This window comes from Nicotiana tomentosiformis, chromosome 2, assembly GCF_000390325.3.
Source record: "Nicotiana tomentosiformis chromosome 2, ASM39032v3, whole genome shotgun sequence".
NCBI classification, from domain to species: Eukaryota; Viridiplantae; Streptophyta; class Magnoliopsida; order Solanales; family Solanaceae; genus Nicotiana; species Nicotiana tomentosiformis.
Genome location: NC_090813.1, coordinates 100,110,272 through 100,398,629, shown reverse-complemented (window position 1 = coordinate 100,398,629; position 288,358 = coordinate 100,110,272). Strand labels below are relative to the sequence as shown.

General features: G+C 37.9%; 9 protein-coding genes and 1 non-coding gene across 23 annotated transcripts; 1 reads left to right on the top strand and 9 right to left on the bottom strand.

The window, feature by feature from the left end:
* Window positions 1–258: 258 nt before the first annotated feature.
* LOC104104113 (uncharacterized protein At2g33490) lies at window positions 259–7,092 on the bottom strand. The gene is made up of 11 exons (XM_009612118.4): window positions 6,734–7,092; window positions 6,307–6,379; window positions 5,894–5,968; window positions 4,980–5,041; window positions 4,828–4,896; window positions 3,295–3,323; window positions 3,013–3,202; window positions 2,683–2,904; window positions 2,040–2,096; window positions 875–1,850; window positions 259–465 (listed from the first exon to the last, which is right to left on the bottom strand). The coding sequence occupies exons 1-11, from the start codon at window positions 6,836–6,838 to the stop codon at window positions 455–457; spliced, it is 1,869 nt and encodes a 622-aa protein (XP_009610413.1). The 5' UTR covers window positions 6,839–7,092; the 3' UTR covers window positions 259–454.
* A 19,467-nt stretch (window positions 7,093–26,559) lies between these two features.
* On the bottom strand, window positions 26,560–27,844 carry LOC104104115 (NAC domain-containing protein 83-like). Of its 2 annotated transcripts, none has more exons than XM_009612122.4 (3): window positions 27,469–27,844; window positions 27,018–27,313; window positions 26,560–26,936 (listed from the first exon to the last, which is right to left on the bottom strand). In XM_009612122.4, exons 1-3 carry the CDS (start codon window positions 27,668–27,670, stop codon window positions 26,757–26,759), a joined length of 678 nt encoding a protein of 225 aa, XP_009610417.1. In that variant the 5' UTR covers window positions 27,671–27,844; the 3' UTR covers window positions 26,560–26,756. The 2 variants fall into 2 exon arrangements, with proteins under 2 accessions (XP_009610417.1, XP_009610416.1); XM_009612121.4 differs by having other exon boundaries at window positions 27,018–27,316; window positions 27,469–27,789.
* A 5,502-nt stretch (window positions 27,845–33,346) lies between these two features.
* On the bottom strand, window positions 33,347–35,934 carry LOC104104116 (glycerophosphodiester phosphodiesterase GDPD1, chloroplastic). The gene is made up of 6 exons (XM_009612123.4): window positions 35,716–35,934; window positions 35,449–35,630; window positions 34,789–34,848; window positions 34,321–34,698; window positions 34,025–34,221; window positions 33,347–33,923 (listed from the first exon to the last, which is right to left on the bottom strand). The coding sequence occupies exons 1-6, from the start codon at window positions 35,810–35,812 to the stop codon at window positions 33,698–33,700; spliced, it is 1,140 nt and encodes a 379-aa protein (XP_009610418.1). The 5' UTR covers window positions 35,813–35,934; the 3' UTR covers window positions 33,347–33,697.
* Window positions 35,935–50,372: 14,438 nt separating this feature from the next.
* Window positions 50,373–50,732, bottom strand: LOC138905321 (uncharacterized). Its single transcript, XM_070193834.1, has one exon. It carries the CDS (start codon window positions 50,730–50,732, stop codon window positions 50,373–50,375), a length of 360 nt encoding a protein of 119 aa, XP_070049935.1.
* Window positions 50,733–76,130: 25,398 nt separating this feature from the next.
* LOC138905320 (uncharacterized) lies at window positions 76,131–76,700 on the bottom strand. The gene has a single exon (XM_070193833.1). The coding sequence runs from the start codon at window positions 76,698–76,700 to the stop codon at window positions 76,131–76,133; it is 570 nt and encodes a 189-aa protein (XP_070049934.1).
* A 20,146-nt stretch (window positions 76,701–96,846) lies between these two features.
* LOC138905319 (uncharacterized) lies at window positions 96,847–99,902 on the bottom strand. Its single transcript, XM_070193831.1, has 3 exons — window positions 99,183–99,902; window positions 98,835–99,011; window positions 96,847–97,221 (listed from the first exon to the last, which is right to left on the bottom strand). Exons 1-3 carry the CDS (start codon window positions 99,900–99,902, stop codon window positions 96,847–96,849), a joined length of 1,272 nt encoding a protein of 423 aa, XP_070049932.1.
* Window positions 99,903–108,797: 8,895 nt separating this feature from the next.
* LOC104091606 (F-box/kelch-repeat protein At3g06240-like) lies at window positions 108,798–234,943 on the bottom strand. Of its 13 annotated transcripts, XR_004503046.2 has the most exons (4): window positions 112,509–112,919; window positions 110,692–111,675; window positions 110,259–110,346; window positions 108,798–109,021 (listed from the first exon to the last, which is right to left on the bottom strand). XR_004503046.2 is itself a non-coding variant. In XM_070195912.1 (2 exons), the coding sequence occupies exon 2, from the start codon at window positions 217,717–217,719 to the stop codon at window positions 216,454–216,456; it is 1,266 nt and encodes a 421-aa protein (XP_070052013.1). In that variant the 5' UTR covers window positions 217,720–218,462; window positions 225,460–226,097; the 3' UTR covers window positions 215,448–216,453. The 13 variants fall into 13 exon arrangements, 1 of the variants encoding a protein (XP_070052013.1); XR_011414136.1 differs by lacking the exon at window positions 110,259–110,346; XR_011414131.1 differs by lacking the exons at window positions 108,798–109,021; window positions 110,259–110,346; window positions 110,692–111,675; window positions 112,509–112,919 and adding exons at window positions 113,807–114,064; window positions 119,149–119,213; window positions 225,460–226,090.
* A 23,011-nt stretch (window positions 234,944–257,954) lies between these two features.
* On the bottom strand, window positions 257,955–262,391 carry LOC104118787 (probable protein S-acyltransferase 7). The gene is made up of 5 exons (XM_009630150.4): window positions 262,024–262,391; window positions 260,987–261,169; window positions 260,284–260,577; window positions 258,896–259,129; window positions 257,955–258,794 (listed from the first exon to the last, which is right to left on the bottom strand). Exons 1-5 carry the CDS (start codon window positions 262,120–262,122, stop codon window positions 258,273–258,275), a joined length of 1,332 nt encoding a protein of 443 aa, XP_009628445.1. The 5' UTR covers window positions 262,123–262,391; the 3' UTR covers window positions 257,955–258,272.
* Window positions 262,392–263,151: 760 nt separating this feature from the next.
* TRNAQ-UUG (transfer RNA glutamine (anticodon UUG)) lies at window positions 263,152–263,223 on the top strand. Its single transcript has one exon. It is a non-coding gene; the product is annotated as a tRNA-Gln (tRNA).
* Window positions 263,224–266,184: 2,961 nt separating this feature from the next.
* Window positions 266,185–270,193, bottom strand: LOC104118779 (probable serine/threonine-protein kinase PBL7). The gene is made up of 5 exons (XM_009630138.4): window positions 269,943–270,193; window positions 268,814–269,013; window positions 268,519–268,708; window positions 267,365–267,756; window positions 266,185–266,939 (listed from the first exon to the last, which is right to left on the bottom strand). The coding sequence occupies exons 1-5, from the start codon at window positions 270,058–270,060 to the stop codon at window positions 266,496–266,498; spliced, it is 1,344 nt and encodes a 447-aa protein (XP_009628433.1). The 5' UTR covers window positions 270,061–270,193; the 3' UTR covers window positions 266,185–266,495.
* Between the last annotated feature and the right edge of the window lie 18,165 nt (window positions 270,194–288,358).

Sequence of the window (288,358 nt, the reverse complement as noted above, 5' to 3'; positions counted from 1 at the left end):
ATTTACCAGTTAAACATTATACTAAGTACTAATTTTTCTTTCATAACAATGGGGTTAGAACCAGTTTATGCGTCCCCACTAGTCTACTTGCTATCTCTCATCGACCATATATTGAATAATTACTGGACTACATACCTTATTAAGAACATAACTGAGATTCATTCTTGATTTGATTTTTCTTTTCAAGGCTTCTCCAAACGCTAGAAAGGGTGGAGAAGGCAGTGTAAAGAATACACTCCGGTATCAAACCCCACGAGATCAAAACTGAGGCAGGGAGCTTCCATTACATTCGTGTAAGATATATGGAGAACGTCAAATGGACAAAAAATAAAAACTTACATTAATAACATATGTACAAAACCCACTCCCGCAACACCAGCTTGTGGAAAAAAAACTCTACACCCCGAACCCAAAAGAAAAAAAAAATGTCACTTTCTGCAAAGGCTTACGTAAATCAGCTCCTACCTGCATCCACCGAAATTTAGATGTCAAAAGACAAGGGGGGGAAAGGAATAAAATGAGCAATAAACACATAAAAACAATGCATTCTCCAATCTGCCTCTATGATATATCCAGAGCCTCCTTTAGCTATAGAAATACTTAACTACTTATTGACCATTTACCCCCCCCCCCCCCCCCAAAAACAACCAAGCTGACATAGTCTTTTAGTGAAGAATTGACAAGAAAAAAAACAAGTTTTTTCCTTTTTACTTGTAACCCTTTCTTTTTCCATTCCAAAGGTGACTCAGGCAGATCTTCATAATCAGGTTCACAGATAAGAGGTTCACTGTAGAATTTATCATTTGCTCGGAAAAAGAAATAATCCATCTGGAAACAATATAGTTGCCAAGTTAATATAATCAAGATATTTTACCTCTGATTTGCCCAGAATTTGAAGCGTTTGAAAGAGATATAGGTGTTAATGGAGGAGAGCACATTACATCACCCTTGCCCTTTCTTTGAGGAGACTCTAGTAGCTGGGCTACATGTAGTGCCATTGCTCTCTGATTGTTGGACGGTATAGAAAAACTTCGAGGAATGGTTAGTGGAGGAAGTGGTAGTGGAGAACCCGTATTTGATGCCAGCACAGGACTCTGATTTGTTGGAGACATTTCTCGATTTCTGTTGACTAGGGGCGCAGAGTGCCCAACTGCAGTTGAACTTGATGGCTTGGAGGCCAATAAGCCAGGAGGCCGCGGGAGCTCATGAAGCTCACTAATTTTTGGTGAAGAAACAAGGGGAGGTGAAGCACTGTAGGATACATCTAGAGCTGATGGTGGCTGAGTTATTGGTACTCCAGAGGCCAATCCAGGTTCTAGAAGAGGCCGTTCAGCAGCCAAGCCAATAGGTCCGCTGGCAGATAACAAAGGCTTGCTCGATGAAGGTTTACTTGCTAATGGACCTGAGAAAGCAAGTCGTCTTATTTTTCTAGCATCAAGTCCATTTTGTACATCATATTGTGGGAAAGAAGTTCCCTCAGCAAGAGGTGGGGGTAGTGGGGCGGAGAGATTATTAACAGTGGGTTGGGCTTTTGCAAGAATGTCCGCTGACAAGTTTCCTTCTGCAAATTTAGAATAATTATCAATATTAAGCGGGGAAGAATGCCAGGGATTGTTGGCTCCTCCACTAGGATTTGTAGCACTAGAGTGAAGGGAAACACTTGTCCTTGTACTCAAACTTTTCGCATCAGCTGGAGTTGGTAAAACGTATGTGTGAAATTTGCGGACAGATGTCTGTGCTTGTTTGATTCTATCAGAAATATCCAATTTCTCCGCAAATATTGGAGCAGAATGACTGCCTGCACGAGGTTGTCTAGTAAAAGTCTGCTCTTGGTTTTTGCCAAAATCCAACTGCAAGATGAGTCTTCCAAATTAAATAAGCTAAGTCGCACAAGTTGATAATCTAAGCGAAAATCTAAGGCAATGTGTGAAGTTGCTCAAAACAGTAATAAACCTCAGAACTCACACCACATAGGACAATTATATAGCTGAATATATGTATACTGAGTACCAGTAACAGTAACAAGGACAGAATGTTACCTCCCCTTCCTCCATCCCAGAGGTTAGTAGGGCACTTGGAGCATCCGCTGGATCAAACTGCCAAAGTCAGGCATATTAGACCAAAATCCAACATTTGGCAAATTAAACAAGTTCATCATCTCAAACCAAAATTCAATAATGCCTATATCGCTACCAAGACAGATAATAACCACCATTCTCGGCTCTCCCTTTTTGTACGCACAAAATTAACAGGCGGATGAATTCAGATGTGCATTGGATGAGTACAAGAAATTAGTCAAGGGATGAAATGCCATTGAAGGACAGAGGCAGTAATAAAAAGGCTTAGCTAGCCTCAGTAATAGTGGGATAAGATTCAGTTTGTGTAGAAATGCATAGAGAAGATTAGGAAAACCAAAAGACATTTTTTTTCTGCTTAAAGCAAGCACCCTATCACTTTACACAATACGATAAAAAAAATGGGTATAGCATCGTGAACTAGAACATATTTACGTCAGCCAGTTTTATTGTATTAATTACAAGCAAAGGGCAGGCAACAGGATTTAAAAATTGACACGCTGCCAAAAGCTGCAACAGTCAAGATCTCCAGGATGAACCCGAATGAAGGCAGTTCATAATCTTCCACAGAGGAAAATAGAGGCATGACAACAATATGGTAATTTACCTCCATTGAATCCCTCAATGGGAAAGGATCATTTAGTTCCTGCTTATTTTGTCTATAATCAAAACTCAATTCACCAACATCATTAGCCTCATAGCTCTTCCCTCCATCCTCACTATCATCCAATTCAACAAGTTGGTAGTCAATGTGTTGCTTTTCAGCAACCACCCTTATTTGTGGTTCAACAGCTTCAAGAGATTTCAGTCCTTTGCGGAAGAAATTCAACTGCTCCAGAAAAAGAGAAATTAGGCAAACAAGTCATTACCCGATCCAAGACAAAGATGGATAACCTATAATGGGACAAATGGAGCTTAAAAAAATGCAAAAGGACACCTGTGCTCCATGGTGACGAACTGCTTGGGTCAAAAGGCTGCGACATTGCCCTTGCTTCAGAGATTGTACACGGAAAATGCAAAGTCTTGCCATTTCCTCATAGTCTTCCCGAGCAGCCTGTAACTGCTGAGAAGTAAAGTTCTCCCCTTTTCCACCCTTTCCCCTTTTTGCCATATACTCGTACACTTCCCTGTAGATCATGCCTGATGTTAGCAAGACATAATTTTTCAAAGAAAAATAGATATCTGTGTACCATGCCAAAAGACATGTGAAGAAGGATACCTTTTCTCATCACACTGCAGTTTCATTTCCTGCATTAAGGAAAAGGATACTGCCCAGTGAGTAATGAGGAAACATGCAAAAATTCTTACATAGAAGTGTTCTATATGCAACCTCCTGAAGAATCCATTCATATAACCGACTTTTGGCAGTTGATGTAAATTAATAGGATCTGCTTTGTTTGATAGACCAAATTGTTTTTGGTCATCTGATTGACTGGTTATCAGATTGATTTAATTAACCAGTCACAGAAGTAGTTTTAGTTATTAGCTGTAAAAGTTGATGTTTTATAGAATTAGCAAAAACTACTCTGATTAAATAAACCAAATTAATGAGAAAAAGAAATCAGCAAATTAATTGAATTAATCCCAACCAACCAAGCCCCCGTATTTATAGGATTGTTGGTGTAACGATATTGTCGATAATTTAAAATCTATCAGAGAGCAAAGAAGCCACAGTTGTGGTGCATCTATACAAGTAACTCCAAGCGCACCCAATTAAAACGTTACCACAGCACCTAATGCAGGACATCTTCAACTAAGGCGGCAAAAGAGATACACTGAAGAAGTGAAGATTATCAAGTAACTGTAATATAAGCTCATGTTGTACCTAGGTCAAAGGCATTAAGAGATCATCAAATTTGTCTCACAGCTTGTTACTAGATTCGAATGACCATAACCGTAGACATTTCCTTATTCTATCCCAATTTAGCTCTTTTGGCAATAACAACAAAGAAAAGGAAAAGAAACATCATCAAACGATATTACTTTCAAAAGTTTCAACCAATTAAAGAGATACAACTATCAGTCAGGACCAAAGAATTAATAGTTTCCAAATTGTTGGAGTCAAATGAAACTGGCAATGAAGATCAATAAAAACCAACCTGCATCAAAAGTACCATAGAAGCAATGGCTCAAAAGAAAAGAAAACAAGATTAAAAGAAATTTCAGGCAGCATGCAGAACAAATTCATTGTGGTTCTCTCCATTTTTTTGGTACTTTCATATCAGAGTTGCTGAAACAATTTGGCAACCATTAACCTCACTACATCTCATTCGTTTCAGGAACATGTTAGGCTGAATTAGTATGACAAAATTGCTCAGATCCAACAACTCTTGGTTAGCTAAGTGGTTGCGGCACATGATTGGTACAAGTGGGGTTATTGAGGAAGAGAAAGGAAGGAAATGGAAATCCTTTACTATTGAAAAGGTACAGCTCATTTAGCCTTCTTATTATCTAAAATGTGGAGAAGAAAATAAAGCGCATAAATATCAAGACTGATACAGTTAAATCAATAAAGAGAAAGGGGAAAGCTGAGGAAAGTTATAAATAATTATCAAATAATTGATAAAATTGAGAAAAGTGCCTTTTTATCTTATGATTCATCAAAATACAGAAAAGTCTTTTGATTTGGATGGGAATGAATGAAAAACTATTAAATCGTCCCATATTGAATTTGGAATTTTGGTTCTTCCCAGAATTTGTACCACTATCAGGAAGATGTAGAGGTGAATAACAGAATCACAAAAGAACAAACCTCCACTTTCCGAAGTTCACTAAGAAGAGATTCAGATGGATTTGTGATAGTTAGGATGATATGTGAACGCTGCAATACAAAAAGCAAAAGTCATTACACATTCAATGTAATTTGGTAGAACGATTATTAATGAGAGAAAGAATGGCACTGACATAGCAGTCGACGAGTTTCTGAAGTTCTAATTGTACTCCTCCTAACATTGACAGTGCTTTGCCTGCATATGGATAGTATTTGACAAAGGAAATAATCACACAACAGAATGAGGAATTATGGGCAAGTTCATATTTAAATGGGAGATTACATGCATATAGTAGCAAAAGGAAAATCTCAAAGAACTTCTGCCACAGAGAAAGAGGAACTGAAAAACTCAGCAAACAAATAGGGATTAGAAATGGATAGAAAACAAATGTTATGCATGTGTAATCAGATTTTCGAGAAGAGAATAATGGAACAGATATCATAAATTTACTACAGCAGACACTGGAAAATACTAAGACAAGAATGTGTGACTCTTCTATTTCCATTTGGTACTACTTTATTCTATTCCATTTTCCTTTTGCTGCACTGTGGGTGGGCCTGGGAAGACACAGCAATCAGTGGGAAATTAACACTTTTTACAGTGCCTAATATCATTTGACCTGGAGGGGAAATCGTGATCAAATTGACAATCTTAGATACCAAATAAAAAACTCCAAACCAATGAAACCAGGTAGAGCTCCTGCATGGTAAAGGTATAACACTGCGAAAGGCGTAACATTCACTCAAGCACTAAAAAGGGCAAATCCAATTTTTCTTTTCTTACTGAAAAGTTCAAAGGAATTAACAAGAACTGGTAGCACAAAAAGTGGGGCCCAATCTTTTATTTCAACTTCTATATTCACCTAACATCTAAGTATACATTAAGCAAGGATGCTGATGCTCAAATACGCTTTACAAGGAAGCACAGGTTTAGCTGATAACTTTATTTAAGCAGTAGAAACGATCCCAGCCTAATTGTTCAAGCAGAGCCCAACAAAGAAAAGAACTATAGAATTATATAAGGAGATCTAAACATTGATTCACTGACCATTTTCTCCATCACCATTCAGTGCAATTTTCTCCAACAGGCAGGTGCCCATTTCCATCAAGGATTCTGAAAACTCTGCAAAAGGAAAAGACAAAATTGATGGTCTTTGATGAGCTAAAAATGGGATTCTTTTTACGAAGTAACTAAATACGCAATTTACATAAAGGTTTACAGATATAGATCATCTAGAAAGACTAAAATAAAGGTTTTGGGGGGGAGGGGGAGGATTACATTTGATGATCCTGTTACACACTGCAAATGAAGTGAGCTTTCCCATATCTATAGGGCACTTCTTGTTATCAAACTCTCTTTTGACAAACAGGGAAGTGAACTTTAGATGCTTCCATACAACCCGTTTCAAAAGCGATGCTACTAACAATAAAAATGAAAAATATAGCAGATAAAGTGTGTACCAAATGCACTATTAGCTGCAGCTGCTGCTGCAGATAGTAAGCTGTCATAGGAATCTCTCATGTCTTTCATATCCTGCAAAAAGAGGAAAATAAGAAAACCTTAAATTAGACATAGCACCACGGAGCTAAAAAATTAAGTACCAATGAAACAGGAAAATGAGAGAGAGATGAAAAACTGCTGTAAGAGGAGTTGAAATAGTTGACTGATAAATCAGATTCGTAACTTGAACGGAGATGAATTCGGAACAGCACTACCACAAGTAACAGAAGGAGACTTATGAAAAAAGTGGAACTTTGATTGAAAGCAAGTGAGAAAATGGATACGGGTCGGGTAAAAGCAAAGCAAAGGAAAGAAAGAGGAATCGGAAACCCTAATTGGGGAATGGTGGAAAGGGAGTGGGGAAGAAAGCGGAAAAGAAGAAGAAACCTGAGAAGCTTGAGAGAGGCCATCCAAATGCAACAAAATCTGAGGATCCTTCTTCTCCTTATTGTGCAGTGCAAATTTCTTCAGCTTCCCCAAAGACGACTTCATCTCTAAATCAGATTTACTGTTTCTTTCAATTCAATGATCTCTCTTTCTCTCTCACCTAAACACGCGCGCGCACAAACAAACACACACACACTCTTCTCTTTTTCTCTCTGTGTGGAGTATAATTTTGACGGGCTGCAGTATGCCGGAGAAGAATTTAGATTTATTAGAATTGAAATAAAATAAATTAGTAGTATAATTTGCATTACAGAGGAAAAAATGAGCTTATTTTAGTTTTACCAAAGAAAATTCTAATGTCATGCGCCCAAGTCAGAAAGGCAACTGCCTCTCTTTGCTAACACGTCTCTACTTTGACCCATCTTTGTAATTTCGTCTCCGCTTCTACTAGTTACTGTTACTGCATACTCTTTTTTTCTTCTTTTTGCCATGGTTAATTACCTTTTCCTTTCTTTTTTTTTATTTTCAACCTCTATGCACTTTTTAGATTTAGTATTGTCATTATATATTTAAAATTATAGGTTCATATCTATTATTTTTATAATTTAATGAATTTTTATATATAAATTTTTACATCGCGTCAAAAGTTATGGATTCAATTGAACCCGTTATTGGCATACTACATCCGGCCCGGCTCTTATCTAAGCATCAGAAACTTCATTCTATACTAGCGCTTGGACATATATTTGTTCGAAATTTGAAAAACAAAAGTTTTTAAAGTTGTATTGAAAAATAATTTTGGAAGTTGAAGTTTGGACATGTATTTTAGTTGAAAAAAACTAGAAGTTTTGTGAGTAGATAAAAAAATTTCAGGTTTTTGTGAATTCGAAATATTTTTTCAAAAAAATAAAATAAAAACTGATCTAATTACATGAACAAACATATTTTCGATTTTTTTATTTTTTTATTTTTTTTTTGAAAAAGAGTAGCCAAAACGGGTTCATAAATTTATATTCATATATTCGATTTAAACTGGTGAAATCGAGGCATAGCTATTATTCTCGTTGCACTAGATTCTTAATCTTTCTTCAGATAGTTAAACAAAGTCTAGTGAATTTTTCAAACTTATATACCAACAAAAATTATATAGTAGAAGTAATCATTCTTAATAAAGAACAATTTAGCATAAAAAAGGCTGGGGGAAAATTCAGATAAAACGGTTGGCGTGCATAATTGGCGTGTTATAGCTACTAATATAACATGCGGTACATGCTAGACTTGATTAATTTAGAGAGAGATGGACGGATGAGCAAGTCCCATAAGCAACGTGTACATATATCGAGTTAGTTCGGATTTTTCAATTATCAAATCAAATCAATGATGTCGGATTTTTAAATTTATAAACTAAACCAAACTAACAAAGTTGGGTTTATAAAATTGTGAAAAAGTTTAAGAAATATTTATAAATTATATTATAATAAATGTTTATATGTATAAAATATTTTTAAAAATTATATAAATGTACTATCGGGTTGGTTTGATTTCGGTTTGACTTTTTTTAGTTAAAACCAAACCAAACCAATTATGGTCGGGTTTCATTTTCCAATACCAAACCATATTGGATTTTTTTTCGGTTTGACTCGGATTACCGATTTGGTGCGATTTATCAATTTTCTTTGTACATCCCTACCCATAAGATAAGACCCAAATAAAGGAAAAGGATAATGGACTTAGCCCTCAGGTTTGGTGAGTGAATTTGCAGGCCTCAAAAATGTATCAACTTGGTGGAAAGTTGAGGATCCGAGCACATGATTTGGGCTTGGGCTTCTTGCTGGTTCTACTCTCAAATAACCTGAGCCTGCTTCATATTTTTCGATGGAAACAATTCGGTCTAGGCAGGAGGATTTTTAAAGATTGGATTAAATAAATAGAGGTTAATTACAAAAAAAGGTCGTTCAACTTATAGTTGATAATTTTTCCTCAACTTCATTAAATTTCTTATAATATCTTTTAGGAGTTTGTTTAAACCAAAAATTGGTGAAGTCTTGGCCCAAAAAATCAATACTATTCCATTAAAGAAACATATTGTTTACCCGAAAAACGGATAAAGTTGATATTGTACATAATTCTAAAGGTATGTGGTATATCTTGATACAAATCGTATAAGCGAAAATATCGAGTATTGACTATCAAGAATGAAAATACAAACAAGGTTAAAAGGAGGATGATTTATGAGTAAGCAAGATATAAATAATGTATAAAGCTCAAAATGATAATCTCTCAATATGGAGCATATGCACAGTATCTCAGTTATGGTGTCTTAATGTCTCAATAGTTATGCTTTCACAGAGATAATAGCCATCCCTCTTATAGTGGGGATCCTACCTTAGATATAATTAAAAATATATAGTGGGGAACTATGATAAATCAATGTTCCCCTTTTTTCTGTCGAGATTCTCTCCTTTAGTGCGGTTGTAACATCCCTGTCGATGTCCCTCTGGTTCTTAACTACCGACCTGTTTGGATGTACTAAACCGGAAGGGGCTCTTAGTTGGTCGTCCTCGAAACGGATCTTCGATTGATATCGATTGTGCACATCTGCCCAGGTCACGGCCGGATACTCGATCAAACTTTGTTTCAACTGACGTGATGCCATCGAACTCCGCTCGTTCAACCCTTGGGTGAAAGCTTGAACGGCCCAATCATCTGTGACCTGTGGCAATTCCATGCGTTCTATTTGAAATCGGGACATGAACTCCCTCAGCATTTCATTATCCCTTTGTCTTACCTTGTAAAGGTCCGATTTCCTCGTTGCGACCTTTATGGCCCATGCGTGTGCCTTTACGAAAGAATCTGCTAAGATGGCGAATGAGTCGATGGAATTTGGTAGCAGGTTGTGATATCAAATCATTACTCCCTTCGAAAGGGTCTCTCCGAATTTTTTCAACAGTAGAGATTCGATTTCGTCATCTTCTAAATTGTTACCCTTTATGGCACACGTGTAAGAGGTGACGTGTTCGTTAGGGTCGGTCGTCTCATTATATTTAGGAATCTCGGGCATGAGAAATTTTTTAGGGATCGGTTTTGGAGCTTCACTCGGGGGAAAAGGCTTTTGCACGAATTTTTTGGAATCCAACCCTTTCAACACTAGTGATGCCCCCGGGATATGATCGACCCTTGAATTATATGTTTCTATTTTTTTATTGTTTTCTTCGATCCGTTTTGTGAGTTCCTCTAGTATCTTAGCAATTTCGGGATTAATCCCCGATTCTTGCTCATTTGACCTTACTATAGTTGGCTCTGTTCTGTGGGTAATTTCTCGGGGTGGACTGGGCTCCGGTCTGCTCGGTACCTGGGTTTGACTCTACAACTGAGCTATCGCTACCTGTTGATCTTGCAATATTTCGAAAATCATACGCAAGCTGATTCCGTTTCGCTAACGTTATGGGTGTCTCGAACTGCAGATCGAGTACCACCATGAATGCTATTTTCAGGTTCAGAACGTTGGTTTGCCTTAATAGCCACATGCGAATTAACATCTGATAGTACTTCGACTCGGCCCCCAACGGCATCGACAAGCGGCCTTTCGGCCCTGGGCGTCAAGTTGTTGTTCTCACCTTGAAGGCCAGCTTCGTTGTCGACATGTAAGGCCATTAATTGAGAGTTTGTTGTTGCTAATCCGAAATCAAAGACACTTTCAACAACAAGCGTAAAATGATGTGCTTTGCAGATTTGTGTCAAATAACCACTGTTATCCTTATTCCCACGGTGGGTGCCAAACTATTTACCCGAAAAAACGAATAAAGTTGAATTTGTACGTAATTCTAATGGTACGTGGTATATCTTGATACAAATCGTATAAGCGAAAATATCGAGTATTGACTATCAAGAATGAAAATACAAACAAGGTTGAAGGGAGGATGATTTATGAGTAAGCAAGATGAAAATAATGTATAAAGCTCAAAATGATAATCTCTCAATATGGAGCATATGCACAGTATCTCAGTTATGGTGTCTTAATGTCTCAATAGTTATGCTTTCACAGAGATAATAGTCATCCCTCTTATAGTGGAGGATCCTACTTTAGATATAATTAAAAATACATAGTGGGGAACTATGATAAATCAACTTTCTCCTTTTTCCTGCTGAGATTCTCTCCTTTAGTGCGGCTGTAACGGCTCTTGTCTATAGTCTCGATATTGACTTAAGCTCGATACTGAATCGAGCTCGATATTGATTCGAGCTCGATTTTGACTTGAGGCCCGGTATTGATTCGGGCTCAGCATTGGTCGGTCTTTGGCTCTCGAGCTCGATAACGTTGCTTCGCATCATGGTTCGATTTGGATTCGAGCTCGATAATGACTTCGAGCTCGGATTGATCGGTTCCTAAAACTCGAAGCTAGGTAACCCGGCTTCGGATCTTATCCCGAAATTATGAAGACACTCTTCGGTCCATTATGTTCCCATCTCGACCAGTCGTACGAAGGGCGAAATCGGTTTCGACCGTATACATATATTAAACTGAAAAAAGCTTCCTGAAAAAAATCCAACTCAACCCAAGTTAAAAAACCTATATGTAGGGATTTCAAATTTCACATTTTTCGGAACTATTATATGCACTTCTTTAAATCCAATAATAACAACAAGATACCTAATGTAGTGTCACAAGTGAGATATGGAAAGGGTAGAGCGTAAACAAATGTTAACCTTAACTTTAAAACACATAGTGGTTGTTCCGGAGGACTCACTACTTTAAATCCAATCTTTTTAAATCAAGTCTAAGGTCTTTGCAACATTTTCACGCCAGCTTTCTTCCACTCTGATTCCATATTTCAATGAGAAGCTAACTTTTAGAACGTTCCCAAGTGTAACGGTTTTTAAACTTTTAGATTTTTTATGATTTATAACGATAAACATAGTGATCATTTCCAGCTTAGACGTGGGGAGGAGGGGTTGAGAATTGTGCTTACTAAATTAAGGAAACTACATATGGGTTGTTTAATTTGGGTTGGGGATCTTTGGATAAATTTTAGGATAAACAAGAAAAGTTCTGATTTTTTTTCTTTTTGTTTGTAAACATAATAAAAAAATAAGTGCATATTCTTCTTATATAATCTTGAATATATAATCCTCATAACTAACTTTTCTGTCCGAGGAGTATGTTTGAATTTAGTGCTGCGCAGTTGGGTTCTCTAACTCAACAGAAAAGCTAGTTATGAGGATTATATATTCAAGATTATATAAGAAGAAATCGACCAGAAACTCTTATATACTCCTCTCTCTTTACCGCATACATCCAAAACTGGACATAAGCAATGCAGATTGTTGCGGAAGCCGAATATATAGAGTGATTAAATCACAACTATTATATCTAAAAGTACTTAATAAATAGTAAATGAGACAATAATAAAAAGATCACCAGAAATTAACGAGGTTCGGCAAAATTTAATTTTTGCCTAGTCTTCGGACACAATTAACTCAAACTTTATTTCACTCCAAAAATACAAGTGAAATACTACAAGAGAGAATGAAGATTCAAATGCCTTAGGAGATAAGAAGGTAAGTGAGAAATGTTTACAAATGAACAAAATCTTTGCTATTTATAGAAGAAAAATGGCTTTAATAATGTCATGCATGACATCACATTAAGTGTGATCATGCAATGTAAATGCATGAAAAAATGCATCTACCAATTTTTTCCTAAAAGGAGGCTTCAAACGTTCACACTAGTTCACATTAATCTTGTCAAATTCAACAAATCTCCACCTTGGCAAGATGTCACTTTTTCAATTTTCTCTCACTGATAAATTTTGATTGTGTCTTCAACTTCAATCTTCAAAGTTCAACAATGTTGATCAAGTTCAAACAATGTTGAAACTTGATCGCAGTCACTACTTTTGTTAGCATATCAGCAGGGTTGTCTGTAGTCCGAATTTTCTGCACCATGACTCCACCTTCTTATATAATATATCGTATAAAGTGATATCGAACATCAATGTGCTTCGCCCTTGCATGCTAAACTTGGTTCTTTGCTAATTGCTAGGCACTCTGACTATCACAAAATAGTGTAATACTTTCTTAACCAATACCAAACTCTCTAAGCAACCCGTGAAGCCAAATTGCCTCCTTTACAACCTCTGTAATTATCATGTACTTTGCCTCAGTAGTAGACAAAGCAACCGTTGACTACAAAGTAGACTTTCAACTAACTGGTGCATTTGCAAAAGTGAAAACATAACTAGTAGTTGATTTACGCTTGTCCAAATCACCCGCATAATCTGAGTCACAATATCCAACCAGATATTGACTATCTTCCAGCTCAAAAATCAATACAACATCTACAGTATTACGAATATATCGTAGAATTTATTTCACAGCTTGCCAATGTTCCTTTCTTGGATCCTGCATATACCTGCTTACAACTCTAATAGCATGTGAAATATCAGGTCTTGTGCAAACCATTGCATACGCCAAGCTACCAACGGCATTCATATATGGTACTCTTGACATATACTCTCGTTCAGCTTTATTTTTCGGCGACATAGCATCACTAAGCTTAAAGTGAGGAGCAAGCAGAGTGCTAACTGACTTCGTATTATCATTCATGCCAAATCGATTGATTACTCTCTTCAAGTATTCTTTCTGAGATAGATAGAATTTCTTTAAATGTCTATCTCTTTTTATCTCTATGCCAAGAATTTTCTTCGCCTCACCCAAATCCTTCATCTCAAACTCCTTTCTTAGTTGAATCTTCAACTTCTCAATTTCCTCTTGATTTTGGAGCTATCAACATATCATCAACGTATAGGAGAAGATATATGAATGATCTGTCTATAAGCTTGCGCAAATACACACAATAATGGTATTTGCTTCTTCTGTACTTCTACCGCAACATAAACTTGTCAAATCGCTTGTACCACTGTCTAGAATATTGTTTCAATTTGTACAACGATTTTTCAAGTTTGAACACCTTGTTTTCTTTTCCAGTGACTTTGAATCCTTTTGGCTGAATCATATAGATTTCCTCTTCCAAGTCTCCAAGTTCCATCTAACTGAACTAGTTCCAACTTCAATTGTGCTACCAAAGTCAACAAAACTCTAATGGAGGAGTGTTTCACGACTGGAGAAAATATCTCATTGTAATCAATTTCCTCCTTTTGAAGGTACCCTTTGTCCACCAATCTTTCTTTGTAGCGAACGTCTTCTTGGTTAGAAAATTCTTCTATCTCTGCAAATACCCATTTGCATCCAATTTCTTTCTTGCCCTTCGGGAGATTGGCCAATTTCCATGTGCGATTCTGATAAAGGGACTGCATTTCTTCATTCATGGCAATCCTCTACTTATCTTCTTCTGAACTTTGGACTGCGTCTTTATAAGTGATAGGAACACCATCAGCGACAATTGAGGCTGCACAAGCCACCGTCTCTATGAGATGAACATGTTTTTTTATTGTTCGTTTTGGCTTGTTGGTTGTTATTGATTCAAGTTGTTGTTGGGGTTCCTGAGTTGGAACCTCCCCTTCCACTGACTCTTCTTCCAGGAAAAAATCTTCTATTGTTTCCTCGTTTTCTCCCTGTGTTGGGAAAATAAATTTTTCCCTCAAACTCCACCTGCTTTGAAGCACCATTAGTTTGATTGACATCTTCAACAGTCACCTTATCTGTTATGGCAGATTCATTAAAGGTAACTGTCACGACCCAAAACCACGTGACCGGCACCCGACGCGAGCGAACCAAACCATGTGATGCACCCAAATCATATGCATGAAAACAAATTTAATTGCGGAAGCTCCTTGAAAATCATATACATTTTCAAGTTAAGTGATAAAATATTTTCCAATTCAAAATCATACATGACGTCTTTCATGATAATAAAAATGTGACTAAGTAAAATAAATATAATTTCATGTATATCGTGTACAACCCCGTTATTACAACCTTTCACAACTATCTATGAAGCCTCTATACCAAGAATAGAACCAACGATTAGAGTAATTCCAACAAAATAAAATAAAAAAGAACATGATAGCTACCACGAGATAAAAGTGGTGCTTCATAATACCTCGAAAAGAGAGTTATCCTAGTCTGACCACATGCCACATATCATACATCATCCTGAAACATGTAAAGTAAGCAAGACCCTGGAAGGGGGCCCATAAAGGCTGAGTACACCACAACGGTACTCAATAAGTGTCACAGACTCTCTCTAACTTAAGTTCTTGGGACAACAATGCACTAATATTTGATATAAAACGATAAGAAATTTTATCATTTCATGACCTTTGTTATTTTAAATAACAACTAAGTGAAATATAACCCACAATATAAACTTTTAAAATATTTACATCAATCCAAGATTTTGGATAAAATCATACAAAATCATTATATTTTCTTTAAGTCGTCGAAATCACTTTTGGCTCCTTAGGCCTAAACATAAGAAAATCTTCATTACCTTTCACTGGGAGTATTATACCATCACCGACATAAGAAGGTCAACTAGGTTATGTACCTAGCGGCAAGTATCATATACCCTACTTGCTCAGGTCGTCTCATCGTAGTGCCGTACGAATCGACTCAGCTATGCTAATAATAGCACAAAATAGTACCCTCTCGAGGGAGAGCACTCTGTCGTAGTCTATACCACAAAGTGGCCATCTACGTCTACACCGACACGTGTAGTTTTATGACAACGAACACGATATATACGAAGCCAATCTAGGTGAACACAAGTAATTTCCAAAATATTTGATACTTCAAAAATAGATTTATTGCATAGTAGCCTCAAAGGATCTATTTTTATCAAATCATAGCATTTATAGAAAATATAAATCATTTGATCAAAATTTAAATAAATAACCTTTTACATGCTAAAGCTTTTAGTAATTTAACATCAATCTTTAAAATATACCACAAGTGTTATTCTGCTCATCAATTTCCAAAAGAAATACTTTCCATGAAAACTTATCTTTAGCACTCAAATATGTATACTCTTGTCAATATGTAGGTTTTGATAAAAACTTATAACATTTACCTTGAGTGCCATTTTGCCAATAAGATTTAAAATAAAATTTTATAAAATAACATAATATTTTAATACATGGAGACATCCGTACTTGTTTGTTCCCACAAGTACGAAAGCACATTTGCAAACAACTTAAGTATTAACTCGAAACATGCTTTTAGAGAAAGTCCATCAAGAAGAGTAAATTTTAATCAACTTACCTCGCTTTCGCTTTATTAACATTCACAAGCTTTCAATCCTCCTCCATCATTCTAATGTTGATTAAAATACTTGACATCACCAACAAGTCAGTATCTACAATTAGATATCCTAATTACATCAAAATATGACCTAAGATATTGATCAACATCCATATATGGTTCATAAGTTAGCTACAAACCTCCAACAACTCAAATCGCCAAATAGTTTTACATGCTAGACCATTCAACTTCATTCTTATATTTTAATACCCATTCATAGTCATTAATGATACTACATCAATTGTCTATTATCACCGAGTTAGTATTCATCGTCTTCTATAATCAATACTTGCAAAATATACAATTCGGGTGATTACTTAGTTGATCACTTCTATCTTTTTCTAACAAATAATTTCATAGGTTCATTGTATTCATAAATTTCATCGCCAAGATTACCATTCATCTTCTCTCTTATTTTCTCAAAAGTACTATTCATGCCATGAACTAGAGTTTTATAATCCAATCTTTCAACCATTAAAACTTGTAACAAATGCTTCAAATACTTCTAACTACTCATAATAAACGAGTTTGAAGCATTAAATTACCTTTAGTAGCTCAATCTTGAAAAATCACAACTTTGGTGATTTTAGTGTTCTTGAGGATTTGATGATGAAATCTAGCATTTAGATACAAGAATGATATTAGAACTCATGTATATTGAGTAAGAATCAATCCAAAATAACATTAACATCTTACCTTGGTTGATTGGACTTGATTTGAGCTTAAAATACCCCTTCACCTCAAGAACCCTACCCCCAATACTCAAAATACTCTCTCCCCTAACTTGGTATTTATAGGCCCAGAATTTTGGGTTTCGTACGCCGCCTTGGATGCTATGGCAGTACTTCACTGCCAGCCATTCTTTCGGACGCGGCCCCGGATGCTTCGCATCCGCAGACTCCTCTGCTAGCCTTTGGTAATTTGGTCATAACCTCTTGTAGGAATATCCAAATGACAAACGGTTTGAAGCATTATAAACTAGACTCGAAGATCGTTCATTTGATAGGTTGTCCATCATATAATTCGATATATATATATATAAAGAGAGAGAGAGAGAGAGAGAGAGAGAGAGAGGAGAGAGAGAGAGAGAGAGAGAGAGAGAGAGAGATATGCTCGTCTAAAGTTTGGTCTTGTGCGTACTCATTTGGAACTTTAGTCTATTATGTAATTTCCAAGTTGGCTTAGACTTAGGGCTCTCCTTAGTCCCCACATCACTTATAATATGCCTCGTATACTTATTATCATATCCAAATTAATATCCACCATATTAATAGTCCTAGTCTGCATAAGAAATAATATAATTAGCACACATCAACTTTCTTAAATGCGCTTAAGTATTTCAAAAACAATTTCGGGGTGCTACAGTAAGATCTCTGATGAATATAATTTTTCTTGTCTCTGGACACCATAAGCGGTATCCTTTGACTCTAGAAGTAATCCCCATAAATATACCTTTCTTTACTCTCGGATCTAATTTTGACTCTTTCATATGATTGTATGCAATTGAGCCAAATACATGCAAAAAATTATAATCTTCAGCAGGTTATCCATACCATTTTTCAAATGGTGTCTTGCCACCAATAGAGGAAGATGGTAGACAATTAATAAGGTGGTATGCATATGGTATTGCCTCAGCACAAAATTCTTTGCCCAAGCCAGTATTGGACAGCATACACCGAACTTTCTCCAGCAAAGCCCGGTTCATACGTTCTGCCACTCTATTCTGTTGTGGTGTATTTCTGATTGTGAAATGTCTCAAAATGCCATCATCTTCACAAATATTATTGTAAATATCATTTTCTGTATTCTCCACTGTTATCAGTGCGAAGACACTTTATCTTTCTACATGTTTGAGTCTCTATCATCGCCTTCCATTTAAGAAAAATTCTCAGCCCCTCATCTTTGATTTTAATAGTATATACCCACACTCTTCGGGAAAAGTCATCAATAAAGGTTACAAAATAGTGTTTCCCACCTAATGAAGGTGTTTTTGAAGCACCCCAAATATGAGAATGAACATAATCCAAAATACCTTTAGTATTATGGACTGTTGTTCTAAATTTAACCCTTGTCTGTTTCCCCTTGACACAATACTCACAAAACTCCAAATTGCAAGTCTTTACTCCTTTTAACAATCCGTGATCTCATAAAATTTTCAAGAATTTTTCTCAAGCATGTCCCAAGTGCATGTGCCATAGCTTGGTTACTTCTGCCTCCTTGTCATCACTGGATGTCACTGTCGCTGTCCCAATAATTATACTATCGTGATAGTGGTACATGTTATTATTTTTCTGAATTCCCTTCATTGCCACTAGTGCTCCGAAGCATATTGTCATTACCCCATTTTCTACGACGACTTTGAGCCCCTTTGACTCTAAGGCTCCTATAGAAATGAGATTTTTTTTCAATTCCGGTACGTATCGAACATCTGTTAATATTCTGATCAATCCATCATGGTTTCTTAATTGGATTGAACCAATACCATATGCGGTAAGGGGATTGTTATTTACGGTGTGAATAACTCCACATTGTCCTTCTTGAAAATTAACAAACCAGTCCATGTTGGGACACATATGATAGTTACAAGCTGAATCCATCAGCCATATGTCAGATGGTTTGAATGGCTCAGTAGTAACTAGTAAGAAATCAGAATCATCATAATCAGCTACATTTGAATCTATGACAGCCTTTCCATTGTTAGTTTTGGCCTTGTTTTTTAACTTTGGACAGTCTTTCTTCCAGTGCCTCTTTTCTCGACAAAAAGCGCATTCATCTTTACTGGGTTTTGATCTTGACTTTGATCTTCCTTTCTTCGTTCTCATCTGGTTTTGAGAACGACCTATCACAACCAGTGCTTCTCCTTCTCCACACTTTTGCTTTTCTCTCTTTCGTTGTTCATAGTTGTACAAGGCAGAACAAACTTCTTTGAGAGACACTTCATCATTCCCATGAAGTAGAGTAGTTTCGAGGTTCTCGTACTTATCGGGAAGTGAACTTAATAACATTACAGCCATATCTCCATCACTAAAAGTCACGTCTATATTCTGCAAATCTGTCGCCAACTTATTAAAGTTGGTGATATGATCATTCATTGTAGTACCAGGAATATATGTAAAGTGTAACCGTCTTTTTTTCATGTAAAATTTATTTTGACTGTTTTTCTTCAAGAATTTATCCTCCAATGCATTCCACAATTTACTTTCAGAAGTTTCTTTTGTGTATGGATACTTCTGTTCTCTTGCGAGGTAAGATCGAATAGTACCACAAGCAATACGGTTGATAATCTTCCAATCTCCTTCTCCGTTTTTATCTGGTTTCTTTTCTTCTATGGCAATATCTAGTCCTTCTTTAAAAAGGACATCAAGAACCTTAGCTTGCTACATCCCGAAATGTCCTGACCCGTAAAAAATTTCAACTGCAAATTTCGCATGTGACATAATTCTTATCATAAGCAAAGATGCCAACGACGTATTACTAACACCCGATGTGGACTCTTCATTTTATTATCTCCCTTTTTTTTTACATATACTATTTATTTGCTGACAGTACAGAACACCAAAGTAATTCTTTTCTGATGTAAAGTTCAGACTATGCTACAACCACAGTGCATACTAAGATAGAACATTGGCTCTGATATCAATTGTTGTGAAAGCCGAATATATAGAGTGATTAAATCATATCTACTATATCTAAAGGTAGCTTATAAATAGTAAATGAGACAATAATAAAAAGAACACCAGAAATTAATGAGGTTCGATAAAATTTAATTTTTGCCTAGTTCTCGGACATAATCAACTCAAACTTTATTTCACTCCAAAAATACAAGTGAAATACTACAAGAGAGAAAGAAGATTCAAATGCCTTAAGAGATAAGAAGGCAAGTGAGAGATGTTTACAAATGAACAAAACCCTTGCTATTTATAGAAGGAAAATGATCTTAATAATGTCATGCATGGCATCACATTAATAGCCTGTTTGGCCAAGCTAGAAAATCTGCTTATTTTGAGAAGTATTTTTTTCAAAAGTGCGAAAATAGTACTTTTGGAGAAAAAACAGTTTGTGTTTGACTAATCAATTTGAAAAGCACTTTTGAACAATAATTTGTGTTTGGCCAAACTTTTCGAAAAGTGCTTTTAAGTGTCAAATTATAAATAAGGACATGAAGAAATTTGCTTAATAGTTAATATTATATAAGTAGATAAATAATTATAAATATTTATTATTAAAGATAATAATTGAGTTTTTTTATTTTATTTAAGTAAAATATAAAAATAAAATTGAAAAGTACTTTATTCTTTCAAGATAATTTAAATATATCAAAAAGTCATTAAATAAATATGAAAGTTCATCCCAAAAGTCATTTTATATTACTTAATAGTTTAAACTAAGTAAGGTTATTTTGGTATAAATAATATTTTGCAAAGGGTATTTTTGGTAGGAAGAAAAGTCAAAATTACTTGTGCTTCTGCTTCCGAGAAGAAGCTACTTTTTTCTGCTTCTGCTTCTAGCCAAAAGCATTTTTTTCCCAAAAAAATCATGACCAAACACCTCAAATTAAGGAAAAAAAGTACTTTTAAAAAAAAAAAAAAAAACACTTTTGATTTGGAGAGAAGCTTGGCCAAACAGGCTATAAGTATGATCATGCAATATAAATGCATTAAAAAATTCATCTACCAATTTTTTCCTAAAATGAGGTTTCAAATATTCATAGTAGTTGATATTAATTTTGTCAAATTCAACACATTCCAGAGTTCAACATTAAACACATGAATGAGTTTGCTAGTACTTCTCATTGTCTACTTTTAGTACTGCATAGGCCTACTATACTAGTTTCAACCTATTAACTACTCTACTATCATTATCTTCTGTTTTTTGGCCTAGCTAGTTATCTAGCCAATTCAGAAACTTGCCAAGAATTCACACGTCTGAAAAAAAAAGCTGTAAATAATAAGGTGTGGTATTTTGAGAGTAAATGAGGAAACAAACAAATGTAACCCAAAATCTTTCTTCTTTCTTCTCTATTGCAGTGCAGATTTGGAGTTTTCTTTTTCCCGTTACTTTGTCCTTTCAGCTTTGAGCAGACACGTTGACCGGCTCAAAGTGCTGAATTCTGATCCATCTGTAATTGTCTTTATTGTATTTGTAACTGTAATAAATGCCACTTCTCACAAGTTACGACAACCAATTAATTAACTTATTGCACTCTATTGAGAGAGACTCGTTTGTCTACCACGAGCACGAAACTAAAATATAATTTTTTGGACTCAAAGAATCAAAATATGTGGAAAAAAAATTGGTGATTATAATATATATAACGTCCTTTTATAAGGCGCTATATCTTAACGGCCGTTTGCCCAGTTAAGTATAGCGCCCTTTTTTAAGGCGTTATATTTGAACTCAAACGGGCGGGAAGGTATAGCGTCCTCACTTAAGGCGCTATAGTATAACGCCCTTACCTAAGGCGCTATACTTATATAAATAATCGTCCCTTCCCCTTCAGCTTTTTCAGGTCGACAAGACAATACACATAACGTGGTATTTTATCGCGCTATGTTTCGCGTGATAATGATTCTTTCGAGTATAAAACAACTTGTTAAACTAAACCAAGTCATATGTATTTCAAAAACCTTTTGAATAAACATTACAATAACCATTTAAAAATGCCATTAACATTTAACAAGTGGTTCAAAAAGAGGCAAAAGAATGAAGGTAGTTCAACAGATCCCCATGGAACATGTCTTAACACTATCGATCCCTACCTTGAAAAAAATATGCTAGGTTGCTACACTAACTTGGTTGATGACAAGTGGTATGATGTTCTGCGTACCTTGGAAAATAATCCTATCAATATACACACTGATCTCAAAGTTGCAGGGCACATTATTGAGGGCGGAGCGCATTCTACAAAGACTGAAGGTATGCGAATTTGGGGCGAAAAACTATAATGGGTTCCCCTTTACTTAAAACGGTGTGATTACGAAGTACTATGTCGCTGACATGGGTTTGTTGTGCCACAAACACTGTCTGTAACCTTCCAAACAAACACACACAAAGATGAACCAGAAGTGATTCGACATTTGATGAAGGAGATTCTAGAGATGGAAAAGGTACTAGCTGTTCATCATGTAATAGATGATCTTAACTTCCTGGGAGGAACGAAGGCTCAGTACTGGAATTTATTAGAAAATGATAAAATACATAGAGACAATGATTATACTGTTTTCCCAACAGTTGTCGAGGGGGAAGGAATACCTAAGTTTCTACCATAGACGTTGGACGTAGCAGTCCCATATTGTTGTAGAAATTAAGCAAGTGATCTTCTTGATGATAGCAATGAAATACGAGAAATGTGTGTCAACTGGGCCTAGATTATGATGCCCTCGGTCCCGAATGGTACGTACACGATGTTGACGGAGAAGATGGAGACAGTGACAATGAAATAGTGCCAGACAACGACGATAATGGCGAATGACAATTTTTTTTTCTTGGGGTGTATGTTAAATTATTGTACTGAAGTATTAATGCTAAATATCAATAAGACTTAACCCCAATAGAAACACAATTTTATTTCATACATTCTGCAAGATGAACATGTACATACACTTATTATAACAAATTATTGAAATACAACACTATGGGTATCCTTGATAATTGGGAACATTACATGAACTTCCACTGGGAGCTGAATTACTACCGCTACCCAAACCAGCTGAAGGGCATATATGACGGTCGTGTCCTGTTTGCGAGCATATGCCACATTTACGCGCATAAACGGTATCACCAACATCCATTTGGTTTCGTATACGCGTTCTTTTTTGCACTTGTCGTTGACGCAAATACTCCTTGTTACACACCATTTTAAATGGTTTCGGCGGCCAATAATGCTCAGCACCCACTGGCTGCAACTGTCCACTATAGGTGTTTAAGTATGCAGCAATACTATATTCTTTATCAACGTAGCTGGTTGTCGCGAAACCTGTATGTTGAAAGCACTTCATGGAATGTGAGCACGACATGTGGTAGATGGACATTTCCCACAAGAGCATAACCTTCTGGCTTCATCTACGGTGTGTGTACTATTCCCCCGATTTTGATGGATAGCAGTGCGAACTTCAAAAATATTTCGCTCGTTGCAATACTGTAAATATGAATGCCAATGTGCTCGCCTCCTGTATTTCTCAGATTTTTTCATTGGTATTGGCATAAATTCAACACCCTTTTTCCATCAATGATGATGCACCTCTAGTCCTTTCAACAAACCTCTCCGCCATCTGCTTGAATGACATCCGCACCATGGCAGTGACAGACAATCCACGTGCAGACTTCAATAACCCGTTGAAAGATTCTGACACATTTGTAGTCAGAATTTCCCATCTCCTCCCACCATCCGCATGCAAAGTCCACTTGTCAAGCTCATGTCGCATCAACCAAAGATAGGCTCCTTGGTCTTCCTGCCTGATCGATTTCATGCGCCTCCTGAATTTACACTCTTAGTGATCTGTTGCATCCATCTACATTAAATCATGCAAATCCTTGTTGGGATGTGCCTTCTGAAAATTGGCCTTCAGGTGCCTCACACAGTAACGGTGGTAGGCATACGGTTCCTACCATGCAAGCAAATTCTGTACAGAACTTAAAATACCGCCATGCCTATAAGATATTAGACAAATACCTGAACATTGTCTAACAATGTGCTCCTTCAAGTGGTTCAAAAATAGTGTTCACGTCTCTTGGCTTTCATTGGCACAAATAGCAAAAGTTAGGGGAAATATACTTCCATTACCATCTACTGCAATGGCGATCAACAACTTAATATTATACTTTCCATATACATGAGTGCCGTCTATGGATATTATCGGCCGACAATGCACAAAATCATCAATTGTTGATTTAAATGCCCAGAACACATATCTGAATATATGTTCTGGTATTCTCGAACTCCGCTCAAGCTTCCATTCAACATCAGTCCCGAGGTTAAAGTGTTGCAATGCGGCCATGTACCTGGGTAGAGATGCAAAGGACTTATCCCAGCTACCATAAACCATTTCAAACGCACGTTTGTGCCCGAGAAATACCTTTCTTTTGGTAATGGAACACCCATATTCCTGATGGACAGATGTTATACACTCTTTGATCTTGTACCTTATGGACGCTTCAATGTGTGGAATCAAGACAAGAGAAATTAAGTCAACATTCAAGTTAAAATGATTTCAACTGAATGTGTCTATTTCACAATTGTGGGTGCCAATATATTTACCCACAACCCACATATTTGCTTTCTTCTTCCTCGCACGCAGCATCCAATTATAACCCGTAAACCATCTACGGCAAATAACCTTGTATACATCCGGAGATGACTCTGCTACCGTGATCTCACGACACTCTTTTACGCTGTACATTCGCACCGCCCTGCTTAGGCGCGCTTTATCAGGAAAAAGTATGCCCTTTGACAACACCGTTGCTCTAGATTCATCCTACATTGGTGTCCGAATTTAGTCAATATCCCTTGTGAGGGCATCCACATCCGACATACTTGACAAATGATCAAGGTAGGGAATCTCCCTTGAATGAAACGGCACGTGGGACTCGTACGCTCTTGGTCTAACGGGAGGTGGAGCATGCTCTCTCGTCAAATCAGGTTCAACATTCTCTTCCTCCTCATCATCACCCTTATCAGGGAAAGGTGTGTCATCTCCAGACTCATCGGCATTGTTGTCATAATCACTATTCTCTTTCTGACTCTGCGCATCTGCCAAATCCCGATTAAATATGTCGTCTTCGGGCAATTGAGTAAGGACAAGACCTTCAAGTTGCTCGTTTTCACTGCACAACCAACAAACTAATGAGTTACTCAAATTGATCCAAACTTTACATAAAGCTTTATCACTTCACTTACAAATCATAATGTGTTGATATCCTATGATGGACATTATCCTATTGGTGATGACTCCCGGATGGACCACCATGATCCAACACACCAAAATTAGGCATATTCCAACTGGGCGTTGGTTCATAACTTGTAAAATTCATATCTGACTGGTACCCCCTGTGGAATATATGAGTGTTAATACAAATTCAATACATCAAAAATAAACATCGTAACACAAAGGAAAAATGAAGTTTACCACTCGGCTTATGGATTATGTAAACTAGGGGAGAAATTATTTCCTCGCTCTTCATTCGCCCATGGAGATAAGTTTAGATCAGGCCAAGCTCTTTCACCCGGAACCTGTTCGGCTAAAACTGCTCCAAAATAACCACCCGATGACTGAGGAATATCCCTACTTTGCGCAATCTCATTATTGCGAACGTCTTCAGCCTTGACGTACATTTTCAACATTTTTATCACAAGAAAATTCCGGTATTCATCTGGAGTCTTCAAAAAATCTCTCATAGTTTCATTGTCTTCGATGTTAAACTCAGCATAACAAGCAACCCCTTGCGAAGTGACAGAATACAGATATCTTCCGGTTACTTTAATATTCACTGAACGTTTGCTCACACTCATTTTTTTACATAACAACAATACCAATGTATCGTACTCCATTGTAAGTGACAACTTAACATGACACTGTGGAGATAAAATATAGCTTACTGAGTTATTCGCCACCACAACCTCACCCCCAAATATAATGAAACCCTAATTTTTCGCTCTTTAGATATTATGACAAAATGCAAAATAACTTAACGAAGAAATATTTCAGAAGATTTGAGAATATTTATGGATGAATTTTTACAAAATCTTTAACCTCTTTAAATAAGGCAAAAACCAGTCAGGGGGTACAATTATTTGAGGTATAGCGCCTTAAATATGGACGCTATACCCAGTTAAATTATTGTTATATCAGTTAAGCCCAGAAGAATCATTGGCGAGCCACATAATATATATAGCGCGGTAAGTTAGGACGTTATATATATAACGCCTTAAAAAAGGGTGCTATGCTTAACTAGGTAAACGGCCTTTAAGGTATAACGCCTTATAAAAGGGCATTATATATATTATGATCACCAGTTTTTTTCTCCACATTTTAATTTTTTAAGTCCAAAAGAACCATATTTTGGTTCCATCTGACTACCGCTCTGTCTTCTGGAGAGTCGAGAATAGTGCTACTATTATGTTTGTATGATATTTGACTTTCCTGTCCGTGTCTGACTTATCAAAATGGGTGACAATGGGAATCTTGAGCTGTTAAATAATACAGAATTGGCTTGTTATAGTTCTCAACTACTTTAATATTAATATAAGTATTCCCACTTCTCAATAATTGCTTTTAACTCGAGATGACGAAATAATCATCTTAATCCCTTTTATTCTTAAAATTAATCTAAATCCCAAGTGAAAGTCGCTATTTAATTAGATAGGAAAACGCAGAAATAACAAATATTCTTAACATTAATCTAAATTTCGTTCATTAGCTAGCTTTTGATATACTGGTCTCAATTTGCAAAGTAAGATGTCCCTACGTGCCTAACTGATGTCATTTTTCTAAAATAGTGCTCCAATCGTGTAACAGCCATACAAGAAGAACCGAAATCAAATAGATGGAGTATAAGACAACGCCAAGTGCTGCCAATTTTCTCTTTGTTGTTACTCGAAAATAAAAACTAAAGCAAGCTTTTGTGGATGCTCACTACTGAGCTGGCCCAAGAAAAAAACAAAAGATAGAATCTGAAGTATCAAGTGGTTGCTTAGCTTCTTGATCTAATTCCAGTAATTGATTAGAGGAGATGTAAGTGACTGCTGATTTTGAAGAGGAAGAGCCTAAATGAGAACTTCCTTGTCTTTTAACACTTCATTAAAAGGCCTCTTTCGGGTATTTGTCTTGATCTTACATTGCTCAGCAAAACCATTAGACTTAGTCCTCACATTCTTGGAAATTAGTAATTTCTTCTGGTATATGCGAAAGATGCTCCAATCTCCTACTTGCATCATGTTAACATTCTGCATATCGACGAACTAAGTTAAGTTTATATGTAAATAACACAGATATGGGATCGAACATAGGAAATGTCACGTTCATACCTGATCAGAGGGGGAAATTGTGACAAGGGAATATTGGTGCATAATCCAACGAGTTGTTAAATATCCAGAACGCGTTGCTTGGTAAAATCGAAGGGCTTTTTTCATCCCAAGAAGTAGCCGCTGTTGTTGTTGGTCACTTATTGCAGAACCCGAAATTGGAACCACAATTAACTGGCCTTGGCCAACGGCTTTCCAATAACCAGAACAATCCTTGCCACTGATCAATCTGCTGCACCCCTTGCTGTTTATATCTCCATTTGCTTTGCTGAAGAAATACCTCTTCTCCCTCAAGTCCCCTGCTATAAATTGTTATTCACTAATAAGTTTTTGCTACATAAAAAAACCGACAATGACATCTACTGGAAGTACATATAACATAGGATACGCATAACTAAAGTTGAAAAAAAGACTAATCTTGTTCAAGAATTAGCAGGGTGACTTATTAATTTACCAGGCAAGTCAGAGGGAAAGGAGTCGAAAATATCCAGTATTTCAGGGATGATTAAGGCAGGCAAAGGCATAGAAAAGATCTTTCTACTCAAGTAGTGAGCCAATAGCTCTTCATCAGTGGGACGAAACCTAAATCCAATGGGCAGATTTAAGCTCCTAACTGTGCCCCCTCCACGTTTTGCACCGTCCTTCTGCTCCTCCATATCTGGTTTGAAATTTTTTCTCTTAAGCCAACGACAGCATCCTCGGCCAGCTAGAAAAATGGTAAAGGACTAGGCATTTGGGAGAGTGGGAAGGTTTGTCTTATGTATGTCTTAAGGAAGTAGAAAAGAAACAAAGTTGAAAGTTGACAAACACGGATTCCATGACTAGGACCATAACTTATCATCTCCAAAATTGACTCGTTAGTAATAAGTAGACAGTGGGAAACGTGTAATAAAACACACCAAGCCCCAATTAAAGAGTTCAACTTTCACCAGCCATCCCCCCAAAGTATTGTGTCATGTGCTCTACTCAGATTCCCCTCCTCTCAATAAGGAAAATGGTAATAAATTATTCAATAATCTGGTAGGTAGTGTGTACCCTCATGCCATTAAAAGTTTGATTAAAATATAAATTAATTCAAACTTCAAAGGTAGTTCCTCAATGGAGCTTCCATTTGTTAGGGCCGTTTCTCAATGTAAAGCCCTGCTCAACTTCAAAAGGCTAAAGCCAAACATTCCTAAAGCCTTCTTTTGTAGTAGTTTGTAATCTTGTTACGAACCATTGCACTATGAATTCACAGATCCAGTATTACATTTACAACCTATTGTTGTTTATAAAAGTACATTATTTTTCCTGATAAAAGTAAATAATTTGATATTTCACAGATTTGTTAAATTACATCATTCCTCCAATAGTATAGCCGGAAATACAAATTACATAGGGACATCACCGACACTTTTGACAAGTTTACATTCAGCTCAAGGATAATTTTTGATCAGTTTCAGTTCAAATTGCTCTGCGATTGACTACTATCATATGATGCCAAATAATTTTCTTTCTTTCCGTTCCTTAAGGGTAAAATAACAACCATCTCCCCTCTACTTTCGTCGGTTGAAATGTCACATATAGCTCGCTATCGACATCCATTTATCCTAAGTTACATTAGTGTTCCCTTATTCTTGCTTTCTCGTGAAGGTAGATACGTCATTTGAAAATAAAGAATACGATGCACGGGGAGAATTTATTTTGCTACTCTGTGATTTTACAGCCGTACCCATTGTAACATGTAGATTCCTCTTTCATGATTTCTAGAAAATTTCAGGCCGATGTTCCCTTTTTTATTTTTAAGTTCCAAAATTTTTTAAACGACGATTTTATTTAGAAGAATTTCTCTTTGCAAACAAGAAAATATAAAGAAAAATACTTTTGTTATTAAATGGTACGTATAAATTAGACTGATGTCACTTAATATGTTGATTACACGTACTGAACTACCTAAAGTTAAGGTTAATACGCAAAACTTGCCCGAACGGATTCGGCTGAGAATACATATATTGATAGGTCAGATTGCGCAAAAATCCAATTCATCCATCCGGAGTTTGGCTTTTATTTTCATTTCTCTAACACACTCTCTACGAAGAGAAAAAATTAGTTTGGTAACTAAACAAATTATAAAAGATAAACAAACAAATGGAAAAGAATATTGGCAATGATAATTGCTTAACTCAATTAACCTAAGCAAACTTTAGAGATGTTCAGTCAGAATCAGTCACTGACTCAACTTGTTTTGATCCATCTAAAGTTAGCCCAATTCGTTTGTTTATTTCATTTAAATTAGTCCAATTGCCAATATTTGAGAAGATTTGGTTTTTGTGAAGGGTGGATAGATCTAGTTTGGAATTTCATTGCCAATGTTTGGTATTCTATCCTCATCAATGGCAGCAGGTAGGGGTGTTCAAACCGAACCGGAAAACCGCACCAAACCGAAAAGTCAAAACAAACCGATTAAAAAATCCAATTAGGTTTGGTTTGATTTGGTTTGGTATTGAGTAAAAAAATTCGAATCAAACCGACATATAAATATATAATTTTTATATATACTTCTAAGACTTTATATAGAATTTTCTTTAAAAAATATCTAGAAATATTTGGGATCCTCTCATGGGATGTAATATTTAATAGAACTATGAATTGCATCCATTTTTATTTATTTTAAATAATGGGTTGTATCATCACTTAAATTCTTATATCTTTTCCAAATTTAAAACGGTATTTCAAAAATTTTAAATTAAATAGATATATTACTATTTAGGTTCCATATTGATTTTTATATATAATTATTAAATTCGGTTAACCTTAATAGTATACATCAAGTTATTGTTAGACGACTAAGAAAATAACTATCACGTGCTACTAAAAAATTACTCCTATAAGAATATATTAATAGATCGTAAGTTTGTCATTTTTTCAAATCTTACTAAATATATATTCACTTATCAAAACTTTATCTATAATTTTAACAAAGTAAGATTGAAATAATACTCATGTAACAAAAAAAACTCGAGAAACCCGAAAAAACCGACAAAACCGAACCAATCCAAACCGATATAGTTGGTTTGGTTTGGTTTTGATCAAATTTGAACCAACCTGGTCCATGTACACCCCTAACAACAGGCAAGGCTTCTTTCACTCCTCTAGAGGATTAAAGCAGGGGGACCCTCTCTCCCCAGCTTTGTTTTATTTATTATTGGTGCTGAAGTATTGTCGAAGATGCTGAATCAGTTAAAGGAAAATCAACATTTCAAGTGCTTTTCTATGCCAAGACATGGACCACAAATCACTCACCTCACCTATGCAGATGATATCATTATTTTCTCAGTAGGAGATCAACCATCCTTGAACATGGTAAAACAATAGTTACTTAAATATGAAGAGTATTCAGGTCAGCTGATTAACGAAGAGAAGAGTTGTTTCTTGGTAGCCTTTAATACTTGTGCCGGTGAGGTATTAAGAATTAAAACCTTAACTGATTATAAACATAAGGAGTTCCCTATGATTTATTTGGGCTGCCCTATCTATGTGGGAAGGAAAAAGATAGCAATCTTCAATGATGTTGTTTCCAAGATCATCAAGAAGGTAGCAGGCTGGCAAGAAAAATTATTATCCGTTGGTGGTAGAGCAACACATATTAAACATGTTTTACAATCCCAACATATCCATCTACTAGCGGCATTAGAACCTCCAAAGACTACATTTAAACATATTAAGAGGTAGATTGCTAGATTTTTTTGGGGTACTTCAGTGGGTAAGCAGAATTTTCATTGGAGCTCTTGGTCTAAGATGTGCTGTCCAACTGAAGAAGGAGGCATTAGGTTCAGATGTTTGAAGGATTTCAGTGATGCTCTAGCTATGAAAAGATGGCGGAGACTTAGGATGTGCGACACCCTATGGTCCAACTTCCTCAACACTAAATATTTTAGGTTAACACATCCAATCGAGAAAGTTTGGAGGACAGGACAATCACATTGTTGGCGAAAAATGCCTTAAATAAAGGAGAAAGTTGAGGAGAACTTACTGTGGAAGATTAACGCTGGCAACTTAAGCTTTTGGTGGGATAATTGGACAGGTATGAGGGTGATAACTCATATTATCTCCTATGAGAACACTCCAAGAGGACAATATGTAAGAGATATTACTGTGGATGGCAAATGGCAGTTTGACCAATTGCATCTGCCTGAATTTCTAACAGAACATATTTTGAGTATTCGTATTGGTGATTCAAATATTTCTGATTCACCTATCTGGATGCCATCTCCTAATGGAACTTTCTCTACCGCTTCAGCCTGGGGCCTAGTAAGACATATACAAGATGCAATACCTTTATTGCATAAAGTATGGCACAATCATCTTCTCTTTAAGATGTCCTTTTTGGCTTGGAGATTGTTGAAGAAGAAGTTTCCCTTTGATGAGGTTGTGATCAAATTTAGCCTGAACTATGTTTCTAAGTATTGTTGTAGAGTTTCACAAGTCAACATAAATTTATGGCTGGTGAACTTGTAAGGGACTTGTGAAATATATTTGGGACTTTTTTGAATATCAGGTGGGAAGCTATCCCCATCAAAGGTATGTTTATTAGATGGTGGTCAATTAAGCCCAAAAATATTATACATCAAGAATTGTTGAGAATAACTCATATTGTAATTTGTTGAAAAATTCGGAAGGCAAGATGTGCATCAAGGTACAGAGATACTAGAATTTCAAGGGCTAGAATAAAGTATCAAATTCTGAACCATTTAAGACGGTCCATATCTAAACACCATTGCACCAAGGAGTGTCCTGGGCACTGGTTTGGCATCTGTGATCAAGTTCTTTCATTCTCTTATAAGATTGAATGCTTTATTGTTAAATGGATGAAACCTCTCTCCAACTAGGTAAAAATAAATACTGATGAAAGTTAGAATGGGGAAGGGGTTATGGGGGCTGGAGGTATTATTAGAGACTCTGAAGGCAATTTGATATTGGCTTTTGCATATAACATGGGAAGGGGCAGTAGCAATTTAGCAGAGGCAAAGGCAGCATGGCTCGGGTGAAGTGGTGTATTTCACGGGGTTTCCAAAATATCGTCCTTGAATGTGACTATATGGTAGTAATCAATATGATTAAAGGGAACACAAGCTTAGCATGGCAAATGCATAATATAATTTTGGATACTAAATAACTATTTCAACATGTGAATTTTGAGATCCAATATTGTTTCCGTGAAGCTAATCAAGTAGCAGATGCTCTTGCTAAATGGGGCATTGAGGAGAATGAATCCATTTTCCTCAATCCTAAAGATTTGCCCAGGTGTGCCGCTGGACCCTATTTGATAGACAAGGCTCAAATGACTTCAATAAGGCATAAGTAAAGGAGGAATGTGTTGTATAAGTTTTTTGTTTTTGGCACTGGTTTGTCTTGGATAAATTGGATGTACATGGGTACTAATCTGGTATAAGATCCTATGAGTGTTTATAACTTAGATTGTGGATCTTTGTACTTGTATATAGGGGTGGGCATATTTCGGTCAGAACTGAAGAAACCGACTGAACCAAAAATATTTTTATTTCGGTTTCGGTTATTCGTTTTTTTCGGTCGGTTTCAGTTTAAAATTTTAAAATTCAATTTTTCGGTTCGGTTGTCGGTTATTAATTTAATTGGTTTGGTTAACCGAAAAACCGAATTATTAGAGATAGATTCTTTAAGTTATATATAGGCTAAGCCCATAGGTAATAATATATACCTAATTTTGAAGTTCATCAAAGACCCAATTAAGACTTTTAACTTTAACAAAACTTACCATTTTATTCTAACTTACCGAAATTTTGAAAGAAAACCAACAAATTCGTCCGTCCAATTATTACATAGAAACAACCTAATATGATAATGTTCAAACCGAAAACCGATTAGAAATAAATCAAACTGAAATTAGAAAACCGAACCTAACTTATTTCAATTCGATTTTGGTTACTACTTTTACAAAATCAAAAACCAAATAACCAAACCAAATTTCTTCAAACCGAACCGAGTGAACGTCCACCCCTACTTGTGTATGACCCTGGTTATTATTACAGGTTTTTTTTTTTTTTTTTTTTTGTTGAACTGAGGCTAGGTTGATGCCTTCGTCTCTTATGCTGTAATTTTTGGTGAGCAATACAAGAACTATGCCTCCTAATGTTATAAATTGTATATAAAATAAAAAAGTCCAATTCAACCACTTACCGCCCTAGTGTTCATAAAGCTGTTATCAAAACAAATATTCACACTAATAGTAGCATCCTGTTGTAGTAACGGAGATGGCACTTGGCAGAGTAATATGCACATGAAATTAAGAAAATAAACAATAGGAGTAACATCTATAGATGTGGAACCTTTGCTTCTTTATCTCTGGTTCAAGGATATTGTACAATAGTCGATTACAGAGGACCCGGTATGGCCAGAAAAAATGACAGAACGAGAGGTAGTAAAGGTTACGAAGAAAAAAGGAAAAAATGAAAAAGTTGAAGGCCATACCTAAATTTCTACACTAAAGTATGACAATCCCAGAGCGAAAGGGGTGAGCACTCAATAACGCTTGTAAACAAGTTATATGGCTTAAAAACACTATCTACAATAACCAAAAGGTGGGAAATGGGGAATGTCCTTGTTGGTATTTGACTGATTTGTTTTGACACACTAGAAATACAAACATAAAGTAGTGAGCAGGCATGTTATTGTATCAATTCGGGGATAAGCTTGAGAAGAAAAGACAATTCCCTTTGTGAGAATTGAGGTCTATTTTGAACTTTCTCCTCCCCTTCAAGCAAAATCTCATCTTCAACCTCCTCAGGCTTCTTCACTAGGTTACTCACAGCCTCTGTTATTTCTTGAACCAAATCCACAATCACCCCATCTATTCCCATCAGATGTTGCATATACACAGCTTCAGGCACGTTACTGAGACACAAAAAAACAGAAAACAGTTAGTGTTCCTCCTTCACAGATCATTGATTAGTAATACTGATGAAACAACATGTGAATCAATATTGATTACTCACTTCAATTTGCCATATGTCATAAGAGAGAGCTTAGACCCTTTGATCTTGTTAACTGCTCCTGGATTCCTAAAGATTCCTTTGACTTCTGAAACAATCCCTTCAAGACCACCCTCTAAACACAGTTTAGTGGCCTCCTCCAATGAGTTCCTTCTAACATCATAGTAAATTTCTGTTCCTCCATTTGTGAGGAAAAATACCTGCAAGATTGTAATGCCAAAAGTCAAAATCAATTGAAAATAGTACTACTAATTGAAATCATAGCTTTTTCTAATCTAGTTTAATAAAATGGAACATACAGGGTAAGCAGTCTGGAGTTTCTTGACAAGCAGAGCAGCATCAGGCTGGAAACTTGAGAAGATAATTGGTCTGCCTTTAGCGTGCTCTGAGATAACATGTAAAATGGCTTGAAGAACGCGGACGAGGTAGTCTTGCTCATAAACAATGTGGTCATCAAATTTGAGTTCGATGTTGAAGCCAATAGAAGCGTTCACTTTCTCAAAGGCTTCTTTTAAGGTACACACTGAATCATCCGTTTCAACTGTCCAGCTAACAATCTTTCCATCTTTTGTTTTCCTCAGTAAAGGTTTTCCAGTGACACTCTCTTCCTTTTGAGGTCCATAGCTAAGAAATTCAGCAACCGTCAATTCGGTTACTCTTCTTTCATAGATTGTACCCTGCATAAATTACATAACTGCAACCATGAGAATCAAGCTCAAAGTACATAAAAGGAAAAGGTAAATCATAAAGAAATTGGAAGAGCTTACATTTTCTTGAGTGAGGATGAAGTTGTCGTGAAAAATGATGGGGCAATCATCCTTTGTCACCTACAAAAAACGACATTTACTTCTTTACTTTCCCGTCAAAGCCCAAGGGGCTCTTTACTCCAAGTAATCAGCAACTTTTTTCATGATACTCTTTACACATCTATTAATTTGCAATCCCAAAAGATAGCAGAGAAAAAGAGAGACAAATCAGTATCATTATAAAATATCATTGTAAATTTACTTGTGGTGAACATGGGAAAAAACATCGGGTTTAAACTAGCATATTATATTTTTTTAACCTAATTTTCATTTACGTTGCTGAATTTTTCTTAGAATTCTCGGGCAAGATCCAATTGCTAGGGTTTTGGAATTAAAGTAAATTGTCCAAAATCCCATTTACAACAGTTATTCAAATGGGCTAAAAAAGACGGACTTTTTTCCTTTTTAAAAAATTTGTCGTGACTATTACGGAGAAAATTTTATTGATTTTCGGGCTTTACGGTTTGCTACAGTAGATAGAAGGAAAAAAAACAAATATTGCACGCGGTGCGCACGAAACAAAATATTCGCCGGAAAACCCCCAAAAAAGAGAAGAAAAAAAAGGAAACAGAGAGGAAAACATTGAAAAAACAATGGGGGGAAGAGAAAGTATATTCCTACCTGAACGTCAAACTCGATAAAATCGATGGGGTAATTAGCAGCTGAATTGAATGAAAGAATTGAATTTTCCTTAACAGCCTTCATTCTCCGGTCAGAAGACTGCAACAAATTCATCCCGTTCCCTCTATGGCCAACGACTAAAAAATTCGATGGCTTGAACGATGTTCTTCCAATTTCAACCCCTGCATAAAATCAATATTCTGTCAAATTCTCTGCAAATCCACACAATGTGAAACAACTCAAAATAAAAATAGACACAAAACAAACCTTGAGAGAAGCGGGTGGAATAGAGAGCTAGAGAAGGTTTCTCAGGGACTTGATCTAAATTGGGAACATCAGAAACATGAACGGCTTTAAGAGCCATTGTATTAGAAAAAATAAAGAGAGAAAACGGGGAAGAAATTTTGGACAAAGAAAGGAGATGGAAATTGTACGAGAAGTTAGGAAAGATGTAATGTACAACAATGGTATTTAAGGAGGGTGGAATTGGAATGGGATCTCCATTGACACGAAAGAATATTCCCAATCCACAACGGGGTTATGCTTTTGGATATTCCTCTTGATCAATTCTCACGTAGATCAGACGCGTCCTCAACTGTTGAATTTCCTCCCTCTTCTCATGCTTTATGTTTTTTTAATTATTTTCCTTGGTGATCAAGACATAAATTAATATTAAAAAAAAATCAAGACTTAAATTAAGAGCAATACATTATGAAATGTACCTAAATCTGTATTAAGCCACCCATCAACTTTATCCCTCTAGTTTTGCCACGTCATGCTAACTTCATTTTTTTTAATCACATACAATAATGTAGTATTATTTTAATGCACAAAAGGAAATAAAATAAAATCTAAAGAAAAGAATAGCATTATTAACGGCCTAACTTTGGTAACATAGTTTTTCAAGAGGCACAATATGCTTATCATATTTCTTGTCCTCAGAATAATATTGGGCTCGTTTGGTATAAGCGATAAAGAATAATTAATTTCATGACTAAATATAAGAAGAATTTATTTTATATTTAGTTGAGAGAAAATTGCGGTATTTATTACTAATTTTGAGATTAATTATCTTAAAATTATAGTATTTTTTTTATCCAAGGAAGGTAGAGGTTATCCTAAAATAATTAATCTCGAGATAACATATTTCAAACCAAATGACCCCTAGTGTAATATGTAGCATCTCAATGATTTTCACGATAATCCGAATATATCTTGCAAGTTGCATCAATCTCATTCACCATACTATTGCGAATATTACTTTTTAAGTTTTTTTTTCTTCTCCTAGCCATCACGCATTTGACATGGCTGAAACTTTTGTTATTAATATGCATCATAATTCTCACCAACGCTCATACCTAATCATCCACATTCCTATTTCCTAAGGTAACTGCAATTTATTTAAGTGGTTTACATTTTGAATTGCCCTTAACTTTAATGCAAGACCTTTTTCAACTAACTTCTCTGTAGTATTACAATTTAATTTTAATTAATTTAAAATTTTCCAAAATCAATATAATATTATACTCTATTCAATAATTGTTTATATTTTCCAGGAAAGTCAATTCAAGTAGAACATAATGGTTTAACGCTTTCGGCTATGCATGCATCAAGCCTGGCACAATAATTCTTTTTGGAATATTGTTTTAGTAATTTTCTAGACTATGATATCACTATTATTAGGCCACTTACTATAAAATGAAATGTAATTGTGTTGAATATTATCTATATTGGCTGGTTGGTAAATTTTGTGTTCGAGTCACGTCTATGTGTGTCTATTTTTTTCCTTCTTAAAGTTGTCTGGATATTCGTAGCGCACATTAGAAGGAAGAATATGCGAAATATATTCCAAATATATTTCAGATTCTATTTTCAAAAGGTTAATCATAATTAATACTCCTTCCATTTCATTTTGCATCATGGTAATTGACTGAGAAGGAAATTTAAAGAAGAATAAAATTTATGATCTAAAAAAAGTTTTATAAATTTATGTGAGTATAAATCGTCTTATTAAGTATTCATTAATAATGAAGTATAACGTTCTTTTAAAATAATTAAAAAGAAAAATATAAAGCCAAACAAAATTCTAGTATTGAGAACTTTCCAAATTGGCCACCTTTCAGCTAATTGCTTTCCTTTGGTGGACTTGGAGAAGTAGGTAGATATGTAAACGTGCTGCGAGTGGAAGAAAATATGTTATCCGTCCGATTTGACTGGTCCTCACGTTTGTTTCACGTGAATATCATTACTAGCTCTTCTTCTAGATCAATATTGATTGAAGAAAATAAAAATAAAGACGAGATGGATTTAATTTGAATCCCATCTGACCGAAGCAGCTTAGATCCAATTCTTCTTTTTCTCGTTGCCATATTTATTTACGAAAAGGGAAAATCATCTTTTTTAGTTTTCTTTGGCTAAAAAATTTACTCCATTCTTTTATTAGCTTTTTCTTATAGAGAAATTAGAATTAGTGATTTTAGAGGTACAATACGATAAAACAAGCAGCTCTATCTTAGTATTCTTTTTAGTGCAATTTATATGACTTTTTATTACTGTATTATTGTTTACCCTCAAAATCGGATAACAATTGAATTTGTAAATGGTTTTAAGGATATGTGGTCTATCTTGATACAAAACGATATGTTAGATTATAATCGAAAAAAGTAATGGAAAAGTAAATACAAACCACACGAATTGAGTGATCTTAGACCTGAAGAATTGATCACCCTCGAGCCCTGGTGCTTCGATCGATATCAAGACAAGAGAGACGAAAACTTAAAGAAAATAATATTAACTTAAAGAAAATAACAATGTATTGCTTTGGAATGCGAGTACAGTGTCTTTAATGAGTTACCAGACCCCTTTTATATAGTAGAAGAGTCCTACTTTGGCTACAATTCTATAAAAGGTAAAGCATTTCTTGATTTGCTGATTGCCGGTTCCTTATTGATACGTGCCGAGATTCCCGCCGCAATATCCAGCCAGTCACGGATATTTCGGTCTTCTGTAAGTAATCTCAACAATGTTTCTCCGAGCTCGTTCGAGGCTAAGGTCGACACCGGACTCACCGCTAGTCGAAAGCAGGCGTTCCGACCTCGGGTCCTAGCTCGGTGGGACTCGATGTCGATCTTTAGTCCTTGGTTGCCACGTTCCAAACCTAATCTACCAAGTTGTAAGCGAGCTCGATTTCGACCGTATGCAGATAGTCCCCTCATTTTTTGGAGAGTAGATGACGAGAAGCGATATGAACTTCCTATCCTGACTTCGATATTTTGTGACAGAAACGACAAAACAGTTGAAACATCTCGTTAGTCAAGTTTTAATGGCATTAAATGCTCGTCAGTTGCCGGTCGGCCATTCCCAGATGTGAACAGTCGCTGGAAAACTATAAATATCCCATCATTAGTTCATTCAAACTTTACTTTCAAACCTTCTTACCTCGTACCTTAGAGATTTCAACACTTTCAAGTAGGGGTGTTCAAACCGAACCGGAAAACCACACCAAATCGAATAGTCAAACCAAACCGATTAAAAAATCCGATTAGGTTTGGTTTGATTTGGTTTGGTATTGAGTAAAAAAATCTGAACCAAACCGACATATAAATATATAATTTTTATATATACTTCTAAGACTTTATATAGAATTTTCTTTAAAAAACATCTAGACATATTTGGGATCCTCTCATGGGATGTAATATTTAATAGAACTATGAAGTGCATCCATTTTTATTTATTTTAAATAATGGGTTGTATCATCACTTAAATTCTTATATCTTTTCCGAATATAAAATGGTATTTCAAAAATTTTAAAATTAAATAGACATATTATTATTTAGGTTCCATATTGATTTTTATATATAATTATTAAATTCGATTAACCTTAATAGTATACATCAAGTTATTGTTAGACGACTAAGAAAATAACTATCATGTGCTACTAAAAAACTACTCCTATAAGAATATATTAATAGATAGTAAGTTTGTCAGTTTTTTCAAATTTACTAAATATATATTCACTTATCAAAACTTTATCTACAATTTTAACAAAGTAAGATTGAAATAATACTCATGTAACAAAAAAACCCGAGAAACCCGAAAAAACCGACAAAACCGAACCAATCCAAACCGATATAGTTGGTTTGGTTTGGTTTTGATCAAATTCGAACCAACCCGGTTTATGTACACCCCTACTTCCAAGCATTAATTTTCTGGTTATTCTGAAATCCTTTTATAAGAACTTCTGATCTGTCTTTATCCCAAATCATCGAGCATACTCTTTTAACTCCCTCATTTTCCTTCATTTTAAAAGAAATGGCGAAGACTTCAAAATCCGTATCCCAAAAAGAAACTCCCTCTTTCTCGCGGCCGGCTACCGAGGAAATTGTCTCACGCACTGCTATCGAGGAACCAGTAACGAAGCCTCCTCTAATAATGTTTATTCCCGGAGGGTGCCCGGTCAATGCCGATTTCAACGTTGAAAAACCTTCTTCCGTACCAGGCCGATGTGAGGCGGTATCGAGGTACATATGCTCGATTACCGAGGATGTTCTCTCTGAAGTAAGAAAGGATTGCAACTAGGCTGACAAACATGTGGTGGTTCCTGAACCTGACGAAGCCATCACCACCCACGTCGAGGGATTTTTAATTGTTTACACTTATCCCTTCACGTTGAGTCCCTTGGACCCGGTCATCATTGACTTCTGCAAGAGATACGAGGTAACCTCAGTCAGATTCACCCCTCTTTCTGGAGGATCGTAATCCTCCTCCATTTCTTTGTGAGCAAGATCAAGGGGTGCCCTTTCACGATCGACCACCTTATGCGTTTATACAGCCCCCGACTCTACCGGGAGGACTGACCAAGCTTGCCCGTTGGGCTAGTAAAGCCGCATTCTCAAGTATCGACGAAGATAGGAATCGAGGATGGCTAGGTTGTTTCGTCCGAGTGAGGACCTCGAATTTGATCTCGGCCGAGTGATCTCGTCCAAGCCACACCTCTATTTGGGGTTATGAAACGGTCGGAGCAATAGTAATACCCAACAAAGAGTCGGGGTCGATTTTTCACACGGAGCTATGAATGGGGTTTAGGAGTATATATTCGAGTGAATGAGTTTGAATTTCTCGGATTACACTTCCGCAAAAGTTGGTTTGTTTTTAAATCTATTTTAAACTAAGAATGACAACTAAGAATTAAAACTAGCAAATTATAGTTGTTTGTTTTTCAAATGGTAAAAAGGCATAGGGCTATGTCCTTCACCTAGGTGTTCGCTTAATGGGCTGTAAGCCTTAAAGCTTGTTTCTTGGTTGGGGTATATTATAGCTATCAACACTCAAGTACCCACTCAATACCTCTCGGTCAGAGAGTGATTTTGCCCAATTTGGTTTTCTCAAGTCCAAATGGGTATTGAACAAAGCAGTTGATAATAAGCTCAAGTCGGGTTGTACTATCTCGAGGTACAACCCTTTAATTTGGTTTATCAATCTCTCGATTGACCTAATTTCTTGCTAGCCAAGTTTTCCTAGACTAAGTCTCTCTTTCTCAAGTAGAGACCAAGTCAATTAGGCATGAGATAATATTTGCAACCATTAAATCTTCAAATAAAAGCAAGAACTAGGCTAGATAATCAACACCCAACTATAAACAAGCAATAAATCAAACACCCATTAAGTTCACACCCTAGGGTTGGGTCACAACCCTAGTAAAAATCTAGCTACTCATGCTTAAATTAGGAGATGAAGAAGAAGTGATAATTAAACCCATATTAAATATTGAAATGATAAAACTAATATTCAAAAAGATAAAAATGGCAAAAATAACCAAAAGAAGCAAAGTAAACGGGTGATGATGTCTAAAGGTACATAAGTTGACCTAAAAAAGTGAAACCATTCTATTTATATAGTGCTGGAATTTTCAGACAAAATTGCCCTTCTCGGAGGTTCTGCGGCCGCACAATTCCATATGCGTCCGCACTCTGCTTCAGTCTTGACATGATATAAATATGCAGCCGCACAATTCTGAACCGTGGCCGCATCTCTCATATTCTGTGGTCCACTTTTCTGGGTGCGGCGCACATGGTTCTTCGGCGGACTGCACATTTCTGAGTGCGGCCGCACAGGGCTCTTCTGCGGCCGCACAATAATTGTGCGGTCCGCACTTCCTTTGAGCTTGGAATGAGAACTCTCTGAATTTATGATCTTGCTTAACTTCTGTGGCCGCACTTTGCATTTGGACTCTGATAAACTTTCCTTCGCAATCTGCAGCGGCAGATGAAAATCTGCGGTCCGCACTTTGAGCTTCTGTGCCTGATTTTGTCCTTGAGTTCAGATCACTCATTATTGAGTTGGATTTCATCTTAGTTGCTCATTTTTCAGTTACTCCTGCAATTAAGCATATTTTATCAGTTTTTGGGAATACAATTAAATGCTTTCTGACTAAAATAAAAGTAAAAAAGTGCTAATAAGTAGTCAAAATCCCCACTCATCAACTCCCCCAAACTTAAGCTTTTGCTTGTCCTCAAGCAAATAAAGTAATTCCCACCTCCCCAAGTTAAAAGCTATTCCAGCCAATTAAAAATACATCAATCACACCTCAATTGGGACCAATAATTACCCACACACTCATGAATTATTAACAAAGCAATGGATTGAACTTTTAAGCACAAATAGTTCTAGTGTGACACTTGAGTATCAAGAATTGACTTAATTCATCAAGGAAGCTCGCTCTTTCATGTAGGTCATTGTGGATCCCAAACTCCTCCTCTTCTACTCTCTGTTTGCACCTCACTTAAGAATGTAGCACTCAATTCAAAGTTTTTGTGAAAGGTTCGCTTATCTCTCTTAAAAGAATGTCGCAAGTACGGCTTTAAGTACCAGAGGCTTGCCCCTCATGTAAATCACCACTAATTTAAGCTCACTCGGCTTGAAATCACGTATGGCTTTTTGGGAATGTAATGAAGGCTTTTGGACTATGGTTGGATATACTAGGATAGAACAGATTCATCTTTCCTTAAGCACCCCATTTTCTCTTATCGGCTCATGCTATGCTTTTTTAAAAAAAAGGCTTTTTATGGGGGGGGGGGGGGGGGTTAGAGAGACTTAGCGTCACTCTTTCTTGGTCATGATATTCATTTTCTCCTTTTTTATTTTCTCCATGCTTTGCATCATTACCATTCTTTGAAATCCCTTCAATTTTTAAACTTATTCATTTTCTTTTTGCATTTTTCTTTTTGTTCTTCTTTCTTTTTATTGCCTTCCCTTTTCTTCATTTCTTTTCTCTTTTTATGCCTTGATACCTTTTTGCAAACTCCTCGTCTCTCCCCCAAACTTATGTTTTAGCCAATTGTTTCTCAAGAGTATTAAGAAAAGTTCGGGTGCCAAGAGAGGGTTACTATAAAACGGGTAAAGGCTTGTAACATGGTTATCAAATGAGAAAGGTTTTAGGATCAAATGGGTTCACTGGGGATAACAACTTTAGTGGGTCATGGAAAATTTTAAGCGGGTCAAGGATAGCCTACAATCACTTCTATAGCCAAGCAAAACTTAAAATTTCGCCTAGAAACACATTCGTGGCAAGTTCTAGACTATTTGCATGGGTACTTGAACTTGCAACAAAATCATCTCACCTATCACGCAGCTGGAATATTAAAAGGATAGAGTCGAGGGCCCACAATGACCATATTCAAGATTGAAAATCACTATGGCTCTACTAAACCACTCGATGATTGCCTAAGTCAATGCAAGAGTCACAAGGTCGCTAATTAGAGCTACTTCTTTCCCGAAAAACTTATTTTTAACCATAAGCATGTAGTTAAGTAAGCTGGTACCAAGTGAAGCATGTTTGACTTTTTTATTCATTACTACTACTACTATTCTTACCTAAACATCAAAAACGAACTCAATCTCTTATGAAGGTTGTCACGCCATCCATCGTTGGGAAGAATCACCCAGTTCACACAAAAACTACCTTTGGAAACAATCATGGCATTAAGAAAACCAAAGGTTTATTGACTACTAATAACATAAAAAAAAGCTATAAAATTAAATATAGACTAATAAGAAAATAAAATAAAGAAGCTACAAAGAAAGTTACTAAAGACATAAATGAATGTACATAATGAGAGGGGAAAAGATAGAATATATACATCGATAGAGAAAGAGGGAAGAATATATACATAAATAAAAGGAAAGAGGAAAATGTTATCAGTTATTACAAACCAAATGTCAAATATTCAAATATCAAATAAATTCCACCCCTTGAATAAAAATAAGCATTGTCTCCAATGCATAACAAAATAAGAATAAGGAAATGTAAGAGTAAAGAGGACTCCCTATGTGGCCTTGGACATCTCTGTGTCCATAGCAGCGTCACCACCCTCAGTCTCCTCTAACTGGATCCTATCATCCCCGGCTCTGGGAGTAACTGGGTTGGTGAACATCTGGTACACCGCCTCAGCAATGTCGGTAGCCATGTTTGGCACCTCAGACTGGCCAACTGGTGCAGCTGGATCTACTAGTGTTGCTGGGTCTGTCCCCATCAACATATCAAATGGAAGGTCACCAGCTGCTGCTATCTTTGTCACCTCTATCATCAGTTTATCAACTGATTTCTTGGATGCCTGGGATTTCTTCATTTTTTTACCTGCTTCCCGAGCTCTTCAATCACTGTGCCATGTGCTACTAGGGTGTTCATGATGGTGGTCTGGTTCTCCAAGATCTTTTTCAATGTGTCCTCTATTGTCGAAGGAATCTGGGGTGTAGAGATGGATGAATGTGCAACAGCACTGGATATGTCCGTCGGCTTTGTAGTGGTTGTCTCCATCCAGTTGTTGAGGCTCGCCAGTGTTTGGGGGACTCGCAGCGCAGATAGTAGATGAGCGGGTATGGGCATCGGCTTCAAAACCGATGTGAAAGGTACTGATGCTGAAGGACCTGAAGAAAGAGGTAGAGGCATAGCTGTTGCACTATCAGAAGGATCTGCTGAAGTAGATGGCATGTCAACTGTCTTAACAGCTACCTCGGCAGGCTCATCAGACTGGCCTGCAGTAGTAGAGAGCTGACCCTTCTTTTTTGGGTTTCCACCATCCATCAACGAATACCACGAGAAAAGCTTCTTCTCCCTCACTTTGGTGTCAAAATCCCTTGGTTCCACCCCAGCATCTGTGAGGTACTCAGTGATAGTGTTGGGATACGGGTAGGAGGTGTCACCTTTCCTGGGAACCAAGGACATGTTTACCGACATCACGGCACCCACATTGATTGGGTACCCAGCCATGATCGAGGCGACTAGCACTTCTCGCGGGATTGGTAGATTTGTTTCATTCTGGCATGAGTCTATTCTGCTACACACAAACGTCTGCCATCACTTTGTCTCAAAATTTAGGGTGTTCCGCTGAATTGGAATCCCTACTGTGATCCATGGTGGTGGTGGTCCCGGAGCTGCCAGAAGCTCAGCTAGCCATGGGCGAGCTACATCGCCCATAGCCAGCTTTTTCAAGTAGTGCACTGGCTCCACATCCTCCAACCTTAGGTATGTGTTCAGGGTGGTTTGGTCAAACCTCACTTTCAAGTTCCTCACTTTCGTCACTTTGGTCCCCTTCTTGATGTGAGCCACACTGGCATAAAATTCCCAGACCAAGTGCTCTTTGGCATACACTACACTTTGAGTGAACCATGTCCACCCTTTTCTTCCCCGAAATTATCTTAACACATTTGGGTTGTATCTATCCAGATTTTTCAACACAAACTACCGCTCAAGAGTAAGCGATCTCTGCGGCCACCACTCTCGGAACATGTTGAATGCAGTCAGGCTCACAAACCTATCTTCCCAAACTTCCTTCTTCTTTGACCTCTCCAGGCCTGCAACTTTGGTATCACCCCCCGACCATCATCTAGGATCTCATCCACCTCCACTGTAGTAGCTGGTGTGTCGGGAGCATGTGTATATGAAGGCTCTGAAGCCTTATTGTTCCCTTCTGACTACTCAGAAGTACTCTAAAAAGAGGTAGGCTCATTTCTCAATCGGTATCTGTCCTGGGGCAGCTGTGGCTGTGATTGCATAACAGGCTGCCTTTGTGTTGAGTCGCCCTCCGATACTTCCCTAGACAGGGCATATGAACTTGATTTGGAGGGCTCCGGCTGTCTACCTCGGCCTGTTGTTGCCTTCTTACTGATCACTTTTTGGAGGACGAGGGGTAAGGTGATTTTGCCTCTGCCTCTGGAAGGTTCATCCCTCCCTTTTGATGTATCACCATGACCACGTGATCTAACCATATTCTGCACAAAATAGCAGTAAAAGTCAGTTCTAGTTAAGTGCAGGTAAGCAGAAAATTTGCAGAACAAAACATGTTGCAGGTTGGGGAAGTGCGGACCACACTTTTGTTTAGTGCGGCCGCAGATGAGGTTGTGCGGACCACACAATTTCAAAATGCGGCCGCAGTGATGATTTTGTGATCCGCAGAATTTTAAGTGCGACCGCACATCTGAAGTGCGGTCCGCACAATTTTGGGTGCGACCGCACATTGAAACTTCAAAAATGACAACTCTCTGAAGACAGAGAATTTCCTGATTTGCGGCTGCACACACTTTTCTGCGGCCACAGTTGAATTTCTGCGAACCGCACAATTTCAAGTGCGGTCCGCAAAATCATTCTACACCAAATTCCCTAGCCTACTGATCTGCGGACCACACAATTGCGGCCGCACAATTCAAAAGTTTATCGGGTAGATTCTAGGGTTTCTACTCTTACGCACAATTTGGATATAGTAGTAGCAATTAAACTATATCAACCAAATACCCATATAGATACTAGGAGTTTACCCAACATAAAGTACAGTCCACATGGTTATGAATTTGACAATTAGAAATAACTAAACATATTATCAACTAAATTAAGAAAATTAAAAATTTCTAAGGATGATTTGAACATACCAGTGATGAATTGGAGTTAAGGAGTGATCAAAGATGATGATTTAGGAGGCGAATGAGTGCTTCAGTTGAGTGAAATATTTGTGCCTTTGTTTTAATTCTCCGAGAGTGTAAAGTTGTAATAGTAAAGTGAAGGCTACTATTTATACTTAACGGGTTGGACAAAAGTTCAAGGGACGACTGCGGCCACAGAATTCCTTCTGTGGTCCGTACTCTTTTGCCTGATGTGCATTTACCCTTTGATGATATGTTTTCCGCAGAATTCCTTGTGCGACCGCAGGTTCTTGTGCGGACACCAGATTTCCTTATGCGGTCGCACAATGGCCATTTCTCTGACAAACAAACTTCAGAGAGTGTGCAATTTTTCATCTCAAGTTGTGCGGTCCGCACAAGACTTGTGCGGCCGCAGATCCCTTTTTGCTATTGCGTTCAAAATTGTGCGGTCCGTACTTTTTTCATGCTTAGTCAATTTTTCTGAGCACGGTTCCATTAAAGCACAATTATTCCTGCAACACACTTCAAAACCAGTTAGCACAAAAGAAGACATATCTAAAGAAGAAGAAAAAGAACAAGAAAAATAAACATGGGTTGCCTCCCAAGAAGCGCCTGATTTAACGTCGCGGCACGACGTAGATTACCATCACTTCAAATGAATCACTGCCACCACGTGGCCATCATCAGCTTGTCCCAAATAATGCTTCACCTGGTGACCATTGACTTGGAATACCTCATCATTTTTGTTCTTCAAGTTCAATGCACCAAAATGTGTCACATCCACAATTTCAAAGGGACCACTCCATTTGGATTTTAACTTTTCGGGAAACATCTTTAATCGTGAGTAGAACAACAAAACAAGATCTCCCACCTTGAATTCCCCATTTTGGATGTATTTATCATGAAGGTACTTCATTCTTTCTTTGTACAAGGACAAACTTGCATATGCATAGTACCAGAATTCATCTAATCCATTCAGATATGCAACCCGTAAGGTGGCAGCTGCATCCCAATCAAGATTTAATTTCTTTAAGGCCCATATGGCCTTGTGCTCAAGTTCTACCGGAAGATGACAAGCTTTTTCAAACACCAACCGGTATGGAGACATCCCGATAGGAGTTTTGAAAGTAGTCCGATAAGCCCATAAATTATCATCAAGTTTCTTGGACCAATCCGTTCTGTTTGCATTCACTGTTTTGGATAAAATGCTCTTTATCTCTCGATTGGAGACTTCCACTTGACCGCTTGCTTGTGGATGATAGGGAGTCGTAACTTTATGAGTGACACCATACTTGGTGAGTATGGGATTCAAAAGCTTTGTTGCAAAAATGTGATCCCCCATCACTTATGATAGCCCTTGGAGTACCAAATCTTGTGAAAATATTCTTCTTCAAAAATGCCACCACACTTCTCGCTTCATTGTTGGGTAAAGAAATGGCCTCAACTCATTTGGACACATAATCAAGCGCGATCAAGATGTAGGTGTTTTCACAAGAACTCACAAAGGGACCCATGAAGTCAATACCCCACACATCAAAAATATCAATCTTTAAAATGGTAGTGAGGGGCATTTCATTTTTCCTTGATATTCCACCGTCCCTTTGACATTCATCACAATGCTTGATGAGATCACTTGCATCTTTGTAAAGAGTGGTCCAATAGAAATCGCAACTTAATACTTTGGCCGCCGTTCTTGCTCCACCATGGTGACCACCATATGGTGAAGAATGACAAGCCCCAAGAATTTCACTTTGTTCCTCCTCCGATACACATCTTCTAATTACTCCATCCATACAAATCCGGGAAAGGTACGATTCGTCCCAATATTAGTCTTGACAATCCTGTTTGAGCTTCTTCCTTTGGTTTGAAGAGAACTCATCCGAGATGATACCACTCATAAGAAAATTTGCTAGATCCGCGAACCATGGCACCTCTTTTATTGAAATGGCTAAGAGTTTCTCATCGGGGAAGGAGTCATTGATTTCAAGTCCATCATGTGGCCTCCCCTCCTCCTCTAAATGAGACAAGTGGTCCGCCACTTGGTTTTCACTTCCTTTTCGTCCTTGGATGTCTATGTCAAACTCTTGCAACAAAAGCACCCATCTCATCAACCGGGCTTTGGAATCTTTCTTGCTCATAAGGTAACAAAGTGCTGCATGATCCGTGTGGACAATCACTTTTGCACCCATCAAGTACGGGCAGAACTTCTCAATAGCAAACAAAATGGCAAGGAGCTCTTTTTCGGTTACAGTGTAGTTGACTTGTGCATCATTCATGGTCTTACTAGCATAGTAGACCGGATGAAAGAGGTTGTTGATACGTTGCCTCAAAACTGCTCTAACCGCCACATCACTAGCATCACACATGAGCTCAAAAGGAATGCTCCAATTCGGGGAGTTGATAATGGGAGTAGTTGTCAACTTGAACTTGAGCAATTCAAAATCTCTCATGCAATCATCATTGAAGTGAAACTTAGCATCTTTCTCCAAAAGCTTGCACAAGGGGTTCGCCACCTTGGAAAAATCCTTTATGAAACGCCGGAAAAACCCCGCGTGACCCAAAAAACTTCTCACGCCCTTCACGGATGTTGGAGGTGGAAGTTTAGAAATCACCTCTATTTTCGCCTTGTCGACCTCTATTCCTTTCTTTGAAATTTTGTGGCCAAGGACAATACCGTCCTCAACCATGAAATGGCATTTCTCCCAATTTAACACCAAGTTCGTTTCCTCACACCTTGCCAAAACCTTATCCAAATTTTCCAAGCAATCATCAAAGGAATTCCCGACTACCGAAAAGTCATCCATGACGACTTCAAGGTAGTCCTCTACCATATCCGTATAGATCGCCATCATACACCATTGAAAAGTTGTCGGTGCATCGCATAAGCCAAATGGCATCTGCTTGAAAGCGAAAGTGGCATAGGGACAAGTGAATGTTATTTTCTATTGATTTTCCGGGGCAATAAGGATTTGATTGTAGCCCGAATATCCATGTAAAAAGCAATAGAATGCCCGATCGGCCAACCGATCAAGCATTTGGTCAGAAAGGGTAGTGGGAAATGGTCTTTCCTCGTGACTTTGTTTAGCTTCTGATAGTCCATGCATACTCTCCATCTGGTCACCGTTCTTGTTAGAATCAACTTTTTCTTATCATTGGTGACCACAGTTATGCCCCCGTTATTCGGAACACACTGTACCAGTGAAGTCCATGAACTGTCAGAAATAGGGTAGACAACCCCAGCATCCGACCACTTTATGATCTCCTTTTTGACCACCTCTTGCATTGCTTTATTGAGTCTCCTTTGATGTTCAATGGAGGGTTTGGCATCTTCATCTAAATTAATCTTGTGCATGCAAAATGCGGGGCTTATTCCCCGAATATCTGCCAAAGTCCACCCAATAGCTTTCTTCCTCTTGTGGAGCACCGCCAATGTATAGTTAACCTGCACGTTAGTCAAACAAGAGGAAAGAATAACCAGTAAAGTAGAACAAGGGCCAAGAAATTCATACCTGAGATGTGGAGGCAATGGCTTCAACTCCAAGATAGGAGGCTCTTCAATTGAAGGCTTTGTAGGAGGAGTTTTCCTATTTTCGAGATCCAAGGAAAGTTTTCGAGGTGCATAATTGTATGACCCCATCCATTGTAAAGATTTACACATTTTATGAAGCCATCCATTTACTCATCATCAAAATTTAGCAAAACGGCCTCCAACATGTCACCCACATTAATCGTGGCACTTGTATCATCAATAATAACATCGGTCACTAAGTCCACGAACGAACACACTTCATTGCTATTCGATTGCCTCATAGATTTGCACACGTGGAACACCGCCTTTTCATCACCCACCCAGAAAGTGAGTTCACTGGCTTCCACATCAACAAGAGCCTTTCCTGTAGCAAGGAAAGATCTACCAAGAATAATCGGCACCTCGTAGTGCACTTCACAATCAAGAATCACAAAATCCGCCGGGAGAATGAACTTGTCAACCCGAACCAATACATCCTCAATCACCCCAATGGTCTCTTCATTTTACGGTCGGCCATTTGTAATTTCATAGATGTATGTCTTGATTGCCCAATTTCCAATATTTTGAAAACCGAATAGGGCATCAAGTTGATACTCGCCCCAAGATCACAGAGAGCTTTTACAAATTCGGCACTTCCAATGGCACAAGGAATTGTGAATGCACTTGGATCTTCCAACTTTGGAGCCATCGAATGCATAATTGCACTCACTTGGTGAGTGACTTTGATAGTTTCAAAATTCATCGATCTCTTATTTGTCACCAAGTCTTTCATAAACTTAGCATATCCGGGCATTTGATCCAAAGATTCAACTAATGGAACATTTATAGAGAGACTCTTCATCATTTAAATGAACTTCTTGAATTAATTCTCGCCATTTTTCTTGGCAAGCCTTTGAGGATAGGGAGGAGGTGGTTTAGGCAATGGTGTCTTAGATTTTTGCATTCTGTTTCCGGTATATCAATCACATGATCCCTAGACGGGTTCACATCCTCTTGAGTCTTTTCCACCGTGTCATCAATATCAATCCACACTTCATCATTTGCTTGCAGCACATTGTTTGAGATCTCCTCTTCTTCTACCACTTGCTCATCATCCACAAGTTGCCTTTGACTTGAGGTAGGTGCATTACCACCTTTTTCACTTCTTGTAGTAATGACCATGGCATGACCCGTAGTGTTCCCACCCTTCGGGTTCACTACTGTATCACTTGGTAGTGCCCCTTTAGGACGAGAATTTAAAGCTTGAGAGATTTGACCTATTTGCACTTCTAAGTTACAGATTGATGGTTGTGTGAAGCAAGTAGGGCATTGGAATCGGCATTCTTCTCCATCATTTGCTTGAACATGTTCTCAATACGAACCATTTCATTGTTGGAGGAACTAGGACCATGAGAAGGATAAAGAGGTGGGTTGCTCGGTTGTTGGTATATAGGGAGCCTTTGAAAACTCGACCCCCGATTTCCTTGGTTATAGTTCCACCCGCCTTGATTGTTGCCTCCCCAATTTCCCTGATTATTATTGTTTTGCCAATTCCCTTGATTATTGCTTCCACTCCAATTGCCTTGATTGTTTCCACTATTCCAATTGCCTTGATTGCTAGAATTCCAATTGCCTTGATTATTCGAAGGTCTCCATTATTGTTGACTAAGGCCTTGGTGGTTATTTCTTTGCCCTTGAAAGTTTTTCACATATTAGACCTCTTCATCTTGATCATTGTAAGAATCGACTTGATCAAACCCACTATCATCTTGCACAAAATTGTCCATTCTTTGTTGTACTTGTGGACGAGAATTTAAAGCTTGAGAGATTTGACCCATTTGCACTTCTAAGTTACGGATTGATGTGTTGTGTGAAGCAAGTTGGTCATCGGAATTAGCATTCTTCTCCATCATTTGCTTGAACAAGTTCTCAATACGACTCATTTTATTGTTGGAGGAACTAGGACCATGAGAAGGATAAGGAGATAGGTTGCTCGGTTGTTGGTACATCGGGGGCCTTTGAAAACCCAACCCCCGATTTCCTTGGTTGTAGTTCCACCCGCCTTGGTTGTTGCCTCCCTAATTTCCCTGATTATTATTGTTTTGCCAATTCACTTGATTATTGCTTCCACTCCAATTGCCTTGATTGTTTCCACTATTCTAATTGCCTTGATTGCTAGAATTCAAATTGCCTTGATTATTCGAAGGTCACCGTTGTTGTTAACTAGGGCCTTGGTGGTTGTTTCTTTCATGGCATGCCCCGTAGTGTTCCCACCCTTCGAGTTCATTACCGTATCACTTGGTAGTGCCCCTTTAGGACGAGAATTTAAAGCTTGAGAGATTTGACCCATTTGCACTTCTAAGTTACGGATTGATGTGTTGTGTGAAACAAGTTGGGCATCAGAATCGACATTCTTCTCCATTATTTGCTTGAACATGTTCTCAATGCGACCCATTTCATTATTGGAGGAACTAGGACCATGAGAAGGATAATGAGGTGGTTTGCTAGGTTGTTGGTACATCGGGGCCTTTGAAAACCCGACCCCCGATTTCCTTGGTTGTAGTTCCACCCGCCTTGGTTGTTGCCTCCCCAATTTCCCTGATTATTATTGTTTTGCCAATTTCTTTGGTTATTGCTTCCACTCCAATTGCCTTGATTATTTCCACTATTCTAATTGCCTTGATTGCTAGAATTCCAATTGCCTTGATTATTCGAAGGTCTCCATTGTTGTTGACTAGGGCCTTGGTGGTTGTTTCTTTGCCCTTGAAAGTTGTTCACATATTGGACCTCTTCGTCTTGATCATTGTAAGAATCGCCTTCATCAAACCCACTTTCATCTTGCACAAAATTGTCCATTCTTTATTGCACTTGTGGACTTCTTGGTCTTCTTTTGTTTACCATCATATTGACTCCCTCCATAACATTGACTTGCCTCAGGTTTTGCATTTGTTGAAGTTGAGCCTTTTCCAATTGGTTCATGGTGGTTGTCAACTCGGCTATTGCTTGCCCATGGTCATGTAACTCTTTATGAAAAAGAATCACATTTGGATCACCTTGTGGGACATTGGCTCTAGATTTCCATGCCGATGAAGTATCCGCCATTTCATCCAAAACCTCACATGCCTCCGCATAAGGCTTAGTCATGAAGTTTCCACCAGCAAGTTGAATCACTACACATTAGTTGGTGGTATTGATCCCCCAATAGAAAGTTTGTTGAATCATGTTTTCCATCATATCATTATTGGGGCACTCTTTCACCATTGTCCGATATCTTTTCCATATCTCATGTAGTGCTTCATTAGACTCTTGCTTGAATGCTAGAATTTTATCCCGAAGAACAACCATGTGTACGGGAGAGAAGCACTTTGAAATAAATTTCTCCGCAAGTTTATTCCACGTACGAATGGAATGATTTGGCAAACGTTCCAACCAATCTAAAGCTTTTCCCTGTAGAGAGAAGGGAAAAAACCTTAGCCTCAAAGCATCCTCTGAGATATTTGTTTGTTTGCTTCCGTAACACGTATCAACGAACCCCTTCAAATATTTATATGCATTTTGACCCGATGCATCGGTGAAGAACCCTATTTTCTCGAGCAAAGTGAGCATCACGTTGGTTATTTGAAAGTTGCCCGCCCTAATACGGGGTGGGACTATAGCACTTGCATACCCTTCATTCGGCAACACCCGGTGTGGAGCTGCTCGTGGTGGAGGTAGGGGTGGAACATGCACATTGTCCCGAGGCAGTCAGCCTCGTCTATTGGCTTGAGGTTCTAGAGGGACGCCATCCATTGCATCATCATCAACGTCCACATCCCCCACAACTATGTTTTCGAACTCGTTGTTTGCCATCAATGCACCTACAATACTCACACGTTAGTAACAAGGAAGGAAAAGGAGACAATTCACACACAAAACCAAATATATAGCTAAATCCGTTATTAGCTCCCCGACAACGATGCCAAAAATTGATCTCGTCCAAGCCACACCTCTACTTGGAGTTGTGAAACGGTTGGAGCAATAATAGTACCCCACAAGGAGTCAGGGTCGATTTTCCACACAGAGCTATGAATGGGGTTTAAGAGTATATATTCGAGTGAATCAGTTTGAATTATCTCGGATTACACTTTCGCAAAATTTGGTTTGTTTTTAAATCTATTTTAAACTAAAAATGACAATTAAGAATTAAAACTAGCAAATTATAGTTGTTTGTTTTTCAAATGGTAAAAAGGCCTAGGGCTATGTCCTTCACCTAGGTGTTCGCTTAATGGGTTGTAATCCTTAAAGCTTGTTTTCTTGGTCGGGGTATATTATAGCTATCAACACTCAAGTACCCACTCAATACCTCTCGGTCAGAGAGTGATTTTGCCTAATTTAATTTCTCAAGTCCAAATGGGTATTGAACAAAGCAGTTGATAATAAGCTCAAGTCGGGTTGTACTATCTCTAGGTTCAACCTTTTAATTGGGTTTATCAATCTCTCGATTGACCCAATTTCTTGCTAGCCAAGTTTTTCTAGACTATGACTCTCTTTCTCAAGTAGAGACCAAGTCAATTAGGCATGAGATAATATTTGCAACCATTAAATCTTCAAATAAAAGCAAGAACTAGGCTAGATAATCAACACCCAACCATAAACAAGTAATAAATCAAACACCCATTAAGTTCATACCCCAGGGTTGGGTCACAACCCTAGTAAAAATCTAGTTACTCATGCTTAAATTAGGAGATGAAGAAGAAGATGTGATAATTAAACCCATATTAAAGATTGAAATGATAAAACTAATATTCAAAAAGATCAAAATGGCAAAAATAACCAAAATAAGCAAAGTAAATGGCAGCGGATGTCAAAAGGTACATAAGTTGACCTAAAAAATTGAAACTATTCTATTTATACAATGCTATAATTTTCAGACAAAATTGCCCTTCTCGGAGGTTCTGCGGTCGCACAATTCCATGTGCGGTCCGCACTCTGCTTCAGTCTTGACAGGATTTAAATCTGCGGCCGCACAATTTTGAACCGCGGTCGCATCTCTCATATTCTGCGGTCCTCATTTTTCTGGATGTGGCCGCACAGGGTTCTTCGGTGGACTGTACATTTCTGAGTGTGGCCGCACAGGGTTCTTTTGTGGACCGCACATTTCTGAGTGCGACCGCGTAGCTGACTTCTGCGGCCGCATAATAATTGTGTAGTCCGCACTTCCTTTGAGCTTGGAATGAGAACTCTCTAAACTTCTGATATTGCTTAACTTCTGCGGCCACACATTTCATGTGCGGACCGCACTTTGCATTTGGACTCTGATAAACTTTCCTTCGCAATATATGGCCGCAGATGAAAATCTGTGGTCCGCACTTTGAGCTTTTGTGCCTGATTTTATTCTTGAGTTCAAGTCACTTCTTCTTGAGTTGGATTTCATCTTAGTGGCTCATTTTCCAATTACTCCTACAATTAAGCATATTTCATCAGTTTTCGAAAATACAAATAAATGCTTTCGGACTAAAACGAAAGTAAAAAGGTACTAATAAGTAGTCAAAATCCCCACTCATCACCGAGCACATGCCATTTCTTGAGAAGTAGAACATGAATTGTAAGTATATAATTTTTCTTTTAAGGTTTTATTTATCTCCCTTTTCCTTCCTTCTTATCGGTGTTCTGTGGCGGTGCAGCTGTTGCCCGGATCCCGAACGCGGTTCCTCGACTCAAGGAGTGTGTCGAGGGCAATGTATCGCAAAGGCCATATTCTGAGCGCTTGTGGCGCGAGCTTTCAAAGGGTCGATGGGAGGCTCGTTCGCACGGTGAGATCTCTTTCATGGGTAATATTTAGTTTCCCTCTTGCATGACTAAGTCCTCACTTGCTTTATTATTTTTGTCGGTTTACCCAAGGATGCCCAAATGAGACCTCCATCCGGTAATGACTATATCCCCATTGAGTTCCCTACTCTGAAACAGGGTGAAGAGAAGAAAAGACAAAGCGCCTCAAGTTCTCCGAGCTTGGAGAAGAAAAAGCCAAAGAGAAAGCTGATGCGTAAGTCCAAAGAAAGCACCAGCGCTCGGGGTACCACCTTCAGGTTCTCTCTATCAGCCGAGGGATGAATTCGAAGAAGAATAAGAGGAAGAAACCTTCAATCTAGTGTTCTGAGTGTCAACACGACTCGAAGGGAAAGGGGCCTCCGAACTAGAGGGAGACGATGCTGATCTTCCTCGAGCTAGGGAGGTCGAGGAGGAGGCCGAGACCGAAGCTTCCCGGGACGTGGGCAGTGTGCCGAAGGAAGCTCTCGATGTGATAGAGATACCGAGTCACCTTAGTTCATTGAGTCCATGTACAATGAGGCTCAGACGGTGAAAGAACTTCCCAATGAGGGAGTCCTCGGAACGGACGATCCCTTCCGCGGCTTCTTCAATGGAGTGGATTCTACGACCAAAGAGGGTGTCACCGGATTGGGTGATTTAGAGATATCGAGGAAGAGCCCATCTTCGAGAGCAAGCAAACCTTTCTCGAGTCCAAAACTGGTAAATTGATTCCCTGCCCCGAGTGTGAATCCTGGCCAGAAGCGATTCATCACTTTCTCCCTCCCGAAGGACTCCCGGGTCCTCTCCGGCCCTGTAGGGTTGGCTAGTTATCTTTGGTGTCTGGTGCCCGAGGATGATCAGGCCAAGATGAATGAGGTGGATGCATCCTGTCTGTTAAACGAAGCGCAACAGGCATTAAACCGGGTAACTTTTAGATATTTCTCAATGGTTCTCAATTTGTACTTAGGCTATTTTGCAGATAACTCTAACATTTTCTCTTTGTGTTTGTAGGCCTCGGTGCTTTACCACGAGACTTCCTTTGATACAGGGATAAGCTGAAATAGCTTGAGGCCGAGGTCCGAGGGCTCACTGAGAAGAAAGATTCCTACAAACTTCTTAGTGAGTGGTGTGAAGGGGAGGCTAAGAGTGTCCGAGCTGAGCTCGGGGTGGCTTGGAAGGAACATGCCGATCTGGTCGAGCAGGTAAAAATATTAGAGGTTAGCGATAACGAGCTAGGCTCAGTAACTAACGATCGGAATCCGTAGTTCCAATAGAAAATCGATCAGGTTGCCCAATTTCGAGTTGAAATGGATGTTGTCAAAGCCGAGACCGACGAATGGAGGGGCATGATGGATCGTCCGGCCTCGGATAAGGAGGCTACGCGGGCATAACTGACTTCGGCTGAGGTCCATTTTCGAGCAGCAAAGGAAAAAACCGAGGCACAGGCCAAAAAGGTTGAAGAGCTTCAGTCTCGGCTAAGTTCGTCTGCCTTTGAGTAGAAAATTATGGCCAAGGAACTTGAAACGGCCAAGTCAGTGGCGGCGGTGGTTAAAGCCGACACCGACGAGATGGTGGCCCAATATAAGGTCGATGCCAAGGCGGTCTAGGACCGCTTGAAAGATATCATTGAATACGAGAAGCGGTAGTCACGAAGAGAGGCCCTCGAGGAAACTCATGCTTGGGGTTTCGATATATAAAGGAGATCGAAATCGCCAGGGGGCTCGAGGCCGAGGCTAAGAAATTGGCTTGCCCCGAAGTAGAAGACTTCGATGGTTCCGATAGAACCGGGGCGAAGACGACCAGACCGTTTATTTTTGTTAGGGCCATTTGGCCTTTGTAAAGATTACATATAATATATGAGGCTTGTTTTCCCCTTCGACAATTTATATTCTATTTTTTTTTTTTGCTTTATTCTTTATGTTTGCAAAGATCAAAATGACTTAGCATAAAATAGTTTACTTTGCTTTATTTTTTATGTTTGCAAAGATCGAAATGACGTAGCATAAAATAGTTAGGTCATGTTCGAACCTTGCCTCATTATTTTGTTTAAGGCATCGTGGGGGTTTGATATGATCAAAAAACATTTTCCCTGAAGTACTTATGACTTTTTAGATTGTAGTTTGTCGAGGGTAGCCTTTAGAATCGGTTCTGAAGTTTTTGAAGGCCTTGTTTTTTGTTATAGGTCTCGGACGTCTCCGAGCCATTGTAATATGGCCATAGTCTTTAGTTCGCATGTTTCCTAGAGAGCTTGTTACCCTGAGTTATCCGGGCTCGCCCAAGATAATAGTTCACGAATAGGGATGGCCGCAACCTTTAAGGTTTGGGCGTCGCCTAATAGGTCTTGCGCCCTCGGGCTTCGATAACTCGAGCCGTCCAAGTTTGTTTTTGAATGACAATCCCCGATTGGGATGATCGTTTGAACCCGGATAAGGTGGCCCTTGGGCTCGATACCTTTAGGGGATCGTATGTAGGAAAACCTTTTAAAGGGACAAGATATTTATCCGCAAGGTAGAGACTTTATTCTTATGCGTAATAGTTACACATGTGTACAAGTTTTGTGCTAGGGCTCGAGTAGTGTATGCAGGCATGGTTCATGTGACCGTTTGGCCCTTACAGTAAATCCTATCGATCGAGCCGAGATCATAAAGTTTCCTCCCTGGCTATAGTTTTTAACCGAGGGTGATGCCCCCCGGCATTCGAGGCCGATCGACGAGAGGCCTCGAATACTGTTGTAGTCTTCGATACCGGTTCGTAACCGGCCTTCAATTTCAAGTTAGCACGATTTACTTGTTGCCTCGTTAAAAACCTTGCTAGAAAACCCATTTGGGATAAAACCAGTTCAAGGAAAAAAGAGTGCAACGCGTGCTTTCGGGCCTAAAGGTTGTATCGTTCTTTGATGATTCCCTGCAAGTGTTAGTTCGGAATGTAAATAAATAAAAGAAAATGCATGGGACCGTACCTTAGCAATAGTATCGCTTCAAGTGAGCTATGTTCCAGTTGTTCGGTAGTTGCTCATCGTTCATCGTTCTGAGTTTGTACGATCATTTACTAGTGATCTCGATAATTTGATAAGGGTCTTCCCAGTTTGTCCCCAACTTCCCTTCGTTCGGGTTTTGGGTGTTTAGTGTAACCTTCCTTAGCACCTAGTCCCCGACATTGAAGTGTCGAATGTTGGTTCTTCGATTGTAATATCTCTTGATCCGCTGCTTTTGGGAGGCCAACCAAACAAGGCTGCTTCGCACCTTTCATCTAATAAATCTAGGCTTGTGTTCATAGCCTCGTCGTTCGATTACTCGATTGCATATCAGAACCTGAGACTTGGCTCTCCGACTTCGACCGGTATTAGAGCTTCGGCATTGTAGACTAGTGAGAATGGGGTGGACCTGGTACTGGACTTTGAGGTCGTTCGGTATGCCTATAAGACTTCGGGCAGGATTTCCTTCCATCTTCCTTTGACGTCAATTAACCTCTTTCTGAGGTTTTGGAGTATGGTTTTGTTGGTCGATTTTGCTTGCCCGTTCCCACAAGGGTGGTAGGGTGTTGATAGGATCCTTTTGATCTTATGATCTTCGAGAAACTTGCTTACCTTGATGCCGATGAATTGTTTCCCGTTGTCGCAAGCGATCTCGGCCGGCATTCTGAATCAACATATGATATGATCCCAAATGAAGTCAATGACTTCTTTCTCCCTGACCTTTTCGTATGCCTGGGCTTCCATCTACTTAGAAAAATAGTCAGTCATAAACAATATATATTGAGCTTTACCTGTGCCCATGGAAGGTGGCCAACAATATCCATTCCCCACTTCATGAACGGCCATCATGACAAAACCGAATGCATCAGCTTCCCGGGATGATGAATCATCTGAGCGTGTCTTTGACATTTATCACATTTTCGTACGAACTCCTTTGCGTCCTTTTCCATATCGATCCAGTAATAGCCGGCTCTGATAACTTTTTGAACCAATGATTCGGCGCCTGAATGATTTCCACATGTACCTTCGTGGATTTTCCTCAAAACGTAGTCAGTGTCCCCTGCTCCTAGACATATCGCTAGTGGGTCATCAAATGTCTTTCTGAACAGGGTTCCGTCTTCGGATAGGCTAAACCAGGCTGCCTTTGTACGTAGGGCCCTTGATTCCTTTGGATCCGATGACCGTTTTTCAGTCTTCAAGTATTCTATATATTTATTTCTCCAGTCCCAAGTTAGACCAGTTGAGTTAATCTTATCATGACCTTCTTCCATTACCGATCTCATAAGTTGTACAACTACCCCCGAGTTGAACTTGCCGTCCTCGACCGATGACCCTAGGTTAGCGAGGACATCAGCCTCAATGTTTTGATCTCGAGGTACGTGTTGCAAAGTTCATTATTTGAATCGATGTAATGTTACATGCAGTTTATCCAGGTACCTTTGCATTCGTTCTTCTATGATCTCGTATATCCCATTTACTTGGTTTACCACAATGAGGGAGTCTCACTTAGCTTCAATTACCTCTTCTAAAATTTTTGGCTACTTCGAGACCTGCAATTATGGCCTCATATTCGGCCTCATTGTTAGTCAATTTCACAGTTCTAATAGATTGTCTAACTATATTGCATGTTGGTGGCTTCAATACGATGCTAAGTCCGGAACCTTTTATGTTCGTAGCGTCGTCCGTTAAGAGGATCCAGATCCTCGAGGACGTCCCTGAGTTGATTAATAACTCTCTTTTGACCTTGGGTATTAGGACCGGCGCAAAGTCGGCCACAAAATCTGCCAAAATTTGAGACTTAATGGCGGTTCGGGGTCGATATTCAATATTGTACCCACTGATTTCCATGACCCATTTGGCCAACCAGCCTGAGAGCTCGAGCTTATGCACAACATTCCTAAATGGGTAAGTAGTTACGACACATATGGGGTGACCCTGGAAGTAAGGTTTTAGCTTTCTAGAGGCGCTTAGCAAAGCGAGCGCCAACTTTTCTAGGTGAGGATACCTAGTTTCGGCCTCACATATGGTCCTGCTAACGTAGTAAATTGGAAATTGCGTACCTTGTTCTTCTCAGACCAGGACTCCACTTACCACTATTTCTGATACTACCAAGTACAAGTATAGTTGTTCGTCTTCCTTTGGAGTGTGAAGCAGCGATTGGCTCGATAGATACCGCTTGAGTTCCTCCAAAGCCTGCTGACACTCCGAGGTCCATGGGAAGTTTTTCTTCTTCTTCAATAATGTGAAGAACCGATGACTCTTGTCAGAGGACCTCAAGATGAATCGCCCGAGGGCGGCTATGTGCTCGGTTAATCTTTGCACAGCCTTCACATTGTCCACAATCGTTGGTAAGTGCCACCGACATTTTTTAACTCGAATGTCATCAAGTTATAGAAGTAGGTGCCCTATTTAGTGATGAATGAGGTTTTTTCATGGTCACTCGGGTCCATTCGTATTTGGTTGTACCCGGAGTAGGCGTCGAGAAAACTTAGGATCCGTTGCAAGCGCGGATATCAGAATTGCCTCTTCGACCGCAAACATCTCCTTTGCAGCTGGCTGTTCTACGTAGATTGTTTTAATTCTACCTGGTATTGGGAATTTTAACACTTGGTGTAGAGTTGAAGGTATTGCCCTCATATTGTGGATCCATGGCCTTTTAAACAAAGAGTTATACCTCATGTCTCCTTCGATTACATAAAACTTAGCTTCCTGGATGGTCCCGGTGCTGTTCACCGGTAATGTTATCTTACCCTTAGTGGTCTCACATGCCATATTGAATCCGTTTAGAACTCGGACTGCAGGCATGACTTGATCTTGTAGACCAAGATGCTCCACGACCCTCGATCGGATGATGTTGGCCGAGCTACCTGGCTCAATTAACACATATTTTACCCAAAATTTATTTATGAGTACAGACATTACCAGTGCATCATTGTGGGGATGCACGATCCCTTCCGCGTCCTCGTCATTGAAAGACAAGGTTACTTCTGGTATGTAATCTCGAGTTCGTTTCTCCCTTGTGATGGACACTTTGGTGCGTTTCAACATCGGCCCCTGAGGGACATCGACCCCACCAATGATCATGTTAATGATGTCTTGAGGTTCTTTTTGTTCGGTCTGTTTATTAGAATCCCTATTCTTGAAATGATTCTTGGCTCGGTCACTCAGGAATTCTCGAAGATGCCCATTGTTGAATAGTCGGGCTACTTCCTCTCTAAACTGTCGGTAATCCTCCGTTCTATGGCCGTGAGTGTCGTGATATTTACATATCTGGTTAGGATCCCTTTGGGTTGGATCGGATTATAGAGGTCGAGGTTATTTGGTATCTTTGATACGTCCGATAGCTGATACAATGGCGACAACATCGATATTAAAGTTGTATTCCGATAACCTCGATGCTTCTTTAGGCCCGATGGGCCTATGGAAGCTGGTTTTGCTCATGAGTCCCCGGTTGCCATGACCTATGTCGCTTCTTCTTTCATTTTTTCATAGAGTTCCGCCCGGGCACGCTGCTTCTGAGGTCTCCATTATACGCTTGGTACCGATCCCTATTTGGTCTCGGTTCATGATCGATGCCTATCTTGACTCTGTCAATATTTCTGATGGGATAAACAGACCCGAAGGGGACCCTAGTTTATCATCTTCCACTCTGATCTTCGATTGATACCAATTATGCACGTCGACCTAAGTAACGTCGGACATTCTACCAGGTTTCTTTTCAACTGTTGTGAAGTCACCGAACTTCGAACATTGAGCCCTTGGGTGAAAGCCTGAACTGCACAATCATCAGCAACATGTGGAAGTTCCATTCGTTCCATTTGAAACCGGGACACGAACTCTCTGGCATCTTGTTATCCTGCTATTTTACTTTGAAAATGTCTGATTCCTGGATTCGACCTTGATGGCCTCCGCGTGTGCTTTCACAAAAGAATACACAAGCATAGCAAATGAATCAATAGAATTAGGAGGTAAGTTATGATACCATATCATAACCCATTTTGACAGGGTCTCTCCGAATTTCTTAAATAGGACAGACTCGATCTTATCATCCTCCAAGTCGTTCCCTTTGATGGCACATGTGTAAGAGGTCACATACTCAGTTGGGTCGGTCGTTCCGTTATACTTAGTAATCTCGGGCGTGCGAAATTTCTTAGGGATCGGCTTCGGAGCCGCGCTCGGAGGAAAAAGGTTTTTGTACGAACTTCTTGGAATCCAGGCCTTTCAATATCGGTGGTGCTCCTGGGATCTGGTCTACCCTGGAATTGTAGGTTTCCACCTTTTTGTCATTAGCTTCGATTTTCTTCTCCTCCGATTCTATCCGTTTTGTCAGCTCTTCGAGCATCTTTATGATCTCGGGGTTACCCCCCGATTCATGTTCATTCGACCTTTCTGCGACCGGTTTATCCCTACGGGTGACTTCCCGGGGTGGATCAGGTTCAACTCTCCTCGGTGTGCGACTTTGGGTCTGTAACTGAGCTATCGCTGCCTGTTGAGCTTGCAACATTTCGAAGATCACCCGTAAACTGATCCCGCCCTCTCCAATGTTTTGTGTATTTTGAGTTGCCGCCACAGACGCTATTCTCGAGGTCAGTTGGCAAGTTTGCTTCGATAGCCACATGTGAATTAGCGTCAATTGGGTCTGCGACCAGAATTTCGATGGGATCAGCGGGCGGTACTTCGTTACTGGGTGCTACATTGCTATTTTCACCGTGGTAACCGGACTCGCTGTCAACATGTAGGGGTGCTGATTGAGAGTTTGATATTTTATGTTTTAACCTGAAATCATAGACATTTCAAAGAGCAAGCGTAAAGTAGTGTGTGTTATGGAGATTTGTATCAAATAACCACTATTATCCTTAGCCCCACGATGGGGCGCCAAACTTTTTACCCTCAAAATCGGATAACAATTAAATTTGTAAGTAATTTTAAGGATACATGGTCTATCTTGATACAAAATGATAAGTTAGATTATAATCAAAATAAGTAATGGAAAAGTAAATGTAAACCACACAAATTGAGCGGTCTTAGCCTTGAAGAATTGATCACCTGCGAGCCCTGGTGCTTCGATTGATATCAAGACAAGAGAGACGAGAACTTAAAGAAAATAATATTAACTTAAAGAGAATAACAATATATTGCTTTGGAATGCGAATTACAATGGCTTCAATGAATTACCAGACCCCCTTTATATAGTAGATGAGTCCTACTTTAGGTACAATTCTATAAAAGGTAAAAAATCTCTTGATTTGCTGATTGCCGGTTCCTTATTGATACGTGTCGAGATTCCCGCCGCAATATTCGGCCGGTCACGGATATTTCGCTCTTCTGTTAGTTATCTCAACAATGTCTCTCCGAGATCCTTCGAGGCTAAGGTCGACACCGGACTCACCGCTAGTCGAAGGCAGGCGTTTCGACCTCGGGCCCTAGCTCGGTGGGATTCGAGGTCGATCTACAGTCCTTGGTTGTCACGTTCCAAACCTAATCTACCATGTTATAAGCGAGCTCGATAAACCTAATCTACCATGTTGTAAGCGAGCTCGATTTCGACCGTATACAATTATTTTCTAACTTGACATTCATTGTAAATTATGGTAGACTTGGAGATATGGATAAGAGAAATAATTTAGCTTATATAGTTTGCACGGCCAGGAAATATAATGAGATTGATAAAAGGTGTCGTTCCTTCTAATAGGCCTTACGTAGCGCATGAAATTTCTCTAATTCAAACGTTCAATTTATTAACGTCTATAGACCATACAGTAGTAAACAAAAGAGTATAAATTTGAAGAAGAGACACCTAAATTCTATTATTGCAATTCTCTTACGCCATAAACTAAATGGAATTAATTCGTGTTGGGAGATGGTATATGAAGTGTAACCACGAGCAGCTGACATGTATGGATAGGAATATGAGTAAGCAACGCGCACTCCGCAATTCTTGGCAGCCCAAAGCAGTGCTTCAGGATTTGTCTACTTTTGTCAGCCACATTTGTGATGCCTTCTATCCTTTGTATACTTTATTACTATTTTTATCGACAACCAGAGTGTTTTGAAACTTGTAGTTATTGGAATCTGGTTGGCTTTCGAGAGGATAGCATTCATTTATTGTTATTCTGAGTTAAAGGTGAGGTGGATCCACCACTACATACGGATTATTTTATATACAAAAGGCCAAAAATATCGCAAGTAGGATAACGCCAGCACATCATACATACATTGAGTTAGGTAGTTGGTTCTGCTGCATTACTTCTATTAATAGTCTCCATGCCAAAATTTTAAGGTTATGAGTTTTGAATTACAATAATTTTTGCTAACTGATTTGAAATAACTTTTTTTTATATATAAAGTTAATTTTTAATATAAATACAAGATTTAAATTAAAGTTATTAGTAGTAATTTTAATGTGACTATGACCATACCAGTGGCGTGTATGTCTCCACTATCATTGAGATCCTAATTTTGGTATTTTTTAAAATCTTTTTAAAACTTCTTTCCCCCCTCTTCGAGGAAGTACAACTCCATAAAGGCATAAATAAACGGTTGGTTTTTTCCTTCTCCATAAAAATTAATGCTTCAAAGAGAAAATGGCTTGCCAACTCAAAAAAATTATTTTTTAAAATTTTCGCTCGGATTACTCACAAAATTTTAAAAATAACCCAAAATTATATTCATATTCAAACACAAATCTAATTTTTAAAAAATTATTTTTATTTTTTTTTGAATTTTACAATTTTTTATGTTCAAACGCCCACTAAAATAGTGCAAAATCTACGAGCTCTTCGTAAATACATGTTATATTCGTGAATCGTTGTTAGTGTAATTAGGATACAGGAAATTGACTTGTGTTATAATGGCAACAAACCCACTATTATGGAGTATTTGGGCGGTGATCATACTGCAAAAAGAATAATTTATACAAATTATTTTGCAGAAGGGGATGTACCTATTTGCAAATGGGCCGGTCCAGGCCCGGGACCGCGGGCCAAACGGGCTAACGGGTCAGGACCGTTTGGCCCGGCTTTAGCGGGTCTGGGCCGGTCTCGTGGGTCGGTCCTATGATTTGGGCCGCCAGGGTCCGGGACCGGCCCGGTCCCTTAGCGGGCCAAACGGTCCCAACGGCTATTTTTTTTTTTTTAAAATATAACCGTTGGGCTGTCGAAAATAGTCATTTAACCCCCCCAACTTTGTTTTAATCCCAAGGGAGATGGAGACTAAGAATATCTATTTTTTTAAAATAATATATGTTGGGTCCACTTAGCCCGTTTAGTCCGCGGGCCGGGACCGTTTAGCCCGGGACCAAACTGTTCCGGTCCCGGGCCGATCCATACAAAAAGCCCGTTTGGACCGGGCCTGTTTAATTTGGGACCGGCCCGAGACCGGGGCCCGGACCGTTTGGACCGGCCCACTTGGCCCGTTTAGGCCCGGGATCGGCCCACTTGCCAGCCCTAGTCTCACATCGTCTGTGAGTGGTTTATTTGATCTCCCTATATTATTTGCGACAATTCTCAATCGATAACTAATTTTTTGGGTTGAGTTAGGCCTGAAGTTTATTTTCTAATCATAGTATCAAAATTAAACCCATCTTAATTTATAGTTTAGTCTATGTTGGTCTCTCATATTATATTTCCCCTGAATAGGGGTATCAATGGTTCGGTTGGTTATTTTATAAAATTTGTATCACACTAAATTTTCGATTTACTCTGTTATGTATAACCAAAATTAAACTTTTCGAAACCGTCTCAATCATGTCGGTTTCTCTTTGGTATCGGTACGGTTCGTTAAATTTTCGGTAATTTTTTTTAAATGGCATATAAAAATCACTAGTAGAAGTAGAATGCAATAACATACGTACTTTTATATGACTTGACAAAACTCTTTAGACATTTTTACTGTTTAAAAGATGATGAATTAAGAAAAAATGAAAGATGGCTAGAGTATAGACCCGTCAACTAGGGATGTTCATGACTCGGTTTAAGTCGATTTTTCCCTAAAAAGAAACCAAACCAAGTAAGTCGATTTTTCAAATATTTGAACCAAACCAAACCAATTAAGTCGGTTTTTATTGATTCGATTTTTGTTGGTTTTTCGATTTTTTCAGTTATTTATCGGATTTTTTTTTTTTTATGAGACATACACTACCAAGCGCATATTCCGGCAACTACATTTTCAGCGTAACACTATCAAATCAATTGCTCTTTTAGAAATCTATCATTTACCAAGATATATTGATGATAATTGAATCAAATGGTGATGGATAGTTTAAGTATTCAATTAAAAATCGATTATTTTTAACATGAAATAAATTCTTGTACTTAACAAAAGAAAATTACCAATCAAACTAGAATATAAAGGCAAAAAATTAGATTATTATAATAGCAAGAAACTAGACTAAAAATACAAATGACTAATATGTACCATAAAATTTTATAAACTTTATATAAAACATATATATAAGTGTAATAATAAATTTAAATAGCTACTTTTATAGTCGGTTTGGTTCGATTTATTCTGGTTATTTTTTTAGTAAAACCAAAACCAAACCAAATTTGATCGATTTTTTAAATTCAAAACCAAAACCAAACTAAAACTAAAAAGTATCGGTTTTTTAGTCGGTTTGGTTCGGTGTTAGGTTTGGTTCGGTTTTTATGAACACCCCTACCGTCAACTATTCTACATCAGCGTAAAAAAAACTAAGCAAATACAAAAAAAATATAAATCACACGAGTGAAAAAATATTAACCAATATGAGATTCAATAATAAAGTTTATAGAAGATTAAATATTCGAAAAGATAAATTCATACGAAAGAAAACATATTCAGTACATTGTAGTTTGCTACTCATAATCGCTACAATATCTTGTGTCTTGCTAGTGAATATGTTATAAATAATTTAGTTTCAATAGGATTAACATAATAGGTTTGAGAATTAAGATTTTTAGTTTAATTACTTGTGGGATAGTAACTATTTCATAATTCCAAGGCAAGCAAAAATTTAATGCTTTATTATTTTTAAACTTAATATATAAATATATTTTTTACATTGTAAATTTTTTCGGTACGGTTCGGTATTTTTTTATTTTATTTTCATAAAATTTAAAACTACCTTATTTAACGGTACAATTATATATTTATATTATAATCTACAGTTTTATTAAAAGAAACTTAAAAATCAGTTCGATGCGGTACGATTCGATCGATTTAGTCGATTTTTAATTATCCATTGACACTCAATGTATGGTTGTGTTAGAATTTCAATTATTGATTCAACTAGCTTGTGGGTTTGAATTAAACTAAAAGTCCATTTTTTTATGAGGATGTTCAAGTTCCGCTTAAAAATTAATAGGAAATGCGGAATTCGTGGTTTAGTTAGTTTATGTCAATGTTTTCTGCACGTGTTTTACTGATTTATTTGAGAAAGAGTATTTGCTTTTAAAAAAGTTTAAGTTTTACGCATAAATGGTATAAATAATATTTACATAACCGGATCACTTAAATGATAATTGTAAGTAACTCTATTCAATAAGATTAACTAGTATTAGCAACTAAGAATAAATAGTTAAAACGTGTTATAACATGTTAATCTATATCTATATCTATGTGACGGCCCGCAATTTTTTTTATGATTCTTTTTAGAACTATATCGGTGCTCGATTTAATCATATGGAATTCTTGGAGATAGTAGAATTTATGGAAATAATGTTATAAATATTTGGAAGTGAGTTTGAGTTGTTAGAAAGAGCCCTTGAGTTACTTTCTTAGTTTTTTATTTTTTTTATTTTTTTTCATTGTGTATACTACTAAAGAAAAATAATTATTACTTATATTATATGTGGGTGCATATATATATATATATTCATAATTTTGAAATTTATATTTAAATATTAAGGGGTATGGAGAATGTGATATGAAATAAAGAAGTAGCTATTAGGCATAATTTGGATACTTTGGACAATTAGCTAAATTGATATATTAGTGGGCCTTGTGGTCCGGTCATTTTTCGGAATCTCACGTATAACGAAAGTTTAGTGCATCGGGTTGCCTTGATATATTAGTGGGCCAAGCCCAAACTTAATTGCTTCTGTCACGTATAATTATTTTTCTAAAAGTCAAAGAATATCATATGCATTTCCAGGAAAATATGTAAACATACATAGAAGATATATAAATAGACCGATAAAGAGCCCGATAATAGCTAAATCGATACCATTCCGCCCAATATCTTATCGGGTGGCTAGCGGATTAATATATTAAAAAATTGTTAACTGATAAGCCGAACCGTTAGGCGTAAATAACCGCCCGATCCGTCCGATAAGTAACCCTAGTTGTTGTCCAACTCTTAAGCTATGTCAATTATTAATTAGAGCCCGTTTGGATTAGCTGATAAGCATTAGGTGCTGAAAAGTATTTTTAAGTGCTGAAATTGATTTAATAAATAAGCAGTTACGTGTTTGGATACAAGTGCTGAAATTAATAATAAGTTATTGCAGTATTTGATAAAAAAGTGTTGATAAGCTATTTTTTTGTTAAAATGACTTAAATAACCTTATAACTGTTTACACTTATAAGGGCATAATTTCTTCAAAATTTTAGATTCCAAATCGATTCAAATATAAAATATTCTATTTGTCATTTTATTTTAAATATAAATGTGCTTAGATAAGATAATTTTTATGATAATCATATAATTATAAGTTATAATAGTTAATACATTGATGAAAGTTACTCAATAAAAAATAAACCTAAATAGGACAAAATATTTGAAAAGAAACAAACACTATTTTCATCACCACAACACTTAGAAAGCAATACACCAAATTTTTTGATGTCCTCATTTATTACATACAGTTCAAAGATTAATACATAATCACAAAGATACAAATATGCAAAGGAATAGAGAATTTATTTATATTAAATAGTCAATGAGAATTCAAGACTTAAAGAGGCAGGCGGTTTAGGTTGAAACAATACTTGAGGCAGTGAGTATCGATATAAGAGTTTTTTTCTAAAAAAGAATATTTTAAGGATAAAATAGTAAAAATTTTGGTCAAACTTAAAGCGCTTATAAGCTAAAAATTCATAAGTTGGGGGTGACCAACTTATGGCTTTTGGCTTATTTTTGACTTATAAATATGTGACTTATAGACACTTTTAACTTTACCAAACGCGTTAATAAGCCGAAAAGTGCTTATAAGCTAGTTTGACCAGCTTACAAGTTTAGCCAATGTCACGACCCAAAATCTCACCCGTCGTGATGGCGCCTATCTCGATACTAGGCAAGCCGACAACATCAATAGCCCACAATTTTTTTTAAATACTGAAAACATAATAATTAAGTTTAAGAGTAAATCCCACAAATATTAGAAATAAGCACACTCCCAAAACCCGGTGTCACTGAGTACATGAGCATCTATACATTACAAGTCTGGGAAACCCGATTTATAATAATCTGAGATCAAATACAATAAATAAAGGATAGGGAAGGAGAGACAAGGTCTGCGAAACATAGCAGCTACCTCTGAATCTCCGAAAAATTAATGGTGTGAAAGAATCAACACCCACTCTGTCTGGGATCACCTGGATCTACACACGAAGTGCATGGTGTAGTATGAGTACAATCAACTCAGTAAGTAATAATAATAAATAAGGAACTGAAAGTAGTGACGAGCTTCTCAGCTAAGTCCAAATACAGTACTTTCCAACATAAAATGGTAGGCATGCTCTCAAGTTCAACATTTAAAATTTCATAGAAATTTCATATCAAATTTGACTGAAACATAAAATAATGTTTTTTCTGAAATTTTTAAAATAGTGATATATGACAGCTGAAATGCATCAAAGAATGAAATCAATGCATCCTCTCAGAGTTACAGTCACTCAGTCCTCCCATTCACTCCAACCTCACAGTCACTCTTTCCTCATAGTCACTCTTTTCTCACAGTCACTCTTTTTCACAGTCACTCATCACTCGGCACTCAACACTCACGCTTAGTAAGTACCTGCGCTCACTGGGGATGTGTACAGACTCCGGAGGGGCTCCTTCAGCCCAAGCGCTATATCAATCCAATCATGGCATAAATCAATAAAAATATGTTACGACGTGCAGTACGATCCATAAATATCCTCACAATTAGGCCCTCAACCTCACTCTGTCATCAACCTCTCCAGTTTCTCGGGCTCCCAGAAATCATGATAATCAGTCCAAAATTGATAATATGATATTTTAAATAAATAGCAACATAGACTAAGATATGATATGAAATGAATAAATATGAGTGAGTATGAAATTATAATTTGAACATATAATTCAATAACAGAAATGACCCCAGTGGGTACCAATAATAACAACATATGTCTAAGAATGATTTTTTAATATGGGTCTGTGCTCAATTTTCCCTAACACGTAGAGAATGTACGGATATCAACAGATAATTCAACTACACAGTCCCATGGAATTTTACCAAGTCACAATTCCTACGGTGCATGCCCACACGCCTGCCACTTAGCATGTGCGTGACCTCAAAATCAATCACATAATACAGAATCCAAGGTTTCATACCCTCAGGACCAAATTTAGAATTGTTACTTACCTCAAACCGTAAAATTCTTTATTCCGCTATGCCCTTGCCACGAGAATTAGTCTCTGAAAGCCTCGTATCTAGCCATAATTAATTCGATTCAATCAATACCAATTATTGTAATTAATTCCATAAGGAAATACTAATTTTCCAATAAAAATCTGAAATTAACTCAAAAGACGCCAGTGGGGCCCACGTATCAGAACTCGACACAAGTTATAAAATCTGAACGCCCATCCAACCACGAGTCCAACCATACAAATTTCACCAAATTCCGACATCAACTCGACCCTCAAATCTTCAATTAAAGTCTTTGAAGATTTCTACCATTTTCATCCCAATCTTTATCCATTTGAACTCAATAATCTTTCCATAAATCTTATTGATACGTATAAATAATACTCTTACACCCAAGAATTATACTTTTAATCACCCATCTTTACCTAAACTCGAAATTGAAGACTAGGGGTTAGAACTTTACCTCTTGGGTGAAGATCTTGTGATATTTCCTTGTTGGATTTCAAAGCTTGAACAAGATCTTGATGAACAAAACACTTGAGCTTCTTCCTCTCTCTAGAACACTCTCCCTTCTCTCTAAAAATGTCATATTTTATCTAAAAAATGGCCCTTTACGTGTATTTAACGAAGTAGGGTGAGGTTGTAAAAACCCAAAAATGAAGCTCCGGAACAGGATATGCGGTCGCATATGCGACCGCAGAATGGATATGTGGTCCGTATATCGGCCGCACAATTGACCTCCAGAACTGGGAAAAACCTGCCTGGGTTTGCGGTCACTATGCGGCCCGCAGACCTGTTCTGCGGTCGCATAATGAATCGCAGAACAGTTCTGCGGTCGCATAGTCGACCGCAGAATGACATCCAAAATGGCCCTTTACATGCCTCACTTTGCGACCATTATGCAGTCCGCAGAGTGATTCTGCGATTGCGTAGTGGGCCGTAGAAATATCCTCTTCTGCCAAAAATTTTCCTTTACTCTCCAGTGCATTGTTCAACCCAAAAAGCCCGAGTCGCGATGAGTTGTACTAATTGATTCACCCCGGCACCACAAAACCTTAATTTTCTTAGCAAAAATTCTCCGGGGCTGTTACACATTAGTCAACATCCGGTCAATCTTTTCAACTTAAATTCTAAATCTTGGAACTAAGTGTTCCAAATTATTCCAAAACCTCACCGGACCCGAACTAATTACCTCCGACAAGTCACATAACTAATGTAAGGCATAAATTGATCATTAAATGGGGAACGAGGTTGTAATACTCAAAACGATCGGCCGGGGTCGTTACAGCCAAACACCTCTTAAACAAACATTCATCCTCGAACGAGTTTAGAATTATACCTGGAGTCTCAAATAGGTGTGGATATTTGCTCTGTATCTCTCGCTCAATCTGCCAAGTAGCTTCTCCGACTAGCTGGCCTCTCCACTGCACTTTCACTGAAGCTATATCCTTTGATCTCAACTTTCGAACCTGCTGGTCTAAAATAGCCACCGGTTCCACATCATAAGTCAAATTACCGTCCAACTGCATTGTACTGAAATCCAAAATATGAGATGGATCCCCGACATACTTTCGGAGTATGGATACATGGAACACTGGATGAACACCTGATAGACTAGGTGGTTCATAAGCCACTTCTCCAATTTTCTTAAGTATCTCAAAATGCCTAATATATCGAGGGCTCAACTTGCCCTTCTTTCCGAACCTCAACACACCCTTCATAGGTGAAACTTTGAGCAGAACCTTTTCCCCAACCATGTAAGCAATATTATGGACCTTCCGGTCGGCATGCGAAGTTGTCTAGACTGCGCCGTACGAAGCTGCTCCTGAATCAATTTAACCTTCTCCAAAGCATCCTGAACCAAATCAGTACCCAATAGCCTAGACTCACCCGCTCAAACCAACCCGCCGGAGACCGATACCGCCTCCCATATAAAGCCTCATACAGAGCCATCTGAATGATCGATTGGTAGCTGTTATTGTAGTGAATTCTACAAGTGGCAAAAATTTATCCCAAGAACCTCCAAAATCAATGATACAGGCGCGTAGCATATCCTCCAATATCTGAATAGTGCGCTCGGTCTGTTCGTCCGTTTGAGAGTGAAATGTTGTACTTAGCTAAACTTGTGTACCTAATTCTCGCTGCACTGCTCTCCAAAACTATGATGTAAACTGCATTCCCCGATCTGAAATGATGGACACTGGCACACCGTGTAGGCGAACAATCTCGAGGATATAAATCTCAGCTAACCGCTCCGAAGAATAATTAGCACCAACTGGAATGAAATGTGCAGACTTGGTCAACCGATCTAAAATCAACCAAACAACATCAAACTTTCTCAAAGTCTGTAGAAGTCCAACTACAAAATCCATGGTAATACGCTCCCATTTCCACTCCGGAATTTCAAGTTTCTGAAGCAATCCGCCCGATCTCTGATGCTCGTATTTCACCTATTGACAATTTAAACACCGAGCTACAAACCCAACTATATCTTTCTTTATTCTCCTCCACCAATAGTGCTGCCTCAAATCCTGATACATCTTCGCGGCACCTGGATGAATGGAGTACCGCGAACTGTGAGCTTCCCGGAGAATCAACTCACGCAAACCATCTACATTAGACACACATAGCTTGCTCTGCATCCGTAATACACCGTCATCCCCAATAGTGACTTCCTTGGCATCACTGTGCTGAACCGTGTCCTTAAGGACAAGCAGATGGGGATCATCATACTGGTGCTCTCTGGCGCGATCAAATAAAGAAGACCGAGAAACCACACAAGCTAAAACTCGATTCGGCTCGAAAATATCTAATCTAACAAACTGGTTGGCCAAGGCCTGAACATCTAAGGCTAAAGGCCTCTCTATTACCGGTAAGTATGCTAAGCTGCCCAAACTCCCCGCCTTACGACTCAAGGCATCGACAACCACATTGGCCTTTTCGAGATGATAGAGAATGGTGATATCATAATCCTTAAGCAACTCTAACCACCTTCGCTGCCGCAAATTAAGATCCTTCTATTTAAACAGATGTTGTAGACTCTGGTAATCGGTATAAACCTCACAATGGACACCGTACAAGTAATGCCGCCAAATTTTAAGGCATGAACAATAACTGCTAACTCAAGGTCGTGGATCGGATAATTCTTCTCATGTACCTTTAACTGTCTGGACGTATAGGCAATCACCCTACCGTCTTGCATCAGTACTGCGCCGAGACCAGTACACGACGCGTCACAATACATAGTATAAGACTTTGAACATGTACGCAACACAAATACTGGAGCTGTAGTCAAAGTCGTCTTCAGGTTCTGAAAGCTCTCTTCACATTCATCCGATCACCTGAACGGAGCACATTTCTGGGTCAATTTATTTATAGGCGATGCAATAGAAGAGAAACCCTCCACGAAGCGACGATAATAACCAGCCAAGCCGAGAAAACTCTGAATCTCAGTAACTGACGATGGTTTGTGCCAACTCTGAACTGCCTCTATTTTCTTTGGATCCACCTTAATCCCTTCACTGGATACTATGTGTCCCAAGAATGCCATCGAACTAAGCCAGAACTCACACTTAGAGAATTTGGTATAAAGTTTCTCTTTCCTCAGCCTCTGTAGTACAATACTCAAATGTTGTGCATGTTCCTCCTGGTTACGTGAGTATACCAGGATATCATCAATAAATACCACGACAAATGAGTCAAGATACAGCTGGAATACGCTATTCATTAAGTGCATAAATGCTGCTGGGGCATTAGTTAGCCCAAATGACATCACAAGAAATTCGTAGTGACCATAACGAGTCCTGAATGTCGTCTTTAGAATATCCGAATCCTGAATTTTCAACTGGTGATACCCCGATCTCAAATCAATTTTAGAGAACACCCTCGCTCCATGAAGCTAGTCAAATAAATCATCGATACGCGGCAAATGATATTTATTCTTGATTGTAACTTTGTTCAGTTGTCTGTAATCAATGCACATCCGCATAGTACCATCTTGTTTTTTCACAAATAAAACCTGTGCACCCCAAGGTGACACACTAGGCCTAATAAACCCCTTTTCAAGGAGTTCCTGAAGTTGCTCTTTCAATTCTTTCAATTGAGTTGGTGCCATACGATAAGGAGAAATAGAAATGGGCTGAGTGCCCTGTACGAAGTCAATACCGAAATCAATATCCCTGTCGGGCGGCATACCTGGTAGGTTTGTAGGAAATACATCCGAAAAGTCTCTCACTATCGGTACTGAATCAATAGTAGGAGTATTTGCATCAACATCTCTCACAAAAGCCAAATATGACAAACACCCCTTCCCCACCATACGTTAGGCTTTCAAATAAGAAATTACCCTACTGGGAACATAATCTAGACACCCTTTCCATTCGACCTTTGGCAACCCCGACATTGCCAACGTCACGATTTTTGCGAGACAGTCCAGAATGGCATGACATGGGGAAAACCAATCCATGCCCAGGATTATATCAAAATCAACTATACTAAGCAATAAGAGATCAACTCTAGTCTCCAGTCCCCCAATAGTTACAACACATGACCGATACACACGGTCTACAGTAATAGTATCTCCCACTGGCGTAGATACACGAACAGGTGAAATTAAGGAGTCACAGGGCATATCCATATAATGAGTAAAGTACGATGATACATGCGAATAAGTATAACTAGGGTTAAATAATATAGAAGCTTCCCTGTGGCACACTGAGACAACACCTGTGATCACTGCATCTGAGGCAACGACATCAGGCCTGGCAGGAAAAGCATAGAATCGGGCCTGACCGCCACCTAATCGGCCTCCCCCTCTTGGGCGAACCCTAGCTGACTAACCCCCACACCGTGTTGGCTGGGTGAGTGGTGAAGCAACTGGTGCTAAAGTCATAGTACGACTCCTCTACTACACTGGACCTCTCGAGCGACGAGGACACTGTCTCCACATATGCCCAAATTCCCCGCACTCAAAGAAGCTCCCCGGTATTGGTGGTGGTGCAGACTGAATCCGGCACCGAGAACTAGAATAACTGCTAGGAGCACCCGATGCAAATGAACCCAGAACTGAAGGGGCACGGGACGAACTCTGGGCTAGTAGGGCACTGAGAGATGACTGACCCTGATGAGAACTATATGAACCCTGGCCGGATGATGCTCCATGGTGAACTGGACGACCCCTCTGAGCGTGTCTGTAAGGATAACCCTTACCGCGGTAAAACTGACCCCCTGAGGGAACACCGCTGAAATCACCTAGTCCACGAGGCCTCTTGGCCTCCCTCTCTCCACGTTCATGACTACAAACCATATCTATCTGCCGATCAATGTCAACTACCTCATCAAAAGTAGCACCATATACTCTCTCCCGAGACATAAGTAATCGCAGCTGATATGTGAGGCCATCAATGAACGTCCTAATCCTCTCGCTATCAGTGGGAACCAACCAAACTGCGTGATGAGCCAACTCAGAAAATCTCATCTCGTACTACATCATAGACATGCCATCCTGACGTAACTACTCAAACTGTCTGCGCAACTCCTCTCTGCAAGACTGCGGCACGAACTTCTCTTAAAAGAGAATAGAGAATTCCTGCCATGTAAGTGGTGCTGCACTGATTGGCCTACGCCTCTCCTAAGCCTCCCACCATCTGAAGGCAGCCCCAGAAAACTGAAAAGTGGTGAATAAGACCCCACTGGTCTCCAGAATACCTGATGTCTGAAGCATCCGTTGGCACTTATCCTGAAAACCCTGAGCATCCTCTGACTCAGCACCGCTAAATGATGGAGGTCGAAGCCTCCCAAATCTCTCAAGTTTGCTCTCCTCATCATCTGCCATAACAGGAACTACCGGGGCCTGAGCAGCTACAACTGGCTGGGCTGGTAGTGTCCCCGGTATCTGAAGTCCCTGCACTACCTGCTCTGGAGCACGGGTAACAGGGGTATGAGTACCTCCCCCGGCCTGAGAAGTGGCTGGTGCGGCCTGAGCCGAAACCACCTGAGCAAGGCAGTGCAAACTGTCAATATATGAGCCAAAGCCTCCTCTAGGACTGGAATCTTAATGGGCACAGTTGGTGCCTGAGCGGGTCCTACCGGCTCAACTACATTTGGAATCTGCTCCTGAGCTGGAGCAACTAGTGGTGCTACAGGTGCTGCTCCAACTGCTGTACGAGTGACACCTCGACCTCTACCTCGACCCCGGCTTCTACCACGACCCCGGCTTCTCGCGGCCTTAACTGTTAGCTGACCGTCCAATCCGATAGTACGTGTGCTCACTATCTGTGAGAGAATAGAATAACAGAATTTTTAGTTTTCCGGAATCAACAAGTTCACACGATAGAATATAAGAAAGTGAAATTTTCATAAGGGTTCGACAGCCTCTTGAAGATAAGTACAGACGTATCCGTACCGATCCGCAAGACTCTACTAAACCTGCTCATGACTCGTGAGACCTATGTAACCTAGGCTCTGATACCAACATGTCACGACCCAAAATCTCACCCGTCGTGATGGCGCCTATCTCGATACTAGGCAAGCCGACAATATCAATAACCCACAATTTCTTTTAAATACTGAAAATATAATAATTACCTTTAAGAGTAAATCTCACAAACATTAGAAATAAACACACTCCCAAAACCCGGTGTCACTGAGTATATGAGCATCTATACATTATAAGTCTGGGAAGCCCGGTCTATTATAATCCGAGACCAAATACAATAAACAAAGGATAGGAAAGGAGAGACAAGTATGCGAAACATAGCAGCTACCTCTGAATCTCCGGAAAATTAACTGTGTGAAAGAATCAACACCCACTGTGTCCGAGATTACTTGGATCTGCATACGAAGTGCAAGGTGTAGTATGAGTACAACCAACTCAGTAAGTAACAATAATAAATAAGGAACTGATAGTAGTGACGAGCTTCTCAGCTAAGTCCAAATACAGTACTTTCCAACATAAAAGGGTAGGCATGCTCTCAAGTTCAACATTTAAAATTTCACAGAAATTTCATATCAAATTTGACCGAAACATAAAAGAATGTTTTTCCGAAATTTCCAAAATAGTGATAGATGACAGCTGAAATGCAGCAAATAATGAAATCAATGCATCCTCTCAGAGTAACAGTCACTTAGTCCTCCCATTCAATCCAACCTCACAGTCACTATTTCCTCACAGTCACTCATTCCTCACAGTCACTCATTCCTCACAGTCACTCTTTCCGCACAGTCACTCATCACTTGACACTCGCGTTTAGTAGGTACCTGCGCTCACTAGGGGTGTACAGACTCCGGAAGGGCTCCTTCAACCCAAGCGCTATATCAAGCCAATCATGGTATAAATCAATAAAAACATGCTGCGGCGTACAACCCGATTCATAAATATCCTCACAATTAGGCCCTCGGCCCCACTCAGTCATCAACCTCTCCAGTCTTTCGGGCTCTGAGAAATCATGATAATCAGCCCAAAATTGATAATATGATGTTTTAAATAAATATCAACAGAGACTGAGATATGATATGAAATGAATAAACATGACTGAGTGTGAAATTATAATTTGAACATATAATTCAACCACAAAAATGACCCCAGTGGGGTACCAATAATAACAGCATATGTCTAAGCATGATTTTTTAATACGAGTCTCAGCTCAATTTTCCCTAAAACATAGAAAATATATGGATATCAACAGATAATTCAACTACACAGTCCCATGGAATTTGACCAAGTCACAATTCTTACGGTGCATGCCCACACGCCCGTCACCTAGCATGTGCGTCACCTCAAAACCAATTACATAACACATAATTCAGGGTTTCATACCCTCAGGACCAAATTTAGAACTGTTACTTACCTCAAACTGTGTAATTCTTTATTCCACTATGCCCTTGCCACGAGAATTGGTCTCCGAAAGACTCGTATCTAGTTAATTCGATTCAGTCAATACCAATTATTGTAATTAATTCCATAAGGAAATACTAATTTTTCAATAAAAATCCGAAATTAACTCAAAAATTATCCATGGGGCCCACATATCAGAACCCGATAAAAGTTACAAAATATGAACGCCCATACAACCACGAGTCCAACCATATAAATTTCACCAAATTCCGACATCAACTCGACCCTCAAATCTTCAATTAAAGTCTTTGAAGATTTCTACTATTTTCAACCCAATCTTTACCCATTTGAACTCAATAATCTTTCCATAAACATTATTGATACGTATAAATAATACTCTTACACCCAAGAATCATACTTTTAATCACTCATCTTTACCTAAACTCGAAACTGAAGACTAGAGGTTAGAACCTTACCTCTTGGGTGAAGATCTTGTGATATTTCCTTGTTGGATTTCAAAGCTTGAACAAGATCTTGATGAACAAAATACTTGAGCTTCTTCCTCTCTCTAGAACACTCTCCCTTCTCTCTAAAAATGTCAGATTTTGGCTCAAAAATGGCCCTTTGCGTGTATTTAACGAAGTAGGGTTGGGTTGTAAAAACCCAAAAATGAAGCTCCGGAACAGGATATGCTGTCGCATATAATGGATATGCGGTCCGCATATTGGCCGCATAATTGACCTCCAGAACTAGGAAGAACGTGCCTGGGTTTGCGGTCACTATGCGGCCCGCAGACCTGTTCTGCGGTCCCATAATGAACCGCAAAACAGTTTTGCGGTCGCATAATCGACCGCAAAATGGCATCCAAAACGGCCCCTTACCTGCCTCACTCTGCAACCATTATGCGGTCCGCAGAGTGATTATGTGATCGCATAGTGGGCCGCAAAAATGTCCTCTTATGCCGAAAATTTTTCTTTACTCCACAGTGCATTGTTCAACCCAAAAAGCCCGAGCCGCAGTGAGTTGTACTAATTGATCTACCTCGGCACCACAAAACCTTAATTTCCTTAGCAAAAATTCTCCGGGGTCATTACACATAAGTCAACATCCGGTCAACCTTTTCAACTTAAATTATAAACCTTGGAACTAAGTGTTCCAAATCATTCTTAAACCTCACCGGACCCGAACCAATTACCCTCGGCAAATCACATAACAAATATAAGGTATAAATTGAGCATTAAATGGGGAACAAGATTGTAATACTCAAAACGACAGGCCGGGATAGTTACAACCAAACACCCTCTTAAACTTTTTGGGAAAAAGAGATGCAAAATATATTACTTTGTTTTGCTAAGAAAAGAAGGCAAAGAAAGCAAACTAAGGACGTTTGGCCATGCTCAGGTATTGTACTGTATTTTAATATATGCCTTTTCAATTGATTGTGGTCAATTAGTAATTATGACAGTATAGAATATAGAATCAATTGTTAAGCCATAATTAGCAGACATGATAAGTTAGTAAACTAATACTAAGTTACCAAGGTTTCCAAACTGTTGGGTTTATAAGCTACGGTATCATTTGTTATACTCTATGATTATTATTTTGGGATATGAGTATTAGTATACTGGATATATATATATATATATATATATATATATATATATTAAACATTGAGTTTAGATTGAAATATTGGAATATGTATTTACCTTTAAAAATATGGTATTTGATAGGTGGAGTATTAAGAATTTAAGATTCAACTCTAAGATTAAAGGTTTGGGATATTGATATTTGACCCGACTAGAATAATTGACATTGTTAATTAATATTTGCATAGATTGAGGCCATTGGAGGCCGTTTGGTTGGTGTGCTAGAGGTCATGAGGTTGGAAAACTTGTCGCTACCGAGATAAGTGAGACTTCAAGCTTTGATACTTGCTTTTACAAAACCCGTTTTAAAAATATATTTTGTCTGTCTGGTTCATGTGTTGGGACGAGCGTGCGCTTGGCAGAATCGGTGGTCTTTGACCAGTCACAAATATATATTATTTTGTAAAAAAAAACTGAAATTATTTAATAAGTGATTTGTGGTGTAGTGTGATGTGGCGTAGCCTTGTGCTATGGCGTTAGAAATTATTTCTTCGCTGCCGTAATATATTTGGGGTATTGTGTATGCCGCCGTGATAGATTTGGGGCATTGTGTATGCCACCGCGATAGATTTGGGGCATTATGTATGCCGCCGTGATAGATTTGGGGGCATTGTGCATGCCGCCGTAATATATTTGGGGCGTTGTGTATGTCGCCGTGATAGATTTGAGGCATTGTGTATGCTGCCGTGGACTCGTTAGAGTATTTGGTTAATTTTCTACACTGTCGTTAATGACAAGTCTTTAGTGTAGATTGTGTTAAGATATATATAGTGTTGTTGTTGAATAATTATTTGGGCCTTATAGAGTAATTATATGGTGAAAAGAGTTATGTGCATATTATATCTGTGCTCGTTGTGTGTTTGTATTTTCTAACATTTGTTCCAGGGATATTTAAAGTAGCGGGTCAAGGATCTTACTGGAATATATTTACGTATAATTCACTCCTTACATGCATGTCTATGCAGATACTATTGGTGAAGACGGAGCTAGTAACTAACGAGTTCGCTAGAGTTGATTCAGTTATTGAGGTGAGCCACCGCATTGTTTGTGGAAGCTGCCAAAAGAGTCTTTATTATTTATTCATATGATGTCTTTTGAAATTCTCTTAGATGTTCCATGGTCTAGTGTGGGATTTGGGCTAGAGTGTCTGTATTATATTTCGAGGTATTAATTGTACGTAATTGTTATCAGATTATGTGGATACTTTTATTTAATTAATCAAATACTGCAAATTAATGGCTAAGGCATGAAAGTATGGTTCGCTTGGCGGGTAGTGTATGCTGGGTGCCAGTCACGTCTAGGGGGTAGTTTGGGACGTGACAATCTATCTGTATCTATATCTATCTATATCTATATCTATATCTATATTATTATAAAGTACGAATGTTTCACACTAAATATTGAATGACGAAAATATCCCCTAAATATTGATCGACTTTTATGTCCCTAAAAGCTAAATTATTTTTTCAAAGAGATAATCCATATTGGATAAAATTATAATATTAACTTTACCTAATTTTTAGATTTTTGAATTCGATTAAAATTTGGTCTCCATGAATTTCCCAATCAGCCATGAATTAAGATTGTTTCCAAACTCAAGTTAAAAAAATACTTCTTTTAGAAAGATATAGCACTCCTCCGTTATCTAAAATTCTTCAAAGGGATAATTCATATTGGATAAAATTATAATACTAAACTTTACCTAATTTTTAGATTCTTGAATTCAACTAAAATTGGGTCTCCATGAATTTTCGCCAATCAACCACGAATTAGAAAAAGATTCAAACTCAAATTATAGTAATACAGAATACTTCTATTAGAAAGACGTTAGTACTCATCCGTTTATTATACCTCTTGATGAGTGAACCAACTCAAGAGAATAAAGAAGAGGAGCAAGGCAAAGCTAATCTATATATATCTATATCTATATATAATATAAAAGATGGAAAATTGAGAGATGATGTGGCATGCCTCATAGGCAAGAATCTCTATTTATCTATTTTCTCAAATTTTTGAACTTTTTCCTTATTTTAAATACAAATTCCTTATTTATCTTCTCTAATTATTATTATTACTTTATTCCTTTTCTTGCCGTTACTAATTTATTCTTTTTCCTTAAACCGTTTACAACTTGATTGGTAACGTTTAGTCATTCTTCAACTTCTCGCACCTCCTTTAATTCCAGACTATTTGCACCTCTTTGTATTCCTTCTTTCGAATATATTCTTCTTCCTCTTCAATATCTTCCAGAATCAGAACATGAGAATTCCATTGTGGAGGAACTCCAAGTTCCTGAGTATTTATGAAAACGTATATTAATTGTTCCTAGAAAAAAATAACTATAGTCATATGGTGTTTTACACCCATGAGCGTTGCTACAATCACATATCAACCATATTGGAATTTGGAACTCCACAATGTAATGTTACATTATTTAGTGGAAACCTTTAAAAACTCTACTTGCACGATGGAGCAAAGTGCTTGGAGTTTTGTGGTTTACGGTGAGAATAATAATTTTTTTTAATTTTTTATTTATCTATCTTGAAAGTCCGTTTTTTCTCTCTTCCTACTGTGTATAGCTTTGATCTTTAGTCCTTAAATTCTGATTGCTTCTATGTTTCAGACGTTACGTGTTGAAGCTGCTTGTAACTCCTACACCTCACTAACATATCTTCACCAAATGAAATATATTTCTCTCTAGAATTTACCACATGCAATATATCTACTTTCTTTATAATTCGGGTATATTTAGACGGCTAAAATTACTTCATGTTCATTGTTTATTTGCCCCTTTGATTTTTTGTTCTTTGATTTCTTCTGTTTTCAATTTTAAGCAACCTTTTTTTTTTAATTATTTGAGTTATAAGTTTGGTTACTGGAGATTGATTAATTATCGCAGGGATGTTGAGTAGGAAATTGTCTCATCCTATAGAAAAACACTAATCTATTATCATATCTAGGAAGCCTAGCTAGCACCAAAAGGTGGAAACAAATGTACATAATAGGTCCTTCCCAAAATTGAGAGCATGTATATATGTGAATTTGAGGGAATAGGAGAATATAGAGGAGGTGAATTTATGGTAAGGTGTCAGGACCCTAAATCTAACTAGTCGTGATGACACCTAATCCAACCCGTTAGGTAAGCCAACTATTCACTATCCAATTCCAATGTAATTTAACAAGACAATTATTAAAGAAAATATGTGAAACCATTACATTTTCCCAAGAACTAGTAGTACAAATCATGAGCTTTTAAGAATAGAGTATACAAAGCTAGTATGAAATAACACATCATCTGTTTGAAAAGTACATAAACAGAGTTTTCATGAATCTAAGACTACCATGAACAAGAGGCAGCAACAACCGGAATACAGGTACATTTTCAAATCCGGCAACCATCGAACACAGCAACAACGACAGCCAATATCTGCACGTAATGTGCAGAAGTGTAGTATCAGTACAACCGACCCCATGTACTGAGTAAGTAACAAACCTAGCCTTAGGTTGAAAGTAGTGACGAGCTTGTACCAAGGTCAGAGTCCAACTTCCATAACCAACAATAGTTCATAACAATATAAAACAAGTAATACCAGAAGTAACTCAAAGAATAAATGCTAAGCTAAATCGTGACTTCTGAAAATAGTTCTGCCTTTCAAGTACATCAGTGAAAATCCAAATCGTTTACCGAAGTTACCAAAAATATGAATAAGTTTGAAAACAATAATTTTTTTCAAAATCCTTTCAATAATAAATAAAATGTCTCATTTTCTTTCCAGATAACCAATGTAAAATAAATGTATCACTATGCCCATCTGTCAACATGTGTGAGAAATCATGAATAATGTGATACCGTACAGCATGAGGAAAACACATCTCTATGCATGTATGTCATGTGTGCATGTCAATCCAATGTATCGCAAAGATTGTACTCATGTACTTACACTCTTAGAGTACTCAATCTCACTATCTCGCATTCTCTCTCACTATGTTCAGAACACTCAATCACTCAGCGCTATATAATACCTGCTGCGGCGTGCAGCCCGATCCCTGTTTATAGTCAACTGCGCTCACTAGGGGTGTGTATAGACTCATGAGGGGCTCCTACAGCCCAAGCGCTATAAGCACGGACAACTCATGTCCTGCACGGATAACTCACATGCTATAATATCATATCTGGATCCGCACAGATAACTCACGTGCTGCACGGATAACTCACGTGCTATAATAATATCTGGATCTGCACGGCCAACTCACGTGCTGCACGGCTAACTCACATGCAATAGTATAATATATATAAAGCCAGCATGGCCTGCTGCGGCGTGCAGTTCGATCCCAATTTTTTTTTCACAATCAGGCACTCGGCCTCCCTCAGTCATCAATCTCTCCAGTCTCTCTCTCATGGACTCACAATGTCATGAGAATAGCCCAAAATGATGATATGATGTATCAATAAATAACAACAGAGACTAAGATATGATGTGCAATGAAATGAATATGTCTGAGTATGAATTTTCAATTTAAAATAAATAATTCACAATAATATGACATCTGTGGGTCCTAATAATATTGGCACATAGCCTCAACATGATTTTTAATATGCTTTTCAGCTCAATTTCTTTAACTCATAAAACCGCATGAAAAATGCCAAGATCATTTAACTACAAAATTTCACATAAACAATTATATCATAATTTCTCTAGTGCATGCCCACACGCCCGTCACCTAGCATGTGCGTCACCTCCCAAAAATTCACGAAATACATATATTTAGGGTTCATACCCTCAACTCCAAGATTAGAAGAGTTACTTACCTCGATCAAGCCAAATCCAATGTCGAGCAAGCTAAGCAATGCTCCAGCAATTCCACTCTGCGTGTATCAACTTCGAAACGGCTCGAATCTAGTCACAATTAATTTAATTCAGCCCACAAAATTTATAGGAATTAATTCCATATCAAAATACTAATATTTCCACAAAATCTGAAATTACGCCCCAAAAATCACCCGGGGGACCACGTCTCAGAATTCGACGAAACTCATAAAATCCGGCAACCCATCCAATTACGAGTTCAACCATACTAATTTCACTCAAATCCGACTCTGAATCGGTGGTCAAATATCGAAAATTCATTTTATGAAGTTTCTACAATTTTTCTCAAATTTTCACCTCAAAGTACTAATCATATGATGAAATTATTGATATATTCATGTATATTAACCAAATTTGAGTTAGAATCACTTACCCCGATGAATTTCTTGAAAAATCCACAAAAAATCGCCACAAACTAAGCTCCCTAGGTCCAAAATATGAAATAATACCCTAAACCCCGTTTATATAGTGCACCTCTAATCTCCCACTTTGCGGTCCGCGAAACTTTGAGCGTGGCCGCGTCCCGGGTCCCGCAGTCGCGAAAAAATGATGCGGTCCGCGAAATTCTTTGGGCTGCACTACTAGGCTTTATTATTTTGGCCATAACTTTCTTTATATATGTCCAAATGATGACTTCATTACTTTTCTGGAAACTAGACACGAAGGGCTACAACTTTTATTTTTGAATCATCTCAAAATTCCTTGTAGATCAAAAGATATAGGCTTCCGAAGTTGAACTAGCGGACCTGTAAATCTTCCTAGAGCGCGGCCGCGGACAGAATTGCGCGGTCCGCGAAATTTTGAGCGCGGCGGAAAAATTTATCTGCGGTCCGCGTCCCTCCTTCACCTCAACGCCCAAAAATGCGCGGTCCGCGTCCCTCCTTCGTCTCAGCACCCAAAAATGCGCGGTCCGCGTCCCCGAAAGTGCTAGAATAATATTAGAGTGCCGAAATTCCCGGACTCGCTCAAAATTCATCCCGAAACTCATCCGGAACCTCCCAGACACAAACCATATATAAATTTCAATCATAAAACACGCTACGGACCTGCTTGCGCACTCAAAATACTGAAAAGAGGTCGTCTTTACCCGATATTGACCATGGCCGAACTCTCAAATTTCTTAATTTTATTAATCTCTCAACCAATGACCCAAAAATATACCCAAGCCCCTCGGAACCTCAACCAAATATACCAACACGTTCCATAATATAACACGGACCTACTCGAGGCCTCAAATCACATCAAATAATATTGAAACGTCAAATCGCACCTTAAATCAAAATCTATGAACTTTGAACTTTCATAATCTATATCTTGTGCCGAAATACATCAAATCAATCCGGAATGACTTCAAATTTTGCACACAAGTCGTAAATGATATAACGAAACTATTTCAATTTTCAGAATCGAATTCCGACCTCTATATCAAAAGGTCAACCCCCGATCAAACTTTTCAAAATTCAACTTTCGGCATTTCAAGTCTAATTCCACTACGGACTTCAAAAATATTTTTCGTACACGCTCCTAAATCAAAAATTACCATACGGAGCTATTAAAATCATGAGAATTAAATTCCGAGGTAGTTAACACATAAGTCAATATCCGGTCAACTATTTCAAGTTAAGCTGCAACATGAAAATTCATTCTTCCATGCTAACCCTGAAATACCTTAAAACCAAAACCAATAATTCACACAAGTCATAATACCTCGTAAAAAATTATTCAAAACTTCAAATAGTTGGAAAAAAGCATAAATGCTTAAAACGACGGATCGGGTCGTTACATAAGGATTTTGATATACAACCTATCGTGTGATTTTGGTTACTAATTCTAGAATTAATAAGCCTTTATTTCTTTTGTCTAGATTAATAAACCTTTATTAGTACATGATAGTCATAATGATTATAGTCAAATTGTAGATGATGCAGAGTTATTATTTTCAGTTATTTTTAAAATTAATTAGGTGAAAAGTTGATTAATTGCATTTGAAGACTTTTCGAAAATTAATAATTAGATAAATGAAGAAATGAAGGGAAATGTCAAAAAAGAGAAAAAAGATAATTGAGTTTCTTGGCCAAAGAAAATGCCACATCATCTTTTATTTTCCCAACTTTATTATATATATATATATATATATATATATATATATATATATATATAGAGAGAGAGAGAGAGAGAGAGAGAGAGAGAGAGAGAGAGATATATACTAGAAGGTTTGGTTTCGGTTCTTGAAAATTTATGTCAATACTATTAATTGTTCTTGAGAGAAAATTCAAACTGTTGTTTTGTCTTTTTTTTGGGTTTGAGATTTAGTCCCAATGAAAAAGAGTGAAATTTGTTCAAATAATCTTTAGTCCGGATAAACTCATACTTAATTTATATGTAGTGACCTCAGCATTTTAAAAGGGTAGTTTGATTACGGGTTTATATATTATACTATATAGTTTTGATGACAAAAACAACAGAGTTGAATATTAGCACCAATAATTTGTAATGACCCAACCGGTCATTTTAACTTTTAAAAATCCGTTCTCTAAAATAAAACTTCTCGAACATGCTTTTATTAATTTATGACTTGCGGGGATGGTTGCTTCGGGATTTGGAAGCGTTTGGGTTGAAATCGAAAAACTTGGTTCCTTAAGTTAGCCTTAAAAGACCAAGTTTGACTTTGGTCAACATTTTGAGAAAACGACCCCGGAATCAGGATTTGACGGTTCCAATAGGTTCGTATGATGATTTTGGACTTGGGCGTATGTCCGAATCGGGTTTTGGAGAACTAGAGAGCGTTTTGACGCTTAATAGTAAAAATCAACTATTTGAAGGTTTAAACTTCTTTAAATTTGGTTTGGAGTAGGATTTTGAGTAATTGAAGTCCGTTTGGAATTTCGAATTTGGGAATAGTTCCGTATAGTGATTTAAGACTTGCACGCAAAATTTCGTGTCATTTCGAGTAGTTTAAGTATATTTCGGCGCATTGGAAGTAAATTGAAGAACTTGAAATTCTTAAGTTTGAATCAATTTGGTTTAGGGTGTGATTCTTAGATTTGATGTTGTTTTACGCGTTTCGAGAGTTTGAGCGAGTCCGTTTTATGATTTCAAACCTGTTGGTATGTTCGGGCGGGGTCCCGGGGACCCCGAGTGTCAATCGGACGAGGCTCGGGCCAAGTTGAAAGTTGGGAGCCAAAACTGAAGCTCCCAGCTACTGTCAGAATCGCACCTGCGCTTGGCCAGTCGCAGGCGCGGCACTCGCATATGCGAGATTTTGAGCGCAGAAGCGGAAAAGGGAAGGGGCAATCCACCGCAGATGCGAACGATTTGCGCACCTGCGAATGCGCAGGTGCGAAGCTTTGTGCGCAAATGCGAGAATTGGCCAGGCAAGTGAAACTCGCACCTGCGAGGATTTTTCCGCAGGTGCGTTCCAACTTCCACAGGTGCGAAAGACCTGTTTGGCAGAAAACTTAAAAGAACGGGAATTCACCATTTTTGCCCATTTTCTTCCATACTTGGGCGATTTTGGAGCTTTTTGAGATGAGATTTCAACTAACAACTTTGAGATAAGTTAATTCTACACCCTTTGAGTTAAATACATAGATTATGAGTAGATTATAACTAGTAAATCTTAGAAATCAAGGGTTTAGGTGAAAAACCTAGATTTTTATAAAAATGAGATTTTAATCACGAAAATGGTTATGGAATTGGATAGAAATTATATATTTGAGTTCTTGAGATTATGGGTAACGTTTTCATCCAAAAATTTTCGGAATCCGGGCACGTGGGCCCGGGGTAAATTTTAGGAATTTTATCATTTTGGATAGGGTAATTTATTTAATAGATGAATTTTGAATTGTTGAACATATATTAATTATTTTATATAACTTTTGGATAGTTTCGGATTTTTCGGTATTGAATCGAGAATTTTACGCGACGCGATAATCGAAGGTGGATTTTGAGACGAGATAAGTCTCTTGTCTAATCTTGTGAGGGGAAAATTACCCCATAGAGATTAAATTGAATAATTATTGCTAATTACGGAGGCTACGTACACACGAGGTGACGAGAGCCCATGCGTAGCTACTATAAATGCTAAAGTCCGGGTAGTTTAAGACTCAAAGCATGAATTACTTGTGTAAATTATATTCCTGATTAATTAATATTATATTGATATATATGAATATATTGTGAATTGTTAGATAAAGATATTAAAGGATGAAAATCTCATATGCTTGATTTTCTGTTTAAATTAATTAATTATTAAAAGAAATTATTCTTCCTCCCAAATTTATCTTATAATAAATATACTCTCCTTCCGGAGGTACATATAAAAATGTCATTTTTTCTTGTGAAGCGGGCCGAACGCCTCGGCGGGATAGATGCATCTATGGATCGCGCCGCATGTCCCTCGACAGTGTACACGACACTCTGGATCGGGCCGTACGTCCTCGGCAGAAATCGTGCTTAATAATAATAATAATTACACGATACTTTAATAGCTTACGAAGCTAATTGATAAATTGAAAAATCCTTGAAATTTAATGAATTATTATTTTTGCTTATTAAAGAATTAATTGTTATTCCTGTAAATGATATTTAATTGATAAATTAGAAATTATTTGAATTGAAGGAATTTAATTAATATATTGAGAATTGTTGCATTTGAAGAAGTTTGATTATTTCCGCTGATTAAATAAATTATTTCAAATTCTGTAAATCATGCTGATTTAAATATCCTAGTTGCATTTCAATTATTATTATTGACCCATAGTGAGTGTCAAAGTCGGCCATCTCGTCTCTACCACTTCGAGATTAGGCTCGATACTTACTGGGTACATGTTGTTTTCGTACTCATACTGCACTTGCTGCACATTATTTTTTTGTGCAGGACCTGAGGCAAGTACTAGTGGGGGACCTATCGTCTTACATCCACGTTATCCAGGGGCATAGTGGTGATTTGCAGTTTCTGAGCCGTTCTGCAGCTACTAGTATCTCTCCTTGTATTTTCATTCTGTCTATTTTTATTTCAGACAGTATTTGAGGTTTTGTATAATCTACTAGATGCTCATACACTTGTGACACCAGGTCTTGGCACACACATTGTTAGAATTTGGGTTTTATTATTTTTTTGGTTTTAAATTTTGTCAATATATGCTTAATTTATTAAGTTGGCTTGCCTAGCTGTAGTGTTGGGCGCCATCACGACCTATAGGTGAAATTGAGTCGTGACATAATTACTCAAATATAGGGAGAGCTTCAAACATAAAATCATTTTATAAATATGCTGAAATGCTTTGATTTCTTTAGAGAAAGACACCCTTACATAAACTAAATATTTTATATAGTTCATTGTGTTCTATTTTTACTATCTTATTGTATTCAGTAGAAGTTTGATTTGTTAGAAGTGATTTGCAAATCTCTATTTGTACACAATTTATTTTAATGGGTTTCGTAGACTTAATTTGTGATGAATGATCATAGATTGGATCGGAATTGGTTGAAAATTGGGCTCGACATATAACAAAGAATAAAATTATTAGATGACATCTATATTTGGCTGTGAGGAATATTGTGGAACTAGAAAAACTTCTCACTTGTGGGACTATTATATTGGTAATCAAAAGTTTAAATTCATTTATATAAAATTATAAGTGTACAACCAATAATATTATTTTTATCTTATTTGTATAGTAATTGACAGTTGTAATATGAAATTTACGTAATTGTGGTTTTAATTTTGCCTTTTCATCGCGCAATACTCCTTAAATCATTCTTAATTAGCTAAAATTCAAATAAACTGCATTCTAATTCCTTTGGTAGAAGCAAATTAAATGCTTTAGATGTCTAATTCCTTTCATTTTACTTATTTACGATAACAAAGTTTTATGTATTTTTGGTTCCAGTATATCTATAATTTTTATACTTGTAAGATAAAATATTTTTATAACCACGCAAAGGGCGGGCAAAATCACTAGTAATTATATAAAACAGGGCTGGGGGTTTAAGTGACTCTCCAAAACCAGCATTTGCATTTATCTTCTTTTTTTCTTTCAGATTTTCGCCTTTTCTCCTTTTTATAAATGATTAAAAAAATTGTTTCTTTTAAGAAAATTGCACTTCAACCGGCACTTTAGTAGAAAATCACTTCCTCGCCAATGGAGTGCCGTGTCGGTAACTCACTAAGATTGGGAATTTTCTCCATATTTACAAAATCTGTTGTGTAATTTTTATTCTTTTTGTTATATTAGTACTAGTTAAGTAATTCGCGCTTCGCACGATCAGATATTTCTTCTATAATTTAATTAATGAAATAACAAATATATAATCTGAGACTAATATGTGAAAAATAAAATAAAAATCATATGTGTAAAGGAAAATTTAAGCTGATAGTAATCCAAATGAATATGGACGGAACAAAAAAATATAAAGGAATGAATGGAAATTTGAAGGTGGTATGGAGCAGAGGGTCAATGAAGAAGATAATGGTGGGATGAGAAGTTGCTTGAAATCTAAGGGGGTGAAATAAAAGTGATGAGTGAAAATAACAGTGATGTTTTAATGTTCGTGAAGACCATAGAAGGAGAAATTGATAGCCTTTTGGGAAATAAAACACCTGTTAAAGTAATAGTGACTTTTAGGATTAAATTGTCCAAGTTTTTGTATTTATCCGACCTAAACATATTTTAGCTACAAAATATATACAATTCTATCTTAAAAAGCTCATAATCTATTATTAATGCCTTCAATTACGGGATTTAATTATACCTTTTCCCTTTTTTTCTCTCCTCTCTCCGCTAGTCTCCGAACTTAATTTCCTGGATGGTGGCCTCATCACCCATACCATGAGCTGAATCAGATTGTAGGAAATAGAGTCTCGATTTGAAATTATAGGGTTCCAAATGTGTACATATTCAATGAATATATAGGATTTAGACCAAAACTTATTGGTTCCTATATAATTATACATACCGACTAAATAATACGGAATACAATATATAAGGATTGATCCAATACACCATAACAACCACCCCAAACAGTTACTCTAGTCGCAATTTTCTGCGCTTATTAGTTTCTCTGCCAGATGTTTCTCATCAAAATCAACATATTTGTGGTGTCTGATTTGAAACCTTATTATACAACTATGGTATGTGCTTAAATACAATTACAATATCATACAACTTAAATATAATTTTTATACAAATTTTATACAATATGTCTTTTGTATATTTTGTATTTGATTTATACATAGTAATTATATATTATACAACTTATTTACAACTTATCTACAACTTTTATACATTATTTCTACACAGTTAAATACAACTACAATATCATACAACTTAAAGACAATTTTTATACAATATGTCTTTTGAATATTTTGTATCTGATTTATACATAGTAAAAATAAAATTCATACAACTAATTATATATTTATAAATTTTTATAACTTATCTACAACTTTTATATATTATTTCTACCCAGTTATATACAACTACAATATCATACAACTTAAATATAATTTTTATACAAATTTTATATAATATGACTTTGTATATATTTTGTATCTGATTTGTATATATTTTTGTCTGTGGTGTGCGCTTCTTCTTCTCTAAAATTCCAATCAAAACTTACTCTCTTAATACAATTTTGATACATATCAATAACTTTATGTAAAAGGATTGTATTGATAACTTAAATACAAATTTTATACAACGATTCATACATTATACAACTATTGTTCAACTACCATACAACATTCAAATAAAAAAAATATATAACTACAACAGAATACAATTTATATATAATTATACTACAACTTTACTACAATTTCGTAAGTATATTGTATGTCATGTCTTCTTCTTCTTCTTCTTCTTCTTCTTCTTCTTCTTCTTCTTCTTCTTCGTCGTCGTCGAGTTTCAATCTGAAATTCAGCCAAAATCAAGTCTAATCTTCACCAAACACCCTCAAAATTGAGATATAAACTCCAAACAATATTCCCAACTGTTTGTAACAACATCCAATGCAAACAAATAATGATTTTTGAAAACTCAAATTCGAATTCAAAGCTTCAAAGCTTTTTAATGGATGTCAATGGTGGAGAATCAAACACCTTCAAAATTTATTGATTGACAATTTCAATTTGAATACTAATTGTGCAACATATAAGAAAATTGCTAAGTTAAAACGATTGAAATCCATTGATGAATTCTATTAAAAATATATACAATAAGAAATCCATTGATGAATTACTATAATATCTTCGTCTTGAATTTAGTAATTCTTTTCAATGTTTGTAATCCGCACTTTTGAGTTGTAATATTTGTTCTGTGAAGTCTAAATTTTATAATAACCAATTAAGTGTGAAAGTTCCACTGCCAGAAATCATATTCTTTTATTAGATCCCATTACTGGAAAGAAAGCTAGACGATGGGTACGTTGGAAAAGCAGAGAGTGAGAGACACGAGCAAGTATAAAGGGATAAGGAAATAACTGATATTCTTTATTCAATTTCTAATATAAAGGGATACTCATTTAAAACTTATTTGTATATAATTGGTAAATTGTATATGACCATGTAATTAAATTGAAATTTGAGTAGGGAAGGTAACAATATTTCAACTAGTGTATAGCAAAGAAAAAATCCCATATTTTATTTAGTAGTGTGAACATGTGCTATAGTATAGAGAATTATGAGGTGACTTTTAGTTTCTTCAAAATACCATATAAATAAAATAAAAAAAGGGAAAAAACTCAAAAAAAAATTGAAATAATAGATAAATAAAATCCTTGGCCAAACAAAGGCGTCAACTCATCACCTATTGTCCCTCTTTTATACATATATATTAGTCAAATATGTCTGTGCTAAAGTACGGGCCCAACAAATGACTGATCCTTTCTGCTTTTGTGGTATTTAAAACTTCAATTTTACTGCGTTAGGTAAATATAACAAAACAAAAACACTATGATTAGATATTAATAATATACAAAGCTAAAAAAATTGAATACTGTAATTTAATATTAATAATATAAAAAGTTCACAAAACATTCAATTCAAGAGTAGGGTTGAGCAAGTTCTTTCTGAAAATATTTCTCTTCATTTGCAATTTCTCCCATCCATTATCTGCGAGGAGTCATATAGTTGAGGTTTCACTTTATATTTCCTTTTCTGGTATTGCTATTGGTTGCTTCAGTTATTTACACCACTGCAACAAAGAGGAAAAGAGCAAAGAAAATATCTTTTTTTTTTTGCTTTTGTTCTTTATATAATACATATTGATTATTGAAGGGTACCTAAAGTTGGTTCAATCTGAGAGTTGAAACAGTGAAAACTAAAAAAAAGGGAAGGAATTCCAATTTTATACAGAATCTTACAGAACATCGTCTTATTAACTTCAAGAAAAAAAAAAGATGATTGGTCTCTTCAAAATTTCTAGGGCAAAGGTAACATATGCAGCATAATGACTTTGGGCGGAGCATTTTCTACTATTCCAGCTTATAAATAATTCAGAGTTTAAGAAACAGAAAGTTTATATTATTTCATTGCATAAGATAGGTCTCCAACTTTTCCTGTAAAATAGATTGGTTGAATTTCTTAGATACTGAATTATCAATAGCATTATGTGCGAGCTTTTTCATCAAACACAATCTCCAACAATTATGCTAATGGCATTTCAAGTTAAAATAAGCCATAAGATTATATTCTCTAATTTCTCTAGTTCCTCTGAGCTCATCCAAATTAATGACATGGAGTCCAAACAACCATCATGATCATGAATAGATAATCGAGATAATTTAGTATGACTAATCAGAGAGTGGAACATAAAATAATTTGTCAAGCTAAGCAGTCTGAAAATGTCAAATGGGTGAAGTTAATTTTTCAAAAGACAGTATCAACTTGCATTATTTCAAAGCGCTTAATCTAAGCAATCTAAGAGCTAGTTTCATCGTAGGACACACCATATAACAGGACAATAAAGATAAGTTCCCTCTCTAATACCATTTTGTATAGCTCCTTAACCCCCTTTGTAGGAAAATAGAACAATTCTTTTCTTATTGATGGATCATATTCTGTACAATGTGTATATTTATACAACTATTTGAAAGACAACAAAGGACAACTACAACTATATTTAATTAGAAGTCTCTAATTTCTATATATTTGCCCATAATCACATGTATTTGCCCATAACTCTAGTTATAATTTGTATTTGGATAAGAAAGTTGTGAAAGATTTGAGTGCCTTTTAGCTATATCCAATATGCTATATTAAAGTGGACCGGATTTGGGCTGTAGTAATAGGCCCAATTCTTTGTTTGTATTGGGTTGCAGTAATAGGCCCAAATATGTATTGTATCTGATAGACCCATGTATAATGGGGTTTGGTCTTTTATTTTCTAGATCATTCGACACAACGCTTGGCTCTTTCTTTCTCTTCATCTTCGACTGTATCGCCTCTTTCTTCCCCAATTTAGAGGTTAGGGTTTGTGAAGAAGATTTCGGTCTAACACCCCCCTCAAGTTGGAGGGATGAGAAAACACACCCAACTTGGAGATGATTGAGCGGTGTAAAGGTCCAGAAATAGGTTTTTTAAACACGTCTGCGAGCTGAGATGTCGAAGGAACAAAAGATAAAGAGATCAAGTCGACGAAGAACTGTTGACGGACGAAGTGACAATCAATTTCTACGTGCTTCATCCGTTCATAGAAGATTGGGTTTTTTGCTCTGTGAATAGCCGCCTGGCTATCAGAATGAAGTGAAACTGGAAAAGAGGGGGGAATTGAGAGATCTGTGAGAAGGCATACAAGCCGTATGAGTTCTGCAACGACTTTCTTCATAGATCGGTACTCGGCCTCTGCAGAAGAAAGAGAGATTGAAGATTGTTTCTTTGGTTTCCATGAAACAGGGGATCCGCCGAGGTTGATGTAAAAGCCACTTACTGAGCGACATGTCTCCGGACAGGACCCCCAATCTGAGTCACAAAAGGCGAGCAATTGAAAAGAGAGGTCTGAATTCATAAAGAGCCCAAGCCCCGGCGAAGATAACAGATATCAGAGACAGTGTAAGCCAGCATCAAAATGAGGTCGACGTGGACTTTGCATATATTGGCTCAGATGCTGAATGGGTTAAAAAATTAAGCTTGCCCAATAGTCGCCTGTAGATAGTTGGATCGTGAAGAGGCTCATCAACATAGGCACGAAGCTTGCAACTAGGGTTTAGTGGAGATGAAGCTGGACGTGAATCAAGGACACCAAACTCAGAAAGAAGGTCCAAGGTGAACTTCCTCTAACTGATAATTAGTCCCTGTTTTTCTCGTAGTATTTCCATTCCGAGAAAATAACTAGCCTCTCCAAGATCTTTAACTTTGAACTCTGAATTGAGAAATGCTTTTAGATTAGAAAGCTCTCTAAGATCATCACCCGTTAGAAGTATGTCATCTACATAAACAACAACAATAGAAATTCCAGAAGCTGGCTTTTTGAAAAATAAGGAATAGTCATTAAGAGAATGGGAATAGCCTTTGAAATTGAGGGCACCAATGAGTCTTGTGTACCACTGGAGTGAAGCCTGTTTAAGTCCATATAAGGACTTTTTTAATCTGCAAACATGATTAATAGAGGGTGAAGTCATTCTTGGTGGAAATCTCATGTATACTTCTTCCTGTAGATCACCATAAAGAAAAATGTTATTGACATCTAATTAAAATAGTTTCCAATTCATTTTGACTGCAGCTGCTAAAATGCATCTAACAATGATCATTTTGGCCACTGGACTGAAAGTCTCATTGTAGTCGATTCCTTCCCTTTGTATGCCCCCTCGGATAACTAGTCGAGCCTTGAACCTTTCAATACTGCCATCAGATCTATACTTAACCTTATAGACCCATTTACATGGTAAAGGTTTCTTTCCTTTTGGTAATTCAACCATTTTTCAGGTTTGGTTGGCCTCCAAGGCTTGAATTTCTTTAGCCATTGTATCCTGCCAACTGGGATGTAAAACTGCCTGGGAGAAACTTGTAGGCTCAATGATGTGAGAAATAGAGATTAGAAGTGATTGATTTGTAGGAGAAAAGTCTGAAAGGTAGGGTAGTAGGTGAGACTGGTGCTGCAAAATAAAAATCTGTTAGATCAGTCAAGTACACAGCATTGCACACATAATCTGCCAGATAACATGGTGGATTGTGTTCCCTAGTAGATCTCCTTAATGCAGGTTGAAGGGGAATAGGAGATTGAGAAGAAGTGATCCTGGAGATAGGAGATGAATGGGGAGTTGTTCTAGGTGATGCTATTAAAGAATGAATAGTAGGACTAAGACTTAATTCTGAAGAAGAAGGGTGATCAGTCTGAGGGAAAGAGTGAGTATGGTCGGATATAGTAGAAACTTCTTTAGGGAAAATGGGTGGGTTCAGGTGTAGGAGAAGAAAAAGGGAATATATCCTCATAAAAAAATACATTTCTAGAAATGAAAATTGTTCTAGATTGAAGATCCAATAGCTTGTATCCTTTCTTCCTAAAAGGATATCCTAGAAATGCACATTTGACTGATCTAGATTGAAGTTTTGACCTGTGATGAGGTAAAGTAGAAGCATAACATAGGCAACCAACACATTTCAAAAAATCATAAGATGGAGCTTTTCCAAAAAGATTTCAAAAGGTGTTTTGAAATTAAGCACTCTAGAAGGAAATCTATTAATTAAAAAGGTAGCAGTTAATAAACAATCACCCCAATACATAGTAGGGAGATCAGACTGAAATAATGAAGCCCTACATGTCTCTAGAAGATGTTTGTATTTTCGTTCAACTACTCCATTTTGTTGTGGGGTAGCAACAAAAGAAGTTTGATGAATGATTCCATTAGAGGAGACATTTTTTGAAAGGATGGATGCTGATCCTAATTCCAAAGCATTATTTGAACGAATGATTTTAACTTTTCTTGCAAACTGCCTTTCCACCATTGCTATAAAAGATTGTAAGACGGGAAAGCATTGCTTTTTGTTCTTAAAAGATAAGTCCAAGTTCCTCTACTATGGTCAAGAAGTATCTATATTTATCATGAGTTGGTACCTTGTAGGGTCCCCAGGTATCAACATGAATAAGTTGAAAAATTGAACTTGTGTTGATATTGCTTGAATGAAAAGGCAGTTTTGCCTACCTAGCTTGAGAACATATATCACAAGGAACATTAAACTTGGTTAGAGAAGGAAACTGAAAACTGGATATATTTTGCATACTAGATAGAGGCATATGCCCTAACCTTTTGTTCCATAGGCTTACATTAGAACTGACTCTAGCAGAGCAAGAAACTAAATTAGAGACAGGGTCTGTCGTAATGTTATTACAAGCTGAATAAGACTGAAAAACTGATGAACTTCCATAAACTAGTCCAGAACTTAAAGAAGCTGGATTAAGTAGATATAGGCCTTCCTTTACTTCACCAATTACCACTGGCCTCTTCAGTGAAGGGCATTGCAAGAATGTACCAAAAGATGAGAAAAACAAGGTACATATGAGTTGTTGAGTGAGTTTGTGAATTGAAATTAGGTTAAATATGAAATCTGGAACATATAACACATTATGTAGGGTTAAATCTGGCAGAACATGCACACTACCAACTTAACTGACCTTAACTTTATATGAATCCGGGAGATTAACATACAGAGATCTGGTTAGAGATTTCACATTGAATAAAATGGAATACTCAAAAATCATATGTTCTGAAGCCCCTGAATCTATTACCCAAGAGGTAGAATCCATGTAAGGAAAACATGAAAGACAATATAGGTTAGGAGCAGTGATTGTGTTACCAGTACAATTGGCACTAACATTTGCATTAGAAATCTGCTCACCCTGTTGGCCAACCTTCGCTTGCTGAAGAAGATGGTAGATATGACTTAGCTGCTCTTGAGTGATGACCTTCCCTACTGCATGTCCTTCCAATATGTTGACTGACTGAGTTGTGTTTTCTTCATTCATGATTGCTGCATTGCTGTGAGGACCTCCGTGATACCTTTTGGATTTGGTAAACTTGAAAGTGGAGGGAAACCCAATGATTCTATAGTATTTGTCAATGGAATGTCCAGGTTTCTTGCAATAATTACATATCAGGTTATGCTTCTTTCCTTCGAGAGTTGCTTTGAACTTTCCTTCTCCAGTAACATATTTCTGAAAAGTGGTTTGCTGATTTTGTACCAGGAAAGCAGTCTCGACTAGGTATTGTGCAACATGAATTTTCCTTTGCTTCTTATCTTGAATAAGAAGAGAATAGGCTTCATTGACACTAGGAAGATGAGTAATCATCAGAATGTTACTCCTCACAGCTGAGTAGGTATCATTAAACCCCATGAGAAATTGGATGAGCCTACCATTTTGAAGGGATTTCAAAGTTCTGTACTTTCCTCCACAATCACACTCACAGGTGTAGTGCACACAAGTATTCAAGGTATCTAACTCATCCCAAATTCTTTTCACCTTTGTATAATATCCTGCCACATCAGAGGTGCCTTGCACTAGATCACTCAACTCCTTTTGTAACTAGTAAAGTTGAGTACCATTACATTATCCAAATCTGACCTCAAGCTCTTTCCAAATTTCATTGGCAGTTTTAGAATAAAGGACACTTTCAGCTATGACCTTAGACAGAGAGTTCAAGAGCCATGATATAACCATATCATTGTAATGATTCCACTACTTGAAGTCAGTAGAAGAAGTATCAGGTTCAGAATAAGTTCCATCGATAAAACTAAGTTTATTCTTGGCTGAGAGTGCAATGATTAGGCCCAATTCTTTGTTTGTATTGGGCTGCTGACTTATGCTTTGTGTATTGGCCCAAACGTGTATTGTATCTGATAGACCCATGTATAATGGGGTTTGGTCTTTTATTTTCTAGATCATTCGACACAACACTTGGCTCTTTCTTTCTCTTCGTCTTCGACTGTATCGCCTCTTTCTTCCCCAATTTAGAGGTTAGGGTTTGTGAAGAAGATTCCGGTCCAACACCCTTCCCTCAAAAATCTAGAGTACAAATAAAAAAGTGGTTCGAACCTGTAAAGTTCTAAACAAAGGATCTATATATTTTGCACATTTCAAGATATGATAGTAAATGCCACATCCTCAAAACTGTTTTGTAAAACCTGCAATAAAGCTCATTGAAATAATAAGAAGATTTTCTATTTCAAATAAGGGATTCATTGTAGGGAAAGGTTATATATACATGTCATTGGTTAAAATTTGGTTGACTGCATAAATCATAATATGTATGAAATTCTTCCTAGTTGGTTACCCTAATTCCGACATGCATAAATTGTTAGTTAACAGTCACAAGTGGAAAAACTCTCTTATTGCTAAGTCTAAGAAAGTTTTTATTTTGGAAGAGTAGAAATATATATATTCTTTTCAATTTGAATTTTTTGAATTACCATCTAAAGGCAAATGAGACAGATAAACGCAAATGAAATAGATGAAGGCATGCTTATTGCTTTATAATAGCCTGTTTGGACAGGCTTGAAAAATCAGCTTATTTTGAGAAGTGCTTTTCGAAAAAGTATTTTTGGAGAAAAGTAGTTTGTATTTGACTAATCAATCTGAAAAACACTTTTGAGGAATACTTTTTATTTGGCCAAGCTTTTCAAAAAATATTTTTAAATATCAAATTATGAATAAAGACATAAATAGATTTACTTAATAGTTAATATTATAAGTAAATAAAATAACCTAATTTTTTTTTATACATAATAATTAAATATTTTTATTTTATTTAAGTAAAATACAAAATAAAATTAAAAAGTACTTTAATTCTTTTAAAATAATTTAAATATATTAAAAAGTCATTCAACAAATATAAAAGCATTCACCCCTGAAATCACCATATATTAGAAAGTTATCCTAAAAATAAGAAGAAATACTTGATACATTAATATCTTAAGTATTAAGTTTAAAATATGTAAAATTATTTTGGTATATGATATATTTTGTTAAGGGTATTTCTGGTAATAAGAAAAGACAAAACTGCTTCTGCTTCTAGAAAAAAGCTACTTTTTTCTGATTCTCAAATACTATTTCTGCTTCTTTCTAAAAAATACTTTTTTCCTCCAAAAAGCTTGGCCAAACACCTTAAGTTTTTAAAAAAAGAAGTATTTTTGAAAAACAAAAACACTTTTAGCCTTTGGAGAAGCTTGACCAAATAGGTTATAAGACATGCTTGTATGACTATAAGAAAGAGAAAAAGTGAGAGATACCTCTTGTAAAGTCATTGTGGGCATCATCCATTCTCTTTAAACCAATGACCCCTATTTCAGGATAGCTGAATGTTTTTCAGATACCATAATTTTACCATATATAGAGAATCAGTAACAAAACAATACATGCTTGAACCTTTTTTTTAGTATCAAATTATGACATGCAAACAAGGATTATTTTTTAACTGATTAAAAGAGTTTGTGGACATGTTATTCTAGGAGGTTGATAATCCCGCACCAAATAATTATCTATTCATTATTCATGAGACTGCATAAACCCATCAAAAAAATAAATCCTCCGCTTTAAGTAAAAGCTCACACAACTTATTTATCCCATAGACACAAAGTTTACCCCACAACTAATGGAAGATGCAGAGTGAAGATGCAGAGAAGAAAGAGTGAAAGCTGAGCGTGATAGTTAGTCTTAGCTGTTAGTGAGCTATCAAGAAGTTAGTTACAAAGAAGGCAAAGTCGGTTAGTTAGAACACGTGATGTGCACGTGTGATATGTGAGCTAACATAACTAACTTGTATATAACAGTGTATCAGCTCTTTTTTACTATGGTGAAAATATACAACACTCTATCAATTTCCCTTTCTCTTCTTCCTCTCTCTAAGAAATTAGGTTTAATTCTCATTTGCATCGCTCAATTCGACATGGTATCAGAGCGGGTGCTTTGACAACGATCTCTGCCCTGTGTAAATTCGTGAGTTGCAGAAGAACAAGAGCTCATATTTCTGCAAAAATGGCAGGAAATGAGGTTACGTCACTAGACCACAATCACCCGATGTATCTTCAAGTTGGAGATACGCCTGAACTAGTCCTAATCCCTCTGAAGCTCACAGGTCCAGGTAATTACGCGTTGTGGAGTAGAGCGATGAAATTGGCTCTTAGAGGCAAAAACAAATTAGGTTTTGTGGATGGAACCTGTGTCAAAAGCATGTATAGAGGAGAATTAGTAGAACAGTGGGAGAAGTGCCACGCAATTGTTCTGTCATGAATAGGAAGTACTGTCGTGAATGTATTAATGCCCAGTATCGTGTATGCGTCTAATGCTAAGAAGGTATGGAGTGAATTTCAGAAGCGATTTGATAGATCAAATTTGACTAGGATATATCATTTGTGGACTGAAATTGCCACTTTAAGGCAAGGTACTGATTCAGTCACCTCATATTACTCCAAGATGAAGGATTTTGGGATGAGTTAGATGTTTTAGCTCCCCTACCTTCTTGTGATTGCGAGGAGTCTTTGCCTTATGTTGTGCATTTAAGATCACAAAGGTTTTTGCAGTTCCTTATGGGACTTAATGAGTCCTATAGTAATCTAAGAAGTAATCTGCTAGCAAGGAAACCTATAGTGTTAGTGAATGAAGCATATGCAATAATGTCTCAGGAGGAAAGCCAAATGTCCTTAGGTGTAGTTGATATGAACAGGGATCCACTAACAATGTTAGCAGGACGAATGCACCAAGGTTTTAAGCCTAAGAAGCCTGGTGTAATCTGTGAGCATTGTAGATACAAATGGCACTTGAAAGAAAATTATTATAAAATTGTTGGCTATCCACAAGACTTTAAGAGCAAGAAGAAGAGCACACAAACTGGTGGATTCAGACCTTTTACCAATTCTATAGTAGCAGGAGAAAATGTAAATTCATCAGAGGCACTGGTCATTTCTTCACTGAACAACAATACAAGCAGATCCTGAATATGCTGAATAAGCCAATATCAAGTGACTCTGCAAAAAACATAACAAGTAACATGGAATGTATGACCTCACTATTGTCCAATAATTTTGCCTGTGAATGGATAATAGACACATAGGCATCACATCATATTACACCATATAATAAGTTGCTGACTACTTTTAGAACACTAAGAGACCAAAATACAGTAGAGTTCAGGTGTCTACTGGTGGTAGAGCAGAGATTACATATGTAGGAGATGCAATGATTTTAGGAAGCTATAAGCTTGAGAATGTTTTACATGTCCTAGATTTTAAATTTAATCTTCTTTCAGTGTCCAAGATAACCAAACAGCTTTCTTGTGTGGCTTTAGTTTTTCCTGATTTTTGTGTGTTCCAGGGACTCTTCAATGGGAAGGTTCTAGGGATTGGTAAGGAAAAAAAAAGATTGTACATATTACAAAAAGCAGTAAAACCTGCAGTAGGAGCAACAGTTCATAGGGAGGACAGTGGTGGAAAGCTATGGCATTGGAGACTGGGGCATCCCTCTATTGGAGCAATGCAACACATTGTATATTTCAAGAATAAAATAGATGCTGAACTATTGGAATGCTGTGAAGTTTGTCCCTTGGCAAAACAAAGCATACTAATGTTTCCTAATAGCAACAGTAGGTCAAGTAATCCTTTTCATTTGGTGCACTTAGATATATGGGGTCCATACAGAAAACCTACATATGATAAAATGTACTACTTTCTTACCATAGTGGATGATCATAGCAGGTATACTTGGATATGTCTAGTTCAATTTAAATGTGAAGTGTTTGTAGTATTGAAGAACTTCTTTGCTCTAATAAAGAATCAATTTGACAAGAACATCAAAATTCTTAGATATGACAATGGTAGTGAGTTTTGTTAACTCAAAATGCAATAAAATCCAAGATTCCTATGGTGTGATTAATCAAAGTAGTTATCCATACACTCCATAACAAAATGGAGTTGTGGAGAGAAAGTATAGACATATACTAGAAGTGGCACGAGCATTGAGTTTTCAGAGTTTGATGCCTATAAAATTCTGGGAAGATTGTGTTAGAACTGCTATGTACTTGATCAATATATTACCATCAACAATGTTGCAAGGGAAAATACCATTTGAGTTATTGCATGGTAAGCCACCTCAACTGTCTCATCTTAAGGTATTTGTCCGCCTTTCTTATGCAAGTAGGCTACCTAGAGGTGATAAATTCATAACAAGATCTAGAAAGACAGTATTTGTGGGGTATTCAGAAACACAGAAAGGTTACAAATTGTATAATCTTGAAGACCATAAATTCTTTGTTAACAGGGATGTTCAGTTCAGGGAATCACTATTTCCTTTTAAAACTGAAACACAAGAGGAATGGGTGATATTTTTCTGTTCAAAGAGACAATGAATATAGGAATAAGCCAGGCACATGCAGGAGATCCTCATGATATACATCCTAAGGGGAGGAACTAGTACCTGAACTAGGAGAAACAATGCCAGGAATAGAAAGTTCAGCCATTGATTCACAAAATCTCCTTGATGCAGCATCTGACACAGGAGAAACAGTGGATCAACCTTAAACAAATGAAGCCCCAGCAATTGCAGGATCTGATCAGGTTAAGACCCAACCAGTTGAGTTGACAGTAAAAAGAGATCAACACCATGAGTTGCATGATCATGTTCAAGCAGCCTCACATGGGAGACCAAGCAGAACGACCAGGCCTCTAATTTGGCTCAGTGACTATGTCATTACTGTCAAGCCAAAGGTACATTTTTCCTATCCCATATCCCAGTATATGACCTACACTCATCTTAATCCCACCTACCAAGCCTACCTGGGATCCTTCTCTGTGCCAATAGAACCTAGATCATTCAAGGAGGATTCTAAAGATCACACTTGGATTCAAAAAATGCAACAGATAATTGATGCATTAGAAGGAAACAAAACCTGGGAATTAGTTCCACTACCTGCTGGAAAGAGGGCTATAGGCTCAATGTGGGTATACAAAATCAAGTATAAGGCCAATGAGGAGATAGACAAGTACAAGGCTCCCTTGGTGGCAAAGGGATACGCACAAAGGGAAGGGTTGGACTATCATAGAACCTTCTCTCCAGTTGCAAAAATGGTCACAGTCAGAACACTCAATAGCGTGGCAGCTTCAAAGAACTGGTTTTTATACCAAATGGATGTAAACAATACTTTTCTTCAAGGAGATTTACATGAAAAAATCTATATGGATTTGCCTCAAGGTTTTCATAGACAGGGGAAGTATAGGGTATGCAAACTTTTGAAGTCTTTGTATTGACTCAAACAAGTATCGAGGCAATGGAATATCAAGCTAACTACTGTTCTATTAGAAGCAGGGTACTGTCAAAGTCCCCATGATCATTCTCTGTTCACTAAACAGAGAGAAGGTTGTATTGTGATTATTTTAATCTATGTTGATGATCTACTTATTACTGGGAGTGACAAGGACCTCATTGATGGGGCTAAGCAGACCTTACACAACAATTTCAAGGTCAAAGATCTTGGAGAACTCAAGTATTTCTTGGGCATTGAAGTGTTGAGATCAAAACAAGGGATACTTCTCAATCAGAGAAAGTATGCCTTAGAACTAGTTTATGATGTTGGACTTAATGGTGCAAAACCATCCACAACACCACTTGAAGCCAATACTAGACTAACCACTGTTGAATTTGACAAATTAATAGGTGACACTGATGATCCTTTGCTAGAAGACATATGCAGTTATCAAAAATTGGTTGGAAAACTGATTTATATTACCATCACACGCCCAGATATTTGCTTCACATTTCAAGTACTCAGTCAGTTCATGAAGCAACCAAAGAGGTCACACTGGGAAGCAGCATTGAGAGTGGTAAGGTACATCAAAGGTTGTCCTGGTTTAGGGGTTTTTCTAAGCCAGACCTCAGCTACTCACTTAACAGTCTATTGCGATTCTGACTGGGCAACATGTCCTAATACTAGGCGTTCAGTCACGGAATATGTCATTAAGCTAGGTGACTCCCTGATCTCATGAAAGTCAAAGAAACAACACATAGTTAGTTGAAGCTCAGCAGAAGCTGAATATCGCAGCATGGCAGCTTGTGTGGAAGAAATTATATGGTTAGTTGGTTTATTACAAGACTTATCTATACCGATCTCCAGACCAATCCAACTTCATTGTGATAGCAAAGCAGCCATCCAAATTGCAGCAAATCCCATATTTCATGAGCGCACTAAGCATATAGATATTGATTGTCACTTTGCCCGAGAAATGGTGAAGGTAAGGCCTCATTCAGACCAAGTATCTTGCTACACAGTCTCCGATTGCTGACCTCTTAACTAAAGGTTTGGGAGTCAGCCAGCATCACCTCCTTCTGTCCAAGCTAGGACTGCTCGATGTCTTTCACCCTCCAGCTTGAGGGGGAGTAATGGAAGATGCAGAGTGAATATGCAGAGAAGAAAGAGTGCAAGCTGAGCGTGATAGTTAGTCTTAGCTGTTAGTGAGCTGTCAAGAAGTTAGTACAAAGAAGGCAAAGTCGGTTAGTTAGAACACGTAATGTGCACGTGTGAGCTGTGAGCTAACATAACTGATTTGTATATAACAGTGTATCAACTCTTTTTTGCTATGGTGAAAATATAGAACACTATGTCAATTTCCCTTTCTCTTCTTCCTCTCTCTAAGAAATTAGGTTTATTTCTCATTTGCATCGCTCAATTCGACAACAACGACACCAAAAAATAACATCAAGAACAACAAAAATCCAAAAAGTTTTGATACTTCAATTACCATAACAATAACATGCATAGACAGAACCAAAGGTAAAAACACAGATGAACAACCAAATGGGATATAAAGGGATTGAGAAACAAAGATTGATAAGAGCTATTTATCTGAGAAAAGAAGAGCGTTGGAGGAGAGAAAATGGGTAGATCTTGCAAATTGTGGCAAGCTTCCAATCTGATTCTATTATTTTGCCCCTTCTGGTTCTTCTTTAAGGTGGGTAAGGCCTGCGTACACACTATCCTCTCCATGCCTCATTTATGGGAATACACTGAGTTTGTTGTTGTTGTTGATCCTTAAATTGATTATGGATATGCATGTCCTTTAACAACTTGAGTCAACTTATATGTGCAATAATATGAGAAATTCCATATAAATTTGGAATGAAAAGAGATCTATTTGCAACCGAAATGCACCTTCAAAAAAGTGAAAAGGTCATCCAGCTGTTTCAGGAATATTATTAAACATCCTCAGTGTGTCATTGTTCAAACTGATAACATGTAAAATTCCATTAGTAATAACCGGGCGAAACTAAAAACGGAAAAAATAGTGATAAAACTTAGCAGAACTGGAAAATTAAAGGACGCATAGTATTTTTCGAGAGCGAAGCGAGAAAGACAACCAATGGAAGTCATGGATACTTAAATAATGGACTAGAAAAGCTTCGAAGAAATGTCTAATTTCAGTACCTTCTTGAAGAATTCTCCTACCCTTAACACAAAGCAAAATCAATATTAGCTTTACATACCAGTTAAAGGATCTGTTGCGATTGTCATTATTGTAGAGGGAAGAAGAATTAATTTTGATTATCTAAAAAATTAAATTGTGCATCTATTTCCAAAATAAACCTACGTACAAATTGATACTATCATCAATATGCATGTAGAGATCCAACAGGAAAGTATTCAAAAGAACACAGAATTAACAGATTTCAATTAAAGTGCCATCATCAATGGCCGAGTGCGTTAAACAAAGAAAATAATGCAGAAAACTCACCAATTGGAAGATAAAGAAATTAGCATAGACAATTAACTTGAAATTAACTGGAGAAATCTGAAAGAAAACGAATTCAATGTCTGAGGAGCAATGGAAAGGAAGAACATAATTAGGAGGTGTTTAGATTGACTTTTAAACTCGTAAAATCAACTTTTAATTAGTTTTTTTTTTAGCCTTTTTCAGTAATTGGCAAAGTAAAAAAGTGTTTAAAATAAGTTAGAAATTGCTTAAAACAAGTCAAAAGCAATAAAATGTGTAACCTCGACTTATTGCTTTTTGACTTAAAAGTTATTTCTGCTGAAAAAACTACTTATTTTGAGCCACTCCAAACGAGTCAGATAAATATTTTTAAGTACTATCATTTAAGTATCTTTACACAAGCTTGAGTCCTTCAAACACTAAATAGATCTTCTGTCATGACCCAAAATTCAACTAGTCATGATGACACCTAACTTAACCCGTTAGACAAGCCAAATAGCAACAATCCAATTCAAATGAGATTAACTGAGAAAATAGATGAAATAACTGAACTTTTATACAAAAATCCCAAGGATTGGTATGATCAGCTAAGATTTAGAATTTACAAAACTGGTATGAAAGAAATACATCATCTGTTTGAAATGTACATAAATAGATTTTAATAAATCTAAAGCTAACACGAACAAGAGGCAGCTACAACCGGAACACATGTACATCTTCAATGCCAGCTCCCGCTATACACAATAACATCAGCTCCAAAATCTGCACGCAAGGTGCACAAGTGTAGTATGAGTACAACCGACCACACATACTCAATAAGTAACAAACATAACTTTAGGTTGAAAGTAGTGACGAGCTTGGACAACGGTCAGAGTCCAATACCAACAACCAAGAACAACTCGTACCAATGTAATGAAAACATTACAAGTAATACTCCAAGATATGATTCTCAACTCGTTCACAGTTAGGGAAAATAGGCATGCTTCTCAGATATAACAGTAAGAACCCAAATCTTTCACCGAAATTACCGAAATACGAATATATTAGAAAAATGTGATTTTCCCAAAACTTTCAACAACAGATAAGATATTTCATCATTAGATAGCATGAGGAAAGTACATCTCTATGCCTACATGTCAATGTGCATGTGAAGTCATGAATGTCACAATACCGTATAACATGAGGAAATACATCTCTATGCCTACATGCCATGCATGTATGTCAAATGTAATGCATCACAATGATAAACTCATGTGCTCATGCTCTCGGAGTATTCAACCTCACTCAGCACACTCAATCACTCAGCACCTCCCAATCACTCAACACTCTCAATCACTCAACATCTCCCAATCACTCGGCACTCGCACTCAGTAGGTACCTACGCTCACTACTGGTATGTCAGACTCTAGAGGGGCGGATCCTGCCCAAGTGCTAATATAAGTCAATCATGGCATGCTGCGGCATGTAGCCCGATCCCATCCTGAATCAATAAATTCCGTTGCGGTGTGCAGCCCGAACCCATATATATCACTCACAATCAGACCTTCGGCCTCACTCAGTCATCAATCTCTCCAGTTCAACGGGCTCACAAATCTCATGCCAATCAGCCCAAACAATGATAACATGATGTGACAATAAATGATAACAAAGACTAAGATATGATATGTAAATAAATGATTATGACTGAGTATGTAATTGCAATTTAAGCAAAAAACTCAACATTAGAAACGACCTCAATGGGTCCCAACAGTATAAGTATATGGCATAAACATGATTTTCTAACATGGATCACAACTCAATTTCTCTAACAAGTACGAATTTCATGGATAGAAACAAGATAAATAACTACACAGTACCACACAAATCAATCGAGTCATAATTCATACGGTACACGCCCACACGCCCGTCACCTAGCATGTGCGTCACCTCAACACCAAACACATAACACGTATATTCAGGGGTTCATACCCTCAGCATCGAGTTTAGAAGTATTACTTACCTCGAACAAGCCAAGACAAATACCGATCAAACCAAACGACACTCTAGAAATGCCATCCCGCGTGTATCAACCTTCGAACGGCTAGAAGCTAGCCAAAAGCAACTCAAAAATATCAATTAATGCCTAAGGAAACAAACCCAAATGACAAAGGTTGAATATTTAATCAAAAGCCCAAATTCGACCAAAAAGTCAAACCCGGGTCCACGCTACGGAACACGAAAAAGCTCAAAAAATCCGACAACCCATTCAATTACGAGTCCAACCATACTAGTTTCACTCCAATCCGACTTCGAATCGATGTTCAAAACTCAAAAATTCACTCTATAAAATTTTATACAAAACACCCAAAATTCTCTATAAAATTCATAATCCAAATGACAAAATCTAATATAGATTCACGAAATATAATCAGAACCGAGTGTAGAATACTTACCCCAATTCATGTGGTAAAAATCGCCTCAAAAATTGTTTCAATCCGAGCTCCATAGCTCCAAAATGCAAAAATGAACAATACCCTCAGTTTACAACTTCTGCCCAGCTATTTTCGCATTTGCGAACAAATTCTCGCTTTTGCGAACTCGCACGCAGCCCGGCCTCCGCTTCTGCGAACACGCCCAAACTCAGCAGCCACCGCCTCTGCGATCATCTCTCCGCTTCTGCGGTCGCGCTTCTGTGCATATAGAACCGCACTTGCGATCGCGCAGGTGCGCTCATGCTCCCGCACCTGCGACCTTCATGCCCTGCCTGCCACTTCCACTTTTATGATGAATCATCCGCATCTGTGGACTCGTATCTGCGTCCAAACCTCCAAAAATGCGGAAATACCAGTACCAACACTTCTTCAGCAATGCAACATGAGACAAAACATTCTGAATCATGTCTGAAACTCACCTGAGCCCCTCGGGACCCCGCATGAACATGCCAATAAGTCCCATAACAAAACAAGGACCTATTCGAGGCCTCAAATCACGCATAACAATATCTAAACGACGAATCACACCTCAAATTAAACTTAATGAACTTTTGAACTTTCAACTTTCAAAACACGTGTCGAACCTTATCAAATCAAATCTGAATGAACTCAAATTTTGCACACAAATCCCTAATGACATAATAAAGCTATTCAAATTCACGGAACCACAATCCTAACCCGATATCATCAAAGTCAACTCCCGACCAAACTTATAAATATTCCAAATCTTCAAATTGTCAACTTTCGCCAAATAATGCCAAAAACTTCTAGGAACATCCAAATGCAAATCCGGGCATACGCCCAAGTCCAAAATCACCTTTCGAAAATAACGAAACCATCAAAATTCCGATCCGAGGTCAAATACTCAAAAGTTTAACTTGGTCAACTCTTCCAACTTAAAACTTCCTAGTTGAAAATCTTTCTCCCAAATCAATTTTGATTAACCTGAAAACCAAAATCGACGATTCACACAAGTCATAATATGTCGTACGAAGCTACTCAAGATTTCAAACAGCTGAACGGAATGTAAATGCTCAAAACGATCGGTCAGGTCGTTACATCTTCAGAATTACAAAGGGCATTAATATGTTAGAATATTTTTTATGTCAGTTAAAAAATTAAGATTGTCTCCTATGATTACTACATTTAACCATCATTTTTGCTGGCTTAAACATCTGAAAACTAAAGCGTTCCTTGTTTGGGGTTATTTGCATTATTCAAAAGTAAAACATAGCCTTGACAACATTGAAGCTAAGGCCCTCACCACTATGGTCATTTTTTTATAATGTTCTTTGTGCACTTAGTTCCCTATTGACCTCACAACTACTTTTTCATTGACAATTGGAATAGCAAGTGTGTATATGTGTTCATCCAGCAGCATTTAAAAGTGAGCAAGCATATGTTCTGGAAAAAAATATGTATTGATGATCCATAATAATCCTACAATATAACCAAAAACCTGTGTCAAATTTGTTTTTATTGGTTCTTTACTAAAGTATCACAAGCTCAATAATATACTACCCAACTTCCAAATAAAAACAACTACGTTGATTGGAGGTTGGAACTGAACCAAATAAAGAATTAAAGAGTCCTCCGGAGTCTAATAAGCTCTTACATATTTTATTGAGCTATACGTCTACGAAACTCTACTCTTTGTTTTACTTTCTCTCCTTTCTATAATTTTTTTCTATCTCCCAGCTTCCTAGTCAAGATTTGTATTTACCAATTATAGTTAAAAGTAAAATAGCAGGGATTAAATTGCAAGAGTAATTTCATACCTTTTTCCATATGATAGAGGAATTCCAAAATTCGTGTCCCAACTGCATAGCCAGAATCCTCTAATCTTTTTTCCCTAAAATCATTTTGCATGTACAATAATGCATTCACCAATTATAATATAAGCATAAGAACCTAATGGTGAAGGCAAACTCCTTACAGAACACAATTATCATTGTTTAAACAGTTTTCAAATTTAAGAGTCACATTCCTCTTTTAAACTTTTTCATTTTCTTTAAAATCTCGTATCATTCATCAAGCTAGTACTAATTTTCATTTTTACGGAAAAACTTTAAAAGAAAAGAGGAGATGTCAAGGTATAATGCGCTACAAACAAATAGCTTGGAATAGCTGATGCTTATCTCACGGTGATCTTTACTCTCGTATGACATGTACTAAAAAGAGAAGCCAGATTATTCTCATTCGACAGGTAACAATGTACAGTAGTCATAGTCCTTTACATCTTACATTTAGGATGAGAAACATAGCGAGTGGGCCAGATTGAATCCTACAAAACTGGAATACTTCAACAAAGAACGACCATATGTAGCACCCCGAAAAAGTTTCGAATGTTATAAGGTCATTGAGAGGTCTGACGTATACTAATTAGATTTATTTGTATGCGAGTGTTAATTAATAATATAAAAGATATCCCATGAACATAATAACAAGTGTACTAGGTATATTTGAAGTGATATAGGCCCTAAGGAGAGCCCTTGGGACAAGTCAAGTTGAAAATTACATGATAGACTAAAGTTCCAAATGAGCACGCGCAAGATCTAACTTTAGACGAGTATATCTAGATAAATATAAGGAGTTATGTGGTGAACAACCTATCAAATGAAAGTTATTCGAGTCTAGTTTCTAACGCTTCACACCGTTCATCATTTAAACATTCCTACAAGAAGTTATGATCACATTACCAAATGCTGGCAGTAAAGTACTATCATAGCATCCGGGTCCGCGTCCGGGCTTGGAGGAGGAGTGAACTGCATCCGGGGAAGCATCCGGGGAAGCATCCGAAACCCAAAAATTTGGGCCTATAAGTACAAGGTCGGAGAGAGAGAGAGAGAGGCTATTTTGAGCTTTTGGGGTTAGGGTTCTTGATGTCAAGAGGCGATTTTAAGCTCAAATCAAGTCCAACCAACGAAGGTAAGTTGTTAATGATATTTTGGGTTGATTCTTACTCAATATACATGAGTTGTAATATCATTCTTACTGTCACGACCCAAAATCTAAATCGTCATGATGGTACCTAACCCAACCCGCTAGGTAGGCCAATTAACAATACAATACAATATAATAATACTGATGTGAGTTAAAGATGAGATAACCGAATTTTATACAACTCCCCAAGGACTGGTAGTACAAATCATAAGCGTCTAAGATTTAGATTTCTTTACAAAACTGAATTGAAAGAATTACAACATCTGTTTGGAATGTAAATGAACATAATTTGAATCAAATGCTACCAAGGACTAGTGATAGCCATAACCGGAATGCAGGTACATCTTTCGATCCAGCTCCTGCCGTACTCAGCAACATCAATATCCAACATCTACACGCAAGGTGCAGAAGTATAGTTTGATTACAACCGACCTCGTGTACTCAATAAGTAACAAACCTAACCTTAGGTTGAAAGTAGTGACGAGCTAGAACAAAGGTCGGAGTCCAACACCAATAGCCAACAACAGTTCAAAACAACATAATAAAAGTGATAAAAGAAGTAACTCAGAGATATAATACTCAGCTCGTTTACAGTTCCAGAAAATAGGCATTCTTTTCAAGTGTATCAGTGAAAACCCAAATCTTAAACCGAAATTACCAAAATATGAGTAAGTTTGTAAAACTGTGATTTTTCCCAAAAGTTTCAACAGGTAAATGTTTTATTTTCAAATGGCATGAGGAACAATACATCTCTATGCCTACATGTTAATGTGTACGTGAAGTCATGAATGACGCAATATTGTACATCATGAGGAAACTGCATCTTTATGCCTGTATGTCAAGTGTGCATGTCGAATGTAATACAACACAGTGAATAAACCATATGCATACTCCCAGAGTATCAATTCACTCAGTCATCCAAGTCACTCAGTCCTCACAGTCACTCATTCCTCACAGTCACTCATTCCTCACAGTCACTCAGCACTCGCTCTCGGCACTCACACTCGCACTCAGTAGGTACTTGCGCTTACTGTGGATGTGCAGACTTTGGAGGGGCAATTTCAGCCCAAGCGCTATAATAAGCCAAGCATGGCGTAAATCAATAACATCTGCAGCGGCGAGCAACCTGCTCTCATCATAAATCAATAATACCTGCTGCGACATGCAGCCTGATCCCATCACTATCCTCACAATCAGGCTCTCGGCCTCGCGCATTCATCAATCTCTCCAGTCTCTCGGGATCACAATGTCATGAAAATCAGTCCAAAAATAATGATGTGATGTATTAATAAATGGTAACAGAGATTAAGATATGATATGCATATGAATGCGTATGATTGAGTATGTAATTGCAATGTAAGCAAATAACTCAATAGCAAAAATGACCTCAGTAGGTCCCAACGGGATAAACATGTAGCCTAGACATGGTTTATAACATGGATCATAGCTCAATAGCTCTAGTACGTAGAGATTTCATAGTTACAAATAAGATCAGGTAACTATACAGTACCACAGGAATAACAGAGTCACAATTCATACTGTAAAGACCCGACCAGTTGTTTTGAGTATTACACCCCCGTTCCCACATTTACTAAATATTCTGTGTTCAATTATAATCATGTGACTTATCGGAAAGGTTTCAGAATGAACTGGAACACTTAGTTTCAAGATTTAAGGCTTAAGTTGAAATAATTGTCCGGATGATGAATTATGTGCAAACGACCCCGGAATAGAATTTTGATGGTTCCAATAGCTCCGTATGGTGATTTCAGACTTAGGAGCATATCCAGATATTTATTTTGAAGTCCGTAGTTAAATTTGGCTTGGGATGGCGAAAATAGGAAATTGAAAGTTTGGAAGTTTGACCGGGAGTTGACTTTATTGATATCGGGGTTGGAATCCGAATCTGAAAATTGGAATAGGCCCATTATGTCATTTATGACTCACATGTTACACCCCATGTTTTCGTACGTGAGAGTACATCATAAGTCAATTGATGTAAGTACAGAAATGAAAATCATCTTTTAAAGTACATAGAGTAAGTTAATCATGTTGTCGTGGAGGTTACAAATATTTAAGATCATGAATAACAAGTACCAAGAGGGTTGGAAGACTTAGGAGCTAAACGAATTGAAAAAAATAAGTTTCATCGAAAGTTGACAAGTTAGAAATGTTATAACATGTACTTTTGGGGTGAGACTAGGGTGCTTAATACGATAAGAAGGTTATGTTACAAGTGTTTTTAGTCGTATGATAGTCGTGTGTTATGTTTTGAAGTCAAGCGAGTTGTGGAACAAAAGATGGCAAAGGTCATCACAAGTTACATTCATAATGTGATGAAAATTAGGTCAAATGTATCTTAGATTTTATCCCAATAGACTTAGAATTACAGGATGATCCACCTACTAATCAAAGATCTACTAGTCTAGTTTCTAACTCATTAAACCGTTTGTCGATACGATATTAGCGTAGAGAGATATTAACATTTTTGCGAGACTGCGCAAGCAGCTCCCAATGGAACCCACATAGGTGGTTGATGATTCTCCAACCTTTAAAGATCGGGACAAGGCTCATTTGGGTTCATATTTTGACCCAACAAGACCCTATACTCTCCCAAAATACTCTCAAAGTAGCCTCCATGATTCTAGAGTGAAAACCAAAGATAAAGACATGAATCCATCACTAGAAATCTCATGGTGCTTGATAGATCGTAGTTCTTCATCTTGTGGCTATTTTGGAGTATTTTTAAATGTGAAGTATCCTCAGGTTTCATGTTGTTCTTGTTGATTAAGGTATTAATCAATCGCTCCTTCATATATATTGGAGTTTCAAGGCGAACTACAAGTGTTTACATACCAACTTGAACACCAAAAGTTGATTCTAGAAGAGAATACAACACCTATAGTGTTGTGGTGTCATTGAGGATAGTTGTGGACTGTATTTAGCTGAAATTTCATGTTGTTTCTACTGGTTAAGGTGAGTATAACAACCTACTACATGTGCTTGAAGTTGTTTGTATGTTGGTTGTATTATTTGAGCAAAATACTATAAGAGGAGACTTGAAATAGCTTGAGATGTTATTGTTTTTAATGGACTGTTTTGGGAAGGTTGTTTCCATGAGCTTTAAATGGTTGGAAACGTTGAAAAAGGACTTTCTTATGATGTTGTTATTATAAATATATTTTCTACATGTCGAACTTGTTGTTGGTACTGTGAATATGAAGAGAAAGGACAACATAGCAATGGAAAATTGTACTTGTTATTGTTATTGGATTGTTGGGCTGTTTAAGGGTAAATTAGGAGATGAATAGGAGGTTAGAAGTCCTCCCATTGTACTTAATATCATTTTGGATATGTTTTTAAGTTAATGAATGAATGACTTTGGGGTCAAAGGATCAAAAGGGATTCAATTCGAGCTTGTTGTTCGTCATGTTAAATAGTAATTTTGTTGGTGATATTTTTTGCACTTGTTGTTGTGTAGCTTGATTTGTGTTGTGGTGATGAAAGTATATAGGTGAAGTATGTATGGGTTCTTGTTGGTTTATAAACTTGGTTGCAAGGAAAACAGGGGAGATGCTGTCTGTTTTAATATAAAATAAGATTGTCGTTCGTTGTACTATAGTTGCATCTTTCGTAGCTTAACGATAACATTATTATCGTTGTTGTAGATTGAAGTGCGACGAGAGGAGTTCAACATGGTTATTGGACTGATTGTGATAATGTATTTTAAGGCTAATGCTTTCCTTCATTTTGGCATGATCCCATAACTACATGCGTTTGATAACAAGACATAAAGAGAAGTTCGTATTCCTGAATTTATGTACATTATCCTTGTCTCAAGTTATAGTATTCTCCCTTATCGAGATTTTATATTCAGTTAAGTATTGTCTTCTTCTAGTCGAGAGAGTAGAGGGTATATATATATATATATATATACATACAGTATTACAGTATTTTCACCACCATCGAGCTATAATTGGTGGGTAGGCCCCTATTGGACAGTATTACAGTATTTCATCACCATCGAGCAATAATCGGTGGGCAGGCCCCTATTGGGTAACCTCTCATTAGATGGTAAGTTATATACCGAGCCTACTGTGGCCGAGTGCCTATGAGAGAGCCCAGAATGGCCGAGATACAAAGCCTAGTATGGCCGAGCGCCTTATAGGGCCGGGCAACTATTTTACTTACCATAATGAGAGAGATGAGTCAGTATCAGCATGTAAGCATATCTTCAGATTCACGTTGTCCACAACCGTGATATCTTTGATGGCTTTGATCTTGTCGGTGTTGATCTCGATTCCCCGGTTAGATACCATGAATTCGAGGAATTTACCCGATCCAACTCCGAACGGATAATTTTTCGGGTTCAGCTTCATATTGTATTTCTTCAATATGCTGAAGGTTTCTTGCAAATGTTTTAAATGGTCTTCTGCTCGTAGGGACTTAACCAACATGTCGTCAATGTAAACCTCCATTGATTTTCCTATTTTTTCCTCGAACATCCGATTTACTAGGCGTTGGTAGGTGGCACCGACATTTTTTAATCCAAATGGCATTACGTTATAGCAGTACATTCCATACTTAGTGATGAAGAAGGTTTTTTCCTGATCACCAGGGTTCATCCGTATTTAGTTGTACCCGGAGTAGGCATCGAGAAAACTAAGGATCTCGTGGACGGTCGTGGCATCGATCATGCGATCGATGTTGGGCAAAGGGAAGGAGTCCTTGGGACATGCCTTATTCAAATCCTTATAGTCTATGTACATTTTTAATTTATTCTGTTTATTAGGAACTTCCACTATGTTCCCTAACCAATCCGGGTACATAACCTCCCGAATAGACCCTATTTTAAGGTGTTTAGATACCTCGTCCTTGATGAAAGCATGTTTGACATCAGACTAGGGTCTCCACTTCTGCTTGACCGGGTGGAACTTCGGGTCCAAGCTTAGCTTGTGAGTGGTTATTTCCGGTAGGATCCCTATCATATCAAGGTGGGACTAAGCGAAACAATCTTCGTTAGCTATAAGAAATTGAATGAGTTTTTTTCTGAGCTCCGGGCTTAACCCCGTGCCTAGGTATACCTTTCGATCGGAAAAGTGTTCACTCAGTACGACTTGCTCTAGTTCCTCGACCGTTGATTATGTAACATCAGAGTCATCGGAGGTATACCTAGGACCCGTAGTTGTCACGACCCAAAATCTCACTTGTCGTGATGACGCCTAACTCAATACTAGGCAAGCCAACAATCTCAATAAATCACTATATCAATAAGTTTGAACACATAAAATTTAAATTTTTAACGGAAGAAATCTCACAAATACAGATATAATCACTCCCAAAACCCAGTGTCTATGAGTACTTGAGCATCTAAATGAATACAAAGTCTGACTTATAAAATCACTGTCTGAAAGTATAGAACAGTACAATAACTGAAAGAAAGAAAGTCAAGGTCAGCGGATTTCAGGCAGCTACCTTGATAGTCTCCAACCGATAGTACTCCGAGATCTAATAGTCGCCGTGTCCGAAAGCACCTGAATCTACATACGAGGTGCAGAGTGTAGTATGAGCACAAATAATTCAATAAGTAACAAGACTAACCTCTGGGCTGAAAGTAGTGACGAGCTCCTCAGGTACAATCCAGTATAAATAGTGGTACAAAAATGTGGGCATGCTTTCAAGTTCAACAGTTAAACTCAGTACAAGTGAAATAGATCAATACTGCATGATATGAGGAATATGATATCTCAGTAGAAAGACCTCATGTAAATACTAGTCACAAATCATTCGGTCACTCGGTACTGTTTATGGTCAATTCATCCCAGGGATATTCCATCCCGTATATATATACACATCGACTGACAATCAGTCACTCAGTACCGTATAAGGCCAATCCAGCCCTGGGGTAATTTATCCCCAAATGTAAATTTTACAAACAAGATCCATGTCCAAGGAAAATGCATCACAATATAAATAAGTAAGGCAAGTCCATGTCCTGGGAAGTCCATCCCGAATATATAATCATCTACGTTCACTAGGGGTGTGTGCAGACTCCGGAGGGGCTCCTTCAGCCCAAGCGCTATATATAGCCGATATGGCCTACTGCGGCGCACAGTCCGATCCCATAATAATAAAGCCTATAAGGCCTCCTGCAGGCGGGTAGCCCCGTTCTATATAATAATAATATATATAAAGCAAATATGTCCTGCTGCGGCGCGCAGCTCGATCCCATAAATATCCTCACAATGGGTGAATATGACTGAGTGTGAAATGTACATTTTTAAAATAATTAATTTAATAACAACACGACCCCATGGGTCCCAAAATATCGGCACGTAGCCTAATCATGATCTTTAATAAGAGCCTCAGCTCAATTTCTCTAACACGTGGGAAATATTCAGCTAATAACATGATTCTTTAATTTTTTTTTTTACAACTTCACAGAATTTATTCAAGTCAAAACTTCAATGGTGCACGTCCACACGCTCATCAACTATCGTGTGCGTCACCTCCAAACAATTTATATAACACCAATTCCACTACGGACATCCAAATAATTTTTTGGATACGCTCCTAAATCCAAAATCACCATATGGAGCTAACGTAACCATCAAAATTCAAATCCGAAGTCGTTTACACATAAGTCAACATCCGGTCATTTTTTCCAACTTAAGTTTTTAATTATAAGACTAAGTGTCTCATTTCACTCCGAAATCCTTATGGTCCCGAACAAGCTAACCCGATAAGTCATAAAATAACTATAAAGTATAAATTGAGCAGTAAATGTGGGAACGAGGTTAAAATACTCAAAACGATCGGCCGAGTCATTACAGTAGTCATCGTCCTCATCTACCCCTCGTTCTTTCGATTCTGCCGAGTTGGTATCAGTGATTGCTATTTAGTCACGTCTTTGACCATCTGGTTTGAATTCTCCGATATTGAGATTGTGGATATTAGGATCACTTCATCGACCATGAACATTTCTTTTGCGGCCGGTTGTTCCCCAAAAACTGTTTTGACTCCGCTGGGTGTTGGGAATTTCATCACCTGGTGCAGTATCGAGGGCACTGCTCTTATGTTGTGAATCCATGGCCTCCGAAACAAAGCGTTGTATCTCATATCCCCCTCGATTATATAGAACTTAGTTTCCTATACGGTTTCGGTGACGTTCACTGGTAATGTTACCTCCCCTTTAGTGGTCTCGCATGCCGTGTTGAACCCGTTCAGGACTCGGATCGGAGGTACGATATGGTCCTGTAGGTCGAGTTGTTCCATGACCCTTGATTTGATGATGTTGGCTGAGCTACTTGGATCAATTAACACACGCTTAATTCGAGATTTATTTACGAGTACCGATATTACCAGTACGTCATTATGGGGCTGCACGATCCCCTCAGCGTCTTCGTCATTGAAAGATAAGGTCCTTTCCGGTACGTAATCCCGAGTCTACTTTTCTCTTGTGACAGATACTTTGGTGCGCTTCAGCATCGGCCCCTGAGGAATGTCGACCCCACCGATGATTATGTTAATGACGTGCTGAGGTTCCTCCTGCTCGGTCTGCTTTTGGAATCTCTCTTCCTGAAGTGGTTCTTGGGCCGATCACTCAGGAACTCTCGGAGATGCCCATTGTTGAACAACCGGGCCACTTCTTCTCTTAATTGTCGGCAGTCTTCTGTTCTGTGGCCATGAGTGCCATGATATTTGCACATTAGGTTAGGATTCCTTTGGGATGGATCTGACTGCAAAGGTCTAGGCCATTTGGTATCTTTGATGCGTCCGATGGCAGATACAATAGCGGCGACATCGACGTTGAAGTTGTACTCCAATAATATCGGCGCTCCTTTAGGCCCATCAGCTGTTTTTGCTCATGAATCCCCGGTTGCTTTGGTCACGGTCACTTATCCTTTCATTTCTCATAGAGTTCCGCCCGGGCCCACTACTTCTTCGGTCTCCATTGTACGGCTGATATCGATCCCTGTTTGATCTCGGTTCGCGATCGATGTCTCTCTTGACTCTGTCGATGGTTCTGACGGGATACAGACCTGAAAGGGGCCCCTAACTGATCATCTTTGACCCTGATTTTTGATTTATATCGGTTATGGACATCGGCACAAGTGATGGCAGTATATTCCACCAGGTTTTGTTTCAAGTGTTATGAAGCCAACGAGCTCCGAATGTTGAGTCCTTGGGTGAAATCCTGAACGGCCCAATCATCAGCGACCGGTGGCAGGTCCATCCGTTCCATTTAAAACAGGGACACGAACTCTCTAAGCATCTCATTATCCTTCTATTTTACTTTGAAAAGGTCTGACTTTCTGGTCTCGACCTTGATAGCCCCGGCATGTGCTTTCACGAAAGAATTTGCAAGCATATCAAATGAGTCAATAGAATTAGGAGGTAAGTTGTGATCCCATATCATAGCTCCTTTTGACAGGGTTTCTCCGAACTTTTTCAACAAGACATACTCGATCTCATTATCCTCCAAGTCGTTCCCTTTGATGGTACATGTATAGGAGGTTACATGCTCATTTGGGTCGGTCGTTCCGTTGTACTTAGGAATCTCGGGCATGCAGAACTTCTTAGGGATTGGCTTTGGAGCCGCGTTCGGAGGAAAAAGGTTTTTGTACGAACTTCTTGGAATCCAGGCCTTTCAATATCGGCGGTGCTCCTGGGATTTGGTCGACCCTAGAATTGTAGGTTTCTATCTTTTGTCATTAGCTTGGATTTTCTTCTCCCCCCATTCTACCCGTTTTGTCAGTTCCTCGAGCATCTTTATGATCTCGGGGTTAGTCCCCGATTCATTTTCATTTGACCTCTCAAGGACCGGTTCATCCTTGTGGGTGACTTCCAGGAGTGGATCAGGTTCAACTCTGCTTGGTGCGCGGCTTTGGTTCTGTAACTGAGCTATCGCCACATGTTGAGCCTGCAATATTTCGAAGATCACCCGTAAATTGATCCCGTCTCCTCCAATGTTTTGTGTATTTTGAGCCACCGATCGGGCTCCACCAAGGACGCTATTCTCGGGGTCGGTAGACAGGTATGTGTTGATAGCCACATGTGAATTAGTGTCAATCGGGTTCGAGGCCGGAATTCCGATGGGATCAACGGGTGGTATCTCGTCACCGAGTGCTACGTTGTTATTGTCACCGTAATGACTAGACTCATTGTCAACATGTAGGGGTGCTGATTGAGAGTCTGACATTTTGTATTCTTACCTGAAATCAAAGACAATTCAAAGAACAAGTGTAAAATAGTGTGTGTTATGGAGATTTGTATCAAATAACCACTATTCTCCTTAGTCCCATTGTGGGAGCCAAACTGTTTACCCTCAAAATCGGATAGTAATTGAATTTGTAAGTGATTTTAAGGATACGTAGATTAACTTGACACAAAATGATAAATTAAGTTGCAATTGAAATAAATAATTATAGAGTAAATACAAACCACACGAATTGAATAGTCTCAGCATTGGAAGGTTAATCACCCTCAAGTCGGATGCACTTCGATCGGTGCCAAGATACAGAAGAACAAGAGCTTAAAGAGAAATAATAATAATGTATTGCTTTGGAATGTGTGTTACCATGTGTTAAATGAATTATCAGACCCCCATTTATATAGTAGATGAGTTCTACTTTAGGTACAATTCTATAAAAGGTAAAAATCTCTTGATTTCCTGATTGTCGGTTCCTTATTGATACGTGCCGAGATTCCCGCCGCAATATCCGACCGGTCACAGATATTTTGGCCTTCCGTTGGTTATGCTAGCAATATTTCTTCGAACTCGTTCGGGGCTAGGGTCGATTTCGGGATCACTGACTCAACGTTCTCGAAGGCAGGCGTTCTCACCCCGGGTTCTAGTCCGATGGGATTTGGAGTCGATCTCTAGTCCTATATTGCCATGTTCCGAGTCCCGACCTTCCATGTCGTAGACGAACTCGATTTCAACTGTATATAATATTATTTAAGACGACCAAAGTGTAGTCGGCTGGTTAGATTCATAGGCAGGGAAGCATGATATCTCAAGTTTTGTTTGAAGATTGATTGTCAAATCAGATTTAGAACTGTGAGTACTTAGAAGAAAAAGGATGAAATCAGTTGTTCTGCAGCCTTCCCCTGCCCCAAAATGAAAAAGGCCTTACTGTCTGACTCAGATTATCACAATTTTGATATAGCGAATTCGGGCTTACCATGCATGGTCACAGACATGAGAGTTGAGCCAATAATTCAACTTATCTCAGTGGTACTTTCAAAATAGAATGCATGTTGTCTCTTCAAGCCCATCTCTATTTATCACAAATATGTCTTCCTTTCATTTGGAATTTCGTCGAACATGCCTTGAATGAAATTGAGGAAAAAACATACTAATCCAAGTACAGAAGCTCGTTGAACATGTCTTGAAGGAAATTGAAGCAAAAAAAAACTGATACAAGTGCAGGACAATGCTGACCCACAATATTTATAATATACATATCTCAGTAATCTCAATATGTATGCAAATTGGCAACATCAGAATATGCATGTCCAATACTGGGTAACCAAATGGGGAAAAGTATATTAATAATTCCGCAAGAAGAAGATACAACCGAAATAGGAGAAAATAATAACAACATTTTCAGGCTAAAAACAACATGCTAACTCTAGGAATTGCGATCGAAAACTATAAGACAACAATGAACCAAGAAAAATCACACACATCTATACATCACTTGGTTAAAAACTCACATAAATGCATGTCCAAGGAGGAAGAACAATAAGCTTTAAAATAGAAAATAAAAATAAAAGGAAGATTATCCAAGCTCACCGTAACACTATACAATGCCAATGGTGTCAGTCAACTTGAAACAAAGAGTATAAATATGTCTTTTAAAACTTCCAAATTTCGATAACCAAGTTGGGGGTTCAGAGCACGAGCCTACGATTTAGAAACAGAATTGGGGATTCTTTGATTTACAAAATTTTTGGTTTCTCTTTGGGGAGGTATGGAGAAGAAACAACAAGAATCGGGGAGGAAAAGAGTATTGGGAATAAACCCCCAAAAGAAATAATATTCACGGTAATAAAAGCGGAATAAAAATATATCACCGAGATACGGTAATTAACAATAATAAAAGAGTGACAACGACACCAAAAGTTTTACGTGAAAAACCCTTTTGAATAAGAGAAAATATCACGGCACCGAGAGGAGCTACTGATATTACTATAGCAAGGAATTTTACACTTTGTAGGTCCGAGTAAAATACTCCAAAGGATACTACAATACTCAAAAGAAATAACCCTCTTTTGATATTCCCACCTCACTACAATATCGCTCACTCTCTATTTTTCTCACATACTATTTTCTTATACACTGTCTGTGAAATCTCACTCTTTCTTTCTCTTTGTTGGTATGTAGAAATGAGAGTCGAAGCTCTCTTTTTATAGCCGAAGTCTCACTCTCTCAAGCCTCCTATATTTGACAATTTACACACATTTTTCCTTCTTTTTCTTCAATGCTAACAATTCAACAACGTTGGCTGCCAAATCAAAGAAATTTCAGCCTAGTATTTTCCTTAGGCACATGCCTATTTCGAATAAGATGGACCTCATCAATCTCTCCCTCCAGTCTCATTCATCTAGAAGAGGTAGCACTGCATTCTAGTTTGAGTGCATGCCGATAAGTTCTTTGCATAGCTCGAACTTGTCTATTGGTACCACCTGGTCAGCATATCCGAAGGATTCTCACTTGTATGGATCTTCTTGACCTGTATAGATGCATCCTCTATTCTTTCTCGAATCCAATAATATCTCACGCCGATATGCATCGTCCTTGCATGATACATGGTGTTTTTGCTCAGGTCTATTGTACTTTGACTGTCACAATAGACGACATACTCGTTTTGATGTAGTCCAAGCTCTCGAAGGAACCGTTTCAGCCAAACTTGCCAGCTTCACTAGCGGCAATATACTCTACTTCAGTTGTAGAGAGTGCGACACACTTCTGCCACCTTGACTGCCATGATATAGCTCGCCCTGAAAATATAAATAAATATCCAGTAGTGAATTTTCTGTTATCAATGTCACCTGCTATATCAACTTCTGTATAGCCCTTCAAGATTGGATTAGATCCTCCAAAGCACAAACAATCTCCCGAGGTACCTCTCAGGTACCCGAGTATCCACTTGACTGCTTTCGAGTGTTCTTTTACAGGATTTTCAAGGAATCTGCTAACAACGTCAACTGCATGAGCAATATTAGGTCTGGTGCATACCATTGCATACATCAAGCTTCTGACTGCTGAAGAATAAGGACTCTAGCCATGTTCCCTTTCTCCTCCACTATTGTAGGACACATCTTCTTGCTCAACTTCAGATGACCTACAAGAGGTGTGTTGGCGGGCTTAACACTTTTTATGTTGAAGTGTTGCAGTACGCGTTCAATGTACTTCTCCTGAGATAGCTACAACTTTCTCTTTGCTCACTCTCGAACTATCTTCATACCCAGAATTTATTGTGATGGGCCCAAGTCCTTCATATCAAATGACTTGGACAAATCTCCCTTCAACTTTGCGATCAACTCCTTGTCTTTTACTTCAATTAACATGCCATCCACATACAACAACAAAATAATAAAATTATTGTCAAAAAATATTTTGAAGGATACACATGGATCAGAATAGATCTTTATGTATGTTTGACTTTTCATGAATGAGTCAAACTTCATGTACCACTGTCTTGGTGCCTGCTTCAACCCATAAAGACTCTTATTCAATTTGCACACCATGTGGTTTTTTCCAGCTACTGCAAATCCTTCTGGCGGCTCTATATAAATCTCCTCTTCCAAATCTCCATGAAGAAATGCAGTTTTCACATCCAACTGCTCCACTTCAAGATCTAGGCTAGCTGCTAAGATCAAAATTGTTCAAATAGAAGTTATTTTGACAACATGTTAGAAAATTTTGTCAAAATCAATATCTTTCTTCTGTTCGAAGCATTTAACCACCAATCAAACTTTGTATCTGACTAGCTTGCCATTTCTATCTTTCTTGAGTTTAAAGACTCACTTACAGTTGGGTGGTCTTGTACGTGCCATTTTTCTGCAGAGATTTCATCTCTTCTTGCATGGCTTTCATCCACTGGTTCTTTTCTGGATGGGACAACACCTCTTTAAGACTTCCTGGATCCCACTCATCACTGGTATCTGTATGACTCTACCCTTGGCCTTTCTGATCTCCTTAGAGGTTGAGGTTGTTCGTCTTCCTGAGTGGGGTGCTCCACTTGCTAGACACCATCATCAAGTTGCTCATCCTGCTCAATAACCTCATTAGGTTGCTCCCCCTGCTCGGTAACCTCGTCGGTCGTACTTTCTGTACTTGTGGGATAGTTAGAAGAAGAAGGAATCGTAACAAGGTTAGGGATTATACCATTCTTTGTCTTCTCTTACTAGTCATCTACAGTTCCAACTTCACTTTCTCGGAAGTCTACATCTCTGCTTCTGATGACCTTCTTCTTTACAAGATCCCACAATATGTACCTGAACTCTTCATCTCCATATCCGATGAATATGCAGGGAATAGATTTATCATCCAACTTTGTTCTCTGCTCCTTTGGTACATGTGCAAAAGCTCTGCAACCGAACACCTTTAGATGTGAGTAGGACACTTCCTTGTTGGTCCAAACTCTCTCTGTGATGTCAAACGCCAACATAAATGATGGACTCCTATTGATCAGGTAACAAGCAATCTGAACTGCTTCACCCCAGAATGACTAAGGCAGTTTACCCATTCTGAGCATGCTTCTCACCTTCTCAACTATGGTACGGTTCATCCTCTCGGCTACGCCATTGTGCTGTGGGATTCCAGGAACTATCTTTTCATGTCTGATCCCATGACTTGAACAATACTCTTCAAATTCCCTTGAAGTGTACTCACCTCCATTGTCACTTCGGAGATTCTTTCCACCAGAGCATCAAACTTATGAAAAACTTGAAACACCTGATCTTTGGTTTTCAAAATATAAACTCATAATTTTCGTGAAGCATCATGAATAAAAGTAACAAAATATTTGTTACCACTTATCGATTTAATTTCCATTGGACCACAAACATCAGAATATACCAAATCAAGTATATTCAATTTTCTTTCAGACGATGTCTGAAATGAGACTATGCTGCTTACCAAATAAATAGTAGTCACAAGGTTTTACCATTGTACCTTTGGCATAAGAAATGAGTAATTTTTTTGCAAGAAATGCAATCCCTCCTCGCTCATATGACCCATTCTTTTGTGCCACAAATCTGTAGAAATCTCATCAAGTGCCACGTTCAATTCACCTCTGCATTTGTCTTGTACAACGTACCACGAGCAACTCTCTTTGCAATCACCAATGATCCCTTGGTGAGTCTTCACTTTTGATTTGAAAAATAGTTCTCGTATCCATATCGGTCTAAAGCAATTCCCGAGATCAAGTTCATCCGCAAATCAGGTACATGCCGCATGTCCCTTAGAACCAATGTGCATCCGACATTTGTCTTGATACTAATGTCACTGATCCCCACAATCTTTGAGTAACTCGTGTTACCCATTCTCACAGTTCCAAAATCACCTGCTACATATCTGAAAAAAAATTCTCTTATCGGTGTGGCATGGTAAGATGCTACTGTATCAACCACCCATTCCGACTCTAGACTTGACAAGTGCATGCATTCCTCTTCCTCATTTATAAAGAGGATAACATTAATCATTGTGTTTTCACCATGACGGTTGTGTTGTCTTCATTTTTCTGGCCACTGCTTTCACCTTTGCCCTTCCTTGGATTTGGACAATTTCTTTTGAAGTGACCTGGTTGATCACAATTGTAACAATTTCTAGCTCTTGATTTGGATCGGTTCTTAGACTTCCCATGAGCTACGGATCTTAGACTTCCCTCGAACTCCGGATCTGCCTTCTGTGATGAAAGCCTGTCATTAATTTCCAGGCTTCTTTCTTATCTTCTCATTGAGTAGAAGAGTCGATGTGATATCTTTCAACCCAATGGTAGTCTTATCGTGAAGGATAGTTGTTGCCAAATTATAGTACAAAGATGGCAAGAGTTCAATAGCAAGATGCTTTATCTTTTTCCTCGACTTTCACTCCGAGATTGGCGAGTTGTGTGGTTAGTCCATTAAATACATTTAAATATAACAAAAATTCGTACCTTCACCCATGTGTAGGGCGTATAACTACTTCTTTAGGTAACATTTATTTGTCAGTGTTTTGAACATGTATAGGCTTTCCAACCTTGTACAAATGCCACTTGCGGTATTTTCATCAATGATATTATTTACCACATCATCTGATAAGTGCAACCTGATTGCACTAGCAACCCTTTCATTCAACTCATCCCAATTCTTGTTGTAATCCTTGTTGGATGAGCAGATATCTCATCCTTTTTTGCTATGTTGAGAAACTGTTATCTCCGTTGAATTTTGCTACCTCGTACTTCACTCCGGACATTTTTTTTACCGAGTATTATACTACCGATAGTGAATAGTACTTCTGTGAGCGAGCAGAACCTGTGCTCTGATGCCAGTTGTTGGGAATAAACTCCCACATAAATAATATTTACGGTAATAAAATCGAAATAATAATATAGCATCGATATACGGTAATTAACAAGAATAAAAGAGTGACAACGACACCAAAATTTTTACGTGGAAAACCCTTTTGAATAAGGGAAAAAATCACAGCCCCGAGAGGAGCAACTGATATCACTATAGCAAGAAATTTTATACTTTGTAGATCCGAGTAAAATACTTCAAAGTCCACTACAACACTCAAAAAAAATAACCCTCTTTTGATATTCCCACCTCACTAGAATATCGTCCACTCTCTATTTTTCTTACATACTATTTTCTTATATCCTGTTTGTGAAACCTCACTCTTTCTTTCTCTTTGTTGGTGTGTAGAAATGAGAGTCGAAACTCTCCTTTTATATCCGAAGCCTCACTCTCTGAAGCCTACTATATTTGATAATTTGCACACAATTTTCCTTCTTTTTCTTCAATGTTAACAATTGAACAACGTTGGCTGCCAAATCAAAAAAATTCAGCCAAGTATTTTCCTTAGGCACATGCTAATTTTTTTGGCTTTTGAATGAGATGGACCCCACCAAAGAGATGAAGAAAAGATAATAGAGGGACAAACCAATCTCGGGAAGGGAAACATCTAGAATGAGGTGACACGTATAAAACACGTGTATGTATTGTGTTCGTGCCAACAAAAGTATATCTCAAGTAACCTTTTGTAACACTTATTTCAGCAGTGTTCGTACACCATCTTCTAATATATATATATATATATATATATATATATATATATATATATATATATACTAGATAATCTTGCTCATGCTTTGCATGGGCCCAACAATTTGCAGTCTAAAGTTGTATTTATTTGCAACAAAAGATTATAACCAGATTATCTTGCTCATGCTCTAACAATTTACAGTCTAAAGTAATGGTCAAGTCACTCCAACAATTTCTCCTAACTTGCGACTGCAACCTTGAAGCTTTGAAAAGAAATAATAAAAAGAGAAAGTGACAATCATATAACAAGACTGTAAAATGCGTTACAATGTACATATTACACAAACAAAAATTATTTCTCTTTTACACAGAGAGGTCCGCCCTCAACCAGAACATCCAATTGTGCATACTAAAATTTAGCATCAACCTTATTCCTCGGTCAATTTTCATCTTACTATATCATTACTGTCTAAAACATCAGCCATTGTTCGATGCTCGGTGTACTTTCCATTATATTGGTAGATTTTCAAGTCACCCCATGGTGTTGGTGCAGTTTCATCAGTCATATCAAACCATCTTAGATTGAACTCATGTCCTTGTGTCTCTCTGTTTCTCTTTTTAGCTAGGCCTCTCCTCCAAACTAAAAAGATACAGAACGGCAAAGAAATCATCTTAGAATTAGAATTAGAAGGAAAAAGAATGAATGAAAGGATTAAGTTCATTATTTAGACATATCCTGTCCTGTATACTCAGAGGTAACTGGACCCTAAGTTCCATTGAGGCTCATCAATCATTTATAATCTCAACTCTATCTCACAACTTTCAATACATTTGTATCCTCTAAATGTATACATAGATGATACTAAGAGAGATTTGATAGTTTGAGGCAGGATCCAAGGAGTAACTGAGCAAGAATGCTAAATTTCACTTTTCTCTACTCTATGACCTTAGAATGAATTGGTATACATGTTATGTGAGAGATATTAGAGCGTAATAAAGGAAAAGGGAAAAAAAGAAACATGCTCTTTTCATGTTAACTTGTGAGAAGTGATTGAATTTGTGTGAATGGATCGGAGAAAACCCTAGGTTTTATTCTGTGTTAGAGAGAAGCTTCGAGACCATCTGGTAAATAGAAAGAGGAAAAAATGATCCATTACCCTCAATAGACCTCAATCAGTCTATTAATATGTACAGTGTAGTCCAATAATCAATAAATCCGGACATGGGCCAGTTCCCAATATAAGAGAAAGGAAAAATGGCCCAATTATACAAAGGCCCAATAAGGTAGAAAAGAAAACCTATCTTGGGTCTGAGTCCAATGCCTTCTTAAGTCTATCACCCCCACCCCCCTCAAGCTGGAGGGTGAGTGCACACCCAGCTTGCACAAGAGCTTATGGTGAGGAACACCTGTTAAAGCCTTGGTCAGAACATCAACAAGTTAGTCGGCAGAAGAGACATGATCAAGAGCAATAAGCCTAGAAGAAAGCACATCCCTCACATAGTGATAATTCACCTCAATATGTTTGGTTCTTTCATGAAAAATAAGATTTCTGGCAATGTGGAGGGCAGTCTGACTATCGTAAATATGGGGACAGGATCAGTAATAGACATGCCCAAGTCAGCTAACAGTCTGGTAAGCCAAACCACCTCAGCAACAACCTTCCTCAAGGCTCTATACTCTGCCTCAGCAGAAGAAAGAGAGAATGTAGGTTGCTTCTTAGATTTCTAAGAAATAGGGGAATTACTAAGAACCACATAATAGCCAGTCACAGACCTTCTGGAAATGGGCAAGTATCCCCGTCAGAATCAGCATAAGCTTTCAAGGAGAAATCAGGAACAACACTCAGCAGGATGCCTTGGGCAGGATTATTGAGGATGTATTTGAGAACATGCAAACTAGCCAGCATGTGGGGCACTCTAGGAGACACAAGAAATTGGCTGAGATGTTGCACTAAATAAAAGATGTCAGGCCTGGTATGTTGGAGAAAATTCAGCTTGCCAATTAATCTTCTATAGACAGAAGGATCAGAAAGAGCTTTCCCTGAATCAACAGATAATTTGACATGAGGATCAAGGGGTGTGAGTGCTGGTATAACCTCTGAACAGTGGAATTCAGAAAAGAGCTCTTTTGTGTACTTTTGTTGGTTGATGAGAAACCCCTGATCCACCTTAGAGATCTCAAGACCCAAAAAATAATAGACAGTCCCAAGGTCTTTGATCTTGAATTGATGATCAAGGAAGGATTTCAGGCTTACCATTCAATCATCATCATTGCCAGCCAAAAGAAGATCATCCACATATACAACAAGCAGAACAATAGAAGTAGGAGTCACCTTGGTAAAAAGAGAGGAGTCATTCTTATTGGGATAATAGCCCCTTGAAACAAGAGACTCTGAAAACTTTGCAAACCATTGCCTAGAAGCTTATTTTAGCCCATAGAGTGACTTCTTTAATTTGCAAACTAAAGGAAGATCAGAAGAGGTAGACTCAACACATAAACTCAAAGGGATCTTCATGAAGGAAGGCATTATTGATATCCATTTGGTGTACATTCCACTTGTGTTTGACAGCAAGGGTAAGGAGACATTTGATGGTTGTGATCTTAACAATAAGTCTGAATATTTCAAAGTAATCAATGCCTTCCTTTTGAGAATCACCCATGATCATTAATCTGGACTTATACCTTTTAATGGAACCATCAGTTTTTTGTTTGATTTTGTACACCCATTAACAGGGGATGACCTTCTTTCCAGGTGGAAGAGGCACAATGTCCCATATGGAGTTGGTATCTAAGGCTTGGAATTCCTTTTCCATAGCTTCCTGCCAGGCAGGATGTGGAGCAGCTTGCTGATAATATTGAGGTTCAGAGGGTAGAGAGGCAGGGTGTTGAACAAAGTAACAAACATAATTCTTGAGATAGGTTGGAGCATGGGAGACCCTAGTGGACTTCCTAAGAGGAAGATGATGTGAAGTAGGAATGGGTGAAGGAAAAGAAGGATGAGAAGGGGACTGACTGAAGGAGTGAGAAGAGGACTGACTGGGGGAGTGAGAGGAATGAATAGGTGGAGGAGGAGGAACAGAAGGAGAATGGGGTAGTACTGAGGAAGCAGGTGAACAAGGAAAAGTTTGAGAATCCACAAAAGGATCAGAAGTGATTGGGAAGCCAGAAGAAGATAAGGAAGAATGGTAAGGAAAAATGTGTTCATGAAAAACCACATCCCTAGAGTAGAAATGGAATGATTAGCTAGACTTACTATCTTGTAGCCTTTCTTTCCTAAAGGGTACCCCAGAAAAAGAGCAGGACATGCTCTTGGCTAAAACTTATCTCTCTTCACGTTTGGTATAGTTGCAAAATATAAACAACCAAAGGTTCTTAAATGAGCATAAGTAGGAGGGAGCCCATGTAGTTTTTGGTAAGGAGAGAGATGTTGGAGGGTAGTGGAAGGAAACCTATTAATGGGATAGGTAGTTGTGAGTACACAGTCACCCCAATACTTAATTGGAAGCTTGGATTGAAATAGTAATGCTCTAGAAGTTTCCAGAAGATGTTTATGCTTCCTCTCAACTATACCATTTTGTTGAGGAGTATGGGAAATGGTAGTTTGATGAAGAATACCATATTCAGCAAAGAAAGATGAAGCCTTAGTTCTAGAACCAAGCTCAAAGGCATTGACTTATCTAATAGTTTGTACAGGAAGGTTAAAATAAATTTTGACCATCAGAACAAAAGCATTAATGAGATCAAAAGCATTACTTTTACAAGAAAGCAATGTGGTCCAAGTCACCCTTGAAAAGTCATCTACAATGGTTAAAAAATATCTAAAACTATTATATATTCTAGTATGATAAGGACCCCATAAGTAATGCTCTAGAAGTTTTCAGAAGATGTTTATACTTCCTCTCAACTACACAATTTTGTTGAGAAGTATGGGATCTAGTAGTTTGGTGTAAAATACCATATTCAGCAAAGAAAGATGAAGCCTTAGTGCTAGAACCAAGCTCAAAGGCATTGTCTGATCTAATAGTTTGTACAGGAAGAATAAAATGAATTTTGATCATCAGAACAAAAGCCTTAATGAGATCAAAATCATTACTTTAACAAGAAAGCAAGTGTGTCCAAGTTATCCTTGAAAAGTCATCTAAAATGGTTAAAAAATATCTAAAACCATTATATATTCTAGTATGATAAGGACCACATAAGTCAATGTGTACTAATTAAAAATGTTTAGTGGATTTGATAGAACTATCCAGAAAAGGCAGTCTCTGTTGTCTAGCTGAAGGGCACACAAGACAAATAAAGGATTGTTTAGAAGACAACTTACCAGATAAGAATTCAATAGATTGCATTCTATGAAAGGGCATATGTCCTAGTCTTTCATGCCAGAAAAGATTAGTTTTATTAATAGAGCAATCAGGATTTCAAGTAAAAATGCAAGCACTATAATCACACAAAGAAACTGATGTCTTATTCGAAATGTTATTTACAGAAGGAGTAGACAGTGGTAAACTAACTGATCTTTTATTTGTGGTACTTTGTAAAGATGATGTAGGTTGGTAGAGTAACAGCAAAATCAATGACATAAAGTCAATTTGCTGCTCTACCAATTTCTAATGGCCTCCTCAAAGAAGGGACCTGTAAATGACAGAAAATTTTGGTGAAGAAAGCTGTGCAACTAAGTTGATCAACCAGTTGAGGCACAAAGATTAAATTTAATTTAAAGGAAGGGACTAAGAGGACTTTTGATAAAATCAAATCATCACATAGTTGTAAAGAACTAGTGCAATGAACTTTGACCTTATAACCATTTGGAAGTGTAACAAGATAAGAAAAAGGCAAAAACTAGATGTTGTGTAATAGGTGTTTATTAGGTGTCATGTGGTTGGTTGAACCTGAATCTAGAATCCAGGTGTTGACTTTTAATTGTGATACACAACATAAAGTAAGAGAGTAAACAGCAAGACTACAGACCACACCTGCACAAGCAGCCATTGCAGTGGTGTTGCCAGTTGAATCTTGAGAAGGGGAGATGTGAAACTGTTGAAATAAGCTCATGAGGTGTTGATATTGTTCCTTGCTGAACCCATGGATAGGATTGTTGGTGATATTCTCAGAACACTGCTGATCCTCTGATGTAGAAATATCAATTTGAGCACAAGCAACAGACTTCTTACCCTTTGTGAATTTGAAGTCACTTGGGAACCCATGAAGTTTGTAACATTTGTCAACAAAATGGTAGGCTTTTTACGGTATTTGCACACAAGACCTATCCTTTTGATGTCAAAATTGACTTTCTGAGAGAAGGATTTAGGACCATTGGTGAACTGAGCAGGGGCAGGTGTAGATTTCACAGAAAAAGAAGTTGACTCTGAGAGAAATGGACCACCAGATGGCTGAATTTCCCTTTGACTCTCATCATGAAGGGGAATGGAGTATGCTTTACCCAGGGTTGGGACAGGATACATCATAAGGATATTACTCCTAGCATTTGAGTAGGTTTTATTCAACTCTGTGAGGAAATGAATAAGCTTTTGACCATCACTGCATTGTGGCTCAGCCCCACAAGTGCATGCTGGGTCAAATGCAGCAGTTTTTAACTCATCCGAGAGTTTCCTAAGTCTGGTGTAGTAGCTAGCAATATCAGAGGAACCCTTAGATACCCCTGCAATTTATCTTTGTATTTGATAATACCTACTAGCACTAGACTATCCATACCTTTCTTCTATATCCCTCCATAGGTCCCTAGCAGTATCACAGTGTAAAACATTGTCTGCAATGTCTTTGGATAGGGAATTGCTTAGACAAGCAAAGACCATGTCATTATATCTAACCCAGTAATCATAAAGAGGAGAACTAGGCCGGGGTTGTGGAATTCTACAATTAATCAACCCAGATTTATTCTTAGCAGACAAGGCAATTAGAATATTTTTTCTCCATGAAGTGTATTCAGCCCCTGTAAAGGGGACTGACACTAACAGAACACCAAGATTATCGAATGGATGCACATAGAGAGGATGTGAAGGGTCAATAAGCATAGGAGATGATTGAAGGATAGGAGAGGAAGAGGGCGATTCTGTACCCATGGTTTGGATCAACAAATAAGGGCAAATTTTGAGAATCAATACTACAACAAGAATAGTACAGAGAAATATTTGAGCTAAAATCACACAAATTGTTCAATTAGGTCACAAAACCTATACACTGAGGCATGAACAGATAGTACTGTATCTCCTTCACAATGCTCGAATGAGTAGAGCCTTGCTGAGTTAAAATAAGAAAATGATGAAGCTAACCTCAAATGACCCCGGAAAACACCCAAAATTTCTTGAAAATCATGAAACAGTTCTCGTCGAATACAACCAAAAACATCATAGATTGAGAAATTTGAACCGATAGGATGAAGTAGCTCCTCGAGTACGTCAGGAATCATTGCTCTGATACCATGTTAACTTGTGAGAAGTGATTGAATTTGTGTGAATGGATCGGAGAAAACCCTAGGTTCTATTCTGTGTTAGAGAGAAGCTTCGAGACCATCGGGTAAATAGAAAGAGGAGAAAATGATCCATTACCCTCAATAGACTTCAATCAATCTATTAATATATACAGTGTAGTCCAATAATCAATAAATCCGGACACGGGCCAGTTTCCAATATAAGAGAAAGGAAACGTGGCTCAATTATACAAAGGCCCAATAAGGTAGAAAAGAAAATCTACCATGGGTCTGAGTCCAATGCCTTCTTAAGTCTATCATTTCAGCACCTACTTTGGGTAGGTCCCCCTTTTTCAGGTGCAGCAATATCGGGGCACAATCAAGAATCGAATGCTAACAACTTCTTTGGGTATTGGTTGAAGCTGCAATAATCCGAGAAGAAAGTAACGAAAGCAGAAAAGTTAAAGAGTCAACAAAGATGATAAAGAAAGAAGAAAACAAATAATGAGTTGTATAAACTATGGACACACTCTAATCTCTATTATGCAAATTAACATAAATTCATAAACTAAGCAACAATGGTATAGAGAATTGGGACTTACCATACACAAGGTCACAGTAATGAGGGGATGAGCAAATAACTCAATTGTTTTAACCTAGCAATGATCGTTCGTTTCAAAAAACAAAATTGTCTCTTGTCTCGTGAAGCCCATTTATCTTCATCACAAATAGGTCTACTTTTCACGGTGGAATTTTAGCCAAACAGGTCTTCAAGGGAACAGAATTAAAATCCTGATCCTAGTACAGGACAACAGTAATCCACAATATTTTTTATCCACACAACTCAATTATATTAAGGCTTATGTAAATCTGAACATATTAGATTGCATCTGAAACTGGGTTTTTTATATATATATATATATATATATATATATATATATATATATATAAATCTGTAAGAAGAAGAGACAATTGGAACATGAGGAAACAATTGGTCGAATGGGACACCTAATACTAATCAACAGTTAACCCGACTTCTGTTAAGAAAATAGTTAGATTGAACAACTTGGTCCTTTTGTTATTTAATTTATAGATAATTGATATTCGGCTAAAAAATATGTATATTTAACCATTGTTTCCTCATATTCTAGTACTTTTAATCATTTTTTGATTATTAATTATATAACTTTATGTTTAATATTATATTTTAATTGTGAAGGAATAAAACGGTGTGAAAATAAAAAAAAAAATTGGAATAAAATTGAATAAAACGCGGAAGAAAAAAAAGGAAAAAAATAAAAAAAAAAGACAAAGGGGGACACCCTTTGGTATTTGTTCCCCCCCCCCCAAATGAAAGACAAAAAAAGAGAGAGATAGAATTCAAACAAAAAGAATCAAGAAATTCGTACTTTGAACATGAAACGTTACTGCTCGAAGTGGGGACTTGTCCTATTTCTCCCGGGACTTGGTTATTTAAGAGGAACTTTTGGCGAAGGGAGAGCACAAAGCCGCCGTGGAGGCCGGGTTTTATATTTTCTTCCACCAAACTTAGTAATTTTTATATTTCTTTGTATGATTTATTGTTTGGCTGCCATGTCTATGTGGAGCTAAATTTCACGTTCTAGGGTTGTAGTTCTTTTATGACTATTGTCATTCAGATATCGATTTTGCTATCTTGATTTATCATATTGGTTTAGTCATTTAATCTTGTACTTAATTATTTAATTGCTTTATCACCAATTGAATACTATCTACGAATCTAGAATTGAACTCGAAAGTGGAAATTCTTGATTGCATATAGGATTAAGTAGAGCAAGTTTTTGAACCTGGGTATCGGGGAATGGATTCGCGGTTAGGATAGACATATACCTAATTGCTTTTGCTTGATTGATTTAAATGAATTATAAATGCGTTCATTTTAGTTCTAATTCCATATACATATAGGCGTGTCACGACCCGAATTCCCACCTTCAGGATCGTGATGGCGCCTAACATTCCACTTGCTAGGCAAGCCAACGTTAAAATAATCTTAACTATTTTTAAGAAAATTTAATTAAATAAAAGTCAATTACTGAAACAAAGTGCGGAAGATCATAAATACCGAATTATCAAAATACATCCCCGAATCTGGTGTCATAAGTGCACGAGCTACTAGAATAATACAAATAAAGGTTTGAATAAAATTCAAACTGTTTGAAAGATAATACACAACTGAGATAAAATAGAAGGGGACTTCAGAACTGCGAACACTGTGCAATTATACCTCAAGTCTACTCTGAGTAGCTGAATCCGAGCACGTCTATGGTACGCTACTGGGACTAACTCCAAATCTGCACAAGAAGTGCAGAGTGTAGTATGAGTACAACCGACCCCATGTACTCCATAAGTGTCGAGCCTAACCTCGACGAAGTAATGACGAGGCTATGACAGGACACGTACGGAAACAACCTGTACAAGTATATATAAATACGAAGCAACAATAAAATAATAAATAACACTTTATAAATTTGGGAGGGAACATGTCAAGGGGGTTGAAATAATAATTTCAGCAGGAGAATTATCACTTAGCAGCCAAATAATTCCTCAACAACAAAATGAGCAACTGATGACATGAAAATGACACGGCACCACCATTCGTGCTTTTACTCTCATTCCTCTCATAAACTGATAATTAAATAATAATAATTGACACGGTATCACCCTTCGTGCTTTAACACTCTTTTGGCACGACATCACCCTTCGTGCTTTTACACTCTCTGAAAATGATACGGCATCACCCTTCGTGCTTTTATACTCACAAATGACACGGCAACACCCTTCGTGCTTTTACACTCTTCCTTACCATGACAATGATATTATAAATAATAAAAATGGTACGGCATCACCCTTTGTGCTTTTACACTCTTCCTTACCATGAAAATAATAATATAAATTTGAAAGAGTATTTAAATGCGGGAATATACACTTATCAATCAATTCAATACCAGAATACCGACTTCACCTTCCAAAATATTCAACAATAATTAAATGAATACAAATTTCACGAATAATGATCAAATAATCAATAATAAACTTAAGCAGGAATATCTTAATTAAATAGGCAATTATTCACAATAAACAAATTTCACCCGCATGCTTTGACTCAACCACAACACATAAGTACTCGTCACCTCACATATACATTGTACCCGCACATTAAATCACGTAGCAAATAGACAAATAAGTCATACTCCCTCAAGTCAAGGCTAACCACGACACTTATCTCACTTTGCAACCAAATTCAAGAATACAATAAACCTTTGTCTCGCGTATTCGCATCCAAAATCCTAAAATCTAGTCATAAACAATTCAATATACTCAATACAAATTATAGAAATTAATTTCATATGAATTTACTAATTTTCCGGATTAAAATCCGAAATTCATCTCAAAAATTATCAGTGGGGCCCACATCTCGAATCTTGAAAAAACTTACGAAATCCAAACACCCCTTCCGAGACGAGTCCAACTATACAAAAATTATCAAATTCCGATATCAAATGGACCTTCAAATCTTAAATTTTTATTTTTGGAAAGTTTTACAAAAATTCCAATTTCTTCCATCTAACTCCGAAATAAATGATGAATATAGACTTAGATTTATGAAGTATAAACACTATATGATAAAGAACACTTACCCAGTTCGAAATCGTGAAAAACTCCTTTGAAATCGCCCCTAAACCGAGTTCTAATTGAGGGTTTGTGAAAAAATGGGGAAAATCCCATATAAGTCATATTTTGTTCAGGTACAGATGTCGCATTTGCGACCTGGGATTCGCAAATGCGAGCCCCGCAAATGTGAATAATTCATCGCAAATGCGAGAATCATCACACCTCTGCTTTCTTCGCAAATGCGAACTCTGGCTTGATCCCAAATGCGACCCAGTGATCGCAAATGCGAAGAATCCCCCTCCCAGTTCCCTATCGCAAATGCGAACATAAGGTGGCCCAGCTACTCGTCGCATTTGCGATGAGTAGCTCGCAAATGCGAACCCCTCAGAGGTCGCAAATGTGATGCCTGGTATCGCAAATGCGATACCAGAGTCCTGCACCAGAACTGGAAATACCAGCAATGTTCTAAGTCCTATTTTCACTCCGTAGCCTATCCGAAACTTACCCGATCCCTCGGGGCTCCAAACCAAACATGTACACAAGTCCTAAAATATCATACAAACTTGTTCGCGCGATCACATTACCAAATTAATACCTAGAACTACGAATTGAACACCAAATGAAATGAAATTTTGAAGAAAACTTTGGAACTTCTATTTTTACAACCGAACGTCCGAATTACGTCAAATGAACTCTGTTTCTCATCAAATTTGACAAACATGTCATAAATATGGTATTGGACCTATACTGAGTTCCGAAAAAAAAATACAGACCCGATATCCAAAAAGTCAACTATCGGTCAAACATTTCAAATTTATCAAGCCTTAAGATTTTGGATTTCAACAAAGTCCGATATCTCGGGTTACGGACTTCCGAATTCGATTCCGGACATACGCCCAAGTCCCAAATCACGATACGGACCCATCAAGACCGTTAAAATATGAATCGAGGTCCGTTTTCTCAAAACGTTGTCCAAAGTTAACTCCAATAGTTTTCAAAGCAAAATTTTATATTTTTCACAGTTTTTAACATAAAAGCTTTCCGGAAACACGCCCGGACTGCGCACACAAATCGAGAAGGGTAAAAATGAGATTTTTAAAGCTTCGAATCACAGAATTAGGTTTTAAAACATAAGATGACCTATCGGGTCATCACATTCTTCACCTCTAAAACAACCATTCGTCCTCGAACGGACATAGAAAAGTACCTGAACCGGTGAAAAGTTCGGGATATCTACTCCGCATGACCGACTCGGACTCCCAAGTAGCTGCCTCGACGGGCTGACCTCTCCACTGTACTCGAACTGAAGGATAACTCTTCGATCTCAACTAACGAACCTGTCGGGCTAGAATAGCCACCGGCTCCTCCTCATAGGTCAAATCCTTGTCCAACTGGACAGAGCTGAAATCTAACACGTGGTACGGATCGGCATGATACTTATGGAGCATGGACACATGGAATACCGGATGAACTGATGATAAATTGGGTGGCAACGCAAGCTTGTAAACTACCTCACCCACTCTCTGAAGAATCTCAAAAGGTTCGATGTACCTAGGGCTCAACTTGCCCTTCTTTCCAAACCTCATCACACCCTTCATGGGTGATACCCGGAGTAACACCCGCGCTCCGACCATGAATGCAACATCACAAACTCTACAGTCGGCATAACTCTTTTGCCTGGACTGAGCTGTGCAAAGTCTATCCTGAATAATCTTGACCTTATCCAAGGCATCCTGCATCAAATCTGTACCCAATAACCGAGCCTCCCCCGGCTCAAACCATCCAACCGGCGATCGATACCGTCTACCATATAATGCCTCATAGGGAGCCATCTGGATGCTCGACTGATAGCTGTTGTTGTAGGCAAACTCCGCAAGCGGCAAGAACGGATCCCACGAACCTCCGAAGTCTATAACACAAGCGCGGAGCATATCCTCCAATACCTGAATAGTGCGCTCGGATTGTCCGTCCGTCTGAGGATGAAATGTTGTTGTCAACTCAACCTGCGTGCCTAACTCGCACTGTACTGCCCTCCAGAAGTGCGAGGTGAACTGCTTACAATCTCGCGGATGTAAATCTCTGCCAACTGCTCTGAAGAATAGGTAACTGCCACAGGAATGAAATGCACTGACTTGGTCAGCCTATCCACAATGACCCAAACTGCATCGAACTTCCTCTGAGTCCGTGGGAGTCCAACAATGAAATCCATAGTGATACGCTCCCACTTCCACTCAGGAATCTCTATCTTCTGAAGCAAACCACCAGGTCTCTGATGCTCATACTTTACTTGCTGACAATTTAGACACCGAGCTACATATGCAACTATATCCTTCTTTATCCTTCTCCACCAATAATGCTGCCGCAAGTCCTAATACATCTTGGCGGTGCCCGGATAAATAGAATACCGGGAATTGTGGGCCTCCTCTAGAATCAACTCACGAAGTCCATCCACATTAGGTACACAAACACGATGCCGCATCCTCAAAACTCTGTCATCTCCAGCAGTAACCTGCTTGGCACCACCGTGCTGCACTGTGTCCCTAAGGACCAACAAATGAGGGTCATCATACTGCCAAAATCTGATGCGCTCAAACAAAGAAGACCAAGCAATTGTACAAGCTAGAACACGGTTGGGCTCTGAAATATCCAACCTCACAAACTGGTTGGCTAAAGCCTGAACATCTGATGCAAGCGGCCTCTCACCTACTGAAATGAATGCAAGGCTGCCCATACTCATTGCCTTTCTACTCAAGGCGTCGGCCACCATATTGGCCTTCCCAGGGTGGTACAAAATAGTGATATCATAGTGTTTCATTAGCTCCAACCACCTCCTCTGCCTCAAATTGAGATCCTTTTGCTTGAACAAATACTGAAGGCTCTGATGATCCGTGAAAACCTTACACGACACGCCGTAAAGATAGTGCCTCCAAATCTTCAGCGCATGAACAATGGCTGCCAACTCTAAGTCATGGATAGGGTAATTCTTCTCGTGAACCTTCAACTGCCGCGATGTATATGCAATCACCCTGACCTCCTCCATCAATACCGCACCGAGCCCTATACGGGACGCATCACAATATACTGTATAAGATCCTGAACATATGGGCAACATCAACACCGGCGCTATAGTCAAAGCAGTCTTGAGCTTCTAAAAGCTCGCCTCACACTCGTCTGACCATCTGAACGGGGCACCCTTCTGGGTCAATCTGGTCAATGGGCTTGCTATAGATAAAAACCCCTCTACGAACCGACGATAATAACCTGCCAAACCCAGAAAACTCTGAATCTCTGTAACTGAAGTAGGTCTAGGCCAATTGTGAACAGCCTCAATCTTCTTAGGATCCACCTTTATACCTTCTGCCGATACAATATGCCCTAAAAAGGCAATTGAGTCTAACCAAAATTTACATTTTGAAAATTTGGCGTATAACTGATTATTTTTCAAAGTCTGAAGCACACTCTGAAGATGTTGCTCATGCTCCTCTCGACTGTTGCATTAAATCAAGATATCATCAATGAACACAACCACAAAGGAATCCAAATAAGGCTTGAACACTCGATTCATCAAATTCATAAATGTTGTTGGGGCATTTGTAAGCCCAAATGATATCACTAGGAATTCGTAATGCCCATACCGAGTCCGAAAAGTTGTCTTAGGGACATCGGATGTCCTAATCTTCAACTGATGGTAACCAGACCTCAAATTGATCTTCGCAAATACCTTGGCACCTTGAAGCTGATCGAATAAGTCATCAATTCTTGGCAACGGATATTTGTTTTTGATAGTGGCCTTATTCAACTGCAGATAATCTATACACATCCGCATAGAATCATCTTTCTTCTTTACAAATAATACTAGTGCACCCTAGGGTGAGACACTAGGTCTAATGAATCCCTGATTAAGCAAGTCTTGTAATTGCTCCTTAAATTCTTTCAACTCCGGTGAGGCCATATGGTATGGTGGGATAGAAATGGGCTGAGTGCCCGGAGCTAAATCAATACAGAAGTCAATATCTCTGTCGGGTGGCATCCCCGGCAAATCTGCAGGAAATACTTCTGGAAATTCACGAACAACTGGTACTAAGTCCATAGAAGGAACATCCACACTGGGATTGCGAATATAAGCCAAATAGGATAGACACCTTTTCTCGACTATATGTCAAGCCTTCATATAAGAAATAACCCTGATGGTAGAATGACCAGGAGTTTCTTTCCACTCTAATCGAGGTAACCCCGGCATGGGTAGGGTCACCATCTTGGCATGACAATCCAATATAGCACGATAAGGTGACAGCTAATCCATACCCAAGATGACATCAAAATCTACCATATCAAAAAGTAGAAGATCCACACTAGTCTCAAGAGTCCCAATAGTAACCACATACGAACAATAGACATGATCTACCACGAATAGAATCTCTTATTTGAGTGGACATACAGAGAGGAGCACTCAGAGAATCACGAGGCATCACCAGATATGAAGCAAAATAAGAGGACACATAGGAATAAGTAGATCCTGGATCAAATAGAACTGAAACATCTCTATGGCAAACTCGAACAATACCTGTAATCATGGCATCGGATGACTCGGCCTCAGGCCTAGCGGGAAAAGCATAAAATCGGGGTTGGGCCCTACCACTCTAAACTACGTCCCTGGGACGGCCTCTAACTGGCTGGCCTCCACCTCTAATGGCCTGACCTCCACTTATAATGGTCTGACCTCCACCTCTAGCTATCTGACCCCTACCTCTAGCTGGCTGAGCAGGCGGCGAAGCAACCGATGCTGGAATCATAGCACGAAAACCCTGCCACTGCATGCTGCCTAAGACCTGGGGGAGAATCTAGCAATGTTCCTCAGATCACAACAAGTATAACAGGACCTCGGCTCTGTGATTGCTGACCCTGAAATTATCCCTATCGACCTGAGTAACCACCCTGAAAACTCTGGATCGGAGGTGCACTGATAGGAGATGGTGGTGCACCATAGGATGCCTGGAGCGCTGAATGAAACGGCCTGGGAGGATGACCCCTACCAAAATTACCCCTTCCTCCAGACGAGGCACCACTGAACCCATCGAACTGACGAGGCCTCTTATCAGACCCTGCCCTCTCTCCTGTGCAAGAACCATCTCAATCCTCCTAGCAACATTAGCAGCCGCTTGAAAAGAAATCTCACTTCCGGTCTCCTTGGCCATCTGAAGCCTAATAGGGTGAGTAAGTCCCTCAATAAACGTCCTCACTCTCTCTCTCTCTCGGAAGGAAGTAAAAGGAGAGCATGACAGGCTAGATCCACAAAACAGGTCTCGTACTGAGTAACAGTCATACTGCCCTGCTGGAGATGCTCAAACTACCTGCGAAAATCCTCTCTCAATGTGATAGGGAGGAACTTCTCTAGAAATAGCCATGAGAACTGATCCCAAGTCAGTGTAGGAGACTTCGCTGGTCTGGTCAACATAAAATCTCTCCACCACCTCTTAGCGGAACCCGTTATCTAAAATACTGCAAAATCGACCCAATTGGTCTCAACTATACCCATATTCCGCAGCACCTCATGGCAGCGGTCAAGCTAATCATGTGGGTCCTCAGAAGATATACCACTGAAGTGAACTGAAAAGAGCTTAGTAAATTTATCCAGTCTCAATAAGGCCTCAGAAGACATGGCGGCCCTATCACCGGCCTTTGCCGCAATAACTGGCTGAACTACCCCAACTGGTGGGGCTGCTCGAGCCTGATACTGGGGAGACATCTGCACCGGAGCGGGAGTAGTGGGAATTTGTGCTCCTCCCCCAGCCTGTGAGACGGCTGGTGCCACTAGAAACGTACCATTCTGGGCCACGCCCTCCATAGGGCTCACCAAACGGACTAGGGCGTCCTGAAGCACTGGAGTAGCTATGAATCCTTTTGGGACCTGAACTGGTCCAACTGGTAAAGTCTGAACTATAACCTCCTCCTGAAGATCCACCTGAGGTTCTACGACAGGTGCTACTTTTCAAGCTCTAGACTGAGCTCTACCTCTGCCTCTGCCTCTGCCTCGGCCTCTAGCACGACCTCGGCCTCGACCTCTACCCCAAGTCATAGTTGCCACCGGGGGCTCTGGTCCCTGTCTATCAGTAGATGTATTATATGTTCTCACCATCTCCGAGATAATAAGAATAGAATGGTTCAATCATCAATGATAGAATAAGATCGCACGACAGATTAAGAAAGAAGTGATATTGTTCCTAAACTTCATAGCCTCTGAAAGATAAGTACAAACGTCTCTGTACCGATCCTTTAGACTCTACTAAGCTTTCTCATGACTCGTGAGACCTAAGTAACCTAGTGCTCTGATACCAACTATCACGACACGAAATTCTCACCTTCAGGATTGTGATGGCGCCTAACATTCCACTTGCTAGGCAAGCCAACGATAAAATAATCTTAACTATTTTAAAGCAAATTTAATTAAATAGAAGTCAATTACTGAAATAAAGTGCGGAAGACCATAAATACCGAATTATTAAAATACATCCCCGAATCTGGTGTCACAAGTGCACGAGCTACTAGAATAATACAAATAAAGGTGTGAATAAAATTCAAACTGTTTGAAAGACAATACACAACTGAGATAAAATAGAATGGGACTTCAGAACTGCGAACGCTGTGCAGTTATACCTCAAGTCTCCTCTGAGTAGCTGAATCCGAGCACGTCAATGGTACACTACTAGGACCAATTCCAAAATCTGCACAAGAAGTGCACAGTGTAGTATGAGTACAACCGACCCCATGTACTCCGTAAGTGTCGAGCCTAACCTCAACGAAGTAGTGACGAGGCTATGACAGGACACGTACGTAAACAACATGCACAAGTATATACAAATACGAAGCAACAATAAAACAATAAATAACACTTTATAAATTTGGGAGGGAACATGCGAAGGGGGTTGATATAATAATTTGAGCAGGAGAATTATCACTTAGCAGCCAAATAATTCCTCAACAACAAAATGAGCAACTGATGATATGAAAATGGCACGGCACCACCCTTCGTACTTTTACTCTCATTCCTCTCATAAACTGATAATTAAATAATAATAATTGGCACGACATCACCCTTCATGCTTTAACTCTCTTTTGCCACGGCATCACCCTTCGTGCTTTTACACTTTCTGAAAATGACATGGCATCACCCTTCATGCTTTTACACTCACAAATGGCACGGCAACACCCTTCGTGCTTTTACACTTTTCCTTACCATGACAATGATATTATAAATAATAAAAATGGAACGGCATCACCTTTCGTGCTTTTGCACTCTTTCTTACCATGAAAATAATAATATAAATTTGGGAGAGTATTTAAATGCGAGGATATACACTTATCAATCAATTCAATACCAGAATACCGACTTCACCTTCCAAAATATTAAAAAAAAATTAAATGAATAAAAATTTCACGAATAATGATCAAATAATCAATAATAAACTTAACCAGGAATATCTTAATTAAATAGGCAATTATTCATAATAAATAAATTCTACCCGCATGGTTTGACTCAACCACAACGCATAAGTACTCTTCACCTCATATATATACGTTGTACCCGCACATTAAATCACGTAGCAAATAGACAAATAAGTCCTACTCCCTCAAGTCAAGGTTAACCACGACACTTACCTCACTTTGCAACCAAATTCAAGAATCTAATAAACCTTTGCCTCGCGTATTCGTGCCCGAAATCCTCAAATCTAGTCATAAATAATTTAATATACTCAATACAAATCGTAGGAATTAATTTCATATGAATTTACTAATTTTCCGGATTAAAATCCGAAATTCATCTCAAAAATTATCAGTGGGGCCCATGTCTCGAATCTCAGAAAAACTTATGAAATCCGAACACCCGTTCCGAGATGAGTCCAATCATATAACAATTATCAAATTTCGATGTCAAATGAACCTTCAAATCTTAAATTTTTGTTTTTGGAAAGTTTTATAAAAATTTCAATTTCTTCCATCTAACTCCCAAATAAATGATGAATATAGACTTAGATTTATGAAATATAATCACTATATGATAAAGAACACTTACCCAGTTCGAAATCATGAAAAACTCCTTTAAAATCGCCCCTAAACCGAGTTCTAATTGAGGGTTTGTAAAAATGGGAAAAATCCCATCTAAGTCATATTTTGTTCAGCAAGCAGAGGTGTGAACTCTTGCTTGATCGCAAATGCGACCCAGTGATTGCAAATGCGAAGAATCCCTCTCCCAGCTCCCCATCGCAAATGCAAACTTTGTATCGCAAATGCGAACATAAGGTGGCCCAGATACTCTTCACATTTGCGGTGAGTAGCTCGCAAATGCGAACCCCTCAGAGGTCGCAAATGCGATGCCAGAGGCCGACACCAGAACTGGAAATACCAGCAATGTTCTAAATCCTATTTTCACTCCGTAGCCTATCCGAAACTCACCCGAGCCCTCGAAGCTCCAAACCAGACATGTACACAAGTCCTAAAATATCATACAAACTTGTTCGCGAGATCAAATCGCCAAAATAACACCTAGAACTACGAATTGAACACCAAATCAAATGAAATTTTTAGAAAAACTTTGGAACTTCTATTTTTATAACTGAATGTCTGAATTACGTCAAATCAACTCCGTTTCTCACCAAATTTGACAGACAAGTCATAAATATGGTATTGGACCTATACCGGATTCCGGAACTAAAATACCGATCCGATATCCGAAAAGTCAACTATGGGTCAAACATTTCAAATTCATTAAGCCTTTAGCTTTCAAATTTCAATAAAGTCCGATATCTCGGGTTAGGGACTTTCGAATTTAATTTCGGGCATACGCCCAAGTCCCAAATCATGATACGGACCCACCGGGACCGTCAAAACACGAATCCAGATCTGTTTGCTTAAAACATTGACCAAAGTCAACTCAAATAGTTTTCAAAGCTAAATTTCATATTTTTCACAGTTTTTAATACAAAAGCTTTCCAGAAATACGTCTGGACTGTGCAAGCAAATCGAGGAGGGTAAAATGATATTTTTAAGGCTTCGGATCACAGAATTAGATTTTAAAACATAAGATGACCTATCGGGTCATCACAAGGCGTTAGGTTAGCTTGAATAAGCGAGTAAGAAGTCGACAGATTCTTATGAGCAATATTAACCATGTTATCTAATAAACTTGATAAATTAGTTAGTCAATTCAATTGAAGAATATAATAGGAATGTTAGATAGCCCATAACCCTAGATCGTTTTCAGCACATTAATAATATAAAAATCTGCTCTTACTCGGCTTAAAGTTCATTAGTTATTTTCTTTTTAGTTTAATTACTTTAGCATCACTACTTTTGGGTTTAATCTTTATTCAGATAATTAGGATAGTGTGATCTAGTTAATAGTTGATAACAAGTCCTCGTGAGTTTGGCACTCTATCTTATCACTTTATTATTTGACGGCCGCGTATACTTGCGTGTTCGTTTGGCCGCAATAAATTTTTGGCGCTGTTTCCGGGGACTTAGAATTAGCTATTTTTCTAGATTAGACATTTACTTTTTATCTATTCAATCTTTTGAGTGGAATATTTATAATATGTGTGGTGGTCAAGATGATCATTGGGATAGTTGTTCTAATTCTTTTCATCCTTCTATGTGCCCTTATTATGATGTTTCTAACAGTGTTTATGAGTTTGATAGGAGCAATGAAGTGCATGATATTGAACATGATGCATATATTAGGGATATTTTGAGAAAAGTAGAAGAGCAACAGGATGAACGCAAAAAAGATATGAAAAGAATGAAGGCAGCAATCACAAAAATAAAGTCCAATATGGAAGAATTGAATGAAGAGAGTGAGTTCCAACAAGAGAAAAATTTTGAAAAAGAGGAGATTTTGAGCCAAACTTAGCTAGTGGAACAAGCTGAAAAATTGAAAATATATGAGGCTCAACGTGAGGAAATTACAAATGAGATGAGAAACTTTATAAAAGGAAGAGCTGAACTGGGACATGAGATCGATAAATTTGGCACTATTATTCACGACTTAGAGGCTCAATTGAATGCAAAGGTTGATGCATCTAACGCCCAACAAAATAGTAATGAGTTGTGTGAAGCTGAAAAGGAGCTTCTACGCCAAATTGAGGAGCTAAAAGTGGAGAGCCAATCTTTCGAGCATATTTTTATTGATGATGCCCATGTTGAGAAAAATACACTAGAGCCATGTGAGGAAATAGATAATATTATATTTGAAGACTCTTGTGCATGTAAATATGAGAATGTAAAGAGTACTACAATTCTAGAGTTAGGGTGTATTGGTCCTCATTCTATACATTTTTCAATATTGTATTTGGATGATGGCATAAAAATCGAGTCATCTGAGCCTTTGGAGGAGCCAATGGATGAGGCACGGGGTGCTTACATTCTTGAATTCGTCGTGCCAGAGAGACAGAATTACATACCTCATCCGAAGGCCAAGAAGTGTAGAATGAAATATTGGTTGCTTGGCACAATTAAATTCGTCTCACCGCCCCGGGAGCATAACAGAAAGTTTGAAGCCAAATTAGGGGCTCAATTCATATGTTCAAGGTGGAAGCAAAAAGTGGTTCAAGTCGTGCCGCGACTTTAAATTAGGCGCTTGTTGCGAGGCAACCCAGCTTTACTATTTTTTTTTTATTTTTGTTTATTATGTTTCTTGACTTATGTTCACTTTGTGCTTAATGCTTAATATCTCGTGATTTTATGAATACTTACATTAGTTTGAGAGTCGGAATGAGACCGTCCTTAGTGAGTCATGTGCCATGTATGGTGAGGTTTTTGTGTAGTCCATATTTTTGTGATTGAGTCTAGAACTTGCCCGGTATGTGAGTTAAAGCAAAATTTTAGGCGATGCTCGATGAGAAAAATGATTTTAGGCTTTCTTTGATCTTTTTGAGCTTATTGCTTATCACAAATAACATTTATCCTTAGTTAACCCTTTTGAGCCTATAAATTTTTATTTGGCACCCACATTACAAGCTTATACCCTTTTTGCTCTTAAATGATATTGTTTTGATCCTTTTACCTTTTAAAGCACTTTAATTGTGAAATGAGGGCTAGAAGAAGTAAGAAGGGAATTTGGGGAGCTTTTGAATGGAACCAATGAAAAGAAGAAATGTGCACTTGTGTTGTAAAGAATACACCACTAGGGAAAATTGAAGAAGAAAAAATTGTTATTGAAAAGAAGAAAATAAAATAAAATATATATATATATATATATATATATATATATATAAAGATACATAAATTGACATCTTGTCCTTGCTAGTGAATATGAATTAAGATGGTGCTTAAAGAAAGAGGGAATATTTTTGGGGGTAAATTTATTTGTGAATTGAAGTTGGGATTGAAACATTTGTGCTTAAAGTTAATTTTGTGATGTGTGAAAGTGCTTAGGAGGGTTAGCCACTATTCCTAAAATGTATCCTACCCGTCCCTTAGCCCACATTACAACCATAAAAAGTCCTAATTGATTTTAGATCGAGTGAGCTTATATTAGTGGATATTTATATTAAAGGCAAGCCTATGGTACCAATTACATGCATGTGACTTATGTTGTGAGAGTGAGCGATTTTCTTTGATATATATGAGTCCTTAAAATATATTTGACCATGAGATTCGGATGTGTAGATTCAACTTACTCTCTTTGCTTTTGTTGTGAGGGCATATAGTTTCACGAAGGATATGTAACGTTATTAGACTTCTATATGATGTTGGGTATTCAAGCCTTGAGTGCACTGTGACAGTGAGTCGGTTTTTGAGGGTAGGATTGTTATGAGCACATTGTCTTTATTGTGAATATTGTTGAAGAATGGCATAAGAAAAAGGAAGTGTAAGTGATTGCATATGCTACAGTTTAATTGTTGCTATCAACCATGGTCATTGGTGTAGTGTGCTTCAAAGGTGTAAATATGAAGTGCTCAAGAATAATGTGAATTGTTGGTTGACTCGAGGGAGAGCAAAAGTTTAAGTGTGGAATGGTGATGTTCAGCTAAAAAATGTGTATATTTAACCATTGTTGCCTAACATTCTAGAACTTTTAATCGTCTTTTGAGTATTAATTATATTACTTTATGCTTAATATTATATTTTAATTATGCAGGAATAAAGTTGTGTGAATATGAAGAGATTTGGAGCAAAATTGAATAAAATGCGGAAGAAAAAAAAAGTAAAATAAACAAAAAAGAAAAAGGGGGGACACCCTTTGGTATTTGTCCCCCCAAATGAAAGACAAAGAAAGAGATAGAATTCAAACAAAAAGAAGCAAGGAATTCGTACTTTGAACATGAAATGTTACTGGATTTAGCGCCAGGGCCAGCGCTAGGCGCTGCCCTGGAGCTAGAAGCGAGGACTTATCCTATTTCGTCCGAGACTTGGTTATTTCAGTCCTACACGGTCCCAACTTGTATAAAAGGGGTCTTAAACCTATTTTGGGGGAGAACATTTTTGAGAGAAACTTTTGGCGAAGGGAGAGCAAAGAGTCGCCGTGGAGGCCGGGTTTCATCTTTTCTTCCACCAAACTTAGTAATTTTTATGTTTCTTTGTATGATTTATTGTTTGGCTACCATGTCTATGTGGAGCTAAACTTCACGTTCTAGGGTTGTGGTTCTTTCATGACTATTGTCATTCGGATATTGATTTTGCTATCTTGATTTATCATATTGGTTTATTTATTCAATCTTGCGCTTAATTATTTAATTGCTTGATCACCAATTGAATACTATCTACGAATCTAGAATTGAACTCGAAAGTGAGAATTCTAGATTGCAGATAGGATTGAGTGGAGCAAGTTCTTGAACCTGGACATCGGGGAACGGATTCGCGGTTAGGATAGACATATACCTAATTGCCTTGCTTGGTTGATTTACATGAATTATAAATGTGCTCTTGTTAGTTCTAATTCCATAGACATATAGGCGTTATGTTAGTTTGAATAGGCGAGTAAGAACTCGACAGATTCTTATGAGCAATATTAACCTTGTTAACCAATAAACTAGATAAATTAGTTAGTCGAGTCAATTGAAGAATACAATAGGAATGTTAGATAACCCATCACCCTAAATCGTTTTCATCACATTAATAATATAAAAATATGCTCTTCCTGTGCTTAAAGTTCATTAGTCATCACTACTTTTTGGTTCAATCCTTGTTTAGATAGTTAGGATAGTCTGATCTAGTTAATAGTTGATAACAAGTCCTCGTGGGTTCGACACTCTATCTTATCACTTTATTACTTGACGACAGCATATACTTGCGTGTGCGTTTGGCCGCAACAATAGTAACTTCAATTTTTCGAGTGTACATTTAGCGCATATATATATATATATAATAGAAAAGTTTGCCGGTGCATTTGCACGGGGCCAACATAAGTGAAAGGTAATATTGGAAAATTTAGCTCCATGTATATATATATATTTATATATATATATATATATATATATATATATATACACACACTAGAAAAGCCAACATAAGTGAAAGGTAACATTGGGAAATTTAGCTCCATGGTAAATATGCCTTCGTAGTATAAGGTTGTTGAACAGCCACTAAGATCAAACTTCACATAGTTAAAGTGACGTAGATACTTTGTACGTATAATCATTATGGAATTAATCTATGTACAAACTTGAGTTTTACAAAAAGAAATCTTCCAAAGTTACTAAATATGCATGGGCGGACCCACGAAGGATCAAGCGGGTTCAGTTGAATCCGCTTCGTTGAAAAATTATATTGTATATATAGATAAATTATATTTATAACAAACATATTCTTTATATAAATGATAACTTGAACCCACTTGACACAATTGTGTTGTCGGTCAAGTTGGTTTAGCGGGTTCAAAATATACGGATAGTATTGAGTTCGAAGCGCTTGGTCCAATATAATTTTAGCGGAAGGAGTTTTACGTACTATCATAAGGCAAAGACACTTTGTCCCTTCTGAATTTATTACTCTCATATCCTCTCCTTTTTATTATTTTACTTTATTTTGTTTGCTTGAAATCAATAATAATTACTCTATACTTTAATTTGCTTTAAAAAATTAAACCTATCTACAACATGAATTTTGATTCAAATTTTAATGATATTTATTCAAATTATGTATTTGTTACTTTAATTTAATTTTAGTCTATGTTGAAATGTCTATCTGTTCTACTAAAATTTCGGATTTGGTATATAACTCTTTTTCACAAATTATTGGAATTATTTTAGTATTTATAAAAAAAAGTATTCTCTTTTGTTTAGAATTAACAACTTCTAACACAATAACAAGATAAAATCTAGATTTTATATGAATATCTTAGAGCTAGTACTTTTTATAAACTGAATTTCTTGAAATAAAATTTGTTAAATTAAATAGATAAATTGGTAAAAATAGAAACATATAACTTTTTGTATCTTTTTAAAATATTTTTAACTTTGTTAAAACTATAGAGCGCGACTTTAAAATGACTTCATTTTGAGAAAAAAAAGTAATCAAATCGTATATGCTTGTCATACCCAACACCGATTATACTCATGCCTATCGTTATTTTTTTTAAACCCGCTTGTGCAAAATCCTGTGTCCGTCGCCGTAAATATGCATGTTGGACATATTGAAATGTACAGAACAAAGTAGTCAGTTTTCTCTCTTCTATCTTCTGCTTTCCTGCAGATTTGCACAAAGATTCTCCCAATTCCTTATGAAGTTTTCTGGCTCATTTAACTTCCACTTATTTTCCAAAAAGTTGGTGCATCCTCCTTGCTTGTAGAATTTGTATATGCAGAATAAAAATTACACAGCATCAGAGGGTAAACTAATTAAGCTCCAAAAAGTTGGTGCATCCTCTTTTATTTTGTAATACACGCATCCACTGGATGGTTTTGTTATTAATACACCACTTACTTCATCAAAAAATAATAATAAACCTTCAAATATTTTTCACCTCCTAACTTTTCCCTTCAATAATATATGCAAAGCGAAGAGAGGAATTACTTTACGTGTTAAAGAGGAAGCAGATTTCGGTAAATCACTCCATTTGAGTAGAGTGAAATCCAACTTCTTGCAGTTTTTCCTTGAGTTATTTCTTTTGAACATATTGTACATAAAAGTAGCCTATTATAGATGCACAATGATGTACATAAAGTCTTTTCGTAATGGTTAACCAGACTTTTTATGTTTTGTTGATCTAGAACATCAATTGTAGATGTACATGTATTAATTTGATATCCATGGTTAATAATGACGCACGCGTTTGAGTTTAAATTGCTCCTTGTCCTCCAAATGGACTATTGAAAAAATATAGGTGACAAATTTTGCAATAGTGCTCATGCAGGGTTGAAATATCAAGCTTGTTTTGTCTTTTAACGGTCCTGATTTAATTTCTACATAAGTAAACCAAATGCAATGTACTTGTCAAATTAATCTAATGAGCGAGAATGAAATCGACAGACCAATAGAGAGAAGAGAAGCTGAAGAAAATTTGAAGAGAAATTTATGAGATTCTCATTTCTTCTGCATGCTACGGTGAGTGGTGTACCTCATATATATATATATATATATATATATATATATATATATATATATATATATATATATATATACACACACACACAAACTAACTAACTACCTCTTTAACCGACTAAGCTAACTCCTAACATAAATAACTGACTCATTAGCTAACTAACCAACTATTACACACTAGCTTGTTATGCTCTCAATACTCCCCCTCAAGCTGATACTTTGAATAGATTTTCAACTCCAAGTTGATTCAACAGAACTGCATGTTGTGCCTTCCCAATGCTCTTAGTCAGCAAATCTGCTAGTTGATCCTTTGTTGAGAGATGATGAGTTGTGATTAGTCCTTGGCTCAGTTTTTCTCTCACAAAGTGACAGTCTATGTCTATATGTTTGGTTCGTTTATGAAATATAGGATTTGCTGCTATTTGGATGGCAGCTTTGATGTCACAAAACAGATCAACAGGCTAGTGCAGTTCAATTCCTAGTTCCTTAAACAGACCTATCAACCATGTAACTTCATCCACATAGGATTCCATGCTTTTGAATTCAGCTTCAGCTGAACTTCTAGCTACAGTTTCTTATTTCTTTGACTTCCATGACACTAAGGCTTCTCCAGATTTCACAAGATAGCCTATAACAAATCTCATGGTCTGCAGGCAAGAGCCCCAGTCAGAATCACAGAAGGCCTGCAGATGCTTGGTCTCTTCTGATGGCATTAGAAGTCCCAGACCTGGTGATATTTTCGGATATCTAACAATCCTTAGAGCAGCTACCATGTGTGATTGTTTTGGGGCATACATATACTGGCTCAACACCTATACTCCAAATGAGATATATGGTCTATTCATATTCAAGTACAAAATTCCGCCTACTAGCCTTTGATATTCTCCGGCATCATTTAGTATAGGATCTTCATGGCCTGCACCTTTGTTAAATGTTCTGTCATACTCGATTGAAGTAAGTTTTTGATTGCACTCCAAAGTAGTACCAACTGTCTTTGCTCCTCCTAAGCCAAGTTCAGAAATTAACTCCAAAGAATACTTCCTTTGACAAATGTGTATTCCTTTTTTGACCTAGCAAATTCAATAAATAAGAAGAATTTTAGTTCCCCTAGGTCTTTCATCTTGAACTTCTTCTGAAGGTTTTCCCTTGTTTTGATTAATAGATCATTATTGCTTCATGTGATGATCAAGTCATCAACATATATTAGGATCACAACTATATCACTCCCTAGCTTCTGTGTGAATGGTGAGCAGTCAAAGTGGCTTTGAACAAACCCCAACTGTTGCAGAGCTTAAGTCAACTTGAGATTCCACTGTCTTGGTGCTTACTTCAGACCATACAGTAATTTGTGTAGTTTGCACACTTGTTTGGTCTCCCCCTGTCTAGCAAACCCATCTGGAATGGTCATGTAAACCTCTTCTAGCAGATCTCCTTGCAAGAAGGCATTGTGAACATCCATTTGATAGATGAACCAATGTCTAGAAGTTGCCACAGCCATTGCTGACCTAACAATGACCATTTTAGCTACTAGCAAAAATATTTCTTTGTAGTCCAACCCTACTTGTTGACTATAACCCTTTGCTACCAATCGTGCCTTGTACCTCTCCACTTCTCTCGATGACTTATATTTAACCTTGAACACCCATTTGCATCCAATGAGAGCTTTTCCCTTAGGCAAGTCCACAATGCTCCAAATTTTATTTTCTTCCTGCAATCTCCAATTTCATAGCATCAATCCACTTTGGATCTGCAACTGCTTCCTTATAACTGGAAGGCTCTACAATAGAGGAGTAGGAGTTTAAGGCAGCCTTATAGGAGGGAGTCAAATATTCATAACAGGCATATGATGATAGAGGATAGGCATAATTAGATTTTTTGGTAGTGACAAAATCCTGCATCCACAGAGGTTGTTTAACAGTTCTAGAGGATTTTCTAAGTGCTTCAATTTATTGTTGCTCAGGACAGGTATTGAACTGATGACAGAGTCATCAACTGCTGTGTTATCAGGTGCAACTGGACATATAGAGTGATCCACTGCAGTGGAAGGAATTGGAGATGGAGGAATTGTAGATGAAGGCATGTCTGTGTCTAATTATTCTTAAGTAGGTGGAGCAATTGTTGTGTTATCAGGTGCTGTGTTTGGCAAACGTTTTGGATGATCAGGTGAAGGTTCTAACACTGGAAACAAAGATAGTGTAGAGGGTGTAAAGTGTTTAAAAGGGAATAGGTCTTCTCTAAAAACCACATTTCTACTGACAAAGAATGATCTAGCATGTAGGTCATAGATTTTATAACCCTATTTGAGTGGAAGAATACCCCATTAAGGTAGAAGGAATGGCTTTTGGTGACATTTTATCAGTAACACTTGGATTTGATGCATAAGCAAGACAACCAAAGGTTCTCAAGTGGCCAAGGTTAGGAGGATGTGAGTGTAACATTTCAAAGGTTGATTTGTTCTGTAAAATGACAGAGGGTAACCTATTGAGTAGATAGATAGCTGTAGCAGCACATTCTCCCCAGAACTTCACAGGTATAACTCCTTGAAACCTGAGTGGCCTAGTCACATTCAGAATTGACCTATGATTCTTCTCTACTACACCATTCTACAGAGGTGTATAGACACAGGAACTCTGGAGCACAATGCAATTTTCCTTATTCAACTCATCAAACTGAGAGTTAAAAAGTCATAGCCATTATTTGTTCTCAAAATCTGAACATTAGAATAGAACATATTCTTTACTAAAGCCAAAAACTGTTTCACAATAACATAGGTTTCAACTTTATTATTCAACAAGAATATCCAGGGATACCTGGAAAAATCATCCACTAGTGTTAGAAAATATCTCTTACCATCATGTATAGGTACTCTATATGGACCCCAAACATCATATGTACTAGCTGAAAAGATTTATTTGGACTAGTAGTGCTGATAAAAAATGAGAGTTTTGACTGTTTTGCAAGTGGACATACAGTGCAGTGATGATTTTTATCTAATTTGGGCTTCTCAAGGACTCTATTTTTCTGAGTACATCCAAAGGGGCATGACCTAGTCTATTATTCCATACAGATAATGGAACATTAGCAGACACAGAATCGCAAGCTTCTCTGTTAGACTTCTGTAACTGTAATTGTGCTGATAGTTGAACTTGTGTTAAGGTTGGCTTCAAGTAGTATAGGCCACAGTCTTCTCTACCAATCCCCATCACCTGTCTACTGAAGAGGTTCTAGAAGAGGCAGAAGTCAGGAAAAAATGCCACACAGCATTTTAGTTCCTTTGTCAACTATGAGACAGATAAAAGGTTAAACTTGAAGTCAGGAATATGCAGCACATTTTGAATTTCCTGACCCCTGAATATACTAAATGTCCATGTGTTTGAAATTGACACCACATTACTAGTTGGTAGATGCACTTTTCCATCTTTTAGACTAGAGTCTTTGTCCAAATTGTTCAACAAAGTAGAATTTGCTACCATGTGATTAGTAGCCCCAGTATCAATTATCCACATATCATCAAATACTCTGGATAGGAAGGAAAATATACATGCTACTTTATTCGTACTATTCTAGAGTAAAGTAGGGTGCTGAGATGGGTGGTGGTATCAATTGGGTTTTGCCACTATCATCATGGTATCCTCCACTGTTGTTACCTGCAAAAGTAGCTGCTGAAAAGGACTCATGGCCACCAGTAGTATGCATCGGTGATCCAGTATTATGTCCATATCCTCCATTATTTCCTGCAAAGTTAGTTGCAGGAAATATGCCTCCCTTCTTCTTATGCTTAAAATCAACAGGATAACCATCCAATTTATAACAATTCTCTCTAGTGTGCCCTTTGTAGTTGCAGTAGTCACAGATAAGGTTATAATTCTTTCTAGGTTTCTAATGAAATCCACCTCTAGCGGACACAAGAGCAGTAATATCATGGTTCTCTATAGGCACATTTGTGTGTACAATTGTCCTATGGCTTTCCCTTTCCATTATCATAGAATAAGCCTTGTTAACAGAGGGAGCTGATATCATTATGAGCAACTGACTTCTAGCTTGGTCATATGATTCAGTGAGCCCAATAAGGAATTGTAGAAGCTTCAATCTCTCCATGAACACAACAAATTCACGAGATTTCTCACAGTCACATCCAGGGACTAGAGCTAAACTATCAAACTCTGCCCCACAGTAGATGCAGCTTTGAAAAGTAGGAAGAAATTGAGCTAGTATCTTGATTGATTGTAGTAATGTCCTTATGAATCTGAAAAATTCTGAAGAGATCAACCTTATCGAACCTCTCTTTCAGATTATTCCACACAACACTTGTATTTGAGAAGTAAACAATTTCACTGAGTAATTCCGGTGATACGCAGTTTATTATCCACGATAGCACTATTGCATTACATCTCTCCCATAGATGCACTAGATTTGGATCATAATTTTCTCGCTTGTATGTACCGTCTATAAGCCCTAGCTTATTTTGCCCTAAAATAGCGATTCTCATTGCGTGACTCCACACCGAGTATTTTTTTAGATCTCGTAGTTGTAATGAAATCAAAATTGCTCCTGAATTATCATTTGAATTCAGGAACAGAGGATGATTGTGACTTAGCTTCTCAGGAACTTCATTATCGATTTCCGCCATTGTTGAGCTTCACCCACAAATACAGAGCTGAGCAGTTTAGACTAGAGCAATTGGCTCTGATACCATGTCAAATTAATCCAATGAGCGAGAATGAAATCGACAGAGCAATAGAGAGAAGAGGAGTTGAAGAAAACTCGGAGAGAAATCTATGAGATTCTCATTTCTTCTGCATGCTACAGTGAGTGGTGTACCTCATATGTATACACAAACTAACTAACTACCTCTTTAACCGACTAAGCTAACTCCTAACATAAATAACTAACTCATTAGCTAACTAACCAGGTATTACACATCAGCTTGTTATGCTCTCATCAATACTTTCCTGCAACTATGAAACTGAAGGTACGTGCATCGACGACCTTTTGAATTCTCCATTCAAAATACAGGACAAGTGCATATCTTCAAGGGTTATCCTGCCCAACAGAGATGACTTCACAAGTTAATAATGGATGCGACTTAGTTATGTTTAACCCAAAAACTGATTTTAGAATAAACAATTGAATTTATATTATAAAGCCTCTAGCAAACAGATTTATCCGAAATGCGTTTAATGAAATAAAGAACTATAATGATAAGAAAAGCAGAATTTATATTGAATATTGCCCCTCGATGTGGCTAGGCAAGAATACAGTACAATTCTTCGAGGATATATTTGAATTGATAACTTGCAAGATACTGTATATAGTCTGGTGTGTGTAATCTAGAGTGTGTATTACAAGTGCATGAAGTAAAATATTTATAGCCTATGTGGGATGTGACCGTTTCGAGGGTCACGCCTACACGTTGCATACGGGATGATCTGAGAAAATTGGTAATGTCAAAAATGTGATTATAGCATAAAGATTCGACTCACTAAAGTATATGAGACATTAGTCATTCCATGGAGTGACCAATCCATATTGATAGGTAAATCTTTATAAACTTTTAATCAATATTATGTACGCTGAATGAAAAAATATATAGGCTTTATCTCAGTTTTGTCATTGTCATGTGAAGCTTAGACTTGGTTGTCGGCAATCCGTTCTATTGTTGCTATGGCAGTCCTGTGAATTCTGTGCAATTAACATAGCGCTCTTTATATATCTTTTAACTTAAAAGGCCGATGAAATAACTGGAATCTTTTTTAATCCGGTTATCGTTTTAATTACATCTTTATCTCTTGATGAATATTATATTTGACTTGGCAGCTGCAGAGGAGAATCGATTTGGAGTGTATTTACCATGCATCCCTCTGGACGAGATTCGCACATAATGCATGCGTCTTGTAAGAATCACTTTGGTTAAATCATAAAGAAGTTGCTTGTCAAGCACATTTTTATTGTTGTCAGACTTGCTTATCCTGAGATAAATGTTGAAGGAACAAACTATATGGTGCTCTCACAAACTTCGGAAAATTCATATGTGCATTAATTGGCAAATGGAACCTTCAACTTTATCAGAAAGTTCTTGGGCTTTATAATTTAATTCGTCTTACCAATAACTGGCAAACTCTTCTACTTCTCTGTTATCCGAAAACTATGTAACAAACTACATGGATCTATGTGATTCAATTTGACATCTATCAATGAGTTCATTGCGGGAAATATATGCATCCGATGCTAAGCTTGATTATTGGTAGTTCTTCAAGCAAGGTAAATGAAGAAACTAAAGTATTTGCCTACTGTTCTAGGGAATTGAAGTAGTATCATGACAAATGAAAGTTGTAAGTATAGATGCCATTGTCAGGACCCAAAACTCAACCTGTCGTGATGGCGTCTATCATGGTACTAAGTAAGTCGACAACTCAGACATTACCAACACTTTCAAATTTAAAATATTCTAAAACAGGTTTAAATAAGTAAAACTCTCATAAAACTGGATAAAATAACATAACTCAATAAGGAAGTTCCCAAAATCAGGGTGTCACTGTGTACATGAGCATCTATACAACACAGGTCTGAAATACTGTCTAAGAAAAACTGAAACTGAATAAATAAGACTGAGGGATAGGGGAGGAGAGTCAACGTCTGCGGACGCCGGGGCAGCTATCTCGATGATCTCCGAATGACTGAACTCTGAAAATCAACAACCGACGTGACCGGAAATACCTGGATCTGCACACGAAGTGCAGGGTGTAGCGTGAGTACAACCAACTCAATAAGTAACAAATCTAACCTTTGGACTGAAAGTAGTGACGGGCTCGAACACTACAACCCACATATGAAATTAACAGCACGAAAATTTACAGAAAATATGACAGTAATAACTCAGAAATTCATAATCTGCAAGTAACAGTACAAGAATTTAGTCATGCTTCCAGGTTTAATAATTAAACTCAAAACAGGTAAAATATGCCAAGTCTGAATGATATGAGGAATATGACATCTCTGTACCTACATACCAATGTGCATATCGTGTGCGATACAATACAACAAAAACCTCGCGTACTCACACTCTCGGATTACTCAACCTGACTGTCTCAATTCTCACTTATCACGCTCAATCACTCAGCACTGTACGGGGCAGAGCCAGCCCAAATGCAAATGAATCAATAATAACTTCGCTCACTGTGGGTGTGCAGACTCCGGAGAGGCAGATCCAGCCCAAGCGCTATAATAAGCCAAATCCATGCATAAATCAATAAAGTCTGTTGCGGCGTGCAGCACGATCCCATAAATGTCACTCACAAACAAGCCCTCGACCTCACTCAGTCATCAATCTCTCCAGTCTCTCGGCTCACAACACTCATACTAAACATCCAAATCAATGATACAAGATGTGACTATATACTGTAACAGAGACTAGGATATGATATGCAATGATGAATGCGACTGAGTACATGACATCAACTAAGAAAATAACTTAACAGCAAAGTTCGACCACTATGGGTCCCAATAATATCAGTTATTAGCCTAGACATGTTTTCTAGCATAAATCACATCTCAAATGCTCTACCACATAGAGTACATCAATGATGTTTAGATAAGATATCTACACAGTTCCATGGAATCGACTAAATCATAATTACTACGGTGCACGCCCACACGCCCGTCACCTAGTATGCACGTCACCTCAACACCAAGCATAATACATAAATCGGGGTTTCATACCTTTGGAACCAAATTTAGAAGTGTTATTTACCTCAAACTGTGCAAATCTCTACTAAAATAAGCCTTGCCTCGCGAAATGGCCTCTGAATGCCTCGAATCTAGCCACAAGCAATTCGATACGATCAAATCAAGCTATAGGAATCAATTCCATATAAAAATGCTAAGTTTTTAATCAAAAGTAAAAAAGTCACCTCAAAAGTCAACCCCCGGGCCCACGTCTCGAAATCCGATAAAAGTCACAAAATTCAAACACTCATCCAACAACGAGTCCACCCATACCAAAATTACTCAAATCTGATACCAAAATCTCGATCAAATCCCCAAAATTCTACCTAAGGAGTTTCCTCTATTTCCCCCCAATTTTTCAACCCAAATCACTAATTAAAGGATGAAATCATAGATATAATTATGGAATTTAACCAAAACTAAGTAAGAATCACTTACCACAATCACTCACTTGAAAATCCCTCCAAGAATCGCCTCCAACAGAGCTCCCAAAATCAAATTTGTGAAATAAACTCAAACTCTCGTTTCTGATATATTTAAGTCTGCCCAGATGTCCTTAATCGCGATCAAGGAAATTTCTTCGTGATCGTGAAGCATAAATTATACTACCCCCAATTCAACCCTACGCGAACGCGGAAAACAGCATGTGAACGCGATGCACTGACCTTTAGACCTACGCGATCGCGAACTACATCACGCATTCGCGATGAACAAAGTGCGCGTAAACCCCCAGCCATGCCTTCCCTCTATGCGAACGCGACCTCAGCCACGCATGCGCGATGTATTAACTGCTCCAGCTACGTGATCGCAAACATCACCTCGCGATCACATAGAACAACTTTTCATCAAGAACCATCAACCCTTCGCGACCCCAGACCTATCCACGCGATCGCATAGAAGGAAACTAGAACACTCACACTAGCAGGATTCAACAGGCATTCCAAGTCCCATTTCACTCCGTTAATCATCTGAAATCCACCCGAGCCCCCCGGGACCCCAACCAAGCATACCAACAAGTCCTAAAATACGATACGAACTTAGTCGAGCCTTCAAATCACATCAAACAATGTTAAAACCATGAATCGTGCATCGATTTAAGCCTAATGAACTTTTGAACTTCTAACTTCTACATTTGATGTCAAAACCTACCAAATCGCATCCGATTAACCTCAAATTTTACACTCAAGTCACAAATGACACAACGCACCTACTCCAACTCCCGAAACCCCAATCCTATCCTGTTAACCACAAAGTCAACTCTCGGTCAAACCTTTAAATTTCCAATTTTTGCCATTTCAAGTCTAATTAAACTACAGGCCTTTAAATCACTATCCGGACACACTCCTAAGTCCAAAATTACCCAACAAAGCTATCGAAACCATCAAAACTCCATTCCATAGTCGTTTACACATAAGTCAAGATATGTTAGCCTTTTCAACTTAAGCTTTCAACCTTGAGACTAAATGTCTCAACTCATTCCGAAACATCCCTGGAACCGAATCAAATACCCCAGAAAGTCACATAACAACTAATAAGTATAAATTGAGCAGTAAACGGGGGAATGGGGCTACAACACTCAAACTAGCGGGGTCGTTATATCCTTCCCTTCTTAAACAAATGTTCGTCCTCGAACGGGTCTAGAAACGTACCTAGAGTCTCAAATAGGTGTGTATATTTGCTTCGCATCTCCCGCTCGGTCTCCCAAGTAGCCTCCACTGCACCTTCACTGAAGCTATGTCTTTTGACCTTAACTTCCGAACCTGCTGATCCAAAATGGCCATCGGCTCCACATCATAAGTCAAATCACCATCCAAATGAACCGTGCTGAAGTCCAAAACATGAGACGGATCGCCAACATACTTCCGGAGCATAGAGACATGAAATACTGGATGAACACTCGACAGACTAGGCGGCAAGGCAAGCTTGTAAGCCATATCTTCAATCCTCTGAAGCACCTCAAACGGCCCAATATACCGAGGGCTCAACTTTCCCTTCTTCTCGAACCTCATAACACCCTTCATGGATGAAACCTTGAGCAATACCTTCTCCTCAACCATGTAAGCAACATCACGAACCTTCCGATCAATATAACTCTTCTATCTAGACTTCGCCGTGCGAAGCCGATCCTGCATCAATTTAACCTTATCTAAAGCATCCTAAACCAAGTCAGTAACCAATAGCCTAGCCTCACCCTGCTCAAACCATCGCATCATAGACCGACACCGTCTCCCATACAAGCCTCATACAGAGCCATCCGAATGCTATATTGGTAATTATTGTTGTAGGCAAACTCTGTAATCGGAAAAAACTTATCCCAAAAACCCCTAAAATCTATGACATAAGTGCAGAGTATATCCTCCAATATCTTAATAGTGCACTCAGACTGCCCGTCCGTCTGAGGGTGAAATATTGTACTCAGCTCAACCTATGTGCCCAACTCTCGCTGCACGGCTCTCCAAAACTGTGATGTAAACAGCGTTCCCCGATCTAAAATGATAGACACCGGCACACCGTAAAGGCGAATAATCTCGCGGATATAGATATCACACAACCGCTCCAAAGAATAAGTAGTCTCAACTAGAATAAAGTGCGCGGACTTGGTTAACCAATCCATAATCACCCAAATAGCATCAAACTTTCTCGAAGTCTGTGGGAGCCCAACTACAAAATCCATGGTGATACGCTCCCATCTCCACTTCGGAATCTCAAGCCTCTGAAGTAATCCGCCCGGTCTTTGATGCTCATACTTCAGCTAGTGATAATTAAGGCACCGAGTTACAAACCCCATTATATCCTTCTTCATCCTCCTCCACCAATAGTACTGCCTCAAGTCCTGGTACATCTTCACGGTACCCGAATGAATAGAATACCGCGAACTGTGGGCCTCCTCAAGAATCAACTCACGTAACCCATCTACATTAGGTACACAAATCTGACCTTGCATCCTCAACACCCCATCATCCCTAATAGTAACATCATTGGCATCATCGTGCTGAACCGTATCCTTAAGGACAAGCAAATGGGGATCATCATACTGGCGCTCTCTAATGCGATCATATATGGAAGACCGAGAAACCACACAAGCTAGAACCTGGCTAGGCTCTGAAACATCTAATCTCACGAATTGGTTGGCCAATGCCTAAACATCAAATGCAAGCGGTCTCTCACCAACAGGAATAAATGTAAGGCTACACATACTCACCGCCTTTGTACTCAAGGCATCGGCCACCACATTGGCCTTCCCGGGATGATACAGAATGGTGATATCATAGTCCTTTAGCAGCTCCAACCATCTCCGCTGCTGCAAATTCAGATCCTTTTGTTTGAACAAGTGTTGGAGACGCCAATGATATGTAAATATCTCACAAGACACGCCATAAAGATAACGCCTCAAAATCTTCAATGCATGAACGATGGATGCCAATTCCAAATCATGAACAAGGTAGTTCTTCTCATGAGGCTTGATGTTTGGCATATTTCGATATGTGTTGATGTGACTTTACCCATGTTTTAACCGTTTCTTGATGTTATTTGATCTTTAAAATGCCCAACATGGTTTAATTATTGGTTTTATGACTAATTGAGTTATGTGTGATGAATTAGGGTGTGTGGAGTGCAAAAATATGAAGAAAAGGTGCTCTAGGTAGAGGAAGAGAGATTGGATGCGTCGCATCCAATCTAGAAAAAAAAAGATCAGATTTCGCGCACCCTTAGCAGTGAAGTCAGCCCATAGCATCCGCCATAGCATCCGCACCTAGGAAAAGCTGAGATGGAGGAACTAGAGGTGGATGCGTCGCATCCACCCTCGCATGCAAAGCTGAGAAATAGAGGACAAGGTGGATGCGTCGCATCCACCTTCGCAGGAAAAATTGAAATGGAGAATGAGATGGATGTGTCGCATCCACCTTAGCATCAATCCCTGAAGCCGATTTGGACTAGGAATAGGAGACCTTTGGCCCACGACTTTTGTACGCAATATATAAGCCAAAAATGCCTCCTTTAGGTTAGGGAACATATTGGAGAAGAGAAAAAAAGACACAACAAAGTTCAAAAACCACAGAATTCGTCTTGAGTTCCTATTCTCTCTTTCTTTTATTGATTCTTATGCACTCTTGTAAAATTTTGATGATTGCCTGAATATGAGTGGTTAAGAACCCTATTGTTCTAGGGTCATGGGTATACATGAATGTTGATGTTTGAAGTGTAAATTGACAAAATTGATTTTATCATATTGGGTTGTTTATTTAATTCTGTTTTTAATTATTTTGCTGAGTAGCTAACAGTGAAATACTATCTACGAATCTAGAGTTGAACTCGAAAGTGGGAACTCTAGATTGCATATAGAATTAAAGAGAGCAAGTTCTTAAACCCGGGCATAAGGGAAAGGATTCACAATTGGGATAGACATATACCTAATTGCCTTGCTCGGTTGCAATACAGGAATTGTACATGCATTCTTGTTAAGTTTAATTCCATAGACATATAGGTATTAAGTTAGCTTGAATAGGCTAGTAAGGGCTCGACAGACTCTTATGAGTAATATCAACCCTGTGAACCAATAATCCAGATAAATCAATTAGTTATTTTAAGCTAAGAATGCAACATGATTGTTAAATAACCCGTGACCCTGGAATATTATCTCCCATTGATTGTTATTTAAAACTATTTAAGTGTTGAGTTGATTTCTGGTATTCCATTACTTGATAGTCTTTAGGTAGTAAATTAGATAATTATCTATTTTATAAGAAATCGCTTGAATCAATAAGCTATTTGAGTTTGAATTAGTCAAAAGTTAATCATAAGTCCTCGTGGGAACGATACTCTATTCACTACTCTATTACTTGACGACCACGTATACTTGCGTGAGTGTGTTTGGTCCCAACAAGTTTTTGGCGCCGTTGCCGGGGACCTAGAAATTAGCTACTTGGCTGAGTTAAGCTGTTATTACTTATTTGTTCATGTTTTAATTTTCAGTTTGCCTTGTTTGTATTCACAGGCTCTTCTCTTGAATGCGGAGGAGTAGAAGTGCAAACAACCTACTTCCTTTTGATCCAGAAATTGAACGAACACTTCATAGAGTGAGAAAAGAAGTCGAAGCTAGAACGAGAATAGAAAGAGAGTTGGACATCGTAGTTCAACCACAGCCAATAGAGATGGCAGGTAATGAAGAGCGTCCGGTGATTGAAGCCGCAAGGCCCAATCTTGCGAATATGACTCAGGCTATTGTGAAGCCTGATATCACTGGGCATTTTGAACTCAAACAATACATGGTACAGCTGATTCAGTCCACAGGACAATATGTGGGTCTATCTCATGAGGACCCGCAGAGGCACATTCAGAACTTCTTGGAAATTACGGACACTTACAATTATCCGAACGTTTCCAAGGACTATGTCAGGCTGACACTATTTCCCTTTTCACTGTTGGGGGAAGCTAAGGAATGGTTGCAAAAGGAGCCCGCAAACTCAATCCACACTTCGGATGATCTAGCAAGGAAATTCTTAATCAAGTTTTTCCCTACTAAGAAGACAAAATCGCTGAGAAGCCAAATTCTGGGGTTCCAACAACGGGATGGCGAGACACTTCGTCAAGCTTGGGAAAGATACAAGAAGCTACTCAGAGACTGCCCGCATCATTGTCAGACTGATGAGGTATTGGGTCACACTTTTGTTGATGGGTTAGATGAAGCATCAAAGATGAATCTTGACTCAGCTTGTGGGGGTAGTTGCATGGCGAGGCCGTATAGTGAAATACAACTCTTGCTAAATAACTTCACTGCCAATGACCATAATTGGCAAGGAGATGGGGATGCAAGAAGAGCAATTAAACAGAAGTCAGCCGGGTTGATTGAGCTTGATGACTTCTCAGCCATGAGAGCAGATATTGCAAAGCTGGCGAATCAGATGAACCGAATGACAACACAACAAATGCAACATGTACAACAGATGTCTATTTGTTGCGAAATATGTGGTGACAATCATATGAGTGACATGTGCCCCACGAATCCTGAATCTATATACTATGTGGGACAACAAAATAGAGGCCCTATGAATCAACATGCACAATATGGGAACACTTACAATCCAAATTGGAGGAATCATCCTAACTTCTCATTGGGCGGAAATCAACAGAATCAGAATCAGTATAGGCCTCAAGAAAATTTTAATCAGCCTCAGAAGCCACCCCAACAAATAGACGAGAGTACGAATAACTTGCTGAAAAAGTTGTTGCTAGACAATCAACAGCTCAGGATCGATTTTAGAAATCTTGAGAGGCAAATGGGGCAGTTAGTAGCAAATCAAAATACTAGACCTACAGGTTCTCTTCCCAGTGATACAGAGAAGAACCCTCAAGTTAATGCAGTTACACTTAGAAACGGGAGGGAACTGGAGGAAGTGCCAAAGAAGAGAAAGGAAAAACCTATACCTGAGGGGGAGCTGACACCTAAGGCAATACACGAGTCAAAGGAAAATGATGCAAGTTCAGAGCGAATGGAGGCTACAAGGCCACCACCACCTTTCCCCCAGAGATTGCAGAAAAAGAATGACGATCGCATGTTCAACAAATTTCTCTCTATGTTGAGTCAGGTTCAATTAAATATTCCATTAGTGGATGTACTTCGTGAAATTCCAAAGTATGCTAAGTTCATAAAAGATATAGTGGCTCACAAGAGGAAATTGACTGAGTTCGAGACGGTTGCACTTACTGAGGAGCGCACATCAAGGGTCCAAAACAAGCTTCCCCAAAAGCTTAAGGATCCTGGCAGCTTCACCATTCCAGTGCGAATCGGTAATATTGATGTGGGTTGTGCTCTTTGTGATTTGGGTACAAGCATAAATCTGATGCCTTTGTCTTTATTTAAACAATTGGGTCTGGGAGCTCCGAGACCAACCACGGTGATGTTGCAATTAGCTGATAGGTCCATAGCCTACCCCGAAGGAGTGATTGAAGATGTGCTGCTGCAAATTGGGAAATTTATCTTCCCAGCTGACTTCATTATTCTAGATTTCGAGGCTGATGAACAAGTTCCAATCATATTGGGACGACCTCTCTTGGCTACTGGTGATGCAATAATTAAAGTGAGGGAAGGGAAAATAATTATGAGGGTGGACAACGAGGAAGCAGTCTTCAATGTCTACAAAGCAATACAGCTTCCCCGCCACTATGAGGAGCTCTCTATGATATCTGTTGTGGAGGTGGATGCGCAACTTCTCGACACGAGTGTATATCTAGAGGACTCTCTAGAAAAAGCAATCATGTTGTTTGATAGCTTGATGATTGATGATGAGGTTGAAAAAATGATGCATATCTTAGATGCATCATGTGCTTACATGCAAGGAATACACCCGTTTGAGCCCCTGAATAGGCCAAGTGGCCCCCTCCAAAGCCGTCAATTGAAGAAGCTCCAAAATTGGAGCTTAAACCCCTACCCCTCACCTTCAATATGCTTATTTGGGTAGTTCTGCCACTTTACCTGTTATTGTTTCTTCTCACTTGTCTAAATTGCAGGAAGAAAAGCTATTAAGGGTGCTACGTGAGCACAAGCGAGCAATTGGGTGGACAATGTCTGACATTAAAGGCATTAGTCCAGCTTTCTGCATGCACAAAATCCTCATGGAGGACGGACACAAACCAAGTGTAGAGCATCAACGCCGACTAAATCCAATCATGAAAGAAGTGATTAAGTGGCTTGATGCAGGTATTGTATTTCCAATCTCTGATAGTAAATGGGTAAGCCCCGTTCAATGTGTGCCGAAAAAAGGGGGGATGACTGTAGTAGTTAATGAAAATAATGACTTAATTCCTACAAGAACTGTCACTGGATGGAGAATTTGCATAGATTATAGAAAATTGAACAATGCCACCCGGAAAGACCACTTTCCCCTTCCCTTTATTGACCAAATGCTTGATAGGTTAGCTGGCCAGGAATACTACTGTTTCCTGGACGGTTATTCGGGGTATAATCAGATTGCTATAGTCCCAGAGGACCAAGAGAAAACTACATTTACATGTCCTTATGGCATGTATGCGTTCAAGAGAATGCCCTTCGATCTTTGTAATGCACCTGCGACTTTTCAAAGGTGTATGATGGCTATTATTACTGACATGGTTGAAAGATTTGTAGAAGTATTCATGGACGATTTTTCTGTGATTGGATGTTCTTTTGATAATTGTTTGACGAACCTTGATAAAGTGCTTGCTAGGTGTGAAAAGACGAACTTGGTGTTAAACTGGGAAAAGTGCCATTTTATGGTACGTGAAGGTATAGTTTTGGGGCACAAGGTGTCAAAAGATGGTCTACAGGTGGATAAAGCAAAGGTGGAGACGATTGAGAAATTGCCCCCACCGACATCCGTCAAAGGCATTCGCAGTTTCTTGGGTCATGCAGGTTTTTATCGTCGTTTCATTAAAGATTTTTCAAAAATTTCTTCTCCCTTGTGCAGGCTTCTAGAGAAAGATGTCACCTTCAAGTTTGATAATGCATGTCTGAAAGCATTTGAGGAGCTGAAGGGAAGATTGGTGACTGCACCAATTATCATTGGCCCAAATTGGGCACAACCATTTGAGTTGATGTGCGATGCAAGTGACATAGCAATCAGAGCGGTTTTGGGGCAAAGGAGGGATAAAATCTTTCACTCCATTTATTATGCGAGCAAAACTATGAATCCAGCTCAGATGAATTATACAGTTACTGAAAAGGAGTTGCTTGCAGTGGTGTGGGCGTTTGACAAGTTCAGATCCTATCTAGTGGGAACCAAAGCCATCGTCTACACAGATCATTTAGCTATCAGATACTTGTTTGAAAAGAAAGACGCCAAGCCGAGGCTGATTCGTTGGGTCCTCCTCTTGCAAGAATTTGACTTAGAGATCCGAGATCGAAAAGGGACCGAAAATCAAGTGGCTGATCATTTGTCCAGATTAGAAAGTCGGAACCATGTAGCTGAAGGAGGATCAATCAAAGAAACATTTCCTGATGAGCAATTATTAGCAGTCACCTCAGGTGAAGCCCCATGGTACGCAGATTATGTGAATTTTATTGCAAGTGGGGTGACACCACTAGAATTGACACCTGACAATAGAAGAAGATTCTTACATGATGTAAGGCTCTACATGTGGGATGAGCCATTCTTATATAGGCAGTGCGCAGATCAGTTGGTGAGAAGGTGTGTTCCTGAGGAAGAGATGAACGCTATACTGCATGACTGCCATGCTTCGCCATATGGAGGTCATCACGGCGGGGATAGAACCGTCCAAAAAGTGCTACAATCAGGTTTCTATTGGCCAAAATTGTTTAAGGATGCACATGCCTTTGTTAAAAATTGTGATAGATGCCAAAGAACCGGAACTATCACAAGGAAACACGAGATGCCCTTGCAAAATATTCTGGCAGTAGAGCTTTTTGATGTTTGGGGGATTGATTTCATGGGACCATTCCCATATTCTAATGGGCATAGGTACATCTTGGTGGCGGTCGACTATGTTTCTAAGTGGGTGGAGGCCATTGCTCTTCCTACTAATGACGCAAAGGTAGTGGTAAGCTTTGTAAAGAAGCACATCTTCACACGTTTTGGGACTCCAAGAGTGTTGATAAGCGACGGGGGAACTCACTTTTGTAACAAATTGCTGAACAATATTCTTGAAAAATATGGAGTTAAGCACAAAGTTTCCACTGCCTATCATCCCCAAATGAGTGGTCAAGTAGAAGTTTCCAACAGAGAGGTAAAGTAGATTTTGGAAAAAACAGTAAGTGGGAATAGAAAGGACTAGGCAGGGAAGCTAGATGATGCATTATGGGCGTATCACACTGCATACAAGACCCCCCATAGGTACATCTCCGTACAGGTTGGTTTATGGGAAGGCATGCCATTTGCCCGTCGAGCTTGAACACAAAGCATATTGGGCGATTAAAAAGCTAAATATGGAGATGGACTTGGCCGGTGAGAAGAGATTGCTACAACTCAACGAGCTTGATGAGTTTTGATTGCATGCGTATGAAAATGCCAAATTGTATAAAGAAAAGACCAAAAGGTGGCATGATAAGCACATCCAACATCGTGAGTTTGAGCCAGGTCAAGAAGTTCTCTTGTTTAATTCAAGGCTAAAGCTTTTTCCAGGAAAGCTTAAATCTCGATGGTCGGGTCCGTTTGAAGTGGTTAGTGTGAAACCTCATGGTGCGGTAGAATTGCGTGATACAGGTTCCAATGCAACATTCTTGGTAAATGGCCAGAGAGTAAAACACTATTGGGGTGGTGACATTGCACGTCACAAGACCTCGATGGATTTAGTGGAGGCATGAAGAACGTGTTGCGTCGTGCCGCGACGTTAAATCAGGCGCTTCTTGGGAGGCCACCCAAGTTAGTTAGTTCATTGTTTTGTAGGAATTAGATCTTGTATATATATATATATATATAAATAAAAAAAATAGAAATAAAAAAATGAAAAAAAAATTAAAAAAATAATTTTTTTTTTTATATATATATATACAAGATCTAATTCCTACAAAACAATGAACTAACTAACTTGGGTGGCCTCCCAAGAAGCGCCTGATTTAACGTCGCGGCACGACGCAACACGTTCTTCATGCCTCCACTAAATCCATCGAGGTCTTGTGACGTGCAATGTCACCACCCCAATAGTGTTTTACTCTCTGGCCATTTACCAAGAATGTTGCATTGGAACCTGTATCACGCAATTCTACCGTACCATGAGGTTTCACACTAACCACTTCAAACGGACCCGACTATCAAGATTTAAGCTTTCCTGGAAAAAGCTTTAGCCTTGAATGAAACAAGAGAACTTCTTGACCTGGCTCAAACTCACGATGTTGGATGTGCTTATCATGCCACCTGCTACAGAATCAGCTCCAGTTGGTGATGATAGGACAATGACAGCTCTCCCTATGCGTGAGGATGATGTTGCAAGGCCGGAGGGGGTCTTGAGGAATGCCATGGATGCCGATGCTCTTCCACAGACTGCGGATAAGCCTTCCACCTTAACTTGAGGGAGTTTCTTCTCACCCTACTTTACCTTATTTGTGTGCATTGGGGACAACGCACAGTTCTAAGTGTGGGGTGGAGATTATTTATATATTTTTTTTGTATGGAAGAATGTACTAAACTGTTACAATTTGATTGTTGGGGGCTGTAAGGATTAATGGCATGTAATAGTAATAAATTCATCTATATGGAGTAACTCTCAGAGTTGATTCTTGAAATTAGTTTAGTAAAAAAAAAAAAAATTCTTTCTTTCCTTTGAGAATAGATTAGAGTTTAGAAAATAAATAGAGGAAGAAATATGAGATTCATAGGGATTCTTGACTTGTTTGATAGTAGCATGTTCAGGTTTTGGCATGTGTAGTGCCTTTCCTATGTTTTAAAATTGATCATGAAGCCTTTATAAATTGGATAGCATGTTTTGTGGCACCTATTTCTCGTTTTCTTGACTTGTGTTCACTTTGCGCTTCATGCTCAATATCTCGTGGCTCCGTGAATACTTGCATTGCTTGAGAGTCGGAATGTGATCGTCCTTAGTGAGTCATGTACCATGTGTGGTGAGGTTTTTGTGTTGTCCATGTATTGTACTTATGTCTAGCACTTGCCCGGTATGTGAGTTGAAGCGAAATTTTAGGTGATGCTCGGTTTGAAAAATGATTTTAGGCTTTCTTTGATCTTTTTGAGCTTATTGCTTATCACAAATAAAATCTATCCCTAGTTAACCCTTTTGAGCCTGTAGACCTGTTATTTGGTACCCACATTACAAGCCTATACCCTTTTTATTCTTAATTGACATTGTTTTGATCCTTTTACCTCTTAAAGTACTTTAATTATTAGATGAGCGCTAAAAGAAGTAAGAAGGGACTAAGTGTGGGGTGACTTTTGAGTGGAACCAATGAAAGAAAGAAGGGTGCACTTATTTTGTAAAATAATACACCACTAGTGGAAAGAAGAGAAAAATCTGGAAAAAAAAGAGAAAAGAAAAATATAGAGGAATAAATTGTTGTCTTGTTCTTGCTAGTGAAGATGAATTAAAGTAGTGCTTAAAGAAAGAGGAAATATTGTTGGGGTGATATTATTTGTGAAATTGAAGTGGTGTTGAAGAATTTGCGCTTAAGTTGTTTGATGATGTGTTAAAGTGCTTAGGGGGTTGAGTCACTATTCCTAAAATATATCCTACCTTTCCCTTAGCCCACATTACAACCATGAAAAACGTCCTAATTGATTTTAGATCGAGTGAGCTTACATTAGTAGAGATTTACATTAAGGGCAAGCCTATGGTACCAATTGCATGCATGTGACTTCTCTGTGAGAGTGAGCAATTTTCTTTGATATATGTGAGTCATTAAAATATTTGATTATGAGATTCGAATGTGTGGATTGAACTCGCTCTCTTGTTCTTGTTGTGAGGGCACATGGTTTCACGAGGGATAGGTAACATTATTAGACTTCTCTATGATGTTGGTTGTTCAAGCCATGAGTGCATTGTGATATTGAGTCAGTTTTTGAGGTTAGGATTGTTGTGAGCATGTTGTCTTTGTTCGAATATGTTTAAAGAAGGGCATAAGTAAAGGGAAGTGTGTGTGATGCATAGTCTAGAGCCTAATTGTTGAAAATAACCATGGTCATAGGTGCAGTGTGCTTTGAATGATAAGAGCTTAATTTTGTTTCGTCTACTATAGGATGGTTTATTCGAGGACGAACAAAGGTTTAAGTGTGGGGTAGTGATGTTTGGCATATTTCGATATGTGTTGATGTGACTTTACCCATGTTTTAACCGCTTCTTGATATTATTTGATCTTTAAAATGCCCAACCTGGTTTAATTATTGGTTTTATGACTAATTGAGTTGTGTGTGATGAATTAGGGTGTGTGGAGTGCAAAAATATGAAGAAAAGGTGCTCTAGGTAGAGGAAGAGAGATTGGATGCGTCGCATCCAATCTAGAAAAAAGATCAGATTTCGCGCACCCTTAGCAGTGAAGTCAGCCCATAGCATCCGCCATAGCATCCGCACCTGGGAAAAGCTGAGATGGAGGAACTAGAGGTGGATGCGTCGCATCCACCCTCGCATGCAAAGCTGAGAAATAGAGGACAAGGTGGATGCGTCGCATCCACCTTCGCAGGAAAAATTGAAATGGAGAACGAGGTGGATGCGTCGCATCCACCTTAGCATCAATCCCTGAAGCCGATTTGGACTAGGAATAGGAGAGCTTTGGCCCACGACTTTTGTACGCAATATATAAGCCAAAAATGCTTCCTTTAGGTTAGGAAACATATTGGAGAAGAGAAAAAAAGACACAACAAAGTTCAAAAACCACAGAATTCGTCTTGAGTTCCTATTCTCTCTTTCTTTTATTGATTCTTATGCACTCTTGTAAATTTTTGATGATTGCCTGAATATGAGTGGCTAAGAACCCTATTGTTCTAGGGTCATGGGTATACATGAATGTTGATGTTTGAAGTGTAAATTGACGAAATTGATTTTATCATATTGGGTTGTTTATTTAATTCTGTTTTTAATTATTTTGCTGAGTAGCTAACAGTGAAATACTATCTACGAATCTAGAGTTGAACTCGAAAGTGGGAACTCTAGATTGCGTATAGAATTAAAGAGAGCAAGTTCTTAAACCCGGGCATAAGGGAAAGGATTCACAATTGGGATAGACATATACCTAATTGCCTTGCTCGGTTGCAATACAGGAATTGTACATGCGTTCTTGTTAAGTTTAATTCCATAGACATATAGGTATTAAGTTAGCTTGAATAGGCTAGTAAGGGCTCGACAGACTCTTATGAGTAATATCAACCCTGTGAACCAATAATCCAGATAAATCAATTAGTTATTTTAAGCTAAGAATGCAACATGATTGTTAAATAACCCGTGACCCTGGAATATTATCTCCCATTGATTGTTATTTAAAACTATTTAAGTGTTGAGTTGATTTCTGGTATTCCATTACTTGATAGTCTTTAGGTAGTAAATTAGACAATTATCTATTTTATAAGAAATCGCTTGAATCAATAAGCTATTTGAGTTTGAATTAGTCAAAAGTTAATCATAAGTCCTCGTGGGAACGATACTCTATTCACTACTCTATTACTTGACGACCACGTATACTTGCGTGAGTGTGTTTGGTCCCAACAAGGCTTCAACTAACGCAAAGCATAAGCAATTACTCTACCTTCCTGCATCAAGACACACCCGAAACCGTTCCGAGAAGTATCACAATACACTGTATAAGAGCCTGAAACTGAAGGCAAAACTAGAACTAGAGTTGTGATCAAGGCAGTCTTGAGCTTCTGCAAGCTCTCCTCACACTCATTCGACCACCTGAAAGGAACACCCTTCTGGGTCAATTTGGTCAAAGGCGAAGCAATCGATGAGAAACCCTCCAAGAAGCGACGATAATAATCGGCCAAGCCGAGAAAACTCTGAATCTCAGTATATGAGGACGGTCTAGGCCAACTCTGAACTGCCTTTCTCTTTTTTGGATCCACTTTAATCCCCTTACTGGATACCACGTGCCCCAAGAACGCCACCGAACTAAGCCAAAACTCACACTTGGAGAATTTGGCATAAAGTTTCTCCTCCCTCAGACGATGTAATGCAACCCTCAAATGTTGGGCATGTTCTTCCTGGCTACGTGAGTACACCAGGATATCATTAATGAATACTATGACTAATGAGTCAAGATACGACTGAAATACATTGTTCATCAGATGCATGAATGTTGTTGGGGCGTTGGTCATCCCAAAAGACATCACAAGCAACTCATAGTGACCATAGTGGGTCCTGAATGCCGTCTTTAGCATATCCGAGTCTCGAATCTTCAACTGGTGATACCCAGACCTCAAATCAATCTTAGAAAACACCCTCGCTCCCTGAAGCTGGTCAAATATATCATCAATGCACGGCAAAGGATATTTTTTTTATTGTAACTTTGTTGAACTGCCTGTAGTCGATGCACATCTACATAGTACCATCCTTCTTCTTCACAAACAGAACCGGTGCACCCCAAGGCGACACACTAGACTTAATAAACCCATTATTAAGAAGTTTCTAAAGCTGTTATTTCAATTCCTTCAACTAAGCTGGTGTCATACGATACAGAGGAATAGAAATGGGCTAAGTGCCCGGACCCAAGTCAATATCCCTGGCGGGTGGCATGCCCGGCAGGTCTGCAAGAAACACATTCGAAAAGTCTCGCACCACCAGAATAGAATCAATAGTAGGGGTATCAGCACCAACATCCCTCACAAAGGCCAGATACGACAAACACCCCCTCCCAACCATCTGTTGGGCCTTCAAATATGAAATCACCCTGCTGGGAACATAATCTAGAGAACTTCTCCACTCGATCCTTGGCAAACCCGGCATCGCCAATGTCACAGTCTTAACGTGACAATAAAAAATATCATGACATGGAGAAAGCCAATCCATACCCAAGATCACGTCAAAATCAACCATACTAAGCAATAAGGCATCAACTCTGGTCTCCAGTCCCCCAATAGTTACTACACACGACCGATATACACGGTCCACAATAATAGTATCACTTACCGATGTAGATACATAAACAAATGAAGCTAAGGACTTACGGGTCATATCTAGATAACGAGCAAAATATAATAATACATACAAATAAGTGGAACTAGGGTCAAATAATACAAAAGCATCCATGTGGCATACTGAGACAATACATGTGATCACTGTACCTGAAGCAACATCTAGCCTGGCAAGAATAGCATAGAATCGAGCCTGACCACCACCTGATCGGACTCCCCCTCTACGGAGACCCCTAGCTGCCTAAGCCTCACCCCGAAATGGCTGGGCGGGGTGGTGAAGTAACTGGTGCTGAAGTCGTGGCCTAACTCCTCTGCTGAACTGGACCTCCCGTAAGGCGAGGACAAAACTTCTTCACATGACCTAACTATCCACACTAAAAACATCCCCTCTCGAAAAATAGTGGCAAATACTAAGGCGGACCCCGAGAGCCAGAATAACTACAAGAAGAACCTGGTGCAGATGAACCCTGAACTGAAAGTGCACGAGATGAACTCTAAGGTGTGAGTGCATTGAGGGATGACTGACCTAGGTGAGCAGTGTACGAATCATGGCTAGCTGATGTGGCATGATGAACTGGATGAGCCATCTGAGCGGGGTATTGCACCGACTGTCCTGCGCCTCTCATAGGCCTCCCACCATCTTAAGGCAGCCCCAATAAACTGAAAAGTAGTAAATGAAACCCCACTAGTCTCTAGAATACCCGTCGTATGAAGAATCTGATGGTACATATCCAAGAAATTCTGGGCATGCTCTGACTCTGCCCCATTGAATGATGGAGGTTGGAGTCACCTAAAACTCTCAAGTCTCTTCTGCACATCATCACTCATAACAAGACCCACCTGGCCTAAGCAACTACAACCGGCTGGGGTTGTAGTACCCCCGGTGTCTGTAGTCCCTGCATCACCTGCTCTGGAGTACGGGCTGCAAGAGTTTGAGTACCTCCCCTGGCCTGAGAAGTGGTTGACGCAGTCTAAACAGAAACCGTTTGAGAAAGGCTGGTGCACACAGTCAAAATCTAAGCCAAAGCCTCCTGAAGGCCTGGAATCACAATGGGCATAGCTGGTGCCTGAGCTGGTGTCACGCCCCGACCTCGGGGAGCATAATCAGTGTGACCTCAGGAAGCATGATCGGTGTGACCTCGGGAAGCGTGATCGGAGCCTCTACTAGATAGGAGTGACATGATAGTGCCGATGACAAGGCCTCGACTATACCTTAAATATTATACATACAAGACACATATGTATTTCATAGACCGTCTATAGTGTTTATTCACATTATACACCTATGCATGTCATAGACCGTCCATAATGTTCATATATTACATACATATGTGTTTCATAGACCATCCATAGTGTTTATTCACATTATACAGCTATGCATTTCATAGACTGTCCATAGTGCTCATATATTACACACATATGCATTTCATAGACCGTCCATAGTGTTTATTCACATTATACACCTATGCGTTTCATAGATCATCCATAGTGCTCATATATTACACACATATGTGTTTCATAGACCGTCTATAGTGTTCATATGTTACACATCTATGCATTTCATAAACCATCCATAGTGTTTATTCATGTTGTATACCTATGTGTTTTATAGACAGTCCGTAAGATCACATATTATACACCTATATGTTTTACAGACCGTCCATTGGATTCATATATTATACACCTATGCGTTTCATAGACCGTCCATAAGGTTCATAACACATCATTATGCACATGACCATATATAAACTCAAGGCGACATGATTAACAATACACTTAAGGTAGTAAATTTCCCGTATCATTGGAATACTTCATGTTTATGATCATCATGGAGAAACACAGCTCATTACATTAGCACATGCATGGTGAATCAATAATTCGATTTCAATGGCACATGAGCCCAATTTCTTTTCTTAAGGTTCATCGTCATTTAGCATAGGACATCTCTCTTTCATATCGTTATTCACTCACTTGTCATCTTAAGGTCATTAGTTAAGTTCATGATTCTTAGGGACTAAATATCGAAGTAATTTGCATTTATTATTCTAGAAGCTTGCATACTATGATTGAGACCTATTGGAACATACAATGCCTCATAATTCTCATTTCTGTAATGCAGCCACATTTCATGTTCATACTATTACTTACTTACACTTTCCATGGGTGAACATAGGATATTAATAACATTTATCATGTAAAGGGATTCAAAACTCGTTCCATAATCTTTCGGTCATTATTTCATTTTATTAGCACCATTGGCCACAATTGTAATTCTTACTCTTGGCACGATGGCCATATTTATCACATCCCATACTCGCCTCTTTCACTTTTGAGCATCACCAAAGGTTATCAATAATAAGAGCACTTCAAATCAAAGCTTCAGATACACATATGAGCAATTAAGAGTCTTAAGCACATCGAGTTTTCCTCACACAATTTGTCATCATGACTTCCCTTTGAAACACAAATCTAAGCCATACATTTTAATACACATATCATTCTTGAATACATTCCCGAAGTATAACATAATGTGAAAGGAACATTCGGAGCATGTTTGGAATACATAACTTTCGACACTTTGCTTACTCGGGGCAATTGAATTTATTAGGAATAACTCGAAACATGGGAATAAGGAACTTGAGTCAACCATATTAGAAACTTACGGTAACATCGCGGAATTCTATTCTAAGAGAGTAGTTTAGCCAACATACCTTGCTTAAGCTTTCTTTAGATTACGACAATATTCCGAAAATCCTAGCAACTTCATTCTATTTAGAAACATAACAAGATTGAACCATCATTAGTTTCAGCTCATTTGAGCATTTTATCAAACACTAGGTGTGCAAATTTAACTACAAGGTTCTTCTACAAGATTTATTTCACTCCGCAACCCAATATTTACCTATTTTAACTCAATAATCTTCTCACAGACCTTATTGGTACATGCATGTATACATAATACTCTCACACCCAAGAATTATACTCCCAATCACCCACATTTATCCAAACTCGAAATTTGAAGAGTAGGGTTAGAACCTTACCTCTTGGGTGAAGATCTTGTGATATTTCCTCGTTGGATTTCAAATTTTGGACAATATGTTGATAAAGAAAGCTCTTGTGAATTCCTTCTCTCTCTAGAACACTCTCACTTCCCTCTAAAAATATCAGATTTTCGCTTCAAAATGAGCCCCAAAGGTTATTTATCAAAATAGGGTCGGGTTATAAAAACCAGAAATTGGACCCTCCGATTCCAACTCTGCAATCACAGAGTGACTGCATAACGGGTATGCGGTCCGCATAATGGACCGCAAAAATGAATCCAAAAGTTGGTATATTCGAGTCAGGACTGTGGCAGATCTGCGGCCCGCAGACCTGTTCTATGGTCACATAATACACCGCAGATCTGTTCTGCGGTCCTATAATGCACCGCAGAACTTCCCTTCGAAAAATCTCCATGTTGGTTCTGCGATGGGTTGTGCGGACCACGAATCGATTATGCGGTCACAAAATGGACCGCATAATGGTCCTCAAACTTGGCTCGATTTCTGCTTCACTCTACGGCACTTACGGCCCACATAACGTTTCTGCGGTCGCAAAATAGATCGCAGAATAGCCTTCTTCTGCCAAATATTTCCCTCAACACTTCAATACATTCTTCAACCCAAAATATCTAAGTCGCGGCTCGCAAGCCTGCCGCAATAAATTTCTACAACCTTTCGTACTCATTAGTCTACCTCGGTACCACAAACATTCTCCCCTGCTTAGGATCATTCGTCCTTGAATGAGGGTCAAAATACGACATTAGCATCTAGTGCGACTCAACTATTTCTTCATATACCCGCAGTTCCAAAATTTGACTAACTCCCTAAATTTTACAAAATTTCGCTAGAGTTTCCCTTGAAACTGGCCTAGTCACCTGTCAGAGGACCCCAGAAATCGATCCTAACAACATATACATAATCCAATAACGCAATATAACATAAAATAACACCAATCGTGGCCTCATAAGCAATATATTATCAAAATAGAGAATTTGCATAAACTGTACAAGTTGGGACATAATTCATAGAAAGTAAACTCCTAACATTCTTTTAACACACAATAATTCCGTGATGACCTTGACTTTATCTATAGATTAGCGTATGAGTTCTGGCCCCTATCAATCCTGCTCTACAACTTTGGACCATCCCATGAGAGAGTTTCACCTCCTACCACACGAGACACCACACAGGGGAACAACAACCCACTACACAATAACCAATGGCCTTCATTGGCCCTATACTCCTCAAAACACATTCTTATAGCCACTCCTCGACCCAGTCGTGATTTTGACATATTAGAGTACATCATTATGGGAACCGTGAAATTTTTATTGCTCTTCCTAAATCTCTACTTTTAGGAGATAATACGAATCATGATCTTTAAGTTTCCAGCATCACCTTTCAGCCTCATGCAATATTCGTGGAACATTCTGATCACGTTTGTCTATACTTGGATATTGAAGCATGACAAGCATATTGAGTTTCTTTATATGTGAAAGCATTATGTACCTACTCTTATAGATTGACTAAGTGCATAAACCGTTACCTACATCTTTCTATTATATGTATAACCCTTTTAGACATCATTCCTAAGCACGTAAATCGCGTTATAAGCCTGGGTCAACACCTCTAATTTCCCCACTACAAAATCATATTGCCATCTCACCTCATCATTCCCGTATGAGTTAAACTTACAGTGGTAGGAGGTCTAAACACGTAAGGAAGTATTACCCCATGGTCAAACATACATTGCATGAAACTCTATGGTCATACTCATTCACACACATCATGTAACAAAGGGAAAAGGGGTTGAGGGACTTACTTGTTGTTCCTTGGTTGTTGGGGCAGTGCCTTAGCTGATGACCCTTGACTCCGCACCCGAAACCTTCATCAGTGCCACGTCGACACACCCCCAAATGATGCCTCATACACTTAGGACATGGGGGCCTTTGTTGCAGCTGATAATTCCTGCTTGACTGGACCTGCTAATTAGATCCCTCGTTGCCTTGGTTTGGCATATTATGGCCTCACCGCTGCTGATTGAGCCCTGATGGTAGTGCTCTAGCTAAAGACCGAACAGCTGACTGCGTGGGTCCTGATGACCCTCTCCTATGTAATGCCTTTCCACTATTACCCTTACTATAGGAGCCACTAAAATTGCTCGTGGTTTGGGCCTTTTGTTGTTATCTTGCTCCGTCTTTCTTTTTAAATTTCAATCATTCGTAGTTTGAGAGAACACCGTCATTTTCCCATAGTTCATATCAAAATTCAAGGCAGCTGTAGCGGCCTTATTAATAACCAAGGGGTTGAGGCCTTGCACAAACCGGCGCACTCTTATATAGTACTCCCACACACTCAGACTACCTTGTTTCAGGCTCTCAAACTCAGCGGCGTGGGCTGCCTTAGTCTCGGCAGGAAAGAATTGATCGATGAAAGCCTCAATAAACTCACTCCACCTCACTGGAGGGCTACCCTCCTCACGGGACTCCTCTTATAGCTCAAACCAAGAATATGCCACCTCTTTCATGCCGTAGGAAGCCAACTCCACTGCTTCCGTCTCAGTATCATGCATAACTCGAAGAGTCTTGTGCATCTCATCATTGAAGTCCTGGGGGTCCTCCTCTAGGTTAGTACTTGTGAACACTGGAGGATTTAACTGAAGAAACATGTTCATCGTGGAACTAGCAGAATCCCTTTGTTGGCTGGAAGAAGTAGATATAATATTCTATCTCTGGGTCTGGGAACCCACTATCTGAGCCAACATATATATGGCTCCCCTAAGGTCCCCATCAGAAATACTGGGACCGAAAGTTGCAGCTGAAGGTGGAACTGGAATATCAGTTGGAGGAATCACCACACCCTCACTAGGTGTAGGAATTGGTGCAGTCTGAGCAGGAGTAGTAGAATCAGGCAGTGTAGTAACTGGGGCATATCCTCACCCCTCGGGCGCTCCTCTGCATCATCAAGTATATAATCAACTGCCACTCCTAGGGTGACATTGCCTCCTTGGCCAATTCTTGCCTTCTTCTTAGGCGCCATATACTGAAAGTAGAGCATTGCACAAGTTAAATGAGGAACAGTCTTACAATCAGCTTTATCACACGATCTAGAATATCAAAGAAGGGTATCATTCCGAAATGCCCAAGTAGCCTCCTACTTATAGATGTGGTCGACAATATACCGATAAGAAGGACTCTACTAGACACGGCTCCGAGACATCCTAGGACACTTTAAAACCTTAGGCTCTGATACCAAGTTTGTCATGCCACAACCTCGGAAAGCGCGGTCGGTGCTCAACCAAGATAACCCGGTCAAGCAAGCTTTCTGGATATTTTCTATCCGGTGTTGACCATGAATAGAGTGGAGATGTACTCCATTAATTAAACATTGAAAGGGTTTCAAAAACAACACTCATTTCATTACCATTAACAGCTTCATACATAATTTGAAGTGAAGCATGTGATACAAACATAATATTCTAGTTTGACTTCCCAATTCCAAAATACAACCCACACTGTGTCTACGGAGCCTATACTAGATAGGAGTGACATGATAGTGCCGGCAACAAGGCTCCAGCTATACCTCAAACATTATACATACAATATACCTATGTGTTTCATAGACCATCCATAGTGTTCATAAATTACACACATATGTGCTTCATAGACCGTCCATAGTGTTTATTCACATTATACACCTATGTATTTCATAGACCGTTCATAGTGCTCATATATTACACACATATGCATTTCATAGACCGTCTATAGTGTTTATTCATATTATACACCTATGCGTTACATAGACCGTCCATAATGCTCATATATTACACACCTATGCGTTTCATAGACCGTCCATAGTGTTCATATGTTACACATCTATGCGTTTCATAGACCGTCCATAGTGTTTATTCACGCCGTATACATATGCGTTTCATAGACCGTCCATAAGATCAAATATTATACACCTATGCATTTCTTATACCGTCTATAGGATTCATATATTATACACCTATGTGTTTCATAGACCGTTCATAGGGTTCATAACACATCATTATGCACATGACCATATATAAACTCAAGGCGACATGATTAACAATACACTTAAGGTCGTAATTTCCTATATCATTGGAATACTTCATGTTCATGCTCATCATGGAGAAACACAACTCATTACATTAGCACATGCATGGTGAATCAATAAGTCGATTTCAATGGCACATGAGCCCAATTTCTTTTCTTAAGGTTCATCGTCATTTAGCACATGACATCTCCCTTTCATCTCGTTATTCACTCACTTGCCATCTTGAGGTCATTAGCTAAGTTCATGATTCTTAGGGACTAAACATCGAAGTAATTTGCATTTATTATTCTAGAAGCTTGCATACTATGATTGAGACCGATTGGAACATACAATGACTCATAATTCTCATTTTGGCAATGCACCCACATTTCATGTTCATACTATTACTTACTTGCACTTGCCATGGGTGATCATAGGATATTAATAACATTTATCATATAAAGGGAGTCAAAACTCATCCCATAATCTTTCGGCCATTCTCTCATTTCATTGGCACCATTTGCCACAATTGTAATTCTCACTCTTGGCAGGATGGCCACATTTATCACATCCCATATTCGCTTCTTTCACTTTCACGCATCACCAAAGGTTATCAATAATAAGAGCACTTCAAATCAAAGCTTCAGCTACACATATGAGCAATTAAGAGTCTTAAGCACATTGAGTTTTTCTCACACAATTTGGCATCATGACTTCCCTTTGAAATATGACTCTAAGCCATAATATTTTAATACACATATCATTCATGAACACATTACCAAAGGATAACATAATGTGATAGGAATATTCGGAGCATCTTTGGAATACATAACTTTCGAGACTTTGCTTACTCGGGGCAATTGAATTTATTGGGAACAACTCGGAACATGGGAAAAAGAAACATGAGTCAACCATACTTGAAATACGGGAACATCATGGAATTGATTCTAAGAGAGTAGTTTAGCCAACATACCTTGCTTGAGCTTTCTTTAGATTACTACAATGTTCCAAAAATCCTAGCAACTTCAATCTATTCAGAAACATAACAAGATTGAACAATCATTAGAAAGGTATTCATGGTTTCAGCTCATTTGAGCATTTTATCAAACACTAGGTGTGCAAATTTGACTACAAGGTTCTTCTACAAGATTTCCTTCACTCCACAACCCAATCTTTACCCATTTGAGCTCAATAATCTTCCCATAGACCTTATTGGTACATGCATGTATACGTAATACTCTCTCACCCAATAATCATACTCCCAATCACCCACCTTTTACCCAAACTCGAAATTTGAAGACAAGGGTTAGAACCTTACCTCTTGGGTGAAAATCTTGTGATATTTTTTTGTTGGATTTCAAAGCTTGGACAAGATCTTAATGAACAAAGATCTTGTGACCTCCTTCTCTCTCTAGAACACTCTCACTTCTCTCTAAACATGTCAGATTTTTGCTTCAAAATAAGCCCCAAAGGCTATTTATCAAAATAGGGTCGGGTTATAAAAACTAAAAATTGGACCCTCCGATTCCAACTCTGCGATCGCAGAGGGACCGAATGTGGTCCGCATAATTGACCGCAAAAATGACTCTCTAAAAACTTGTATGTTCAGGTCAGTTCTGCGGAAGATCTGCGGCCTGCGGACCTGTTTTGCGGTTGCACAATGCACCGCAGAACTTCCCTCCAAAAATCTCCATGTCGGTTATGCAATAGGTTGTGCGGTACACAAATCGATTATGCGGTCGTAGAATGGACTGCATAATTGTCCTCACACTTGGCTCGATTTCTTCTTCACTCACCGGCACTTATGCAGCCCACATTACGTTTATGCGATCTCAAAACATACCGCATAATTTCCTTCTTCTGCCAAAATTTCCCTCATCATTTCAATGCATTCTTCAACCTAAAAAGTCTGAGCCGCAGCTCGCAAGCCCGCTGCAAAAGATTTCTACAACCTTTCGTACTCATTAGTCTACCTCGGCACCACAGAATCTGAAATTCCTTAGCGACATTTTACGGGGCCTTACAGCTAGCTCTACTGGCCCAACCACATCTGGAACCTGCTCCTGAGCTGGGGAAACTGGTGGATCTGCAGGTGCTGCTCTAGCTGTTGTACGAGCTACACCTCTGCCCCTACCGTGACCCCGGCCTCTCGTAGACCTAATCGATGATATTGGTGTATGTCCGTCCTATCCGGTAGCATGGGTCCTCACCATCTGTGAGAGAATAGAAAAAAAAAGAAAATTAGTTCCCAGTATCAACAAATTCGCACGACAAGAATATAAGAATGTGAAGTTTTCCTAAGGGTTTGGCAACTTCTCGAAGATAAGTACAGACGTCTCCGTACCGATCCGCAAGACTATACTAAACCTGCTCATGTCTCGTGAGACTTATGTAACCTAGGCTTTGATACCAACTTGTCACGACCCAAAACTCAACCTGTCGTGATGGTGCCTATCACGGTACAAAGCAAGCCGGCAACTCAAACATTACCAACACTTTCAAATTTAAAATATTCTAAAACAGATTTAAATAAGTAAAACTCTCATAAAACTAGATAAAATATCATAACTCAATACAGAAGTTCCCAAAACCATGGTGTCACTGAGTACATGAGCATCTATACAACACAAGTCTGAAATACTATCTAAGAAAAACTGGAACTGAATAAATAAGACTGAGGGATAGGGAAGGAGAGTCAAGGTTTGCGGACGCCAGGGAAGCTACCTCGATGATCTTCGAATAACTGAACTCTGAAAATTAGCAACAGCCGTGATCGGAAACACTTGGATCTGCACACGAAGTGCAGGTTGTAACCGGAGTACAACCAACTCAATAAGTAACAAATTTAACCTTTGGACTGAAAGTAGTGACGAGCTCGAACACTTCAACTCACATACGGATTTAACAACACGGAAATTTACAGAAAATATGATAGTAATATATCATAAATTCATAATCTGCAGGTAACGGTACAATAAATTAGGCGTGCTTCGAGGTTTGACAATTAAACTCAAAACAGATAAAATATGCCAAATCTGAATGATGTGAGGAATATGACATCTCTATACCTACATGCCAATGTGCATATCGTGTGCGATGCAATACAACAAAAGCCTTGCGTACTCACACTCTCAGAGTACTCAACCTGACTGTCTCAATTCTCACTTATCACGCTCAATCACTCAGCACTATACGGGGCAGATCCAGCCCAAATGCAAATGAATCAATAACAATTTTGCTCACTATGGGTGTGCAGACTCCAGAGGGGCAAATCCAGCCCAAGCGCTATAAATAAGCCAAATCCAGACATAAATCAAGAAAGTCTGTTGCGGCGTGCAGCCCGATCCCATAAATGTCACTCACAAACAGGCCCTCGGTCTCACTCAGTCATCAATCTCTCCAGTCTCTCAGGCTCACAACACCCATGCTAAGCAGCCCAAATCAATGATACAAGATGTGACTATATACTGTAACGGAGATTGAGATATGATAAGCAATAATGAATGCGACTGAGTACATGACAACAATTAAGCAAATAACTCAACAGCAAAGATCGACCACTATGGGTCCCAATAGTATCATCTTATAGCCTAGACATATTTTCTAGCATAAATCACAGTTCAAATGATCTATCACATAGAGTACAACAATGATGTTCAGATAAGATAGCTACACAGTTTCATAGAATCAACTAAATCACAATTACTACAGTGCACGCCCACACGCATGTCACCTAGCATACGCATGACCTTAACACCAATCATATAATACGTAAATCGGGGTTTCATACCCTTAGAACCAAGTTTAGAAGTGTTACTTATCTCAAACTGTGCAAATCTCTACTCCAATAAACCATTTCCTCGCGAAACGGCCTATGAGTGTCTCGAATCTAGCCACAAGCAATTCGATACTATCAACTCAAGCTATAGGAATCAGTTCCATATAAAAATGCTAAGTTTTTAATCAAAAGTCAAAAAGTCACCTCAAAAGTCAACTCTCGGGCCTACGTCTTGGAATTCGATAAAAGTCACAAAATCCGAACACCCATCCAATCACGAGTCCACCCATACCAAAATTACTCAAATCTGATACCAAGATCTCGATTAAATCTCTAAAATTCGACCTAAGGAGTTTCCTGCATTTTCCCCCAATATTTCAACCCAAATCACTTATTAAAGGATGAAATCATAGATATAATAATGGAATTTAACCAAAACTAAGTAAGAATCACTTACTCCAATCACTCTCTTGAAAATCCCTCCAAGAATCGCCTCCAACCGAGCTCCCAAAATCAAATTTATGAAAATAAACTCAAACCCTCATTTTTGAAATATTTAAGTCTACCCAGATATCCTTAATCGCGATCGCGAAGCACAAATCATACTGCCCACAATTCAACCCTACGCGAACACGGAAAACAACATGCGAACGCGATGTGCTGACCTTCAGACCTACGCGATCGCAAACTACATCACGCGTTCGCGATAAACAAAGTGCGCGTGAACCCCCATCCATGCCTTTCCTCTACGCGAACGTGACCTCAGCCACGCGTTCGCGATGTATTAAGTGCTCTAGCTACGTGATTGTAGACCTCACCTCGCGATCGCGTAGAACAAATTCCCATCAGGGACCATCAACCCTTCACAATCGCGGACCCCAACCAAGCATACCAACAAGTCATAAAACACAATACGAACTTAGTCGAGCCTTCAAATCACATCAAACAACGCTAAAACCACGAATCACGCATCAATTCAAGCCTTAATGAACTTTTGAACTTCTAACTTCTACATTCGATGCAGAAACCTACCAAATCACGTTCGATTGACCTCAAATTTTGCACACAAGTCACAAATGACACAACAGACCTACTCCAACTCCCGGAACCCCAATCTGAGCCCGGTAACCACAAAGTCAACTCTCGGTCAAACTTCTAAATTTTTTATTTTCGTCATTTCAAGCCTAATTCAACTACGGACCTCCAAATCACTATCCAGACACACTCCTAAGTCCAAAATCACCCAATTGAGCTATCGGAACCATCAAAACTCTATTTCGGAGTCGTTTTCACATAAGTCAACATCCGGCCAACCTTTTCAACTTAAACTTCCAACATTGAGACTAAGTATCTCAATTCATTCCGAAACATCCCCGGAACCGAACCAACTACTCCGGCAAGTCACATAATAACAACTAATAAGAATAAAATGAGCAGTAAATGGGGGAACGGGGCTACAACACTCAAAACGACCAGCCGGATCGTTACAACCATTGATCATGGTAGTATAAAATAATTAATCGTGCATTATTTTTCATTTTCTTTTAACCTGTGATTTTTCACCATGATGTCAAAAAAAGTTCATTCATATGCAACTTCTACTATGTCACAATCTCTGCTCTCTCGTGGAAAGGTGGCAAAGCATGAGAATTATGTGCTGACATTTGAGAACTTCTCCTCTTATTATTTGGATGTCTAAATGAATCATTTTCATCTTCTTGTATTCATTTAATGCTTGAAACATATTGAGAAACTGAAAAAGCTTTGTCGCATAAAGATCTTTGGAGGTTATCTTATTGGCATGATTTTATCATACATAGATGGTGGACACAGATGATTATATATGTATATTAATACAACGATCAAAAATGCTATTTTGAAGGTTGATGGCCAGACTGAGGTGTTCTCTTAAATACACTAAGAGGGAGATCATTCTGACAACTTTGCCTCAATAACTTTAAGCCCAGATGCATATGCATAGGAGCCTAAGCACAAAGCAATAACAACATCAACCCAGTATAATCTCACTAGTGAAGTATGGGGAGCGTAGTTTGTACACAGACTTTACCTCTACCCTGGGATAGAGAGGCCGTTGATTTTGCATTATTTCAAGCAACAATACCTCGTTATTGTAATAAGCAAAGAATACATTAAACTTTTGCTACTTAATGGCATTTTGAAAGCAGAAACAGATAAAATGCTAAACTGGTTTTTGAATGACAAATCTAATAGACTCTGGGAAAGGCTGCATGTAGATTGTTATGTTGTGTTGGAAATTTCCCTGCTTTTCTGAGCACTTCTTTATCTTGTTTAGAGTGTCTTGGTTCGATATGACTGAAAAGGAATGTGATCCAAGTTTTGCAGGGCATGTCTTTCCTTAAGGAGGAACACATATGTTGTCAACTGCAGGATAATATGTCCTATTCTGCTTTTTCCCGGGAATGACAAATTCTGACATATTGTGATGTTAAACAAGTCAAAAATTCTCTCTTATCAAGCAGAATATTTTAGCACATTATACGTCGAACAGATTATATATTGATAATTCTAGATTATAATGTGGTCCATTCTATAGTTAATTAGTGCTACTACTATCAAGTCATATTAATTCTTTTGAGACAGAGTTCTTTTATTATGTTTTATCAACATCTATATCTATAATATATTAAAAGAGAAAAACTCTAAATTAAAAAGTTGAGTTACCTAAATGTCCTCCTAGATAAAATTAATTAAATAACAAGTTCATTTGGAGGGATGCAATCCTTCAGAATAGTTACTTATGTTTAGATAGTTTCTAAATGTTCCAAATTTTTACTTTGTTTCCAATCGTTGCTAACTTATCAAACACTATGAACACGTGAACGGTTGGTTGACTTCTTAAATGAGAACAAAGCACTTGACTATAAAAGGCTCTCCTTAGAAGCCTTGGAAGGGGTTCTGAATTTACCATTGCATTAGTACTGCTAATAGTTTCATGGCTCTGATTAGTTTCACGATACGGCACATCTCTTCACGGTTATAGTTAATTTGACAATTTTATGTGCAGGAGTTGCATATCTTCACATCGCTGACGTATTATAACAAGGTCAGAAACTAGTACGTATATATGGTCATGATGCGAAAGAGATACTTTAAAGTTTAAAGCAAGTATGTCTAATAGTTTCATGCAACCACTTGGTCTCCTTTGTAAATGTAATCTACCGAATAGAGACAATGGTATGTGATTTAATGGCACACTGACTTTTCACTCGATAAAGAAGTCTCAATGATCCAGCAGGAATGAAAAATCCTTTCACAATTAGTAATTTTCAAGTCAATTCCTGTCATTTATAATCAAAACCTCGCAAATCTCGCAAACCGTAAAATAATATCAAGTATAATTAGGCTCCGAGTATTATTAAGCACGATTTATGTCGAGGTCGTATGGCCCGATCCAGAATAATGTGTAAACTGTCGAAGGTCGTGCGACACGAACCATAGATGTATCTATTCAACTGCCGAGACGTTCGGCCCGCTTCACCAGAAAAGAGGATACTTTATGAACATCCGATTTAAAAATTATTACAAGGCTAATACACAAAGAAGCACAATTACTATAAACGGTCAAGTAACACGCCAAAACTCAAGTAAGTAAAATTCGGTCTTTTACAATTCCTTTATCAAGTTTCAATATAATTTAAGCACTTTAATTAATAGGTAGGGCGCAAACATTACAAGTAATTCATGATTTGGGTCCTAAACTACCCGGACATAGCATAATTAGTAGCTACGCATGGACTCTCGTCACTCGTACGTACGTAGCCCTCACAATTTGAAGAAAATATTAATTTAAATCACCTATGGGGTAAATTCTCTCTTACAGTTAGGCAAGAGACTTACTCTTGTCTCAAAGCTCGCTTTCCGGCCTTAAATTTACTCTAAAGCCTCAACTCGGTGCCGAACAATCAGAAACTAGTCAAATGTTGTGTAAATTAATCAATACATGTTCAAAAGTTCATATTCTTACTATTATAGTGATTACCCAACCCCAATTGAAAGATTCCTAAAATTCATCATCGGCCCACGTGCCCGCATTCTGAAAATTTTTGAAGATAAATGTTACCCATAACCTTACGAACTCAAATATATAACTTTCACCCAATTCAATAATCATTTTCGTGGTCAAATCCCATTTTTATCAAAACCTAGATTTTTAAACTAAACCCATAATTTTTACAATTTTACATATTAAAATTTACCCATAATCTATGTATTAAACTTACATTGGGTAGGAATCACTTGCCTTCAATAGCTAGTTTGAAACCCCTCTCTTTAAAACTCCCAAATCGCCCAAAAAGTACAATAAATTAACTCAAAATGGTCTAATTCTCGTTTTTAATATGTTTATGCCTAGTGGTCCTTATATGTGATCGCGGCCAAGCTCACGCAATCGAGAAGGCAAAACTTGAGCAGTCCAGAAAAGGCTCTACGCGAACGTGGGGGCCAGAACGCAAATGCTTAGGCCAGCTGGGTTGCCCAGGCCCAGGCTGTTACGCGAATGCGGCCCACCAACTGCCAACGCGAACGCCAAAGGGCCCAGGCCTTCGCGAACGCGACCCTGCCTACGCGAACGTGAAGGGAAAAAAGCCCCCTAGCGCTAGTACCCCAAATCCTTTTACGCGAACGCGAGGGTCCTTCCGCATTCGCGAAGAAGGAAACCAGAACTGAAAAATCTGGTGATTCTAACTTAGCTCTGGGCGGTCTGAAACACACCCGAGCCACTCAAGACCCCGTCCTAATACACTAATAAGTCCATAAATATAATACGGACCTGCTCGAACTCTCAAAATACGTAAAACAACAACGAAACTAAGAATCACACCCCAAAACCAAATGGAATCAAATTATGAACTTCAAGTTTCCAATTCGCTCTGAACGCGTCGAATCATACTTAGACTACTTGGAATGACAACAAATTTTGCATGCAAGTATTAAATCTCCATAGGGAACTATTTTCAGGCTCAGAATCCCAAATGAACCTCGGTAACACCAAATCCTACTTCAAACCAAATTTAAAGAGCTTTACAACCTTCAATGAGCCAACTTTCACTATTAAGCGTTGAAACGCTCCCGGGGTCATCCAAAACTCGATTCGAACATATGCTCAAGTCTAAAATCATCATACGAACCTATCAGGACCGTCAAACCCCGGTTCCGAGGTCGTTTACTCAAAACGTTGACTCAAGTCAAACTTAGTCTTTTAGCCAATATTAAGAAATCAAGTGTTCTGATTTCAACCAGAACACTTCCAAACCCGAACCAATCATCCCCGCAAGTTATAAAACAAAAAAAACACATACAGGGAGTCTTATTTAGGGGAACAGGATTCTAGAAAGAAAAATGACAAGTCGGGTCGTTACATTCCCCACCTCTTAAACAAGCGTTCGTCCTCGAACGGGTCTAGAATCATGTCTGGAGTGCCGAATAAGTGTGGGTATCTGCTCCACATGTCCTCCTAGGTCTCCCAAGTCACCTCCTTGAGTGGTTGACATCTCCACTGAACTTTTACCGTATAAATCTTCTTGGACCTCAACTGCGAACCTTCGTGTCAACAATGGCAACTGGTTCCTCCTCATAACCTAGGTTCTCATCTAGCTGAACCGTGTTGAATAGTAATGCGCTCCCATTTTCACTCAGGTATAGTCATCTGTTGGAGTAGGCCACCTGGCCTCTGGTGATCATACTTAACCTGCTGGCAATTTAGACACCTCGCTACATACTCAACTATGTCCTTCTTCATCTGCCGCCACCAATAATGTTGCCTCAGGTCGCGATACATCTTCGTAGTACCTGGATGAATAGAATACCGAGAACTGTGTGCCTCCTCTAGAATCTTTTCCCTCAGCCCATCAATATTAGGAACACATAGACGACCCTAGAGTCGCAGAACATCATCCTCGCTGATAGTAACCTCCTTGGCACCACCTTGTAGTACCATCTCCCTAAGAACTAACGAGTGTGGATCATCAAACTGACGAGCTTTGATCTTCTCGGATAATGAATACTAAGCGACGACACATGAAAGAACTCGGCTGGGCTCTGAAATATCCAACCTCACAAGTCTGTTAGCTAAGGACTGAATGTCCAAAGCTAATGCCTCTCCTCCACTGAAATGAATGTCAAACTACCAGTGCTCTCTGTCTTTCTGCTCAAGTCATCCACAACTACATTCGCCTTAACCGGATGATAAAGTATGGTAATATCATAATCCTTCAGTAACTCAAGCTATCTACGCTGCCTCAAATAGATATCCTTCTGCTTGAACAAATGCTGCAAGTTGTGATGATCGGTGTAAACCTCACAGGACACCCTATAAATATAATGCCTCAAGATCTTAAGAGCATGAAATATTGCGGCCAACTCTAAATTATGTACGGGGTAATTCTTCTCGTAGGACTTCAGCTGACGTAAAGCATATGCAATAACTCACCCCTCCTACATTAATACACAACCCAGGCCAACGCGTGAAGCGTCGCAATACACAATATACATCCCTGAACCGAAATGCAACACTAGAACTCATGTTGTAGTCAAAGTTGTCTTGAGCTTCTGAAAGCTCACCTCACAATCATCGAACCACCGGAACAGAGCACCCTTCTGAGTCAATCTAGTCAGAGGTGCTGCTTTAGATGAGAAGCCCTCCACAAACCGGCGATAATAACCCGGTAACCCTAAGAAACTCCTGATCTCAGTCGTCATGGAAGGACGAGGCCAACTCTAAACTTCCTCGATCTTCTTGGGATCTACCACAGAATCCAACCAAAACTCACACTTGGAGAACTTAGCATATAACTTCTGTTCCCGCAAGGTCTGAAGCACCACTCTCAAATGTTGCTCGTGCTCTTCCATGCTACGCGACTATATCAAAATATCTTCAGTGAAGACAATGGCAAACGAATCAATATATGGCATGCACACTTAGTTCATCAAGTCCATAAATTCCGCGGGGGTGTTAGTCAAACCGAAGTACATCACTAGAAACCCATAATGTCCATATCTAGTCCGGAAAGCTGTCTTCAGATCATCCGAATCCCGAATCTTCAACTGATGGTACCCCAATCTCAAGTCGACCTTAGAGAATACCCTGGCACCCTGCAACTGGTCAAACAAACCATCGATATATGGCAACGGGTACTTTTTCTTACTAGTAATATTTTTCAACTGACGACAATCAATGCACATCTGCATAGTCCCATCTTTCTTTTTCACGAACAACATCGGTGCACCCCAAGGTGATACACTTGGTTTGACGAAATCCTTTGCTAGAAACTCCTCAAGTTGTTCCTTCAACTCCTTCAGCTCTTTCGGAGCCATATGGTAAGGTGGAATAGAGATAGGCTGGGTACCTGGAGCCAAATCAATACAGAAATCGATATCATAATCTAGTGGCATGCCTAGAAGATCAGAAGAAAATATATCGGAGAACTCCCAAACCACGGGCACTGAATCAATCGCCGGAGTCTCTGTAGTATCCAGAACATAAGCTAGATAAGCCAAACAACCTTTCTCGACCATGTGTCGAGTCTTCAGAAAAGAGATAACCTAACTAGATGCACTGACAGACGAACCCTTCCACTCCAATCTAGGAAACTTTGGCATCGCCAAGGTAATAGTCTTTGCATGGCAATCAAGGATGGCGTGATATGAAGATAACCAGTCCATGTCAGGATGATCTCAAAGTCGGTCATATCGAGCAATAAAAGATCCACTCTAGTCTCATAACCACAAAAAGTAATAATACAGGACCGGTAGATCTGATCCATAACAACAAAATCGCCCATAGAAGTGGACACATAAACAAGAGTTCTCGAGGACTCACGACAAACACCCAAGAAATGAGAAAATAGAGATGACACATAAGAATATGTAGACCCTGGATCAAATAGCACCGAAGCATCCCTATCGTAGACAGAAATAATACATATGATCACGGCATCTGAGGCCACTGCATCTGGCCTGGCTGGGAAATCATAGAACATGGCTGGAGCGTCAAGTGTCTGTCCTCCACCTCTAGGACTCCCCCTACCCACCTACCCTCCACCTCTGAGCGGCCGAACGACTGTGCTGTAATCATGGCATGATAACCCTGTTACACTGCCTTGCCTCGAAGCCTGGGACAGAACCTCCATACATGACTAAGATCCTCGCACTCAAAACAACCTCTCGGTACGGTGGACTGCTGACCTGAAGTCTGACCTTGATGGCCTGAATACCCACTGGAGGAACCCTGAATAGCTGGTGGGCGGTAGGAACTCTCTGGCATGTCACTGAAATAGGGTCGCACTGGAGTACCCCGAGTAGGCGGTGGTACTGGATATGTGGGCCTGCTAGACTAACCCCATACAAACTGATCTCTGCCCCCAACCGGGGCACCTCTGAACTCTCTAAAATATCGAAACCTCTTATCCCTCATCACTTGATCTCGGCTACGCTAACTTACACCCTCGATCCTCCGAGCTATCTCTACAACTAGCTCGTAAGAAGTCCCCATAGCAACCTCTCGGGCCATAGTGGCCTGAATACCATTGTGCAAGACTGCAATAAACCTCTGCACTATCTCTGCGTCGGTGGGAAGTATCATAAGTGCATGGCGAGACAACTCAGAGAATCTCACCTCATAGTCGGTTACCGACATCTGACCCTACTGGAGCTGCTCTAACTGAAACCGCAACTCTTCCCTCTGAGAGGGCGGAATATACATATCCAGAAAAATACGGGTAAACCGGTCCCAAGTCATGGAAGGAGAATCTGCTGGTCTGCCGAGGAGATATGACTGCCACCACCTACGATCCTTGCCCTCTAGCTGGAAAGTAGTAAAGTTCACCCTCTGTGACTCCAATATCCTCATGTCAGTCTATCTCTATACCGATCGATGAAGTCATGGGGATCCTCATGTTGCTCGCCTCCAAAGACATGAGGGTTAGCCTGGTGCATCTATCCAATAGCTTTTGCGGCTCATCGGCCGCAGATGGTCTAGGCTCAGGTATAACTGTTGTAACATGCTGAGCTCCGCCGACAGGTAGTGCGCCCGGGGTCTAATATACGACAGTTGCATGCCCTGGAGGCTGAGCGGTAGGGGGATGTGCTCCCCCTCCCGCCTGAGATGTGGCTGGGTCCGCTGGAAATAAACCAACCTGAGTCATAGAATCCATGAACCGCAGCATATGGCCCATGACCTCCTGGAATCCTGGCGCGGACATGAAATCTGTTGGGGCTGGCTCCGCTGCAAGCATCTCGCCATGCTCCTCAATAATAGGATACTCTACTAGATCCGTTGGTGGCATAGCGGGAGCAACTCTGGGATGTCCTCATCCTCTACCACAGGATGGAGCTCTCCCTCGGCCTCTAACAACATGGGGAGCAACTCCTCAATGGTCTGGAATATCTGTTGCGCGCGTTCTCACCATCTGTGAGAGAATAAGAGAAAGATACTTAGTACAACATCAACTGCACGATAGGAGATGAATAAAGAGTAGTTTCCTAACACCCTATAGCCTCTCGAAGATAATTTTTATTTTGCACATTAACCAACTTAACGTTTTAGTTCATCAAATTTTACAAAAACGTTACTGTTAATATGTTAATACTCCCTCCACCGCATATTATTTAGCCTTTTCGCCTTTAACATCTTTAAATGAAAACCATACTCTCTCTGGTATGCATAATAAGTAATTTTTTGGTCTTTTTATTTTGATTCAAAATAAGTGTCATTTTTACATAATCAAGAATGAATTAACTTTAGTTTGTTAATTTTGCCCTTATTTATGTATCCCAATGTGTCAAGTTAACAATATATAAATTTTAATCAAGGGTAATATAGTGAAGATACTTATTTTTTCTAGGAGTTAGTATTTTCTTAAGGGGTGTGCCAAAGGCAAAAAAATCAATTATTGTAGACGAAGGAAGTAATTCTTTATCTGCTTAGGTTTGCAAGCAATTAATAATCCTTCTATTTTATCATATGGAAAGAAAAGGATAGCTTTCTAAAATTACAGTTTTCATTATTTTATATCTTCTCATTGAACTACATTACAATTTTCTCTATTTTCTAACCAAAATTTTTTTTTTTATCATTCTCTCATTTTAACTAAAAAAATATTAGCAATAAGCCTGAACTCTTGTTCTTTTTGATTATTTTTACTCCGAATATCGATAAATGATTGACATATATAATAAAATCCAAAAAGAATTCAGGTAACTTACAGGTTCAGATATTGTGCAAACTTTTCTCTCTTGTATGTGTTTTTCCTTCTCGTCTAGCCGCTTTTCCCTTTCGACTAGCCTCTTTTCTTTTTCCTCTAGTAGGCGCTGTTCCAGTGCTGAGATTTGTGCGTTCTTTTCTTCAAGTTCCTTGGACATACTACCATTTTGAATTTTCATAGCTTCTTCAAGTTTTCTGTCAAAGACCTCTCGTAATTTCTGTTTGTGGGATTTATTTTTAGCATACAATCTTTTCAGTACTGGTTTTCCAAAGGTAGCTCTGAGTAACCTAAAATCTTCTGTCTTCTCTAGAGGATACAACTCAGTGAATATGCATCCAGTGCATTTCCTTTTCTTGCTTTTTGGCTCAGCCAGGCAAGCACCGCATGTAGTAACGAATTCTTGGTTTTCTTGATTTTCTGCTCCTTGGTTATTATTCTCTTCTGCAACTTCAGTATTCTGATTTTCTTCTACTGCATTTGTATGTTGTTCTGCACCTTCAGTATCTTGATCTTCTGTTGAATCTTCCATTGCATGTGATTGTATCTTGATTTGTCTTCAAGTGAAGAGATTGGAGATGGGTAGTAGTATCGCAGGGTGGTAGGATTTTTAGAGTCTCTATTTTAGCTTTTCACTGTTATTTATATTGATAACTTGGGAAAACTTAGTTTCAGATTTGTTTTATTTATGCAATTTTAAATTTATTTTAATTGTCTTTTATTTATGTATTGTTTATTGCAAAATAAGATTTCGCTGGGAACAGAGACGAATTGGTTTTTAGCTCGGGTTGGCCCGTTCTAATTTAGTGTGCTTTGATATTACTCTATTGAAAATCGTATAATTTATTTTAAAAACTAAGTCTGTTAGGTTTAATTGTTAAGTTAGTTTAAAGTAAAGTATTAACGTAATAAGCATAAATACCTAAAATCTTATAAACTGTGAGCGTCACAAGTTTCCAACTTAAACTATGTATTATCCCTTGAATAATATTTTTTACTTATTAAAAACAATTCGTCGATTTTGTGTTGGTGCGTGTGAAATACACTCCATATTAAATAAAAAAGGCGTCAAGTGAACATGTGGTGTTTTAACACCCTAATTTAATTTAATATTATTTTGATTAAAATTCAACAATGGTTCTGTCCCATTTTCTGATTTTGCCATTAAAACTTTGATTTTCACTTTGTTTTTAACTTTTAATTTCTTTCTAGGTTTTGTTTGGCGCGCTTTGTGTTAAATTTTTTAGAGTTTGAACAATGAACATATAAAAATTCTTTTATTTTGTTAACTGAGATATTGTGCAATTTAAAATGTTGAAACAAGAAAAATAATCATCGAGAATGTTTTTGGTTTAATAAGAAGATATCAATGTGTTTTTTCAAGATATGGGTAGGAAATTAAAGAACACTAATAAGAAAGAAGACTAAATAAATTCAGTAAAAACAAGAGAGACAAATTATTTTAGATAGAACTCACATGGATAAACGAAGAAGAAAGGGGGGAAAATGAAAAATAAGCCTAAAAAATAAAAACAATAAAAGAGAAACAAAAAATAGATTGTTTTTGAAAATAAAAAGCTTAATTAGCTGTTGATACGGCTTAATGATTATTTTCATCTTTTATGTGCTTTTTTGCGAGTTATTCTATATAATTTTTCACATAATCAACTGAATCCTTTTATTTGCAAGGAGTTGGATGAGAAAAAACTCTTACGCCCGGTTCTGTAAGTAATCCCAAAAGAATCATATTCCATAAACAACACGGAGGAAGAATGAAGGGAATATCTTATCGAGGAAATCATATTTCTTTCAATAAAAATGCTCTTCAGTCATTTGAACCAGTTTGGATTACTTCTAGGCAAATAGAAGCAAGTCGACGGGCAATTCTACTAAATGTACCTCATTGTAAAAAATATGGGTACGTTCGGGTTCAAGAAAAAGATGCCCTAAATATTGGGGAGGTGTTGTTTAATCGAGTTGAAAATTTTATGAAATGAGTGGAGGAGTTTTTTCTCTCTAATATTTTGTGAAATATTGTTCTGGAGGGCATTAGGGACCTCTGATAGTTTAAGTAGGTGTTTGGACATAAATTTCAAGATTTTTTTTTTAAATTTGGAATTTCATTAAAATTTGATTTGAAGATGAAGTTTGTGTTTGGTTATAATTTTTGCAACATATTTGGATGTACTTTTTTTCAAAACCCTGAAACATGATTTATATCACACAATTTGTAAAAAATATCAAAAGTACCCCGACTTGATTATCCTACTTGAAACAAACAATCAAGCATACTAATTGTTTAACTGTACGAATAATCTCAAATAGAAATTGTAGTGGCCCCTTCAGGTAAAAGTATAAATTGTAGATCTCAACAGTAGATATCAAAATATAGTGCAAGGCCACTCAACCAGATGGTGGGTAGTTGTAGGTATTACCTAAGTTTAATAACTGATTGAGGTCCTTTTATAAATTTTAGAAATATAGGGTAAATTTGTAAAACTTAAAAATACCAACTTTCCAATTTTTTAATTGAAAAACTAGTTCCCAACAATTGTTCAAATTTGAAAATGCATTTTCAAGTTGGATTTGAAAAAAATGTAAAATTTTCATAACCAAACATTGTTTTGAAATTATTTTTTGAGAAAAAGGAAAACTTTCTTATGTCCAAACGGGCTCTAAGTAGATAACTTGCAAAAATGAGTGAAAGTAAAAAATAGCCAGATTTACAAGTGGTAATGAAAAATAACCATCGTTTCAAAAGTAATAGAAATTTAGCCACTTTTCATGTAAAGATAAATCTGAACGAAAACACTGTTCAAAATCCGAAAAATATTTCCAGCATAATATACTGGAGTTTCAGCATAATATACTGGAGTTTCAGTATAATATACTGGTCCAACATAATATGCTGGAAGTTCATACACATGTGCTCCAATCTCCAGTATATTATGCTGGAACTTTCCGTGTGTTGGAGTTCCAGCATAATATGCTAGAAGTGCATATACATGTGCTCCAATCTCCAGTATATTATGCTGGAACTTTCTGTGTGTTGGAGTTCCAGCATAATATGCTGGAAGTGCATATACAGATGCACCAATCTCCAGTATATTATGGTGGAACTTTTCGTGTTGCAGCAAAATAATAACTATTTTTTAATGACTTTGCAATAACTATTTTCAATTATTTTCACTGCAAAAATGTCCATTAATGGTCTATTAAATCTCAATGATATCTTGGATAAAAGCCATCTCGCTGCTTAGAATTTTAATGGTTTGGATGCGTTTGAAATTTTCACAATGTTGTATAGACAAATAAACTAGCAGATTTATACCTTAACATCATTTCTATAAAACTAAATCCGTGCATTAGACTAAACAACCAAGAATGTTAAGAAAGAGAGAAAAAAATCGGTAAGACAACTATTAGAAGAAAAATATACATACTCCGCTTTTCTGATTTTCAAAATTGTTCCAATCATATGTTATTTTATTTATCTTGTCATTGAAATAAATGAGGACGCACCAACTTTACAGTCCTCAATCTGCTATTTATTTATTTTTTGTGAAAGAACCCAAAGGGTGTATTAGCTTAAAAAAAAACATTGTCACAATATTCAAATGCATCCAAACCATTAAAATTTTAAGCAGTTGTATCGATCCGACCGGTCATTTTATGCAATTGAGCCTCGTTTCCCCTTTTGAAGCTTTACACATATGCATTTGTGGTTTTATGACTTGCAGGGATGGTTAGTTTCATTCCGGGAAGGTTTGGGTTGATTTGGACCCTTTGATTCTTGGCTTAGAAGATTAAGTTGAAAATATTGACCAAAGTTTGACTTTTGTGAAAACGACTGCGGAATGGTCATTTGATGGCTCCGATGGATTTGTATCGTGATTTCGGACTTGGGCGTATGCCCGAAATTGAATTCAGAGGTCCTTAGGTTGATTTGACTTGTTTTGCTGAAAATTGACAATTTGAGGTTGAAGAATTTCTTTAAGTTTGACAATAGGTTGACTTCATGGCTATCGGGTTTGAATTTTGCTTTTGGGACATGGAATAGGTTCGTTTTGCTATTTGGGACTTGTCCGTAAAATTTTGTGTAATTTGGTCAAACTCTTGGTTGCAATTCTAGAAGTTCTTGAGGTCTCTTTTGAAATTCATGTGTTTTGATGTCCGATTCATAGCTCTCGATATTATTTTGGTGTTTTGATCGCGCGAGCGAGTTCGTATGATATTTTTAGACTTGTGTGGATGTTTGGTTTGGAGTCTCGAGGGCTTGGGTGAGTTTCGAACGTGTTTCAGATTGGATTGAACAGATTTTGAGGTTATTCGTGTGCTGATGCTTCAGTTGTCGCAATTGCGAGCACCAGCATCTCAATTGCGAAGAGGTGCAGGGGAGGTCTAGATGTTGCAAATGCGACTCCCTCTTCGTATTTGCGAAGGCAGTGTAGGCGTGGGTTGGGTCGCTTTCGCGCATAAGGCTGCCATCGCAATTGCGACATCTGTGTGGGCTACCAGGATTCGCATTTGCGATCATTATTCCGCAATTGCGAGGGTTCGCAAATGCGAAGTCAAGTTCGCATTTGCGACGTCTGCAGTTAATTAAAATGGCTGGATATCGAGATTTAGGTCTCATTTTTCATATCTTTGAACCCTAATCTCGGTAGGAGGCGACTTGGAAGAAGGATTTTCACATACAATCATGGGTAAGTGATGTTGAACAATTTTCAACTTTATTACATATTTTTGGAAGAGGGATTTTTTTATGACGGTGGTGTTCGGATTACCACCACATCCGGCTGAATTTGTTGTTTACTTTTTCTAGTCGATATACATAAATTATATACAGTTATATATATTTTATACATGAACTATACATGTATTATACATTCACCTACTATTTTTAGTTTAAGCAGTTGAGTAAGTACTATTTAGGTTAATTGTCTAATAATTTAAATTGTGACAGCTAGACCATCGAATTAATTGCTGAGAATTAGCTAATTAATATATGAAAGAAATATAAACAACGTAACTTTAACAGAAAGAGAATATAAAAAGTGGAGATTTTTTCATTCCTATACACTATTTGAAACCTTATTACGGAAAATATCCATATTTTGGTATTTACCCGACCTAAATACATTTTAGTTACAAAATATATACAATCCACCTTAAAAAGCTCCCAATCCATTATGTGTGCCTTCAATCAAAGGATTTCTTTAAATTCATCAACCAATTGCTAAAAATGAAGATGAATTCATGAAATATAACCAAATCCGAGTAGACAAAGCCCCTTCTCTCTCCAAGCGGCGACACAATTGAAAAGTAGCCAGAAGCGGCGATATGGCCACCACGGCGCCGTCCGGCGATGGAAAACCATCGGACCAACCACAAAATACACATCTTTCTACATCGCACAGTCCCCAAATGGCTTCACATCCCAATTCGAACCCAGCTACCCCAAATATCCATAATACATTAGGTTTCATCCTAACAAATCTTAGCCAGGTCAGTTCAAAAAATAACCACCCCAATTCGGGGCCAAATTGCATGATTCAAAGCGCCGGAGAGTGTTCTCCAAGTCAAATACCAGATTCTCATCAAATTTCAACCCCCCCCCCCCCTGTACCAAGCGTCACCCCAGATGTGCTACAATTTCACGCTATGTTCCAGGTCGACAAAAATGGAGTTCTGGCGATCCAAAATGTTAAAAACCAATGCGAATTGAGTTCTGCTGCTGTAGAGATTGATTCTAACATCTCGGACCACAACATCAATAACCCAAGTGTCCTAATTTCGCAAAAATCTACCTTTGCAGAGTTAAGCAAGCCAGGTGCTCGACAAAATGCCACAGACGTTTCTAAGGTCCAAACTAAGGGTCAATCCTTTGTTCATGCCTCCAAAAGTCCTCCAAAATATAGTCGCCAAGTCAATTTACAAGAACCAATTCAAAAAAGTGATGCTCATATGTTGTCTTCTTCACTAGTTACACAAGGGGTCGACACTAGTGTTCTAACTATCCAAGCTGAGCAAATCCAAGAGAATAGCTTTCCTGACGCCACAACAATTGCCACAACAAATGCTCTTGCCACTACTCTTGACCACCACAAAGAAGCTCAACTTCCAAATCCTCAACAATTAGTTGCAGGCAATAACACTGGTCCATCATTTCCTGTTGCAGCATTGCAGTCCATAATAGGTAATCAAGATCCCTCAACTGCTCAAAACCTCAACAAACCAATTCACACTCCCCCCTCAAGATGTCCTATAACTTTGAGTGACCAAACATTCCAAAAAGGAACCAAAAGAACATCAAAAAATCGCAGGAAAAAGTTGTGCAATCTTCCCAGCCCAACCCAACTATAGTCACCAATCCACAACCCAATACTAGACAGAACAAAAACAAACTACCTGTCAATATCCCTCCTCCATCACCACCAACAGTCACACACTCGTATGTCAATAGGTTGAGAGCTAGGCATGAAGCAGAGATAGCCCCCATTGAATTCTCCCCTCTCATTATCACTACCAAGCAAGCCAAACCAGCAGTTATCTTCAGAAGAGAGGATTACATGGTGAAATTTGCTGACAAATGCAAATATACAGTAGTGGGCAAGTTTACAAACACCATGCCCAAGATGGAAGTGATCAGGAAAAGCTTTATAGCTCAAACTGAACTCAAAGGTGGTGTCAAAATAGCTCATTTCAATGCAAAACAATGTACATTGACTTGGACAACAAATATGACCACTCCACAGTATGGACCAAGCAGTACCTATACATCCAAGGCCAAATGATGAAAATTGAAGCATGGAACCTAGTGTTCAATCCTAACGAGGACTTCCATATTATCCCAGTATGGATTGTAACCCCTGAACTTCCCTGGCACCTTTACTATACGGAGATACTCACCCCTTTGTTATCTCCTGTTGGTAAGGCTCTTTTTCTAGACTTGGCAACTTTTCAAAAAACAAGAGGTAGTGTGGCCAAAGTCAAAATGCAAATTGACCTCACTAAGGAAGACCTAGTCATGTTTGGCTAGGTTATGATGAAGACCAAGATATTAATGGAGATGGTCAGTGGCTTGAAGTGCAATATGACAATGTTCCTTCATATTGCACCTACTGTAGACACCAGGGACACTCTCTGCATGCATTCCAAATCAGAAGTAGAGATGAGGAAATGAAAAGAAGAAAGGAAGAAGAACCTGCTGAAGTTAGTGAATCCCAGATCGGTAACCAAAACAAGGACAAAGATGATGCAGATAATAGCAAGAACCAAAAGAAGACACAAGGAGAAAAACCAAAGGCAATTGCACAAGATCAAATCAAGCAAAATGCAACAGAGCATCAAAAGCAAACAGATCAACAGAATGCAGTTACTGAAATATCAAAAAATGAATGGCAAACCCAAAAGAAGAAGAACTTCAAAGGCACTAACCAAAGCAAGAAACAGCAGCAAGCATACATGCCAAAATAACCATCACAACAGAAGGTCAGCAATGCATCCACCATGCAGAACAAGGAACCAGATATGGCTTCCAGTTCTCAATTGGTGACTCCAGAGGTCCAGGAACAAGTAACCCCGTCTATTGATCAATCCACTACTTCTAATGTTAATATGTATGAAAAGGATGTTCAGGGAGGAATGGAGTATTGTCAGGAGAAACCAATAGATAAACAAGAAGGGGTACCATCAGGGTTTGGGATTCCTCATATTTTGCATGAGTGTGCTACTGCACAATTGACTGACCATAGGATTGACCAATCAACCCCTGCCACCACAGTTTTAAATTCAGACAAACAAATGGCACAGCAGTCAGAAAACGTGAATTATGAGGAGGGTTCTGAGAACTTCAGCTCTGAAGAAGACCACTCTGCTCAAATAAAAGCCTTGCTTAAAGGAAAAGCTCATGTTGTAGCTGATTTTAAAATTCAGCTACAAAAATCAAGGAACAAACCCAGTCAGAAAAGAAGAAAAGCAATGAGAAAACAAAATGCAGGAATCAGTATTAATGGACATACTGAGCCTCCTGATGACACTCCTTTTTTGAGCCCTGCTGCCCAGAAAAGATGTAGCCTTGTTCCCAATGAATCAAAGGAAGCTCCTACCTACAAACATGTTGTAATAGCCAATCCTTCCCTTTCCCAACCTCTCTTGTCCAAGAAAAAAATAACCCCAGGTGGACCAACCAACAATGATAGCCACTCATCCGAAACACATAAAATCACTCATGTCCCCCTCAAAGAAAACCAACATCTGCATCCAGTGGAAAAGGTTCTAGAGGAGTGGCCACTTAGCAGATATCCTCTGCAGGAAGATGAATACAGGCTAATACAATCAGAGGATGACATAATGGGGGATCAAGATGATGAAAAAGGATCTAGTAAGGAAGATCCTGAAGAAGAACGTCATTGTGATCTTCTGATTGCTGCAGTAAATGGATATCCAAAGGAGGACAATGTTGCACTTACAAGAATTCAATCCAGAAAGAGACCTTCACCAAGGATCACCAGAAGCTAAGCTACTAGGAGTAGCAGTGTCCCACCAACCCATAAAATCTCCTCCTCATTCCAATGATTAGTACAATCATTTGGAATGCAAGAGGCATCAGAACCCCTGGAGCTATTGAAAGGCTCAGAATACTGAAACACATCCATAAATTATCCTTTATTGCAATCTTAAAACCATTCCTTCAAACTCCATCTCTCCATATCAACCACTTCAAAATCCAACTTTCCATGCACCAAGCGGCTTCCAATGTTAATTACAAAATTTGGGTTTTTTGGGACAAAGAATTCACTGCCTCAGTGATTGATCATAATAAACAACAACTCACCCTAGAGATGAGACATATTGAAAATAACAACCCCTTCTTCCTCATAGTAATCTATACCAAATGTACCCCAATTCTGAGAAGACCTCTCTGGGAGGTGTTGAGGCACAAATCTGCCATCTATGACTCTCCATTGTGTGTAATTGGAGACTTCAATGTTATTGCCTCTGTTGAAGAGAAAATAGGGGGAATCCCATACCAAATGAGCAAGAGTATGGACTTTCTCTGCATGATTGAAGATTGCGGACTGGTTGACCTGGGTTTTTATGGTCCTAAATACACCCGGTCCAATGGTAGAGGGCAAGGCTCTATTGTTTGGAAAAGATTATATAGAGGTCTTGTGAATGATCAATGGTTATCTGCATTCCCCTCTACTTCTGTCTCACATTTAGCCTTAACAGGGTCTGACCACAATCCCCTTCTCATGGAAATCAATGTTAGACAGGACACTGACAATAATTACTTTAGATTTCTTAACTTCTCGGTTGATAATGTTAACTTTAAACCATTTGTTAAAGACATCTGGGACAAACAAGTGAATGGGAGTGCTATGTGGGTATTTCACCAAAAGCTTAAGGCACTCTGCACTGGTCTAAGTAGATGGTCCAGACAAGAATATGGTGACATCTTCCAAAAAGCAAAAGAATTTAAAGAACAAGTGAAGGCAGCAGAAATGGTTCTGGCTCAGACCAATGAAGAAGCTGATAGAACAACACTGCATGATCTCAAAGCTCAATACATCAGATACATGAAGTTAGATGAGAAATTCCTGAAATAAAAAATACAACTTCAGTGGTTCAAAGAAGGTGAAGCCAACTCTAAATACTTCCACAGTCTTATTAGAGGCAGAAGAAGGAAACTCTATATCCACAAAATCAAAGAAGAGAATGGACAGTGGATCCAAGGTGATGAGGCTATTGGTAAAACAACATGTGAATTTTACCAAGAACTTTTCACAAATCCAGGAGGAGCCATCAGGGAAGATATGTTGCCATGCATCCCCTCCATGATCACTCCTGAGGATAATGTTATTCTGTCAGCAGACCCAACCTTACAGGAGCTTAAAGAAGTTGTGTTCTTTATGAATCCCACCAGTGCTGCAGGGCCAGATGGTTTTAATGGCAAATTTTATCAATCTTGCTGGGACATCATTAAGGATGATCTGCTAAATGTTGTACTAGCTTTCTTTGGCGGCTGCAATATGCCAAAATACATGACCAGTGCATGCTTGGTTCTCCTCCCCAAGGTGGAATTTCCAAATTTCCTATCTGAATTCAAACTTATCAGCCTCAGTAATTTCATAAACAAGATCATCTCCAAAGTCATAGGTGCTAGACTTGGGCCTATACTTCCCAGAATTATCTCTGCTAACCAATCAGGTTTTGTAAAAGGAAGGAACATTTCTGAGAATATCATGCTTGCTCAGGAAATTGTCCATGACATCAAGAAACCAAATAAGGGATCCAATGTAGTCATCAAGTTAGATATGGCTAAAATATATGATAGGGTCTCCTGGAGTTTCACTTGCATAATGTTGAGGAGAGTGGGTTTTTGTGAGATGGTCATTGATATGATATGGAGAACCATGTCCAACAATTGGTATTCAGTCATTGTAAATGGAACTATGCATGGTTTCTTCCATTCTACAAGGGGACTGAAGCAAGGAGACCACCTTGCCCCTTCCCTGTTCATCATTGGGGCAGAGCTTCTGTCTAGAATGCTTAACACCCTCAATCATAATCAGGTTTTCAATGGTTTTTATATGGAAAGAAGGGGCCCTCAAGTCAATCACCTCAGCTTTGCAGATGATATCATCATATTCTCTTCTGGGAAAAGGTCATCTCTTCAGAAAATCATGTGGCTATTGAACAAGTATGAGGATACTTATGGCCAACAGATCAATAGGCAAAAAAGTCATTTCATGACCTCCCCCTGTGCATTTCAGTCAACAGTTAGAAGAATCCAAGCAGTCATAGATTTTTCCAGAAAGCTATCCCCTCTCACTTACCTTGGATGTCCACTGTACACTGGCAGGTTAAAAATCATCCACTTCAACAATCTAATCTCCAAAATTGTGGGAAGAATCAGGGGCTGGCATGGCAAAATGCTATCACATGGAGGAAGGGCTACTCTGATAAAGCATGTTCTCCAATCTATGCCAATCTATCTGCTGTCAGCAATCTCTCCTCCTAAGACAGTCAGGAAACAATTTGAGAAGCTAGCAGCAAACTTCTTCTGGGGCATGGAAGATAACAAAAGGAAATACCACTGGGCATCATGGCACAAATTATGCTTCCCTATGAATGAAGGGGGTCTGGGATTCAGAACCATAGAAGACATTTTCAAATCAATGGAATACAAACAATGGTGGCACTTCAGATCTACTCAATCCTTGTGGAGTAGCTTCCTTAAAGCCAAGTATTGTCAAAGATCCAATACCATCTCCAAAAAATGGGATACAGTACAATCACAAGCATGGAAAAGATTGACGGTCAACAAGAAAGAAGCTGAAAAGAAAATCCAATGGAGACTCCATTCTCGAAACTACAGTTTTTGGTGGGATAACTGGTTGGGGTCAGGCCCCTTAGCAGCTCATAGAAATGAAGGAGGAAGACCTGGGAATGTTTCAGTGTCCTGTTTTTGGAACAATGACCAGTGGAATCTTCAAAGACTCAATGAGAGTACCCAACCTCACATGATCCATTTGATCACTAAGATCCCTATCTTTTTCAACAACAACTTGCAAGATGAAATCATCTGGACCCCTACTACTTATGGTAGGTTCACCTGTGCTTCTGCATGGGAATTAATCAGAAAAAAGAAGCAACCCAACCTATCCAGTAAGATGATATGGCACAAAAAGATTCCATTCAAATGGTCCTTTTTATTGTGGAGAACTCTCAGAAATAAACTCCCAACTGATGACAAGGTGCTAGTTTTTAGCAATCCTACTATTTCTAGGTGTGTTTGTTGCTCTGTTCATTCCAGTGAAACAGTCGATCACCTCTTTAGTGTGGGTAACTCTGCCAGAATTGTGTTGAGGAAATTTGGAGGGCCAGTTAGAATTCAAACTGAAGATACACCACTCAGAATACTTTTGATGAAGTGGTGGCTTCTCAGCAGTCACAATGAAGTATAAAGACTCATCTTAAATACCTTGCCTATCATAATATCTTGGAATTTGTGGAAGAATAGGTGCAGTGCCAAATATGGAGCCAAACCATCCTCTTTGACCAGAGTTTTATTTTCCATTAACTCTGACATCAACCTCTTGCTTCGAGCCAACTATCTAGAAATCAAATGGCCCATCAGATGGCAGGATTTATACTCCTTCGTTGAGAATCTCCATCACCAAACCATCTCCACCCAGCTAGTTTGGAAGAAACCAAGCCATGGCCTTGTAAAGATCAACAGTGACGGGAGTGCACTCACAAACCCAAGAAAGATTGGTGCAGGGGTGATTATTAGGGATCATAACTGTGGCTTCATACATGCCATTGCTGCACCATTAGGAAAAGGTACCAATAACCTTGCAGAAATTGAAGTAGCTCTCTTAGGTATCCAATGTTGTTTGAGTAATGGATACTCTAAGATCCACCTAGAATTAGATTATGCTCTCCTAGTTCAATGGTTAAACAATGGAAAAGGGTTTCCATGGACCATGAAGATGAAACTTCAATAGCTCTCAAACCTCTGTCATCAATGTGAGGAGTTCACATGCTCACACACATATAGAGAAACCAACTGTCATGCTGACTCTCTGTCAAAGCTCAGCCATTAATTTTCAAATCTTACCAATTATACATCACTCGCCTCATTGCCAAATCAAATAAGAGGTCATATCCTGCAGGACTCCCTAGGCACCCCAGCATTCGGGCATAAGAAGACCAGGAAAATAAAATTTCCATCACAACAGGCTACTGCACCTGAAGCAGATTTGGTATTGCTACCACATATGCTTCTTGACAATTCTAATGCTTATGGTCGACCATGATCAACATAGTGGGACAGTTACAACATTCCAAATTACCACTGACTATGGCAGCACCAATAACAACAGTTCCTCCCTCCTGTGGAACTGTACAGTTATGAGGTTTTCACTAATTTTGTTTGCTCTTTTGCATGTTTCTCTATCCTATGACCTACTCAGCCTTTTGTTGTTATTTCAGGGTGTGGTATTAGCCTTTGTGCTCATTCTCCTAGAATCTCAACAAAGGAAGGATATAGGTTATAGAGAGAAGGAGGTTCACCCTGTAAGACATAGAATTGGATCCCACAGATACATGGCCTCTTCACTATCCAAACAAGAACACAACAGCACCCTCTTTTCCCCTCAATCCACAGAAACACTAACATAACCAACCAAACACCTACAGACATCAGTCAAGAATCACCCACCCTCATTCATGCTGCATTAGTCTACACAAGAACTTGAATGCAGAAAACACTGAACCTCAAGAAAGTGTCAGATCCAGAACTCTGGGCAGAAATGCTCAATTTCTACCTAATACTGCTCTATCTTCTACAGTTCCATCCTCTTCCTCAAGCTGAACCAGTTGATATATCTTTAGAGTGTGGTAATAGCTCATTTATCTGGAAATATATCAACTGGATGAAGCACACCATCATTTCCATAAAGCAACAACTCCAACTTCAGCCCTTCATAAGACTCCTTATATCTACACCTATACCTTCTCACTTATTGTTCACCTTCTCAACCACAGAAACATCCATCAAACCGTCTGCAGCCAACACAATAACCTGCAAACAGTTGCTCATTCAAAAGCAGAGATACCTTTTCTCTTTCCAGACCCCACAAGAACCTGGAAACAAGGTCTTCTTTCACTAACATTTTTGCTATTTTGTGAAGGTACATGGAACTGGCTTGGTCAATTGCTGCACTTTCAGTCAGTAGTATCAGCATCTCAGATGCCCATTCTGCTGAAAGTGCATCAATTTTACCAAGTCTGCCAATCCAACTCTCAACTCATCTCCACACAATCATCATTGCTTACCTTCACCATTATGTCAACAGCAGCTCCAAAGCAAACACTTCCAGGAGATCCCTGTTTCTACTGATTTCATGAAGCAGCAACATTCATAGCAAACTCCCAAACTATGTTGCCCTATGCTTCCACAAAGAAAACACCAACATGAGACCTCTCATTCTCCTGTCTCTATGCAACAGTCATCAGGTCAGGTCTCAGCAACAAGAGTCTACCCATGGCAACCTCTTACCTAGCAGTCAACAGCTAGTTGCCAGCCATAAGTCTTGGTGGACATTTAAAGAAAGACAATGTTCACTCCCTACTGTCAACAATACCAAGTAGCAGCTCTCCAGTCCAGTTTATTGGATCCTTTTGATAATTATCTTCAATCTTGCTTTCTTTGTCTCCAATGCCAAAGCAGGATTGAAGATAGCCCATTCCACTACCACATGTTTTTTGTCACCCCTCCACGGGCCTTTCTACATTTTAGATAGATGTAGGATTTGTAACATAGGGAAGATGATCTTCCATCTCACTACTTCAATAGAGCTAGGATCACTTGTGCATTTCTGTATAGTTGACCTAGGTTTACATCACTCTGATTTTGTACATCCAGTTATCTACCACCATTGGATAGATAATTGGTACATCACTATAGCTCTTAATCATCACAACATCGAGGGTTCATTTAGTTGTCATGTTTGGACAACTAAATGCTCTAACATCACATTTCTGGAGGTCAGGTCCATATCCCCCTCCATTGTTGTAATTTTTGTTATTTAAATAAAAATCAACCCTAGGCACAATGCCTAGTGGCTTTCTTTAAAAATAAAAATAAAAATCAAGTGATTTAGTTACACCATTTTCCTTTTTTTTCTCTCCTCTCTCTCATCTTCTCTCCAGATTGAACTTATATTTAGGGATTTAGAGAATCTAATCCCTCAGATCTCGATATCACAATATGCAAACACTGGAGAATCTCCAGGTCGGGTAAATACTGCCACCCTCTCTTTCTCCCCATATCTCATCTTCTACTACTTCATGGCACGAGTGAAGATTTATACAACTCACATATAATTCATTTACCCACCTCGTCACCTATACATCTACCGAAGGCAAGAGAAAACTTTATCAGGGCAATCGTAATTTGGATATAAGCATATACTTAATTAGACTAGCATGTACAAACAGAAAAAGAGATACCTATTAGTACAATTTTATAAAGCAATTTGTGAGACAAGTAATGTTTTTTGCATATTTTGTATTAGATTTATACATAATAATTATATATTATACAACTTATTTATAACTTTATCTACAACTCTCATACATTATTTTTACCCAGTTAAATATAATTACAATATCATACAACTTAAATATAATTTTTATACAAATTTTATACAATATATCTTTTGTATATTTTGTATCTGATTTATACATAGTAAAAATAAATTTCATACAACTAATTATATATTATACAACTTATCTATAACCTTCATACATTATTTCTACCCAGCTATATACAACTACAATATCATACCACTTAAATATAATTTTTATATAATATGTCTTTTGTATATTTTATATTTGATTTATACATAGTAAAAATAAATTTCATACAACTAATTATATATTATACAACTTATCTACAACTTTCATACATTATTTCTAACCAGTTATATACAACTACAATATCATACAACTTAAATATAATTTTTATACAATATTGTTCAACTTTCATACAATATTTAAATAAAATATATATATATATAAATAACATAATACAATTTTTCTACAATTTTATTACAACTTTACTATAATTTCATAAGTATAATCTATGTCATGTCTTATTCTTCTTCTTCTCCGAGTTTCAATATGAAATTCAGCCAAAATCAAGTCTAATCTTCACCAAAACACTCTCAAAATTGAGATATAAACTTCAAACAATATTTCTAATTTTTTGCAATAACACCCAATCCAAACAAATAATGGTTTTTGAAAACCCAAATTCGAATTCAAAATTTTTTTAATGGCTGTCAATGGTGGAATTGCTACTCTCTTTTCCTTTGTTCTACATTACTGGAATTAGGGATTGAGAGATAGAGAGAGACGGAGAGAGAGAGAGAGAGAGAGAGAGAGAGAGAGAGAGAGAGAGAGAGAGAGAGAGAGAGCAGGAGGGAGAGAGAATAAGCATGTGAAATAATTGATTCATAATATAAAGGGATACTCATTTAATTTTTAAAGTATATAATTGGTAAATTTGTATATAGGATGTAATTAAATTGAAACTTGAGTAGGGATGGTAATAAAGTTTCAAATAGTATATAGAGATGTAAAAATTCCTAAAAAGTGTGTGTGGCCTGTTTGAGTTAACATCAAGGAGGAGACTCAACTGTAAAACTGCACATCTTGGACTGAACAATGTGTAAACTTTAACGGAGAAGGAACCTTTATATCAAGAGGCATTGCACATGTAAGGAAGATTGTAAATTAGTTATCCTGTCATGGCACAAATTAAATTATAATGAGAATCGATGGGCACAGATTCTCATTATATGAGAAAATCAAAAAACAAGCCGACAGAGTCGGTAAATCAATGTTGGAACCAAAAAGATTCTTAGCAGTAGATAAAACTATAAGAATAACAAGTTGTAATTATTATCTAGACGGTCAACGCATAATTTAAAGACCCACTCGGGGAGAGATCAGACTTTCCGTATAAGCAATGCCATCCTCATTAATAGTAACTCCATCAATATCATCACAATCTAGAGGCCATCTTCGATTGCTTATTCCAAATGATCCAATAGATATTATCCTATTTACAATTCTTATTGTTAAATTAACTCTCATGCTGAGCAGCACTTTATCATCTGAAAACTTATATATGGGTGTGATATCACGAAATCCGGTACTTGTTATACTAAACAACTTCATCCAAGATTCTTTAACACCATAATCTTTCATTGCCCATAAACTGAAAGTGTTGTCGTACTTATACCAAACATAAAGCATTCCTCCCAATTCTGATACGCCCCCATCAAAATGAATGCGATTCAAGTAGGTTGAAGGGAGCGAGCACAGTATCTCCGGCAATGGTATCTCTCCGTATACCTCATATGATATATTAAATGAAACCACACAAAACCTTGATAAGATACCAAGCCAATGAAATGCTCCATGTACAACTGCCAAATACTCCCCACCAAACAACAAACAACTAACTGCCTTACCTGAGGTTTTATCAATTCTTCTCCAGGAACCACTTTTCAATGTCATAATTTCATTTGCATTGTCATCTCTAGATATGTCAATTCTAAGGACTTTATAGTCATCACTAGCAGAGTCATAAGCCAATCCATAAGTAGATCCCCAATCATCGTCATCATCATTATATCCCAACTGTTTTAACAATTTTGAATGGGGAAGTATTGTTGATTCTCCTGTGGAGGGGTTCCATATCAATAATATTGAAGGTTGTTCCCGATCAGGTTTACTCCAAATCCCGATGAGAGACAAACCATCACAACTAGAATAGAGTTTTACACCATTTGCTAAATCAAAATTTGAAGGACAATCAAATCTAGGGATATCCTTAACAAGTTGAACCAAGGATAAAGAAGAACAATAGAAGTGAAAAGTATCATCCTTATTGGACCATTTTAAAAAAAGCATCTTTTGGAAAGTCGGTTGATTCTTGGCATGGTTGAGATGTTTCTTCTTAAAATAAGGTTCAGAGATCAATGTATTCCAAAATTCTGAAACACACTTGAAACGAACAAGTGACTTCACCGGTAGCCTGCTGAGAATGTCCATAAGTATTTCCTCTTGGACGTGAGTTCCCATTACCTTATACCAATTCACAGGTAGGAAAAAGCGAAGAACAAAGACTGAAGAAGAAACTAGAGAAAGCCAACGACTGCTAGCTGTGATCCAGAGAAATATCATATAATGATGTAATACGCGTGGGTAGGGTTAAGCATATGTATAGATCTGGTGATTCTATTTATTAGTATAACTTTGTCAAAGAACTAGTAGAATCTAACTCCTTGTAGAAATAGAATTTGGTTCCTAATAGGATTGGACAACTTTTTTTGTTTGTCGTCACTATAAAAGAGGATTCCATGTTCTAAAAGGAATGCTCACTTAAACTAAATAATTCATTATTTAGAAATAGTTTTTAAAAAATAACAGAAATTGATATAATGTCTAAATTGATGACTACAAATAATAAGAACGTTTTAGGTATTTTTATGTAATAAAAATTACTAAAGTCAAGGAATTGATGGCTGACGGTGTTCTGGAAATATCCCCACAACTGCTGACCGCACGATATAATGCCTAAACGTACATAACTATAAGAAAATTTCTAGTATTTGTCTAAAGGAATGAGCCGGATTAACAGAGTAAAACTTGAGGAAAGAGAGAAGATGAAAGGAAATAAAGGCTTTTTCATTCAACATTGTTGGTTCTAGAAATATATAGTAAGAGCTCTTAGAGTATAATTATTAAGTAACTATTCAACATAGAGAATACAAGTTTAGGAATGAAAAGCACACAACAGTTCAATAACCGAAGCAACATCTTCACACCCGGAGATGAGTTTTCATAAATAAAAAAAACAGAGGTATTTGAACTTGAGCTTTTTACTCAAAATCTCAAGGGTCCTTATGTATTCCTCATTAATTAACCTATAAACATCCATTGTTGGAGGTGAACAAATGAAATGAAGATGAAGATGAAGGCATTCAAACATGAGAAATTTTGAAAATTAAACATTTGACAGAATGATGTACTACATGCATGCTATCCAATACGGAGATAGAGGTCATGCTTGGTAAGAGAATTAGGAAAAAGATATAATTCATTATAATCAAATGTAGCATGTAATATTAGTAAGAGGCCCTGTTGAACTAGAAAAAACTTTCCCCCCATTATGATCAAATGTAGCATGTAATATTAGTACGTAAAGCCAAGACCAACAAACTGTCCAGCGTTAACAGTAAGAAGAGTGTTCTATTATATTATATTATATTGTAGAATTCGTATGCCAGGAGCTAGGGATGAAAAGAAGGTAGAAGCGAGCATTACAACCGATCGAGATGAAGAGTTTTATATTGTAAAATAATTTGATATTGTCATTAGCAGCGACGCCATATAAACCATTAAAAGTTAAAAAATAATTATCACTTGGAAGAATAAAAGAAAAAACCAAGCTACTGTTGCGGAAGCCAAATGTATATAGTGTGAATGAGTCACAACTACTATAGCAAAAATTATGACAACCACTAAATAATAAACAAGACAATAAGACAACAATAAAAGAACACCAAAATTTACGAGGTTCGGCCAATTTTACCTACTTCCTCGGACACAATCAATATTTTATTCCACTCCAAAATTACAAGTGAAATAATACTAAAGAGAGAAGATACAAATGCCTTAAGAAGATAAAAAAAGGCAAATGAGAGGTACTTAAATCCTAAACATTAGGCCTCCTTTTATAGGGTGAAATTCTCATTCAAAATTGTCATCCATCGATGTGGGACTTTTGACAATTTCAACAAATCTCCACCTTGGCAAAATTCCACATCTTTAATTTTCTCTCAATAACAAATTTTGGTTGTGTCTTCATCTTCAATCTTTAGTGTTCAACAATGTTGATCAAATCCAAACAATGTTGAAACTTGACCGCAGTCACCACTTTTGTCAGCATATCAGTAGGGTTCTCCGTAGTATGAATTTTCTTCACCATGACTCCACCTTCTTCTATGATTTCTCGTACGAAATGATACCGAACATCAATGTGCTTCGTCCTTGCATGATAAACTTGGTTCTTCGCTAAGTGAATAGCACTTTGACTATCACAAAAAAATATAATATTCTTTTGTTCAATACCAAGCTCCTTTAGCAACCCCTGAAGCCAAATTGCCTCCTTCACAGCCTCTGTAATAGCCATGTACTCTGCCTCTGTTGTAGACAAAGCAACTGTTGACTGCAAAGTAGACTTCCAACTAACTGGTGCCTTTGCAAAAGTAAACACATAACCAGTAGTTGACCTTCGTTTGTCCAGATCACCCGCAAAATCTGAGTCACAATATCCAACTACAGACCGATTGCCTTCCTGCTCAAAAACTAACCCAACATCTACAGTACTATGAATATACCGTAGAATCCATTTCACAGCTTGCCAATGCTCCTTTCCTGGATTATGCATATATCTGCTAATAACTCCAACGGCTTGTGAAATGTCAGGTCTCGTACAAACCATTGCATACATCAAGCTACCAACAGCATTTGCGTATGGTACCCTTGACATATACTCCTGTTCAGTTTCATCCTTTGGCGACATAGTAGTACTTAGCTTAAAATGGGGAGCAAGTGGCGTACTAATTGGCTTAGTCTTCTTATCTATGCCAAAACGCTGTAGTACTCTCTTCAAATATTCTTTCTAAGATAAACAGAGTTTCTTTGAACGTCTATCTCTTATTATCTCCATGCCAAGAATTTTCTTTGCCTCACCCAGATCCTTCATCTCGAACTCCTCCTTCAGTTGAATCTTCAACTTATCAATTTCTTCCGAATTCTTGGAAGTTATCAACATATCATCAACATATAGGAGAAGATATACAAAGGAACCATCATTAAGTTTGCGCAAATACACACAATGATCGTATTTGCTTCTCTTGTACCCTTGCCGCAACATAAACTTGTCAAATCGCTTGTACCATTATCTAGAAGATTGTTTCAATCCGTACAATGATTTTTCAAGTTTGCATACCATATTTTCTTTTCCAGCAACTTTGAATCCTTCTGGCTGAGTCATGTAGATTTCCTCCTCCAAGTTTCCATGTAAAAACGCAGTTTTTACATCCATCTGAACTAGTTCCAAATCCAACTGTACTACCAAAGCCAACATAATTCTAATAGAGGAATATTTTACAACTGGAGAAAATACTTCATTGTAATCAATTCCCTCCTTTTGAGCATATCCTTTGGCCACCAATCTTGCTTTGTAGCGAACATCTTCTTAGTTAGGAAATCCTTCTTTCTTTGTAAATACCCATTTGCATCCAATTGCTTTCTTTCCCTTCGGGAGATTGGCCAATTTTCATGTATGATTCTGATGAAGGGACTGCATTTCTTCATTCATGGCAATCCTCCACTTATCTTCTTCTGAACTTTGGATTACGTCTTTATAAGTGGTAGGAATACCATCAGCTACAATTGAGGTTGCACAAGCAACCGTCTCTATGAGACGAACAGGTTTCGTTATTGTCCTTTTTGGCCTGTTGGTTGCTATTGATTCAAGTTATTGTCGAGGTTCCTGAGTTGGAATCTCCCTCTCTACTGGCTCTTCTTCCAGAGGGTAATCTTCATTTGTTTCCTCCTCTGCTTCTTGCGTAGGAAAAATAAATTTTCCCTCAAACTCCACCTGCTTTGATGCACCACCAGTTTGTTTGACATCTTCAACTGTCACCTTATCTGTTATGGCAGATTCATCAAAGGTAACATCTCTGCTGAATATAATATTCCTTGTCTCTGGACACCATAAGCGGTATCCTTTGACTCCAGAAGTAATCCCCATAAATATAGCCTTCTTTGCTCTCGGATCCAATTTTGACTCTTTCACATGATAGTATGCAATTGAGCCAAACACGTGCAAAGAGTCATAATCTACAACAGGTTTTCCATACCATTTTTCAAATGGTGTCTTGCCATCAATGGCAGCAGATGGTAGACGATTAATGAGGTGGCATGCATATATAATTGCCTCATCCCAAAATTCTTTGCCCAAGCCAGCATTGGACAACATACACCGTACCTTCTCCAGTAAAGTCCGGTTCATACGTTCTGCCACTCCAATCTGTTGTGGTGTATGTCTGACAGTGAAGTGTCAGATGATGCCATCATTTTCACAGACCTTATTGAAATGATCATTTTTGTATTCACCTTCATTGTCTGTGCGAATACACTTGATCCTCCTGCCTGTTTGATTCTCCACCATCGTCTTCCATTTGAGCAAAATTCCCAACACTTCATCTTTTCTCTTCATTGTATACACCCACACTCTTCGGGAAAAATCATCGACAAAGGTTACAAAATAGTGCTTCCCACCCAATAAAGGTGTTTTGGAAGCACCCCAAACATCAGAGTGTACATAATCCAAAATGCCTTTAGTATTATGGATCGCTATACCAAATTTAACCCTTGTCTGTTTCCCTTTGACACAATGCTCGCAAAACTCCAAGTTGCAAGTCTTTACGCCTTTTAACAATCCTTGATTAGATAAAGCTTTCAAGGATTTTCCTCCAGCATGTCCCAAGCGCATGTGCCATAGCCTGGTTGCTTCTGCCTCTTTGTCATCACTGGATGTCACTGTTGCTGTCCCAATAACTGTGCTACCACGATAGCAGTACATGTTATTGTTCTTCCGATTGGCCTTCATTACCACTAGTGCACCGGAGCATATTCTCATCACTCCATTTTCTGCAATGATTTTGAACCCTTTTGATTCTAGGGCTCCCACAGAGATGAGATTCTTCTTCAAACCCGGTACATATCGAACATCTGTTAATGTTCTGATCATTCCATCATGGCTCCTTAATCTTATTGAACCAATGCCATATGAGGTAAGAGGGCTGTTATCCACTGTGTGGATGACTCCATATTCTGCTTCTTGAAAATTCACGAACCAGTCCTTGTTGGGACACATATGATAGCTACAAGCCGAGTCCATCAACCATATGTCTGATGATATTGATAACTCTGTTGTAACTAATGAGAAGTATGAATCATCACAATCAGCTACATTTGAATCTATAATGGCCTTTCCATTGTTATGTCTGGCCTTATTTTTCAACTTCGGATAGTCTTTCTTTCAGTGCCCTTTTTCTCGACAAAAGGCAATTCATCTTTGCTGGGTCTAGATCTCGACTTGGATCTTCCCTTCTTAGTCCTCGTTTGATTTTGAGGACGACCCCTCACAATTAGTGTTTCTCCTTCTCCGCCCTTCTGTTTTTCTCCCTTTCTTTGTTCATAGATGTACAAAGCCGAACAAACTTCTCTGAGAGAAATTTCGTCATTTCCATGGAGTAGAGTAGTTTCAAGGTGCTCGTACTCATTAGGAAGTGACCCCAACAACATCAAGGCCAAGTCACCATCATCAAAAGTTGCATCCATATTTTGCAAATCTGTGACCAACTTATTGAAACTGGTGATATGTTCATTCATTGTGGTACCAGGAACATAGGTGAAGCGAAACAGTCTCTTCTTCATGTACAATTTATTTTGACTGTTTTTCTTCAAAAATTTATCCTCCAGTGCTTTCCATAATTTACTTGCAGAAGTTTCCTTTGTGTATGGATATTTCTGCTCTCTAGCAAGGTAGGATCGAATGGTACCGCAAGCAACACGATTGATAATTTTCCAATCTTCTTCTCCAATAACATCTGGCTTCTTTTCTTCAATGGCAAGATCTAGCCCTTGTTGAAAAAGAACATCTAGAACCTCGCCTTGCCACATCCCAAAATGTCCTGACCCGTCAAAAATTTCTACCGTAAATTTTGCATTTGACACAATTCTTGTCATAAGCGAAGATGCCAACGATGACGTATTATTGACACTTGATGTAGATTCTTCTTGTTTATTGTCTTCCATTTTGACACAAATATTATTTAGTAGCTGACGACACAAATCAAGATTATTTCCTTTCTGGTGTGGAAGATCAGACTAAGCTGCAACCACAGAGCATACTCAGACAGAACCTTGACTCAGTTACCAAGATAGATCTTTTCTGATGTGGAAGATCAGACTATGCTGCAACCACAGAGCATACTTAGACAGTACCTTGGCTCTGATACCAATTGTTGCGGAAGCCAAATGTATATAGTGTGAATGAGTCACAAGTACTATACCAAAAATTATGACAACCACTAAATAATAAACAAGACAATAAGACAACAATAAAAGAATACCAGAATTTACGAGGTTCGGCCAATTTTGCCTACTTCCTCGGACACAATCAATATTTTATTCCACTCCAAAATTACAAGTGAAATAATACTAAAGAGAGAAGATACAAATGCCTTAAGAAGATAAAAAAGGCAAATGAGAGGTGTACTTAAATCCTAAACATTAGGCTTCCTTTTATAGGGTGAAATTTCTATTCAAAATTGTCATCCACCTATGTGGGACTTTTGACAATTTCAACAGCTACTACAGTACAGTCAGTCATCCTAACATCGTCCTCAAAATCATATGCATAAAATGCAAAACTACGGCAACCCATTCAAATTTTGCCATTTTAATTTCCCCCAATTGCTATTCTTCTTTGCTCACGACAGAATACACAATGTACGAATAAATATGAGGAACAAAATAAATAAAGGAAGGAGCTAAAATTAAAGTACCTGATCTCCATCAACAATATAATGATATCTATCTTCCTTGGAGGAACAAACTTTCCAGCTTTGACTATATATGCTGTCATACCTCCTTTTCCAGAAGGGAAATAAGGGAGTTTTTTTCCAATTAAAATGACCTAATTCGAAATGAGATTATTTATTTAATTTAGAGACGTCACTTGGAAGATTTGTTACGGTGTCCCAAGTGACCGATTTATTTTAAAATTCCAAATCGAGGAAATTGACTCTTATTTATGGTCTGCGAACACAGAAGACCGGGTAAGAAATTCTGTTAACCCGGGAGAAGGTGTGAGGCACTCCCGAGTTCCGTGATTTTAGCACGGTCGCTTTAATCATACCTGGCTTAGTCAATTATCTAATTACACATTTTAGAACCTACGTACATTTTACCTTTTACCGCTTTTAATTATGGCATTTATGGATTTATCTTTGAAACGGATCACATGTGTGTAAATCCGTTTTATTTGGGGCGTTAAAATCATTTCACGCATACGTGTACACAATTAATCACGCTTTATTAATTATTAAGATTGTTTGGCCAAAGTCGCGCGAACGCGTACCTTGATTTATTTTGAAAATCATAATTACGTCACGCGAACGTGTACATAACCATGATAATGAATTAAAAAAACGCGCCTAAAGCATTCTACGAATGTTAATAAATTCTTCCTAAACTTTGAGATTATTGTGAGGCCATGACTTATGAAAATTATTGTAGAAATAGGGTAGTGTTTAGTTGTTGGAATTATCTATTATGGAACAATCTTTATTAATTAAGAAGATGGATTAAGTGGAATATTATGGATGTTGGGTTAACTAGAATTAAAATTGTTGGCCCAATTGCTTCTCAATTCTTAGATCTGTTCTACGGACAGTGAACATTATTTTGAAACCCAAATTCTTCCCCATAGACAAAATCCTTAGTCTAAACATTTGCACTTGTTATCAGATAAGAGAAAATCGACTAAACTAAGTAAACTACAATGATATAACCCAGCAACTAAATTGCACCAATTAGTTCTACTTAGATTTAATTTATGATAAAGAACATGGACAAATATATATGAAATCTAAAACTCTAATAAGTATTCATTCGCACAATTAACAAAAGGTACAATGAGGATATGAACATGGAAACACTCAGAGTCGAACAATCCAAACATCAATAAATTGAACTACTACCTCATGCCCTCAATAATTACACTAATAAATAATAATGTAAATGGACAAAATAATCAGTTCAGAAAACACAAGAACGGACCTTTGGTATAAATCAACCAGATTGGAATTACAAGAGCTTAAACAACTCGACGACTCCTGACCGGAGCTTTCGCCGGTGAACCCGGACGGAATCGGCAACTTGAGAACTCAATGACAACCTCAACCTCCACTTTGATGCCACTGTTTACGTTCAAAACGGGGCTGTTCAGGGGGTGTGCTTAGCTGGGATTTGGAGCTAATTTTGGGATGTTTTTGGTTGAGGAAGAAGGCTGTTTTTGGGTGGTTTTGGAGGTGGAAGGCTGTTGAAATTTCATGTGTTTGGCTGGTTGTTTGGCGCTGATTTTCAGCTGGTTTGTGGCTCGTTTTGGGAGCTGGTTTGGGCAGTTTTAGACGAGGAAAAGTGGACTGGTTTGGGATGTTTGAGGACAACATTTACCGGCTTTTTGCGGAGCTTTAGGAGGTATTAATGGACGTAAGTTTGATGTATTTTAATGGAGGAAGATAGGGGTGCTTGGATGGAGGAGAAAGGCTATGTTAATGGTGGAAGAAAAAGCTTTTTAATGGCTAAAAGTTGCTCGTTTTTTGGAGGAGAAGACCCAAATCCTCCTCCATTCTCTAGTTCCTCTTTCTTTTTGTTCCCGCCCCCTCTTTCGTGTATGTGTGTATCCTTTTAATTGTGTGAGTGAGCGGAAGATATAGAGGTTTAGGTTTAGGGATTAATTGGTGGCGAAGAAAATAAGAGTGTGCATGTGCATGTGAGTTTGTTACAAAAGATATGGAAGAATCTTGCTAGGTGTCATTTTTGCATTGGTTCTTTTTTTTTTCTTTATTAAAGATAATCAAAATTAAAGATACTACACTAAAACTAAAAACCAGAAAAATATAAGAAACTATTAAGGAAAAAGTTATAAAATTGCTAGTCATAGAAGAAAAACATATTTTTGTGAAATTCTTTTCTTTTGCGAATTAAAACAAAGCTAGTAATTCAAAAATGTGAATCTTTTATGATTTTTATTTTTTTTAAGAAAAATCTATAAAAGATAAAATAAAAGCTAAAATATGTAGTTTAAACTCAAAGATATTTACATACTAAAAAGTGGTGAAAATTTCGATTATGGTCAAAAATTAGGTGCTCACAGCATGCCCCTCTTTGCTTGAAAACATGAAGAGTTTTCAGACAAAGACAAGGTGAGCCATGTGACTAATATTTGACCATACCATTATTCAAAAGGGAATAAATGAGAGAAAAGAGTGCAACCGAGTCCTTGTTTTGGACAACCTACATATCCCGGGTTATAAGGGAATCAGGTCGCGTAGAGTTCAAATGGGTTAAAATATGGAGTGATGTGTTCAAGAGTCGAGTGAGGCTCCGTCGAGGCGCCGGTCTGTGGTCCTGTTATTACATCAAAATCAAAATCGAAAGGAACTAAACATGCCTATCAGCTATGAGTTACAAGATTCTTATCTATAAGTCTTCCAAAACTTGATCTTTAATCTTGAATGGTTCTTCATGCACACTTTTGATTTGAACCTTGATGCTTGCTAGCTGCAGGTGCTAGTTCATTCTTCTACGGCTTCTTCTGATAAAAATGGGGAATGCAGAGCTTGTGACTTCAGTCATGTCTTGAGCATTTCACATCTTTCATCTGCTTCTGCATTTTGAATTCACTTTTTTTTTATTTTCTTTTATTCTGGGTTGAGACTTCTTCTTTTGATCATCTCGAACCTTGTGCATCGAGGTAAAACCTGCTAAGACACCAAAACAAACAAATGAAAGAAATTTTGCTGCCCTAGTTTTACTAGGAAAAGTTCGCGAGTTAGTTTAACAAAATTCTAAACTACTTCTTTATTGAAAAAAATAAAGGGTCGGGAATGATGTACCCTGAAAATATCATGATAATTTTTTTTTTGTTTTTTGGATGGTGTTCCTTTATCGTCAAAAAGATGTCTCAACCAAGGATTGGTATATCTTATATTGGGAAAATGTGGCCAGGGAATGGTATACCTTATATTGGCCAAGATATCAGGTAGTGGTGTACCCTGCATTTAAGATCAAATCAACTAGGGAGTGGAGACCCTATGTTGGAAAGGAGAATAGGGAGTGGAGACCCTATGCCTAATATAAAATCAATTAGGGAGTAGAGACCCTATGTTGGAAAAGAAGACTAGGTTGAAAAGGAGACTAGGGAGTGGAGATCATATATCTAAAATAAAATCAACTAGGGAGTGGAGGCCCTATGTTGGAAAAGAAAACTAGGGAGTGGAAACTCTATGTCTAAAATAAAATCAACTAGGGAGTGGAGACCCTATGTTGGAAAATGAGACTAGAGAATTGTGTACCCTATGCTAAAACGAACCAAGAAGGATTTTTTTTTGAGAAAATCATTCTTTTAAACAAATTGCCCCAACGCTTATTTTCTGAGGGCATGAACAAATGACCCTTTTTTTTAAAAATCCAGACTTTTTTTTTTTTAATTATCTTAGGAGAAAATTCATCAGACTAGGTTTTTTATCTTAGGAGAAAAATTCATCAGACTAAGACGTCTATCCTAGGAGAAAGTTCATCAGACTAGGTTTTCTTATCTTAGGAGAAAGATTCATCAGACTAAGACTTCTATCCTAGGAGAAAATTCATAAGACTAGGTTTTATTTATCTTAGGATAAAGATTCATCAGACTAAGACTTCTATCCTAGGAGAAAATTCATCAGACTAGGTTTTCTTATCTTAGGAGAAAGATTCATCAGACTAAGATTTCTATCATAGGAGAAAGATTCATCAGACTAGGCTTTTTTATTAATTTTTTTTTATTATCTTAGGAGAAATATTCATCAGACTAAGATTTCTATCCTAGGAGAAAATTCATCAGACTAGGTTTTCTTATCTTAGGAGAAAGATTCATCAGACTAAGACTTCAATCCTAGGAGAAAGTTTATCAGACTAGGTTATTTTTTTTTTGTTATCTCAGGAGAAAGATTCATCAAACTAAGATTTCTATCCTAGGAGAAAATTCATCAGACTAGGTTTTTATATCTTAGGAGAAAGATTCACCAGACTAAGACTTCTATCCTAGGAGAAAATTTATCAGACTAGGTCTTCTTATCTTTGGAGAAAGATTCATCAGACTAAGATTTTTTATTGGGAGAAAAATCCATCAGACTAGGATGTATTATCCTAGGAGAAAAATATGAAGAATAATAGCATGATTTTATGCATACTAGAAAGACAAATAAAGGCAAAGACTTGAGAAACTTCCCTTTGACTGCTCTTTTTTTTTTCTCTTTTCATTTTTCATCATTTTTTTTATTTTTCTCTTTTTTTCCTTTTTTTCTTTTTTTTCGAACCACCTTCCTTGCACTGCTTTGTTCATATTTCAAACAAAGAAATTTTTTGTGAGTTTCAAAAGTGGTGGTCGGTTTGTGGCCTTGATGTCTTTGGCAGCTTGGCCTTGTGCCCATTCGCTTTTGGGAGACCGACAATATTGGTAGTTGGATACACTACTGGAGACTCTCTTGTTGCTTTCAAGAGACTTTTGTTCTGTATCAACCCTGATTGTTTCACACCCAATGCCATTTAAATTTGTGGCTCAATCAGCCTTATCCCAACTGGAGATCTTTGCTTAGGAGACCTTTTTTGATATCTTGAATGACTTCTTGCCTTTTCAGCAATTTGTTTGTCAGAGAGAATAGCAATTGGGTATGCATCTTTTGTGTGATGTGCACACTTTATAGTCTCTATTCAGTACTACAGGAAACCTAAACTTGCAATTTTTCTTTGCTTGCCTTAGACAAATGAGCAGACATGAGCATCTTTTGGGGGAAACCTTCGTATTGCACGAATCCTCAAGACATGTTGACTGTAACAATTGAGTGTGCTGGCCAAATCTACTTTGTGCAACTGAAAAGCTAGTAGCATATTTTGAAATCTTTTCTTGCTTGTTTTTACAAGGACTCACTCAAAGCGGAGTACATCATGATGCGAAGAAACAATATTAACAAGAGATGCACTAGTTAGGAAAGAAAGAAGGAAGAGGTTTTTTTTTTTTTTTTATAAAGAAGGAAGAGGCTTTGTTTTTTTTAATGAGATAGCTAGCCTTAATGATCATGATATGTATTGTGGACTTACCGGCCCGATCTATCAAACAGATCTAATCATTTCTTTCGTTATTCCTTCGGGTTTTGAAGTCAGGCTTGTTTGTATTAATTCTTTGCATTAGTTTCACGACTCACTTTCGACTGGTGGTGCCCAGAGAGGTTTTCACCAACCAGTCTCTCTCATTTATTTATCTCTACTTACCGTCGTCTTATAGTGCATGTGAGAGTTTTCACTAGTAAGACTCTCTCATTATTTCTCTTTTTCTATTTTTTTTTTCTTGATTCCTTGGGTGAGAACCATGACCATATCCTTCATATGACAACCATTACTCATTGCGGATTTCCCTTGGCATTCTCAAAACTGATCAGGGGGTCTTGTTTGGAAGGCTTTTGGATATGGTTAGAAAGAAAGGACGAAATAAAAGTTCAAAAGACTCAATGATGGGTTGTACACTTACAACTCTTGGGATCGACTCTTTAAAAAAAACTAAAACAAACTCATGTCCCAGTTTTAGATACTGGGGATTTTTGGATTTTTTATCTTTTTCTTTTTCTTCTGAATTCTTATTTGGTTGGATCGAACCGTGTAAGGCTGCCTACGTATCCTTTTTTAAAGGAAGTAGGTGAAACGTAATTCATACATCTCAGCTAACTATTTTTTTTCATATGTCTTTCTTTTTTTCTCTTTTTTTTCTTTCTTTGTTCTTTTTTTTTTCCTTTTTGTTTTCAAAATAATTTGCCCCAACTTTTATTTTCTGGGGGCATGGACTTTGACTATTCTTTCTTCTTCTTTTTTTCACTTGAACTTTCTAAGAGTTGTCCCAGTTTGTGCTCTTGGAGCATGAACTTTTCTTTTCATTTTTTTATTTCATTTTTTTGGAATTTTAACTCTAAACTTGACTCCAAAATAGGGTGGTCAAAGAAAATAACACAGGCTCAAAAGGAGTAACAAAGGATATAAAGTATTTGGATAGCAGAAAAAGGGCCTCACAGCCTCGAGAACGCCAAATATAGTATCCTTTCGTGATCACAATATTGATGAACATGTTTGTCTTCTTGGTGTGTCGTGGTCGAAAGATACTTTCCATCCATTAATGTCAAACTTTCCAAACTTCAATTAATTCTTCCTCAAACCCTATCTTCACAATGATTTTAAGGTAAAGATCATTAACCCCACGGGTATGACTATTCTAGTTTCATATGAATTTTGAACCGAGCTTAATTTCAAAGTGTTTCGACTGTGTATTCATTCTCAAAAGTGATTTTTCTCAGTTATCCAATTCAATATTAGATCAATTTTATAAAAACCGGCCGAAAATTCTGCATGCATGTCATGTCACTAAAATTAGCGGCGAAAGAAATAAGCATAGAATGACACAAAGGGACAGAATGACACAAAGGGACAAACTGTATTTCATTAAATAAAGGGAGGAAGGATTTGACAATAAGACAAACAAATTGAAATCTCGGTTACAACCCTGGATAACCCAGATAATAGAAAAGATGACAAAACAAGCTGCCAAGACTCCTTTCTATCTAAAGAGGAGTGACTTTCCAGTTGCTAAGTGACATCTTAGCCACAAATTTGCACATCAGCACTACTACAGCATTCAGTCCTTTTTATTGCTTTTGATTCAACACTCAAATTTTGACTTTTTGATCAATCAGTTCCCAATATTGACTATCGGATTTCAGTACTGACGGCATGGAAAATTTCATAGTAACTTTTTGCCAAAGGACTTGGACGAATTCTCATGTATCCCTATCATCAAACCATCCGGATCAGCGCATGTCCTGTCGCTCAAAACTGGTAGAAGTCAGCTAACATTTGTCTCCATTTTATCACCAACTTGTCTACTTGCCTTTTCGTGACCTTAGATGGATCAACAATAGTGGTTCTTGCTCCTTCTGAGGGATCCTGGACTCGCCATTGCAAACCAACAAACCGACCACCTTTAACTAGGTTTTATTACAAAACAACAAACAAGTTAGAATGAACACTCTTGTTTTTTTTCCTTTTTTCTCTTTTCTTTTTTTTTCTTTCTTTCTTTTCTCTCTCTTTTTTTTTTGTTTTTTGCATTTTTTTTTAAATCATTCGATCGAACCTGATGTGGGTTGCCTACGTATCATATGGGGACATGAATCAGATCTTACGTAATTCGGAAATATCAGAAAAAAAGGAAATAAACAAACTCTTTTTTTAAAATTTTATTTTTAATTTCCGAAAGAAAGACTTATAAAGAAGAAAGAAAATATTTTTGGATTTCGATTTGTTTGTTTGCTTATTTTTTTTTAGAATTTTTGAAAAGAAAGACTTCTAAAGAAGAAGAAAATATATTTTTTTTGAGTTTCGATTTTTTTTTCTTGGAATTTCTAAAGAAGAAAGGAAATATTTTTGAATTTTTGGACTTTTATTTTGAATTTATGAAAGAAATACTTCTAAAGAAAAAAGAAAATATTTTTGAATCTTGAATTTTCTTTTTAATTTTCGAAAGAAGAATGAAAATATTTTTGAATTTTGAGAAGAAATTAAAAAGAAAATATTTTGTATTTCTTTAAAAATTGGGGTCTAAAAGAAAGACTTTCTAAAGAAGGAAGTAAAGGAAAATATTTTTGGATTTTTGAAAATTGTGGTCTAAAAGAAAGACTTTCTAAAGAAGGAAATAAAGGAAAATATTTTTGGATTTTTTGAAAATTGGGGTCCGGAACCGATGAGGTTTGCCTACGTATCTCACATTAGGTGAGAATTAGAGCCGCGTAGTTCGGTCAATTTTAATACAACATGAAAACATGATATTTGAAGATATTAACTCATTTTGAAATGACTTTTCTTTTTCTTTTTGTTTTTTCAAAATTTCGGCAAAGTTTGAGGATTTTTCAAGTACATGGATTTTTTAGAACAGGGTGAATTTTCTCTTTCCTACCCCACTCTTGGTTTTTTCTTGATTTTCTTTTCCTATTCTAGAAGCCGATCAACATGCAAGCCGAAACAAATAAATGCACAAATAACACGTAGAATGTATCAGGATGATCTTTAATTTTGGGTGCACCTGTCCTAGACGGACCCAACCCCTGTGTTGAGTCCCCAAAGTCAAATGCACGTGATGCAAACAAATGTTCCTACTAAGGATCCAACATGAGGCTATATTATTTTAGGGTTAAAATCCTAGGGGAGTGTTTTAGACCTGGCTTACCCAAGCGGACAGCTCGAGCAAAGGTGTGGGCAATGTACCGGGAGCACGAAAATCTACCCGGCCTAGTTGCTGATCCAGCCTCGTTCTATTTGGTATGACCTCTAATATAAAGTGGGCCACGCGTACATGTGCACCATAGTTTCAGAAGACTCATAAGGGAGGCGTAAGAAGACAGTTTATACAGTTCAAACAATATCAAAGCGGTAAATGAGCGACAATTAGCATATTAGGCCCACAAATACATTAATATCAATAATCAAGAAAGCCAAGTATAGATCACATTAATAAGCTCGAATTCTGAACCCTGAACCAGAGATTCTGGGTTCTAGTCCCCAGAAGAGTCGCCATAGCTGTCACACCTCCTTTTTCCCGAGGGAAATAAGGGAATTTTTCCAATTAAAGTGACCTAATTTGAAATGGGATCATTTATTTAATTTAGAGTCGCCACTTGGAATATTTGTTATGGTGTCCCAAGTCACCAATTTATTTTAAAATCCCAAATCGAGGAAATTGACTTTTATTTATGGTCTGCGAACACAAAAGACCAGGTAAGGAATTTTGTTAACTCGGAAAAAGGTATGAGGCACTCCCGAGTTTCGTGATTTTAGCACGGTCGCTTTAATCATACCTGACTTAGTTAATTATCTAATTACCCATTTTAGAACCTACGTACATTTTACCTTTTACCGCTTTTAATTATGGTGTTTATGAATTTATCTTTGAAACGGATCACATGTGTGTAAATCCATTTTATTTGGGGCGCTAAAATCATTTCACGCGTACGTGTACACAATTAATCACACTTTATTAATTATTAAGATTGTTTGGCCAAAGTCGCACGAACGCGTACCTTGATTTATTTTGAAAATCATAATTACGTCACGCGAACGTGTACATAACCATGATAATGAATTAAAAAACGCGCCTAAAGCATTCTACGAATGTTCATAAATTCTTCCTAAACTTTGAGATTATTGTGAGGCCATAACTTAGGGAAATTATTGTAGAAATAGGGTAGTGTTTAGTTGTTGGAATTAGCTATTATGGAACAATCTTTATTAATTAAGAAGATGGATTAAGCGGAATATTATGGATGTTGGGTTAACTAGAATTAAAATTATTGGCCCAATTGCTTCTCAATTCTTAGATCTGTTCTACGGACAGTGAACATTATTTTGAAACCCATATTCTTCCCCATAGACAAAATCCTTAGTCTAAACATTTGTACTTGTTATCAGATAAGAGAAAATCGACTAAACTAAGTAAACTACAATGATATGACCCAGCAACTAAATTGCACCAATTAATTCTACTTAGATTTAATTTATGATAAAGAACATGGACAAATATATATGAAATCTAAAACTCTAATAAGTATTCATTCGCACAATTAACAAAGGTACAATGAGGATATGAACATGGAAACATTTAGAGTCGAACAATCCAAACATCAATAAAATAAACTACTACCTCATGCCCCCAATAATTACACTAACAAATAACAATGTAAATGGACAAAATAATCAGTCGAGAAAATGCGAGAACGGACCTTTGGTATAAATCAACTAGATTGGAATTACAAGAGGTTAAACAACTCGACGACTCTTGACCAGAGCTTTCGCCGGTGAACCCGGACGGAATCGGCAACTCGAGACCTCAACGGCAACCTCAACCTCCACTTTGATGCCACTGTTTACGTTCAAAACGGGGTTGTTCAGGGGGTGTGCTTAGCTGGGATTTAGTGCTGATTTTGGGATGTTTTTAATTGAGGAAGAAGGCTGTTTTTGGGTGGTTTTGGAGGTGGAAGACTGCTGAAATTTCATGTGTTTGGCTAGTTGTTTGGAGCTGATTCTCAGCTGGTTTGTGGCTCGTTTTGGGAGCTGGTTTGGGCGGTTTTAGACGGAGGAAAAGGGGACTGGTTTGGAATGTTTGAGGGCAACGTTTTCCGGCTTTTTGCGGAGCTGTAGGGGGTGTTAATAGAGGTAAGTTTGATGTATTTTAATGGAGGAAGACAGGGGTGCTTGGATGGAGGAGAAAGGCTATGTTAATGGTGGAAGAAAAAGCTTTTTAATGGCTGAAAGTTGCTGGTTTTTTGGAGAAGAAGACCCAAATCCTACTCCATTTTCTAGTTCCTCTTTCTATTTGTTCCCTGCCCCCTCTTTCGTGTATGTGTGTCCTTTTAATTGTGTGAGTGAGCAAAAGATATAGAGGCGTAGGTTTAGGGGCCAAGAAAATAAAAGTATGCATGTGCATGTTTTCTTACAAAAGATATGAAAGAATCTTGTTCCGTGACATTTTTGCATTGATTCTTTTTTCTTTTCTTTTTTTTATTAAAGATAATCAAAATTAACGATACTACACTAAAGCTAAAAACTAAAAAAATATAAGAAACTATTAAGGAAAAAGTTATAAAATTGCTAGCCATAGAAGAAAAACATATTTTCGTGAATTTCTTTTCTTTTGCGAATTAAAACAAAGCTAGTAATTCAAAAATGTGAATATTGTGTGATTTTTATTTTTTTTAAGAAAAATCTATAAAAGATAAAACAAAAGCTAAAATATGTAGTTTAAACTCAAAGATATTTACATACTAAAAAGTGGTGAAAATTTCGATTATGGTCAAAAATTAAGTGCTCGTATATGCCATCCGCAAAATAACATACTAGTATATATAGTAAGTACACCACAAATTAACATCATATCAGAAAGTATTTTCGTAGCTCAAACACCAAGGCTCAAACATAGTTTCATCTACATCATGAAGGAAGAAGTGAAGTTTCGATCGCTTTGTGATGCTGCCCTGTTAACGATCTAATAATTAATGGTTTTTAGACTGTGTTTCCACTTCTTTTTTGGCCAGGATATCGAACGGTTACAAATAAAACTTTACTGCATGCAGATGCAGTACAAATACATTGAATGTTACAGTACTGGTGATTTTAATTTGTCTACAATACTCTGGAATTAATTAATTCTTATTTTTATTTATGTAAATACTGGCTTATACTAAAATGGATATGTCTTGTATACATAAATTCAACTTATTTAAAATAACTAAGCGAGCTAGCATGGATAGTTAATATATTTAAAATTGAAAATGTATAGCAACTTGATATGGAGCTTTAATTTGCAACAAGAGATTATTTGGTCATTAATTTGGTGCTAGGTAACAAAAGTATATTTGTGTAAACTACTTTTTATTAACCTTATGGGGTTAAATAATAATTTTATGTAAATAGAAAACTACTGCACATTTTGTGATTTACGTTACACAAGTCACGGCCGAGAGGGAGATTTTGAGGAGTTGCCAGTTAGCTGATTTCAACAGCACTCTTTTTTACAAAATCACGAAAATCATTAATATCCATTCATCAGATAAGCATAAGCAAACCAACTAAAAAGTCTAACAAATTCAGGATCTCGTGTCAAATTAAATATACAGCACTATCTAGGACCTTATCAATATTCATTTATTAGTTTATGTGCACGCGCGTTGCGCATGTATACTTTATTAATTAGTATAATTTTTTAAAAAATAATCACCTAAAATATTATGTTTTGAGTTATAAAATAAAGTTGAAGAAAATAATTCAAGAACATTTTATTATCGTTCTGTGATATTTTATTTCATCCTTTTTTTTTTTCTTGATCTCTAATATGGTGCAAATTATATAAGCGTGAACACGTTATACTTTCTTGAGAAGGAGAAAAGAAACAAATGAAATGGAAAAAAGATGATGAACTCTAACCAATTGGATAAGTGATCTCTCCAAAGTTAATATCGGGAAGTGAAAAACTAAATGTTATGTTATTTACTGGTCATTACCACTAACTGATGTGTTAAAATTACTTTCAAATTTTTGAAAGATGCGTTTTCAAATTATTAGAGGAGTAGATCCGATATTGGAAAAAAAAGGGGGGAAGGCATAATTGCCTCGGTGATGAACACCTCAAGTATATAGTGAATATATTAGGCAAAATGTCCTTGTGGCCATTTAAACTTGCGCCCAATTGCTAACCCGGTACACAAACTTATATATTTCCCACTTGAACACTCTAACTCCGATATTTGTTACCTAATAAATCACTTTGACCGTTGACCATGCCAATGTGGAGGCAACATAGCTCACATGGCCAAATTGTATGCACACCACACTCAAAAAGAGTATAATATTTTGATGGAAAAAGTATTTTAAAAAATATAAATAATGAAAAGATAACAAAAAGAAAAAAGAAAAAAAACTAAAGCTTCCTCGGTTCCTCCCAGCCCACTTCGTCCTCCTTCCCCATCCCCATTTCTTTAGTTTCATATCCCATCCCCGAGTGATCCAATTTCATCTCGTCCCCATCCCCTTTTCATTATTAATTTTTACTTGAAAAGAATTAATCTTGTTCTATTGAGTACAAGAATGCAGAAGAAGAAAGATAAAAAAGGTTATCCACACAACTCGACGTCGGCAAAAGAAAATCTCTGATGATGGTGCCGAAGAATTTTTTCTGGTCATTGCTCCTTTCTTTTTCTTTCTTTAAATTTTTGTGACAGGGGATATTGAATTGGGTTATTTTTGATTTGTTTGGTCTGGGCTTGGTGGGAAAGAGGTTTAACGGAGATGGTAATTAGGGGTTTTGGGCGAAAATGATGGCTGAAAATACAGAGACATTTACCAGTGACTTCTCCGGCCAACTCGAGGTTTCCGGTGGTCTATCAGTTTCTTGGATTTGGGGCTTGGTCGGAGGCTTTGCCGCAATAGCTTCTTTTACTGGGGGAGGGGGGGGGGGGGGGACATGAGTTCAGTGACGAAGATGGTATGAAATTTTAGTGGGCGTTTGGACATAAGAATTGTAAAATTCAAAAAAAGCAAAAATGGTATTTGAAAATTAGAGTTGTGTTTGAACATGAATATAATTTTGGGTTGTTTTTGAAGTTTTGTGAGTGATCTGAGTGAAAATTTTGAAAAACAGTTTTTTGTAGTTTTTCAAATTTTCGAAAAATTCCAAAATGCATCTTCAAGTGAAAATTGAAAATTTTATGACCAAACGCTGATTTCGAAAAAAAATAAATTTTTTCTGAAAAAAAGTAATAAAATTCTTATGTCCAAACGGGCTCTTAATATATTAATTTTAAAAATGGGACCCGCAAATAATACATGGCAAGGAATAAATAGTCTAACAAATGATGTGTTGACATGTCGCCGTAATTGATATACACGTGCTATTGGATGTGTTTCTTAGCAATTGATATAAGTTTGTGTACCGGATTGACAATTGGGCGCAAGTTTAAGTGGCCACGAGGCTATTTTGCCAATATATTAACCATAATTTCAATTAAAACCAACTTTGTGACTTACAGGGGTGGAGGTAGAGTGCAGGATGCGGGTTCGGCCAAATGCAGTAACTTTTGTTCAAACCATGTACTTGTCTTAAGAAATTCATTGAATATATTAATTTAGAACTTAGTAACTTATTAAAAGGATTACAATTCTGAACTCATAAGGTTCAAATTCTAACTCTAACTCTAGCGCCCTGTATATATGGATAAAAAGAGGTACTTAATATTTTTGCAACTATATAAGCACTTAAACTTCCTAAAAGATAATGAAAGTAGACTTCATATATATTGCAACCGACTGAAAGACATCATTTACAAATCAGAAGAATTCCCACAAGGATAGCTACACACAATCAAAAGCCTCAAGATCTTGTACCACTAATATAATCTCCAACTGAACTTTTCAAGGAAAACCCGCAAATGTACAATCCATGGGACTCTAGAAAGAATTATATACATAATTATAACCTGCAGTGTTGTTACAGAAAAGTTAAGCAAAAGGACATACTGAGATAAAAAGAGAATTATTCTTAAATTCTTCTCTTTCTGGGCAAAAACAAATAACGCAATAAGTTGCAAAATTTAACGAAGATGCAGTGTGTGAATAACATTTTCGCAATGTGTTTTGCCTTTCTTTAAGTGAAAAACAAACTAATTTTGTAGAGAAGATAGTGGGAGGAACCTTACCCATATATATGCTAATCTAATAAAATCTCCTAAAAACGACTCATATCAGGGTCAGGGGCGGATGCACATATATCGAAGCGGTGTCGCGCGACACCGCTTCGTCAAATTTTTTATTAAATATATGCATTAATACTGTGAGCAAACGGATAAGTAGGAAAAAAAGGACACAACGTGACATAAATTGTCTCTTGGCGCATTGATTATGTGTTTGATTTTGCTTTAAGATAAAAATTGTGATGAAGTACAATTTAATTCAGGACTTTTTCTAACTTGAGACTCAACAAAACCAATAGACTAAAGCTATTTCTTGTCTAGAAGAATGATAATTAAAGTTATTATTACCTTTCTTCTATAAATTTCGACACCGCTTACAAAAATTCTTGCGTATGCCCCTGATCAGGGTATCACAAGCATATAGATGAATTCTGTAATCTAATATCCATATAGACATCAATAACCGGAGCTTATTAGGATGCACCACTATCATTATATAGAGTGTAATCCAAAAAGAATGAATAGACTTAATTGGAAGAATGACCATCTATATATACAGTTAGTTTTTTTTAAAAGATGAATCTGAATTATATCATTTTATCAATTGCAACTCTTTAGTTCCTGGTTAATGTACCCATTTAAGAAGAAATCGATTGGTTTTCATTGTTTTATCAATCACAACACTTCAAATTCTTCAGTTTTGAGATTCACGAGAAGAGAAGCTTGATTAGTATACTCATTTATGAAGGAATAGTTAGTTTTCTCAAGGGTATTAAAGTCCATCACTTCAAGGTTAATTTTGTCTAAAGTAATGATTAGGTGAAGAGTAAAATAGTCATCCAAATTTTGATGGATATTTTGGTAATCTAACTTTCACTTTGAGGCTTCCCACTTATTGGCTAAAGTAATGATAATGATTAAGTGAAGGGTAAAATAGTCATCCAAATTTTGAGGGACATTTTGGTAATCCAACTTTCACTTTGAGACACGGTAACCTCATCATTCTCATTTGATAACAACTCCTTTGTTCGACCAAGCTTTTGGGAAGCCAAAAGTACTTTTTTTAATTAAAATATATTTTGTATGAAAGCCTTTGTTTAAGTTCTCAAAATTTTGGAATATTAGAATTTTATAATTTTAATATTACTTAGATAATATTGAAGTTTGTACGAAAAAGAAAAAAATTATAAAAAAGAAATAAATAAAGTAAGGCTGTCACTTTCTCGCAGTAGAAATATATTAGAATTTTTGAATTATATTAAATTAATCAAATCTTTATATTAGTAGATAATATTTTTTTACAAAATGAACTAAGGCAATATATTGTACATGGCTAATACCTTATTAACTTGAATTAGCCCTTGCCAATTAATATATTGTACTTTGTACACACATGGTTCGAGTATCTTTCGGTAAGACAATGGCGTAATGGGCATCCATATGGCAGATTAACCAAATTCTACTATCTTAAAATACTTAATGATATTTGAAGAGCTCCACTCTACTTTAGTTCTTAGCTCCAAAGACGTCATAAATTAGCTATGAAGGATAACAAGACCATTGTATTCCACTTAATTTGACAGATAATTTCAATTTCATCAGCAACTTAGTTCCTAAGTCATGACGAAACAATTAAATCAGAAGTTGATTTGAATCAGGATAATAGTATATTTTAAGAAAACTCGTATTGCCGGGGTGAACGGATTCTCTTGATCACACTATCTCAAACATGAAAAATAGGCAACAGTTCTAGTGATCCGCCATTGGAGAAGAAGTGCTTTCATGATTAATTTATTTGTTCGTGAAATTCTTATGTTGTAAAGGAGCTAAAGAATGAAGGTTTTGATTTGAAGTATATAAACCTGTTGCAATGTTGATATTGCCGTAACTAACCAATGACGTAACTGCCATCAAACGAATTTTTCATTCAATATGCTAATGCAATAGTAAATAATTTATAATGCTCCGTTAGAAGGTTCGGCATTTTAGTAATCTTCTAATGCTTGCGTTAGAAGATTTGTTGTGATGTCCTGGTAAAAGCTTGATGCGGCTGGTTCGAATTCAACTAAAATGCTATTACTCATTGTCCAAAATTATTCTTTCTATTTTCATTAATTGCTTATATTTTTGGTTCTTTACCTGCAAATACCATTGCTAGCGGGCATAACAGTTCAAGAATATTAAAGGTGTTGAAACCTTTTCATCTTTCATGTCATGGATGTTTTCTACATTAAGTGAGTAGTGAATGTAGACAACTTTTAGACTTTTCAAAATAAAACAAAGAGGAAAATTAAGAAGAAAAGGCCAAAATAATGAGAAAAGGATAAATATTATTGCTCGCCATATAGAAGTGTCACATCACTTTGTCTATGTTATAGAAAGAGAGAGTCTTTTACTGATTCATATTCATTCTTTACTATGTTATAATTAACATATTCATTTTTAGTTTAAAGTTGAGTTGAGCTGAGCCTATCCGAGCTCAACCGAGCTTTTCTACAACTTGGCGAAGCCTGAGTAGAGCCGAGCCAGCATTATTATGTTTGTGTCCGCGTACTAGGCAATGCCTATAGCGCTTTCCATTTACTAACATTAAATTAAGAATATGACTTAAAAGAAGAATTAAATTTGTATTTGCTCTATGATTATGATAAATGTAACAACCCAGCACGCTAGTGATATTATCTGCTCTGGGCCTAGGCCCTCACGGGTTTAAAATGCGTCACTAGAGTCTAAGCCTTGTTAACTTATATACCCAGTATCCCTCTTATGTTTTGTCGACATGGCCTATGTCTAAAGTCTGGGGTGTTACATACACCCCCTATTATGGACTCAGCGTCCTTGCTGAGATTTGCCTCACCGTATGGGATTTGCCTAGACTCAGCATTGAGGTTTGCCCCGGCTTACCGGAATTTGCCTAAACTCAATTGAACTCTGACCCACCATCAACAAGGTTGACACAAGATTGGCTCTGATACCATCTGTAATAGCCCAGCCCGCTAATGATATTGTCTGCTCTGGGCCTAGGCCCTCACTGGTTTAAAACGCGTCATTAGGGTCTAAGGCTTGTTAAATTATATACCCAGCATCCCTCTTGTATTTTTTCGATGAGGGACCCTGTCTAAAGTCTGGGTGTTATGTTGGGATTTTTATCTAATTAGATAAGAGGTGTGAATGAAAAATGGAGGGAAAAGATTAGGAAGGAAACGAAAAGTTTGAAATAGTTTTCTTTACTAATGCACTTTGTCCCTCATCGGAAAAAGTAAATAAACTCTTTGTGCTTATATAGAAAAACACATCTTCTAGCTCTTAAAGAGTTAAGAAGAAGTGGTGTCTCGTGCCGTCGTCGTCATCGCTCGCTCGGAACACAGTTTTCTGTTGGGCTCGGAACTTTATTTATTTTGTTTATATTCTGTTTTTGTTAGTTTTATTTTTGCAGAAAATATTTACGAACACAGGGTGCTAACAAGCTTAAGGAATTTAATTTTTTATATTTTGTGTTCATCTTACTTTCTGCTTTGGGAGACTAAAATCCTAGCGATTTTTTACTCCCGTTTTGGAGATTAAAATCTTTAGATTTTCTACTCCAGTTTGAGATTAAAGTCTTTCTGACTTTCTACTCAACCCGAGATTAAAATTCTTGTGATTTTCTACTCGGTTATTTGTATTCGGTTTGAAGATATAAAAATATCACCGACTTACTAATTCTGGTTTTGTCACTTTCTTTTACAGAAAAATGACAACAAGTACGGAACAACAAAATGGTTCTGTTGGGACTATTGCTGCAATGGCTACTGCGTCTTCAAGTCGCACAACTCCTGCACCGGCGATGGCATCGGCAGAAAAGCCCGAAAAGTTTTTCGGCGTGGACTTTAAGCGTTGGCAGAAGAAAATGTTCTTCTACCTGACCACACTCAGTTTACAACGCTTTATCAGCGAGGACGTTCCAGTTCTGGGAGAAGAAACTCCTGAAAATGAGCGATTTGTTGTCACGGAGGCATGGAAGTATTCAGACTTCTTATGCAAAAATTATATTTTAAGTTGCTTGGAAGACGGCTTGTACAATGTTTATAGCGTCATGAAAACATCACGAGAGTTGTGTGAATGCTCTTGAAAAAAAGTACTAGACTAAAGATACTGGACTTAAGAAGTTTGTGGCTGCCAAATTTCTGGATTTCAAAATGGTTGACGGTAAATCTGTCATAACGCAAGTCCAAGAACTGCAAGTGATTGTTCATGACATCCTTGCTGAAGGTATAAATATAGTCGATATTTTTATTCAAGACTAATTATAAATTTATGATTGAAGGTATGGTCATAAATGAAGCGTTTCAAGTTGCGGTATTTATTAAAAAGTTGCCTCCGCTGTGGAAGGACTTTAAGAATTACTTGAAATATAAGATCAAGGAGATGACGCTTGAAGACCTTATTGTTCGTCTACAGATTGAAGAGGACAACAAGGCACTGTGAAGAAGTCTCATGGTAACTCAACAATAATGGGAGCAAATATTGATGAGGAAACGTCTACAAGCAACAGAAAGAGAAAGAAGCCGTCTGGTCCAAATAATTACCTGGGCAAGAAGAAGTTCAAACGTAATTGCCAAAATTATGGAAAGGTTGGACATAAGGTTGTGGACTGTCGTGCACCGAAGAAGGACAAGAAGAAGAGTCAAGCAAACACAATTGAAAAGAATTATGAAATGGAGGACTTATGTGCCATGCTATCTGAATGCAGCTTGGTAGGAAATCCCAAGTTGTGGTGGATTGATTCTGGAGCCACTCGCCATGTTTGTGATAACAAAGAGTTATTTTCCTATTATGTTCCCGCAGGGCCCGACGAGACTATCTTTATGGGAAACTCCGCAACATTAAAAATTGAAGGAGTTGGAAAAATATCCTTGAAGATGACTTTGGGCAAAGTTGTGACTCTAAACAATGTTTTCCATGTTCCAGAAATTCGCAGGAATTTAGTCTCTGCTGGACTTCTTATCAAGAATGAATTCAAGTATGTGTTTGTTTCTGAAAAATTATAATAAGTAAGAATGATGTGTATGTAGGAAAAGGTTACCTAACTGAGGGTATTTTCAAGTTGAATGTAATAGCTATTGATATCAATAAAGTTCAAGCTTCTTCTTATTTACTTGAGTCAAATAATTTATGGCATGCACATTTAGGTCACGTCAACTTCAAAACTATACAGAAAATGATTAACTTGGAAGTATTGCCTAAATTTGAATGCGATAATTTGAAATGTCAAATATGTGTGGAATTCAAGTATGTTAAACATCCTTATAAGTCGGTTGAAAAGAATTCAAATCCTTTAGACTTAATTCACACAGATATTTGTGACATGAAGTCAATATCATCTCGCAGTGGGAAAAAGTATTTCATAACTTTTATTGACGATAGTACTAGATATTGCTATATTTACTTGCTTAATAATAAATATGAAGCAATTGAAGCATTCAAGCAATACAAAAAAGAATTTGAAACGCAACTAAACAAAAAGATCAAATGATAAGAAGTGATAGGGGTGGCGAATATGAATCTCCTTTTGAAGAAGTATGTTTGGAATATGGCATTATTCACCAAACAACTGCCCCTTACTCACCGCAATCTAATAAAATTGCGGAAGAAAGAATAGAACGTTAAAGGAGATGATGAATGCCTTGTTGATAAGTTCGGGTTTACCCCAGAACTTGTGGGAGGAAGCTATTCTTACAGCTAATCAAATACTCAATCGAGTTCCCCATAGCAAAACTCAATCTATTCCATATGAAAAATGGAAAGGTAGGAAACCCAACTTAAAAATATTTTAAAGTGTGGGAGTGTTTGGCTAAAGTACAAGTTACTAAACCCAAAAGGGTGAAGATTGGACCGAAAACGGTTGATGGCGTTTTCATAGGATATGCAAGAAATAGTAAGGCATATCGTTTTATGGTTCATAAATCAGAAAATCCTGACATTCATATTAATACGGTAATCGAATCCGATAATACTGAATTCTTTGAGAATATTTATCCGTATAAAAATAAATGCGAGTCGTCTAGTAAAAATTCTACGCGACCTCGAGAATAAGCAAAGGAAAATATATTTAATGAGGAAAATTCAAGATGTAGTAAATGTCAAAGGACAACTACTTTCTTTGGACCAGACTTTTTGATATTTTTGTTGGAAAATGAGCCTCAAACGTTTAAAGAAATAATGTCTTCCTCGGAAGCACAATATTAGAAAGAGGCAGTCAATAGTGAGATAGAATCAATATTAAGTAATCATACTTGAGAATTGGTTGATCTTCCTCTAGAAAATAAACCTTTGGGTTCTAAGTGAATTTTCCAAAGGAAAATAAAAGTTAATGGTACTATTGACAAATATAAGGCAAGATTAGTTGTCAAAAAATTTAGACAACGAGAAGGTCTTGATTACTTTGATACATACTCACCGGTAACGAGAATTAGATCTATTCGAGTGTTAATAGCATTAGCCGTCGTGTATGGTCTAGAAATCCATCAGATGGATGTGAAGACAACCTTCTTAAATAGAGATTTGGAGAAAGAAATTTATATGGAACAACCTGAAGGGTTCGTAGTTCCAGGAAAATAAAAGAAGGTGTGCCGACTTGTTAAGTCTATTTACGGATTGAAACAAGCACCCAAACAATGGCATGCAAAGTTTGACCAAACAATGTTGGCAAATGGATTTAAGATTAATGAGTGTGATAAATGTGTTTACATTAAAAATACTCCAAATTATATAGTCATTGTATGTTTATATGTTGATGATATGTTAATAATGAGCAAAGACATTGTGGATATAAATACTACTAAGCGTATGCTTGCTAGTAAGTTTGATATGAAAGACTTAGCAGTTGCTGATTTAATTCTGGGAACTAAAATCCATAGGACTCCTCAAGGACTGGCATTGTCCCAATCTCATTACATTAAAATGGTACTTGAAAAATTCAAGTATTTAGATTTCAAAGTCGTAAAGACCCCGATTGATGTAAATGTTACTCTTACAAAGAATCTAGGTCAGAGCAAATCTCAATTAGATTATGATCGAGTGTAGGAAAGTTTAATGTATATCATGAATTGTACACGACCTGATATAGCTTGTACAGTAAGTAAACTGAGTCGTTACATAAGTAATCCCGACCAAACTCATTGGATGGCAATGAAACGAGTTTTGGGGTATCAAAAACATACCCAAGATTATGCTTTGCACTACAATAAATATCATGCGATAATTGAAGGATATAGTGATGCAAATTGGATCATAGGATCATCAGTAATGAAGTCCACAAGTGGATACGTGTTTACTATTAGTGGAGGAGGAGTGTCTTGGAAATCAACCAAACAGACATGCATCGCTCGCTCTACAATGGAGTCTAAGTTTATAGCTTTAGATAAGGCTGGAGAAGAAGCTGAATGGCTTCGAAATTTCTTGAAAGATATTCCATTTTGGCCCAAATCAGTGGCTTCTATATGCATACATTGCGATAGTCAAACGGTAATTGGAAGGGCCGGAAGCGTTATGTATAACAGAAAATCTCGTCACATACGACGAAGATATAATACCGTTAGACAACTACTCTCTAGTGGAATTATCATAATTGACTACGTAAAGTCAAAGGATAATATGTCGAATTCACTTACAAAAGGCCTAAATAGAGAGGCAGTTGATAAATCATCGAAGGGAATGGGACTATGGACGAGGACAAGTCACTGTGGCGGTAACTCTACCTAGAAGACTGGAGATCCCAAGATCTAGGTTCAAGGAGATCAAACAAAGTCATTAATGATGGTTCAACATTGTCAAATAAAATTTTTGTCTATTCTCGTGATGAGACAATGTTCAATACCAAGGATAAAGCGTTAAGGCCTTTTAATTCTTTTTAAGTTTGATACATAATATATCAAATAGTGTATCTATGGGATAACACATTTAGGAATCACCTATATAAGTGTGAAGTGTAAGTTGCTTCAAGGAGAATTTTATAAGGCCAGTTCTCTACGCACTTATAAATCAGGCGGTGTTCATGGCTGAAACGAACACAACAATGAGAACCAAAGGCGGTTAAAGGGTTAATTGTGTGACTTATGGATGTCTATATATACACCACAATTCGACGATTCAAAGATATTAAATCTACTGATTGACCGAGTATATCCGACTTAAGTTCACTATGGAAAGTTCAAAGGGAAACCTACTTATCCAGATGCAATTAATCATTGCTTGTAAATCACACAGTTTTTCATGCATACATATTTTCAGATAGTCATTCCTCATTCATGTAGGGGATTGTTGGGTTTATTATCTAATTAGATAAGAGGTGTGAATGGGAAATGGAGGAAAATAAAAAGTTTGAAATAGTTTTCTTTACTAATGCACTTTGTCCCTCATCGGAAAAAGGAAAGAAAATCTTTGTGCTTATATAGAGAAGCACATCTTCTAGCTCTTAAAGAGTAAAGAAGAAGTGGTACCTCGCGTCGTCGTTGTCGTCGCTCAGCTCGGCTTTAGCTTCAGCGTGGTTCCCAACGGTCGTTTTGAGTTTAAAATTCGCGACGAGACTTCTACCGAAATGGTACCTCATATGAACAGGTACCTTCGCACCTATTCAACCCAGACTGTTTGGCTATAAATTCAGAGGTTTTGCCTCATTTTTTAGGAACAAAATCTGCATACTCTCCCCTCTCTCTTCTGCATTTCTGCAATGTTTTCAAACAAGCAAAACGTAAGCATCAGTGTGGTTTGTTGTCGTTTTTTGAGTTCGACGAAGTTCTGTAATTTTCATTGCCGGTATTACAGAATAGTTGTTACGTTCTATCCTGGAAGGAATTAATCCAACAACCTTGGACAACAGTGAGGGGATTAAATTTCTTAAGGAAACACAGTTTTCTGTTGGACTCGAAACTTTATTTATTCTCTTTATATTCTGTTTCTGTTTCTATTAGTTTTATTTTTGCAGAAATTATTTACGAACACAGGGTGCTAACATGTTACAATAAAACAAACTATCATAAAAAAGAAAGAACTTATGCTTATGTTTTGAAAGATCAAAAGTGGTTAACATGTAACAAATGAAAAGCTAAGGCAATATATATCCATAACTTACTCGACTTTTGTTTCCGTTAGGGGAATTGGTGCCTATAAAAGGAAAGATGTATCCTTATGATTTGCATTTCAATCAAATTTCATGTTACTAGTATTAATGTACGTGTGTTGTACGTGTGTATAGTATTAATTAATATAAAGTATATATAAAAAGAATAAATTATTGCATATGTACCTCATACTGTTGAGTACATCGATTTTAAGAAATTACATATAATGTTATTAAATTATATATATAACTTATAAAATAAATATCAAAATAAAAAATTGTAGGTTCCTTAAAATATTGAATTGATCCGATTTAACTAACTTAATAAATGAATAAATCTTGCTCCAACCCCTCATACTTCAGATACCTCATAGTAACTTCAAGCTTTGCCTCTAATTATTGAAGTTATCTGATTTTCTTCTTTCTTATGGTATTAATTAATAAAATATACTTGATAAAAAATTAATAAGAAATTATAACATAATCTATTTTATTCCCTAAAATTATGTTGTATGAACTTGAAGTGATATCCTTTCATAAGTACTTCTATAAGTTGATGTTGAGTTAAAGAATTTACCAAAAGGTAATGAGAGAATTTGTATCTAGGGAGTAGTATTTATTAGAATATGTACTAATTTTTTTATACACAAATGTTATAGAATGTGTATTAAATTAAAAGATAAAAAAATCGTTCAACTTTATATATGCATGCATTTTGGTCTATCATTTTTTTACATTAGATCCTTTCACTTTTATAGTAATTAGTTTTCAGGTACGTTTTTTTTTGTGTACCTCATTGAGTATGCAATTTTAAGAAATCACATAAATAATTTTTATAAATACCAAATTGTTGTTATTGCTATCATCTAAAACAGCAAAAAACAGTTATCCAAAATATTTCTTTGGACTTAAGAGAATTATTTTATGAAAATTGTTATTGTTCCTAGTACCTAATACTAAACACAAAGAAATAACACAAAAGTACTTTTATCACAAGAATTCAAAGATTTATTAAATAAAATAAATTAAAAATAAATCTTTTGGCCTTTTAGAAAAGTGAAATGAAAACATTGGACCTGTCATTTGTTGGAATAATGCAAAAAGGAAAATAAACTGATGACAACTCATTTAGAATATATTTTTTCTTCTATTTCATGCTTATTGCTTCAAGTTTACCTTTTTATTAATGACTATTGATATTATACTATAACCAGTTTTTCTCTATCTTCTAGTTCCTTTCATCGTTCTTCTTATGGAGATAAATTTATGTATCCTAGGGTTTTATCAACCTGAAATATTATAACGACCCGGCCGGTCGTTTTGAGTATTACAACTCCAGTTCTTCATTTTCTACTCAAATTATACTTTACAGTTATTGTGTGACTTTTCGAAAAAATTGGTTCGGGTCCGGTGAGATTTTGGAATGAATTGGAACACTTAGTTCCAAGGTTTAGAGCTTAAATTGAAATAGTTGACCAGATATCGACTTATGTGTAAACGACCTCGGAATTTAATTCTGATGATTCCAATAGCTCTGTAAGGTGATTTTGGACTTAGGAGCGTATCCGAAAAATTATTTGGAGGTTTGTAATGGAATTACGCTTGAAATGCCGAAAGTTGAATTTTGAAAAGTTTGACCGGGGGGTTGACTTTTTGATATCGAGGTCAGAATCTGATTCTGATAATTGGAATAGTTTCGTTATATCATTTATGACTTGTGTGTAAAATTTGAAGTCATTCCGGATTGATTAGATGTATCTCGGCAGGAGATATAAATTTGAAAGTTCAAAGTTCATTAGGCTTGAATTGAGGTGTAATTCATGATTTTAGCATTGTTTGAGGTGATTTGGGGGTTCGACTAAGTCCGTATGATATTTTAGGACTTTTTGGTATATTTGGTTGAGGTCCCGAGGGGCTCGGGTGAGTTTTGGATGGTTAACGGATCATTTTTGGCCTTGGTGAGATTGCTGATATCTGTTGTTGCATTTTTCTGATTTTCTCTTTCGCATTCGCGAGTGGACCCTCGCGTTCGCGAAGAGTGTTTTATGAGTGTGAGGTTTTGTTCTTCGCGTCCGCGAAGGGGAGGGCGTGAAGGTATGGTCTTTGTATGCATCGCGAACGCGTGAGAGGTGTCGCGTTCGCGAAAAGGAGTGAGGCTATTGGGGACCCCCGGGTCCTTGTTCTACGCGTTCGCGAGGTGGCGTTCGCGAAGCCGTGGTCGAGTTCGCGAAGGGTTACATTTGTGGGCAGTCGAGTTGTGCTTCGCGAACGCGAGAGACCTGTCACGTTCGCAAAGAAGAGAGGTCTGGATAGAGAGTTTAAGTTCTGAATATGGGACTTCGTCCCATTTTCAGTTTTTGACGGATTTAAGCTCGGGAAGAGGAGATATTCGGGAGTGTTTCAAGAAAAATAACGGGGTAAGTGATTCTAACTAGGTTTTGGTTAAATTACACGAATCTATTATTATTTTTATCAACAAATAAGTGTTTGGGTTGAAAATAGTAGAAAAAATCACAGACTTTAATTGAGGATTTGAAGGCCGAGTTGTGGTCGGATTTGAGTAATTTTAGTATGATTGGATTCGTGGTTGAATGGGGGTTCGAATTTTTTAATTTTTATCGGATTCCGAGACGTGGGCCCCACGGGTGATTTTTGGGGCGTAATTTCGGATTTTTGAAAACTATTAGTAATTTGATATGGAATTAATTCTTATAAATTGTGTAGACTGAATCAAATTAATTGTGGTAGATTCGAGCCGTTCGGGAGTTGATACGCGCATAATGGGATTTCTGGAGTATTGTTTAGCTTGCTTGACATTGGATTCGGCTTGTTCGAGGTAAGTAACTCTTCTAGTCTTCGAGTTGAGGGTATGAACCCTGAATATATGTAATTAATAAATTATTGGGAGGTGACGCATATGCTAGGTAACGGGCGTATGGGCGTGCACTATAGAAATTGTGACATAATTGTTTCTGTGAAATTTTGTAGTTAAATGATCTTGGCATTTTCCATGCGGTTTATGAGTTAAAGAAATTAAACTGAAAAACTTATTAAAAATCATGTTGAGGCTATGTGCCAGTATTATTGGGACCCACAAAGGTCATATTATTGTGAATTATTTATTTTAAATTGAAAATTCATACTCAGTCATATTTATTTCATTGCATATCATATCTCAGTCTCTGTTGTTATTTATTGATACATCATATCATCATTTTGGGTTATTCTCGTGACATTGTGAGCCCATGAGAGAGAGACTGGAGAGATTGATGACTGAGGAAGGTCGAGGGCCTAATTGTGAAGATATTATTTTTTTTTGGGATCGGGCTGCACGGCGCAGCAGAACATGTTGGCTTTATATATATTATACTATTGCACGTGAGTTGGCCATGCGGATTCATATATTATACTATTGCACGTGAGTTGGCCGCGTAGCACGTGAGTTGGCCATGCGGATCCAGATATTATTATAGCACGTGAGTTATCCGTACAGCACGTGAGTTATCTGTGCGGATCCAGATATGATATTATAGCACGTGAGTTTTCCGTGCTTATAGCGCTTGGGCTATAGGAGCCCCTCATGAGTCTGTACACACCCTCAGTGAGCGCAGTCGATTATAAATAGGGATCGGGCTGAACGCCGCAGCAGGTATTGTATAGCGCTGAGTGATTGAGCGTGCTGAGCATAGTGAGAGAGAATGCGAGACAGTGAAATTAGGTACTCTGAGAGTGTGAGTACATGAGTACAATCTCTAAGATACATTGCATTGACATGCACACATGACATATATGCATAGAGATGTGTTTTTCTCATGTTATACGGTATCACATTATTCATGATTTCTCACACATGTTGACAGATGGGCATAGTGATGCATTTGTTTTACACATGTTATCTGGAAAGAAAATGAAACATATCATTTATTATTGAAAGGATTTTGGAAAAATTATTGCTTTCAAACTTATTCATATTTTTGAAAATTTCGGTAAACGATTTGGGTTTTTCACTAATGTACTTGAAAGGAAGAACTATTATTTTTGAAATTATGATTTGGTTGAGCATTTTATCTCTTAGTTACTTCTGGTATTATTTGTGTTATGTTGTTATGGACTGTTGTGGACTAGTGGTTTTGGACCCGACCTGGGTAGAAGCTCGTCACTACTTTCAACCTAAGGCTAGGTCTATTACTTACTGAGTACATGGGGTCGGTTGTACTGATACTACACTTCTGCACATTGCGTGCAGATGTTGGGTGTTGTTGTTGATGTGCTCGATGGTTGCGGGATTTGAAGATGTACCAGCATTCCTGTTGTATCCGCCTCTTGTTCATGGTAGCCTTAGATTTATAAAAGCCCTGTTTATGTATTATTCAAACAGACTATGTAATTATTTCATTTCCGCTTTGTATACTCTATTCTTAGAAACTCATGATTTATACTACCAGTTCTGGGGAAATGTATAAGATTAAGATCTTTATTCACTCAAATTGCTTTAATAATTGTTATTGGAATTGGATAATTGAAAGTTGGCTTACCTAGCGGGTTGGGTTAGGTGCTATCATGACTAGTTGGATTTTGGGTTGTGACAAATATATTTTTACTTGTATGATGAATTTAAAAAATAATTAATTTTTTTTCTATTTAGTTTATGTAAACACTTAATTTTCTTCTCAATATTAAATAGAGTTTAAATATTTTTTTTCTCGATATTAAATATAGTTTAACATTTTTGGATTCAAATTCTTACTATTAGCTTATCCTTTATTTAAAATATTTAATCATAATTATTCTTTATTCAATAAGAATTTATCGGTTATTTATCTTTTTTTAAGTATAACTTTTGTATATTATAAAAATATTATTAAACAACATATATTGTATAAGTATAAAAATAGTCCCAATATTATGTTAAAATGTATTAGCAATATAGGACGTTCTAAACAAAATGTTTGATTAATTTTTTGTTCTTATGTTGGATAAAATGGTAATTCGTATGATTTTTTTAAAACAATATATCATTAGAGAAATATTATACAAAAAGTCAAGAAAATTTTTCATGTTAGTATCAAGGACTTAAAATCCAAAATTTGAAGCCAACCGCTTGTACTTTGATTTGTGAATTCGCTAAATTTTTCTTTAAAAATGTTATTTGTCTTTTATTAAGTGTAATTTTTGTATATTATAAAAATATTAATAAACAGAAAATATTGAATAAGTATAAAAATAGTGCCAATATTATATTAAAATGCATTATCAATATAGGACGTTCTAAACAAAATGTTTGATTAATTTTTCATTCTTATATTAGATAAAATGGTAATTAGTATGATTTTTTAAAAACAATATCTCTAGAGAAATATTATACCAAAAGTCAAGAAATTTTTTCCTTATCAAGGACTTAAAATCGAAAATTTGAAGCCAACCACTTGAACTTTGAATTGTGAATTCGCTACTTGTTTCTTTATAAAGAAACAAAAAGTTGGGCATAAATATTAAGAAAATTAATATGAAAGATATTATATAAGGTAAAATCTTAATAAAATTCATGGTCCTAATATTAGGAGCTTTCATTTAACTCAAATAAGGAAAGATTTAATAACCACAATTTTAGGTAATCGAAAGATGTATGCTTATGATTTGCATTTCAATCAAATATCCTATTATGATCATAAACATCTTCACGAGATAAATAGCCAAATCTACAATTCAAGGTCAAAGTCACGATAATCAGTTCACCATACTCCGCAGTACAACTATCTGCTTTCTCAACGTTATCTCTTTCTTTTTCTCTTCCAAGTCCCTTTTTCCTCTTTCATTCCTCGTCTTTTTAAATTCCCTCTTCTTCTTCTTTTTTTCCTTAAAATTTTCTCTTGTTTATACCAACTTTTTAAAATATTAATTAAAAGGTCATTGTGTCCAAACAAGTTGGTGTTTTGGAAGGGAACGAAAGTGTAGGACTAATTTGACTCAGGTTTTAAATGTATGACACTTGCCAAGTGGCCATAAGTTGATGAGATGATATTATCTCGACTCAATTAGTTGATTTATTTTAGGTTGAACTGAGTAATTGAGGTGAAATGATTGATTGTCACTCTTTTTGTTAGGTTTGATAGGTCATATATATGATGAAAGAGTATGTCATTCCAACGTTTTCCAGCATTAGATGCGCAAGATATTATTGCGGAATTAGTTGAGATTGTTTTATTAGAGTCTATTAGGTAGAGTTAGATCGCCAAAACCCCTTAAATTAGAATGTTTGTCTTCTCGATGGAGTATTTCTTTTAAGTTTCTAATAACATGACAGGTACTCCCTCCGTTTCAATTTATGTGAACTTATTTTCTTTTTAGTCCGTATCAAAAAGAATGATTATTTTTCTTATTTGGAAACAATTTACCTTTATGCAATGATTTATAGCCATACAAAATATATGTGTCTCTTTTTACACCACAAGTTCAAAAGTCTTCTCTCTTTTCTTAAATTTCGTACCCAATCAAATAGGTTTAGATAAATTGAAACGGATGGAGTATGTTTTTTTTGATGTTAATGCTTTGCTTAGTTTGTGATCATTGGTTTGCAAGGTCTAATCAGAGAAGTAAGGTGATTGTGACAGACTGACAGCTAAACCATCGAATTGATTTCCGGGTATTAGTTTATTAATATTTGGAGACGAACTATAAAGATTACCACAAACGAAATGGATTTAAACGAAAGAGAACTTTAAAAGTGTGGCATGTTTGTGTCAATACCAAAACTGTAAAACTGTATTTGGAGCGAACAAAGTGTAAACTTTAATCGAGATGGAACTTCTATATAAAGAACATCAATAGACTAACTTAAGATTGCATTTATCATGGCACAAATTAAAATGAGAATCGAAAGGTGTAGATAAAGTTACCTATAAAATTTAGTAACTCTGATTGATCACTCCAAAATTATCGCTCATATCTTTTGAGCTCCAAGTAGCATATTCGTATGATAGCTAACATTAAGCCAATTGCTGAAAGACTCCCAATTAGAGGCGACTCAAGGAAAGGTTATTAAAGCTTGTGCTTCAAGCCACCAAAATTTCGTAATAATGAATTCTATACTTTTATTTTTGCTTAAACAATTTAAAGTTTGTATGGAAAATTTTAAAAAAAAACATAAAAAATTGTTTAAAAAAAGAAAATAAATAAAGTAAGGATGTCACTTTCTAGTAGTAAAAATATTTTGAATTTTAAAATAAAATTAATCAAATTTTCATATTAGTAGATAATTTTCTTTACAAAAATATCTAAGGTAATATATTGTAAACACATGGCTAATATCTTATTAACTGGAATTAATCCTTGCCAATATAAATGATAATAGTATTATGTGAAGTTAAAGCTTTTATGTAAACAACAAGTATGGAAAAAGAGAAAAGGTGGAACCATTTTTTTTATAAATTTAACTTTAGGTCACAAATTTTATACCTACTGCTAAGCTTGAGGTCACAATCTTGATCTTTTTAGAATCAACCCAGTAAACTTGATCCTCTGCTTTAAACAATTATTTTAGTCTCGCCTTTCCATATGTATATCTGAGAATTTTGAATTCCTCTTTCTCTCCGAAGGGTACAGAGGAGTAATCTTACATGTATTGCAATCTCGCTTCCTCTTTTTTGCCCATAATTAGCAGGCTCCACAGATTGCAATATTTTGTTTTGTTAGGACCAGCCAAATGCAGTTGAAACTAAAAGAGGGCATTTTTTCCTAATATCTATTGTATCAATATTTACTTAGAAATCCATCACTAAAATATGTTATATTTGTTGTATCAATTCCCAGGAGTGTTAATGATCTGCATGCGGTTGAAATTACTCTTTATTGTATTTTTGACGGTGATTTTTATCAGAAAAGATATTGGTTGTGGCCACCTATTCGAAGCTGATGGTGCTGAGTATGAAGTGCACAAGCTCCTCCCGATGCTCTAGTGTTTGATGTGCTAAAGCGGAATATGTCCCTGGCTTGAGCCCTTCCCGTCCCGGTAAAATTCCGTATGTCACGTCCTATTCCGGTAATTCGTCATGTCCCGTCCCGTCCCATTCCATTGGACAGTTATAGCATTGGATATGAATTTAGGAAAAACTGAGTATGTAGAATTTGGTAATGAAATACCCAGCATTAAAAGTAGAATTTAGAAGAACTTTTATTTTTCGTGGTAATTACACATTTACAATAGCAATTCTAAAAGAAAGATCAAAGCCTTAAGTGTATTCTCGCATCAGTAAATCGCTTTATACATCATTTTATCCCAAAAAAAAAAAAAAAAACTACCTCTAACGATACCGGCATTCTCTTTTCTGTAGTTTCTCGGACCTCCAATTTTCTTTTTCACCCTCTAATGTCGATCTGCCTTGATTTATAATATATATATATATATATATATATATATATATATATATATATATATATATATATTGGTTATCAATATGCCTTCAGATCTTAAAATTTCCACTACATGATAATTTGTCAAACACAATAGAAAAAATTATAACTGATTAGTAATAGCAATATCTTAACTTCGTATAATCACACACCACAAATGAACTAACAAAAACTAAATAGCAAAAACGAACTTAAGCCAAGATCTCCCAAAAAAGAAAAAGGGAAAGAAAAGGAACAATAAGTTCTACATGCCAAATATAAAAGGAAAACGACGTGGAAAAGAATAATAGGTACTTAATTATTTTGTCCAGTGGATGGACTTCTTTCCAGTAATACCAGTTATTTGTGCCAAAAACAATTAAGAAAAAGAACAAAGTTCCTTGCCCCAGAATGCTGAACAATATGTGATAAAATGAGATAAATTTGACTTTACATCATATATAATACAACCACACACAAGTATCACGTCAAAGAACAAAGAAACGTAATTGATCCATTGACTCTTATACCACGTCAAGATTTATTGCAGAAATGATAAAATTTCTATGAGAAAATAAGATAGTTTGTTTCGTTGTCCCTGTAAAAGCTTGTTGCGGCTGGTTCGAATTCAACTAAAATGCTACTACCCATCGTCCACAATAATCTCTGCTCTTTCTATTTTCATTCTCTCCTTATAGTTTTGGTTCTTTACTTGCAATTATCACTTGCTAGCAGGCATAACTGTTCGAAAATATTTAAGGTCTTGAAACGCCATTTCATCTTTCATTTCTTAAATGTTGTCTACATTAGGTGAGTAATGAAAGTAGACAACTTCTCGACTTTTTTAAATAAAATAAAGAGGAAAAATAAGAAGAAAAGGCCAAAATCGTGAGAAAAGGATAAATATTATTGCTCGCCATATAGAGTTGCCACTTCACTTCATCTATGACCAACGCTTTAAAATTATATAGAGAGTCTTCTACTATTCATACTCATTCCTTCAAGCTAGCATTTTAACCAATTTGATTTTTAATACTATATTATAACCATCATATTCATTTTTAGGTTAAAGTTGAGCTGAGCCGAGCCTATTCGAGCTCAACCGATCTTTGCTACAATTTGAATAAGCCTGACTCGAGCCGAGCCAGCTTCATTATGTTTGTATCCGCGTACTAGGCAATGCATAGCGCTTTTCATTTATTGACCTTAAATTAAGAATATGATTTAAAGACGAATTAAATTTGTATTTGCTGTATGATAATGATTAAACAAACTATCATAAAAAGGAAAGAACCTATGCTTATGTTTTGAAAGATCAAAAGTGGTTAACATGTAACAAATGAAAAATTAAGGCGATGATCCATAACTTACTGGACATTTGTTTCCGTTAGTTGAATAGGTGCCTATAGGCCATAAAAGGAAAGATGAATCCTTATGATGAGCATTTCAATCTAATTGTGCAACAAAAGAACATAACACCAAGCCAGACACTAGATTCAAAATGGTGCATTTGACCTCAAAGAAACGTTTACGGCATATGAGATTTTTACGACTCCTGACCCAAAGTGATAAGCTCCCAGAATTAATGTACTGTATAAATTACTACAACAATTCTTTTAACATTTGAAACAACTCTTCAAACTCCGGTTTGCGTGGTGCACAGAAGGAACCGTTTTTCGATGTTACAAGGCAAGCAGCTCTAGACCTAAACTGCTGAAAAGACAACACAGTAAAGTTTGTACACGTGCATGTGTTGGTAAATTAATATAGCTGTGTGAGAAGATATTCATCACCTACCATGAAGTTTATGAACATAACAACACACTGATGAAAGCTATTACACTAACTATTCCACACTTAGAATACAAGTTTAAGAATAAAAAGCACCGCTCATATCACACAATAGTTCACTTCCTAAAGCCAACAACCAAAGCAACATCTTCACACCCGTCAACACAGAGTCCCAAAGTCCCAGATAATACACAACATTATCGTGCAAGTTGAATGACCACATATCACGCCTCCAAGGACCACTAATCTATTCAATCCAATTTCATACTATCTGTTAATCACAAGTTTTGATCTGTTGGTCGGGCTGTTGTAAAGCCACTACTCCCACCGGTTCGATTAGGTTCTCCCACTCTTGATGCCAAAGCAAGAACTTCAGGCGACATCTCCCAGCTTCCACTTTTCCTTCCCCAACTGGATCCTCTAGGATGTATTCCCGCACGATCAGCCTCATCTACCGTAGTTCTTATCTCGGGAGACATTTGGCCTAACACACCATCTTTAACGTTCAGGCCATTGTTGTCGCTAAATTGTCCATCATTATCTACTCCTCCCCCTACTTCACTCCAAACCGCTTTCCTGCCCATTTCTATGTCCTCCACAGCCTTTCCCATGTTTGGACTCACAAAACCCCCACCTGCAGATCGACTTGGCATCTTGGGTTCCCTGGGCACCTTTGCACGGAAATTGTTCTTGGATGGAGGAATCGTAGTACAGAATATCTCCTTGAAATTCTGAATGACTCCTTTGTTGTAGGGGTTGGCGCGCCAATCATACCGGTATCTGAAATTCTCATAAGTAGTCTGCAGTACCCAGAAAATAGATGTCTCCCACAGTACACATCAAAATCCAAACCACCTTAGCTAAACAAAGGGAAGCATAGTATTAGAATCCAAGATCATACCTGATTAGTACTTATGAGGTATAGATGAAAAGCTGTAAGACCTCCAACAAACCACACTGATATAAAAGTGTATACTATCAGAACAATGGAGGCAGGTGTTTTGATCATTGCTTTCCATATGGTTGTGTCTTCTAGAACCATTATTCTCTTAATGTAGACCCAGCAGAAACCAAAAACATATATGCAAAGAAGTGTTGTAGAGAAGACAAACATGAAGAAAAAACGGTAGTTTCGCTGCAATAAAAGATACAAAAGTTTCAGAAATCTGTGCAATGTAAAGCACGAATGCAAGACAGTAACCATAGATGAACCATTTCTAAAGAAGCATTAATTACAGAAAACTATCAGTGCAAGCAAATGAATAAAGATATTTCCAGAAATCTAATGTGGACGTTGAAGTTGACTGGTAAATTGACCAGCTTGACCTCATACCTTCATAAATCTGAGAGTCAAGACCGTTGTAAGATGAGAACTTAAAATCGCGGATATGTTTACCAAATCCTCTTAACTTATTTCCACCACAGAGATCTAGGGCGCTAAATATTATCCTAAAACTAGAACAACAACAACAACAACCCAGTATAATCTCACTAGTGGGGTCTGGGGAGGGTAGTGTGTACGCCAACCCAGTATAATCCCACTAGTGGGGTCTGGGGAGGGTAGTGTGTACGCAGACCTTACCCCTACCCTGGGGTAGAGAGGCTATTTCCGATAGACCCTCGGCTCCCTCCCTCCAAGAACTCCCCACCTTGCTCTTGGGGTGACTCGAACTCACAACCTCTTGGTTGGAAGTGGAGGGTGCTTACCACTAGAGCAACCCACTCTTGTCATCCTAAAACTAGAAACATACAAAATTATAATTGTCTGCATGGTGGCCATTTGAACTAAAAGGTCAGTTACAAAACCTTTGAGCTTCCTCCTGCTACCAACAGCATTAATGGTTAAAAGATTCTGATTCATACATTAGTATTAACCAATTAACATCATTATATACTTGAGCTAAATTTCAAGATGTTTTGAGGATCTAATGCTTCAGATCCACATCATTTCTTCATGAAGTCTACAATTTTACAAGTTATCTTTGGACATTGTACACAGTTTACTTGTTTTCTCAAATTGACATTATAGTAGGTTTTAAAACTAAAAAAGAAGAAAGAATCAGTTTTTCATATTTTTAGGCAAAAGAATTAGTCTTTCATGAGTATCTTTTTTTGAGGTTTCCCAGCAGAAACGAAGAGTGCGATTATGAAAAAATAGATCTGATAACACTACATTGCAGAATATATGCAATAATTCATCATATATATCAAGCAGAGAAAAGTTAACTGAACATCAGTTACTAGTGCGGTACTACCAACTAAAAAAATGTTAAGCAAAAAAAGAATTACCAGCCCAATGCATTGCCCTACCCAAGGGCAGTGATGGTCAAATCTTTCAACGCAGTTATTGCAGATTGAGCAGTGAGAACAACGGGGAGGTCTATAGAGCATGCAGGTGTCACAGTATTTGATCTTCACGGTAATGCCATTAACCGCAACTTCTTTAATGCGGGGCAAACGTAATTGAGGAGTTTGTCCACCACCTTCCGCAGTACCATCATAACCTTCTGGTTCTGGAGGGTGTGCATTACGAGGAATTATTCCTGGATCCCTTCCAGATGTGAGAAGGAGTAGAACTAAAACCTGTAAGATTTAAATGTGAAACTCTTAGCAGTGCAAATTGGAAGAAACCTTGCACAAGTTATGCAATAAGGTTGTCAATCCTTTCCATTGTGAGGACAGCCACTTAACAGTATTGGCAGTTTGGCACAACCAAGCCAAACTTACATCCTTGAGATGCAGTGCCAAGTTAATATCAGATCAATTAAAATCATTGATTTTCTAATACTTGGAATTTTGCAACGGTAGCATCAGATCATTAATTATCTAATGCTTGGTATTTTGTTTCCAGCAATGGTGAGATTAAATAAAGACAACTTTATACAGCTATTGTGTTCTCTGCAATTGCAATCATCAACTGCTAGTAAGCTTGTTCTGTGAAATGTTGGTGATGAGGATGTTACTAACAATGAAGACTAGGGAGAGAACTTACATAGAATGTGAACACAACGACTACAACCATAATCAATATCCCCAGGTGACTTGAAAAATCATCCATCAGCTTTCTAGCAACAAAGACACAGAAAACTGAGACAGGGGCCACTATGAGAAATATGGTCAGTGCTAGTGATCTTGCGTCTGGCCCAAATATGAACCTTCCTTGAAAGAAAAATATCTGCTCAGAGAGAAGAACATTAAAAAGTCAGAAACTAAGAAAAGGAAGTGGCATATATTCTGTAACGTGAAACTCTTCTCACGGAAAATGTTTCTTTTTTCTTTTTGTAAGGAGTAAATTAAAGAGATAACTGATCCCTTTTTAACACAGGAAGTTCATGTAAAGCACATATCACTTTTCAGTAAGTCAAGAAATGGTTTTTCAACACATGAACAGCTGGAAAAGATGTTGTAGGAAAGAAAAGATTTTCAATTTTAGATGAACATATGATAAGGACTGAGACTACCGAAGACGTTTGTCCTAGAATTGAGAGTAAAAATAATCTACAACTGTCCTACTCTAAGTAAAACACTAAAACCTCATTCTGAGAAGTAGAATTGCACAAGCCAAATTATGGCAATATTACTACAGTAAATGTGATAACATAACCTAGAATGAGCACATCTGGTGCACTCCTCCTACACAGTTGTTCGGCACTTCCATGGACAGTAAAAACTTATAAGCACCATTAACTAAAACGCAGAATCTTCAGGGATTTCACCTTTGACATATAAGAAGATACCTCGTATTCTCACATTTTTTGAGGAAGCTATATTTCTAATTCTTGGGTCTTTTTTAACCCAGGCTGATGTTTAAAAGTTTGCTATGCAATATCAAGTATGATCAGCAGACTAAAGTATAGTTCATAGTAGTTCTAATAATGACAATAAGCTAACGGAAAACAGGTAAAAATTGAAGCTTTAACATCTTATAAAAAAAATAAAAAATAAAAAATAAAAGCTTCATCAGGTGTACGGCAATAGAAAATCATGGCAGAGCTAAACCTAAGAGTAAAAGTGTAAGGATATACTAACATTGCTTCCTTTCCATGCCTGGTAAATCCGCAAATCATCCGACCCATTCATGGATCCAGATAAAGGATCGGATCGTTTCGGAGGAGGTACCACATACATCTCCGGGCTTCCTCTCTATTATAGCCCAATGAATCTCAAATCCGGATCTCTAGCAGAAAATCAAGTACAAACGCTCCGGCAGCAGATAATGTTAATTACACAAAAAACAAATAAACACTTAAATGAGTGAACTGAGAGCTATCATTATGAGAGTGTGAGACTTCCCGGCGATAAAATTTGCCGGCAACAAAGTCAGGTTTCCGGTGAAGAAAGGAGTAGAGTTTTGGGTTAAATGGGCCGACAAGGCATGAGGGTAAAGAGAGTGAAAAGAGGCGAACAAGGGTTTGGTTTGTATGAGTGTGTTGTGGGGGCCCATTTCTAACTTTACAGGATGGTCAAACTGACGTGGCGAATTACTGTTGGGCAAGCTTGCGAAAGGAGGACCCGTTGAACTTTTGTTGTGGACCGCTTAGCTTTTGTCCTTCCCAGAAAACGACGTTTCATAGCAACACTTGGATACCCTGGCACTCGTTTTTTGTCCTTAAATTTTTGCTTGGGATAATAACAATAGCAAATTGCTTTTATATTTTTTTCTTCCACTTCTAAGTGAGCTCATCAATAGAAGGAGAAAAAGGAGAATTTTTTTGAGATTTGAAACATACCCTTAAATAATGTAGATTAGAATAGGATTTACCTTGATTCTTATTCGACTAGGCTCTTAATTATTGAATCAATGGACTAATCTTTAAAGCTAAATTGTATTAGTTTAACTAAATATTTTGAAATTAATATTTGAATATTCAAAAATTATATGAAAAGTATTTCTTGTCATGTCAATATAAGATGAAAAATAAGTCTTAAAATGCTGGTCAAAGTTCACAGTTTAAATATCACGAAGCAAAAAATATCACATAAATTGTATTGATGGAATATTATTTTTCCCTTCTTCAGACGTAGAGAAAGATAATAAAGAACGTACCTTATTTTTTTCAATTTACACTCCAGTTTTTTCGTGCGGAAAGAATCAAAAGAGAATCAACATGGTGGAAGCAGAAAATTATAAAACATACTGATTGTATGGCATCATCTGGTTCTATGGTGTAGTGGTTAGCACTCTGGACTTTGAATCCAGCGACCTGGGTTCGACTCCCGGTAGGACCTTTTTTTTTTGCTTTTTCGCTTTTCCATTTCCTCCCTTTGATCATATTTTAGAAGTGGGTGGAACTGTAACGGATTATTTGGTTTGGAACAAGATTATCTTGGGATCATCTTTCCACATTCAGTAGGGAAAAGATAATACCAAAGATTTTGGTATAAACTTTATTAAACTATATAACATTATTAGCTAATACCATACAGTGGATGAATGTAGTCCCAAATTTTATACCAAATTAATATCTTTAATCAACCAAATGACCCCGAAGGGTTACCCTTGAATCCTTAATCAACGCAGATTATCGGCAACCACGGCTTTATTTACATTGGTTATGTTTGACCCAAAATATAGATTTGGGTTTAACCAATTAGATTTAAGTAAAATAGAGTTAATCTTAGCTAATAATAATATTCAAAAGATGAGGTTGTCGGTTTTATGGCAGATAAGACGTATGTTTGTTCGAATGGTAATGAATATGAACAATAATAACAGTATTCAATGATCCAAAAAGATGTAAGATAGCATTAAATAATAATAAATAGCAATGAATGACATTTAAGTAAATAAAAATGTGTGAGTCACCCGAAAATGGTGGGATCTGTGGATATTCTTTCTGATAATAATGAATGATTGATGAGCCTTTGAACACTCAGCATGTTCTTGGATCAAGTGAAAAAGTTAGACAAGAGTCTTAGTAAAAAGGTTGTTTTCGTATGCTTGTAATAGGGCTAGATTCTCTCTATAAAATCAATGTGTTTTTTCACAATTGAATATCTCATGTCCCCTATCATCAGTGGCGGATCCAGGATTTTATGCAAGCGGGTTCAGTCGAAAACAACTATAACTAATATAAGCAGTAACATGAAGCAATTTTTTGTCCTTTTTGTTCACAGCATAATCTTAAAATGAAATCATCTTAAAGTCCGACACTTTATAGTTCTAACAAATTTTTGCTTATTTTAATTTAACAAATTTAAATTTAGCTAATTTAAAATTTTGTTATACTTTAACCAAAAAATAATATTTAACCAATCAAAAAATTATTAACTCTAAGAAATTTGAGATTATAAAATATTTTTTTAGTTTTATAAGTAACAAATTATTAGTTATAAAAGAAGGCAATAAGAAAATAGTTACAAACTAAACTAAATCAATACCAAAATTATATATAAATAAATAAGAGAGCTTATACAGTAGTGTAATTAATATTTAATTATAAAGAATGAAAAAGTTTCCACATAAATTAAATTAACAAATAATATATAATTTCAACAAATATACTTGCAAGGCTTAGCAAATTTTATGAAGGAGAGAGCTAAAATTACCTTTTGAAGTAAAGTAAACTACAGTATAAGTTTTATTTGAGTTTAAGTAAAGAAAACAAACTTTAAAGTACGAGAAAATATAAGCCATTGGAGTAATAAATCAGCAAGCCAAGGTATGGTTAATTTAATTTGATGCAAAACAGTTTTACTAGGCCTAGCATAGGGGTGTCAATGGTTCGGTTCGGTCGGTTATTTTATAAAATTTATACCATACCCATTTTTCGGTTATTCAATAATGTATAACCAAAATTAGACTTTTCGAAACCGTCCAAATCATGTCGGTTTCTCTTCGGTATCGGTACGATTCGGTTAATTTTCGATATTTTTTTAATATCATGTAAAAGTCACTAGTAGAAGTAGAATGCAATAACATATATACTTTTATAGGACTTAGCAAAAATGTGTAGATATTTTTACTGTTTAAAGGGTGATAAATTATAAAAACATGAAAGATGACTAAAGTATAGATCCATCAACTATTCTACAGCAGCGTAAAAGAAACTAATCAAAGACAAAAAAAATATAAATCACACAGTGAAAAGATATTAACCAAGTTGGGACTCAAGAATAAAATCTATGGAAGACTAAATATTCAAAAAGATAAATCTAAATCATACGGAAGGAAATAATACTTTGTAGCTTGCTACTCATAATCGCTAGAATACTTTGTGTCCTGCTAGTGAATAGCTGAAAATAATTTAGTGTTAGTAGGAGTAGCATAATAGGTTTGAGAATTGGGATTTTGAAATTAGTTACTTGTTGACTTGCAACAACTTTCATAATTCCAAAGCCAAAGAAAAATTTAATGCTTTATTATTTTTAAACTTAATATATATATTATTTTACACATATAAATTTATTCGGTACGGTTCGTATTTTTTCGGTTTATTTTTATAAAATAAAAAACCTACCCTAATTATTGGTACGGTTATATATTTATGTAAAAACCTACGGTTTTATTAAAAGAAACATAAAAATCGATTCAGTACGATTTGGTCGGTTTTTAAATGTCCATTGACACCCCTAGTCTAGCATTTGCACATTCTTGTTGCTATCTATACGAAAAAGAAGTATAAAGTTACCATGCTTTATACTTTTGCAAGAGCAAAACAATTGTTACGTGGATTCAAATATAATATTTTATATAGAGTTACCATGCTTTAGTTGTAATTTACATTGATACACAATAGTATTTTTCGACAAAGCGGGTTCAGTTGAACACCCTTAGCAATATGTGAGTTCGCCCCTACCTATCATTGCGTCTTTTTCTACTTATAGGGAACATATTCCTAAAAAACCCTAATATTACAGGTACAGAGAATATCCACTAGAATATTCTCTTTTGTGTCATATACTAAAACTAGCCGTTATAACCCTGTCTAGGATGCTCGACCTCGACCTTTATCTACGTCGATTTCTCGACCTTGATCCTTGCTAACTCTTCGACTGCAACCTTCATTGCTTCCGGAACCACTTCGACCTTGGGCAGGTCTTTATTGAAGTCGTACTGATAACACCTGGCGAATGCCTCTTTAATGTTAACATAGTTTGATCATATTAGAGATAATATTTTGCCCATACAGGTTAATGCAACATAAATCTTCCAGCAAACATCATCTTATGGTTAGTAGTTGAACAAGATTTCACATGACAAACAGAAACAAACCTAGTTAATAATGATAAATGTTATCCAATGTTATGTTGTCCAACGCATCTCCATTGAATAGTTCTGAGCTCGTGAAATTATTATATCAAAGCATAAGAAAACGACCATTGCATACTCGCATTTCCATACTAAAGTCTCACATAAGGACAGCACCTAACGAAGAGCCACTATGGTGATCTGAAGTTGCTTCACATGAAACAAAATAGTCCTGAAGTAACATTTATGGTAATCTCATAATGCAGCAACAAAAAACTCTGAGGTTCTCTGCAAGGAAACTAACTTGTAATCACCACCTTGATCTATAATCAAAATCATCTTCAACATTCGGTTTCCTTTTGTCTCTCCAGGTCTCGCCCCACTTCTTGGCCTCAACAACAGCTCGTTCCCGTTCTTGATCCTTGCTCGAAGCTCTCATTTCCTTTACAGCGATTCCAGCACGATTAAAATCAACAGGGCTTGCATTTCCTTGTTCTTCTCCCTGGAATATCCTCCCATCCCTCTGAGATCCAATCTGATTTGACTGAGCTGAAGGTGAATCATGCTTTTGGGATGCAAAGTAGCTCAAAGCAAGCACAATGTCTTTCGTGTGAGGTCGAGCATGGGGATCATCCTGAACACACATTAATGCCAGTTCTACTGCCCTCCGGAAAACAGATTGTGGAAACTTGCCTCTTAACTTTGGATCTGCTAATTGCACATAATTCTTGCGGTCTTTCAACATAGGACGTCCCTGTGAAGTGGCAAACAAAGCTCACTATTAGCAGGTCAAAACTGAAGTGCACAAACATGAAGTGCTGAAACAGGAGACTAGTGTTATCAAGCTCAACACTTTTCATTCAGAAAAACAAACGAAACAATTTAGCTTATGATATATTTCATCACAAATGGTCAGAACGGTGAAAAGATGGTAATTCAAATTATTTGAGAGCAGACATTTCACGAAATACCTTTGACATCATGATAAAATTATTGAACACTCAGATAAAACCTTTTGCTTCAAACCTAACGTACTAGAAGGCAGAGTCAAAAAGTGGCACATAAACATCTTTAAGTAGTGAAACAAAAACTTGCTACAGGAATTAATTTTCAAAATTGGATTCTGTTCCAGCTTGCTAAGTATTGAATTAATTGTCATCAGTGAGTGAAGTTCATTACCCAGTCAACAAGCATTTCTTTTCCATGTTCGCGAGTGTCATCCATTGCTCTACATCCAGTAATTAGCTCCAACAAGAGCACACCAAAACTATAGATGTCTGACTTCATAGTCAGCTTCCCAGTTCCCGCATACTCAGGTGCACAATATCCATGAGTGCCCATAACCCGAGTTGAAACATGCGTATTATCTGCACCTGGTCCAAATTTTGCAAGACCAAAGTCAGAGAGTTTAGGGTGGAAACCCTCACTTAATAATATGTTTGCTGACTTAAGGTCCCTGTAAATAACAGGACGATCAGCTTGGCTGTGAAGGTAATCCAGCCCTTTGGCGGCGCCAGATGCTATTATCATCCTGGTATCCCAATCCAATGGCTCCATGTCAGGCGTCATATCTGCACATTACCCTCTAAATCATCACAATTCAAATTTTAACGGCTGGGTGCACATATTAGCTGCATCCTCTGATGCCTGTTCAATTGAACAACATTCTACAGAAAAGAGATAAGTTCAAATCAAGGTAATGCTAGAAAATTTCCCACCAAAGCTAATACTCACATAGTAACAACTTTGGAAGACATATTGTAGACAAACACTAATAGGTTCAGCAAATTTAACGCACAGTAAATACAGTTAGGAGTTAAAGAAGGGCAGTTGATCATTTTCACGGCGAGAAGTGAAGTGAGAAAAAAGATATCCATCAAATTTAGCAATGCAGCTCTTCTGCTAAACAACACAAGCTTAGTAATTTTAGACAAAGTCAGAAGTCTGTGTCGTGCTAAAGGAACCACCGGATCTATTTTGGAATGCGTATGTCAGACAGAAGCAGTGAAGACTTCCTCGGTGAAGAACAAAAATTAATGAAAATAGAAGTGGATGAGTATTTAATGTGTGATAATAAGAACTTCATATCTTCAAGGATCCTGAAAATGAACTTGTTTCAAACTTAAATGAGTTACAGCAAGTAATGAATGAATCTACAGCTTCAAAGCAGACCAAGACAGGAAAGAATGGTATTATTGAAGCATATCAGATGGCCGCAGGTATACAAATAAGAATCTATTAATTTTATTTCTTTTGTTGCCAATCCAAATTTCATAACATGTGTAAGTGAGAATTTCCTATCAGCTGAAACTATGTTAACTTTGAAGCATTACCATGGAGATGATATTCCAGAGATCCTAGAGGCATGAATTCATAGATAAGAATGCGCTGGTTTCCTTCAATGCAATAACCAATTAGATTAACCAGGTTAGGGTGACGCAGCAGTGAAAGCATGTGAACCTCCACAAAGAACTCCTTATCCCCTTGAAGACCTGAATGATTTAGCTTCTTAACAGCCACAACCTGAATGGATCATTCCAGGACCAAAAAGTATGATGAATATGAAATGAACAAGACACACTTCCTTTAACATGAAACTGGATAAAGATTTAATGTAGTGAAAATCACCTGACCACTTTCAAGCTGCCCTTTGAATACTGGCCCAAAGCCACCTTCCCCAATTATTGATTCTCGCCTGAAATTGCTCGTTGCCACTGCAAGATCCCTGTAAGAGAAAGTTGGAAGGTTGCTTTCCGAAGGAGAACTATGTTTTGATATTGGTACTTGTTGTCTGGGCTCCAAGAGAGTGCTATATTTGACTGCATTATCTGGCAGGTGCATATAAAACAACAAAGAAAGAACAGATGAATTATTACACCAGGGGATTCATGACTATTCAAGCTTCTAAAAGCACACCTTAATATCCTTATAACTATAATATGGGATTTTCTTCCAACTTACCGGTCTCAACAAATGAAGTGCAAATTAACAAAAAGATGACTTCAGAACCAAGGAATTTATCAATAAACTGTTTATCTATGTCAAACATGGGAAGTTTTGTGAGAATATCACTGTAGCTAATCAATTTACTAAAACAAGATGTCAGGACGGCCAGCAGATGCAAAGATGTATGTGAATCCTGAGTGTGTGGAATTCCCCTCTTCTGAGACTAGACTTTTAAAAGCTTGGCATCATTTTGTTAAAAAATATAGTAGAACCTACATTAACTGTGAAACAAAAGCAATTCTCACTAATGTGATTTTTTTTCTTATCAAACTAACTTATCAATCGTTACTTCAGCATTTTTTTTGTTCATCCACGAATAAAATGGCATGCAAGTAAACATTTAGTATTCTGTGTGTACAGTTAAACACCCTCATATTAAATGGGACACGACTATTTCCTACCAAATTTAAAATACTAATTAATAATACTATATTAAACTCGACCAGGTATATTAAAACGAGATAGAGAAGCTAACTGCAATCAGGCTGGAAGATTTGGGTAAGAATCATTCAAATGTATTTTTGCATGGTGAGTCATTGGAGCTGCAACAGGTAACTTGGACATCTAAGTTGATCGTAGATAAAAGTATATATAGTAGTAAAATTTAATTTTTCAAGTAGAGGCTATAAAAACAGAATGAAAGCGGAGCTAATTAATATATAGCAAGCCTGTTGAACATTAGAAATTTAAAAGAAACAAGATTAAATCGACGAAAAAGACGAAGGGGGAAAGGAAAAGAAGTGAAACAAACCAAGATCAGACTTGATGGGCGTAGTAGGGGCGGCTTCGATAGGAACGTAATTGTTGCTGAGCTTGGTTTTCAAGTTGATCCCCTTTTTTTTGCTACGAAAACATGGGCAATACCCCATTATATTCTTCTTTTAATTCCTCTATATAATGATCAGATTATCAAACAACTCTCAAAGTTCTCTGCATGCATTTGGCCGGCGTCTTCGTTTTTCTTTTCTAGGTTTACCAATTACCGTACGCACCTCCAGATATTTCAAATACGCGGTTTGGATTGGATGACAAATCGATCATGACCGATCCAATCGTTTAAATTTAACGAGCTAGAGTTAAGATGAGTTTTGTATTAGAAATCACAAGTTAACTATTTTGGATAAGGTGGACGACTTATACGTTTATCAAATTTGATAATTAGAACTACATCATAACTCGACTTAGGAGAATGGACTGGGCCGGTGTGCTCTTACATGGCCTGGAAAAGAAAGAAAGAATTTTAAGAAACCACTATTGTGTAGTGACTATTTATTTTCTATAGCTATCATATATATAAGTACTTACTGTAGCTATTATTCAGTTGTTACAGTAGTATATTCGTGTATTTGCGTTGCCAACAGCAAAAAGCGCCTAAAAATCAGGGCAGTCCAGCTGTACGTGCATGTATTCACATGTATTCGCGCGCATGTATTCATGAATACAGCAGCAAAAAGCGTCTAAAATCAGGGCAATCCAGCTATACGTGCATGTAAAAGCGCCTAAAATCAGGACAGTCCAGCTGTATGCGCATGTATTCGTATGTATTCGCGTCATGTATTCATGAATACAGTAACGACAATCACCTTAAAAATAGGTATGTCCAGTTATCTAATAACGGAAATAATATCAATTAGCGTGATACACTTCTAATATAACTCAAAAAAATTAATTCTAACATACCTCATTATTAACCCAATTAATTAGAATGATTTTTCAGTTGTATATAACTTTTGTATTTAGTGTGTTTTAATATTTTTTTTTTTACTATTGCATTTATTAGATTCAGTGTTTGTATCTATTGTACTTCACTATTTTATATTCAATGTATTCAAATGTATTTATATTAACAATATTTTAGTTATTCCTAATACATGTTATTACTGCTATATTCAGTATATTTCATTGGTTGTATTCACTGTATTTCTATTTGTATTTAGTGTATTTTACTGTATTTCACTGTATTTTAAAATTAAATGTATTCACTGTTTATATTCTGTTATATTTTAATATTTGTATCCAGTGTATTTCAATATTTATATCTTGTATTTATGTATACTGTATATACAATATGCATGAATATATGTGTATTCAGCTGTATTAAAAAATACATACTTTCGAAATACATAAACACATGCAAAAAAAAGCATACTTGTATAAAAATATAATGTGTTTGAGTGAATTTGTACAGAATACAGTGTATTTGTATCATTGTTTGTGACTAAATAGCAAAGAAGAGAAGAAAGTTCGTCGGAGATAGCGTTTTTCGGCCAAGAATCCTTGTATCGCTTCACTACCTCTTCCATTACAATTTATAACGCTTCCAATTCGACCGCTTCTTCTTCTTTTCTCTCTTACTTACCGCGCTAAGAATCCATCTTTCTCTTCAATCTCTCTGTCGCCCAAGGTATATCCACTTCCTTTTTTTATTATAGGTTTACGTTCATGTTTCCGATTTTGAGATTTTTAGGCTTTCTTTCATAAATCGTTTCTCTTTCGTGTATCTATGATTCGGCCTATTTTGCTCAAAGAGAGAAAGAAGAAAAATTCTGAGAGAGAATCGTGTGTTAATTTAAAGAAAGATAGATGAAAACATAAATAGTGTATTTCATGTCTTATTTCATGCATCAATGGTAATATATACCCTAAATACTTATTTTGCTATAAAATATAAAAGGTAGCTATAGAAAATAATATTTTAAAATAATTTTGGTTTATAATAAATAGGGTGTATACCTTTGATATAGGAGGTAAAATTTCCTGAAAAGAAATGGTTTTAAAACCTTTGGTACACATATGAGCAGAATTTTAAGTTTAACAAGGGGCAAACCTTTTGACTTTTTACCTTGAAAATTTATCCATTGGTCAGTGAACCTCCCCCAAATGCCAAAAATCAAAGACCACCCATAATGATGCATATTTCTAATATTTTTTGCTTTATTCTCTCCGATCCCTTATAGTAGTCGTCTATTGACTTGGCACACCCCAAACATCAGTTATGAAGGATTTATTTTACTTATCTTTATAATAGTTATTAAAATTGTAACTCCAATAAATTTTGAAACTGTGGGTACTTAGTAGGCGTTTGGACATAAGAATTATAAAATTCAAAAAAATGGTAAAAAAAAATTTTCAAGTGAAAATGGTATTTGAAATTTAGAGTTGTGTTTGGACATAAATTTCAGTTTGGGTTGTTTTTGAAATTTTGTGAGTGATTTGAGTAACAATTTTGAAAAATAGCTTTTTACAGTTTTTTAAATTTTCGAAAATTTTCAAAATGCATCTTCAAGTGAAAATTGAAAATTTTATGAACAAACGCTAGTTTTGAAAAAAAGTGATTTTTTTTTAGAAAAATCTTCCAACGGGCCCTTAATACCAAGGGAAATATTGTTGAAAAATTCAAAAAGAGTTGTTCAACTTAAGTTCAGTTCAATTGAAGGTGAATGTGGGGGTGCCAAATTTAACCCACAAATATAATACTATATGACTCCTCTAACTTGTCTGTACTTTAGCATGTTGGGTTGGTTATATATATTCAAGTGCGAGTCATTTTAGACACAATTCAAATAGTCCATCTAAAAGTTTGCGTTGATTTGGGTGACATATGTCGTTCAAATTGACCCAAAAGAGAATTTACCAAAATATAATTGTTTGGTTTGTTCAATATTGTCATGATAAATAAATAAATAAACATTTATTTGTTTGATTTGGTCAAATCTTCCTTGAACCCAACATGGTTCCCAATCATTGTTTCGTTACACTTATTATAGCATGACCACGCGAAATGAAAATGGCGAGATGCAATATTTTTCCCTTTGAAGAAAGACATTCCAAGGAATAAATTGAACATGGAGATGTTATTGTATCGGGTAAAATATGTCACGGTACGTGGCCATTGAAGAAGGGGACATGTGGATTCAAAGTCGGGAGGACGAAAAACCGGGCACATCTACCTCGTGTGTCACCGAGAAAGGCAAGTCCATAAAATATTGAGGATGCTGCGCCCGGTAGCATTCAATGAAGAATATTCTATTGCATTAAAGAATAACGGCCTATTTCAGGAATTTGGGTATTTATGTTTACCTTTAGGTTTCCATTATCGCACTTTAATCATTGTCATTAGTGGTGGGCCCGACCATTATGCCCACTGAGCTATAAATAATAGGCTCAACTATCATTGTAAGACACGATTTTCTCGAGATCAAAGAACATACTCTAATACAAAATCTTGATACTATTTCTCTCTCTAGCTTGTTGTTCTTATCATCATCGTGCCTGGAAACCCTGTTCCTGGGCTCTTCAAATCTATTGTTTTATCTACATTTGAGCTAAGTATCTTGTACTAAAATTGATTAATTCATTATCTTTTGGGATCAAATTGATTCATCTGTCTAGAAATCACGAACAAATTCAACTGTACTATTTTCCGGGTAAATAATTTGGCGCCCACCGTAGAGCCTAGACAACCGTGCGATTAAAATTGGTCATTGATTTTTCTCCATAGACAAGCTTTGATCGTTTTCAATCTTAGCAAAAAATCACCAAAAAATGGCGATCAATACCGTTATTAACACTCGCGATCCTGCGGTTCAAGGGGAACATCACTATTTTGAGGACTCAATCAGCGACACTCGCAATGAGGGAAAAGATGCCACGCCGGTGTATGACGGGCGGTACCCCAAAATAGTACGAGAGGCAACTCCATATGATGTTGACCAGGGGCACGTAGCAGATGCGGTAAGGATCCTGCAAGAGCAACAAGCAATCATTCTAGGCCACCTCACACGGCAGGATCAGGTTATGACAGAGTTAAAACAAGCGCTTCAAATAATGCAAACAAGTGAGATCCAATTCCTCCCGTTGTTCCAACGAAACAAACGACGCAGAGAGTCGACAACAACACTCCCAGTGGCGAAGTTGGCTCCGACGGGGGTGGGGGAGTAAATCTGGCCTCAACAGCGATAACGATCCGTTCAAGGAAGAACTCTTGCGGTTCATGAAGGAAGTAAATGCCCGCATGGATCAAATCACGGGAGCACCCCCGGTATTGAAAGGCCTGAGCTCAAAGAAGTACATCCAATTACCGTACAAATCGAGTACAGACCCGGAATTAATCCCAAAGCGATTCAGAATGCCTGAAGTGCCAAAATATGATGGGACCTCAGATCCACAAGAACACATCTCCACCTACACAACGGTGATAAAAGGAAATGATCTGGCTTTTCACGAAATCGAGTCCGTGTTATTGAAGAAATTTGGTGAGACTCTCACGAGGGGAGCCTTGACATGGTACTCATTATTGCTCGAGGATTCCATAGATTCTTTCGAAATGCTCGCGGATTCGTTCATCAAGGCCCATGCCGGTGCCAGAAGGTACAAGCCCGAAAGGCAGACATATTCCGGATCGCACAGGGAGAATCCAAGTTATTACGAAGGTTCGTAATCCAGTTCCAGAAGGAAAGGATGTTGTTACCGCCCGCCCTAGATGAATGGGCAGTTGAAGTGTTCACTAAGGGTTTGAACTCGAGGAGTGCAGATGCTTCCCGAAAGTTAAAGGAAAGTCTGATCGAGTTTCAAGCAACAATTTGGGCGGATGTCCACAACCAGTACGAGTCAAAGATAAGGATCGAAGACGATCATGTTGACTTCCCGTCATCGGCAAAGGGACGGGATAAGAACAAAGGAAAAATAAAGGACGATGTCGACACACATAGACAAGTTTTAAGGGGCCGGTTTCTGCCCTACGAGCGGACGAAAGGTCCTCACAGGAGCTTCCGAACATCGGACAAGTTCACCTATGACAGGAGGACCGATCGTGGGAGGAACAACAGATCGTTGCAGGATTGAGAAATCTCAGGACCACGAGGTTCTTCTTATCCAAAGTTATCAGAGTATAATTTCAATGTCAGCGTGGTGGAGTTAGTGTCGGCCATGAGAGATATCAAAGAGGCATGATTCCCGAGACTTATGAGGTCCGATACCAGCCAGAGGGACCCAAATCTATGGTGTGAATACCACGACACTAATGGCCATCAAACTGGGGACTGTCGGTACCTCTGGGAAAAAGTAGAAATGTTGTTGAAGAATTGTCACCTCAGAGAACTATTGAGTAACTGAGCCAAAAATAATTATGGCCGGGACAGGGGCGACGCGCAAACCTCGAAGGCAGGAGAAGAACCTCCACATCAAACGATCAACATGATCTTCGGAGGGAACGAGATTAATGGGGTCACTTTCTCGGCCGCAAAGAAGAATAAAGTATCAACAACCTATAGTAAGAGATTCCGGGAAGATGATATCACGTTCACGGATGAAGACGCGGATGAATTACTCTACCGCACAATGACGCACTGGTAATTTCTTTAAATGTGTTAAAGTTTAAAATTAAACGTGTTTTGATGGATCCAGGAAGTTTCACCAATATCATATAATGGAGAGTTCTAGATCAAGCTAAACTCACCAGGAATATCGTCCCAATAACAAAGCTCCTTGCAGGATTCAACCTCGCAAGCGCGATAACCCGAGGGGAAATTTTACTGCTTAGGGATGCCGAGGGCGTAACAAAGACAGATCTCTTCAAAGTAGTAAATGGGGACATGGGCTATAATATCATCCTGGGAAGGCCATGGCTGCACGGGATGAAAGTTGTGCCTTAGACGTACCACCTATTGCTGAAATTCCCGACATCTGAGGGGATTAAGCTGATAAGAGGTGATCGACTGGCAGCGAGAGAGATAAATGTGATCTCAGTCTCTCATAGCAAGGGAAAGGAACATGCGGCATAGCAGTTATCATAACTGGCTTCCGACCCCGAACAAGAGGAAGTTTCCCCGAGGGCAGAAAAGTCGAAGCAATATCATATACCAAGGTATTTTTAAGTACCGGAAGAAACAGATGCAACGAAATCCACGACAGAAGAACTAGAGCAGGTTGCACTGTTTGAAAAATTCCCATAAAGGAAATTCCATTTGGGAACAGCACTACACCCAAAGCTCAAGTCAGATTTTATTGAATTCCTTAAAATTAACGCTGATTATTTTGCATGGTCGCACGAGGATATGACAGGAATCCAAACAGATTTAGTCGTGCACAAGTTAAGCTTGGACTCGAGCATACCTCCGGTAAGGCAAAAGAAATGCCCTATTGCCAAAGCAAGGAATAAATTCGTCAGAGAAGAGGTAACCCGTCTACTTAAGATTGATTCAATCCGAGAGGTAAGATATCTGGACTGGCTAGCTAATGTGGTAGTAGTTCCTAAGAAGAATAATAAATTTCGCATGTGCGTAGATTATAAAGATCTTAACAAGGCATTCCCGAAGGACTGTTCTCATTGCCAAATATCGATCAAATGATCGACGCTATGACCGGGAACGAGTTAATGAGTTTCCTCGATGCCTATTACGGGTACAATCAGATCAAGATGAACCCAGAAGACCGGAAAAGACTTCATTTATAACAAATTTTGATACATATTGTTACAACGTTATGCCCTTCGGACTAAAAAAACACCAGAGCCACTTACCAACGGCTCGTAAATGAGATATTCGAAAAACAAATAGGAAGAACTATGGAAGTATATATAGACGATATGCTCGTTAAGTCTCTACATGCAGGTAATCACCCGAGACATTTGCAAGAAACGTTTGACACACTCAGGGAGCACAATATGAAGCTTAACCTTGAGAAGTGTGCGTTCGGGGTCGGTTCAGGTAAATTCTTAGGATTCCTGGTCTCATAAAAAGGAATTGAGGTGAATCCCATCAAAATCAAGGCCATAGAGGACATCCCGGATCAACTATTCAACGTAAAGGAAGTACAGAGACTCGTAGGCAGATTAGCGACTTTGAGCAGGTTCATTTCCCGATCATCAGAGAAGTGTCATCGCTTCTTTGTGCTGCTCAAAAAGATAAAACAACTTCGAGTGGACGCCAGAGTATCGGCAAGCCTTGGAGGAATTGAAGAAATACTTGTCAAGCCCTCCGTTGCTCTCGAAACCTAAAGAAGGAGAATCATTGTCGGTCTACCTAGCGGTCTCAGAAGTTGCGGTAAGCGCAGTTTTTGTCCGGGAAGAAAAGGGTACATAATTCCCCACATATTACGTTAGCAAACTTTTAACGGGAGCAAAAACATGCTACCTATATCTGGAAAAGCTGGCCTTAGCTCTCGTGGTAGCCGCCCGAAATCTAAGGCCCTACTTCCAATGCTACCCGATAACGGTGGTGATTTCCTTTCCTTTGAGGAATATACTCCATAAACCCGAACTCTCGAGTAGATTGGCCAAATAGGCCGTTCAAATGAGCGAGTTCGACATTGTAATGACCCGACTTGTCGTTTTGAGAGTAATAGCCCTGATCCCCTATTAACTGCTTTCCCCGTATCTTTTTGGAGCGGAGTATTTTTTTGGGACACTTAGTCCCTAAACGGAAGCTTAGTCTTAGGATTTTGACCGTAGTCAGAACTATATGAAGACGACTCCGGAATGGAGTTTCATCTATTTCGTTAGCTCCGTTGAGTGATTTTGGACTTAGGGGCGTGTCTGGTTTGTGTTTTGGAGGTCTGTAGCTCATTTAGACTTGAATTGGCGAAAGTCGAATTTTTGGAGATTTTGACCGATAGTGGACTTTTGATATCGGGGTCGGATTTCGATTCCGGAGCTTGGAGTAGGTCTGTAATGTCAATTATGTCTTGTGTGCAAAATTTGAGATCAATCGGACGTGATTTGATAGGTTTCGGCATCGATTTTAGAAGTTTGAGGTTTCAAGTTCATTAAGTTCGAATCGGGGGTGATTCATGTTTTTAGCATTGTTTGATATGATTCAAGGGCTCAACTAAGTTCGTATGGTATTTTAGAACTGGTTGGTATGTTTGGTTGAGGTCCCGGGGGCCTCGGGTGTGTTTCGGATGCTTAACGGATTGAATTTGGACTTAGGCTAGTTGCTAAAGATTTTCTGGTTTCTGGTGTTTTCGCACCTGCGGAGGGGAGACCGCAGGTGCGGACTCGCACGTGCGGATGAGCGCAGATGCGGGATTTGGCAGCCCAAGCTGGATTCGCAGGTGTGGAGGTAATTGCGCAGAACCGGCCTCGCTTCTACGGTTGGTGTGTGCGCAGGAGCGGTGAGGGTCGCAGGAGTGCATCCGCAGGTGCAATGCTTCTCTAGCAGACACGGACCCAGGGGACTTAAGTTAAGTCCTCACCTGCGATGGAATTTCCACAGGTGCGGCATCGCAGGTGCGATTATAAGCCCGCATATGCGAAATCACTGGGCAGAAAAGGCCAAGTTTGAGGGTTTTATCCCATTTTCAATTTTGGGACTTTGAGAGCTCGGATTTGGGTGACAATTTGGGAGATTTTCAGAGGAAGCTTTTGGGTAACGATTCTTAACAAATTTATGGTTATATTCCACTAATCTATCACTAATTTCATCTTTTAATTTCGGATTTGGGTGAAAAATTTAGGAAAATGGGAAGAAGTTCTTCAACTAAGATTTTGGTTTTTGATTGAGATTTTGATATCAGATTTGGATAATTTTGGTACGAGTGAACTTGTGAGTGAATGAGTGTTCATATTTTGTGACTTTTACCCGATTCCAAGACGTGGGCCTGGGGAGGCATTTTAGGGTGATTTTTAAAATTCTTGTTAAAGCCTTGATTTCATTAATCAAATTAGTCTAATATAGTTGTATTTATGGTATGAAATTATTTTTGGCTAGATTGGGGCCATTCGGAGTCGGATAATCGATGAAAGGGCATTCTTACTGATTGATTGAGCTTGGTTCGAGGTAAGTGGCTTGCCTAACATTATGTGGGGGAAATCCCCTTAGGATTTGGTACTGTTGTGATATGTGAGCGTCGTGTACGTGAGGTGACGAGTACGTACACGGGTTATTTATTGTAAAACATGATTTATTTTACTGAGTAGCAACTTGTTTTCCCTTTTATTTGAGTTATACCGTTTAAATGAGCATTAGTCTGTTTTCATTCTTAATTGAGCTATTACAGTATGTGTAGTTATCCTGCTTAGTCTAATATCGCATGTCTACGTGCTTTAACTTCTTATTTGAACTTTGTGAAGCATGCCTAGTTGATTTCCTGCTTTTCTTTATTCTTTATCAGCAACTGTAGAAATCTTATTGTTAACTGTTGTATTTATCGGTTTGAGCTGTGTGTTTACTTTTGAGACTACGAGGCGGTTCCTCGGGAGTTCTCACTGCACATTTACTTTTAAGACTACGAGGTGGTTCCTCGAGAGTTCTCCCTATATATTTACTTTTGAGACTACGAGGCGGTAGCTCGGGAGTTCTCCCTGCATATTTATTTTGGGACTACGAGATGGTATCTCGGGAGTTCTCCTGCTGTTTACCCCTGTGTGTTGTACTGTTCCCTTGCTGTATTTCCTTTTGTCAAATTCTAGTCTCTCATTATGTTGTATATTCTCCTGCCTTATTTATTATTTATCAATGGGCCTGACCTGACCTCGTCACTACTCGATCGGGGTTAGGCTTGGCACTTACTAGGTACCATTGTGGTGTACTCATGCTACTCTTCTGCACATGTTTTGTGTGCAGATCGAGGTGCTTCTTATCAGCCCCGCTACTAGCTGAGAGTTCTTGCTGTTGTATGGAGATTTCAAGGTACATCTGTGGCGCCATAGACCTCGGAGTCCCCCTCTATTCTCTCCTATGCCATTTACCTTCCGTACTTCTTTTGTTAGACTCTAGTGTATAGAGATACTAGTTTCTTTATGTAACTTATGACTTATGATGTTTCGGGTTGTGGAAAGACTGTATTTATAGAGTATTGGTTATTGTACATGCCGAGCGGCATTGTTACTAGTTATTCAACTATCCACTGCTATTAGTTGCCAAATTTTACTTTCGTTTTGTTATTTTCCATAATTTGTTAGGCTTACCTAGTCATAGAGACTAGGTACCGTCACGACGTTATACGGAGGGAGTTTGGGTCGTGACAAGCTGGTATCATAGCTCTAAGTTCATAGGTGTCGTGAGTCACAAGCCAGTTTATTAGAGTCTCGTGGATTGGTACAGAGACGTCTGTACTTATCTTCGGGAGGCTATGGAACTGTTAGGAAAAAATTACACTTCTTTGATTCCTTGTCATGCGAAATTGTTGACGTCGAAATTCTAAACTTCTGTATTCTATTCTCTCACAGATGGTGAGGACACGTACAGGCGGATCTGATGACCAGGCACCCACGCCCCCTGCTAGAGCTGCGAGAGGCCGGGGTGGAGGCCGAGGACGTCCACGCGGTGCAGCCAGAGCACCCGCACGAGCTGCTACAGAGGAGCCCCCAGCAGCTCAAGCTGGAGGGCAGACACCTGAGGTACCTGTTGGTGCACCAGCCCTCTAGAAGACTCTAGCCCAGTTTCTGAGCATGTTCAGCACCTTAGCTCAGGCTGGATTGCTTCCACTTGCTCCTGCCACATCTGAGGAAGGGGGAGGAGCATAGACTCCCATCGTCGGTACCCCAGAGCAGCGAGTTCAGGTAGACCAGGATCCAGAGATCATACCAGTGCAACCGGTAGCTCCAGTTCAGCCCGATGTTAGGGCAGCAGTTTCTGAGGCGGAGCAGCTCAGACTTGAGAGGTACAAGAAGTACCACCCTCTTACCTTCAGTGGATTAGCGTCAGAGGATGCCTAGAGTTTTCTAGAGGAGTGTCACTGTATTCTTCGTACTATGGGTGTAGCGGAGTCGAGTGGGATTTCTTTTACTACATTCCAGCTTAGAGGAGCAGCCTATCAGTGGTGGCGTGCTTATGAGTTGAGTAGTCCGGCTGAGGCAGCTTCACTTACATGGACTCAGTTCTCTGACATATTTTTGAGAGAGTATGTCCCTCAGAGCCTTAGGGATGCATGGTGCGTGGAGTTTGATCAGCTGCACCAGGGTGTTATGACTGTGTCAGAGTATGCAGTTCGTTTCAGGGATTTGGCCCGACATGCACCGGCCTTGGTTGCCACAGTTCGAGAGAGGGTTCGTCAATTTATTGAGGGACTCTACCCCAGTATCAGAATTAGTATGGTCAGGGAGCTGGATATGGATATTTCTTACCGGTAGGTTGTGAGTATTGCTAGGAGATTGGAGGGCATGCTCGCTCGGGATAGAGAGGAGAGGGAGGACAAGAGGTCTCAAGAGTCTGGCACTTACAGTGGTACTCGTGCCCTAGCTGCACTTCGCCATGGTAAGGGTTATGTGAGTCGCACCATTCATTAAACTCTTCCAGCCGCCAGTGGTATTCCAGCCCCTTCTAGGCCCTAGGAGCCTTATTATGCACCGCCAGTAACTAGTGCACCTCCTGCACGGGGTACTTTTAGTGGCCAGTCCAGCAGACCTGGCCCGAGCCAGTCATAGCAGCCACGCCCTCCGAGATCTTGTTTTGAGTGTGGCGACACTCACCATGTGGTGAGGGATTACCCCAGACTTAGGAGGGGTGTACCTCCACAGACTTCTCAGCCACTACGTGCTCCACCGGGTCCTCAGTCTATGATTCCAGCACCAGCTACCGCCCCACCTGCTTAGCCAGCTCGAGGTGGAGGTCGGGGAGGTCGAGGTCGCCCTAGAGAGGAAGGCCAGGCCAGATATTATGCTTTTTCGGCTCGTATAGAGGTAGTTTCTTCCGACTCTGTCATTACAGGTATTTTTCCGGTTTGTCATAGAGACGCATCGATCTTATTTGATCCAGGCTCTACATATTCCTATATGTCCTCTTATTTTTGCCCCATATTTGAGCGTATCTCAGGATTTCTTGAGTTCCCCTGTTTATGTGTCTACTCCTGTGGGAGATTCTCTTGTTGTAGACCGCGTGTATCGGTCGTGTTTGATTGCTCTTAGTGGTTTTAAGACCATAGCCGATTTATTATTGCTCAATGTGGTAGACTTTGATGTTATCTTTGCATGGACTAGTTGTCACCCCATTATATATTCTTGATTGTCACGTTAAGACCGTGAGGCTAGCTATGTCGGGTCTACCGTGATTAGAGTGGAGATGTACCTTATAGTATACTTCCAGCAGAGTTATTTCATTTCATAAAGCTCGACAAATGGTTGAAAAGGGGTGTGATGCGTATCTAGCTTATGTGAGAGATGTCAGTATTGATGCCCCTACAGTTGAGTCAGTCCCAGTAGTGAGGGACTTTCCAGATGTGTTTCCAGCTCATCTTCCGGGCATGTCGCCTGACAAAAATATTGATTTTGGCATTGATTTGTTGCCGGGCACTCAGCCCATCTCTATTCCTCCATATCGTATGGCTCCTTATGAGTTGAAGGAGTTGAAAGAGCAGTTACAGGAGTTGCTTGATAAGGGTTTCATTCGGCCAGTATGTCACCTTGGGGTGCTCCTATCTTATTTGTGAAGAAAAAAGGATGGTTCTATGCGTATGTGCATTGATTATCGCCAGCTAAACAAAGTCACAGTGAAGAACATGTATCCATTACCTCATATTGATGACTTATTTGATCAGTTACAGGGTGCTAGAGTGTTTTCCAAGATTGACTTACATTCAGGCTATCATCAGTTGAAGATTCGGGAGCCAGATATCCCGAAGACTGCTTTCAGAACTCGGTATGGTCACTACGAGTTCCTTGTGATGTCTTTTGGGCTGACCAATACCCCAACAACTTTTATGCACTTGACGCATTGTGTGTTCCGGCCTTATCTTAACTCTTTCGTCATTGTGTTTATTGACGACATTCTGGTGTACTCCCGGACTCGGGAGGATCATGAGCAGCACCTGAGGACTGTGCTTCAAACCTTGAGAGAAAAGAAGTTATATACAAAATTTCCAAAGTGTGAGTTTTGGATAGACTCAGTGGCATTCTTGGGTCATGTAGTATCGAGTGATGGGATCAAGGTGGATCCGAAGAAGGTAGAAGCAGTGCAGAGTTGGCCTAGACCATCATCAGCTACGGAGATCCGGAGTTTCCTTGGTTTGGCGGGGTATTACCGTCGTTTTGTAAAGGGATTCTAATCTATTGCAGCACATATGACCAGGCTGACCCAGAAGAGTGCTCCGTTCAGGTAGGCAGAGGAGTGTGAGGAGAGCTTTCAGAAGCTCAAGACAGCTTTGACTACAACCTCAGTATTGGTATTGCCTATGGGTTTGGGGTCTTATACTGTATATTGTGATGCGTCGAGGATTGGTCTCGGCGCGATGTTGATGCAGGACGGTAGGGTGATTGCCTATGCGTCCAGACATCTGAAGGTGCATGAAAAGAACTATCATGTCCATGACCTTGAGTTAGCAGTTATTGGTCATGGCTTGAAGATTTGGCGGCACTATTTGTACGGTGTCCCTTGTGAGATCTACACCGATCACCGGAGTTTGCAACATCTATTCAAACAAAAGGATCTTAACTTGCATCAGCGGAGGTGGTTGGAGCTGCTTAAGGATTATGATATCACTATTTTGTACCATCCGGGGAAGGCCAATGTGGTGGCCGATGCTTTGAGTTGCCGGGCAGAGAGTTTGGGGAGTTTAGCATATCTACCAGTAGCAGAGAGGCCATTGGCATTGAATGTTCAGGCCTTAGCCAGCCAGTTTGTGAGATTGGATATTTCTGAGCCGAGTTGAGTATTGGCTTGTGTGGTCTCTCAGTCTTCTCTTTATGATTTTATCAGGGAGCGTCAGTATGGTGATCCCCATCTGCTTGTCCTTAAGGACACGGTTCAGCACGGTGATGCTAAGGAGGTCACTATTGGAGATGATGGTGCATTAAGGATGCATGGCAGGCTATGTTCCCAATATAGATGGGTTGTGTGAGTTGATTCTCCAGGAGGCTCACAGCTCGCGGTGCTCCATTTATCCGGGTGCCACAAAGATGTACCGGGTTTGAGGCAACATTACTGGTGGAGGAATATGAAGAAAGACATAGTGGAATATGAAGCTCGGTGTATAAATTGCCAGCATGTGAAGTATGAGCATCATCGGCCAGGTGGGTTACTTGAGAAGTTAGAAATTCCGGAGTGGAAATAGGAGCGGATCACTATGGATTTTGTTGTTGGACTCTCACGGACTCAACGGAGGTTTGATGCAGTTTGGGTGATTATGGATATGCTGACCAAGTCAGCTCATTCCTTCCTGTGATGACTACCTATTCTTCCGAGCACCTGGCTCGAATTTATATTCGCGAGATTGTCAGGCTTCATGGCTTACCGGTATCTATCATCTCTGACAGGGGTACACAGTTTACATCACCGTTCTGGAGGGTCGTACAACATGAGATAGGTACTCGAGTGGAGCTGAGCACAATATTTCACCTTCAGACGGACGGACAGTCCGAGTGCACTATTCAGATATTAGAGGATATGCCTCTTGAGGAGTTTGCCTACAACAACATTTATCAGTCGAGCATCCAGATGGCACCGTATGAGGCTCTGTATGGTGGGCGGTGTCGGTCTCTAGTGGGTTGGTTCGAGCCAGACGAGGCTAGATTATTGGGTACAAACTTAGTTCAGGATGCCCTGGATAAGGTGAAGGTGATTCAGGATCGACTTCGCACGTCCCAGTCCAGATAGAAGAGTTATGCAGATCGGAAGGTTCGCGATGTTGCATTCATGGTTGGAGAGCGGGTCTTGCTCCTGGTTTCGCCTATGAAGGGCGTTATGAGGTTCGGGAAGAAGGGCAAGCTGAGCCCAAGGTTCATTGGTCCCTTTGAGGTATTGCGGCGTGTTAGGAAGGTTGCTTATTAGCTTGCCTTACCTCCCGGTCTAGCAGGAGTTCATTCGGTATTCCATGTTTCTATGCTCCGGAAGTATCACGGTGATCCATCTCATGTGTTGAATTTCAGCTCAGTCCAGTTGGATAAGGATCTGTCTTATGTTGAGGAGCCAGTGGCTATTTTGGACAGGTAGGTCCGAAAGCTGAGGTCAAAGAACATTGCTTTAGTGAAGGTTCAGTGGAGGGGTCGGTCGGTCGAGGAGGCGATTTGGGAGACCGAGCAGGATATGCGCAGCCGTTATCCTCATCTTTTCACCACTTCAGGTATGTCTCTATGCTCGTCCGAGGAAGAACGATTGTTTTAAGAGGGTGAGGATGTAACGACCCGGCATGTCATTTTTGAGAGTTATATCCCCAATTCCCTATTAACTGCTTCCCCCATATCTTTTTCTGCTTATGTGACTTGCCAGGAGGTTTTGTTGTTGGTTTCAGAGTATTTTTGTGCGACACTTAGTCTCTAAACGGAAGCTTAAGCCTTAGAATTTTGACCGTAGTCGGAATTGTGTGAAGAGGACTCCGAAATGGAGTTTCGTCGGTTCCGTTAGCTTCATTGGGTGATCTTGAACTTAGGGGCATGCCCGGTTTGTGTTTTAGAGGTTTATAGCTGATTTAGGCTTGAATTGGCGAAAGTCAAATTTTGGGAGATTTTGACTGGTAGTGGACTTTTTGATATCAGGGTCGAATTCTGATTCTGGAGGTTAGAGTAGGTCTGTGATGTCAATTGTGACTTGTGTGCAAAATTTGAGGTCAATTGGACGTGATTTGATAGGTTTCGACATCGGTTTTTGAAGTTTGAAGTTTCAAGTTCATTAAGTTTGAATCAGAGGGTGATTCATGTTTTTAGTATTGTTTTATGTGATTCGAGGATTCGACTAAGTTCGTATGGTATTTTAGGACTGGTTGGTATGTTTGATTCAGGTCCCAGGGGCCTCAGGTGTGTTTCGGATGCTTAACAGATTGAATTTGGACTTAAGCTATGCTGAAGATTTTATGGTTTCTCGTGTTTTCGCACCTTCGGAGGGGAGACCACATGTGCGGACTCGCACGTGCAGATGAAGGAGCGCAAATATGGGATTTGGCAGCCCAAGTTGGGTTCGCAGGTGCGAAGGTAATTGCGCAGAAGCGGCCTCGCTTCTGCAGTTGATATGCGCGCAAGTACGGTGATGGTCGCAGGTGCGGTTCCTTGGTCGCAGGAGCACATCCGCAGGTGCGGCGCTTCTCTCGCAGATGCGACCCAGGGGACTTAAGTTAAGTCCGCACCTGTGATGTAATTTCCGCAAGTGCGGCATCGCATGTGCGATTATATGCCCGCAGATGCAAAATCGCTGGGCAGAAAAGGCCAAGTTCGAGGGTTTTATCCCATTTTCAATTTTGGGACTTTGAGAGCTCGAATTTGGGCGATAATTTGGGAGATTTTCAGAGGAAGCTTTTGGGTAACGATTCTTAACCCATTTATGGTTATATTCCACTAATCTATCACTAATTTCATCTTTTAATTTCGGATTTGGGTGAAAAATTTGGGGAAAATGGGAAGAAGTTCTTCAACTAAGGTTTTGGGTTTTGATTGAGATTTTGATATCGGATTTGGATAATTTTGGTACGAGTGAACATGTGAGTGAATGGGTGTTCATATTTTGTGACTTTTACCCGATTCTGAGACGTGGGCCCGGGGAGGCTTTTTAGGGCGATTTTTGAAATTCTTGTTAAAGACTTGATTTCATTAATTAAATTAGTCTAATATAGTTGTATTTATGGTATGAAATTATTTTTGGCTAGATTTGGGCCATTCGGAGTTGGATAATCGAGGAAAGGGCATTCTTACTGATTGATTGAGCTTGGTTCGAGGTAAGTGGCTTGCCTAACCTTGTGTGGGGAAAATCCCCTTAGCATTTGGTAATGTTGTGATATGTGAGCGCCGTGTACGTGAGGTAACGAGTACGTACTCGGGCTATTTGTTGTAAAACCCGATTTATTTTACTGAGTAGCAACATGTTTTCCCTTTTATTTGAGTTATACCGTTTAAATGAGCATTAGTCTGTTTTCATTCTTAATTTAGCTATTCCAGTATGTGTAGTTATCTTGTTTAGTCTAATACCGCATGTCTACATGCTTTAACTGCTTATTTGAACTTTGTGAAGCATGCCTAGTTGATTTCCTGCTTTTCCTTATTCCTTATTAGTATAACTGTAGAAATCTTGCTGTTAACTATTGTATTTATTGGTTTGAGATGTGTGTTTACTTTTGAGACTATGAGGCGGTTCCTCGGGAGTTCTCCCTGCACATTTACTTTTGAGACCACGAGGCGGTTCCTCGGGAGTTTTCTCTGCACATTTACTTTTGAGACTACGAGGCGGTTCCTCGGGAGTTCTCCCTGCATATTTACTTTTAAGACTACGAGGCGGTATCTCGGGAGTTCTCCCTGTATATTTACTTTTGAGACTATGAAGTGGTACCTCAGGAGTTCTCCTTGCATATTTGTTTTGGGACTACGAGACGGTATCTCGGGAGATCCCCTGTTGTTTAGCCCTGTGTGTTATACAGTTCCCTTAATGTGTTTTCTTTTGTTAAATTCTAGTCTCTCATTATACTGTATATTCTCCTGCCTTATTTATTATTTACCAGTGGGCATGACCTGACCTCGTCACTAATCGATCGGGGTTAGGCTTGGCACTTACTGGGTACCATTGTGGTATACTCATGCTACTCTTCTGCACATGTTTTGTGTTCAGATCCAGGTGCTTTTTATCAGCCCCGCTACTAGATCAAAGTGCTTGCTGTTGTACGGAGACTTCAAGGTACATCTGTCGCGTCCGCAGACCTCGGAGTCCCCCTCTATTCTCTCATATGCCATTTACCTTCTGTACTTCTTTTGTTAGACTCTGGTGTATATAGATACCCGTTTCCTTTTGTAGCTTATAACTTATGATGCTCCGGGTTTTGGGAAGACTGTGTATTTATAGAGTATTGGTTATTGTACATGCCGAGCGGCATTGTTACTAGTTATCCAACTGTCCACTGCTGTTAGTTGCCAAGTTTTACTTTCGTTTTGTTATTTTTCGTAATTTGTTAGGCTTACCTAGTCATAGAGACTAGGTGTCGTCACGACATTATACAGAGGGAGTTTGGGTCGTGATAGACATAGAGTATAAACCGAGGACAGCGATTAAATCACAAGTCCTGGCTGACTTCGTGGCCGATTTCAGCCCAGGACTATTGCCTCTGGCTGCCAAAGAGGCAACAATGGTGTCAGAACCGGCAATGAGAGCCTGGACCTTATTCACGGATGGAGCTTCAAACGTGAAAGGGTTCTGACTCGGAATTGTCTTGATCACGCCTTCAGGGGAAACCTTAAGGCAAGCCATCAGAACGATCCCTCTAACTAACTATGAGTCAGAGTATGAAGCTTTGATTGCAGGGCTCGAATTAGCCCGAGGACTT

What these genes read in the sequence shown, in the direction of transcription:
- LOC104104113 (XM_009612118.4), bottom strand. Translation starts at nt 6,838, where the DNA reads ATGAAGTCGTCTTTGGGGAAGCTGAAGAAATTTGCACTGCACAATAAG. An exon ending in AGAAACTCGTCGACTGCTAT is followed by an intron (nt 4,897 to 4,979) that starts GTCAGTGCCATT and finishes TTTGTATTGCAG; the next exon opens with CGTTCACATATCATCCTAAC. An exon ending in GTGAACTTCGGAAAGTGGAG is followed by an intron (nt 3,324 to 4,827) that starts GTTTGTTCTTTT and finishes TCCTTAATGCAG; the next exon opens with GAAATGAAACTGCAGTGTGA.
- LOC104104115 (XM_009612121.4), bottom strand. Translation starts at nt 27,670, where the DNA reads ATGGAGGAGCAGAAGGACGGTGCAAAACGTGGAGGGGGCACAGTTAGG. An exon ending in CTTTCCCTCTGACTTGCCTG is followed by an intron (nt 27,317 to 27,468) that starts GTAAATTAATAA and finishes AACAATTTATAG; the next exon opens with CAGGGGACTTGAGGGAGAAG. An exon ending in CAATTTCCCCCTCTGATCAG is followed by an intron (nt 26,937 to 27,017) that starts GTATGAACGTGA and finishes GTCGATATGCAG; the next exon opens with AATGTTAACATGATGCAAGT.
- LOC104104116 (XM_009612123.4), bottom strand. Translation starts at nt 35,812, where the DNA reads ATGGCTCTTAAAGCCGTTCATGTTTCTGATGTTCCCAATTTAGATCAA. An exon ending in TTATCGAGTTTGACGTTCAG is followed by an intron (nt 34,849 to 35,448) that starts GTAGGAATATAC and finishes CGTTTTTTGTAG; the next exon opens with GTGACAAAGGATGATTGCCC. An exon ending in AACTCCAGACTGCTTACCCT is followed by an intron (nt 34,222 to 34,320) that starts GTATGTTCCATT and finishes ACAATCTTGCAG; the next exon opens with GTATTTTTCCTCACAAATGG.
- LOC138905321 (XM_070193834.1), bottom strand. Translation starts at nt 50,732, where the DNA reads ATGAAGAGTCTCTCTATAAATGTTCCATTAGTTGAATCTTTGGATCAA.
- LOC138905320 (XM_070193833.1), bottom strand. Translation starts at nt 76,700, where the DNA reads ATGAGATTTTCTGAGTTGGCTCATCACGCAGTTTGGTTGGTTCCCACT.
- LOC138905319 (XM_070193831.1), bottom strand. Translation starts at nt 99,902, where the DNA reads ATGGGGTTTAATGATACCTACTCAGCTGTGAGGAGTAACATTCTGATG. An exon ending in CGGATTCATATAAAGTTAAG is followed by an intron (nt 99,012 to 99,182) that starts GTCAGTTAAGTT and finishes CCTTCACTGAAG; the next exon opens with AGGCCAGTGGTAATTGGTGA. An exon ending in CTGCTAGAGTCAGTTCTAAT is followed by an intron (nt 97,222 to 98,834) that starts GTAAGCCTATGG and finishes GGTGATCTACAG; the next exon opens with GAAGAAGTATACATGAGATT.
- LOC104091606 (XM_070195912.1), bottom strand. Translation starts at nt 217,719, where the DNA reads ATGATATTTCTCTGGATCACAGCTAGCAGTCGTTGGCTTTCTCTAGTT.
- LOC104118787 (XM_009630150.4), bottom strand. Translation starts at nt 262,122, where the DNA reads ATGTATGTGGTACCTCCTCCGAAACGATCCGATCCTTTATCTGGATCC. An exon ending in TAGGGCAATGCATTGGGCTG is followed by an intron (nt 259,130 to 260,283) that starts GTAATTCTTTTT and finishes CTTTTATTGCAG; the next exon opens with CGAAACTACCGTTTTTTCTT. An exon ending in ACCTCATAAGTACTAATCAG is followed by an intron (nt 258,795 to 258,895) that starts GTATGATCTTGG and finishes TGGGTACTGCAG; the next exon opens with ACTACTTATGAGAATTTCAG.
- LOC104118779 (XM_009630138.4), bottom strand. Translation starts at nt 270,060, where the DNA reads ATGGGGTATTGCCCATGTTTTCGTAGCAAAAAAAAGGGGATCAACTTG. An exon ending in GCCCATCAAGTCTGATCTTG is followed by an intron (nt 269,014 to 269,942) that starts GTTTGTTTCACT and finishes TGCACCTGCCAG; the next exon opens with ATAATGCAGTCAAATATAGC. An exon ending in AAGAAATGCTTGTTGACTGG is followed by an intron (nt 266,940 to 267,364) that starts GTAATGAACTTC and finishes GCCACTTCACAG; the next exon opens with GGACGTCCTATGTTGAAAGA.